This window comes from Kogia breviceps, chromosome 19, assembly GCF_026419965.1.
Source record: "Kogia breviceps isolate mKogBre1 chromosome 19, mKogBre1 haplotype 1, whole genome shotgun sequence".
NCBI lineage: Eukaryota > Metazoa > Chordata > Mammalia > Artiodactyla > Physeteridae > Kogia > Kogia breviceps.
This window is the reverse complement of record NC_081328.1, coordinates 21,296,691-21,499,469: the sequence shown is the minus strand read 5'-3', so window position 1 is coordinate 21,499,469 and position 202,779 is coordinate 21,296,691. Positions and strand designations below refer to the sequence as shown.

The following is a 202,779-nucleotide window of genomic DNA, read 5'->3' as shown; positions in this document are numbered from 1 at the left end:
GTACTGATTATTTAGGACAGTAATAATGCCAAGGCATGTTGCCGTTAAACTCTTGAGGGTCTTTTCTCCACAGCTGAGCCCTTTCTTAAGCTTCACTTCCCATTAATTACTATAATCTAACTGCAGGCTGAAGATGACTGAGTTGTTTTGTCTGGAGACTTATGCCTATGCCGAACTAATCACCCGGAAATTAAAGGCTTTGAAGTACATTCCCAACCCCCTTATTCATGGCCTTTTAGTAGTGAAACTAATCTGAGGCTTTAAGATTAACTACCTCACAGTGAACTGGAAAGGGCAGCACTGTGACTGATGGCACGCCACTGATCCAGTCTGCCAGGAAAGATGAGTAGAGTTATTACCTTCTCTCTCTAGCAGGACGTATTATAATGTGTTGGCTATAGGAACTAAAAATCCTTTTGCTGCCCCTCAATTACCTAAGTAGCACCTTGAGTCTAATCTAATCCAAATGCTTATTTTTCAAATAAATGGTTGTGTTTCCTTATCTAGAAATTTGATGCTGTGGCTTTCAGGGTGAAGACTAACGAAAGCAAACTGAATTAAAAAAAGCAAGGAACTGAATGTATTCCATTGTACGCATATACTGTATTTATTTATTCATCTGTCGATGGACGAACTGCTTCTACCTTTTGGTTACTGTGAATCATATTCTATCAACACATGTATAAATATGTGTTCCTGTCCCTGTTTTCAATTATTTTGGGTATAATTTCACAAGTGGAATTGCTGGGTCATACGGTAAACCTGGGAAATTCTGATACTGTGCTGCATCATGGACAAACCTTGAGGACATTATGCTAAGTGAAATAAGCCAGTCACAAAAAGGGAAGTACTGTATAATTCTGCTCTTGAGATATTTAAAAATGGTTAGCACGGCCAATTCTCTTATACCTTACCACAATTTAAAAAAACCAATAATTTTAAAAAAGCGTAAGAAACGCTGTTATCAGCCTTGTAACTCCCACATTTCTGGCAGGGAGCAACTCTTGCAGATCAGCAAGCTAAGCCTTTGCATTAACAGCTTCCAAAGCCTCTGTACGCGAAGCAGGCTCAGAGCAGGAGGTGCGCCCAGGGCCGGCTGGCTGAGCGTTAAGTGAAAGGAAATCTAGCGTCATCTGGGATGGTGGACGGGGTAACGCGAAAAGGAAGATCTTCTCAACTTTGTCACAACATTCCCTTTCCTTAAGGATCGCCCCACTAGGATAAAGAATTCTCTGGTGACATGAAATCCTTGAGAGTCTCCTTTCCTTTCACAGCTCCCTCCCAATCAAAAATGTCCTTAACGTTAGGAATGCACCGTCTGCCCGCTCCTTTCTCTCACGAATCGCGCCGCTAGGACCCCGGCACCCTAAGATTCCATTTCTCTTTCAAGATGCGTCTGGGCCCAGGCCAGACCCCGCCCAGCGAGCGCCAGAACGTGTGGGCGGGAGGACTACCTCTATCGCCCCGGAAGTCACTGCCCCCCAGGCGGGCGGAGGCTCCTGGGCCTCACGGCTTCGGATTGGCCGGAAGTGGCGATGATGCGTTACGCGCGAGGTCTGGCTCCGCCCCTACGCCCCTGTGCGCGGCGAGCGTGGGGCGGGGCGGGGTGGGTGGTCCCTGGCGGCCATTACCCGGAACAATCCTCGGCCTCGGGTCAGGTGACCCTCGGCGGGGCAGGCGGGGGAGGGAAGAGGGCGTGAGGAGGGAAGGGAAGGGAGGGGAGGAGAGAGGAGAAGGGCGGAGTAAGAGGGAGGGGAAGGGGGCGGGGTGGGAGCGGGTCACGTGATTCGGCATGGAGGCGGTGGCGGCGGCCGGGAGGAGCCGCCGGGGCAGAAGCCGCACTTGTTAGTGTGGGGGGAGGAGGAGGCCGGGGGACGCCAACACCGTCTACCAGGGACGCCGAGGAGAAGGCGAGAGGGGGGTGGGGGCGAGATCGGGCTCCGACCCCCGGCCGAGGGGATGAGGGGAGCATGGGCGCCAAGGAGTCACGGATCGGATTTCTCAGCTACGAGGAGGCGCTGAGGAGAGGTGAGGGGGGAGGGGTCTGGGCGAGCTGCCGGGGAGGCCGGCGACGGGCTGCCCTGAGGGTGGGTGACCAGGGAAGGGGAGGGGAGCTTGAGGGCGTGGGGCCTGAGGCGGAAGGGAAAGGAGGCCACGATGGGGATACCGTGGGGGAGAAGGGTCGGGTGGGAGCAGTGTTTGAGGATTGGGATCGTGTGGACGGGGGCGAAGCTTTCCCAGAGAGAGGGGTGTCAGGCGCTAGCAGGGCACTGCCCTTGCTCTGTGGTGGCGTTGTTATCCTGGATGTGTCCAGGGAAGTCCCTCCTCCCCCCTTTTCTTGGGTGGCACCAGCTCTTCCAGCCCCCCTCATCCTTTACTGCCATTTTCTCCTATCACTCCTTCATAAACCCTCCAGCAACATCCTAACCTCCTACCTAACAACCCCGGCTGGAAAGGGAGAGGGGAGGCGGCTGCAAAGCCCTCCTTTTGCGAAGTAGAAGCCCCTTCAAGCCCCTTCCAATTGTAGTGTCTCTGCCTTTTCCAAGGGCTTTTGGCAGTCTCATGGGGGCTGTCACCATCCCCTGCCTGCCACCCCCTCACCCTTTGAGCAGCTGACTTTGATAAGAACGACCTGAAATTGAGTTGTGTTTGAGGTGAGATGAGACTGGACAGCTGGTGTTGCCAGAAGACCTTGTCTTCGGTTTCATCGCCTCAGACGTTGGTCAGAGCCTTTCATTGCACTTGATCCCCAGTTCTCATCCCCTCCTTCCCCATAAAATGGCATTCGGAAATCCAGCATTCTGATATTGTGTTATAGCTCCCTTTAGAGACCGGCCTTGCTGTCAGTCCTAGCCTGCTGCTTATTGGCTCTGATGCACTGTATGTTGTCAACCACCTCCAACCCCCTATCACTTACTCTGATACCGCTGTCCATGATCACTAAGGCACACGCAAACTCGAAGTGTCTATTGCACGGTTTATGGCCGGAATGTGACTTAATTTTTCATGACTGGGATTTCAATGTGTGTGTGTGTGTGTGTGTGTGTGTGTGTGTGTGTGTGTTTGCGCGCTTGCTTGCTTGCTTGCTTGTATTTATTTCTTTTCGACATTTAATGGATTTTCTTGGTAAGAAGTGAAAAACGTTAAGCAGCTTAGGTGCTAGGCATTATTGGTAACAGGTTTCTAAGTCAAGAAACCAGCCGTGCTCCAGGTGATGGTTTTAGTAGCTAAAGATATAAAAAATCTAGATTACAAGACAGGCATTCAAAATGAGAATTTGATAGTGAACTCTTGTTCATGTGTAGGAAGGAAAGGGGTAAGTTCAGTGGGCCATCACCTGAAAACAGATAAAGAATTTTGATATATTCTTGTGGACTGACCAGAATAACAAAAATATGCTTTTTAGGTCTTTTTTTTTTTTTTTTTTTTACCCTGTGGAACAGTATACTGATTGTTCTTAGGGACAATCTCACTTGAACTTTTTTCCTTTCTTCAGTATGAGAAATATTCCAAATTCTTGATATGTTTCCAGCTCTAGAAGGCTAGTCATTTCTGGGATGCTGTTGAGCCTGACAGGTCTGGCCTCAATTAGGCAATGGCTTACATGACATGAAAGAGGACATCAGTCAAACTGATTTCAGCTTCACGGTTTAGAAGTGTTTAGTTTCTTAAGTTTGAGTGTGTTTTAGCTGACATTAAGGAATTCTGAAATTAAACTTTTATCCAACTCTAGCCTGCCTACTTTCATATAAAACTAAGATTCTACCTTTGTAAATATAAAGGAAATTAATTGTTGGTGTATTTTTAAGTGATTTGACCGAAGGTATTTGTTCAATTTGTTAGGAAGTGTTTGCTTGTTGAATTTTAAATCATATATTTGAAGAGGTAGATTTGTTAAAACCTTATTTAACTGTTGTTTGAATGAATCTATGTTTTATCATTTTTGCTGCAGAGGAAAATTAAGGCAAGAAAGAAGAAGCAAGTTGATAACATAGCATTTCTAAATGTAAACCAGCAGCTTTTTCTTTTATAAAATGGGTAGTTCTTTTGAATATGATACTGTTTATGCTAGTAAATGTCAGATTTTGATACAGAATTTTTTTTAGTAAGGTTATAGAAGGTATTTATAAAGCTTTTGATAGAGCTAGAAAATAGTTTGAGAACTTGGGGCATGTGAATAATGTAAATAGGTACTGAATCTTCCATCCTTAGTCTTAGCTGCTTGATTGTATAAGATGAATGGGAAGGGGGAAAGGATTGGACAAATACATAGTGTGTGTTATGTGAATCATTGTACAAGTAAAAAGCAAGCTTGATAAACTACTGAAATACCTACTTGCTTGGCTTTACTTAAAAGTACTGAGCACTAAATAATGCCTAACCACAATTAGATAGTATTAAAAAATACCAAGTACATATTGCCACCTACAAATATGGAGTTACAAGCAGTTTATCTTGCAAAATGGGGCCTTGGAAATGGAGTGTTATGTGACAGATAACTCCTACTGAAAGGGCAGGCTAATGACTTCTCATTTACATTTCAGAAGCTCTAGAAATTAGAAAGATTGGTTTTGCATACTATTTTAGCTACACTGTATATCAGTTTAATAAAAATTAATAATTTCCTTAAAATATACCTTAACTTTTTTTTTTTTCTTTAAGGGAGATGTATTAGTGGTAGCTTTTATTTTTGGCTTGTATCTATCTTTCTTAAATAGAACACAAACTTTCCCATGAAGGCTTGACTCTGGTTCAATTGCATGTATTTTCTAAAGTACTTTAGAATATCTACTTTATGGATAGTGAGAATTTTAACATCTAAGTTCTTCATCTCTTTACTTCTTTTCCTTATTGCATCTTAAGTTTGTGGCTGTGTATTCCTAAAAATGTATTCTAAGTGTTTGGAACATAGCAATAAAAAAACGTTGAATGAAAGGAATTGCAGTTTAGAGCATTTCAGAACTCTCAAGAAACCTTAAAAAATCTTCTCCAGGTCTTTAATTCTTTCTTCCTGCTACTCACTTCCTTCCTTGCATCATTCTGGAAACAGAATTATAAGGCTTTTTTAAAAAAATTAAGAATTGGCTGAATTAAAATTATCCTTAGCTTTTAAATTGTAGTAATAAAATACAGTAGGTAAATTTCTTCTAATCCCTTTCTTTAAGTAGAATTTGGCACTTGGATTAGACTAAACAGCTGGCTGATGTCAAAAAGTTATGTTGTGGATTCACGTTTTCAAGTGTGTCTTTGCTCATACGTTCAGCAAATTTTTACTGAGTTCTGTCTATGACTTAGACACTGAAGAAACAGAGAGGACTAAGACCCCTCTCCTATAGCCTGGGTCGATGATCTCCACCGAAGTGTACAGTATATATTGTAAGGTGTGTGTAGGACTGTCCATGGCAAGTGGGAATGAAATATTAGAACTTCTATGTTAAGATTCTTTTTGTGTGTTTTTTTTTTTTTGTTTTTTTTTTTTTGCGGTACGCGGGCCTCTCACTGCCGTGACCTCTCCCGTTGCGGAGCACAGGTTCCGGACGCGCAGGCTCAGCGGCCATGGCTCATGGGCCTAGCCGCTCCGCGGCACGTGGGATCCTCCCAGACCGGGGCACGAACCTGTGTCTCCTGCATCGGCAGGCGGACTGTCAACCACTGCGCCACCAGGGAAGCCCCTTTTGTGTGTTTTTTTAAATTTTGTTTTTATTTTTAAAAATTTATTTATTTATTTATATTTGGGTGTGTTGGGTCTTTGTTTCTGTGCGACGGCTACTCTTCCACTCTTCATCGCGGTGTGCGGGCCTCTCACTGTCGGCGGCCTCTCGTTTCGGAGCACAGGCTCCAGACGGGCAGCCTCAGTAGTTGTGGCTCACGGGCTTAGTTGCTCCATGGCATGTGGGATCTTCCCAGACCAGGGCTCGAACGGGTGTCCCCTGCATTGGCAGGCAGATTCTCAACCACTGCACCACCAGGGAAGCCCCTTTTGTGTTTTTTTGGTAATAGGCATAATATTTTCAAAATGTAGTATATATGTATTTAATTTATAAATGATTAACATGCAGTATATTAAGTGCTCCAGTGCTATAGAAGGGAGTGTTGTAGGAATGCGGAGTGTGTGTGGGAGTATTTGGTGATCTGGAAGTGCCCTATCACCGTACTCATTTCATAGTATGTGATCAATTAATTGTTTATTAAAGAATTTAATTTCCTAGTCACTTAAAGGTTGTTGTGTTTTCTAGTGGAATAATTAGGCATGTAATAGTTGAGGATTTCAGAACTTTTCATTTTGCTTATCTACCAACCCTAATATTCTCTAAAACATTGACTCCCCAACCAAGATTTTATTCTCCATGTTTTGTAGTATTAATATTAAAATTTCATTAGTATTATACTACCTATGATGTGATGTTAGCTGGTTTAGTATAAAATATCATTGTATAAATGGAAATTGAATTTCACAGTTGGTACCTTCTGGGATGCACTATTCTCTTTTATTAAAGCACTAATGTGCCTTCATCTAGATTTGCTAAATTTACCAGTGAACGCTCTAGCATTAGTGTGGAATGGTAGGTTTGGGTCAAGCCTTTTGCAAGTATGCCTCACCAGCTGTTATTATATGTAAAGGAGAAAAACGGGGCAATTTAAAATTAGTCTGCTTATATGTAGTCACCTAAGTAGTTACAAAGGTTCTATTCTTCATAATCTCCAGTTTGACACTCCATATGAAGTGTCAGTGACAAAGAGGAGATAAATATACCAATGAACCCTGGATATGGGGGGAATGAGCAGAATGAGGTGACATCACTTGGTGGTTAATGGCCTCCCCATTTACCAAACTGGACAGCTGTTGTTTGTTGTTCATTGTTTGTGTTTGGTTAGTGAGACTTCACAGTGACAGCATTCAGGGTTGCCTTCCAGAAGATGTGTAAGTCACTCAGACTTGGGAATGTGGTGACCAACCAATAGCCAGGTGTTTTCTCAGGAGACAGGGAAGAAGTTTGGCACTTGATTTTATGATAGGTCCCAGGAATAGTTAGGGAAGTGATTATTATTGTTGCTGTGGCTATAGAAAATCTGTTTTTGGAGCACTAGAGATTAATGCTGAGAGTTTAGAAGCTCCAATGTTAAACAGCTGCAGAGGTGAAGAGGTTTTTATTTATAAATTAAAGGTTGGTTGTTTGACAGTAGTACTGAGAAGGCTGAGATGGGACTGACAGTTGTTTTTTTTTTTTTTTTTTTGGTGGTACACGGGCCTCTCACTGTTGTGGCCTCTCCCGTTGCGGAGGCTCCGGACGTGCAGGCTCAGCGGCCATGGCTCATGGGCCCAGCCGCTGCGCGGCATGTGGGATCTTCCCGGACCGGGGCACGAACCCACGTCCCCTGCATCGGCAGGCGGATTCTCAACCACTGCGCCACCAGGGAAGCCCTGACAGTTGTTTTTTTAAAAAATATCTTTAAACTTAAAAAATATATATTAAAAAATTTTTATTTTATATTGGAGTATAGTTGATTTACAATGTGTTACTTTCAGGTGTACGGCAAAGTGATTCAGTTATACATATACATATATCTGTTCTTTTTCAGATTCTTTTCCCATTAAGGTTATTACAGAATATTGAGTAGAGTTCCCTGTGCTATACAGTAGGTCCTTGTTGATGACAGTTCTTTCCATACTGTTTCCAGAAAGCATGGCTTCTCTTTTCAGGGCTTGTTTATGCTTCTGCTTTTACCTTTTGGGCTTCATGATATTTGTGTTTAAATTGAGCCACCCACTCAGCCTCTTTCCTTTCTTCTAATAATAAAGAGCTCTTGGAGGTCAGAGGTGGATAGTTAATTACTCACCCCAAAGCCTGATAAAACTAGCTTTATGGTATTTACTGTTATAGTCAGAGACCTGTCTGTTAGGAGACCTGTCTATTCAAAGATGAAGGCTTTCCCTTGTCACCCCTTTTCATTAGCGATTTTTTAACATAAGGCTCTTTTTACTTTAGAGGAATCCCAAGTTCATCACTATCTTGTGAACAAGGTTCAGGAAAATTGATGGTTGTTGGAGTCCTCCATACTGGACTGCATTAAGAGCAAATCTATGCTAAAACGAGGTTTACAGAGGAAGTTCTCCTCTTTCATTTCTGTAAAGTTAGAATGTCTTAGCATCTTACCCCTTGCAGAAAAAACTTTCAAGGTTTGCTGTGGTGTCTTGCCTTTCCTAATGACTTGTAAAAGAGTCTAGAGAGATTGCATTGTGAAAAGGCCCTTCTAACAAGGTAGGCCTCTCCTAGTCTTTCCTGTGACAGTAAATGGCACCACTATTCCAACAGAGTGGGTAAAGCCAAAAATCTATAGACATCCTTAGTGCCTCTCTTTCACCATCTGACCTAACCTCTTATCCCCAGTTTGAGTCTGTTGCCTAGTCATGTAGTTTGGTATCCAGTCCAGTCTGTTGACTTCTCATCTTCACTGCCACTACTCTAGTCCCAGATGCCATCATCTCTTGCTAAGATACCATGCAGTGGTTTCCCAGTTTCACACAGTGGCCAGTGTAATCTTAAAATTCAAATCAGATCCTGTCATTCCTTTCTTCTCAGGCTGTTTTCCTCTTAGTCTGGAAAGGCTGTTTACAAATGTTCACATGTCTGGCTCATTCTTCTTACCTGAAATCCTAACTCTGGTTGCCTCAGCTTGGCCTTTTTTTTGTGTGTGTGTGTGGGGGGGTACGTGGGACTCTCACTGTTGTGGCCTGTCCCGTTGCGGAGCACAGGCTCCGGATGTGCAGGCTCAGAGGCCATGGCTCATGGGCCCAGCCGCTCTGCGGCATGTGAGATCCTCCTGGACCAGGGCACGAACCCGTGTCCCCTGCATCGGCAGGCGGACTCTCAACCACTGCGCCACCAGGGAAGCCCTAATTTGGTCTTTATGTCTTGAAATTATATGGTTGTATTGCTACTTTCTTTTTCCATTTAAGGAGTATTTATTTTGTTCCCACTATTAAAGATGAGGACTTGGCTCTTTTTCTGTACTGCTACCAGTTCTCAAAGGACACACATGCTCTTATCCTCCCATTTCCTTATCTTAGTATATGCATATTTTAATTTTGGTTAGGGATCATTGTTCGCTATTTACAAAATTAGGCCTTTGTAAATGCTGTTCACAGCCAAGCTATTTAATATACTAGGATTACTTTTCCTTTCCTGTATACTTGATTTCCTCTTAAATATTTCCTTTAATAATTGCTTTTTATATTATTTGCTTAGGTTTCTATTTACTATAATTAAACCACCAAAGTTACCAACAAATGTTAAATCTACTCCATATGTTTTGTTTTTTAAAAAAATTTATTTATTTATTTATTTTTGGCTGTGTTGGGTCTTTGTTGCTGCATGCGGGCTTTCTCTAGTTGCCGTCCGCAGCCTTCTCACTGCAGTGGCTTCTCTTGTTGCGGAGCACAGGCTCTAGGAGCGTGGGCTTCAGTATTTGTGGTGCATGGGCTTAGTTGCTCTGCGGCATGTGGGATCTTCCCAGACCAGGGATCGAAACTGTGTCGCCTGCATTGGCAGGTGGATTCTCAACCACTGCGCCACCAGGGAAGTCCCTACTCCATATGTTAATATATATCAGGTGTTCACTCAGTTCACTGTATTAGAAAAAACTTTTCCTGGAACTTTCTTGCCTACTCCAATCTGTACCTTTTGCCTTTGTGCTTAAAGCATAGCTGCCATCCTGGGATCTTCCTCACCATTATTCTGGGGATTTCCTTTGCTATCCTGTGCTGGATCCTGTTGTCTGTATTCTTCGTTTCCTCTTTTTTGATTTACTCTTCCATTTTGGTGGGACACCAAATGGTGTCACTGCACAGCTTGTGGGATCTTGGTTCCCTGACCAGGGATTGATCCCGCCTGCCAGGCAGTGGACGGGGATCAAACCTGTGCCCCTTGCAGTGGAAGCACAGTGTCTTAACCACTGGACCACCAGGGAAGTCCCCAGTCTAGTGTTTTTTAAAAAATAATTCTTATATCTCTACTTTTTAATTTCCGAGAGGCCTTCTGTGTTTTTACCAACTAATTATTTTGAAGTTCCTTTTTAATAATCCTTATACTTAATCTTCAGTCATGTGGATCTTAATTTAAGGCTCAGGACAGATTCACTGCAGTGTTCACTTAGAGACTGGGGTAGGAGGAAGACATTGCCCCAGAATACAGTTTTCATGATCAGTTAACACTAGGGTATAAAACTCCATGAGGGTGGGGACGTGTCTTACTCACTGCTGTATCCCTAGCACTTGTACAGTGCCTGTCATACATTAGCTAATCAATACATATTTGTTGAATGAGTGAATTGCATATCAAAGCAATCTTTTCTAAAAACCAGATTGAATTTTTAGAGGAAAATTGGTTTGGATATGTGTGTGTGCTCATGTGTGTGTGCCCAGAGGCTTAAAACTCATGTTTTCTTATCTATAGTATATATGTATTTAAATGCATCTTTTGCTTTTAAAAGATGGTTAGTTGTATTAGGCATGTTATTATATCATTGTCAGCTCTGCTTTAAAGTTGGTTTTGGAATCTATTGGTGAATAGCTGTGGTAGGAAGCTGTGGTGGGTTTGGAACAGTTGTTTGATTAATAAATTTGGTTTAGAGATTCTTTAGTTTATGTAAGCATCTATAAATGAAATCTTTCACTGTATAGAATTTTATAGATCAGAAGTTATTCATTTTGTCAGAGATGCTGACTTGAGAGTACCTCTTTGCAGCTGATTATGGAAGGACAAATTGCTTATTCTTTGTAGGCTTAGAGGTGTAATAAGGAGCAATTACCTAATGGTGAAAACATTTTATATTGTCACATCGCTGGTACCATAGAGATTCAAATTGAAGTTGACAGATGATTGCCAAGCAAATATATTTATTTAAAAAAATTTTTATTTATGGCTGTGTTGGGTCTTCTTTGCTGTGTGTGGGCCCTCTCTAGTTGTGGCAAGTGGGGGCTAGTACGCGGGCTTCTCATTGCGCTGGCCTCTCCCGTTGCAGAGCACGGGCTCTAGGTGCATGGACCTCAGTAGTTGTGGCTCTTGGGCTCCAGAGCGCAGGCTCAGTAGTTGTGGTGCACAGGCTTAGTTGCTTCGCGGTATGTGGGATCTTCCAGGACCAGTGCTCGAACCCGTGTCGCCTGCATTGGCAGGCAGATTTCTAACCATTGAGCCACCATAGAAGTCCCAAGCAAATATATTTAAATAATAAAGGAAAATAGGACATCAACTGAATGAACACTTGGCAGTGAATAACATGTCATAGAAAAATGTTCCATTTTGAGTGGAGCATGTTTCTTATATTATTTCAGTAGAGTCGAAAACAAAATGCAGCTTCGGGCCCAATCCAGAAACCTACTCATCAGTTGAGACTCTTTCTTTCCTCTGTTCACATTTAATCAGTCAGTGTCCTTTTGGTGCTAACTTCTTATTATCTTCTGTTTCTTCTCCACCTTTAAAGTCATTGCCTTAGAAAAGGGCTTCATCTGTCCCCTGGACCATTAGTCTCGTACCCCTCCAATCCATTATACATCTGGAATAGTCTTTCTGAAATGTACATCTGGTCATTTTACTCAAGTGCCTTTCAGTGGAAGGTACACATGGTTTGCAGTCAGTCTTTTTAGCATGGCAAGCCCTGGTAGTTTCTGTGATTTGGTCCTTGTTTGAATATTCTGTGTCTCTGAAAATGCTGCTTCCTAGATCTGGGAATGCCCCCCTTCATTACTTACATACAACAGGATCTCACTGTACAGCTTGATGAAATTTTAGATATGTACCCAAGTAACCACCATGCAAAACCAAAGTAAAGAACATTCCCACCGTCCCAGTAGGTTCCCTCCTAACCTCTCCCAGTTGATACTGCCCTTCAGAGGTAACCATTGTTTTGACTTCTATCACTGTAGATTAGTTTTGCTTATTTTTGACTCTTGTATGAATAGAATCATGCAATATTTACTTTTTTTGTGCACAGTGAACTCATTAAAAAAAATTCAGTGTGAACTCATTTTTAAGACCAAATTTTAAGCCTTTTCTCTATGAAGTAAATTTTTGAGATGATTACTAGTATCTTGAATTAGCGTCAATTTATTATTTTATTTCTAGAAGCTGACATAGAGGCTGGCATGAAGTACATGCTCATCAATGAATTTACATGCATCTTTCTCCCTGAACTATCTGTCTTACTAGATCCTCATCCATCAAAACTAAACCCAGGCATCAATTCCTTTTAGAAGTCTTCCCTGATATTGCTCCTACTTTCTCTCCTGCTGTAATATACTTTTATTGTAGTAGTTATCCCGCTGCATTCTAGCTGCTGTTTTAATTGGCTGTCTCCTCTACTTTATGTTGAGTTCTGAAATCCTTCAGAATGAGAATTCTGGGGTCTAGAAGGTGCCTGGTAGGGCTTATTAAAATGTTGACTGAATGAATGGGACAACTTAGTGCCTTTTGAATAAAGGAGAAAGCTCACAGAATAAAGCTCATAGTAATAATGTGGTAAATTGTATTTTTACAATTCCATACTGTTCTCCATAGTGGCTGTATCAATTTACATTCCCACCAGCCGTGCAAGAGGGTTCCCTTTTTTCCACACCCTCTCCAGCATTTATTGTTTCTAGATTTTTTGATGATGGCCATTCTGACCAGTGTGAGATGATATCTCATTGTAGTTTTGATTTGTATTTCTCTAGTGATTAATGATGTTGAGCATTCTTTCATGTGTTTGTTGGCAATCTGTCTATCTTCTTTGGAGAAATGTCTATTTAGGTCTTCTGCCCATTTTTGGATTGGCTTGTTTGTTTTTTTGATATTGAGCTGCATGAGTTGCTTGTATATTTTGGAGATTAATCCTTTGTCAGTTGCTTCATTTGCAAATATTTCTCCCATTCTGAGGGTTGTCTTTTGTCTTGTTTATGGTTTCCTTGTTTATTTTTGTTTTTATTTCCGTTTCTCTAAGAGGTGGGTCAAAAAGGATCTGTCTGTGATTTATGTCATAGAGTATTCTGCCTATGTTTTTCTCTAAGAGATTTATAGTGTCTGGCCTAACATTTAGATCTTTAATCTATTTTGAGTTTATTTTTGTGTATGTTGTTAGGGAGTGTTCTCATTTCATTCTTTTACATGTAGCTGTCCAGGTTTCCCAGCACTGCTTATTGAAGAGGCTGTCTTTTCTCCATTGTATATTCTTTCCTCCTTTATCAAAAATAAGGTGGCCATATGTGCGTGGTTTATCTCTGGGCTTTCTATCCTGTTCCATTGATCTATATTTCTGATTTTGTTCCAGTACCATACTGTCTTGATTATTGTAGCTTTGTAGTATAGTCAGAAGTCCAGGAGCCTGCTTCCTCCAGCTCTGTTTTTCTTTCTCAAGATTGCTTTGGCTATTCGGGGTCTTTTGTGTTTCCATACAAATTGAAATCTTTTGTTGTAGTTCTGTAATAAATGCCATTGGTAGTTTGATAGGGATTGCATTGAATCTGTAGATTGCTTTGGGTAGTAGAGTCATTTTCACAATGTTGATTCTTCCAATCTAAGAACATGGTATATCTCTCCATCTATTTGTATCATCTTTAATTTCTTTCATCAGTGTCTTATAGTTTTCTGCATACAGGTCTTTTGTCTCCTTAGGTAGGTTTATTCCTAGGTATTTTATTCTTTTTGTTGCAGTGGTAAATGGGAGTGTTTCCTTAATTTCTCTTTCAGATTTTAAAGCATTAGTGTATAGCAATGCAAGAGATTTCTGTGCATTAATTTTTCATCCTGCTACTTTACCCAATTCATTGATTAGCTGTAGTAGTTTTCTGGTAGCATCTTTAGGATTCTTTATGTATAGTATCATGTCATCTGCAAACAGTGACAGCTTTACTTCTTCTTTTCTGATTTGGATTCCTTTTATTTCTTTTTCTTCTCTGATTGCTGTGGCTAAAACTTCCAAAACTATGTTGAAGTATAGTGGTGAGAGTGGGCAACCTTGTCTTGTTCCTGATCTTAGTGGAAGTGGTTTCAGTTTTTCACCATTGAGCATGATGTTGGCTGTGGGTTTGTCATATATGGCCTTTATTATGTTGAGGTACATTCCCTCTGTGCCCACTTTCTGGAGAGTTTTTATCATAAATGGGTGTTGAATTTTGTCAACAACTTTTTCTGCATCTATTGAGATGATCATATGGTTTTTCTCCTTCAGTTTGTTAATATGGTTTATCACATTGATTGATTTGCGTATATTGAAGAATCCTTGCATTCCTGGGATAAACCCCCTTGATCATGGTGTATGATCCTTTTAATGTGCTGTTGGGTTCTGTTTGCTAGTATTTTGTAGAGGATTTTTGCGTCTATGTTCATCAGTGATATTGGCCTGTAGTTTTCTTTCTTTGTGACATGTTTGTCTGGTTTTGGTAACTGGGTGACAGTGGCCTCGTACAATGAGTTTGGGAGTGTTCCTCCCTCTGCTATATTTTGGAAGAGTTTGAGAAGGATAGAGGTTAGCTCGTGTCTAAATGTTTGATAGAATTCACCTGTGAAGCCATCTGGTCCTGGACTTTTGTTTGTTGAAAGATTTTTAATCACAGTTTCTATTTCATTACTTGTGATTGTTCTGTTCATATTTTCTGTTTCTTCCTGATTCAGTCTTGGAAGGTTGTGCTTTTCTAAGAATTTGTACATTTCTTCCAGGTTGTCCATTTTATTGGCATAGAGTTGCTTGTAGTAATCTCTCATGATCCTTTGTATTTCTGCATTGTTAGTTGTTACTTCTCCTTTTTCATTTCTAATTCTATTGATTTGAGTCTTCTTCCTTTTTTTCTTGTTGAGTCTGGCTAATGGTTTATCAATTTTTGTTTATCTTCTCAAAGAACCGGCTTTTAGTTTTTTCGATCTTTGCTATTGTTTCCTCATTTCTTTTTCATTTATTTCTGATCTGATCTTTATGATTTCTTTCCTTCTGCTAACTTTTGGGGTTTTTTGTTCTTCTTTCTCTAATTGCTTTTGGTGTAAGGTTAGGTTTTTTATTTGAGATGTTTCTTGTTTCTTGAGGTAGGATTATATTGCTATAAACTTCCCTCTTAGAACTGCTTTTGCTGTATCCCATAGGTTTTGGGTCATCATGTTTCATTTGTTTCATCATGTCATTTGTGTCTAGGTATATTTTGATTTCCTCTTTGATTTCTTCAGTGATGTTTTGGTTATTTAGGAGTGTATTGTTTAGCCTCCATGTGTTTGTATTTTTTACAGATTTTTTCCTGTAATTGATATATAGTCTCATAGTGTTATGGTCGCAAAAGATACTTGATATGATTTCAATTTTCTTAAATTTACCAAGGCTTGATTTGTGACTCAAGATATGATCGGTCCTGGAGAATGTTCCATGAGCACTTGAGAAGAAAGTGTGTTCTGTTTTTTTTGGCTGGAATGTCCTATAAATATCAATTAAGTCCATCTTGTTTAACGTATCATTTAAAGCTTGTGTTTCCTTATTTATTTTCATTTTGGAGACCTGTCCATTGGTGAAAGTGGGGTGTTAAAGTCCCCTACTGTACTGTCGATTTCCCCTTTTATGGCTGTTAGCACTTGCCTTATGTATTGAGGTGCTCCTATGTTGGGTGCATAAATATTTACAATTGTTGTATCTTCTTCTTGGATTGATCCCTCGATCATTATGTAGTGTCCTTCTTTGTCTCTTTTAATAGTCTTTATTTTAAAGTCTCTTTTGTGTGATATGAGAATTGCTACTCCAGCTTTCTTTTGATTTCCATTTGCATGGAATATCTCTTTCCATCCCCTCACTTTCAGTCTGTATGTGTCCCTAGGTTGAAGTGGGTCTCTTGTAGACAGCATATATATGGGTCTTGTTTTTGTATCCATTCAGCCAGTCTATGTCTTTCGGTTGGATCATTTAATCCATTTATATTTAGGGTAATTATCAATATGTATGTTCCTATTACCATTTTCTTAATTGTTTTGGGTTTGTTACTGCAGATCTTTTCCTTCTCTTGTGTTTCCCTCCTAGAGAAATTCCTTTAGCATTTGTTGTAAAGCTGCTTTGGTGGTGCTGAATTCTCTTAGCTTTTTTTTTTTTTTTTTTTTTTTTTTTTGCGGTATGCGGGCCTCTCACTGTTGTGGTCTCTCCCGCTGCGGAGCACAGGCTCCGGATGCGCAGGCTCAGCGGCCATGGCTCACGGGCCCAGCCACTCCGCAGCATGTGGGATCTTCCCGGACTGGGGCACGAACCCGTGTCCCCTGCATTGGCAGGCGGACTCTCAACCACTGCGCCACCAGGGAAGCCCTCTCTTAGCTTTTGCTTGTCTGTGAAGGTTTTAATTTCTCCAGTGAATTTGAGTGATTTCCTTGCTGGGTAGAGTAATCTTGGTTGTAGGTTTTTCTCCTTCATCACTTTAAATATGTCCTGCCACTCCCTTGTGGCTTGCAGAGTTTCTGCTGAAAGATCAGCTGTTAACCTTATGGGGATATCTTTGTATGTTATTTGTTGTTTTTCCCTTGCTGCTTTTAATGTTTTTTCTTTGTATTTAAGTTTGATAGTTTGATTAATATTTGTCTTGGCATGTTTCTCCTTGGATTTATCCTGTATGGGACTTTCTGTGCTTCCTGGACTTGATTGACTATTTCCTTTCCCATATTAGGGAAGTTTTCAACAATAATCTCTTCAAATATTTTTTCAGTCCCTTTCTTTTTCTCTTCTTCTTCTGGGACCCATATAATTCGAATGTTGGTGTGTTTAATGTTGTCTCAGACGTCTCTGAGACTGTCCTCAATTCTTTTCATTCTTTTTTCTTTATTCTGTTCTGCTGTAGTTATATCCAGTATTTTATCTTCCAGGTCACTTATCCATTCTTCTGCCTCAGTTATTCTGCTATTGATTCCTTCTAGAGAATTTTAATTTCATTTATTGTGTTTTTGATCATTGTTTTCTCTTTATTTCTTCTAGGTCCTGTTAAACATTTCTTGTGTTTTCTCGTTTCTATTTCCAAGATTTTGGATAATCTTTACTATCATTATTCTGAATTCTTTTTCAGGTAGACTGCCTATTTCCTCTTCATTTGTTTGGCCTGGTGGGTTTTTTACCTTGCTCCTTCATCTGCTGTGTGTTTCTCTGTCTTCTCATTTTGCTTCACTGACTGTGTTTAGGGTCTCCTTTTCGCAGCCTGTTCATAGTTCATAGTTGTTCATAGTTCATAGGTTCATAGTTCCCGTTGTTTTTGGTGTCTGACCCCAGTGGCTAAGGTTGGTTCAGAGGGTTGTGTAGGCATCCTAGTGGAGAGGACTAGTGCCTGTGTTCTGGTGGGTGAGTCTGGATCTTGTCTTTCTGGTGGGCAGGACTGTGTCCTGTAGTGTGTTTTGGGGTGTCTGTGACCTTATTATAATTTTAGGCAGCCTCTCTGCTAATGGGTGGGGTTGTGTTCCCGTCTTGCTAGTTGTTTCATATAGGGTGTCCAGCACTGTAGCTTGCTGGTCGTTGAGTGGAGCTGGGTCTTAGCATTGAGATGGAGATCTCTCGGAGAGTTTTTGCCATTTGGTATTATGTGGAGCCAGGAAGTCTCTGATGGACCAATGTCCTGAACTCGGTTCTCCCACCTCAGAGGCACAGGCCTGACACCTGGGCGGAGCAACAAGACCCTGTCAGCCACACGGCTGAGAAGAAAAGGGAGAAAAAAAGAAAGAAAGAAAAAATAAATAAAATAATTAAAATAAAAAATAATTATTAAAAATTAAAAAGTAAGTAAAAAAAAAGAAAAAAGAAAGAAAGATAGACGAGAGCAACCAAACCAAAAAACAAATCCACCAGTGGTAACAAGCGCTAAAACTATACTAAAAAAAAAGGCAAAGCTATACAGACAGAATCACACAAAGAAGCATACACATACACACTCACAGAAAGAGAAAAAGGAAAAAAAATATATATCTATATATTAAAAAAAGAGGAAGAGAGCAGCCAAATCAGTAAAGAAATCTACCAATGATAATAAACTCTAAATATTAAACTAAGATAAACATAAAGCCAGGAACAAATTAGATGCAGAAAGCAAACCCCAAGTCTACAGTTGCTCCCAAAGTCCACCGCCTCAATTTTGGGATGATTCCTTGTCTATTCAGGTATTCCACAGATGCAGGGTACATCAAGTTAATTGTGGAGTTTTAATCCACTGCTCTTGAGACTGCTGGGAGAGATTTCCCTTTCTCTTCTTTGTTGGCACAGCTGCTGGGTTTCAGCTTTGGATTTGGCCCCGCCTCTGCGTGTAGGTTGCCTGAGGGCAACTGTTCTTCCCTGAGACGGGGTGAGGTTAAAGGAGCAGCTGATTCGGGGGCTCTGCTCACTCAGGCTGGGGGGAGGGAGGGGTATGGAATGCGGGGCGATCCTGCGGCGGCAGAGGCAGACATGACGTTGCAACAGCCTGACGCGCACTGTGTGTTCTCCCGGGGAAGTTGTCCCTGGATCACAGGACCCTGGCAGTGGCGGGCTGCACAGGCTCCCGGGAGGGGAGGTGTGGATAGTGACCTGTGCTTGCACACTGGTTTCTTGGTGGCTGCAAGAGCAGCCTTAGCATTTCACACCCATCTCTGGGGTCCGCGCTGATAGCCGCGGTTTGCGCCCATCTCTGGAGCTCATTTAGGCATTGCTCTGAATCCCTCTCTTCACGCTCCCCAAAACAATGATCTCTTGCCCCTTAGGCAGGTCCAGACTTTTTCCTGGATTCCCTCCCGGCTAGCTGTGGCGCACTAGCCCCCTTCAGGGTGTGTTCACACAGACAACCCCAGTCCTCTCCCTGGGATGTGACCTCCGAAGCTGGAGCCTCAGCTCCCAGCCCCCACCCGCCCCAGAGGGTGAGCAGACAAGCCTCTCAGACTGGTGAGTGCTGGTTGGCACCGATCCTCTGTGCAGGAATCCCTCCACTTTGCCCTCTGCACCTCTGTTGCTGCGCTCCCTCCGTGACTCCGAAGCTTGCCCCTCCCCTTCTGCCCCCCCCCCCCCCCCACCGTCTCTGCCAGTGAAGGGGCTTCCTAGTGTGTGGAAACTTTTCCTCCTTCACAGCTACCTCCCAGAGGTGCAGGCCCCGTCCCTATTCTTTTGTCTCTGGTTTTTCTTTTTTCTTTTGTGCTACCCAGGTACGTGGGGACTTTCTTGCCTTTGGGGAAGTCTGAGGTCTTCTACCAACGTTCAGTAGGTGTTCTGTAGGGGTTGTAACACATATAGATGTATTTCTGATGTATTCGTGGGGAGGAAGGTGATCTCCAGGTCTTACTCCTCCGCCATCTTGAAGGTCTCGGCATGCGAACTCTTAGTTGCAGAATGCCTGTGGGATCTAGTTCCCTGACCAGGGATTGAATCCCAATCCCCTGCATTGGGAACTCGGAGTATTTTTGTTTGTTTAATTTATTTTTTGGCTTCGTGGCTCTGTGCGGGCTTTCTCTAGTTGCGACGAGTGGGGGCTACCCTTCGTTGTGGTGCGTGGACTTCTCATTGCGGTGGCTTCTCGTTGTGGAGCATGGGCTCTAGGTGTGTGGGCTTCAGTAGTTGCAGCATGTGGGCTCAGTAGTTGTGGCACATGGGCCCTAGAGCACGCGGGCATCAGTAGTTGTGGCACGTGGGCTCAGTAGTTGAGGCTCATGGGCTGTAGGGCACACAAGCTTCAGTAGTTGGGCCGCATGGGCTCAGTATGTGGCACACAGGCTCAGTAGTTGTGGCGCATGGACTTAGTTGCTCTGTGGCTTGTGGGATCTTCCCGGACCAGGGCTCAAACCCATGTCCCCTGCATTGGCAGGTGGATTCTTAACCACTGCACCACCAGGGAAGTCCCAGGACTAGTAGATTTCTAATTTGTGTTATAATTAGCACCTTTGATTAAGTTTGAGTGCCCACTTTTTGCAGATGAGCGTTGGTTTGATTGGTTCTGAGACACATTTCTCATAAACAGTAAATACTTACTGATATGCATAGAAAATAAGGGAAAGTCATGTCAAAAAGTCCATGCAATTTTTGGAAACTTTTTTTCATATAATTTACACACTTTGATATATACTCCTACTTAAAAAATTTTAACTTCTCTACAGTAAGCATTATGTGGGCTAATTGGTTGGTTCTCCTCATTTCATATTTCTGTCATTTGTCTGGGTGACTTTTTCTCTGCTTTCATTTATTCTAATAATTTTATATTGTACAGAGTGTTGGACAGGGAAGATGAGGCTAGAATATGAAGGGTTTGTTCTCCTTTGATTCTACCCATCTTTCTGGACTTCTAGACTTGTGCCTTCTTCTCTGGAATGTACCTGGACTATCCAGCACTTACCACTTTTGAATTCCTCTGACTCTTAATTTGTATCCTTGTTATTTTAATATTTTTACATACATATGATATTGTTTTATGTTTATTAATTTAGTCATCCCGCTAGATTACAAATTTCTTGAGGAGGAATCTTTAAAAAAAACACTGGGGGTGTGGGATGATTTGGGAGATCGAGATTGATATATATACACTAATATGTATAAAATAGTTAATGAGAACCTGCTGTATAGTACAGGGAACTCTATTTCATGTCAATATACAGTAGAAACTAACACAACATTGTGAAACAACTGTACCCCAATAAACAACAACAACAACAAAAACCCACTTTGTACTGTTTTAAGCACAGATAGATGTTCAGCATTTGTTTGGTGATCAAGAGAAGCAGATGGTTACAGTCATTGGTGTCTTTATATGATGATGTGTTACATTTTAAAATCAGTAGTTATTTCTTATTTAGTTTTATTTTAAGATATACAGTTGGCCCTCTGTCCTCCTTGGGTTTTGCATCTGCGGATAAGGAGGGCTGACTGTATTCTTTGTACTACACCATTTAATGTAAAGGACTTGAGCATCTGTGGATTTTGGTATCCACAGGGGCTCCTGGAACTAGTCCCCCACGGATACCACGGGACAACTGCACCTTTTAAATTTCATTTCCATGTCTTCATCTGAATGGTTAAATAACATGTGGCTCATACCTCAAACTCCCAATTTGCAAGTTTATAGAAATGTGACTGAAGGTTACAATTATAGGTCCAAGAGAACTGCACTGCATGGCAGTTCTGTATGTGTTAGAAGAATTTATTAGAAGATAGACAATTGTAGGTTGCACTGCAATTTAGAAGACTTTTCTCATCTTATATATTTGTGCAGTTTGAGGATTTGAAAATGCACCCAAGATGTCTACTTCTCAGTGTCTTTATGATCCTGGCAGGGGTAAGCTAAACTGAAAGTGTAGACTTTTATGTTTATCTTAGTATCCTGAGTCCTTATACCTGGAATGATAGATGTTTATGTATTTCTCTGTGCAAGTGGAAACACTGCAAGTGGATTTTTCAGCCTTTTAAAGTTTTCACATTTATTAAGTCCTTCACCATTATTTCCAATAGTTAAAAAAAAATCTAATTTGACATTTGCACTTCTGTAAAACCCTTTCTAAAAGCTGTGTGTGTGTGTGTGTGTGTGTGTGTGTGTGTGTGTGTATTCCTAACATTAACAAATAAAATAATATACTTTTCTCATACATATGAGATAGAAAGCAAAAATTATACTCAGTTATGATTTCTAATTGCAGTAGGAACATAGCCTTTTGACCAATATTGTATTTTCAACTGTCTTAGCATTGTTGTAAGGGACTTCTTTTTTGTTGTTGTTGTTGTTGTTGTTGTTCGGTATGCGGGCCTCTCACTGTTGTGGCCTTTCCCGTTGCGGAGCACAGGCTCCGGACGTGCAGGCTCAGTGGCCATGGCTCACGGGCCCAGCCACTCTGCGGCATGTGGGATCTTCCGGTCCGGGCAGGCGGATTCTCAACCACTGCGCCACCAGGGAAGCCCATGTTGTAAGGGACTTCTGAAATATTTCATGTGAATTTTTGTCTCATCTTCACAGACTCAGGTATGTACATAATTTTTTTTTTCTGACTTCAGTCATTTATTATTACTATGGTAAACGATAAGTAATATTAACTTTACTCTTTGAACCATTTAAAAATGCATAATTCACTGGCATTAAGTACATTCATAATGTTGTGCAACCATCACCAGTATCTATTTCTAGAACTTATTCATCATCCCAAACAGAAACTCTATAATTATTAAATAATAACCCCTCCTCCGCCACCCCCTAGCCCCTGGTAACCTCTGTTCTACTTTCTGTTTCTGAATTTGTGTATTCTAGGTACCTCTAATAAGTGGAATCAAGCAGTGTTTATCGTTTCATGTCTTATTTCACTTAACATAATATTTTCAGGGTTCATCCATGTTGTAGCATGTAGCAGATTTCATTCCTTTTTATGGCTGAATAATATGTATATTATTAATAATAATGAATATACTACATTTTGTTTATCCATTCATCTGGACATTTGAATTGTTTCTACCTTTTTGTTATTGTGAATAATGCTGCTATGAACATTGGTGTACAAAGATCCGTTTGAGTCCCTGCTTTCAGTTCTTTTGAGTATATACCTAGGCGTGGAATTTCTGGGTCATATGGTACCTCGATATTTAAGTTTGAGGAACTGCCAATCTGTTTTCCAAAGTGGCTGCACTATTTTACACTCCCACCAGCAATGTATGAGGGTTACGGTTTTTCCACATCCTTGTCTACACTTGTTATCTGTCTTATTTTAGTCATCCTAGTGGATATGAAGTAGTATCTCCTTGGAATTTTTTTTTTTTTTAAGATTTAATTTTATTTATTTTTGGCTGCATTGGGTCTTCATTGCTGCACGTGGGCTTTCTCTAGTTGTGGCGAACAGGGGCTACTCTTTGTTGCAGGGGCTTCTCTTGTTGTGGAGCACGGGCTCTAGGCCGTGGGCTTCAGTAGTTGTGGCACACGGGCTCAGTAATTGTGGCACGTGGGCTCTAGAGCACAGGCTCAGTAGTCATGGTGCACAGGCTTAGTTGCTCCATGGCATGTGGGATCTTCCTGGACCAAGGCTCGAACCCATGTCCCCTGCCTTGGCAGGCAGATTTTTTTTTTTTTTTTTTTTTTCCCGGTACGCGGGCTTCTCTCACTGTTGTAGCCTCTCCCGCTGTGGAGCACAGGCTCCGGACGCGCAGGCTCAGCGGCCATGGCTCACGGGCCCAGCCGCTCCGTGGCATGTGGGATCTTCTCGGAACGGGGCCCGAACCCGTGTCCCCTGCATCGGCAGGCAGACTCTCAACCACTGTGCCACCAGGGAAGTCCCAAATTTTCTTCATTTAAAAAAAGTTGTTCCTTTTCATAAAATTAAAATTCAGAGTATAATTGGCAAAAAAATTGAGTGATAACGAAAATGCAGTGCATATTCTGAGTTACTGCTTTTTTTTTTTTTTTTTTTTTTTTTTTTTGTGGTACGCGGGCCTCTCATTGTTGTGGACTCTCCTGTCGCGGAGCATAGTGTCCGGACGCGCAGGCTCAGCGGCCATGGCCCACGGGCCCAGCCACTCTGCGGCATGTGGGATCTTACTGGGCCGGGGCACAAACCTGCGCCCCCTGCATCAGCAGGCGGACCCTCAACCACTCTGCCACCAGGGAAGCCCTGCTTTTTGATTATGTATGTTGGAAGATATGAATTATCCTTTCTTTCCAAATTAGTTAGAAGTTAAAGATTTGTTGGGAAAATTAAAAATGACAGTTCAAAATTATTATTTACTGTCTTCACTTTCCTTCTACTGTCATTTTTGTGCTTAGAATTCACACCTCAATTCTGATTGTCATGTTAGACTTCTGCAGCTTTCTGTCAGATTGCCTCTACCAGTGTTGATGGGATAAGGGTAATCATAACTCTGGCCTTACCCATGGAATGTACTCAGCTCCACTGCATTTAAAATAGGACAAGGAAAAACAGTATTAACCGAAGACATTATTTAGTATGTGTTATTTATATACTTTACGGGTGTGTATATATGAGTTTGGTCCTAGAATGCAAATTCTGGCATTGGGCTGTATAATTTATGGTGCATTATAGGTATTTCTTTAAATGCTCAATAATACTGTTTATTTAGTACACTATAACTTAAATGATCTGAACTTTAAAAAATTTCTTTGTGAAAAACCTATCAGGAGTAGTTTCAAGCTTCCTTCTTGTTGTATAACTTAAAATGTGAGTGGGCAAAAAAAAAAAAAATATGAGTGGGCATCTTTTCTTTGGTGAATTGTCATAGTCCTTTCTAAGTATGGGTTACTTCCAACACTTTTTCTCTTTTCAATGTTGTGTAAGTACCTCTGAGAGTTCCTTAAAAGTTTTTTTGTTTTTGTTTGTTTGCCAGTGCTGCTTCCTCTGGGGCATCTTCATTCTTTTCAACACAACTACTTTCCTTATTTACCTTTCACTAAGTTCCCCTAAATGCATATCTAGTGTCTCTTGAAAGGTAGCAATGTCAATATTTCCATGGTCAGCTGTTTCTTCTAAATCGCCATTTATGTTCAATTTGAATTTAGCATTATCAGTTCATTTATTTGCTACATTTTTATCTTTGTTGGCTCTCTTGATTCTCCATTTTCATAAAATATCATGTGGATTTATTACGTAACTACCTTTGCTCTCCACATGAGAACTAAATAACAGATGCTGAGTGACCAGTTATGGGCAGACATTTAAAGAAGTGACACTGGTGGTCACTGATCATGATGTGCATCTTTTGTTTACATAGGGATTTGTGCACTGAGGAGATAGCAGTGAAATTTGTACTTCATGCAATTATTTATAGTTAATATAATGTGATGACTGAAATTTGAGCTGCGTTTTGGGGGGACTTGAGTTATTCAGCTAAGCTGTAGTAACTGAAATTCATGTGTGTAGAATTTCTTCGATTTCTCAAGAAAGGAATAAATGTGTATGCGGTTTGTAGAGAAAAGGACGTGAGGCTTACCTATATAACCTCAGTCTTTTTGTACACTTAATTCTACGAGCTTACTGCCTTTTTAAAAATTTATTTATTTTTGGCTGTGCTGGGTCTTTGTAGATGCGGGCTTTCTCTAGTTGCAGCCAGCAGGGACTGTTTGTCGCAGTGCACGGGCTTCTCATTGCTGTGGCTTTTCTTGTTGCAGAGCATGGGCTCTAGGCGTGCGGGCTTCAGTAGTTGCAGCATGCGGGCTTTAGAGTTTGCGGGCTCAGTAGTTGTGGCATGCGGGCTCTAGAGCACAGGCTCAGTAGTTGTGGCGCACGGGCCCAGTTGCACCATGGCATGTGGGATCTTCTTAGACCAGAGGTCAAACCTGTGTCCCCTCCATTGGCAGGCGGATTCTTCTTTTTAAAAAAAAAAAAATTAATTAATTAATTAATTTTTGGCTGTGTTGGGTCTTTGTTTCTGTGCGAGGGCTTTCTCTAGTTGCGGCAAGTTGGGGCCACTCTTCATCGCGGTGCGCGGGCCTCTCACTGTCGTGGGGCAGGCGGATTCTTAACCACTGGACCACCAGGGAAGTCCCGAGCTTACTGCCTGGACGCACAGGCTCTGCGGCCATGGCTTACGGGCGCAGCCGCTCCGCGGCATATGGGATACTCCTGGACCGGGGCACGAACCCGCGCGTCCCTGCATCGGCAGGCGGACTCTCAACCACTGCGCCACGAGGGAAGCCCCCGAGAGCTTACTGCTGTGTGTGTGTGTGTGTGTGTGTGGGGGGGGGGGGGTGGGTGTGGTATGCGGGCCTCTCACTGTTGTGGCTTCTCCCGTTGCGTAGCACAGACTCCGGATGCGCAGGCTCAGTGGCCATGGCTCACGGGCCCAGCTGCTCCGTGGCATGTGGGATCTTCCCGGACCGGGGCACGAACCCGTGTCCCCTGCATCGGCAGGCGGATTCTCAACCACTGTGCCACCAGGGAAGCCCGCTACTGCTTTTAATGTAGACAATGTATGATGTACTTACGTTCTGTGGGTAGTTTTTTAGATGCTTTTCGTTTCTTGCCTACCTTGTGGAACCGATTAACAAAGATATTCTTTTTTCACCAAAAAGATTTAGTAACAGTTATTTGTTTTAGATTGTTTATAATTAGAAAACAATTATGAATAGCTTAAGTATCCACCAGTAGAATAGTAAAATGAATTATGTTATATCCACACAATGAATATCATATGCCCATTAAAACTGATACTGTAGAAGAATACTTAATAACATGGAATGCTGTTCACAGTATGGTATAGTGAGGAAAACAAGTAATATAATGTGTGATCTCATTTTTGTAAAAATTATATGTATGTAAAGGAAAACTAATTTGAAGAATATATCGAAAAACATTTAACAGATTGACAGGTTATCACTGTGTTGTGAGGTTGAAGGTGATTTTTATTGTCTCCTTGTATATCTGTGTTTTTCAAAAAAGTTTAAGTCGTATTTTTAAAATTATTTTTCTTATTACCAAAAAAAAAAGAAAAAAAAGGCAGCATCACGTTTTAGGCCACTTCATGAGTGACCTGTGTTTGTTTCATATTTAGCTGTAATAAGGAGTTCCATTTCTTTTGGTATTCCAATGGGTTTAAAGTCCTGTTGTAAAGCTTTTTGTGACTTTTTTTTAAAGGTTAAATTTTCAGGTTAATATGTAAATGCTTTTTGTGTGTTTTCTAGCCAGTTGTTTCATAAAAATAGATTTGTGTTTTATGAAGCTTTCAACAGCTCTTATTAATTTATTCCCTTTGCCATTAATAGCTTTTTAAAGTTTTATGTGTAGCAGAAAAATTGAGGGTAATTGTTGGCATCACCATTAAAAGTGTTTGTGTTGAAATAATCTGATCGGGTTAAGAGCTTGTTGTTGATCAATATAATTGAAAAAAATTTTCTAAAAAATATAATACATTCTTTTCAACATCAAAGTTTAGAGAGTCATCTGATATCTGCCTCTTTCATTAGCTTATGAAGAATTTAAGACGTTTTGAGTTTATCCTTAAGGTAATCTAGGTAAGTTCCTATTAAAGACTTGAATAATACTTTGTCAACCTGAGTTATATAGAGAAGTGAAAGGTAGATTATTTTAAAAATGTTAAAGTAGAAAAAATGAAATTTAATAGTAAGAAATTACATTTCCCTTTTAAAAGTCTCTTCCGTGTGTAATTTATTAGCTCCTTTTGCCTTTTTTCCCTCTTTTTAAAAAAATTTTATGGTCTGTTTGATTTGACAAAAGTACTTAGATTTCTTATTGAAATAAATAAATAAATGAATTATTAATTATTTATTAAATGCCTACATACTGTTCTAGGCTCTGTGCTGAGTGCTAGGTGTATCAAGACAAATAAGACATGATCTGACCTTCAGGAGCTTATTATTCATACAAGATAAAGCAGGGTCATGAAGGAGACAGTAGTTTGGGGATGAAAGGAAAGCGGAGGTGATGTTTTAACCAAGTCACAAAAGATGATTAGGTGTTCAGGTGGCATTGTAAAAAGTAGGGTGGTATCTATAGAGAAGGACGGAGCATTGTAAATAAAGGCAAACAGGGATGTCACCTAACAGCCAATAGCCCTTTTGTAAAATTTACTTAAAAATTATAAAAGCAATACAATAGTATTACTGAAAGACTGGAAAAGGAGAGAATTTCACTAATGATCCTGTCACCTAACACAGCTAATTATTTGCTTTTACTCTTTTTTCAAATAAATGTTTTATATTATTTTAATCATAACACATGCAGTTTTATATCTTTTAGTTTTTTCTGAAATGTCTATTTTTATCAGTGCTATAAATGCATATAGCTTAAAGCATTAAGTAGTTTGTATAAGATTTGTTGAATAATAAGCAGTTGCCTAATCTTCCTTGGTATTTTCTCCTTCTCAGAAGAGACTACTTTATATTCTAGGCATTATCTATTGACTTCCCACTTCTGAGCATGTGTATTTAGCTTTTTTCCCCCCCTTCCCCCTTAGCCACTTCCTCTTCACCTCTCCCTATTACTTCATCCTACAACTACAGCTATATGGTAATCTTGGTTAGATAAATATTCAGTGTTTACCTTATGACCATGTACATATGATTCACAGCCGAAGTTATGTAGTGAGCTATGATTACTTTTCTAGCACAATTTTTTGTTTTCCCTAGAGCTAATAATTGTGGTTTTATTTGTGTTTGTTTAGTATTCTAAGTATCACTAATTCAACCCTACACTTGCAAGATTATCAGATGTTGTCAGTTGCTTCTAATGTTTTTTGTGTAGCCTTTGGACTGGCTTCAAACTAGATTGGCTACTCTTTGAACCTGGTCCATGGTTATGATCCTGGCAACTCCCTTCACCCTTATCCTGGGGTTTCTCCTGTACTAGATCTTTGTTACTTCTATCCCATATCTTCTGCTTTCTGGATTTTTTCTTGTTTTGGTTTTCTCCAGGAACTTTTTGAACAAGAGTTTATTAGAGGTAAATTATTGAAATTTGTAAATCTGAAAATATCTTAAATCTATCCTCATATTTAAAGTTTGTCTGAGTTAGAATTCTAAGTTAGAAATCATTTTTCTTTCTTTTTTAAAAAAATATTTATTTATTTGCCTGCGCTGGGTCTTAGTTGTGGCATGCAGGATCTTCGTTGCAGTGTGTGGGATCTTTTAGTTGCGGCACTTGGGAACTTTAGTTGTGGCATGCAGGCTCTTAGTTGCAGCATGCAGGATCTAGTTCCCTGACCAGGGATCAAACCCTGGCCCCCTGCATTGGGAGTGCAGAGTCCCAACTGCTGGACCACCAGGGAAGTCCCTGGAAATCATTTTTCTTCAGAATTTTGAAAAAGTATTGCTTCATTTTTAGCCAGGCTTCCCATTTGCTGTTGAGATATCCAGTGCCATTCTAATTCTTGGACCATTGTATTTGTTTCTGTTTCTGGAAGCTTATAGGACTTTAATCTAAAATGTTCTGAATTTTCACAGTGATGTCCTTTAATATGGCTCTGTTTTCACCTATTTATTGCTAACAGTGGGCTCCTTTAATCTGAAGGCTAATCTCTTTCAGTTCTGGGAAATGAAAAAAATTATCTCATAGATGATTTCCTCTCTTAGACTTTCTTTCTTCTTGTAACTCTTATTTGGATATTGGACTTCCTGGACTGATCCTATAATTTTCTTAACTTTTTCCATCTTTGTCTTTTTACTGCTTTGGGGGAGATTTCCTTAAACTTACCTTACAGTTTTTCAATTGATCTTTGTCCTTGGGGAGATTTCCTTAAACTTACCTTACAGTTTTTCAATTGATCTTTGTCTTTCTGCTCTCATTTTTAAATTTTTTGAAAATTTTTATTTATTTTGTTTATTTCATTTTTGGCTGCGTTCGGTCTTTGTTGCATGCGGGCTTTCTCTAGTTGTGGCGGGCAGGGGCTACTCTTCATTGCGGTGTGTGAGCTTCTCATTGCGGTGGCTTCTCTTGTTGCAGAGCACGGGCTCTAGGTGCGTGGGCTTCAGTAGTTGTGGCATGTGGGCTCAGTAGTTGTGGCTTGTGGGCTCTAGAGCACAAGCTTAGTAGTTGTGACGTGTGGGCTTAGTTGCTCTGTGGCATGTGGAATCTTCCCAGACCAGAGCTCGAACTTGTGTCCCCTTCATTGGCAGGCACCACCAGGAAAGCCCTCATTTTTTAATTTTTAAGAGCTCTCAAATTTTTTCTTTACTGAACATTTTCATTTGATAAAATTATATGTGGTAAAATGAACAAATCTTAAGTGTACACTTCAATGAGTTTAAAAAACATGCACTCATGTAATCTACATTCCTAGCAGTATCTAGATCTTAAATGTTTAGTTCAGTGATTTCTGACAAATGCTTTACAATTATGTTATTATCCAATTCAAGATATGGAATATTTCCATCACCCCAGAAAGGCGCTTCATGCCTCTTTCCAATCAATCATTCTTCACCCACCAGAGGCATCCACTTTTCTGATTTCTATCATGATATATTAGTTTTGTTTGTTTTTACACTTAATATAAATGGCATTATATAGTATCCTTTTGCATCTGGCTTCTTTTTTTTGCTCAAAAAATGTCTGAGAGATGTGATATTCATCCAAGTTGTTGCTGAGTAGTAGTCTACTGTATGAATTGAACACAATCATTTATTCTTCAGTTGGAAATTTGAGTTTCCTAGTTTTGGCTATTATGAATAAAACTGCTATAAACATTTTTGTGCAAGTCTTTCTGAACATAAGCTTTCAAAATCTTATATACCTAGGAGCATAGTGGAATGGTTGAGACATAGAGTAGGTATATGTTTAGCTTTATTAGAAACCGTCAAATAGTTTTTCAAAGTGGTTATACAAATTTTTTAAAAAAATCTTTATTATACAATTTTTTTACTTTCACCAGTTTTAGTTGCTCTACCTCCTTACCAATGCTTGGTATTGTGAGTCTTTTTAATTTTCACACATTTAGATTAGTGGAAAGTGGTATCTCAATGTGGTTTTAATTTGTATTTCCTTAAAGTCTAATAATGTTGAACATTTTTAATTGTGCATATTGGCCCTTTGTATGTCCTTAAGAGCCCTTATTTGTTCTATGAATTTTGTTTAAATAGTATCTTGTTCTTTTTTTTCATCTTTTATCTCTTTGAAGATATTAATGGTACTTTTTTTTTCAGTAGATCTTTATTGGAGTATAATTGCTTCGCAATACTGTGTTAGTTTCTGTTACACAACAAAGCAAATCAGCCATATGCATACACATGTCCCCATATCCCCTCCCTCTTGAGCCTCCCTCCCATCCTCCCTATCCCACCCTTCTAGGTCATCGCAAAGCACTGAGCTGATCTCCCTGTGCTATGCTGCTGCTTCCCACCAGCCAACTATTTTACATTTGGTAGTGTATATATGTCAATGTTACTCTCACTTTGCCCCAGCTTCGCCCTCCCACCCGATGTCCTCAAGTCCATTATCTGTGTCTACCTCTTTATTCCTGCCCTGCAACTAGGTTCATCAGTACCATTTTTTTCTTTTTAGATTCCATATGTATGTGTTAGCATATGGTATTTGTTTTTCTCTTTCTGACTTACTTCAGTCTGTATGACAGACTCTAGGTCCATCCACCTCACTACAAATAACTGAATTTCATTTCTTTTTATGGCTGAGTAATATTCCATTGTATATATGTGCCACATCTTCTTTATCCATTCATCCATCTGTCAATGGACATTTAGGTTGGTTCCATGTCCTGGCTAATGTAAATAGTGCTGCAGTGAACATTGGGGTACATGTCTCTTTTTGAATTATGGTTTTCTCAGGGTATATGCCCAGCAGTGGGATTGCTGGGTAACATGGTAGTTCTATTTTTAGTTTTTTAAGGAATCTCCATACTGTTTTCCATAGTGGTTGTATCAATTTACATTCCCACCAACAGTGTAGGAGGGTTCCCTTTTCACCACACCCTTTCCAGCATTTACTGTTTCTAGATTTTTTGATAATGGCCATTCTGACTGGTATAAGGTGATACCTCATTGTAGTTTTTTTTTTTTTTTGGTTGTACGTGGGCCTCTCACTGCTGAGGCCTCTCCCTTTGCAGAACACAGGCTCCGGACGCGCAGGCCCAGCGGCCACGGCCCATGGGCCCAGCCGCTCCACGGCACGTGGGATCCTCCCAGACTGGGGCACAAACCCGCGTCCCCTGCATCTGCAGGCGGACTCCCAACCACTGTGCCACCAGGGAAGCCCTCTCATTGTAGGGTTTTTTTTTTTTTTTTTTTTGCGGTACGCGGGCCTCTCACCGTTGTGGCCTCTCCCGTTGCAGAGCACAGGCTCCGGACATGCAGGCTCAGCGGTCATGGCTCACGGCCCCAGCTGCTCCACGGCATGTGGGAACCTTCCCAGACCAGGGCACGAACCCACGTCCCCTGCATTGGCAGGCAGACTCTCAACCACTGCGCCACCAGGGAAGCCCTCATTGTAGTTTTGATTTTTATTTCTCTAATAATTAGTGATGTTGAGCATCTTTTCATGTGCTTCTTGGCCACCTGTATGTCTTCCTTGGTGAAATGTCTGTTTAGGTCTTCCACCCATTTTTTGATTGGATAATTTGTTTTTTTGATATTGAGCTCCATGAGCTGTTTGTATATTTTGGAGATTAATCCTTTGTCTGTTGTTTCATTTGCAAATATTTTCTCCCATTCTGAGGGTTGTCTTTTTGTCTTGTTTATGGTTTCCTTTGGTGTGCAAAAGCTTTTAAGTTTAATTAAGTCCCATTTGTTTATTTTTGTTTTTATTTGTATTGCTTTAGGAGGTGGATAAAAAAAGATATTGCTGTGGTTTATGTCAAAGAGTGATTTTCCCTATGTTTTCCTCTAAGAGTTTTATAGTGTCTGGTCTTCCATTTAAGTCTTTAATCCATTTGTAGTTTATTTTTCTGTATGGTGTTAGGTAGTGTTCTAATTTCATTCTTTTATGTGTAGCTGTCCAGTTTTCCCAGCACCACTTATTGAAGAGGCTGTCTTTTCTCCATTTTATGTTCTTGCCTCCTGTGGCATAAATTAGCTGCCCATATGTGCATGGGTTTATCTCTGGGCATTCTATGTTGTACCACTGATCTATATTTCTGTTTTTGTGCCAGTCTCATACTGTCTTGATTACTGTAGCTTTGTGGTATAGTTTGAAGTCAGGGACCCTGATTCCTCCAACTCCGTTTTTCTTTCTCAAGGTTGCTTTGGCTATTTGGGTTCTTGTGTGTTTCCGTACAAATTGTAAAATTTTTTGTTCTAATTCTGTGAAGAATGCCATTGGTAGTTTAATAGGGATTGCACTGAATCTGTAGATTGCTTTGGGTAGTATAGTCATTTTCACAATATTGATTCTTCGAATCCAAGAACATGGTATATTTCTCCATCTGTCTATGTCATCTTTGATTTCTTTCATCAGTGTTTTATAGTTTTCTGAGTACAAGTCTTTCACCTCTTTAGACAGGTTTACTCCTAGGTATTTTATTCTTTTTGTTGCAGTGGTAAATGGGAGTGTTTCCTTAATCTCTTTCTGATTTTTCATTGTTGGTGTGTAGGAATGCCGGAGATTTCTGTGCATTAATGTTGTATTCTGCAACCTTACCAAATTCACTGATTAGTTCTAGTAGTTTTCTGGTGGCATCTTTAGGATTTTCTATGTATAGTATTATGTCATCGGCAAACAGTGGCAGTTTTACTTCTTCTTTTCCAATTCATATTCCTTTTATTTCTTTTTCTTCTGATTGCTGTGGGTAGGACTTCCAAAGCTCTGTTGAATAAGAGTGGTGAGAGTGGACATCCTTCTTGTTCCTGATCTTAGTGGAAATGCTTTCAGTTTTTCACCATTGAGTATGATGCTTGCTGTGGGTTTGTCATATATGGCCTTTATTATGTTGAGGTAGGTTCCCTCTGTGCCCATTTTCTGAAGAGTTTTTATCATAAATGTGTGTTGAATTTTGTCAAAAGCTTTTTCTGCATCTATTGAGATGATCATATGGTTTTTATTCCTTAATTTGTTAATGTGGTGTATCACGTTGATTGATTTGCATATATTGAAGAATCCTTGCATCCCTGGTGTAAATCCCATGTGATCATGGTATATGATCCCTTTAATGTGCTGTTGGATTCTGTTTGCTAGTATTTTGTTGAGGATTTTTGCATCTATGTTCATCAGTGACATTGGTGTGTAATTTTCTTTTTTTGTGATATCTTTTTATGGTGTTGGTGTCAGCATGGTGGTGGCTTCGTAGAATGAATTTGGGAGTGTTTCTCCCTCTGCAGTTTTTTGGAAGAGTTTGAGAAGGATAGGTGTTAGCTCTTCTCTAAATGTTTGATAGAATTCACCTGTGAAGCCATCTGGTCCTGGACTTTTGTTTGTTGGAAGGTTTTAAATTACGGTTTCAATTTCATTACTTCTGATAGGTCTGTTTATATTTTCTGATTCTTCTGGTTCAGTCTTGGAAATTTGTACCTTTCTAAGAATTTGTCCGTTTCTTCCAGGTTGTCCATTTTATAGGCATATAGTTGTTTGTAGTAGTCTCTTACAGTCCTTTGTATTTCTGCAGTGTCAGTTGTGATTTCTCCTTTTTCATTTCTAATTTTATTGATTTGCATCCTCTCCCTTTTTTTCTTGATGAGTCTGGCTAAGGGTTTATCAATTTTGTTTATTTTCTCCAAGAACCAGCTTTTGGTTTTATTGATCTTTGCTATTTTCTTTGTTTCTATTTCATTTACTTCTGCTCTGATCTTTATGATTTCTTTCCTTCTACTGACTTTGGGTTTTCTTTGATCTTCTTTCTATAGTGTTTTTTTTTAAATTTTACATCTTTATTGGAGTATAATTTCTTTACAATGGTGTGTTAGTTTCTGTCTAGATGTTTTAAGTGTAGGGGTTAGATTTTTTATTTGATATTCTTTTTGTTTCTTGAGGTGAGACTGTATAAGTCAGTATATTTAGGTCTTTACTCAGAGAAGTCCTCTCAAGTCTTCTGTCTGGAGGGTGACTGTCTGACTGCCAGACTCCGGAAGCTCAGAAGAGGAAGAGGGGAGATATCTCTGTATTCCCATTCATGTGTTTATTTAACACCCGTGTTTTTAGAATGGCTTATCTAACTTCATTTATGTCTGATGTCCACAGAAGTGTTTCATATCTTCTAGACAATAAACTTCTAGTCTTTTACCATAGTTGGGGAAGCTTAGTGGCTAGGCTTGTGAAATGGAGTTGGGTATTTCTGGAATGTCACTGTTTCTTAGTTAGCTTTGAGCCAATAGCACAACTACCTTCTTTACTCCCCCTTCTAGAGGTACCCTGGTCCCACTAATTCTGAGCCTTTATAGGATTCTGCATATAAAAAGCTCACCGTCTCCTATTGTCAGCTTAGGGATTCAGCTTTATTATATCTACTAAGTCCTGTATTTAATATTGAATATACATTCATCTGCTTTACAGCTTCCAAAATTTTCTTAGTTTTATCTCCTATCCTGATTTCTTTGTCTTTGAGTTTATGCATTTAAAGAAGCAAACAGTCCCTTTATTGAGTTTTAGTGTGCTTTGAGAAGGGAGTGAGATTAAATGTATTTCAATCCAGTGTTCTTTTATTAGAATTCTGTATTTTTTGTTACATAGTGGATCATATTTTTTTCAAATTGTTACATTTTCATAATTATAATGATTCTTGGTTGCTTGATATTGCATTGCCTGGATTACCCGTAATTTACTGTTGCCTTAATGCTAGATATTTAAGTTTCTTCCAGTTTTTCCCTTATTACATTATGCTGAAGTGAACATCTTCATTAATTTAAGATTCCCCCCAATTTAGGATTATTCCCTTAGAATAGAATTCAAGAAATAACATCTTTTTGAATTTTATTTCTTTCTTAAAATTAATTTTATTGAAGTATAGTTGATTTACAATGTTGTCTTCTTCTGCTGTATAGAAAAGTGATTCATTTATACATATATATATTCTTCTTCATTACATTTATTACAGGATATTGAATATAGTTCCCTGTGCTATATAGTAAGACCTTGTTATTTTGTAATCATTTTCTGAAAGTGATATATGAGTGTTGATTTTACTAAACATTTATCAGAATTTGGTATTATAATTTGCCAAAAAAATTATTTGCTAATTGAATAGTCTAAAATGGCAGCTTGTTTTAATTTGTATTTTTTGGTATTAGTTGTCAAGGTAGAAACTTTCCCCACGTTTTTGATCGTTGTATTTACTCACTGTCTTTTTGTCCTTTGTTCTTGTCAACACTTTTAGTTCCTAAAACATAAAAAAAATCAATTTGTAGAACCTCTTTATAATAAATTCCTTAAATGTAAACTGTCAGACAGATTTGCTATAAATATTTTCTCCAGTTGGTTTACCATTTTTTGATTTTTTTTGCTATTTTTTAATGTGTGTGAGTTTAAAATTTGTATGTAGTCAAACCTGTGAACTGTTGTATTTTGTATCACTTTTGAATTTTTACTGTAACAGATCTCTGAAAAATAATTGATTCTAATTTATGACTTTATATTTTTAGTATTGAACTTAAAAAGAAATTACCTGAAATTTATTTTTGAGTGTAGTAAAAGTTAGTATCTAAATTTATGTTTTGTTTTTGTTTTTAAAGCTGCTAAGCAGCTAAGCCAGTATGAGCCAGGGGATCATTTCCATTCTTAGTTTTTAAAAAATCTTTTAAAAAAGAATGTGAATATGTGTAATAACTCCTATTTTACCTCGTAAATTCTGTTCTAATTATTCCTGCATATAGTTTTGCATCAGAAACTTGTGTATTCCCTCACGGAAACTTGCATTGCATCATATGTAATCTAGACTTCCTTATTTTAAATTAAGTTCTGCTTTGGTTGTTTGGGAAGTGTTTGTACACTTTTGCTTTTATGTAATACAACTTCAGAATGTTGCCATCTTGAGGTTGTTTATAAAGCCGTGTATGGTTATCAGGAAATTGCTGACAATTATGAAGTGCTTATTGTGTGCAATAGGGAAAAGAAACTCCTAGACATATTTTATGTTTATTTTTTGATGGCCAGATTCAATTCTTGGTTTTAATAGTTTGTTTTGTTTTTTAACTAGGACCTTAGTTTAGAATATATTTTTCCCTATAGTGTTTTTCCCCCCACTACAACTAGTAGTTGGCCCTACAACTAGTAGCCTTGTTTCTTTTGAACCAGGGCTGTTTGGTGAAAAGATTTTCTTCTAGTAGCAAAGATCCTTTAGATCTTTATATCAGGACTTCTTATTAACAATAGAACTTCTCTTTTCCTTGATTACTAGAAAGTAAAAAAATGGCAAAACCCCCACTACATATTGAAATGAAATTGAGTGTTTATATAACTCTGTCAAATTTTTAAAAATTTTACATTAAAATAAATAAACAGCAAGTGGAACACTATCCAGTGCTATAGTACAGCAAGAAATGCTTCATTATCTCTAAATACTTTATTTTTCTTGCAGCAGGAAGGATGAAATTGTGTTTTATGAAATAGGGTGAACTTGGTTATATGGAATTTTTACTTCCTGTCAGCACTTTCTTTTTATTTATTTGTTGGTTGGTTTGTTTATTGCCTGTTAGCTTATATGGCTCTTCCAGTTATATGGGTTTCTTTTAAAAAGTGGGCTTAACAGGGAGATCACCTTGGTGCTTTGTGACCACCTAGAGGCATGGGATAGGGTGAGTGGGAGGGAGACGAGATGCAGGAGGGAGGAGATGTGGGGATATAGGTATATGTATAGCTGATTCACTTTGTTATAAAGCAGAAACTAGCACACCATTGTAAAGCATTTATACTCCAATAAAGATGTTAAAAAAATAAAAATAAAAAATAAAAATTGGGCTTAAGATTCTTATTCACTTTAATAATAGCAGTGTGTTTCTGTTTCTGGGAGAAAAACAACAGCACCACAATTTTCAAAAATAAACTTAAATTAGAATATTTTTAGAATTATAAAAATCAAGCATCAATAGCAGACTCTTACCAAATCTAATTATATTCATTTTTCCTAAAAGTGCAGTGAAATATTCATTTCAGTTTTAAATGTCAGAGTACTAAAACTATTACTATAAAAATATGAGTTAATTTCTTCAAAAGGCAGAAGTTTGTATTCAAGGCCAAACTCTTTTTGGTACTTTTATTTTAATTTTTCCTCATATATTTATTCTGTGGCATTATTTTTGATATTTTAATAAAATTATGTATAAAATTTTACTTGTAAAAATGCCTTCTCTGAATGAATCCTTTTAGTAATTACTTTGTTTCCTGACGACTTAATAACCAGTGCCATGAAGTCACAGTGTAGAGTAATGAAAAAAATAATAAAATTTTTCTATATAACTGGGGCAGGAATTCCTTGGGGAAAAACTGAGTGAATGATTACAGGAAAGGTAATTCTTTAGTTACAGATTATCTTGAAAGTTAAATTCAACTTTAAAACAGAGTCTTTTTTTTTTTTTTTTTTTTTTTTTTTTGTGTGGTACGCGGGCCTCTCACTGTTGTGGCCTCTCCCGTTGCGGGGCACAGGCTCCGGACGCGCAGGCTCAGCCGCCATGGCTCACGGGCCCAGCCGCTCCGCGGCATGTGGGATCTTCCCGTACCGGGGCACGAACCCGTATCCCCTGCATCGGCAGGCGGATTCTCAACCACTGCGCCACCAGGGAAGCCCCAGAGTCATTTTTAAAGCAATAAACTTATTTATGAAACTAGATTAACTGAATAATTAGAGCTTGGTTGACAAGAAAAGCTGGAAAGCAATGACCATTTTTTTCATTTAAACAAAATTAACTTTCACTTGTTGAAATAACTTTCTTTTTATTTTTCTTCAAACCATAAACTGGTAACGCTGTTGTCTATTATTCTACCTGAATGTTTAATAGAACAGTAATGATTTTTCCCTCCAATGCTTGTTGGTAATCATTGCTGTAGAAAATCTGAGATAAGAGAACTGGTAATGGATAATATCTAAAATACTCATGAAGATTAAGTATCTATGGTACATGAATTCTTTCTATAAAAATTTGAAGCTGTTAGATTTTCTTATAATTTTAATTAAAAATTTTCAGATTAAAACATTTGTCATTACCAGGTTGGTATGCACCTTCTTATTATAAAGTATGGGTAAACACTGTTGAGAAAATATAAAATAAAAACTCAGTTTGACAATGTAAATATGTGAATTTCTTTAAAGAATTCAGAATTGTCCACATCTGACTCTTATCCATTTAAATAATTTTGTTCTGAATTACTTTTGGTAACAGAAGGAATAACATATGAAGGTTTTCAGATGTTATTTGTTGTTATCATCAGTAGTACTGAAAATGACATTTTTTTCCTGTCACTTATTAGGTGTAGTGGCTGCCAAGGCATCAGTTGATTTTCAACAGTTCTTCCTAAATGACAGCAGTGTTGAGAATAGAGGCACTATATGTGTTCTTTTTCACCAGTTTGTCAGGAATGATGTTAAAAAATTAGTTATTTCCACTCTGTATGGAAAGTAGAAGAACAGTTCCAAATTTCATTAATATGTTTTCTTCTGACTAATACATTGGTTTTTTTTTGTTTCCAAATTTCATTAATTTGTTCTCTTCTAAGGTGTTTTTTTTTTATAGTGCCTTTCAGCAAGGATCTTAATGACCCATAAGGATGAGTGAATTCTCATAGGATTGTGGGAAATTTTTCATGGTTTCTTAATTGAAAGGTACAAGAAAATGACTTTCAACTTGAATATTATGGATTTAGCTAGTACTAGTAGTAGAATGTAGAATATCTGACTTAATTCTGTAATCATTTGATAAAGATGTACACCTGTGTTGTTATTTGTGGCTTTCTTTACAAATGGGAGCCTAAAATATAAAATTTGACTGTTACTTGGAAGGTGACTCTCACTGGAAGATTGAGCTTTCTTTTCTTTGCAGACATCATAGTGAATAATAAAGCTTCTGGAAAGGGGAGATTTAGGATGTGTTATAAAAGACTGCTCTTAAAGGGAAAGAGAATGGAAGTAATAACTAATTTTAAATTCATGGATATTAAATGTGATTGGCTTAGTAGGTTTTGGGGGATGGTGGTGAATGAAACATCATTGGTTTCCTTAGGGAACTTGAAAACTCATGTATGTGTGTGGGCTGGCCTTCTCTTCCTCCCATCTCCCCATCCTTCCTCCTTGTCCTCCTCCCTTCTTTCCTCCCTCCCTTCCTTATTTCTTGCCTTTCTGCCTCCCTCCCTCCCTTCCCACCTTGCCTTCAGTCTTTTTCTCTTTCTCTCCTCTCTTCAATACAAAAGAACCAGTACAGAGAAATATGTTATCCTTATCTGATGAGCCTATTGCAAAAACCTTTTTTTTTTTTTTTTTGGCCACTATGTGCTGCTTTCGGGATCTTAGTTCCCGGACCAGGGATTGAACCCAGACCCTTGGCAGTGGAAGTTCAGAGTCCTAAACACTGGACCACCAGGGAATTCCCCCCTTTTTTTTTTCTTTTTTTAAAGAATCTTATGAGATAGTGTCTTTGAGTGTGCTTTTTTTTTTTTTTTTTTTTTTTTGCGGTACGCGGGCCTCTCACTGTTGTGGCCTCTCCCGTTGCGGAGCACAGTCTCCGGACGCGCAGGCTCAGCGGCCATGGCTCACGGGCCCAGCTGCTCCGCGGCACGTGGGATCCTCCTGGACCGGGGCACGAACCTGCGTCCCCCACATCGGCAGGCAGACTCTCAACCACTGCGCCACCAGAGAAGCCCCTGAGTGTGCTTTTTAAAGAGTAAAATGCTAGGTTAGAAATAACACTAAGTATTAATTTTTTTTTTTTTTTAAGGTTAAAGGCACTAATGACAACTTGTCATTACATTTTGGTTAGACTTGCAGAGGGATTTGGCCTACTAGATGTCTTTTGACTAAGTTTATTTCCTCTCTGGGGGAAAGGAGGGTACTTGGAAACATACATTTTAATGTAGTTAAACTGATGAGTGCCATGTTGCTGATAGCTCAGTAGTTTATGAACCAGGAGAATGATAAATTGTGTGTTTGATTTGAGAAACTGCTGGAAGCAAGTGAATGAACTAGAAAACTCGTCATCAACATATGTTAAATAGTCATTTTGTTTTATTATGGAGAATAAAAAAAGCTAAGGAATACTTAAAGGCATTCTTTCCATGACGTTTTTAAGACTCTCCTGCAGCGTTTAAGTATACAACAGATTTCCTGTGACCATAAACTAAGTGGTGTCCTTTTTGATTTATGTTTGTATGGGCAGTTTCCAAAGACATATCCGTCCCCAGAAATTATTTGACTTTGTTAACTGTAAAGTGGCATATTTGGCATGTTTCAGAATGTGAGCTGCTATTCTTAGTAGAAGAAAGCTTGTACAACTTGCCTAATTTCTCCATTTGTGCTGTAGGCTGATAAGTTGTTACAGGTTCATTCATTGATAAACTAGCTTAGCTGTCCAGCACACATATTCCATTCTATATTATTTTTCCTTCACATTTTTTATGCTTGTTAATAGAAACTAATAGAAAGGAAGAAGCAGAATTTTCTCTTAGACTACTGCAGTTTTTTATGCAGTGCAGCAAAGCTCAGGGATGCTGGGGAACAGAAGTAGTGGCAGATGGTCCAACTTGATGCTCTGCAAAGATAGGGTGGTTCCTTTTGATTACAGACACTGGCAGTCTGTGAAGTGAAGATATGGAGCCACAGTCTATTTTACAGCATGCACTAACCATGTGTGTTGTGGTAAAGCCAAGAACAACTTTGTATGGGCATAGTAGAAGAGATGATTGCATTCACTTCTAGTTTCCACACACCCACACATAACAATACTGTCAACCTTGTATCTTTGAGCGCTAAGGCTAAATGGTATATACATTGCCACACTGTTTTCTGCTTTGAATTACAGATGATGTGCTCAGGGATAAAAGTAGGACATAATAGCAGGGAGCTAGATTTATACCTTCTCAATAACAAGAGAAGTGGAGATTTATTTTCTTCATTATTTAAACAGCTACCCATACAGGGCCATACAGGATAGATACTTTTAGAAATTTTTGTTCATTTGAATTACAGAGACTATATAAACAACAGTGAATAAAAGGCTAGGAAAAGCACAATTGTAGGAATGTAAATTGGTAGAGCCACTTGGAAGTTTGGTGGTATTTATTAAATGAAAAACATGTGAATGGTCTAGTTCTTACTAGAGAAGCATATATATATATTTTTCTAAGGAGGCATGTACATGATTTTTCATGGCAATTGTATGAAAGAAAAAATGAGAAACAGGCTAAATGTCAACAATAAGTGACATCTAGATGATCTGTAGGATTGTTATGTGATGGAATACTAATACTATGCAACACATAAAGGAATGAGCTACATTTCTATGGGTACTTCTTATGAAAGCATGCAAAAAGATTTGAAAGGAGGTAGACCAAACGTGATTATCTCTTGGGGAAGGGTGAGGGATCAAGACTACTGGGAGTCAATGACTACGGTTTAGTAGTGGTGATGTCTTTAGCCTTATCTGTATGCACTCTTTGAATTTAAAAGAAGAATACTTTTACTTATTACTTGTGTAATAAAAAATTCATCAAAAAATTATCCCAGAGTACCACCCAATACAACAACCACTTTGTTTTTTGCATAATGTCATTCATTTTTGTGTATATTCTGTACACTTTTTTGTGTGTGTGTGTGGTACGCGGGCCTCTCACTGCCGTGGCCTCTCCCGTTGTGGAGCACAGGCTCCGGATGTGCAGGCTCAGCAGCCATGGCTCACGGGCCCAGCCGCTCGGTGGCATGTGGGATCTTCCCGGACCGGGGCACGAACCCGTGTCCCCTGCATCAGCAGGCGGACTCTCAACCACTGCGCCACCAGGGAAGCCCTATTCTGTACACTTTTAATAATCTTTGGTTAATTTATTATATTACAAACATGTTTTCATGTTTCTATAAAATATTTTTTTTACCGTCTTTAGTGATACTCTTAAATTATTTCTTTAAATGAAATTCCCAGGAATGAACCACATGATTGGAGGATATGAACATTTCCTGCTCTTCTTAAGTATTGCCATATTACTTTACAAAAGGATTTTGCCAGTGTATAATGCTACCAGCAATGGTGAAGAGCACTAACTTCACGACCTCAGTGTTCAAATTGCTTTTTTCTAAAAAAATTAATTAATTAATTAATTAATTTTTGGCTTGTTGGGTCTTTGTTGCTGCACACGGGCTTTCTCTAGTTGTGGCGAGCAGGGGCTTCTCATTGTGGTGGCTTCTCTTGTTGTGGAGCACGGGTTCTAGGCACGCAGGCTTCAGTAGTTGTGGCATGTGGGCTCAGTAGCTGTGGCTCACAAGCTCTAGAGCGCAGGCTCTGGCGCATGGGCTTAGTTGCTCTGCGGCATGTGGGATCTTCCTGGACCAGGGCTCGAACCCGGGTCCCCTGCACTGGCAGGCGGATTCTTAACCACTGTGCCCCCAGGGAAGCCCTCAAGTTTCTTCTTAAAAGCATAAGGTAGAGATTAAGAGTATGGATCCTGGAAACTGAGTCCTTGGGTGCAAATCATGCTTCTGTTACTCAACTGTGTGACCTTGGGCAAGTGACTTACCTTTTGTGCTTCAACTTCATCATCTATAAAATGGGAATAATAGCAGTGTCTACTCTGTAGGGAAATTACAAGGATTATATGAAATAATATTTGTAAAACACCTGGAATACCTGACATAGGGCAAATGTTAGATAAAAGATTTTTTTAAAAAAGGATAGTTTGGAGGCACTTTGGAGCAAGACTGGGTCATATCCAGTTTGTATCTTATCTGCCTTGTTTGATATTGTGTGATTATTTTTCTTCTAAAATTTATCACTTTTTACCTTTTGAAGCAAAAACATACCACAAAAATGTATGAATAGTAATTTTTCAGTACATGGTATCTGTTTTAATGATAAGGAAAAAGATGCCTTTATCAGAGTTAAGAGATTTTGAGTCATTATTTGATTTTCTGCCTTTGCGCAGGTAAATGTCTAAATTATACCTATTCCACAGTACTTTTAGAATTAACGTACTATATTTCCCACCTGGGTTTCATTCAGTAGGTTACTAAATGAACTCGATTGAAAATTGGTTTTAGGCTGAGGAAAGATGTGAGCAGGAGATACATTTAGTGATGACAAACATCAGGTACAAGATAATGAAAAAACATTTTTATTGAGCCCTTACCGTGAGTCAGTACAGTTTTAGATGCTGTGGTTCAGTAATAAGTGAAAGGCTGTGAATAGAAGAACAGATAGGACATTCATTGATCATCAAAAAATCTAAATCTTTATCCAAAAATTTATTGAACATCAGTAGTATTTAAGGTTCTTTGATAGGTGTTGGGATACAGATTAGTAAGACCATTTCTTTGCTCTCAAGAGCAGAGGAGAGAGACACAATTAAATTAACAAATACAGTATAAGTTGTGTTATTTAAAGGTTAAAGCATTGAAAGTTTGATACTGAGTAAATGGTGGTAAGGAAGGTCATTCTATGGGAGGGACACCTAACTTTAGGTAGTGGGGCATGGAAGCCTTTAGAATATGCTTCAAAAAAAAAGTAACAGAGAGACATTAAGCCAAGTCTTGAAGGATGTTGGGCCAATTAGAGTAATTGGGGATAATAGGCAGAGGACAGTGCAAGGATGATGGCAGTGAGTGTTAATATCATTAGGGAAGAGTAAGTACAGTTGACTCTTAACTCAGGTTTGAACTGTGCAGGTCCACTTGTACTCAGATTTTTTTCAATAGTAAATACATATAGTATTGTATGATCGTGGTTGGATGAGTCTGAGGATGTGGACCTGAGGATACAGAGGAACCATGGATATGGAAGAACTGCAGATATGGAGGACCAACTATAAGTTATATGTGGATTTTTTTTTTTTTTTTTTGCTGTATGTGGGCCTCTCACTGTTGTGGCCTCTCCCGTTGCGGAGCATAGGCTCCGGACGCACAGGCTCAGCGGCCATGGCTCACGGGCCCAGCCGCTCCGCGGCACGTGGGATCTTCCCAGACCGGGGCATGAACCCGTGTCCCCTGCATCGGCAGACGGACTCTCAACCACTGCGCCACCAGGGAAGCCCTATATGTGGATTTTTCAACTGCATGGGGGGTTGACAATCCTAGCCCCCTGCATTATTCAAGGGTCAACTATAGTTTGGGATAGTTGGAGCCTTTTGTATCGTTACTTCTCATCCTAAGGTTTACAATTAAATTTTTCAAAAAAAAAGATTAAAAAAAGAAAGTGGACTTCCCTGGTGGTCCAGTGGTTGGGACTCTGCTTCCACTCTTCAGGGGGGCAGAGCTGCAATCCCTTGTCTGGGAAGTAGGATCCCACATGCTGTGCAGCCAAAAAAAAAAAAAGATAAAAAATTTCATCTATTTATTGCATGCTAGAACATTTTAGATCTTTTTGTTCTAAGACAGGATCCTCATCATCAATATTCTGGTCTTGGCTAGTTTCTCCAAATTTGATCTATAATAAACTCTGTAAAAATTACTTTCATTTTAAATCTAATTTTTAGATGTAAAAACTCTTGCTTGGGACTACTGTTTCCAAAGTGGTCTTTTATATTCTTGATGTACAGAGTAACATTATCTTTATTAAACCTTGCCTTTACTGGTTTTCTGATCCTTTGAATTTTGCATTATCTACATTTTTCTAGTACCATTTCTCAGTTGTGAGGTTCTGACCTATAGTAGATTTGTTTCTGATTGCCCCCTTATACATTTTATATATTCAAGTAGCCATTAATTGTATTTAATATGCTCTCCTTATTGTATTAGATATCAAGGTCTACTTCAGAAGTTGTTCTTTTCTACTAGGTTAATGTACGTCTTAGTTACCTTTGCAATCTCTTCGTGCCAGGCATAATTTATTCATCACTAGTTTGCTTTTTGCGATTTTCCTGTGTCATATTTGTAGAAATTTCTTGGTTTCTATTGTGGGATTTCTTCTATATTACTTCTGCTTTTATGTTTAGTTAACCCTTTCTATATTGTCATTCTTTTCCTCTCTAATATACTTTGAAAACGTTGAAGGAATGGTTATTTTGGCTTTTCCTTCAAAATGCTATATTTCTGTTTTAGTTTAGAGTCAAAAAACAAAGTACTGTGAATGCTTAAAGGGATTTGTGAAAATTTATTTTGGTAGGCATGTTTACTATCAAAAATTAGATTTGTACTATTGATTGATTTAATGATGTTAGAGAAACATATTGAATTAACTGAGCTATTGAAACATGTTTTTTTTTTTTTTTTTTTTTTTTTTTTTTGCGGTACGCGGGCCTCTCACTGTTGTGGCCTCTCCCGTCGCAGAGCACAGGCTCCGGATGCACAGGCTCAGCGGCCATGGCTCACGGGCCCAGCCGCTCCGCGGCATGTGGGATCTTCCTGGACAGGGGCACGAACCCGCGTCCCCTGCATCGGCAGGCAGACTCTCAACCACTGCGCCACCAGGGAAGCCCTGAAACATGTTTTTTTAATCTAAGAGAGAGTAAGCTAGTTTTAAAGTACTCTGTACATTGACTTCCAAAAGTTTATTTGGACTTTAAAATTTATTTCTCCATAGAAACAGTGTTATAAATGATGATTAGATTCATAGGGTGGTGACTTACAGAAATTTAAGTCACTATGTAGCTGAAATACTGTACATTTGCAATAAAAAAATAACAGAAACAATTCTGTGGGAATACTAGATGAAGAACAATAACAATAAAATTGAAAAAGTCATTTAAAAATGTATCTAAATGCTAATATTTGAAGATGTGGAATACTATTCCCTGCTAGGTCAGTGAGTCCTTTTCAGATGCAGCTTCAGAGTGTTTATCAACTACTGTTAGTCACATAGAGGGATAAGAGTATTCTTAGGGAATTTTTGTCCATTCGTAAGTAGCTGGGGAGTTGTCAGTACATCAGGTATTTGTATTTCTAGGACTGTTCCTATGCATTTGGGATAGGTTTATTAGTTTTTCACATAAGTAAAATCTCTTCTTTTTTTATCAGCCTTCTTTTGTTCAGTATAATAACTGTGAGCTTCATCCATGTTATGTGGTTGAGTAGCTTTTGCCTCTTCAGTGCTGAATGGTATTCTATAATATTAATATATCATAATTTTTTGTTAACTTGTTCAATGAACATTTGGGTCATTTCCAGTTTTTTGCTATTATCAATGAAGTTACTGTGAACATTTTGTACAAGTCTTCTGGGATCATCATATGTTTTTATTTCTCTTAGGTAAATACTTCGTGAAATTGCTAGGTCATAGGATAGGTATGTGTTAACTTAATAAGAAACTGCTAAACCTTTTCACAAAGTAGATATACCATTTTATTATATTCCCACTAGCAATGAGTAAGAGTTTCAGTTCCTCTATATCCTTCAACATTTGGTGTTCTCAGCCTTTTAAATTTTAGCCATTTTAATGGTTGTGTAGTAGTATCTCATCATGGTTTTAATTTGCATTTCCTTGATTGCTAATGAAATTGAACACCTTTTCTAATGTTCTAATGAATACCTTAGCTATCCTCTTTTATGAAATGCTCATTTAAGTCTTTTTTTCCAACTTTCAGTTGGGCTCTCTGTCCTTCTAATGTTTGTTTTAAAGGAAGATAATAAAAGAATTCTGATAGTTAAAGATCATTCCCTGTGACATGAAGTTGTAGATATTCAGAAGCAGTGTAGTTAATACTCTTAAATCTGTCGATGACTGTTTTCTGGGTTGATGAGGGGTCTTGGCATTGGAATTTTAATGATCTCATTTGCTTTTTGTATTTTGATAGATGGAATTCAGAATAAGTAGAAAGCTTATTAATTTAGACTGTAATAATAGAGTTTATACTTTGGGTTCACAAGTACAGCCATAACTGCCATGATTGCCACAAAAACAGTTTGTATAAGCATTGTTGTAACTCCTATGAGCTGTTACTTTTTTTGAGGGCAATATTGCTTAGAGATCAAAACCAGTACTTATAGTTTTAGCATTGTCCTTGATTAGCCAAATCAATCTTTTTTTTGCCTCACTTACAAAAGTTGGGAACTTTTTTCCTCTCTTGTGGTGGTATTGTGGAAAATTGTGACACTCAGAAGTCCTTTAATCTTTTTAGAAGAATAAATACATAGTCATTAAAATTAGTTTTTTATATTATCTTATTTAGAGCTGATTTCCTGTATCAAAATGAATTGATCATTTATATTAGAAACTCTAGTTTACAGAACAAATGTTAGGCCAGTTTCAGAATTTCTAATTTTGTTCCACTTGATTAAAGATTATGAATATGTGTGTGAGTTTAATCAGCCTTGCTTTTCCCCTTTTTAATTTAATTTTTTTTTATTTATTTAAAAAATATTTATTTGGTTGCATTGGGTCTTAGTTGCAGCAGGCAGGCTTCTTAGTTGTGGCATTCAAACTCTTAGCTGTGGCATGCATGTGGGATCTAGTTCCCTGATGAGGGATCGAACCTGGGCCTCCTGCATTGGGAATATGGAGTCTTAACCACTGAGCCACCAGGGAAGTCCCTGCCCCTTCTTATGAGGGAAAAAACTCTTATGACACCATTTGGCCCTAGATATATTCTGAAACTCTTGTTTTCTGAAGTCATTAGTGGCAAAAAACGTGCTGGTTGTAGGCTGCCTCTTACCTGAGATGTTCCATTTAGGTTGGCCTTTATTGTCTACTTGAAGTGGCTTTGCAATAGATTTTGCTATAGGTAGTCTGCTAGAGAGACTTTTGGTAGGTAAATTCATTTTAGATCAGCTGCACCAAGCACATTTATAATTTAATATTGGTTGTGATTTCTTTGCTACACTGGGCATTTTCCTTCTTCTGTATTTGGAAATTCTTACTCTAGTTTGGCAGTGAAAGGCATATTTCCCAGTGTTTGTTTACTTCTGTGGTTATCTTCTGATTCAGATGTTGTTAAATTTTCATCCATGCATTTGGAACTAAACTGTTAAAACAGCAATTCCTATCTTTTAGCAAAAATCTGAATGCATGACAAGCTTTGGCTGTATGAGAAAGATAAAGAAATAGATTACTTGGTCCCTGCTTTTGAGAGACTTAAAATATACTTGGAGAGATAAGACTTAACCATTACCTTTGAAAAAAGTTGTGGTATAAGGCAGTATATGAGTATAGAACACCAACATTGTGGTCTAATGTGAAATATTTTATAACCGTGTAATGAGTAATAGGGAAGTACTGAACTTTGTTTAAAAAAAAGCTTACCTTTGCAAAAGTGGATTAAAGTTCATATACTTCCCATATGTATATGATTTATTTATTTTTAAAAAATTTATTTATTTGGCTGCACCAGGTCTTAGTTGCGGCATGTGGGATCTTTAGTTGCGGCATGTGAACTCTTAGTTGTGGCATGTGGGATCTAGTTCCCTGACCAGGGCCCGGGCCCCCCACATTGGGAGTGCAGAGTCTTAGCCACTGATCCACCAGGGAAGTCCCCTATATGATTTAAATGGAAGTAAAAAGAGTGTAATTACAGCTAGAGTTCAGGGAATGCACATGGAAATGAAAACATCCATCCTGTGTCATTGCAGAATAAGTTTGATAACTACTGGTATAGATTAAAAAAATTTTTTTTAAGAGTTTAGAGATGAACATTGTACTGTTCTTTCCTTCACACTGAGTTTTTTTTGGTGAGATCACTAAAGTACAGACTTTTATTTTCCTTTCAAAGACAGTGGGTTCTAATCTCTTCCTGTGATCCTGCAAAAGCCATTTAAATAGCTTTTCTATCTAAATTAGAAAGGAGGAGTTGGCCTATTTATTATTGGTACTGTAAATATTGTATTGGTCTACTGTAACAAAATACCATAGACTGGGTGGCTTAAAAAACAGAAACTAATTTTCTCACATTTGTGGAAGCTGAAAAGTCCAAGATCAAGGTTCTGGCAGGGTTTGGTTTCTGGTGATGGCTCTTTTCCTGGCTTGCAGATGGCTGCCTTATCTCTGTGCCTTCAAGTGGCTTTTCTCCTGTGTGCTTGAAGGGAGAGAGAGTTCTCAAGCTCTCTGGTGCTAATCTTATTTTTAAACAATCAGGACCCCACCTTTCTGACCTCATTTAACCTTAATTACTTTCCAGTCTAAATATAGCTACACTGGGGTTTAGGGTTTCAACATGAATTTTGGGGGACATATCAGTTTATAACATTCTGCCCACTGGCCCCCCAAATTAACGTCCTCCTTGCATTGAAAATACATTCATTCCATCCCAGCAGCCTCTAAAGTCTTAACTCATTCCAGCACAAACTGTAAAGTCTGAAGTCTATAGTCTCATCTAAATATCATCTAAATCCAGGTGTGGATGAGACTGGAGATAAGCTTGCAAAAATACAATGCTGGGACAGAATAGGATATACATTCTCATTCCAAAAGGGAGAAGTCAAAAGAAGAAAGGCGTGACAGTTCTCAAGCAAGTCTGAAATTTACAAAGGCAAATTCCATTAGATTTTTTTAAAAAATATTTATTTACGTGGTTGCATTGGGTCTTAGTTGTGGCAGGTGGGCCTCTTGGTTGTGGCTTGCCGGCTCCTTAGTTGCGGTGCATGGGCTTCTTAGTTGTGGCATGTGAACTCTTAGTGGTGGCATGCATGTAGGATCTAGTTCCCTGACCAGGGATTGAACCTGGGTCCTCTGAATTGGGAACACAGATTCTTAACCACTGCGTTACCAAGGAAGTCCCTCCGTTAGATGTTAAGACTTGAATAATCTTCTTTGGTTTCATGCACTGCCCTCCAGGTGCATTGGGGAAGCAGTGTCACCCCCAAGGCTTCTGGGGGAAGCCTTGCCCCCAGCCCCTGGGCCATGGCCTTGCTCTTGAGGCACTGGGTGGTGGCATCTTGGTCCCTTACCCGCAAACCAAAGAGGCCTCACCTTTTGAAGATGAGGAGGAGCCAGCACTACACCCTGGACCGGTGGTGGGAGAGGCAGCCCTGCCCTCTCAGAATCGCCTTTGGGGTCAGTCTTCCCTTTTCTTGAAGGATGATGCATGTTTGTAGCTGATAACTATTGTTCCATTCTGTAGAATCCCAGACAGCCTTCTTTCATTCTGTCCCATTTGTTTTCTATTCCTTTTAGTCCCAGCTAGCAGTGTTTCTGCTCCTATAATCCCATCTTTATTCCTGGCTTCTGCTGAAGTGGTTGATTAAGTTTGTGGTTCACCTCCTTATCAAATAGATGTTAGCCACATCTATTGTTAGTGTTCTCTTCAGATCAAGCCTTTATCATTTTTTGCAGCAGTATGGATAGGCTGAGAATTTTCCAAACCTTCAAGTTCCGGGTCCTTTTTGTTTAACAATTCCTTCAATTTATCTCTTTCCTCACATTTTACTAAAAACAAGTCAGAGAAAAACAAGTCTTCAACACTTTGCTTAGAAATCTCTTCACCCAAATATCCAATTTCATCACTTGAAAGTTCTGTATTCTACAGAACACTAGAACATGACAACAGTTCAGCCAAGTTCTTTGTCACTTTTTAGCAAGGATCACCTCTCCTCCAGTTTTTTGTTCTTCATTTCTGTCTGAGACCTTTTTTTTAAATTTTATTTTTTATTTATTTTTGTCAGTGTTGGGTCTTTGTTGCGGCGAGTGGATGCTACTCTTCGTTGCAGCGTGCAGGCTTCTCACTGCGGTGGTTTCTCTTGTTGTGGTGTGCAGGCTCTAGGTGTGCAGGCTTCAGTAATTGTGGCACAAAGGCTCAGTAGTTGTGGCTCGTGGGCTCTAGAGCACAGGCTCAGTAGTTGTGGTGCTCTGGGGCATGTGGGATCTTCCCAGACCAGGGCTCAAACCTGTGTCCCCTGCGTTGGCAGCCGGATTCTTAACCACTGCACCACCAGGGAAGTCCCTAAGATCTTTTTACCCAACTGAACTTGGGTTCACTTGCCCACCACACAGTAAAGCCAATCTACTGACACCGGGTTGTGGTGAAAGAAAGTATGGCCTTTATTTGTAGGTCACCAAGCAAGGAGAGTGGGCAGCTAATGATCAAAAAACCTGACTCCCCTGTGGCTTTCAGGCAAGGGTTTTAAAAGGCAGCATTAGTGATGAGGGTCACAGAGTACATGATCAGCTAGTGGACATTTTTCTGATTGGTTGGTGGTAATGTTCAGGAATCTTAATCATCAACTTTCTGGTTCCAACCAGTTTAGGGTCTGCTTTTGGTCATGCTTGTGGTCAGCTTGTAGTTACCATCCTCCACTGGGTTGGGGGTCTTAGTTTCGGCAGAACAACTCAAAGATACACGTCAGACTGTTATCTGTATCTCTTCAGTGACTTAGTCTTGTGACTCCATTGTTCAAGCTATTACTACTTCTCTTGCCTGACTGCTTTCCTTTGTTTCTGCATTTTCCACTTCTCTAATCATTAACTGCTTGAGTCTGCTCTTTGGTCAAACAAGCAGGGGACACAGAGGGGCTAGTATCCAGGAAGGCTCTGCAGAGTCCCACTTGGTTTCAGTCCCCCATTTTCTTTGATATTCCTCAATCCTGAGGGGAAAGGGGTGGGACAAGAAAGGGGATAAAGTTTTGGATAGAGAGGTTAATCATAAACTCTGCAGGGGAATTTGGTTTTAGGGGGACTTGGTTTCAGTCTCACCAGAATGGCCTTAAGAATTCATATTCCTAACCTACATTCTGTTCATGATGTATTCTTTAAGATGATAGAGACTCTCTCCATAGCCCTCCTCTTTCTAAACTCTCCCCAGAATTGCCTTTGATGTCCGTATTTTTGCCAACAGTTCCTTTTTTTTTGCGGTACGTGGACCTCTCACTGTTGTGGCCTCTCCCTTTGCGGAGCACAGGCTCTGGACGCACAGGCTCAGCAGCCATGGCCCACGGGCCCAGCCGCTCCACAGCATGTGGGATCCCCCCGGACCGGGGCACAAACCCGTGTCACCTGCATTGGCAGGCAGACTCTCAACCACTGCGCCACCAGGGAGACCCCCCAACAGTTCCTTAATAGCAGTCTAAGCCTTTTCTATCAAGTACCTCAAAACTCCCCCTGCCTCTACCCATTACCCAGTTCCAAAGCTGCTTCCACATTTTTAGGCATTTATTATAGCAGCAGCTCACTTCTCACTCAATACCAAATTCTGTATTATTCAGCTTGGGCTACCGTAACAAATATCACAGACTGGGTGGCTTAAACAACAGAAATTTATTTTCTCACAGTTCTGGAGGCTGGAAAGTCTAAGATCAGGGTTCTGGCAGGATTTGGTTTCTGATGGGGACTCTCTTGGCTTGCAGATGGCTGCCTTCTCTCTGGCTCCTCACATGGCCTTCTGTGTGTATGTGGGGAGCTGGGGGAGAGGTGGCAAGTGCAAGCTCTCTGGTGTTTCTTCTTAGGTGGACACTAATCCAATGGCCCCACCCTTATAATCTCATTTAACAGTAGTTACTTCTTAACTCCAAATGCAGCCACACTGGGGGTCAGGGCTTCAGCATATGAATTTTGTTAGTAACATTCATTTAGTCCATAACAGAAATGTAAATACAGTTGACCTTTGAATAACTTAGGAGTCCTGGGTGCTGACCCATAGTAGAAAATCTGTGTATGACTTACAGTCAGCCTTCTGTATGCAAGGTTCCTCCATATCTGTGGTTCCGCATCTGAGGATTCAGCCAACCTCGGATGGCAGATGGCTTAGTCCTCTGTGTTTACTATTGGAAAAAAATCTGTGTATAAGTGTACCTGAGTAGTTTAAACCCACGTTGTTCAAAGGTCAGCTGTACAATGTGAAATATTCAAGTTTTCCTATAGACTTGGTCTTCATCAAGTCTAACTTAGAACCAAGCAGACATCTAGAAATCACCATAGATCCTTTTTTCTTTCTTGTTTTTTTCACAGCTAATTATTCATTGAACTCTGTTCAGTCAACTCTCATATCTCTTGAATCTGCCTTATCTTACCTCCCTTTTATAGTTTAAGTCCTCAACTCTTGTCTGAACTAACATAGTAGCCTCTCAACTGCTCTTTATGCTGCTTAGCTGGTCTTTTCCCATCTTTTAAACACATTAATATGAGTATGAACATAAATCTGATTGTTGTTTCTTTGTTTAAAACTCAGGAATAGCTTAGAGTGTCCTTCTATGCAGTTGCATCTGATATCTCTATCTATCTAGGATTAAGTTTGGATGAATATTAAACAGAAAATATGTAAGATATAGTTCTTTATTTTTCTCATACATTAATCTGGAGAGAATATCCAGAGGTTGTATGGCAATTCCATGGTCATTAAGCTTTTTCTGTCTCTTTGACTTCACCATCTTTAGTGTATGGTTTTTTTTTTTTTTTTTTTTTTTTTTTTTTTTCGGTATGCGGGCCTCTCACTGTTGTGGCCTCTCCCGTTGCGGAGCACAGGCTCCGGACGCACAGGCTCAGCGGCCATGGCTCACGGGCTTAGTTGCTCCGCGGCATGTGGGATCTTCCCGGACCAGGGCACGAACCCGTGTCTCCTGCATCGGCAGGCGGATTCTCAACCACTGCGCCACCAGGGAAGCCCTAGTGTATGGTTTTTAACTTCAAGTTCACTTATAGTGTAAAATGGCTTCTGGAGAGGCAGCCGTCCCATCTTGAGATCCAGGTGGGAAGAAGAGATAATAGCAAAAGGACATTGCTAGCTATCTGGAGCTTTGAAGGTGTCTTCTTGGAGCAATTTCTATTACATTTCATTGGCTATTTCTAGTTCCATAGCAAGGGAAGCTGGAAAGTATAGTCTTTTACCTGAGAACATTATCACCTCAAAAAAAGGATTCTGTTTATCTGCCAGTTATCATTCCAGCCTCATTTCCTGCGGCTCTGTTTCTTGTACCCTGTACTTCGTTTATATCAAACTACCTGCAATCCCCTGATTATCCATGCTACTTTATTATTTTATATATGTTTTCCGTACATGGATTACACTTCTGCCCTTTTTGGCCAGGTGAACTCCTATCCTGCAAAGGTCAGCATCTCTTGGAAGCCTTTCTTAATTACCAGCTGGGATAATTAATCACTCGCTATTTGGGGACTCCATTTTAATACCTCGTCTTTAACATTTCCTGTCTGGCATTGCAGTTATTTTGGTTGTGCCTTTTTTCTCTACTAAATTTTGAAGTATTAGAATGCAGGGACTATGTCTTATTCATTTTGACTGTGCTTGACACATAGTAGGCATTTAATAAGAGATTGTTGAAAAAAATCAGCTAAAAGTACAATTTAATAACAGCTAGGTGGAATGTTATTCTTGTAGGCCACATGCAATTAGGAACTGCCTCTAAGAACTACAGATAATGAATATGTAGGATCTGTGGACTATAACATTAAAATGATGGAATTAGAGAAAGTTCTGAAATCCCTGGTCGAATGATTTGAACATACTTATTGCTTAAAACAAGGTGAAACAATTAGTGTTGATAGCTCTGCTTTGTAAATGAATTTTTGTAAATGAATTTTTTTTTTGGCAGATTATGCTTCCCCCTCCTCTTTTAAAACAGTTATAACAAACTAACAGTTATAACAAACTAGGTCTGTTTCATCTTTGATTTTCTTTCCCAAGGACAGTGTGTCCATTGCCTTGCTAAGTTGTACTTCATTATACAAGTCAAGTTGACTATGAGAAAAGAGAAAATATTCATTTAAACTTTCAGGAAGGAAGGCTCTCAATGGTCTTAGAACCTCAGATCAGGAAGTAAAGCTAACCTAATTTTTTTTATCCTTTTGACTTGGAATATATTTTCCCTCCCTCCCTTCTTTCCTTCCCCCCTCCACCCTTCTTTCTACAGATTTTAGGTACTGAAGTTCTTTGTGAAGCAATAGATCACAGTCTTCTCTCCCCGCCTCCCCCTTTTTTCTCTAAGGCTAGGTTACTCTTAATTTCTGAAATGGTGCCCTTAGATGTAGTACAGATGGGATTTTGATCTCTCCCAATGGGGTTGAAAGTTTAAATCTTCAGTTTAGCTCTCTTTGGCTAGAGGTAATGGTTTAGTATTCCTGAAGGAGAGTTGTATGGTTGACTATTTTAGGACCAACTTCTTTAGTGACACTTTTGATGGAAGTACCATTTTCTTTAGTACTCACGTATCTAACTTGTGTTACAGAGATTTGTAAATATTTAGAAGAGTAGTATAAGATGTGAAATTCTTCAGATGCCTATGGAGAAAAGAAAACCCAGTACAGATGTAATACTTAGTATTCGTGTTTATGGCAGATTATATTTTCAAAAGATAGCTATGACAAATATCTCCCATCCCACAAGCTGGTTACAATGTGACTTTGACACATTGGAATCTGTGGCTGCTCCTCTTGAACCTGGGCAAGTTTATGACTGCAGCAGAAGTGACAGTCTTGTTATTTCAGCTTTTAAAATTTGGGATACCAGTGGAACGTATGTTGATTTCCTGTGCCTCTTTGTCTAATATTTTCTCTCTAATCTTTGTGTTTTCACTTCGTTAACTTTCTTGTTCTATTTGCCTTCTTTTCCTCAATCTTATTCTCTTTCTGTTTCCTGCATCATTTCTTTCTTTGGCCAGGGAGCGAATGATGGGCATTTTGGTAGACATTTTTCCATAATACTGGAGATCTCAAACTGAGGCTGAGTGGCCCTTCTTCTTTCTTCTCTGTTATCAGAAAATGAAATAAAATGAGGAGGGATGGATTTGTATGAGGGCTGATGTATGTCTCTCTAGCTTTCTTTTTCAAATTGTAAACTTTTTCAGTGTGGAATATGTTGTGTCTATATGAACACTGAGCACTTAATAGAAGTCTCAGATTTAGTTTTTCATTAGCTTCTAGATTTGCATTCCTAATTTAAAAAATTTACACCTTATTATATACTTCTTTCACACTCTTACCAGAATAACTCCTGAAAAAGTAAAAACTCATTAGCATATTTATCACCCTAGATATTCCTTCCACTTCTCTTCCCGTACTTTTCTGTTTTGCAGTCCCCACACTTTACATTCTAGCCTCTCAAACTGTCCTCTAAACATTCCTAACATCTTCTGACTTATGTGTCATTGCTCACTCCCTTCCTGATACTTGACATGTTCTTCCTGTCTCCCTGTTTTGTACTCATTCTTAACTTTCTAGTATGGGAACTGACCCCCTTTTATGAAACTTTCCTAAGATTCCTCCCTTGTAATCTTTTCTTCTGTACTTCCATATCACTTGTTTATACCCTTTAGGCTATTTATTACTGTCTACTTTGTGTGATTGGTATGTTACTTATGTATTCATTTATTTAGCAAACATTTGAATCCCTGGGTCCTACTTCCGGAGACTTCAGTTTATTGGTTTGGGATGGAGCCTGGGCATCAGAATTCTTTAAATGCTCCTCAGTTGATTCCAGGATTAAGAACTAATAGAATAAAGATATAACACAGTGCCCACCTGGCCTGTGATAAACACTCAAATATTTGTTGACAGATTTTAAGCTTTTAAATCCAAGGATCATAGTTTATTTTTGTATCCCCCATAGCACCCAACACACTATTGCCTACTATTGTATACAGATTTTCCCTATTATCCGAAAGTAGAGCATTCCTGTGAAACCTTTTGTAAGCTGAAATGGCATAAGGCAAAGAGGCAGTCACCTTAGGACACTTCTTGCTAACAATGTACAAAATAAATTGAGATAAAGCATAAATGCTCACAGACATAGCTCAGAGCTAGGGCAGCTTGATGCTGAGATGCTAGTGTAGTTCCCAGGGAAGGAGCTTGGCAATGCCACTCTTGCTGCTTGGGGTGCGTGCTGCCCCTATAATAGCTCTCTGCAAAACAAATGCTAAAAGCTATTTTCGCCTTTTTTTGTAAAAGCAAAAATCCTCTTTAGATTTCTTTTGATTAGCGAAAACAGGTGCTAACGTAGGTTTCTCATAAAAGTGAAGAGGCATAAAGTGAACTTTTGAAAAGCGTGGGATACCTGTATATAATTAGGTGAAATACATAGTTCTTTTCAGTTTTCATGATATTTCATGTAGTTGCAGGGGCCATTCAGAATATGCTTGGATTACTATGTAACTAGAAACTGCTAGACAACCGTAAAATGTTTTTTCTGCCTTTTCTTTTTTTTTTTTTGGCTGTGCCTGCGGTGCAAGTGGGATCCTAGTTCCCCAACCAGGGGTTGAACCTGCACCCCCTGCATTGGAAGTGTGGAATCTTAACCATTGGATCTACAGGGAAGTCCCTGTTTTTTCTGCTCTTGTTTGTATTTTTAAAATAAATCTTAAAATACCCTCTAGAGAAGTCTTGGATTTACTGAACTAGTCTTGTGTTTGATCTATGGGTTAAATATAGAATATGAGCTCCATTCTTTGATCTGATACAACGTAGTCTTCATAAAATGTGACTTTAGTTCAAGTATGATTAGGAGCCTTTATAGGTAAATATAATAAATATAGCAAATGAATGTACCCATGCTTTGAGTAAATATAATATTTAGCCCAACCTATAGCCAGTGCATGCAGCAGAATTATCAGATTGAACCTTTGACCTATTCAGACCATATGGCTCCTAACTTGCTTCTTTTATGTGAAGTTGATAGCAAAATTTGTTTTACAAAGGGAGGTTTTATTTTGTTCATAATTTTTTGGAATGTTAATAACCTTTTAATTAAAAGTGCTTATGAATACTCATACTTACGTGACTAACCTGGCTTTGAGTAAGACAGCACTCATGGTCAAATCTAATGCAGTTGGCCGTCTGTATCCACAGGTTCCTCATCTGTGTATTCAACCAAGTGTGGATCGAAAATATTTTGGGGAAAAAATTCCAGAAAGTTCCAAAATGTAAAACTTCAATTTGCCACTCCTGCTACACACAGACAACTATTTATATAGCATTTACATTGTATTTACAACAATTTATTGATACTTAGCATTTACACTGTATTAGGTATTATAAGGAATATAGGGATGATTTAAAGTATAGAGGAGGACTTTTGTAGGTTACCTGCAAATACTACACCATTTTATATAAGGGACTTTGATCATCTGTGGATTTTGGTATGGGGTGGGGGTGGGGTGGGTTTGCTGGTCCTGGAACCAGTGCCCCGAAGGTACTAAGGGTTGACTTGGGTACGTTCTTTACAATTAATGACAATACTTTCTGTATGCTTCTCTGTCAAACCTACAGAAATTGCCTTCCTCTTCTTGATATTTCCCTTCCTCCTCTGCTTGCTCTCTTTTCCTTCCCTCCCCTTTGTTCCAGTGTTAGGTGGCAGCTGGATCTGCTGGGATGGTAATATTAGTCTATAGGTAAGGAGGAAAAAGGATAGGGGAAGAAAAATTTGTTGTTGTTTGTTGGACTTTTACCTCATTTCTCCAGTCCTCATTTTCACAACTTTCCTCCAGAGTTAGGAGTAGAAAGTAAACAGGGGCTGCTCTCATTACTGCTAGAAATCTCCTCCTCCCCACAGACTGTCATTATTGGACATCCATTATTTTTCTGTCTTTGTTTTATACATATATATATATGTAAGTGACCGTGTGGATTCAAACATATATATATTTTGTTTGTGCCCTTAACGATTTGGCCAGAGGTTGCCAAACTTGGCAGCTGGTGGGCCATATTTAGACTGCATGTTGATTAATTTTTTAAAAAATATTAGCTGCTAACACTTTTAATGTGGAGGGATTTCACAAAAAATTTATATTCCTGGTTTCCTCATTGCCACATTGCAGCATAGGCCTGGAACTTAGTAGCAGCTTCACGCTGTAGGAGGAATATGTGCTCTCTAGAGTTCCACAGACCCCACCTGGCCCACTTCATCATTTATATTACCCTCCTGCTCCCTGTAGGTATTTCCGTTTTTGAGGTTTGCATCATCAGTCTTTACTACCACCAGTAATTCCTTTTATGCTTGAACTTGTGTTCCAGAGCAGAGGAGCTATAGAATATTTTTATTCATACAGCTTTTCTTCCCAATGTGAGGTCTGAGAATAGTCAAGTGTAAAGGAGATGCCTTATGTTTCTGGCCTTTTGAGTTGGAATTACACATATATTTTCATTTATTTGGACAATATTTATTTATAGTGATGGTAAAGGATCAGATGAAATGTGGTTCAGAAGTAGCGGAGAGTATTAAAGAAGCACAGGTTTCTTGTCAGCGCCCACGGCCCTGAATATGTAGTCCTTCAGCAAGACATAGACTGCCTGGAGTGAATTCAGTGTCCTCGCCTTAGCTCACCACAGTACACTGTTGCCTTTCACCCTGCTCCAAAAGCCAAGTGATGAGAAAGGGTGGGAAAGTCTTGGATGAGAAGGTGTCCAGGAAGCACAAATTCGTGGTTACAGTTAACTCAAATCAGCCATGTTAGTCACAGTTATATCAACTATTATAACCTGTAAATCTTACTTAGCTCGGAAGACTACCATATTCTCTGAAAAACTGGTGATTAGGTTGTTTATGCTGATAAGTTGCTATATTAGGTTTATTATAGATCAGATAGGTCTTGAGAATGTCATGCTATAGATGATCAAATGTAAAAAGAATTCACAAGGAGATCTTTATAGAAAGTATATATGCAAATAATCACTAGATGCACCTATCTATCTGTTTTGCTCTAACTTATGCTTAGTAATGTAGTTTTAGAGCACTCTTTCCCCTTTTTAGATGTTCTTCCTCTGTGCACAACTATGTCTTTTATGTTTACTGTATTGTCATTGTTTATTCATGAGTCTGTCTCTTAGCTCTGAGTTCCTTGAAAGCAGAGTTGGAGGTCTTATTAGTTTTGTGTTCCTCATGGCCTAGCACAGTGTTTGGGCATATGATCAGTAAGGGCACAGTAGCCTTTAATTAATTAATGATTTGTTGATTGATTGATTGCATTTCAGGAGGAGCATCTTACTGGAAGGATTCTGTTTCTGTGGTGAGGACCATAATCTTTGTTTTATCTCTGTTTCAGTATTTGCCCTTTCTGTGTAATTGCTTTTATTTTTGTGGTATAATCATTACGTATTATCAAGTACTTTCGTTTTCTTACCATATCTTGGTATTTGATTATGAGTTGCTAATTCTCACTAATGGAATATTTTGAAAACTGAGATGTCTTGAAATCACCAAGGCTTTTTGTTGGATGAGATTTGTGTTAAATTCTCTTGAAAATCTGTTTTGATGTGAGAAAAGAAAACTTTTTCCCTTGGTTCTTTGCCTTGGGTGTTCCCTTGTCTTTCATTCACACTTCCTGTTTAAGGAAGGATTTTAGTTCTGTTTCTGTAGTTTTCAATAAGATTCTGGTTAGTTTCTTGACTCTTATGACTGTGTTATAGGTGGACTTGAAATGTTTCTGCAGTTCCTTAGATTAAGAAAAACCTAAAGTAAAACCAGCCCTTGAAATTTATTTTTTGAAGGTGAAATACCTCTTTAAGCTATTCCCATTGTGGTCAAATATATTAGTTTACTGTCCAAATGTATTAGTTTACTGTCATGCTTTCCTTTTTTATTCTGGAGTCCTTCATTTCTAATCTAGTCTTGTTCTCTAGGCTTATGCATAGCTGTCCTGCTGGGATATCATATCATAATCATCCTGGAAATTTCCTTTTCCTCTCTCATGCTACAGTGTTTCCTGGATCCCTTTTCTTTCCTTTGTTTACCCCTCATTTTGTTGTAGGACATTCTCCTGTAGCTTTCTGGAAAAGGTACAGGAGAGATTGTTTGTACTTTTTTCTTGTTATATTTTTATAGTACCCTGTTCTTATTTGGATGTAATTTTGTTTTTCTCCTTTTCTGAGAATATTTGGAGGTTTTCATATTTTTTTCTTCTTTCTTCATTATTTCTGTTCACCACTCCCCCTTCCCCCATTTGTTTGTTTTGGTACCTTTCTTTTTGGAATCTTCCTCAATTTTTGGTGTTCCTTGGCAGTTCATTCATTTTTTCAGTCTACTCTATTGATATATAATTTACATACAATAAAATGCACAGATTTTAAGTATTCAGTTTAGTAAGTTTTGACAATCATATTCACTTTTGTAGCCACCACCCCAGTCAAATATATAAGACATTTCCATCACCTCAGAAGAGTTCCCTCCTATCTCTTTGCAGTGTCTGTTCCCTACAGTTCCAGCCACATACTCCCCACTTCACCACCTGTCAACCACTGTCTTTGACATCACAGCTAGTTTTGCCTCTTGAAGTCTTTTATATAATGCAGTCATATGGTATTTGTTCTTTCATGTCTGGCTTATTTTGCTCAGCATAGTTTTTGAGATCCACTTATGTTGGTGCATGAATCAGTGGTTTCTTCATTTTTATTGCAGAATACTATTCCATTGTATGGATATACCACATTTATTTATTCTTCTGTTCAAGGATCAAGGGGTTGTTGTTTCTAGTGTTTTTGCTATTGTTAATAAAGCTCCTTTGTATGTTTCTGTACAGTATTTTCTTGGGTAAATAGCAAGGAGTGGAATTATTGGGTCATAAGGTAAGTATATGCTTAACTTTATAATAACTGCCAAACTGCCTTTTTATTTTAAAGAGTGATGCATTAAAATATTGACTGGAAGACTTACATGTTTGAGTATATCACTTGTTGACTTGTGGATTTTCCTTTTTGGGACTTTCCTTTTGGGAACCCAGCCATTTCTAAAGGGGGAATGGAGACAGTTCCCTCACCCCATGTCAGTAACAGTAGGCCTTTCTTCTAGAATCATTTACTTTCTTCAGAGAAGAATCCTCCTTGATTCTGCCCAGGTGATATATATGTGAGAATAGGGCAAGGGAGGGCAGCTGGATGCAAATGCTCATTTAATCTTCACCTTTTTTCATACCTCATTGTCCTTCCTATAGCTCTCAGCTAAATCTGGTGTTTCCATGTATGGAGCCTTTCTGTGTCAGTGTCTCCAGAGAATGTATCTCTGGTTTTTGATATATATCTACATCTAAAAGTGATGTGCAGGGGTGGGTAGATGGTAGATTGGTGCGTGACTGTGTTGTGCTGCAAGGAACCCGAGAGTCTAAGCACTCCTCATATAACTTTCAACCAATTTCTCTTCAATCCCACCTTTTACCCTCACCCCTTTTTTGTGTGTGGTAATTGGTACAATGAATTCGAGTCTTTTTTGGGTGCTCTAGACAGAGTAAGTTAGTTCACTTTCTTGTTCACATTTCTCAACTGCTGGTGCTTAGGTTTCAATTTTATTTTATCTGCTCAGGTCAGTCACTCCTCCAGACACTAATGTTCACCAGAAAAAATTGACTGCCTGTTAGATCCTCAGTTCTTTTTTCTCCTATTATCTTTGTCCTTGTGAGTTTATGTCCTTTTTTATTCTTGCTGTAATTTTAGTGAAGTCTTTGGAGAGAGAGGAGATAGAAAAACCACACGTGTTCAGTTTTCTATTTTTTCCAGAAATTGTTTTTTCTTTCTAAAACTAAAATAACTGCATTAATATTATATTTTCCTACCTTAAAATTTTACTAGGCTTGATTCTCTTTTGTTTTCCATCTTGCCTGAATCTTTATTTTTAAAGTTTTCAGAGTTTCACTTGTACAATGAATGCTTTTATGTATTCCTTATCTACAGATGAACTAATTGTTAGCTTGTTTATTTTGAATAAAAATACTATTTATTTTCAGTAAATATGGATCTCTGGCAGTATTTTAGTGTCTGATAGTTTCTTTTGTGCATATACAGTAACTTATTCAATCTGTCTTCTGCTGATGGACATTGTTTGCTTTTACAAATGCTTTACAAAGCTTGTATGTACATTTTCTCCTGTTATAAGGGAATAAATTCATTAGTCATATGGTTGCTATTTTTTAAACATATTACCAAACAGTCCTTCAAATATCTGTAACCAAGTGTATGAGATTATCATTTTATATCACAATGATTGATTTTTCTTGTCTCCTCCACTAGACTATGAGCATCCTAATTTGTTAGTAAAACCATTCATGAAAATTAGGCTTATTGAAGAAACAGGTATTCTGGTAGCTGAAGTAATTTCTTTTTTATTGTAATTTATAAAATGAGCGTTGTTCTGCTTCTCACTTTTGCATTCCAAAAAGAAAAAAAATTAGTAATTTGGGCCTATTATTATGAATTCTTTTTTTTTTTTTTTTGTGCTAGGCGGGCCTCTCACTGTTGTGGCCTCTCCCGCTGCGGAGCACAGGCTCCGGACGCGCAGGCTCAGCGGCCATGGCTCACGGGCCCAGCCGCTCTGCGGCATGTGGGATCTTCCCGGACCGGGGCATGAACCCGTATCCCCTGCATCGGCAGGCGGACTCTCAACCACTGCGCCACCAGGGAAGCCCTATGAATTCATTTTTAAATGAATTAAGCATCTAGTATTCATACTTTTCTCTAGCTACTTATTCAAGTATTAGTTCTTATTGTTTTATCATTGACCTACAGGTTGTTGAACTCATGAACTTTCCCTCCCTACCACAGACTTTCCTTGAATGATAATCTGTGTGCCAGGGCACTCGTTAATCTTTATCTTGCTGCCCCTTTCTGCCTTACTTGAGACTGTAGACCAGCCCTTTTTCTTGTCCTTTGGAGACTACACTCTTGTTTTTCCTGTTCTAACTATTCCTTGTCGATCTTGTTTGAGTATATTTTCTTTCTCCACAGGTACTGTAAGCTTTGGTTTCTCCCAGTTTTGTCTCTGTCTCATTTGTGCTCTTCATTCATGGCTTTAATTGCCACCTATAGGTTGATGACTCTCATCAAACCTCTCCTAAGCTTTACACTCATAATTGTAAAAACCCAGTGGATCTCCCCAAGGTTCCTCATTTTCAGTATGTCCTTATCAGAATTTATCATTTTTTTTTCTTCCTCACTATTTTATTTAAAAAATATTTTAAAAATTTATTTATTTGGTTCTGCTGGGTGTAGGCGGCACACAGGATCTTTGTTGCCGCATGCGGGATCTTCATTGCTGCATGCAGAATCTTTAGTTGTGGCATGCAAACCCTTAGTTGCGGCATGTGGGCTCTAATCTAGTTCCTTGACTAGGGGTTAAACCTGGGCCCCCTGCATTGGGAGTGAGGAGTCTTAGCCACTGGACCACCAGGGAAGTCCCCACTTCTTTACTTACTCTTTTTCATACATTCCCTTTCTACATGCTAATACCATCCTTCTAGTTTCCCAGGATAGAATCCTGAGTGTTATTCTAGATTGCTTCTACTTTTAGTCAAGCTTCAGATTCTACTGACTTTTTCTTCTAAATATTTCCCAGATTTAGCTCCTCCTTTTCTTCTCTTAGTAGCAGTCTATCTTTTGCTTCCACATTTGTTGCATTCTCTATAGAACTGGTAAACTATCTGGCTGTGTCCTGTTTCCTGTCTGCCTGGAGTTTGTGTCTGACGGAATCCCTTCCTTATTATGACAGAACTGAATTTCTCTGAATTGGTCAATGACTGCTTTAGGTTTATCACTTACTACTCCCTGCCTTATTCATTTTGTTCTAGTAACATACAATTCTCATATGCTCTATATACATCATGCTCTATGCATTATATTTTGAAACAAACTATTATGTCTGCCTGGCATGCCCTTGTCCATTTTGCCTGGGTTAGCCTTTAAAAGTTTAAGTAATCATCCTCTCTGTCCAGAAGTCTTATCTTTCTTCTCTAGCATGGGATAAAGGTACCAATTCTGTGCCTCCATAGTGACGATTGTACTGACCACATAATACTAAAGAATATTTATTTTTCTGTCATTGTAGACAGAGATTGTTCTATTCAGTGGAAAAAAGGCTTCAATGCCTAAAATAAAGTAATGGCTCAGTAATTTTTTTTCTTGAGAGTGGGTGTCTAAAAATTATAGTTTATTAGAATCATCTATTTATAGGTTACTTTCTTTGTAGATGATGACACGGTCTAAGCTAAACTTAGGGGATGTCTTCTGCATGGATAGATACGTGCTCAAAGAGTAGAAATAATATAATTTTTATTATCCCAGAGGCAATGAGTGCATTGCTGCTAAAAACATATTAATGCCAGCATCTAAGGCCATTTAGCTTACTTGCTAATTCGAAGTACTTGTTACCTCTTCCTTACCCCTGCCTAAAATTTGTATGCATAATTTAATGTTCTGTCATTTGAAAATAGTGGGTCAGGAATTTGCATATTTATTTTCTAGATTAGATTTGAAAAATATTAGAATTATGAAAAATATCTTTGTGTTTATTTTACTTATTTGGAAAGAGAAATAATATTTGCCAATTTTTATTAGGAATTGGGTTGAAAAAATGTAAAGATTTTGAGAGATGACTATTCTCCTCTAGTTTCTTACCCATCTTCTCTTTCTGAATTTCAGTTACAGATGTAGAGCTGAAACGACTGAAAGATGCCTTCAAGAGGACCTGTGGACTCTCATATTACATGGGCCAGCACTGCTTCATCAGAGAAGTGCTTGGGGATGGAGTGCCTCCAAAAGTTGCTGAGGTAATCTTTATGTTCTAGGTTTTCCTTTGAGATAGTTACCACCATCCTGAATTCTTGAGGGTTCTCCTGGTCTTGACAGATCTAATCTTCCCTACAGTTATTTTTCTTGCTGAGTAGGTTGACAGATCTTGTTTTAGCTGTCAATATGGCTGTGTTCTTAGAAGCCAAATGGGAGTGCTGCAGAGCTGCAATTCTGCTTCTGTGTACTTCTGAGCTTTAATAGCCACTGATTATTATCAAGGGACCATTTATATGACTAGCTTCTTATTCTTATAAACTTCATCACTCTGACATATAATTTTTATGTTGGGAGTATTTTTATAAATTTTGAATTTAAAACCTTTCCATATAATAAAACCTAATTAAATTAATTCTGTAAAATTAAATGTTGTACATGAAACACTAGCTTATTGGAATTTGTAAAGGCTTATTTAAATTCTACTAAAAATTTTTAGGTAGAGGTAAAATGAGCTAAGTTGATATAAATATCCCCTTTCTAACATTAAGTTCACTATTTTATAGGTATATACACAGATATGTATTATGTCATTCAAAAGGTGAAATGAGAATAAAATTAATAAAACAGTGAAAATTATAATAAGAATTTTAAGCTTGGTGTATTTCATAAAACCTTGATTCACCATTCCTAATTAATGACAGTTGATATTTCTAACCTGTGCTGTGTGCTTTTGAATCTTATGGTTTACGTAATATAGAAATTACATTTATTGCTTTTTTGTATGTTTTAATCTTTTTTGTTTGGTGGGGATATATGTTGCATTAATTCTGTTACATGTATTCTTGTGTAAAATTATGTACTTTCTTGCTCTATCATTATTTTGGATTTATGACAGGATTAGTTTTTTTCCTGATACTATTTATTGGGTTCTCTTTTTCACTATGAATTCATCTTCCTATTTTCTTTTAATTTATTTGTCTTAAGTGCTAGTATAATATAAAAATTTGGAATTCAGAATTTTTCATTTTAGGATATAACTAGCAATTTAATGAGATAATATAAGTTGCCCATTAGAGGAAGGGATTTAAACTGAATCCATAGTATTTCAAACATGATGCTTCCAAATTCAAATGTATACTAACTTGAGCCTTTCTTTCCCTCAGCTTCTTCCTTAAAGTCAAAACTGTCAGTCTCTGTAAATTCATGGTGCTGGGAAAACTTAGGTCAGAATATCTGATTTATCTCTTTGGATCATGTATAAAGATTTACATGTGTACATCTACATACCTATAAACAGATGTCCATTCAGGTCCTTGTCCATTTTTTAATTGGGTTGTCTTTTTATGCTTGAGATGTAAGAGTTCTTTATATATTCTAGGTCCCAGTCCCTTATAAGACACATGATTTGCAAATATATTGTCCCATCACTCTCTTGATGGTGTTCTTTGAAACATAAAACTTTTAAATTTTGATAAAGTCCAGTTTACCTGTTTTTCCTTTTATCACTTGTGTTTCTGGTGTTGTGTCTAGGAAACCATTGCCTAACCCAAGGTCACAAAGATTTACTCTTCTGTTTCCCTGTAAGGATTTTAGCCCTTACCTTTAGGTCTCATCCATCTTGTGCTAAGTTTTGTGTATGGTGTGACGAGTCCAACTTCATTCTTTTGGAAATAGTTCTTTAGTCGTCCTGTTACCGAGTCCAAGCTCCTACTGCTCGCCACATGACAGGTCAATAAATTGAGAGACGTGTTGTGGGGGCAAGGAATAACAACTTTATTCTGAAAGCCAGCAGAACAAGAAGATGGTGGACTAGTGTCCCAAAGAACCATCTTCCCTGAGTTAGAATTCAGGCTTCTTTTATAGTAAAAGGGGAGAGGGTGTGGCTGGTTGTTGCAGACTTCTTGGTGCCTTTGTTCTTGCAGCTGTCCACGGAGGTCTGATCACAATGTTCCTAGACCTCCTGCAAGACAAATGTTATTCTCTGTTCTGCAACTTTTTATCTCTATATGAATGAAAAAGTGTTATACCTTTAAAAAGTCAGAGTCTTGAGAATGGGCTATCTTGTATATTTTAGGCTATAGGCAACATTCTTTTACAAAAGGTGCAAAGCCTGCATGACTAAGCACAGGCAACAGAGCGCAAAGGTTAGAGCTAAAGGAATAGATTCGAGCGCAAAGGTTAGAGCTAAGGGAATAGATTCAATATGGAGTCAGGTTTATTCTCTGTTATAGTCCGAGCAACTGTTTGTTGAAAAGATTATTCTTTCCCATTGAATTGTCTTATCACTGTTGTTGAAATCAACTGATCATAAGCATAAGGTTTTACTTCTGGATTCTCAATTCTATTCCATTGCTTTCTGTGTCTATCCTTGCATCAGTATTATATTGTCTTGATTACTCTAGGTTTATAGTAAGTGCTGAAATCAGAAAGTGTCATTTCCCCATCTTTCTAATTTTTCAAGTTGTTGTGTCTATTCTGGGTCCCTTGCATTTACATATGAATTTTTGTATCAGTTTTTCAATTTCTGCAAAAGAAGCAGCTGAGATTTTGATAGGGGTTGCATTGAATCAGTAGATTGATTTCGGGAGTATTGCCATTTTAACAATACTTAAGTCTGACTCACAAAATTAGAATGCCTTTCCATTGATTTAGATTTTTAATTTCTTTCAGCAATGTTTTATAGTTTTCAGTGTACAAGTCAAATGTCCATCACTAGAACAAAATGTGGTATATCTAATCTATAGAATGGAATATTGTTAATAAAAAAGGAATGAAGTTTTCTGATACGTGCATGGGTGAACCTTCAAAACATTCTAAGTCAAAGAAGCCAAATACAAAACACCATGTATTTTTTTATTCTATTTGTATGAAATGGCTAGAATAGCCAAATCCATGGAGACAGGAAATAGATTAGTGGCACTTTGTTAAAATTTTAGCTGATTTTTTTCTTACTCGCTTGCATGGTAGCTGCCTCTTCCTGCTGTTGTTTTGGAGGAATCTATCTTTCTTGAAATGTCAGATACAGGTTGCCCTGTTAAAACTCAGCTCTCCGATATGCTCAAGAAATGTAATATGATAGTTAAATAACTTTTTCTTGTTTTTAGGTTAGGAGTGTCACTCAGGCTTTCTACATCTAAGGTGGAAGTGGAACTCCCTGGAGCGTCATTTTTATGTGAATATTTCATAAATTTCATTTCACCCAAAATTATTTCAAGAGTCTCTGTCCTTTGGACTGTCTTTTAAGAATCATCACTGGCGGGCTTCCCTGGTGGCGCAGTGGTTGAGAGTCCGCCTGCCGATGCAGGGGACGCGGGTTCGTGCCCCGGTCCGGGAGGATCCCACATGCCGCGGAGTGGCTGGGCCCGTGAGCCATGGCCGCTGAGCCTGTGCGTCCGGAGCCTGTGCTCCGCAACGGGAGAGGCCACAACAGTGAGAGGCCCACATACCACACACACACACAAAAAATCATCACTGGCTAGAATAATTAAAGTATTGAATAACTGTTTTACAAGAATGATCTTAATTTTAAATTGTAAAATCCATAATGATAGTTTCAAATTTCAGTTTCATTGTAGTTAACACTTTTTTTGTGTGTAAACTCTAGCACAGTATTAAACACAAATAGAAATTTTATAAATGCTTTTAGTGATGATGGTGAACTTCATTTATCCTACTGTTTACCGACCTAGGTTTATTTTAAGTGAGGAGGAATACTATTAGCATGTGAATATTGATTAGTACATATAACACTGTGTAAGTTTTAAAGTACTATAAGGAACTAAGTACTTCTGTCTTTAATCTCTGGTATTTTCTCATGAAAGGATGTCTTTATAGTGTCTCATACAGTAATCTCAAAGGATGAATGAACCCCATTAAGCTCAGTTCTGGAACAGTTCCAGCATTTATATAAAATGAGCTTGTAGCTTGTTTCAGGCATCTCTCCAAGACAGGCAGGTTAGTAGATAGACTTCAACTTTTGTGTGTATTTGGGAAAGGGAGAGATTTTATGAGTATGTTTCATCTTGCAGAGTACAAAGTTATTTGCTAAAGAGGAAATAGTACATTTTAAGTAAAATGGAAGTATAGATCTGGGCAGATAGTTTTGTTTTGTTTTTTTGCGGTATGCGGGCCTCTCACTGTTGTGGCCTCTCCCATTGCGGAGCACAGGCTGCGGATGCACAGGCTCAGTGGCCATGGCTCACGGTCCTAGCCACTCCGCGGCATGTGGGATCTTCCCGGACCGGGGCACGAAACTGTGTCCCCTGCCTCTGCAGGCGGACTCTCAACCACTGTGCCACCAGGGAAGCCCTGGCCAGATAGTTTTGAAGTTTGAATTTAGTTGTAGTGGATAGGCAGACTCATAGAATGGAGGATCTGTATTCTGTAGTTGCAACAAAATCTTGTTAAATGATGGGATTTCTAAACAAAGTGATTAGTTGCAAAGCTAAGGAAGTAATCATTCCACTGTATATGGCTCTTCTGCAATCTTTCTTAAAATTCTTCTAAGAGTTTCCTATGATAAATTCCAAGACAGGAATTTTGGATAAGGAAAAATAACTCAAAGCAGTTTAAAATTTTTAGAATCAAAGCATTGATTTCATTTGACTCATTATTTTCTAGGATAGATTAGTGTAGTTAATATTTTGATGTAATTCTGATCTTGCTTATAATAATAACTATGTGCTATTTGAACTAAATATTAAATGAATGGAATTTGAGGGAATTGAGAAAACAAGGTCAAAACAAGGTGAATAGAAAACTGTGTTCTACTTGAAATTGGACTTTTCTGAACCAAGGCCACTAACTCTTAAATATTCAGTGTTTTTTCTTTAGTGTGTCACCCATCTCCCAACCCCTACTGCCCCAAAGAAATCTAATGACAAAACATTTCCATGTAGTATTAATTTGTTATCATTTCCTCTTGTTTTCACATTCACTTAAAACTGGTTTTCACCATTTACAAAATATGCGATGCAAGTGAATTGATAGTTGCTACTCCTTAACTATTTCTTTTAACTGGAAACTCTTAAATCTCTATACCAGGATTGATTTCAATTCTGGAAGGCTATCTAGGATAAAAATTCTACTCCACCTTCCTCCATAAAGCTGTCTCCGACAATTTTAGCCCACACTGTTTTTCTCCCATCCTTAAACTCTTAACAGGCATTAAAGCCTGCCTCTGTACTATGTAGTACAATGTTTTTATTAGATAATGACTAATTGTTCATTTAAATCTTGTCTCAACTAAGTTATGATTCTTGATGGGCAGACTTTATGACTTTTAAAAAATTGGCCCTAGAGTGTTGTGCATATAACATAAACTCAGTGAGTATTTTGATTTTTTTGTTTTGTTTTGTTTGTAAGTAATTGTATATTCTGCAAAACCCTATTCTAAGAATGACCAGGACAATGACCAGGAAACCATACTCCTAAAGTCAATTAGCTTTGCTAGCTTTGCAGTCTTTGAACATTTAACCTTTTCCAAATTAGAGGAAAGTGCACATTTTAAGCAAAAGCAATCATAGAACCTGGAGTGTTTTTAGACATAGTGGTCAACATGTGATAACAAGCAGCTGATTAGTAGGATATTTTTCCATTAGTGTTGGTAAATTTATGCTGAGGTATTCATAATGCATTTAGATGCCCCTTGGGACTAGGGACATGCATTTATTGAGTTGGCCAAAAAGTTTGTTCCGGTTTTTCAGTAAGATGTTATGGAAAAACCCGAACGAACTTTTTGGCCACTCCAATATTAGACAGTCTAGGGTTAGGGGGACTATCTGACCATAGAATAATGATTTATGATTGTTTTTTTGTTTTGATGTTAGTTGATCAGTATTATTGGTTACATCCCCTTATGTTGGATTTACTAGCATCATGGATAACAACTTTCTTGACAACTCTAGCCATTGTCAGCTCCTGATGCTGTTAATCATTGACTATTATAATATACTAAAATAATATGTTTATATCAACCAGAGAAAAGCAGCTAACGTTTTCATGTTACATTAAATCCTAGTCTTGACATTATGGCTAACAGTAGAACACTAAGCAGGATACTGGTTTAAAATCTTTCTCTGGAACTAGAATCTGTAAAATATCCACTAGTCTTTATCTTAACTGCATCACTTTCGTTCAGTGTAATATTCATGCTAGTTCTTAAATTGCATTGTTGTTGGGGGTTTTTTTGTATTTCTCTTTGTAAGACCAGACAAAAAAGATTCCAAGGGCTCTCTTAGATGAAGATAATAACAGAATATATCACTCCCTTCTTGTAAAATTACATACGGACTTTTAAAAAAAATATGCATTATTGTCTTGATGGTTCTTAACTGCCAAGTTTTATCCTAGAGCAATATTTAAACAGTTTCATAAGCTATTGAAAAACAAAGTTTATAGTAGAAGAGCTGACATGTCATTAAGCATAATGGGACTAGGGAATTCCTTGTATAAAACATCACATCAAATACATTACATAAATTATAAGTGTTCTAAGTGGTATGCCAGATGTCAAAGAAGTTGCTTATATTGGTACTAAAAAATACTCTTATAGAAAATAACATGCATAATCACTTATTTTGAATCCTTGGTGTATTAAGTGAGCCACTGACGTGACTAGTGTAGTAGATGATAAAAATAATTGACATCCTTTTCAAGTCAGTCTTGATAAGACACTTCTATCCAATAGCATATTCCTTAATTGGTATTATAAGGTAAAATAAGGTTGATTTAATTTATAATCGAGAGTGTTAAAAACCTCTGCCTAAATTTAGCTGATAAAATTCAGCTGAGTTTGACTACAGAAATTGGAAATTTTATATAAAAAGAATTCTAAATGGTGGGAAAAGCAACTAACATTTTCTAAACTTGGGTGAATGTAAAAGGAAGGCATATTCATTCTTATCCTTTTCTCCCTTTCTGCATGCCCATGGAATAAATATGGCTGTATTTTATTGAGCACCTACCTAATAAATTTCTTTTCTTTTTAAAATTTATTTTTGGCTGCATTGGGTCTTTGTTGCTGTGCGTGGGCTTTCTCTAGTTGCGGAGAGTGGGGGCTACTCTTCCTTGCAGTGCATGGACTTCTTATTGTGGTGGCTTCTCTTGTTGCAGAGCACAGGCTCTAGGCATGCGGGCTTCAGTAGTTGTGGTGCGTGGGCTCAGTAGTTGTGGCTTGTGGGCTCTAGAGTGCAGGCTCAGTAGTTGTGGTGCACGGGCTTTGTTGCTTGGTGGCATTTGGGATCTTACTGGACCAGGAATCGAACCTATGACTCCTGCATTGGCAGGCGGATTCTTAACCACTGTGCCACCAGGGAAGTCCCTAATAAATTTCTGTTTGTAGCAGAAATTGAATGATTTTTATGTTTGCCTTGCTTATGGTAGTTATTATCTTTTAAGACTATCATCTTTGAGTAATATGAGTTATTATATTCAATACTCAGATTAAAATATGGGGAGAAGAGTTGTAAAATACAGTTGAACTTTCTGTATTTCCATAATTTTGTCATTAAGTGATAAATATAAGAATCCTTCCTTAATGTACTTCTAAATGTAATTTCTTTTTTAAAAAATAATTTTATTTATTTATTTTTGGCTACGTTGGGTCTTTGTTGCTGCACACGGGCTTTCTCTAGTTGTGGCGAGTGGGGGCTACTCTTTGTTGCTGTGCACAGTCTTCTCATTGTAGTGACTTCTCGTTGCAGATTAAGGGCTCTAGGTGTGCGGGCTTCAGTAGTTGTGGCATACGGGCTCCAGGGCATGCAGGCTTCAGCAGTTGTGGCTCACGGGCTCTGTAGCGGAAGCTCAGTAGTTGTGGCGCACGGGCTTAGTTGCCCCGCGCCATGTGAGATCTTCCCAGACCAGGGATCGAACCAATGTCCCCTGCATTGGCAGGCGGATTCTTAACCACTGTGCCACCAGGGAAGTCCCTAAATGTAATTTCTTGATGCTTTATTTTTTTATGAGTAGCTGATTGAAAATATGAAGAGGAAAGAATTTATGTTCAGAGCCATTTATTTATTTGTTCTTTTAAAATTTATTTATTTTATTTATTTATTTTTGGCTGTGTTGGATCTTCATTGCTGTGTGCGAGCTTTCTCTAGTTGCAGCGCATGGGCTTCTCATTGCAGTGGCTTCTCTTGTTGCAGAGCACAAGCTCTAGGCACGTGGGGTTCAGTAGTTGTGGCACATGGTCTCAGTATTTGTGGTGCACGGGCTTAGTTGCTCCACGGCATGTGGGGTCTTCCCAGACCAGGGCTCGAACACCTGTCCCCTGCGTTGTCAGGTGGATTCTTAACCACTGCGCCACCAAGGAAGTCTCCAGAGTCATTTATACTTACAGCTTTAGGGTACACTTTTTCCTGCCTAGTTCTCTATTAAGTTATAAGAACATCCTGAAGCACCTTTCTGAGAATCTGAGGTTGTTGTCCCAAATATGCTATTATAAAAAATGATGGACTTAAAGAAATTATTAGCTGTGTAATGGTTAACATTTCATACTATATACATCATTGTAGTTTTGAATACAAATACGTACAGTATATAAACAATATAACCACATATATTGTAGTTTCAAATATATGTAACTTTATAGTCATCAAAAATTGTGATTTTAGGATTAATTTTGTAATTAAGGAACATTGCAGTCAACTGTGGGATTTTCAAGGGTGTATTCTCAGGAAACAAATGGCATGAATAAACAGCAATATATCCTCCTGTGTTCACACAGACTAATAGAGGATAGCAAGTCATTTATTGAAAAATGTTTATATATTATGGCTAAAAAGGAAGTCCTTAGTATAGTCTATCCTTTTTTCTTTTTTTTACAGTATTGTTCTTTAGTAAGTGTCTCGTTTATTCCCATTATTTAAAATAAATATTTGTTGTAAAATGTCTCTGATTTTTTGTGAATGCATAAAAGTTTTTTGAAATGAACTCAAAATAATAGTATATAATAAATGATTTGTAATACATACAGTAATACGTATCATTGTATTTTCTCCTATATTAGTTAACTTTTCTCAGCAACATACATTTAATAACTAGTCCATGGGAACAGGACTATGTTTTAAAGAAGTCTTGTCCTGTATTTTTAGCTGCTAAAGCTAGATTATTGAAGTCTTTTAATTTATTTTTATTTTTCCTGAGAGTTTGATACTAATAAAATATATTGCTTCACTGGGCAGTCTTTCTCTGACCTTCTTCCTTTTAAAATAGAAGCATATTAAAAATGTTCATTCTGCTTATTATAAAGATAGTAAGATGTTTTTCATGAGGATTTTCTTTTTACTACTTTGTAAAATTATATTCAGTGACTTAGCAGTAAAAAGGAAGACCTGTTGTTACACACAAACATAAGTGAATCTCCCAATCACCATGCTAAATGAAAGAATCCAATTAAAAATAGAGCACATGCTTATGATTCCATTCATATAAAATTCTAGAAAATGCAAAATCTATCATGAAACGAAGCTTACCTAGAGCCTGGTACTGGTGTTGGTGCAGGAGGAAGGAGAGGGAGGGATAAATTACACAGGGACTTGAAACTTGAGGTGATAGAAATGTTTGTTACTTTTTTTGTGTGGCTGTACTGGGTCTTCGTTTCTGCGTGCGAGCTTTCTCTAATTGAGGTGAGTGGGGGCTACTCTTTGTTGCGGTGCGTGTGCTTCTCATTGCAATGGCTTCTCTTGTTGTGGAGTGCAGGCTCTAGGAGCGCAGGCTTCAGTGGTTGCAGCATGTGGGCTCAGTAGTTGCAGCACATGGGCCCCAGAGCACACGGGCTTCAGTGGTTGCGGTGCGTGGGCTCAGTAGTTGTCGCGTGTGGGCTCTAGCTCATGTGGGCTTCAGTAGTTGTGGTGTGTAGGCTCAGTAGTTGCAGCATGCGGGCTGTAGAGCGTGCAGGCTCAGTAGTTGTGGTGCGCAGGCTTAATTGCCCCACGGCATGTGGGATCGAACTCGTGTCCCCCTGCATTGGCAGGCAGATTCTTAACCACTGGACCACCAGGGAAGTCCTGTTACTTGTTTTCTTGATTCTGATTATGGTTTCAGTGGTATGACATGACATGTGACAAAACGGATCAATTGTACACTTTAAATATGTGCAGTTTATTGCACTTCAGTTATTCCTCTAAAACTTGGTAGAACATTTAATTAGATGTACTTTTTGAGCTTTTCAGGAAGAATACTTATTCTACTTGGAAAAGTGAGCTGGAAATATAAAAATTGACAATTGACAGACATATGATTTCCTTTTTGTTCTTCGTTAGGATATTTGGATTTTAGTTCTAACTTTATTATTTACTTCATGATCTTTTCCTAGTCACTTAAGTTCTGAGGCAAAAGAACCTCCAAACCTTCCATCAGAATTATTGTAGGAATTTAGGTATATGACCAGCTTGACTATAATTAGAAGAGTTTGAAGTGCAGTTAAATTGTTTTATTTATTTATTTATTTGGTTGCACTGTGTCTTATTTGCACCTGGCGGGCTCCTTAGTTGCAGCTTGCTGGCTCCTTTAGTTGTGGCATGTGGGCTTCTTAGTTGTGGCACGTGGGCTCCTTAGTTGTGGCTTGCCAGCTCCTTAGTTGTGGCATGCACGTGGGATCGAGTTCCCTGATCAGGGATCGAACCCGGGCCCCCGGCATTGGGAGCACCAAGTCTTAGCCACTGTGCCACCAGGGAAATCCCATGAAGTGCAGTTAAATTGTAATGTTCTACTGTTAACTTTGAGATTTGCCTGGATTGGAGGAGAGAAGGATATCGGTAGGTTAGTCTGGGAAAGTTGGGGCAGTGAAAGGAAAGAATTCCCAATGATAAATTTGGAACTCTGCCTTTTTCTCCTGATCTAAGTTATGGACTAAATTAAGCTTTTAGAAAATAAAAGTGAAAGCAAGGCAATTCTAGAATGAGATCATTAATTGTAGAAGATCCAGGATAATTAGCTTCCAAGAAAAGTATGTATAATAAACTAGGATAAGAACAGACAAGGGGAGTCAGTTGTGAGGACAAGGATCCAGTCTTAGGATCATGGATTAAGATGTGGAACAGCAAAGAAAAAAGCTAGCCAGGAAATCTCACTAGGCAGAATTCAGGGATACTAACTCCAAGGAGAAGTAATTTTGACTTGAAACTTAGTAGTTGAACCTGCAGCATTAACAGGTTTCTTTCTTCAAGCATCAGTGGGTTTAAGGAAAATTCAGTTTCTTCCTTGGGATGGGAATAGATCAGCTGTAAGGGACTAATATTTGCTTTAAAGGAAGCTAGTGAATAGAAGGACAGTTACAACCCAGAACATGAAAGACATTATTTAATGATGTTAAATAAACCAAGGCCAAGCTAATTGAGAGGGTATACTAATAATTTACCTCACCGATGTCTAGTGACACTGTAGTTTATGCTCTGAGCCTTTTTTGTAGTTGTGTATTTGAAGAGACTTAAGTAGACAAGGTATCTTCAGAGATGAGAAAAGAGGGTACAGACTGAATCTTAGGACTTGCTATCTAGTGTGGTGGCAGCAGAAAGTTAGCTAAGACAGAGGTAATAATCTGGTTTGTTCAGTCAGTCCTGGGATTAGTTTACTGGTCTGACAGTCTGTCAGATATTAAATAATTAATGTACAGAGGTATTCTGAATATTTTGTTTAGGCAAGGCTCCTTTGCTGTTGGGCTTGAGGAAGGGCGAGAAGTAATAAGGAGTGTTCTATTCTCTAAGAAGAGTATTTGTTAGTAACTTACTTTCTGACTCTTATATAAACATTTAATGCCATGGATTCATGACTTCCATATAACAGTCAACAATTCTGTGGGATATATACCTGACACAGGCCTAGGATAATTCTTAATATGAAAAATAATGGATTGTAGGACAAATATTAATGAAATATATACCAAGAATATGGAGCAACTAACATGTTTTAGTGTTTTTCTGAAAATAGTATTTAATATTTTCCCTTCAACAATAAATTTCACAATTTATTCTTTAACAATAAAGTAAGTTGACAGGATAGTAATCTATATAAATAAAATTAATTTCTATCTCTTAGAATGTCCTATGAAAATAACCAGACTTATTTTCATAAAACTTGGTTAAGGGTTTCCCTGGTGGCACAGTGGTTGAGAGTCTGCCTGCTGATACAGGGGACACGGGTTCATGCCCCGGTCTGGGAAGATCCCACATGCCGCGGAGCGGCTGGGCCCATGAGCCATGGCCGCTGAGCCTGTGCGTCCGGAGACTGTGCTCCGCAACGGGAGAGGCCACAACAATGAGAGGCCCGCGTACTGCAAAAACAAAAAAACAAACAAACAAAACTTGGTTAAGTTTGTTTGGGTATATAGGAATTATAGACTGTTCTATACTATGTTATAGACTGTTCTATACTCTCTGAATGAACTTTTCTTTGGTGATTCTTAAGGAGAATTTCAAGGAGAGAAGCATCTTACATAGTATCTCATACTGAGGTCCAAGGATTCTTTGTGACTTACCGCAAGTATTAAGTCCCAGTAGAATGAGAATATAAACCATGGTGTCAAATATGGACCTCAAATCAAGTTACAAGGTTAGATGGTCTGACATGCAGGCTTTGATTTATTATTGATCTATGTACCAGTGGGAAATGCAACACCACTCTCCCCCACCTAAAATCCACAGTGATTAAATATATTAATTTTGTTTTTATTTTATGTAAAAGAATTTCAAAGGTAGGTATTCTAGGGCTTGAATGGCAGCTGCCCTATCATTAGGGACCCAGGTCCTATTTGATCAGAGAGTCTTTTCAGAAGTCCATCCATTGACTTTCAGTTTTATCTCATTGGCTATCCCCAGTTGCAGGAGACTCTAGAAAATATAAAAAATGTAAGTTTGAACAGGTATAATAATACCTTAGAAAAAATTGGGGTTCTATTACAAGGAAGAAAAGAAAAATGGTTATTGTATAGATAGCTAATAGTTTCTGCCACAAGCTATATCATACAAGGTGTATTATGATCCAGGGTAAAGTAGCAACAGGAATATACTTATATAGATTGGACAGTTGAACATTTTATTTAATAAAATTGCCTTTTAAAAAATGTATGCAATAAATGTTTTAGTTATTTATATTGAATTACAGTGCTTTTTTGTTTTTAATTGCCCTGTATTTCATGTTTTATAATCCTGTGAACTATTATCAATTGATTTAAAAGAAATAGGTAATGTGTGTGTATGGCACACTATTTAAAACTTACAGAAGGAATTCCTTGGTGGTGCAGTGGTTGGGAATCCACCTGCCAATGCAGGGGACATGGGTTCGAGCCCTGGTCTGGGAAGATCCCACATGCCTTGGAGCAGCTAAGCCCGTGCACCACAGCTACTGGGCCTGTTCTCTAGAGCCCGCGTGCCACAACTACTGAACCCGCACACCTGGAGCCCGTGCTCCACAGCAGGAGAAGCCACCGCAGTGAGAAGCCCGCGCACGGCAGGCAGGAGTGGCCCCCGCTCGCCGCAACTAGAGAGAGCCCGCGCGCAGCAACAGAGACCCAATGCAGCCAAAAATAAAAATAAATAAATTTTTAAAAATTTAAAAAATAAAACTTACAGAAGAGTTTTAAGTGAAAAGTTAAGACTTCTCCATTTTATCCCCATTATCTAGAGTCCTTCCCCAGCAGCAACCACTTACTTGTTTTGCAAATAAAACTTTTAAATTACTATTTTTATCATAGTGATATGTGCATATATTTAAAGTAGAATCAGAAAGAGAGTGAAAAACAAGAATCCTTGTCCCCGCATACCTAAATCTCATCCCGGTTCCAGAGGCAACCACTTTCTAGTAATAGTTTCTTGTATATACCTCCATTTTCTAAATACTGTTCTTTACTGCTAATTCTTAGTTGATTTTAGATTTTATCCTTTGCTTTCCAATTGTAGAAGATATTTAGCATTCTTACACACTCCACACCACATCATCCCAATGCAATTGTATCACAGTCTTTGGTTAAATTGGTATTTTTAGTGTTATGACTATGTAAATATTCTCTGCAACATGGTGTACTGTTATTTAGTTTTCTTTCTTATTCAATTTTTTGTTTTTTCCTGGAATTATAACAGTTTCCTTATTTCTTAAAAATTGAGGTATACTCGATTTACAGTATTTTATAAGTTTCAGGTGTTCAACAGTGGGATTCACAATTTTTAAAAATTATACTCCATTTATAGTTGTTGTAAAATATTGCCTTATTTTTTCATTTGCTTAGTTTTCATACCTGTAGCTAAATTGTTCTATACCTTCCAACTTTTTAGTATAATTTTCTGTGAGACAATGGTTAATTTTTTATACTGATCTTCTAAATGTATTTTTAGCTTAAGTATTTTAGTTGTGGTAGATACATATATACATATCATATATTTCTTTCTTTCTATCTGTCTGTCTATCTCAGGCTTTGTTTCCTCTAATATTCCATGAATTTTTATGCTTTTTGGCCTTCTTTGTCCCAACCATGAATAAAAAAAAAACAATGCAAGATTTAATTAGTGAGTTTTCCTTATTTGCTATTGAAGTAATGTGGGACATCAAGACAAAATATAGGGGCTTCCCTGGTGGAGCAGTGGTTAAGAATCCACCTGCCAATGTAGGGGACATGGGTTCGAGCCCTGGTCCAGGAAGATCCCACGTGCCGCGGAGCAACTGAGCCTGTGCGCTGCAATGAAGAGTAGCCCCTGCTCACCGCAAGTAGAGAAAGCCTGCGCCCAGCAACGAAGACCCAATGCAGCCATAAAATAAATAAATAAAATAAATAAAATTTTTTTAAAAGATAAAATATAGGAGGTGAATCATTTGCATGTTGTTAAATTACCATTAATAACAATGGAAATATACTAGATATAAAATTCCATCTGTACAAAGCAGCTGACCTCAGAGGAAGGAGAAATCAGGTTTAAGAATTGTTTTAGTTATTTTTTCCCTCTCATGTGAAAGAAGCTGAGATATTCTTTAAAATCAAGTTAGTAGCATCCATGAAAATGTGTTTTCATTTTTTACAGATTCTGGCTAGAGTTTAGCTTTTTAAATTGTTTATAGTTTAAAAATCAGTTTATAATTGGCGCTGTTCACAGAAATTAGTAGTAGGCAAAAAGTTTTAAGTTATTTTATGTATGGTTGGCAACTTTAATAGTATTCTAGCTCTGAAGAATAATTTCTTCATTAATTTACAAATGACAGAGCAGTAAAGGTATTTTGACAATTATACAGAAAACTATACTGGCATATAATACCTCACATTAAGATTCATTCTGAAAAAAAAAAAAATTGGGCTTCCCTGGTGGCTCAGTGGTTGAGAGTTCTCCTGGCGATGCAGGGGACGTGGTTTCATGCCCGGGTCCCGGAGGATCCCACAGGCCGCGGAGCGGCTAGGCCCATGAGCCATGGCCACTGAGCCTGCGCGTCCGGAGCCTGTGCTGTGCAACGCGAGAGGCCACGGCAGTGAAAGGCCGGCGTACCGCAAAAAAAAAAAAAAAAAAAAAAAAAGATTCAGATTAGGAATAAAAGTACTTATAGAAGCAGTCTTCAAAAAAGTGTATCAAACCAACTTTGCTATGTATACCACTTCTTTGCTTTAAATGAAATAGTGCTGTTTTTTCCCTAGCATCTTTTTCCTTAATAGTTCTGTAATTATTGAGATATAGTACATGCTATTCATTTCACCCATTTAAAGTATATAGTTACTGGGTTTTAGTTTGTTCAGAGTTGTGCAACTATCACCACAATCAGTTTTATCACCCCTAAAAGAAACCTTATTCTCTCCATCCCCTCCTCTGCCAGCCCTAAGCTAACTAGTTACTTTCCATCTCTATAGATTTACCTATTCTGGACATTTCATATAAATGGAATCACATTGTATATGGTTTTCTGTGATTGGCTTCTTTGACTTAGATGAATCTCAAAAACATTATGCTATCTTGCAGCATGTATCACTTCTTCATTCCTTTTTAATAGGACAATATGCTATTGTATGGATATATCACATTTTGTTTATTCATTAATCAATCAGTGGATATTTGAGTTACTTTCACTTCTGGGCTATTATAAATAATGATGCTCTGAACATTAATGTGCATTTATGTTTTCATCTTTCTTGGGTATATACCTTGGGTGGAATTTCTAGATCTTATGGTAACTAACTCTGTGTTTAACCTTTTGAGGAGCTGTCAGACTGTTCTCCAAAGTGGCTGCACCATTTTACATTACCACCAACAGTGTGCGAGGATTCCAATATTTCTCTACATCTTTGCCAACCTTGTTATTAACTGTGTTTGATTATAGTCATCCCAGTGGATGTGAAGTGGTATCTCATTGTGGGGTTTTTTTAAATTAATTAATTAATTTTTGGCTGCGTTGGGTCTTCCTTGCTGTGTGTGGGCTTTCTCTAGTTGTGGCGGGCGGGGGCTAATCTTCGTTGCAGTGCGCGGGCTTCTCATTGCAGTGGCTTCTCTTGTTGTGGAGCACAGGCTCTAGGCATGCCGGCTTCAGTAGCTGTGGCACGCAGGCTCAGCAGTTGTGCCTTGTGCCTTGTGGGCTCTAGAGCACAAGCTCAGTAGTTGTGGTGCATGGGCTTAGTTGCTCCATGGCCTGTGGGATTTTCCCAAGGGCTCGAACCCTTGTTGCCTGCATTGGCAGGTGGATTCTTAACCACTGCGCCACCAGGGAAGTCCCACTCATTGTGGTTTTGATTTGCATTTCCCTCAATAGTGGTATCCTGAAATAAAGTTTTTAATTTTTAAGGAAGAATATTTGTAAAGAATATCTAACTGTTCAGATATCTTGATTAAATATGTTATTGGATCTGAAGTGTATAGTAAAGGTTTATACATTCTGTGGTGTACATGTAAATGGGAGTTTGTGTTTGGCTTAATTGACTCAAGCCATTTCAGGGCACTGAAGAATTTGACGTTTTTGTATTTCAGCAATAGATATTTTTGAAAATTTAAAGTAATAATCATTCTTCAAATTTAATGTTGATATAAAAAACTTAATCTATATTGTATACAGTGGCTCTATAGAGTCCAGGTCTAGAACTCAGGGACTATCTCCTCTTTTTTGAACCCCAACTCAGTTAATTTTGATGTTTTCCAATCTTGATCCTTTTCTGAATTTCTACTTTTTAAAATCCATTTTTAACAATATATATATCTGTTAATTTTGTATAAATAAAATTTTGTGAAGGTTTACTAATATAGGGAATGAAGATGAAATGCCATTGGCTTTTAAATCACTTATACATTTTCTTGGTTTGTAGTATAATACTTACTAAATTCATCTAAGAGCAATATTTTAAACACATAAATAAATATGATTTAGTTCTGCAGAGCTACTATCCATCTCACTCTAAAGAAACAGCATGTTGAGTCTCAAGATATATTAAACATCTTGTATAAAACAGTGGACCTGTTTTGCACCTAGTAGTCACATTTTACTTATTTTTTTTCTTAGTCTCATAAGGACTTATATTTTGATACTATTTATTTTTGTTCATTAACTTTATTCAGTAGTCATTGAATGCCAGCTATAGGCCCTTTATCAAAAAGGGGTGATTAAAGTTGTGACAAAGTTGAAATACACTGTCTCGTAATCTCATTAGAGTTATGAAGAAAGTCACCTGATTAAAATAATTAATACTGAGGTGTTAATGACTAGTACAGTTGGCCTTCACAAGGAGTTTTCACTCTTAAAAGTTGAGATTGTTTTACCAGATTTCCAATTAGTAGACCTAGGGAAGAGATTTTTTTTTTTTTTTGGTTGTTGTATTCTTCAGTTCTAAAATTTCCATTTGGTTTCTATGCTGAGACTTTCCATCTTTCCATTCAAAAGTGTTCTCATTTCTTTGGGCATTTTTATCATGGCTGCTCCAAAATCTTTGGTAAGTCTAATATCTGTCTTGTGTAATTGTTGATGCCTGTTGATTGTAGTTCCCTAATTGAATTGAGAGTTTACTGGTTCTTTATATGCTGAGTAATTTTGGATTGTATACTAGACATTTTTTTAAAATTTATTTATTTATTTTTGGCTGCATTGGGTCTTCGTTGCTGCTCACGGGCTTTCTCTAGTTGCGGCAAGCAGGGGTTACTCTTTGTTGCAGTGCACAGGCTTCTCATTGTGGTGGCTTCTCTTGTAGTGGACAGTGGGCTCCAGGAGCGTGGGCTTCAGTAGTTGTGGCACACGGGCTCAGTAGTTGTGGCTCACAGGTTCTAGCGCGCAGGCTCAGTAGTTGTGGCACATGGGCTTAGCTGCTCCATGGCATGTGGGATCTTCCTGGAACAGGGCTCGAACCCTTGTCTCCTGCCTTGGCAGGCAGATTCTTATCCAGTAAGACACCAGGGAAGTCCCTATTCTAGACATTTTTAATTTTTTAATTTTTAAAAAATTTTTGATCACGACGTGCGGCTTGCAGTATCTCAGTTCCCCTACCAGGGCTCAAACCTGTGCCATGGCAGTGAAAGCACCAAATCCTAACTACTAGACCACCAGGGAACTCCCTCTAGACATTTTTAGTATCATGTTATGAGATGCTGAGTCTCTTTAAATCCTATAGAGATGTTGATACGGTTGGATTTCCAGATCTCCTGGCTCCCCCAACCAAGGATTCAACCAACTGCGGATGAAAAAAACTTGGGAAAAAAATTCCAGAAAGTTCCAAAAAGCAAAACTTGAATTTGCCACAGGCTGGCAACTATTTATATAGCATTTACAACTGTTTACATAACATTTACATTGTATTAGATATTATAAGTAATCTAGAGATGATTTAAAGTACAGGAGAGAATTACGTAGGTTATAGGCAAATACTGCTCCATTTTATATAAAGGACTTGAGCATCTACAGATTTTGGTATTTGCCAAGGGCTTGGAACTAATTCTCTGTGGACACCAAGGGACAACTGTACATTTTGTTTTTTATCAGATCATGGGTATTGATGGGTTTAGGCTGCAAGTTCCAACCAGTCTTCTTTTGGTTGTGTCAGTGAAGTTTTCACAGCCTTTGCAGTGCTATTTGGATCTGTTCCACATGTACAACCACCCATTGGCCAGTCTGGAACCTGGGCATTGACCTGTCCTCAATTTGTAATTCTGTTTAAGGTCAGATCCATGCATGTGCAGTTATGTGACAAACCCAGGAGTTCAAAAACAACTTTCCTGAGCTCCTTCCTCCTCTCAATGTCCATAATACTTCCCTTTCCCTGCTCCCATTTTTAGTCCTCCTGTCAGGTGCCTTAGTTACTCTGCTATGCCACGTACTTCCACTACTGTGCCTGTGTCCAGAGCCAAGCTGTAGGACAACAGAGAGATGACAAAAACAATGGGAGTTTGTCTCACCCTCTTGGGATCGTAGCTACTCTGATTGGAGAGTGTGGTAGGCTGAATAATGGACCCCCAGATCTCTGGGTTGTAATCCCTAGAGCTTGCATGTGGCATGTGTCTGTGGAATTGTGGTAGTAAATGTGCATGTTCTAAAATGCCAGGTTTATTACTTCACCTGAAAATATATTTATTTAATTGAAGAAATCTTCCTTGACTACTGGAAATAGGTTTATATAATTATGTATTCTTGGTTGTTTAAGTCTCAGTTTGAGATATTCAAGAGGGATTACTCTCTGAAAATTTATTGTGTGGGTGGTATTGTTCTAATGATGATCCTGAAGATGTTTATAACCCGTCCTCTTTTGTTTTGTAGTGAGTATTCTAGTTGCCCTTGTGATTTAATAAAATAAAATTCATCTGTTGACACAGTGTTTATCACACCCTATATGTTGAGTTGGGTCTTGATTTTACCATTTCTCATAGAGTTATGTAGTATTTACCTAACAGGTGAGTGGCACAGTGTTTAGGTCAGTATAAGCTACCAAAGGTTGTAGGTAAGGGCAGGAACTGGCATGAGTATTGGAAGAGCGTGCTCTGAGCATTCCTGGCTCTTGGTTGGAGGGGCAGGTCAAACTAATAACCATATATTACTGTAGTTTGCTCATTTCTTGTCTAGGTGAGAGACTGACTATAAGGTGGTTCTCAGAAGAGCCCTCCTTACTGCAACTTTTACATTTAAGAAATAGGTATGATACACTGCTAGATCAAACAAATCTTTTTCCATCTCAAAGGACTTTAAAAAAATCTATGAGAATAAGTCTTCTTTAAAAACCAAGACATTTTAATGAGTTGAAGACTATGAGTAAGGAAGCAAATTAAGCACATATAACAGAAGATGTATACATCAACTTTTGGTGCCAAGAAAGAACAATTAAGTTGTTTCTTCTTCACTGTCTCCCTTACCCCATTTGATGCCTGGCACATAGATAATATTTATTATGTGGGGTATAATTTTTATTACTTATTTGACTTCACGAATAATTTGTTTCTTCCTCTTTTTTTTTTTTTGGCTGCGCTATGTGGCATGCAGGATCTTAGTTCCCTAACCAGGGATCGAACCCGTGCCCCTTGCATTGGGAGTGCAGAGTCTTAACCACTGGACCACTAGGGAAGTCCCAATTTGTTTCTTCTTTTAAACTTGAAAAGTGTTACGTTATTTTTTGTTTTCAAAGAAGTTCATGTTGTAAATGTGTGGATCTTTGTGGAATTTTCTCCCTTGATCATGTGCCCTTAGGAGAAGAACTGCCTGTTACAGCTAGTGGTAGGGAGAAAATATTATTTAGAATACATTTAATATAAAATTTTTCCTAAAAAATTCTTTCTGGGGTACATTTACTCAAATATTCTGAAGATCTGTTCATCCTAATTTTTTTTTTTAAAGGTTGGTGGGATTCTCAGTTTATTTTTTAAAATTAATTAATTAATTAATTAGGCTGCGTTGGGTCTTAGTTGCGGCACGCATGCCCTTTGTTGCAGTGCATGGGCTTCTCTAGTTGTGGCTCATGGGCTTCTCTGTAGTTGTGGCGCGTGGGCTCCAGAGTGCACGGGCTCAATAGTTGCAGCGCTCGTGCTTAGTTGCCCCACGGCATGTGGGATCTTAGTTCCCCGACCAGGGATCCAATCTGTGTCCCCTGCGTTGAGGGTGGATTCTTAACCACTGAACCCACCAGGGAAGTCCCCATCCTAAATTTTTTTAAATGAAATTTTTATTAAGATAAATACAGATTCACATGCAGTTAATAAGGAAGAAAACAGAGATCCTTTTTATATTTTGCCACTTTCTCCTTGAAGATAACATTTTACAAATGCATAAAATCACAATCAGGATATTGTCACTGATGTTATCCACTGATCTTATTTTGATTTCCCCAGTTTTACTGTGTGTGTGTGTGTGTGTGTGTGTAAAATTATGTACAATTTTATAACTGTGTAGGTGCATGTATCTACCACCACAGTCAAGATACTAAATAGTTGGTAAAGTCATCAAAGCTTGATAGTTTGATGAGCTTTGAGTTTTCTGGCGTTATAGGTTTTCTGTTGGTAGAAGTCACAGAATGGAACCCAGGTGCGATATGGTTTGCCACTGTCCATTTATCAGTCTTCTTCCAGCAAAGTTCCTTTGGTTTCTGGTTCCGATTGAGTCGCTTGAGTTTGGTTTGTGGCACTTCTCATGATACTCTTTAGTTCCTGAGAACTGGAAGCCCTTATTCAAGAATGTTTGAGGATCCTTTTGTTTGTCCAAGAGAGCCCTGAAAAAGGATCAGCAGCTTAATTTTACTGCTATTTTGAAAGCTATGTATTGAAATTTTTTGGACTGAAAAATAATCCCCATTACTGATTTTCATTGTCCTTTTTTTTTCCTCATTAGGGTCGGGAATATTTTTTCAGTAACCCCTGGGAACCACATTAACCCCTCACCAGCCTATTTATTTGAAGGATAATAGCATGTTTATTTCATATCCTTGAACTCCAAAGAGATACTCCTGAACTTATTGTTAGTCTGTTTCTCTGTTAGGTCATTTGAGAGCATCATGCTATAATGGCCAAAGTTGTTAGTTGTATCCTTCTATGGGTAATTTCAACTGAACCCAAAATTGGCAATATCATAGTTATATATAATAACATGGTTTGCAAATGTTACAGGAGGTATAAATAAAAGTAATTTGTTTATTTGAAACCAAACCTTTCCTTCAGAGATACTGTATGACTGTGAGAGACTTTGGTTGTTGTTTATTAATATTATATGCTAGCTACTTTATTAGCTGCTTTGCAAATATGTTGTTTAGTACTTTGAACACAACCACATTATGCTGTTAATGGGCATGGTAACTTTGAATAGTTGGTAAAGATTGTGTTTTCCTAGTGAATTCACAAATTTTTATCGATTTATTTAAGTTACATGACATTTGTCATGATGTGTAGGTACTGATGTTACTACCATTTTTTAAAATAAAGATAAGTACTTTTTAAAAAAGTTAATTAATTAATTTTTAGCTGTGTTGAGTCTTTGTTGCTACACGCAGGCTTCCTCTAGCTGTGGCAAGTGGGGGCTACTCTTCATTGAGGTGCGCAGACTTCTCATTGTGGTGGCTTCTTTCGTTGCAGAGCATGGGCTCTAAGTGCACAGGCTTCCGTAGTAGTGGCACGTGGGCTTCAGTAGTTGTGGCACGCGGGCACTAGAGCGCAGGCTCAGTAGTTGTGGTGCATGGTTTAGTTGTTCTGCGGCATGTGGGATATTCCTAGATCAGGGCTCAAACCCGTGTCCCCTGCATTGGCAGGTGGATTCTTTTTTTTTTTTTTTTAACATCTTTATTAGAGTATAATTGCTTTACAATGGTGTGTCAGTTTCTGCTTTATAACAAAGTGAATCAGTTATACATATACATATGTCCCCATATCCCTTCCCTCTTGCATCTCCCTCCTCCCAACCTCCCTATCCCACCCCTCTAAGTGGTCACAAAGCATCGAGCTGATCTCCCTGTGCTATGCGGCTGCTTCCAACTAGCTATTTTACATTTGGTAGTATAACTATGTCCATGCCACACTCTCACTTTGTCCCAGCTTACCCTTGCCCGTCCCTGTATCCTCAAGTCCATTCTCTAGTAGGTCTGCATCTTAATTCTCATCTTGCCCCTAGGTTCTTCTGACCATTTCCTTTTTTTTTTTTAGATTCCATATATATGTGTTAGCATATGGTATTTGTTTTTCTCTTTCTGACTTACTTCACTCTGTATGACAGTCTCTAGGTCCATCCACCTCACTACAAATAACTCAGTTTTGTTCCTTTTTATGGCTAAGTAATATTCCATTGTATATATGTGACACATCTTCTTTATCCATTCATCTGTTGATGGACACTTAGGTTGCTTCCATGTCCTGGCTCTTGTAAATAGAGCTGCAATGAACATTTTGGTACATGACTCTTTGAATTATGGTTTTCTCAGGGTAAATGCCCTACTGGGTTTGCTGGGTTTTATGGTAGTTCTATTTTTAGTTTTTTAAGGAACCTCCATACTGTTCTCCATAGTGGCTGTATCAATTTACATTTCCACCAACAGTGCAAGAGGGTTCCCTTTTCTCCACACCCTCTCCAGCATTTATTGTTTGTAGATTTTTTGGTGATGGCCATTCTGACCAGTGTGAGATGATATCTCATTGTAGTTTTGATTTGCATTTCTCTAGTGATTAATGATGTTGAGCATTCTTTCATGTGTTTGTTGGCAATCTGTATATCTTCTTTGGAGAAATGTCTATTTAGGTCTTCTGCCCATTTTTGGATTGGGTTATTTGTTTTTATGATATTGAGCTGCATGATTTGCTTGTATGTTTTGGAGATTAATCCTTTGTCAGTTGCTTCATTTGCAAATATTTTCTCCCATTCTGGGGGTTGTCTTTTCGTCTTGTTTAGGGTTTCCTTTGCCGTGCAAAAGCTTTTGAGTTTCATTAGATCCCATTTGTTTATTTTTATTTCCATTACTCTAGGAGTTGGGTCAAAAAGGATCTTGCTGTGATTTATGTCATAGAGCCTGATTCCTCCAGCCCCGTTTTTCTTTCTCAAGATTGCTTTGGCTATTCGGGGTCTTCTGTGTTTCCATACAAATTGTGAAATTTTTTGTTCTAGTTCCGTGAAAAATGCCAGTGGTAGTTTGATAGGGATTGCATTGAATCTGTAGATTGCTTTGGGTAGTAGAGTCATTTTCACAATGTTGATTCTTCCAATCTAAGAACATGGTATATCTCTCCATCTATTTGTATCATCTTTAATTTCTTTCATCAGTGTCTTATAATTTTCTGCATACAGGTCTTTTGTCTCCTTAGGTAGGTTTATTCCTAGATATTTTATTCTTTTTGTTGCAGTGGTAACTGGGAGTGTTTTCTTAATTTCACTTTCAGATTTTTCATCATTAGTGTATAGGAATGCAAGAGATTTCTGTGCATTAATTTTTTCATCCTGCTACTTTACCAAATTTGTTGATTAGCTCCAGTAGTTTTCTGGTAGCATCTTTAGGATTCTCTATGTATAGTATCGTGTCATATGCAAACAGTGACAGCTTTACTTCTTCTTTTCTGATTTGGATTCCTTTTATTTCTTTTTCTTCTCTGATTGCTGTGGCTAAAACTTCCAAAACTATGTTGAAGTATAGTGGTGAGAGTGGGCAACCTTGTCTTGTTCCTGATCTTAGTGGAAGTGGTTTCAGTTTTTCACCATTGAGCATGATGTTGGCTGTGGGTTTGTCATATATGGCCTTTATTATGTCAAGGAAAGTTCCCTCTATGCCTACTTTCTGGAGGGTTTTTATCATAAATGGGTGTTGAATTCTGTTGAAAGCTTTTTCTGCATCTATTGAGATGATCATATGGTTTTTCTCCTTCAATTTGTTAATATGGTGTATTACATTGATTGATTTGCATATATTGAACAATCCCTGCATTCCTGGGATAAACCCCACTGATCATGGTGTATGATCCTTTTAATGTACTGTTGGATTCTGTTTGCTAGTATTTTGTTGAGGATTTTTGCATCTATGTTCATCAGTGATATTGGCCTGTAGTTTTCTTTCTTTGTGACATCTTTGTCTGATTTTGGTATCAGAGTGATGGTGGCCTCATAGAATGAGTTTGGGAGTGTTCCTCCCTCTGCTATATTTTGGAAGAGTTTGAGAAGGATAGGTGTTCGCTGTTCTCTAAATGTTTGATAGCATTCATGGCAAGCGGATTCTTAACCACTGCACCACCAGGGAAGCCCCCTGTTCCTACCATTTTATGAATGAGAAAAAGATACTGAATCTTAAGGATGTTTGGTTACTTGCTCAAGTATTAAAGCTAATGAGCAGATCCAGGATTCAAGTCCAGGTATCCAAATCCTTATTAGCTACTGTTCTGTGTTGCCTCCCCTGGATGATGATAATAACTAAAATTTATGGAGTTATTTACCATGCACCTGGCTTAGGGTAAATATTTTATGTAAATTATCTCATTTAATTTTCACCACACCATGTGAATGTTGCTATTATTAATAGCACCATCGAGGTGCTATTATTATTAATCCCATTTTCTAGACTAGCAAATTGAAGTTTTATAATTTATTCAAGACCATACAGCTCCTAATTAGAAGAGCTAGGATTTGACCCCAGGTCTTTTTGGTTCCAGAGTTGTTAACAATTATGTTTTACTGAAAACTCAGGTGCAGTTGCAAGCTCATACATTGATTTGTCATGTTGATTCTTTTACTTTTATATAAGATGCACAACACTGTCTTATTTGGTCTACTGAAAATCTGTCTTGTCTGGTGACTATGGCTTCATTTTTTTACCCGATTTAGATCTCTGTCAGTATGATATGGCTTGTGAGGACAATTAGGAAATACATGTCTTTTTTTCTTCCTTATTCTCTTTCTGTACTTTTTAACAAATGATATGTTCTCATGGTTCAAAATTTTAAAAAGAATAGACTGTGAAAACACCTCCTTTCTACCCAGTCCACTAGGCATCTAATTTCCCTCCCAGAAGGAAGGACCTTTCTTACCATTTTTTTTCTTTTTTAGATTTTTTTTTTTTTTTTTTTTTTTCCTTCTGGCTGTGCCGCTTGACTTGTGAGATCTTAGCTCCCCACCAGGGATCAAACCCAGGCCACTGGCAGTGGAAGCATAGAGTCCTAACCACTGGACCTCCAGGGAATTCCCTCTTACCAGTTTTTGATGTATCCTATTAAAGATGTATCTTAAAGATATGAATTGGGATATTTACTCTATTTTTTAAAAATTGCCATTACAGCAGTTTCTTTAGATTCCTAAAACACTTTGTTATCCTGGAGTTTACAGAATGTAACTCTTGGGCTATTTTTTTCTGGTAAGAACATTTAAGTTCTCTTAACAAATTTGAATTAGTGGCATATAATATAGTGTTATCAACTATAGTCACCATGTTGTGCATTAGATCCTCAGATCTCCTTATTCATCTTACAGCTGAGAAGTTTGTGCCTTTTTACCAACCTGTCCCTGTTTCCCTCAGGCCTTGGCAGTTACTTTCTAAGAGTTTGACCTTTTTTTTTTTTTTTTTTTTTTTTAAAGAGATTCCACATATAAGTGATACCATGCAGAATTTTTATTTCTCTTTCCAGCTTATTTCTTATAGCATAATGCCCTCAAGGTTTATCCATGTTGTTGCATATGGCAAGATTTTCTTTTTTCTCATGGCTAAATAATACTGCATTGTATATGTATACCACATCTTTATTCATTCACCCATTGATGAATACTTAAGTTGTTTCCATATCTTGGGTATTGTGAATAATATATGTTGCATTGAAAATGGGAGTATATGTATGTCTTTGACATCCTGTTTTCATTTCCTTTGGATATATTCCCAGAAGTGGAGTTGCTGGATCATATGGTAATTCTGTTTTTAATTTTTTGGGAAACCTCCCTACTGTTTTCCATAATGGCTGCACCAATGTACATTCCTACCAACAGTGCACCAGTGTTCCCTTTTCTCCATATCCTCACCAACACTTTATTTTTTTCTTCCAATTTTATTGAGATATAAGTTGACATACAGCATTGAAGTTTAAGGTGTACAGCATAATGATTTGATTTACATATTTCTTGAAATGTTACCACAGTAAGTTTCATTGACATCTGACATCGTATATAGATATAAAAAAGAAAAAAAATTTTTACTTGTGATAATAACTCTTTGGATTTACTCTCTTAACAACTTTCATATATGCCGTACAACAGTGTCTCTTGTCTTTTTGATGATAGCCATTCTAACAGGTGTGAGTTAATACCTCCTTGTGATTTTGATTTTGATTTTCCTGATGATTAGTGATGTTGAGCACCTTTTCATGTACCTGTTGATCATTTGTATGTCTTTGGGAAAATGTCTATATTCAGTTCCTCTGTCCTTTTAAAAACCAGGTTGTTTGATTTTTTTTCTTTGCTATTGAGTTGTATGAGTTCTTTTATATTTTGGATATTAACCCCTTATATATAATCTCCAAATATTTTTTTCCCATTGTATAGGTTGCCTTTTCATTTTGTTGTTGATTTCCTTTGCTGTGCAGAAGCTTTGTAGCTCGATGTAGTCCTACTTTTTTGTCTTCGTTGCCTAGAATGAATGTGTGTTTGGGTTTGTGTGGTGTTTCTCAAATTTGCCTGATGATAAGGTATCCCAGCATGCTATTTATTTGTTAACTGTGTATATTTGGTTACTGAGAGAAATAGGAAGATAAGAGAATCTTGGCACAAAGATCTCCATTCTTTAAAATGGCATTTTAGAGCCCACATACTCTTTTTCTCTTAAACATGTTACATTTTATTTTATTATTTTATTTATTTTATTTTTTGGCTGCTTCAAGTCTTAGTTGTGGCACTCGGGATCTTTTGTTGCGGCATGTGGGCTTCTCTCTAGTTTGGGCACGTGGGCTCCAGAGCACGTGGGCTCAGTAGTTATGGCACGCGGGCTCTGTAGTTTGGGGCACACAGGCTGTCCATTTGAGGTGCACGGGCTCAGTAGTTGTGGCATGCGGGCCTAGCATCTCTGTGGCATGTGGGATCCTAGTTCCCTGGCCAGGGATCGAACTGCGTTCCGCGCATTGGAAGGCAGACTCTCAACCATTGGAGCACCAGGGAAGTCCCCAGGACCAACATATTCTTAAATGTAGCTACAAGGCAGCATCTGCATATGACAGCACCTTGCTGGTATTCTCTTAGTTTCACTGTTGACTTCCCTCCAGGTTTATTATTACCAGTAGCCAATGTATATATGTGCAGAAAGAGTGCTCTATGCTCATTACTTCTTTTTTTCAAAATTTATTTTATTGATGTATAGTTGCTTTACTATGTTGTGTTAGTTTCTGGTGTGCAGCAAAGTGATTCAGTTATGCATATAGATAATAGTTTCATGCTCATTACTTCTTGACTTGAACTGGATTCAGGAGAATAAGGCACGAGCAAAGGATAGCCAAACATATTATTACCCTGCTTGATTGATCCCTCTTTAGAGGAATGGTGGTCTCGGATCTGGGAATGTGATTTTGGGTAGATGTATTATCAAGGACATTTCTGGCATGTAGGGACTTGATAATGTGCACTGCCCCTACTCCAGTTGCTCATTCTTTCTTTAGTTTACTTTTGTCTGCTTAATAATCTCAGCAGTGGGGACTGCGTGGGACCAGGAAAGAGAGGAGAGATGGACTGAGACATTCATATTGTCTTTTTATTTCCTTTTTACCACATAGTGTACACGTTTCCTTGGAAATAATATTTGTAAATAATGACTGCATTCTTGTACTAGCCCCTAAGCTTATTTAGTTCATAATACAGATGAATACATTCACAGTTGTATACTTTTAAAGTCTTCTTTGAATTATTGTTGTTAATTACTCAGTATTTTATCCACATTATAATTTAGGTAGAATTCATGGGGTTAGCCAGGGAAATCTGATCATTGATTATGAGAGAAAATGCATTCTGTATTCAAACAGTTCTTTCCACAAGGTATAGTTTGTGAGTGGGGAATGATTTCCTTGTTTCTTAATAACGAAACTGCTTGTGAGTTATTTTAAGGGCTGTTTTTGGGTTAGGGTTTTGTTTGATTTTGCTAGTCAATCTTTGAATTTTCTAGGTAATTCCATGACATCATAGATTTGGACTGGATGAGTGAGGTAGGTCAGGCCTCAAATAAGTCACTTTCTTTGCTGGATCCTACTGAGCTGAGAGAGAGCAAATAGTGTTTGTGTTAAAATATATATAACAGAATTTGCTGTTTTAACATTTTCAAGTATACATTTAAGTGGCATTAATTACATTCAGTGTTATGGAACTATCACTACTATCTTTATCTAAAATGTCTTCATCACCCCAAACAGAAATTCTGTGCTTATTAAGTGATAATAACACCACCTACCACCCCCCCCAACTTCAGCCACTTTCTGTCTCTATGAATTTGCCTATTCTAAATATTTCATATATGTGAAATCATACAACATTTGTCTTTTTGTGTGTGGCTTATTTCCTTTGCATAATATTTTCAAGATTCATCCATGTTGTGTATTATGTGTTACAACTTCATTTCTTTTTATGGCTGAATAATATCCCATTGTAACTAATAACTTTTAAAAGTGGTCAGTTTTATCTCAAACATCCTTCTCTGTAACATTTCTTTTACATTGTTGAAGTTTTTGTGTCTTGCTAAGTGTTGGATGTTGTAAATCGATGTGGCAAATCACCTTGAAAATATATAAGATATCATGAATTCAGTGAAATTTTTGTTTTTCATTCTACCTCCTTTAAATTTGGGGGCATTGAAACAGTTCTGTATATTCACCTGACCTAGTCCCAGCCTCATTTTCTGGTTTTAGAGATAAGGGTGGAGCTAGAAGCCACTGGGGATTTTGGCATGGTATCGTGGTCCCAAAGTTGTTGCTGTCACTACTAGAACTCCCATTGGAAATCTGCTACCCCTCAGCGATGGCATTAAGCTATTTGAATTGGGAAATGGGAACCTTGCCTTCTAGGCACATGAACAAGTCCTTTTCCCCTGCTGCTCCTTAACCATAGTTAATATGCATACTGGTTAATCCCATGCTGCTCTCTAGATGGAATTAGATTAGTGAACAGTAGGAGAATATTTAAGTCTTTAATCACTACCATGCAGCATAAAATTGTATTAGCTTAAGCAGAAAGGTCATACATAGCTTTGTTAGCTAAAATTTCCAAGCTTGATCATGTTCTTCTATCCTTATGTATAATACTGAGTTTTTAAAAAATTCTGAATATATTACATTTAATCTTGTTGCATTTAGCCTAGTGTCCCTGCCTAAGATGAATTTGATTCTATATTCTGCTACCTATTTTATTAGCCATTCCTTCCATCTTTGTCATTTACACAATTAACACACACGGCTTCTATGTCATAATCCAAATCACTGGTAAAAAGTGTTTAATAGTTATGATAAAATATAAAGCCCAGGTTGGCACTTCTTTATAGCCTTTTTTTCCAAAGAAGGTATAGAATTTTTCAACACTTTGTGTTTATAATTTTCAATCAGATTTGCATGACCCTAACTATAATTATTCAGTCCACAATTTACTATATTATCTAAAATGTGTTATTATGAGACCTTGTCAAATACTTTCCTAAATAAAGTCAGCATGTTTATCTTAATTCTTATTAGTTAATTTGATCACTTTACCATTTAAAATTTCTGGAACATGATCTTTGTTGTAACATGGAAGCTAATTAACTTTTTGTAACTTCTAGGCTAACTTTATAGTTAGGCATATGAGGAAATTGGTCTACTTCTTATGTGATCTCTTAAAGGGAAAGGTATATTTTTTAAAAATTCACTTTTCAGCATTTATTTCATTTTTGGCCACAACGTGCTGCTTGCAGGATCTTAGTTCCCTACCAGGGTCTTAATTCCCCGTCAAACCCGGGCCCCCTGCAGTGGAAGCTTGGAGTCCTAACCACTGGACCGCCAGGAAATACCCATAAAAATTTACTTTTCTAGAGATTTGAATTGAGTCCTTTTTGAAAATAGTAGTAGAAAAATGTGAGAATTGATATATTCAATGATTAAAGGATTGTTTCATTCACTTGAAAATAGTTATTTACTATATTATGGTAAAACAAAAGGTATGTCAAGTTGACCTTTTGCCAGTTCCTATAGACTGTTTATTTTTCCAAAACTAAACATTCATCACATCATTGTAGGAGAATCTGAAGCATAAGATTAATCCAAGTCTAAAATTAATTTTGCTAAGATTTCTATATAAGATTCAAAAAATTTAAGTAAAAACAAGTGATATCTGTATAAATTTGATCTAAAATGCCCTACTTAAGGAGTAAACAAATGACTTATCTATTATAATTATCTTTAAAAATGTATTTTTCTAATATCATTTATATAAAAAGGAATAGTGAGTGCTGAAAAGCAGTAAACAATCAGATAAAATTCCTGTCCCTCATGTGGCTTACATTTTTGTCAGGAGAGACAGGTAATAAGCAAAACATACAAAATGAAAAAATTGCCCATCTTTTAAAACTCTCAAATGACTGTACTTTGTATAATTTATTCTCTTCAGCTTTCCTTTAAGATAACATTAACAGAAGGGTATATGTTATTAGTTCTTTTGATCCTAAGGAGCAGAGAATCACTTAAGTTTCCTTAAATAAATGGTTGGTTATAAGGAATACAAGAAAATAGGAATCTTAGACTACTACTGTGTCTGGTTTTAAAATTGAAATGGGCTAACATTAAGAAGTATGAAATGGAGTTCAGGAACTTCAAAATTGTCTAGGATCTTGTGTATTTTAATCATTAATGTGTCCCATGAATCTACTCCTAACTTCTTACGGTTGATAGCATTTTAATGGAAAGTGAAAAGATGCAATGGGGAAGATTGCTGGTAGGTTGGTCAGAATGGGACTCTAGCTGCCAACAAACCTGGATGGTGGAGTGAAATGTCTATTTTCTTTTTTTATTATTTTAATTAATTAATTAGACTGCGTCGGGTCTTAGTTGTGGCACACGGGCTCTTTCATTGTGGTGCTTGGGCTCTTTGTTGCAGAGCATGGGCTTCTCTCTAGTTGTGGCACAGGCTCCAGAGCACGCTGGCTCAGTAGTTGCAGCATGTGGGCTCTCTAGTTGTGGCGTATGGGCTCTAGAGCACGCCCCCTGCATTGGAAGGCAGATTCTTAACCCCTGGACCACCAGGGAGGTCCCTGAAATGTCTGTTTTCTTAAGTGCACTCAATAATTCAAAAAATATTTGCTGTCTGTAATGTATGAGGCACTAAAGTATTTATTGCAGTATTTAAGATCTACCAAAAATGTAAAGAAATAAAGCAGAATAAAGCATTTTCTATACAGATGAAATCCTCTGTACCTTTCTCCCCACAATGCTCATTTCTCCACAGAAATCATAATTGTTTTCCTAAAATTGATGTTTCAGAAAAGTAGTGTTTCCAAAAATTGGTGTTTTAAGCTTTTGGGTTGGAACAAGAGAGGTTTTTTAAAGTGGGAAACAAAATTCAAAGCTGCTTTCTAACAGTAACTTAATAGGTTAAGGCACTAATTGTCTATTTTAAAAATCTTTTCTAAACAAACAAGGAGAACATTTGTGCTGAACAATCAGGTATAATCAGGTGTTTATTATTAGTTGATAGTGATAAACAGGTTTTAAGTTAGTAGATGTTCTCCCATGTTTGTTTATTTTTAGTATGTTTTAATTGTGGTAAAATATTTATAACATAAAATTTACCATTTTAACTATTTTTAAGTACAAGTTTCAGTGGCAATAATTTCATTCACCACGTTATGTTGTGTCCAGTCATCACCACTATCTATTTCCAAAGTTTTTCATCACTCCAAATAATATAAGGTTATTTTTCAGTCATAAAAATCCTGTTGATGGAGTTGGGTGACTCTCCATGACAGCTCTTTTTGTTGGTTCAGCTTTACAGGCAGTGTCAATTTTCCCCCTTTTTTCTTTTTTTCCTGTCCTGAAGCCAAAATGTTTATTTTCAATTTGTTACTCATTCATAAGACAATAGTGCACATTTTAGTGGATCTTTTTCTTTTAATGAATTTTTTTTGTGTGAGGTATAGTTGATGTACATATATATATAAGATTCAGATGTATGAAATAGTGATTCACAATTTTTAAAGATTTTATTCCATTTATAGTTATTATAAAATATTGGCTGTATTCCCTGTATTGTACAATATATCCTTTTAGCTTATTTATTTTATACATAGTAGTTTTCATCTCTTAATCCTTTACCCCTGTCTTGCCCCTCCCCTCTTCCTCCTCCCTGCTGGTAACCACTAGTTTGTTCTCTATGTCTGTGAGTCTGTTTCTTTTTTGTTGTATTCAGTATATATTTGTTTGTTTGTTTGTTTAAGGTTCCACATATGATATTGTACTGTATTTGTCTTTCTCTGACTTATTTCACTTAGCATAATACCCTCCAAGTCCATCCATGTTGTTGCAGATGTCAAAATTTCATTCTTTTTTATGACTGAGTAGTATTCCGTTGTGTATATGTATGTGTACACACACACACCCCACATCTTCTTTATGCATTCATCTGTTAATGGATACTTAGGTTGCTTCCATATCTTGGCTATTGTAAATAATGCTATGAACATTGGGGGTACATGTATCTTTTTGAATTAGTGTTTTTGTTTGGCAGTGTCAAATCTTTGGCACTTACATACCAGAAAGAACATCTATAAATCAGTAGTGAAGTAATGGAAGTCATGCTGGGGAGAGGTCTTGTGCAATTAGGTGCATGGCCCAGAAGTGGTGCCTGTCATTTCTATCCGTAACCTTTTGGCCAGAAGTAATCATACAGCCCTATTCAGCTGCAAGAAGCATGAGGAAATGTCTTCATGCTTTATGTCCCCAAAGAAAGAACTACCCTTGTGAGAGCATCAGAAGCCTTTTCTACAAATATCTAGGCCCAGTATTCTCATGCTTTATGCTCTCAGATTCCCTTTTTTTTTTTTTTTTGCTGTATGCGGGCCTCTCACTGCTGTGGCCTCTCCTGTTGCGGAGCACAGGCTCCGGACGCGCAGGCTCAGCGGCCATGGCTCACGGGCCCAGCCGCTCCTCAGCATGTGGGATCTTCCTAGACCGGGTCACGAACCTGTGTCCCCTGCATCGGCAGGTGGACTCTCAACCACTGCACCACCAGGGAAGCCCTCAGATTCCCTTTTGAAGTTACCGCTTAGAATTATCTTCTCGTTATCCTACTCTCATTATTCTACTTCCATGTTACCTTAGTTCAGTGATGTCCTCTAGAAAGGAACATAGAAACATTATTAATTTTGAAGCATTCAATCGATATCAAAATGTAATGATTAGTTGGAGATGAAATGGAAAAGATTGCATGTATATGGGAGTATTAGTATAAATTCATGATGTGTTTTACTTTCCTAGATCTGTCCACTGAAAAGTTTGAGAAACAGTCACTAATGCCCAGGCAATAAGCACCACTAGTATCCTGATTGTGATCTCTAAATACAACTTCCCATTTAAAAGAACAAGGCTGTTTGGAAAAATGTCTGATTCTAGGTCTGGGTCAGGGAATTTATAAAATGAACTTAGAACCTCTTGTCATACCAGAAAGTAAGGAAGGTGTAAGACTCTACTTAGAGTCATATAGAAGGGATTCAGGAGCCAATTCGAAGAATCTCCCTCTACAAAGGGATGGGCAAAAATTGGGAAATTGATCATCACTAAGGATAATTGTAAGGAGATTGAAACATATCAAATATATTTTTTAAAATACCCCTTTGGGGACTTCCCTGGTGGCGCAGTGGTTAAGAATCCGCCTGCCCATGCAGGGGACATGGGTTCAATCCCTGGTCGTTGCACTGTTTTCTGGCTTATGTAGTTTTTGATGAGAAATGTTTCTCTCAATGTAATGCGTCTTTTTTCCTCTGGCAGCCTTAAAGATTTTCTTTTTATCTTTTGTTTTGAATAGTTTGGGTATGGTTTGTCTAGTTGGCTTTGGGGGATTAAAAGTATGATTTACCCTACCTGTTCTCTGAACAACTTATATCTGTGGTTTTGTGTCTTTATTAGTTTTGGAAGATCCTCAGCCTTTATCTCTTCAGATATTTCTTCTGACCCATTCTCTTTTACTTCTTGGATTTCAATTACATGTATGTTAAATCATTTGATATTTTCTCACAGCTCTTGGATTTTCTGTTTTGTTCCCTCCCATCCCCACATTTTTTTCCCCTCTGTTTCATTTGGATAATCTCTAACTTGAGTCTGTTGAGTTTACTATTGAGCCATTCCAAAGCTTTATTGAACTCTATTCCCATGTTTTTCTTTTGTCAGTATGTGAGGTTTGGGGTGTTTTTCTCTGCTTCCTTGTGTGACTTATAATTTGTGGTGGAAAGATAGATGTTTTATATAGGACAATAGAGACTGAGCTAAATAGTATTTATGCCTGGCTAGGTCTTTCGCACAAGTAGTTGTCAGTCTAGTCTGTAGTTGAGCTGGTTTTTTGTGTTACTATGGCTACTCACAGTGCACTACAGGCTTCAAATTCCAGACTAAGGTTACCGTTTTTAGGGTGACGGCCTGTTTGCCAGAGGACATTTCTAATGTCTGCTCTATCTTTAACTTTTGATTTTATTTTTTCTTTGTTACTGTACCACAGAGAAGATCTCTCTCCATACTCTTCCCTCTCCTTCGGCAGTAGACTGCTGTTATTTATTCCTCAGTGTTTGCTAGCACAGTGGCAGAGGTGGGTGAGGGGTACCGGGGGGCGGGGGACATTCTCTGTTGTCCTATTTCTGTCTCAGTTCTAGGGGGTCATTATGTCCCTGGATCTTGGAGGGCAAGACTTTCTCAGTGATTCTGCCTTTCCCCCAATGGTAGGGGATTTTTAAAGGTCTGGAGCTTTAAAAATCAGGGATAGAGGGGGTTTTCTGTTACCTTCCTCTGGTTATTCAGGGGCTAACTAAAAATAGTTATTCTATGAAGTATACTTCTTATGTTCTTTTTATGTTTTATATATTCTGATTTGGGGCCATCTCCTTATGCTAGTTTTTGCTCTCAGGGGCACTAAACACACAGTTTTTGGCATCATCTGTCAGAGTATTATTAAATATATTTATAAATATCATTTAATGAATATGTATTTTCATATGTTGACCATTTAAGTTTTATTCCTTGAATTATCTTTAATCGTGTATTTCAATGACAAATTCTGCATGGCAAATACTAGGTCGGGTTTTTTTCTTTTTTCTTTTTTAAACAACACAGCACTTCCTATGCCAAATGTGTGGAGTTTTTTTCCCCACATCAATCAGTTCTCCAACTCTGTGAACACCAACTGGGTGTCCTACAATTCAATTCAGTTCTGCTACTAACTATCCAGAGTTTGCAGACCCCACAGGTCTGCCCCCCACTTCAGAAGTTGCCAATCGCAGGTCCCCGACCTCCTGTACTTCTGACCAATCAGCTATAAATCGAGGGTTCCCATGTCCCCCTTCTGAGATTCAGTAATTTGCTAGAATGACCCACAGAACTCAGGAAGGGACTTTATTTAATATCACCAGTTTATTATAAAGGATATAACTCAGGAACAGCCAAATGCAAAAAGATGCATGGGATGGCGGGGGACAGTTAAGAAGGTCGTGGTGCACTGTATTACTTGTCCTTTCTGGATGTTCCAACCTTCTTGCACCTTGATGTGTTCACCAACAAACCTGTAGTTTAGGGGTTCTTGTAGAAGTTCCATTACATAGGCATGAATGATTAAGTCACTTGCCATTGGTGATTAGCTCAATCTTCAGCTCCTCTCCCTTTCCCTGACTTTGGGAAGTGGGGCTGAAAGTTCTAACCCTCTAATCACATCTTTAGTTCCTCTGACTACCAGCTCCCTTTCTGAAGCTTTGTAAGGACTCACCAAGAGTCACCTTATTAGCATAAATTCAGGTATGGTTTAAAGGGGTATTATCAATAACAAAAGATGCTCCTTTCACCTGTATCACTCTGGGAATTCCAAAGATTTTAGAAGCTCTTGTGTCAGGAACCTGGAGGAAGACCAAATATATGTTTGTTGTATCACACTATCACACTAGGCACTCAACACAGAATTGTTGAATAAATGAATTTATGTGATTGCTGTTATTGTCCCTTTCTTTTTTTTTTTTTTTTTTTTTTTCTTTTTTTGCGGTACGCGGGCCTCTCACTGTTGTGGCCTCTCCCGTTGCGGAGCACAGGCTCCAGACACGCAGGCCCAGCGGCCATGGCTCACGGGCCCAGCCGCTCCGCGGCATGTGGGATCTTCCCGGACCGGGGCACAAACCCGCGTCCCCCGCATCGGCAGGCGGACTCTCAACCACTGCGCCACCAGGGAAGCCCCTGTCCCTTTCTTATGAATAGCTTTTCTTCTTTATTTCTGATGACCATAATACTCAATTCTAAGAGTGTAAAAATGTCTTTCTGTATTTTTTTGTTTTTACTTAAAATTTGAATATATTTGACATATAACATTGTATAAATTTAAGGTATTCAGCATGTTAATTAGGTACATTTATATATTGCAATATAATTGCCACTGTATTTCTGAACATTCACTTACAGAATGTTGATCTTTCAAATCAAAATTATGTGTATATGTTTAACAGAGGTTGAAGGAAGTTGTCTAATTGCATGAAATCCTTATCACGTTATTGGGACTATTGAAGGGAAGAACTTATCTTTTTGGACCTTGATGAGCACTCCCAAGAGAAAGAAAATTCAGTGTGTGAGCCAGTGATATATGTACTTTAGGATAAGTACAGTATATTCTTGGCTGAGTGCCATAACAAGGTGTAAGGGAGGAAGAAGAGGGAGAAACAACATCATTGCACTAAAATTTACCAGGACCTTGTTTGGAGATGGAGATAAGATTTGTTAAAGGTGATATCAGCCTCACATTCCACGACAACTGAAATGTCTATAGTTGACTGTATCATTCATTTTATCCTAGGTGATTTATTGTTCTTTTGGTGGAACATCCAAAGGACTGCACTTCAATAACTTAATAGTTGGACTTGTCCTTCTTACAAGAGGCAGAGATGAAGAGAAAACAAAATGTGAGTACTTTTATTATCTCAAAATGTTAAAATACTACATCTGTGTACAGAATAATCTACCTCAACATTTTGACGACAGTCAAAGGATTTGAAGTGATGTTTTTCCAAAGAAGATATACAAGTAGCCAGTAAGCACTTGAAAAAAATGTTAAACATAAGTAGTTATTTGGGAAGTGTAAATTCAAATTACAATTAGATACCACGTAAGTGTAAGATAGATAATGAAGCCATTTTGGAAAACTGGCAGTTTCTCAAACTGTTAATCACTGAGTTTTCATGTGATCCCACAATTTCATTCCTAGGTATATACCCAAGAAAACTGAAAACATATATTCATTAAAAAAAAAAATGTTCCTAACAACGCTGTTCATAATGGTTACAAAATGGTGACAACCCTAATGCCCATCAACTGATGCATTCAGCATAAACAAAACGTGATATAACCAACAATCGAATATTACTCAGCAGTAAGAAGGAATAAAGTAGTGTGTAAGAGCAGAAAAAATTTCCCTTCTAGGTTCTTTGGCTGATCTAATAATTAAGTTGATATAGGACAGATTAACAGGAGAAAACCAAACAAATTTTGTATGTATGTGCAGGAGCCCCATAAAAATATGAGACCCAAAGGGCAGCCAGGTAATTGAGGCTTATATAACATTCTGAGCTAAGGAGAGGGATAGGGATCTGAGGGTACAAGAGGAAGGGAGTCCATTCACAGGAAGGCAGAGGAGATGTTTGGAGAACAAAGGTTGCCCTGTTATACTAGTTTCTTAGGTAATAAAGTATCTCTGATAATAGGCCTTTTTCTGGTATAGGCCTTTTTTCCAATGTAAATTTAGGCTGTTGTTGGGGAGGTAATGAGCTTTTTTGAATCTGCTGGGTTTTGATTGCCTTTAAGCTCAAAATAATTGTCAAGCCAAAGTGTGACATATTTGGAGGCAACAAATTCTGCTCTCCTCCAACAGATACATGCTACAACACAGATGAACCTGAAAACGTTATGCTAAGTGATAAATGCCAGTCAAAGTAGGCCACACATTATGTGATTCCAATCATATGAAATGTCCAGATTAGGCAAATTTATAGAGACAGAATATAGATTAGTGGTTGCCAGAGGCTAGGGGGACAGGGAAATGGAGAGCTTACTGCCAATGAGTATGGGGTTTCTTTGGGGTGAAAATGTTCTGTAATTAGATAGTGGTGATGATTGCACAGCCATGTAAATATATTAAAAAAACACTGAATTGTACACTTTAAAAGAGTGAATTTTATGGAATGTGTCTTATATCTCAGTAAAGCTGTTATTTAAAAAATAATTCTGAAGACATAGATTTAGCAATCTATTCTTGCCTTACTTCACAAATACAACCAGAAGTTCACTTGATAATACTTTATACAAATTCTTGGTAAAAGGTTTAATTATTTTTAATGGTTTTAGTTTTAACTTCAGAGATGAATTTTATTCGGTGAATTATGTAAGCCCAGAAGAGGGCGGCACCTTTAAGTTCTACTAAGCAGGGAAATTTTATATTACAATGAGACGGCATCACCCTCTAAATGTGAAAGGGAAGACAACCTTAGTTGATCATTCATTGTCCATCTGTGTTTCCTAGGATATGCATTTATTTACTTAATTTTTAATTCATTCATTTAATTACTTATAATGTCTTAGTTTCCTCATTCTTTTCTTTGAGCTCCCCCAAGGCAAATCTGCTCTTAACAAGAATATTAGTAAACAATGTAAATTTTATTGAAAATTTTCCAGGGGAGATGAGAGGGAAATGTCAGATGACAGTTAAAATTTAAGTGACAACATGGGAGGACTCAGCTAGAATTGCTCTATCCCTGACACTCTGACCCCAATGTCTGGCACATAGTGGGAATTCAGTAGTATAATTTGACTATTATCAAATAAGGTAGTATAATTTGACTATTATCATAATTAATGATTCTCAGAGCAAAACATGGGAGAAAGACCAAGACCCAAAGCTAGCTTGACCAATTACTATATGTATGACTCTGGGCCTTTTCTTTGATCTTCGGAGCCCCTGTTTTTCATCAATACAAGGATGAAAGTAATATCCACAAAAACTTTCATTGTAAAACTCAGAAGAAAAAATTTATGTAGAGCACCTGGCAAGTATCAAGAGCCAGCAGGCAATCAATAAATTGTTAACTTTTACTGTTTTCTCAAAGTGATTGTTTATATACAAACATATATACCTACAATTAAACATGTGAAAAACATTGAGGCCAAAATAAACTTTCAAAGAAGAAAAAAAGGAAGAAAATTTTCCAGGAGAAGTTTAGGAAGGTGTTTATATTAGAGAGTATGACATTTTGCTCTAAAAATCCCTAGAATTTTACCCTTGCCCACTGGATGCTGGTCTTTCTCTTTTCTTTCCTCCTTTTCTAAGCTGCCCTCTTACTGCTTCTAAATCTCTCAGAATCTTCGTTCTGTCTTCTGAATTTAGACTGTTGTTCTTCAGCTGTTTCCTTTTTTACAGTTTTGTTGAGGTATAATTGATATACAATAAAATGTACATATTTAAAGAGTATACATTTTGATGTTTTCAGACATGTATATATCCACATTATCACAATCAAGATAATGAACATATCCCTAAACCCAATTTTATGTATTGGAATTTAACTGAGATCCTGATTTTTTTCAAATTAACATCCCTCTACCAACAAACACATACTCTGGCTCCAGGTAGCCAATAAATAAAAATAACCAATTTGAGGGTCATAAACACATACATTTAAAATTTTAAATCATTTTTATTATACAATTTTATGAGTTTCCTAGGGCAGCTGTAGCAAAGTACCACAAACTGGGTGGCTCAAAACTTGAGGGTCATAAACACATACATTTAAAATTTTAAATCATTTTTATTATACAATTTTATGAGTTTCCTAGGGCAGCTGTAGCAAAGTACCACAAACTGGGTGGCTCAAAACAACAGAAATTTATTATCTCACAGTCTGGAGGCTAGAAGTCCCAAATTAAGATGTTACCAGGGCCTTACTCCCTCTGAAATCTACAGGGAAGAATCCTTACCTAACGTCTGGTGGTAGCCCTCAATCCTTGGTATTCCTTGGCTTGCGGTTGCATCATTCCAATCTCTTTCCATCTCATCATATGGCTTTCTTCCTACTGTTTCTGTCTTGTCTTCTTGGGTTCAGACCCACCCTAATGACATGATCTTAACTTGATTACATCTGCAGAGACCCAGTTTCAAATAACGTCACAATCATGGGTACTGAGGTTAAGACTTCAACATCTTTTGGAGCGGGGGAATATAATTTAACCCATAACAGATGGTCAGAGGCTTCTAGCAAATATTCCCCTTAAGAGATTATCAGCCATGGCATGTGGGAGGGCAGGCGATGGAACCCACTGGGCCTTCAGAGGGATGGAATGTCTCTTCTATCTTTCTATCTCCTATCTTTCCAAATAAGGTCATATTCTCAGGTACTTGGAGGTTAGGATTTCAGCATGTCTTTTGGAGCGATGCAGTTCAACTCATAACAGTAATATTTCAAACATACATGTAGTATGTACTTCCACCCAGCTTTATTATTTCTTACCATTGTGTCATATTTGTTCCAGATCTTGGTTTTTTTTTTTTTTTTTTTTTTTTTTTGCGGTACACGGGCCTCTCACTGTTGTGGCCTCTCCCTTTGCGGAGCGCAGGCCCAGCGGCCATGGCTCACGGGCCCAGCCGCTCTGCAGCATGTGGGATCCTCCCGGACCGGGGCACAAACCCGTGTCCCCTGCATCAGCAGGCGGACTCTCAACCACTGCGCCACCAGGGAAGCCCCCAGATCTTGTTTTTTAAGAAATAAAAGATTATAGCCAAGGTGAAGCTCTTTCTCAGTATCCCTCCATGTTCCCATCCACATTCTTCCTTTGACAGAAGTAACCACTCTCATAAAATTGGTGATCTTTCATTCCTCATGCAGGTCTTTATACATTTATGACATTTGTATGTATCCTTAAACATATCTTCAACTGTTTTACAGATTTAAAACTTTTAAAATAAATTATATACGACACAGGTTTTGCAATTTGCTTTTCCCCCTGAATATTATTGATATTTACCCATGTTGAAACACTTAGTTCCTTTATTCTAACTGCTATATAGTATTTCATTGTGTGTGTGTGTCTCAGGTTACCTGTTTTTTTGTTGATAGACATTTATCTTTTCTTTCCTAAATTTTGCTATTACAAAAAATACTTCAGTGTATGTTGTACCTCATGCACGTATGTATGAGAGTTTCTCACAAGTGGAGGTGGAGTTACCTAGAAATTGAATTTCTAGCATAAATATTCACCTTTACTAGATTTTGTCAAGGTGCTCTCCAAAGTGTTACAGTAATCTATACTCTTTAACAGTATATAAGAGTTCCTGTTTATCCCAGTTTATTGCTAACACTTGGTATTGTCACACCTAAACATTTTTGCAAATTTGATATTTGAAAAGATACCACATTCCTGTTTTAATTAGCATTGTTTTTTTAAGGAATAAATTAAATTATATATTTATAAAGTGCTTGGCACTACTAATCACTCAATAATTGTTACCTATCTCTTCCCTCCCTACTTCCACCAGAGTACATTTAATCTATGATAAAATTACTTTATTCTTTCTTTCTCCTAGACATTTTTAGTCTTTTTGCAAGTGAATCCGGGAGCTATGTTATACGGGAAGAAATGGAAAGAATGCTCCATGTGGTGGATGGTAAAGTCCCAGATACACTCAGGAAGTGTTTCTCAGAGGTATATTTAAAGATTTACATTTCATCCCTCCCTGTGTACAAAGTATTAACTCTTAGTTGTATAATGAATTTAGCTGTGATGAATAGATGTTTATGTGTAGCATATTCTTGACATTTTTCTATTTAATGGTTGATGCTTTAATGATTTGTGTGCTATGCTCAAAGGTCTATGACACTTACCACTGCTGTGTTTGTGAATCTGAAAATTTCCAATTCCCAATAAAGGCAACTGTCTATACTTAACGGTATAATGAAACATACTCCCCCACTGTCACAGCAGCACACATACAGACACACACACAGGTGATCCTGCAGAAACAGCATTGCTTAGGTTGTGGTGCTCATTGCTTTTCATCATGAGCATGTAGATATATCACTTATTGGCCTTGAGCCACAGGTGACCTCTATGATCCATCAATGCCTATTGTATCATTTATTTTACTTAATTGATTTGCATAGTGAAATATTTGGGTTTTAAAAATTTGTCATTTTCCTGTTTTCATAAATAATATATTTTCATTGTAAAAAACTTTAACAACAGAAAATGTGTATCTTTAACAGAGAAAATTCTTTTATTTCTTCTCAGAGGTCTGCTAATATGGGAAAAGTCCCAAGAGATGGCAGAGTAAAGTCCTTTTACAAGTTTCTGATTCTTTCCCGCAGCACTCAGTGCTGTATGATTTCTTATGGGTGGCTATTTGACCCACTTCCATTTCACTTTCACTGCTCTTGGTTTTATTCAGAGTTTTAATTCAATTTTGTTTAGTCACCTTCCTAACTATATAAGCATTGATTGTTAATACCCCAGCCATATGTGGTTTTTTTAATATAAATTTTATTTGTTTATTTATTTATTTTGGCTGTGTTGGGTCTTCGTCTCTGCACGCGGGCTTTCTCTAGTTGCAGCGAGCGGGGGGCTACTCTTCTTTGCAGTGTGTGGGCTTCTCATTGTGGTGGCTTCTGTCATTGTGGAGCACAGGCTCTAGGCACGTGGGCTTCAGTAGTTGTGGCATGCAGGCTCAGTAGTTGTGGCTCACAGGCTCTAGAGCACAGGCTCAGTAGTTGTGGCTCACGGGCTTAGTTGCTCCGTAGCATGTGGGATCTTCCCGGTCCAGGGATCAAACCCATGTCCCCTGCATTGGCAGATGGATTCTCAACCACTGCGCCACCATGGAAGCCCACGTGTGTGGTTCTAATATCTCTTTGGACTCTCTGGCTTTACCTTTAGCTTTTCATCACTCTGGCTTTAAGTTTCTTCTGTGTTGATAGCACCTGGAGATTTCCCTTTCTTGCTTTTGAACTTGGCTAAGCAGTTTTTGGTAGTAGTTATGGTGTTACATTTTACTCAGCATTTCTGTGTGTTTGGTGCAGAAGGATTGTCCTTCTGCATTTTTGGTTCTGAGTTATTGACTGGAAGTTGCTGTGATGGTATTTCAGTACCTCAAGACAAACTAGATCATTTTTTTCCCCCTAATAAAATTTGCTGACCAGAAAAAAAAACTGATCTAATCTTTACAGGCCTGATTACTTGAATTTTTCACAGAGCTGTCAAGTGCTTTGCTCATTTCCAGGGAGAATGTATATATATACATATATATATTATGTTTTCTAAATATTTTATTTATTTATTTGTTTATTTTGCCATGTTGGGTCTTAGTTGCGGCATACGGGATTTTTTGTTGAGGCATGCGGGCTTCTCTCTAGTTGTGGTGTGAGGGTTTTCTCTCTCTAGTTGTGGCACACAGGCCCCAGGACACATGGGCTCTGTAGTTTGTGGCACGTGGGCTCTAGATGAGACGCACAGCCTTAGTTGCCCCGCGGCATGTGGGGTCTTAGTTCCCTGACCAAGGATTGAACGGGCATCCTCTGCACTGGAAGACGGATTCTTTACCACTGGATACCAGGGAAGTCCCTATTTTTTTTTTTTCATTTTAATAAGGTTTATGCAGGCATTACCATTTTATAGATGGGGATTAAATGTGGTTAACCACCCAGTTCTCTTATAATTTAGGCACAATAGCAGGTACATATATTAGATAATAATTAGTGCTATAGGGAAAAATAAAGTAGACTACAGGGCATAGGTGGTGATGGGGAGGAGGTAGCCAAATGTAGGTATTTTGTATAGGATAGTTAGGAGAGGCTTATCAGAGAAAGATATTTGAACAAAGAATTTTAAGGAAGTGAGAGAGAAAACCCACGCGGATATCTAGGGAAAGCATTTTTCATGAAGAGAATATAGCAAAAGCCCTCAGGGGAAGTGTGCTTGACTTGTTCAAGGAACAAGAAGAGGTCAATTTAGCTGGAATGGAATGAGCAAGGGAATAGTAGGAAATGAAGCTACAGAGGTTGGGGGAGGGGGTGGGATGGGGTAGGGAGATTACACATGGCCCTGTAGGACAGTGTGTGTTCTTCAGCTTTCACCCTGAGTGAGATAGAAATCTTTAGACGTATTTGAGCAGGAAAATATATGAGTTTTTATTGCTGTTGTTTAATTACTTTTTTTTTTTTTTTTTTGGCTGTATTGGGTCTTCGTTGCTGTGCGCAGGCTGTCTCTAGTTGCAGCGAGCAAAGGCTACTCTTCGTTGCGATGCATGGGCTTCTGATTGTGGTGGCTTCTCTTGTTGAGGAGCACAGGCTTTAGGGCGCACAGGCTTCAGTAGTTGTGGCTCGCGGGCTCTAGAGCACAGGCTCAGTAGTTGTGAAACATGCACTTAGTTGCTCCGCAGCATGTGGGATCTTCCCGGACCAGGGCTCGAACCCGTGTCCCCTGCATTGGCAGGTGGATTCTTAACCACTGCGCCACCAGGGAAGTCCTAATTACATTTTAAACGTCATCATTTTGGCTCTTATGTAGAAAGTACACTGAACAGAGTCTGATTAACGTATCTGAATAATCCAGGGAAGAGGTCATGGTGTAACAGTGAGGTGACAAGACTTTTCAGATTCTGCCTTTATTTTGAAGGTGGAGTTGACAGGACCATTTCTTGTATTGATGATGGGCTGTGAATGAAAGAGAAAAGGATGATTAAGGTGTTTTGCTTGATTTAGTAAATGAATGGAGTTGCCATTAACTGAGATGGCTAATTCTATAGGAGAGGGAAGTTGGAGGTTTCAAAAGCAAGAGAAGTTTAAGACATAATTAGAGAATCATATTAGACATTCAGGTGGAGTTGTAACTGTGCTTTTTGACATATAAGTTGGAGTTCAGAGGAAAGGATTTGTCGGCTTATAGATGTGGATGAGGTCATCTAGGAGTGAATTAAGATAGAAAACGGATTGGAAGACTGAGTTCTGTACTCTGACATATGGCGAGATGATGAAGAAACAAAACAGGAGCCTAAGGAATAGCCTGTGAGGAGGAACAAAAGAGAATGGTATCCTAGAAGCCAAGTGATAAAAATGTTTCAAGAGGAAGGAGTATTTAACTACGTCAAATAAGCCAAAAGATCAAGTGAGTTGTCCTTTGATCATTGAGAAGTGATCATTAGATTTGGCAACGTGAAGGGTAGGTGATTGGTGTAGGTCCTGTGGAGTGAAAAAATCACTGGAGTCAGGATACTAGAAAGGAGTGTGTTCATAAGAGGAAATTGTGACAGGGAGAGTGGAATGCTTAAAATTACATTTATTGGAAAGAGAATGGTTATTATAATAAAAATATCAATATAAGACTATGGTAATAAATGGTTGGGTTAGTCTTGTATGAAGGACAAGATCTATGGAAGAGGGAGGATCAAAGAAATGAGAGACCTAGGTTTTGGGATACTCATGTGTATAGCTGTTTAAATCATTAGGTACTTAAGGTTGGTTAAAAAAAAAAAAACCCAAAACAAGACTGTAAATGGGCTAATTTTACCTAATTCAACTATTTGATGTATTTGTCTGCTGTAATTTCTGAGTAATGTGTATGATGTGATCCAGACCCTTGCTTTTCAAGTTACCATGTTTCAGTAACTTGAAATGAAGGAAATCCACATAGGAGTTATATTGATTTTTTCTTACTGAATTTTTTTGGTTGTTGATTCTCAAGGTGGAAATTCATATTTTACATTGTTCTTCAAAGATGTATCAGTTTCAGAAGTCTGTTTGTTTTTAATTGCCTTTTATAGTACTGGAAATATTTTTTCTAGACTGCTATTATGACAGTTTATAAAAGGAGACTTTCCCTTTAATTCCCTTATTTAGAGCCATGATTCAAAAACATAAAAAGTCAGGTTTGGCAGATGGAATTTTGGTGCTACCAGTTATATGGAGTGATCCCAATGGGCTAGTGGATTTCAGAGATTGTTTTATATTTCACTAAGTCGGCCAGGCAGTGAAGTGTATAGTTTAGGCATAGAGACTTTGGAGCCTTGACTACCCGGGTTCACTCCTATCTCTGCCATGGTATAACCTTGAATGCATAAGTTTTTGGAGCCTCAGTTTTCTCGTGTGTAAAATGGGGATAATAGTATCTCCTGTAGAGGGTTGCTTGAGGATTAAATGAATATAAAAATACTTAGAATGGTGCTTAGGGCATTGTAAATACTCAGTAAATATTACCTATATGTGAAGGTGGTAGAATAATCGGCAGCTTCTTTCTTTCTTAGTGGTACATGAAGGTGCATCTTATAAAAACAGCTTCACTGAAACCATTGAAACTACCACGTTCAACTGAATCTAAGATGCCATCGATTAATAAGATTCAACTGAATCTAAGATGCCATCGATTAATAAGATGTGCTTTTATGTATTATAAAGAACAAAAAACCTGCGAGTTACAGTTGAAGGGTATTATTGATCTTAAGACTTTTCCCAATGTCAGAGATGTTAACTTGTAAAAATGTGCATCAGCTTGTAGGGTTTATACTGCAAACTCTCTTTCTAGACTAAATGTGGGGTAGAGAAAGAACATGGCTGTGATTCTCTAAACATGTTGGCAATGTCCTCACATCCCTGCAGCAAGTCTGAATGCCATATTCTTCCATTTAGAAAAACAAGACTTCCAATGTTGTCTTGATTGCTTGGATTGCACTGTTACATGTTCTGAAACCATGAGGCTTAATCATGTTTCTATACTTAATAGGATGCTACTAACAATATAGAAATTATTTCTACCATAACTCTTTTAGGTTCTAAGTTATTTGTATCCCTTAGTATCTCCATCAGGATTAGAGTTGCTAGGCTCCTGAGTGTCATTCTTCATTGTATTTCTGTGTGGATTGCTTCTGCCTTTTTTCTCATAGAGACATCTGGCCCTCACTCTACCTGGGTCCTTTTGTCTTCCAGTCAAGGAGATTGACTTACACAGCCATATGATGTTCTTTCTTAGCCTGGATACTTTTTTTCTCCAGAGATTTAGCAAGACAAATACTTGGAAAGAAAGCAAAGAACTAGAAATCTCCTTGCTTCTTTTTGTATTCTAGTTGACTTGTGAATACATGTTTTCAGTGATGTCTTTTGGAGGAGGACTCCTGGATAGTTTAAAATTCGCCAATGAAATTTAAAAGAGTATTTAAATGCCATACATATTTAATTAAAATATGCTAATTCTGACCAATTGAAATGCTGAAGAAGAGGGATGAAGCAAGTGAAAAGTTGGTTTTATTAAATATTGAAAGAAGTTCAGTTTACTGATCTCAGGATATACCTTAGCAAATAAAATGTGACTTATTAGTAGAACTGCACTGCTTTAATGAATTGATGAAATAATTTGCAATTAGCATATAGATTTTATGCAAATGGAAGTTCTGAAGTACAATTATATTTGAAAACAGTTTTATTTCCAGGTATATAGCCTATAGTGATGTTTAGATAATTCTTCCTTTATAGATAGTAGAAGGGTAAATGTCAATTAAATGCAAATTTCAAGCTGTATAAGTTCCAAGTAGGTACCTTAAAGTTTGACTAAGCCTATGTTTTCTTGTTTTAATTTTAGGGCGAAAAGGTAAACTATGAAAAGTTTAGAAATTGGCTTCTTCTGAACAAAGATGCTTTTACCTTCTCTCGTTGGCTACTGTCTGGAGGTGTATATGTGACCCTCACTGATGATAGTGATACTCCCACTTTCTACCAAACTCTGGCTGGAGTCACGCATTGTAAGTAATGGCATTTCATTGTGTTCTGTTCACTTTTTAATACAATTCCCTGGTAATACGAGAATATGAGAATATGCCTATTATCAGAGGGGTTTTTTCTTCCAAAGTATAGTAAAATGGAATACTGGAGGCTTGAGTACATAGCTGAAAAGGAAAACTCTCTTTTTTGTCTACTCACTGAATACTTTTATACTCCAAATGTGTGGGGTGTTTTTTTTTTTTCCCCACACCAAGCAATTCTCCAAGTGCTCTATGGATACCAACTGGGTGTCCTGCATCTCAGTTCAGTCTGACACTGTCTACCTGGGGTTAGTACAGACCCCACAGGTTTAGGGCTCAGTCTCAAAAGACTGCCCCTCTGCTCCCCACTTCAGATGCCAAGTCCAGATTGTGACCTGTGCTTCTGACCAACCACCTATAAATGAGACTTCCCATGACCTCCTCCTTGGGTTTGATAATTTACTAGAACAGTTCACAGAACTTCAGGAAACAGTTACATTTACTGATTCATTATATAATAAAGGATATGTTGAAGGATACACATGAACAGCTGGATGAACAGATACATAGGGCAGGATCTGGAAGGGCCCCAAACACAGGAACTTCTGTCTCTGTGGAGCTATGATGCCCCAGTTCTTCTGGCATGTAGATGTGTGTACCAGTCTAGAAGCTCTCCAGACCCTGTGGTTTGGGGATTTTTGTGCAGGCTTATCACATAAGTATGGTTGATTATTAACTACATTTCTAGTTCATCTTCCCTCTCCAGAGAATGGGGAATGGGGCTGAAAGTTCCGAGTTTCTAATTACGGCTTAGTCTTTCTAGTGACCCGCCCCTTTCTAAGAGCTTACCAAAAGTCATCTCAGACATTAAAACAAAAGATTCTTATCACTCAGGAAATTACAGGAATTGGGTCAAAGAGCAAATATTAGCAGGAACCAGGGTCAATACTACTATTTCACAGTAGCCCTCTACTAATTGTCCTTAACCAAGCTGTATTAGTTTCCTAGGGCTGCTGTAACAAATTACCACAATCTGTAAACTGAAAAAACAGACATGTATTCTTTCACAGTTCTGGAAGCTGAAATCAAAGTGTTAACAGAGCCTTGTTCCCTCTGAAGGCCCTAGGGAAGAATCTTTCCTTGTCTCTCCCAACTTCTGGTGACCCCAGGCTTTGCTTGGCCTGTAGCAGCGTAACTCCAATCTCTGCCTCCATCTTCCCATGTCCTTCTCTCTGTGTGTGTCTATGTCCTCTCCTCTTCTTTTAAGGACACCAGTCATTGGATTTAGGGCCCAGTCTAAATTCAGGATGATTTTAACTCAAGGGCCTTAATTCATTACATCAGCAAAGACCCTATTTCCAATAAGGTCACATTCTGTGATTGCAGGTGATAATGAATTTTTGAGGGACAGTATTTAGTCCTCCACAGCACAGGCCTAAGTGTTAACTTCTACTGTTCTTCTTTCCTGTGGTTACAGAATTGTACCTACGCTGGACTTTTGCTTATGCTACTTCTTAACACTAGAATGAACGCCTTTTCCTTTTATTCTCCCTATAAGCCTTAGTCATCTTTGAAGGCTTAAATCACATGCTGCTTTGTTTTCATAAAACATTTTATTGCCTTCCTGTGAGAAATCATCTCTCCTTCCTCTGAACTCTCATAACACCTTTTTTGTACCCTTCTTGAATGAACTTATCACTTTTGTCCTTGTATTATAATTATTTATAGCATTCCATTTATTTGTACATGTCATCTCTCTTAAATCATAGAGAGTCTGTATTATTTTCTTATTCACCCTGTGTCAAGCCTTAAATAAGTATTTGTTGACTGAGTAGAGGACCTTGGGTATCAAGTGCTGTTTGTTTCTGTCTGTTCATTAAATTTATGAGTTGGCTACTAGTTATACACCAGCTACTTTCCCTCTCATTTTCATTCCATTGTCACCAGAAGTTCTGACAGATAAATTCTGGCATGAATAGGCAATGAATTTGATGTTCCTACTTTTCAGTGCCCCCGCCTTTATTTTTGATATGAAAGCCTTTAAAAAAAAATTGTTTTGTATAAAAAATTAGGGAATCTTTTTATACTTACTTTAAGCTCTGTCTAACTTACATTAATATTTAGGTTGTCAGTCATGTGGATATTCTGGTGAACTCTTGCTTTCGTTTGTGATTGTGTGGTAAATTATTTTTCTATTATTATTGGCTAAAGGTGTGATTACTTTCCTTGAATGGCTTATGTTACAGAAAAAATTATTCTGACATTTGTTAAAATGGAAAACAAGACTTTATTTAAGACTCTTGCAGTAGCATATTGCAGTAGGGGAGAGAGATTGGTCTTACCTCCAAATATTACAAGGACAAGTAATTTATAGCCAAGGAGCAAGGTGAGGGGGTCAGTGGAGAGAAAATTACTAAGAGGAATCATCAAGTGTAGGGGAATTCTTGCTAAAAGTAGGCTGAAGACTTATTCACTAAATATGAGGTATGAGGAACTTGATCAGATATCAAGAATAGGGGGATGATTTAGCAGGATTCTTTGCTAAGATTCAGCTGGGCAGGGCTTCCGTGTTGGTGCAGTGGTTAAGAGTCTGCCTGCCAATGCATGGGACATGGGTTCGAGCCCTGGTCCGGGAGGATCCCACGTGCCACGGAACAACTAAGCCCATGCGCCACAACTACTGAGCCTGCGTTCTAGAGCCCAGGAGCTACAACTTCTGAGTCTGTGCGCTGCAACTACTGAAGCCCACGTGCCCTAGAGCCCGTGCTCTGCAACAGGAGAAGCCACTACAATGAGAAGCCTGCACACCTCAGCAAAGAGTGGCCCCTGCTCACTGCAACTAGAGAAAGCTCGCGCGCAGCAACGAAGACCCAACGCAGCCAAAAATAAATAAATAAATAAATAAATTTATGGGGAAAAAAAAAAGATTCAGCTGGGCAGGCCAAAGACAGGATATGGGGGCCAACTTCAAGGCCTAGTAGAAAAGAGGACTCAAAGGAGTAGGACTAAAGTTTGGTCAAGGAGAGAGTCTTTATCAGTTGCTTAAAGTTAAATTAGTTCTGACATACTTTGCAAATGCAAATGCTACTTATTGCTTGTTTTTGAAAGCACTGTATTAAAGATTACAGATTTATTTAAATTTAATGAGTCAAAATATTTATCAAAATGTTAAAAATATTATCCCATTATATGGCTCCATTTTAATTTGAAAATGATCTTTTCTATTTATTTTTTTATCAAGTGGGAAGATTTTTGGATTTTTAATGGTATCTAAAAGTACAATGCCTTTGCCTTGTTAAAAAATATTTTTTCTTGAATTATTTAAAATATTAATGCAGGGCTTCCCTGGTGGCGCAGTGGTTGAGAGTCCATCTGCCGATGCAGGGGACAAGAGTTCGTGCCCTGGTCTGGGAAGATCCCACATGCCGAGGAGAGGCTGGGCCCGTGAGCCATGGCCGCTGAGCCTGCGCGTCCGGAGCCTGTGCTCCTCAACGGGAGAGGCCACAACAGTGAGAGGCCCGCGTACAGAAAAAAAAAAAAAAAAGAATTAATGCAGATGCATTGTTTCACCTGAAACAATGACCTAATTTCTAAACGGAGAGGTTTCTTCTTAGGGTCATTCTTTGTACCTGCTAATATCTCTGCAGCATTTTAGCACTATTGACCATTCAGTTTTCTTGAAATTCTCTTCTCCTTTGGTTTTGAAACATTGTCGTTTTCTAGCTTTTTATTATTTCTTTTGACTTTTCTTTACTGCTATCCTTTTTCTGTTTACTTTTTGAGTGTAAGTTATTTCTCATGGATCAGCCTTTAGCTCTATTCTATTCTTAAATGAATACATGCTTTGCTTCATTACAGCCTTTTTTTTTCTTTTGCATATCTTTGCAGGTGATACCTAGATGAAGTTTTCTGATCTTGAGGTATCTCTCAAACTGCATATTCATTTTAATAAATGCCTCCTGGATATATATTCTAACATCTTACTCTCATGTCTAAAACCAAATTTATTTTCCTCACTTCAGTCCATCTATAGGTTAAAAAAGCAAACAGCATATTCTTCTTCCTCTCTTTTCTTTTTTTTAAGTTGAAGTATAGTTGCTGTACAATATAATGTAAATTATGGGTGTATAATATAGTGATTCACAATTTTTAAAGGTTATACTCCATTTATAGTTATTTTAAATGTTGGCTGTATTCCCTGTGTTGTACAATATACCCTTGTAGCTTATTTTATACTTAATAGTTTGTACCTCTTTATTCCCCTACCTCTATATTGCCCCTCCCCACTTCCCTCTTCCCACAGGTAACCACTAGTTTGTTCTCTATGTCATCTGTGAGTCAGCTTTTTTTGTTGTTGTTATATTCACTATTTTGTTGTATTTTTTAGATTCCATGCCTCCTGTCTTTTCCATCTTGGTTACTAGTATCTGTAATTCTAGTAATCCAATTTGAGGTTACCTTTGACTTCTTTATCAAGCTTCATATTAGATCCTATCAATCTTTTTTTTTAATATATATAAATTTATTTATTTATTTATGGCTGTGTTGGGTCTTTGGTGCTGTGTGCAGGCTTTCTCTAGTTGCGGCGAGTGGGGGCTACTCTTTGTTGCAGTGAGTGGGGGCTACTCTTTGTTGCAGTGCACGGGCTTCTCATTGCGGTGGCTTCTCTTGTTGTGGAGCATGGGCTCTAGGCGCTCAGGCTTCAGTAGTTGTGGCACGTGGGCTCAGTAGTTGTGGCTTGCAGGCTCTAGAGCTCAGGCTCAGTAGTTGTGGCACACAGGTTTAGTTGCTCTGCAGCATGTGGGATCTTCCCGGGCCAGGGCTCGAACCCATGTGTCTTGCATTGGCAGGCAGATTCTTAACCACTGTGCCACCAGGGAAGCCCTAGATCCTAACAATCTTAACTCAGCCATATTTCTTACATCTTTCTTTGCTACTATCATCATTGTAATAGACTTCCTTATTTATCTGACTACATGTTAATGATAGGAAAGAATGAAAGACAAGTTTTCTGGTTTTGTTTTTTTAGTTTGTGTTTAAAAAAAACCAAAAACCATTCTTAATTTCCCTGCTTAGAAACCTTTGAAAATTCTTCATATTCTGTAGAATAAAGTTTTAAAATCCTTAGTATAACTCTAAAATCTCTTAGTTTATTATTCTTAATTTTCCATACCTGTTTCTCCTCACATATGTTCTCTGCTTCAACTGCAGAGCCCTGGTCAATATTCCATGACTATACCATGAACTTTTATAGCTACCCTATCTACCATTGCTCCTAATATTCCTTCATTTAAGAACACATTCCATCTTTCAGTTCTTGACAGTTGAAATACTTTGTCATCAAACCCAACTCAGATGCTGTCATGCCTTCTCCATTTTTCTGCAGTTTGAATTAATCACTTTTCTCTTTGCATTCCTGCACACTTAACATTTCAGTTAAAGCAATTAAGGTGCTTTTTGCCTTACCTTAGAGTCAGTCAGTTGGAAATGCCTTTGTTTTTCATCAGAAGTTACAAGTCCCTTGAGGACAAGGCTTATATCCTATTCATCTACATTCTAAGTACTGATTTAAACATTTGATTTCCCCTGGAGTGAGCAGGAAGAATATGTTGTTTTAGGATTGTAGGACTAAACCCATAGGAGGGAGAAGGACCAAGATAAATCATCATGTTTGAATAAGGTTTAACAGCTTCATAGTATGTGAGTGTTCATATAAAGACATACATTTTTAGGGTGAAAATGAATTATATTTGTAAATTTAAGGAACTGTTTAAGGTTGCAAAGTTACTTGTTCTTAGATCTTACCTTTAAAATTTTTGGTTAGATAAATTATGTGAGCTGTAGAAAATTAACTTACTTCAAATACTATAGAGAATAAGCTATCTGGGCTTCCCTGGTGGTGCAGTGGTTGAGAATCCGCCTGCCGATGCAGGAGACACGGGTTCGTGCCCTGGTCCGGGAAGATCCCACATGCCGCGGAGCAACTAAGCCCGTGAGCCATGGCCGCTGGGCCTGCGCGTCCGGAGCCTGTGCTCCGCAACGGGAGAGGCCACAATAGTGAGAGGCCCGCATACAGCAAAAAAAAAAAAAAAAAAAAAAAAAAAAAAAAAAAAAAAGAGAATAAGCTATCTGAACTAATTACCTTCTCTGCTCCTATAATGCACCCATTGGTTTCCTTGGTGGCCATAGAAGTAAATTGGTAGTGTGTGGTTAAAAACTTGAAGAAATAAACTATGCTTTCAGTTTCTCCGTTATCTATAACATTTTTAATTGCTGCTCTCTTGGCTGAATTTTGTTGTATCCTTTTTTCTTGTAAGAGGAATACACTAAAATAAAAAGTTAATCAACTATTAAACCACTATTGTATATTGGTAGTTAATAGCCTTTATTGAGCTTCAGAATTATTTGAAGAGGGTACTAAAAGTGCAGGTTACTGGTTCTGTCTTCAAAGATTTTTATCAGTGGTCCCTAGGACTCTGTACTTTTAATAGATATACAGGGTAATTCTGATGTAGATGGACCATGAACTATATTTTGAGAAATAATACTCATGTCGTATTTAGGAGTTCTTTGGACTCTGAGTCAGACACTCTGGCCCTGCTACTTATTATTCACGTAGCTGTGGGAAATTTAATCTCTATGAACTTCTTTTTTCATCTGGAAAACAGAGATAATGATACAACTGTACCTCATAGATGTGTTGTAAGGAATGTGGGAAAGGAAAAGTATTTTCCTCTACTTATCTTGGTTTCATTGGGTGGGACCCTTTAAATTAGACTAACAAAAGACAGATAACAAGAAAAAAAATAAGCTTACTTTCTTACTATTGATACTTAACTAACTTACTTATGTACCAGAACTTTCAGTGATGAGTAACTCAAAGGGGTGGTTAGAGCTTGAGCTTATATAGCATCATCTTAGCAAAAAGGAATAATTTTATGGAGATGTGACAAGACAAAAGAAAAGGACTTTGAGCTGCTAGGGATGACACATTGTGGGAAGGCAGATACATGGAAAAACTGTTGATTGATATGACTGCTTAATAAGGTTTGTTATGTAGATTCTTTCCTTTGGTGCTATCTCCAGGTTGATAAGTATCTAGAGTGGTCTCTGGTGATTAACTTCTATCCTTCCTGGTAGAAGGGCAGGTAAGACATCTTTATAAATTAGGCTAATAGGGGGAGCTGGAGAGCTTTTTTGGGTATCAGCTTCTTCTCAATTGCCTTCAACTCAAAATAACCCTTATGCTAAAGTGGCATGTTTGGGGTGGTATATGGTGCTACCCTTCAGGAATACATGAGATAGTACCTTTTTTAAGGGACTCAGCATTATGCCTGGTATAGAATAGGTAGGTGCTTTACAATGAATATGCATCCTCTTTTTTTTTTTTTTTTTTGGCTGGGCTGTGCCTGCGCTGCATGAGGGATCTTAGTTCCCTGACCAGGGATCAAACCCGTGCCCCCTGCAGTGGAAGCATGGAGTGCTAACCACTGGATCATCAAGGAATTCCCTGCATCCTTTTGTATTAGTGAACACTTGGCTTGGGAATGTCAGTGAGCTTCATCCCACTTTCTCCAGAGAGTAATTGTTTTGGGAGCAAGCAGTTTTCTAAGAGAGGACTGTAGATCAGTACAAAAATTAACTCATCCATGTCTGTGGGAAAAAAGTGTTTTTCTTATGAGTTTGCTTTCTTTTATTTTAGAATTTATAAAAATAAAAAACAGAAATAAACTAGTACAACAGACAACTCATTTGCTGCTGGCTTCAGCAAATGGCTCCTTTCTTAGTGGGCTTTCCTATGAAAGCATTATGACAAAGTCAGAATTACTGCTAAATTTCTTACAGAAATTCTAACATGGGTAGGTTTACATTCTCATGTCTGTGATTTATCATATTATTTATAAATTCTCAGCTTCTGTGGATGTCTTTGCAGGCTCACTCAAAGAATATTTGGTATATTAAACTTTTCAAATAATGTGTCAGGAACGTAGAAATGTGGGATTAAAATAGAGAATGTTATTAACTGATTTATAAGTAAACAGAAAATATTTATTTTAAAGCATCACTGACTCCATTTAAATTTGTGTAATGACCCAAGGTATCTAGGAAACAAAAAGGAGTTATAATTTTTCACTTGTAAATAACATTTATGTTAGAGTGCAGATGCCTTTAATTACTTTTTCACATATGATTATAAAGTAAAATTTGAAGTCACAGTAAGTTGAACATACTGCCATTTTTAATCAAATTTTTTCTCTTTCGTGTAAATCACAAATGAAACTGGGGCGCTATTTGTATTCATTACAGAGTTAGAATAACTAACTGATTTGATTTACACAAGATTTTAGATTTTGTCATGGCCAGTACAGTTTTTAGAGCTTCAGATTCCAAACTATTGTTACCTTACCTTTTATTTAAGTTTAAGAAATTGAATTAGAACTTTTTTTTGGCTGCACCGCCTTGCAGGATCTTAGTTCTCCAACCAAGAATTGAACCCGGGCCCTCAGTAGTGAAAGCACTGAGTTCTCTAACCACTGGACCTCCAGGAAATTCCCTGAATTAGAACGTTAGCCAAAAGTCCAAGTTTTTATGCTTGAGTAGATCTTAATCAGATTTTTATCAAGACTGATATATTTTTCTTTTATAATTTGCTGTTTAAATACCTAAGATTAGATTTCCTAAAAAGATTGTTTTTGTCAAATATATAGTGTTTTTAATGGCAAGTTAATTTTTAAACATTTTGATATTCAGAATCAGAGAACATATATAGAGAATATAAACATGTTCTATATAGTTAAATGTTTGAAATAGTTTGGTACAAGTTTATTATTATTGATATCTGAAAGAAAATTCTACTAGTAACTAGTCATTTGGCTTTTTCTTGTAATAGCCTTTCCTCACCCATTTTGTTCATGGTTATTTAGCACCACATAGTGTTGGAATTTGGAGCCACGGACTATAAACTCAAAATGTAATTTGTTTTAATCAGCTTTTTACAAATTTAGTTCAGTGTATCAAATCCCCTACTATTGTACATGCATAGTCCTATCCAATCACAGTCTGGCATCTCTCTGCTTGAGTTTGAAGGCTCATCCTTTAGATGCTAACCTTTGAAATATCTACATTCTAACCGAACTGTCTACTAATTCTAGGTTGAACTGCCATCTTTAACACTCTTTTTTTGTCACTCACTGGAAAATAAAGTTCTCTCTTGTTTTTTGTCTTTTATCTTGTGTCCATAGCATAAATCCTTCTATAGGTTATCCTCTTCCTTTTTTTTGAATTATAGCAGAATACAGTGGTTATTCTTTTTGTTTTTCTGTCTTATCACTACCTGTTTTTCCTAGAGACTTTTACACATGTTTTTTTACTTCTGCTTGCAATATCCTTCTTCTGCCACACTCGTTTTCCTTTCCCTGGTCAACCCTTAGATGTTCTGTGTGTACCTCTTTAAATATCAAGACTTCTAGGGCCTCACTGCTTATGTGCTCCCTGAAAACCCTGTGTCTCTGTTCCTTCATTGTACTTTCCACACTGGATTAAAATGACCCATTTTCTCTTCTATTTGAATCTAAACATAATTAGTTTGTTCACAATCATGTCTATAATTTTTAGTGCAATGTCAGGCACATAAAATGTTTTTATTGAATGTTTGTAGAATATTAAATGTTCTTGACTATAGCTCCTGTACTTTTTTTTTTCCCCAAAAAAATGCTTTGGAAGGTTCCAATTTACCACATACAGATTGAGCCCTTACTAAAGGAGGCACTACACTCCTTGTACATTATCTCATTTAATCCTTGTGCCACCTCTGAAGTTCATTTTATCTCCATTCTAAAAATGAGGAAACCACAGCTACAAGAAGTTAAAGAAACTTTCTCAAGATTAAATGGCTAATACGTGCCAAAATTGGGATGTTTGAACCCCAGAGTGCATGCTTAGTATCATTTTAGGATTTGAAGACAGTTTATTGACACACAGTCATTTTTTTTCTTTACTCTTTCATGAGCAGCTTGTAATTGCAGGTAAAAGGAGGTGGTCATGTGATAGTTGTGGTTGTGGTGAGCCATCTTCCTCAGAATCACTTCAGACAATCTTACAGCTTCACTTTTCCAATTTCCTTTTTTTCCCCCTTGGGATACCTTCAAATGATTATTATTTTAAATTTCTCTTTAATAATTAACTTCATTTGATCCAGGCAAGGTCACTGAATGATTCCCCATTTACCACCAGTGAAACAGGTAATTGGAAGAACTAAGATTTTTTTTTCCTCTTGGTACGCGGGCCTCTCACTGTCGTGGCCCCTCCCGTTGCAGAGCACCGGCTGCTCCGGACGCACAGGCTCAGCGGCCATGCCTCACGGGCCCACCCGCTCCGCGGCGTGTGGGATCCTCCCAGACCGGGGCACGAACCCGTGTCCCCCGCATCGGCAGGCGGACTCCCAACCACTGCGCCACCAGGGATGCCCAAGAACTAAGATTTTAAGAACTATGTTTTAAGAACTAATTGAGAGTTTTTTTCCTTAATGATGATCATCTTTTCATAGAGTTTAGCTATATTATTTGGAAGAAAATATGTGTGCTCTTTCTTGTAAATATGTTTTTTAGAGTTTCCCTAAAATGTATCATAAGCGTGATTTCTTTTAAATAGTAGAATCTGGATTCTGAGGTAATTAATGTAGTATTTTGGGCTAATTTTAGGGCCATTGAACTCATTTTGATGGGTTTTCTTTTCTTATCTAACTCAAATGCTTTATTTTAGCATTTATTATCTCAACTAAAAATATGCATATTATTATATTCCCTTGCCACATTTTAGTTGGCAATGTTAAAAACTCCTTTCAGTAAGAGAAAAGTACTTCAGTGATTCTTAGGCCATAAACTGCTTAGTAAATCTGCATGTCCCTCCTTCATTATCCTCTTATCTGGTTGTAAATGATGTAAGGCTTAAATAGATCACAGAAGGTCATTGCTTTTGAGAACAGGTTACTTCCTCAGAAATGTTAAAGAACTGTGTTACTGTTTGAAAATACTTGGATATTTTGCTTGGCTTTGTTTTTGTTTTTAAATAAGAATCCAATTCTGTCATTAAAGAGCAATTTCTGCAGCTGGAGCCTCCGGTAAGGTGGACTTGATTAGGATGGCCCAAAGGGCAGGCCAGGAACTATTTAGAATGTTGGGAATATAGTATGCTGCTGTTGTGAACCAGAAAAAGTTATACCAATAGGTGGGTGATAAATTCATTCCCATTTAGCTAGTAAAGTATAAGTTTTGATATTTATTTATGAATTACAAATAGAATAATACTGCAGTTGTTAATCTCTAACTTCTTTAAGTGAAAATAAGGTTAGTTATCTTTCCTCTTCTCAGCAATTCAGCTGCCAACTCATGTAAAATGTCTGGGTAATGATAATATATATAATTTACTTTAGCATGCTTTTGCAAATATTTGATTAACAAATTACAGTCTATAGCTATAAATGAACAGATCACATAAACTTAAAAGGGAGCTGTAGCCATAACCAATCTGATCATTTTTGTCTTCTAAATATGTTCTACTTACTTGTCTTTCCACATTTCTACTTCAACCAAAAAAAATTGTTTTTTTTAGGGAGATTAATGAGCTTAGTTTTCAAAGGTAAAAACATTTGGGAGCAAGTTGATGTGAATTTTCTGTGTTCTAATTTAGTGTATTAATTAAATACCAACTGATCAGAAGTACTCATTGAATACCCATTATATGCTCAGTACCTAGATGTATAAAAATGAGAACATAGTTTCTGTCTTCCACTTTTGGTTTCAGTGTCAGATTTTTTTAATCTGCAGATCTACTACTTGGAATAAAATTTAGAATTTGAGAAAACTGTTTCTCTGGAGAAACAGAAGAGATTTCTCTTTCTTCCTTTCACATCATAAATGGAGTAAACAGACATCTTATTTAGGAAAATGAGGCAGTAATGCTCAATTTATATATCAAACTCCTGTGATTACTCTCCCTATTGCTAAAATTTTAAATTATTCCTCTTAAATAAATTCAGTCATCTGGGTATTTGAAGTTGATACTTCTGTTTTAAAAAAACAAACATGAAAACTATGCGAATTCGCTGGTGGGCCAGTGGTTAAGACTCGGCACTTTCACTGCAGTGGCCCATGTTCAAACCCTGGTCAGGGAACTAAAATCCCTCAAGCTGCACAGCACAGCCAAAAAAACTTTAAAAAAAAGAAAGAAAGAAAAACCAAAACTGCTAAGGAATAGAGTAAGAATGAATGCTTTGAAATCACTAGAAATTTAAAATACATTGTTCTTGTCTTGCCAGGTAACTTGTAAGCTACTTGTCCATTAAAAAAATATTTCTGGAGTGCTCAAAATATACCAGATATTATTCTAAGTTTTAGATTATAGCAATGAATAAAATAGACCAAAAAGCCTGCCTACAAGGAGCATATGTTCTAGTTGGAGGAAACAATAAACAAAACAAATAAGTCTTAGAGAACAAAGTAAAGCAGGGAAGAGGGATGGAGGAGCATCATTGGATGGGGTGCAGTTTAGAAGATCCGAGAATGTGACATCGAGTAAAGATCTGAAAGAGTTGTAATAGCCACGCAGGTATCTTGAGAGAAGAGTGTTAAAAAAGTTTTGAAGCAGAGAAGTAGCATGATTTCTGCTTAAGTTTTTCTTTTGAAATGATGTTTTTATTCTTAGTGAAATTAACTCCTCCCCCTTTTTATGAATTGTCTGTCTTATACTTGTTAATTTATGATAGTCTTAATGCTTTTTATTTCCATATATTGATGATTTAAACTCACTTCTGTTCTTAGCTGCCCACTAGGCTATTCTTAACTCAGCAGTCAAGAGTGATCCTGTAGGTTGGATCATGTCACTCCTCTGCTTTGGATCCTCCAGTGGTTCACAATTTCACTTAAAATCAAAGTCCTTACAGCGGCCTATATAATCTGACCCCCATTTTCTTACTGACTTTTATTTTTAGATATTTGTTTCTTGTGGGAAAATTGCTATTATTGTTATGCTTTTTCTCTTATATATTTTCTTACATGTTATTAATGTGATATAGGAAAAGCATTGATTTTTATATATTTATTTTATATCTCTACAGGTTTTTAAACTCAATTATAATTTTTAAATGTTTTCTCTTTGAGCTTTTTGGAATGCATTCTACTTATATGCAAATAATAACCTTGCTTATTTTCTAACATTATACTTCATATTCGTATCTTATTGCTTGGTGAAAATTTTCAGAATCATGTTAAATAACAGGGGAAGGGTTCTACTTTAGGTTGGGAAGTCGAAGGACATGAAGGATCTTCACTCCCACTTTAATAACTTGAAATCACTACATAAACCAAACAATCATAATCTTTAAAGCCACTGAAGACATATCAATACAAAGAAATCTTAAAAAACAAAACAAAACTGAACTCCAGATGGACAAGTGCTTCCTAGGTAATCAAAGGATATAAAGGTGCTTTCATTTCTGAGGCCAGAGGCTGAGATTGGGGCTAAGGCTGCCAGAACAGTGAGCCTGCCTGAGGACAGTCTTTGCTGGGATAAGGAGAAGCCAGCCAAACTTTGAAAAACCCATTTCAGATTTAAATCTGAAGGAACCGCAAGTGCAAAGATAATCATCTCCACCCCGTAATTCTGCCCTGTGGAAATTTTGCTGAGTCTGGGGTTAGGCAGTTTCATGAGCTCAGAATTTTGAAGTCTCAAAATCTTGAAGGTTGCAGTCTCAAGGCTCTGTGGTCCTGAGCTGCTGTCATTTTATGGAGTTGCAGTCTTCAAGTCCTGTGGTTATGCAGTTTCAACACAGGGATTGACAAACATTTTCTTTAAAAGGCAAATAGTTAATATTTCAGACTTGTAGGCCATATGGCTCTTTGTTACAATTACTCAACTCTGCCATTGTAACACATTAGCAACCATAAACTATATGTAAGTAAATGGCATTGTTGTGTTCTAATAAAACATTATTTATACAAACATGTATGCAGCCTTCATGCAGTCTGGAGTTTATAGATCTCCAAGTTCAAAAACTAGCAGTTTCTGAGCTCTCCTAAATAGAAATCTGAGCTCACCTTCAGAACATTTGAACTAGAGGTAAACTTAGTCTAACCAAAGCTGCAACTAAACTTCTATCCAAAATCTGTCATGATTAATGATATCAGATGGACATTATGGACTGGGTGTTTCCTCTTTTCATCATTGCTGTGTAGATTCTGATTTCCATCTGGTATCATTCAATTTAGTCTGAAGAACATCCTTTAACATTCCTTTTGGTACCATTCTGCTACTGATGAATTCTCTCAGCTTTTGTTTGTCCAAAAAGTACTTTATTTTGCCTTTGTTTTTGAAGGATATTTTCATAGGATATAGAATTTGAGATTAACAGTTTGGTTTTTTTTCTCCTTTCAAACCCCTTTCCCCCCCCATTAATCTTCTGGCTCCCTTGTTTCTGGAGAGAAATCATTGCTTATCTTAGTTCCTGTGTTTGTAATGTATTTTTTCTCCCCTCTCGTGCTACTTTTAAGATTTTTACTTTATCAGCAATTGGATCGTGTCTTGCCTTGGTTTGGTTTTCCTTGAATTTTTCTTGCACAAGTTTCACTGAACTTCTGGATCTATGGGATTATGGTTTTAATCAAATTTGAACAGCTGTTATTTGTTTTAAATATTATCTGCCCACTCTTTTTGGGACCCCAGTAACATGTATGCTATACTTTTGATATTATCTTTACAGGTCACTAAGAGTCTACTAATTTTTTCAGTCTTTTTTTTCTTGTTATACTTCCATTTGGATAGTTTCTATTGCTCAGTCTTCAGGTTCACTGACCTTTCCTCTGTATTTTTTAATCTGCAGTTAATCTCCCATGAATTTTTAAAATTTCAAGTACAGTTGACCTTCCATATCCACAGATTTCACATCCACAGATTCAACCAATTGGGGATTGACAATATTTGAAAAAAAATTTTTTCCAGAAAGCTCCAAAAAACAAAACTTGAATTTGCCACGCACCAGCAACTGTTTATATAGCATTTACATTTTATTAGGTATTATAAGTAATCTAGAGATGAGTTAAACTATACAGGAGGATGTGTGTTGGTTATATGCAAATACTACACCATTTTATATAAGGGCCTTGAGCGTCCTTGGATTTTGGTATCCACGGGGGTTTTGGAACCAATCTCCTGTGGATACCAAGGGATGATTGTATTGTACTCATCATCTCTGGTAGTTTCATTTAGTACTTTTTTTTTTAATAGTTTCCATTTCTCTTTTCAATATAGTCACGGTTTTCCTTAAATTCTGGAGATATTTATAATGTATGTTTTAAAGCCTTGTCTGCTAATTCCATCATCTCTGTTTCTTCTATGACTTTTTCTATTGACTGGTTTTTATCCTGGTTTTGGATCACTTTTTCCTGCTGTTTTATGTACATATATATATATTTGGATGCTAGACATTATGAATGTTATATGGCTAATGGATTCTGTTGTCATCCTTTAAAATAGGAAGTTTGTGGGCTTCCCTGGTGGCACAGTGGTTGAAAGTCCGCCTGCCAATGCAGGGGACACGGGTTTGTGCCCTGGTCCGGGAGGATCCCACATGCCGCCGAGCGGCTGGGCCAGTGAGCCATGGCCGCTGAGCCTGCGCGTCCGGAGCCTGTGCTCTGCAACGGGAGAGGCCACAACAGTGAGAGGCCCGCATACTGCAAAAAAAAAAAAAAAAATAGGAAGTTTGTTTTGTTTTGATAGGCAGTTATTTGTGGATCAGGTTAATATTTTCTAGAGTTTTTTTTTTTTTAAGTTTTTTTGGGGTAAGTCTGGAGTAGCCTTTACTCTAAGAGTTAGTTTTTCCCCTACTGATTAAGTGTGACCCTCTGAGCCTGTGAATGCTCCCAGTGTTCAACAAGGTATCTCCACTCTGGCTGGTCAGAACTTAGGCATCTCCTAGCCCAGCCTCAATGAATTTCACTCTATGCATACGTAGTTTAGTACTCTGCCAAAACTCAGCAAGACTCTTGTTCATGTTTCTGGAGCTCTTCCTCTACATAACTCTTTCCTCTCCAGTATTCTGCCCTGTAAACTTGAGCTACAAGTTCTATTCTTAACTCAGTGAAATTTCACTGCTTAGGTTCCTCATACATTGCCAAGGTCTGGGAAGAGGCTGCAGGCAGAAAGCCAGGGTAATGGAAATACTCATCTTGTTTGTTTTCCAAATCTTACTTTAGTTCCTTGAAGGGAAAAACAAAACAAAACAAAACAAAACAATGCACATATAGAATGTAACCATAGTTGGAGTTTACCTGTGATTTTTAAAAAAATACATCTTCTGATGAATAAGGAGAAAAAGATGTTCATGTTTTCATGATGCCCCTATTACCTATCACATTATAAATCCTGTTCTACCCTCTGTCTTATTTATTGACTTTATTACTTATAACATCTTTTGTCATGTTCATTTTCATTTATTTAATAAGTATTGAATGTGTGTAGTTACCATATCAACAGGATGGATCAGACATGGGATCCTGCTATTAGGATGTTTATAGTGTAGCCAGGAGAGAATATGTATATAGAATCACCAAATCCAAGATACAGATTGAAAATTACCAAAAATGAGTACAGATAAAAATGGTGTGGGAAGCCAAAAAGAGAGGTCTCAGTTGTTTCCTGTTTTACATATGGGATTTAAATGGGGAACTGCAAAAAAAAAAAATTTCCATTTTAAAGCTTCTTATATGTTAATTTGAATTTAATTTTCATTCCATTTTAAATATAATGTATTTGTCTTTCAGAGTTTTGTTTTAGGTAATTTTTAGCAATTTAACTGGGAAATTAAAATATATCCTTAGAAGTTACATTATCAGGATGAACTAACTGCCCAGCAGAGAAGACTGAGGTTTTATAATCTTGTTTGATTTGACTCTCAGTGGAGGAATCAGACATCATTGATCTGGAGAAACGCTATTGGTTGCTGAAGGCTCAATCCCGAACTGGACGATTTGACTTAGAGACATTTGGCCCATTGGTTTCACCACCAATTCGTCCATCTCTAAGTGAAGGTAGGAATCATTCTATTTCTACAGTGTTCCTTGCTAAACACACATAAGACCATCTTTTATTTCTAACCAATACATCTTAACTCTAAAAGGCTATAATGTTACAAGTTTGCAAGTTTCTTGCAAATAGTGTGGTTCAGTGGGAAAGAAAACTAAATTGGGAATTATGGTCTTGAGCTTCCTATTCTGCCTATGTAGCCTTGCATAAGTCAGTTTTGCTGTCTCACCTGTATACTCTCATATATAAAACGTTTTGACCGAGACAGTGGTTACAAAACTGTACTCCAGTGAGGTGCCTCAGCATCTGGTGCAGGGATTAGGGAGGTGGCCACTGAGCAGGCAAAGCTCTAGGTTTCCACACATAGCCCCACCTCTTCCCTCACCGCAAGAGCCTCCACTGTTTTTCTTTTACATAAGAAGGTTCCACTGGGGAATTCCCTGGCAGTCCAGTGGTTAGGACTCTGCACTTTCACTGCTGAGGGCCTGGGTTCAGTCCCTGGTTGGGGAACTAAGATCCTGCAAGCCGCGTGGCGTGGCACCAAAAAAAAAAAAAAAGGAAGAAGGTTCCACTGTTGTATCCCCTCCCTCCCCTGCCCGCAAAAGATTAAGAAACCACTGGACTGGACCATCTCTATGCTCCCCACTTAGCCCTAAACTTTTCATTGCTATAACTTAAAAAAAAAAAAAGTTAGTAATGCAAAGGGTAGTTGTTGGTGATATCACAAAAAACATATTTGGAATCTGTATACTTGGGTTCTGCTTCTGGTTCAGACCTTTTTAAACTTTTCTAACTTTTGGCAAGTCATGTAACTACTTCTAGCTTTGATTTTCTACTCTTTAAACTGAGGGAACAGAAGTAGAGCCTTAACAGACAATCTGTATTCTTCACATTCCCAGTGTATTTCAGAAATACCTGTTAGGGGAGCCAGAACAGATAGGGCTTGTGCCTACTTCAAAGGTGCAGTTGTGTTTTTACCTTTCTAGAATTGGAGAGTGATGAGTAATTTTATTTGAAAACAAAATTATTCCATTTCTATTTTTTACAAAAAGTTTGAAAACCACAGGATTATATTATAAATTCCCTTTTATTTCTGAATTTTAAAATATTTATAAATATTAAGTAGTACAAAGAAGACTGCAGTACGGAATTTCTTTCTTTGGTAATATAGTGTGTTATTTTTCTTTGCTTCATGAAAGAGCTTAATGGAACTTATTAATAACAACACAGTATATCTTTGATATGCAGTTCACTTCTTTTTTCCTTTTTCTTCTTAGTCTTTCCAAATAAGGATAATTGTGGTCTCTGACATTTTTTTTCAGTTCTTGATTTTTTAAACTGATTTTTATTTTTTACATGCTATAGTCATTTTTAGCTATAGGAATTGATATAAGATAGAGACAGGCAGGCAAATAAAACCAAACACTAAATGATAGTAATGTATTTTCTGCTAGAAAGTTAAGTTTTATAATTATACTAGGAAAAAGAAATACTTCCTAGGACAATGGGAACTACTGATAAACTTTTTTTTTTTTCTAATTCAGTCAGTTTATGGGGGGAGAGTCATGCCCCCTTTCATAAACATGTCATTATTAACGTTAGGAAGTTTGTTTGTTGTGATTTACGTTGTCTTCCTATTTTACAGGTTTGTTTAATGCTTTCGATGAGAATCGTGACAATCACATAGATTTTAAGGAGATATCCTGTGGGTTATCAGCCTGTTGCAGAGGACCCCTGGCCGAAAGACAAAAATGTAAGTGTGTTAAACATTGTCACAAAATTTTCAAACTATACAGAGAAAAAAAATCAGCATTCATTCATATAAAAATCATCTGTGGATTGAGGCTTGAATATTCATTACTCTGGCAAATAGCAGTCTCATGTTGAGGTTTTACTGAGGTTGCTGTAAGGATTCAGTCACCTATTTTCTGTGGAGTGATTTGGGATTTGTCATTAGTAATGGGGTTGATTTTTCCAGATGAATGTGCAGTTCATAAGTGAACTATATCAGTCATGATGTATTTGAAAATGTTAAGCATTTAGAAAATATTTTCTGGTAGTCTATAGAGAATTTTGTGTCTTGCATGACTTGAAGCATAACTTATTTTCTGTCACTTGAATATATTAATATTTTATTAGCAAAGTGAAATTTATGATCCAAACACAGTTTTATTAAATACTAAAATAGTCTTTTAAGCCTAACTAAAATGTTATATTATAATTTATAAGCATAAGTATATTAAATTAATAAATCTTTACTATATTTGAGAAAATGCAACAGTTTACATTTAATTGGAACCTAATTCTAATATATTTACAAGTGTCATTATCTCTGTGTCTTTCTAAAATACAGCTTCACAAATGTTGCCTATTTGGGGTATGCTACTTGTTATTTGATATTCTTCAGTAATATGCTGTGATGCACTCCATTGATTTAATAGCATAATTATTATGGGAGTTTATGAAATAGATAAGTGTGTAATCTAAAAAATTTATATTTCTTTTTTCTTCCCTGATATGGTATACCATTATTCCAACCTGGCTTTATGATAGATTATTTATTCCCATTAAAGTTCAAATATTAAATAAAGAGGCCGAAATCTTTGCTTTTCAATTGAGGTTTATTATTGCCTTAAAATTTTTTTAAATTTCTTTTTTGCTAGTGGAAGTTTATAAACTAGAGTGATTCATTTGATGTTAATTAGCAAAGTACTGCTATTTCTAATTCTTAGTCTGTTGTATATAAACAAAGAATTGAAGAGTTGAAATTGTTCTTTGGCAAAAAATGAGTGTGCCTTAATTACATTGGAGAGGCAAAATCTTTATACAGTTATCCCTCAGTATCTGCTGCGGATTGGTTCTGGGACCTCCTCGAATACCAAAATCCATGTATACTCAAGTCCTTGTATTAAATGGCATAGTATTTGCATATAACCTATGCACATCTTCTTGTGTACTTTAAAACATCTCTAGGTTACTTATAATACCTAATACATGTAAATAGTTGTAAATACAATGTAGATGCTATGTAAATAGTTGCCAGTGTGGCAAATTCAAGTTTTGCTCTTGGGGACTTTATGGAAAACTTTTTTCTTAATTTTTATATATTTTCGATATGTGGTTGTTTGAATCTGCAAATGTGGAACCTGTGGATACAGAGGGCCAACTGTACCACCTTGTTATTGTTGATTCTTAATGTAGATGGAACATTTTCAGCATTGTGAGAATCAACTCTGAAATGATCAGTTTTAAATATTAGAAATTAATTTAAAGGCTTGAATTACCTCCTCACAATCGGTGAGGTATTGTATAGTAATTTGGCTCTTATTTTTCAGTTTGCAAGGAATTTAACTCTAGATTTGGTGGAAGGATAGGATTCTCCAACCTGGCTAATGATTTAGATAGAGAGATTTAGCAAGTATGTGTAGGAAGTCCTACAAGTTCAGAGGACATTAATGACATAGTCTGCTTCAGATGAGCAGACTTAATCCAGAATATACTTGCTTAAGAAACTAAGTAATTTTACTAAGGCAGCTTCCAGTAAAACGTATTGTACTTCAGAATATAAAAGTAATTTCCCTCCATAAGAGTTTCTTTTCTTTAGTTTGCTTCAAGGTGTTTGATGTTGACCGTGATGGAGTTCTCTCCAGGGTTGAACTGAGAGACATGGTGGTTGCACTCTTAGAGGTCTGGAAGGACAACCGCACCGATGACATCCCGGTAAATTCTGGTTGTATATCTCTTGTTGCATGTAAATTTCCAACAGGAAAATGGAGTGAAAAATTTTAAAAAGAGATCAAGAGAAAGGGATTTGTTATTATCTCTAGTTGCTATATTATGCTACTCCAAATATCCATAGCTGAAGGTACAAAATTGGGAAAAGAATTTGCCTTAGAAAATTTCATACGCTGAATGTATTGTGTAAAGTAAAAATGAAACCAGAGGGAAATTGGCTTAATTTTTTAAAGCAAGTGTAACAATCTATTAATGGTAATTTTAAAAAATACTTGACCAAAATATCATATCCCTTAGTCACTGACTAATAAAGATGATATCTACTCTTTTCTAATTACTTCTTTGGGTTTCTGTTTTTAAAGGAATTACACATGGATCTTTCTGACATTGTAGAAGGCATATTGAATGCACATGACACCACAAAGGTGAGTCTCGCTGGGACTTATCCTTTTCTAAAAATATCTTGTCCTCTGAATTGATATATATAGTTTATATACATATTTAAATCTCTTCTACCTCATCCCCACCAAGTCCTTATTTGGATCTGTGGTTACAACACCTCCAAGTTGTCTCTAAAGATAGCCCATTCCATCTTTAAACAACTCCATTAAGTGTTATATACATAAAAACATTTATTATATTTTATAAGCTAGGCATTTTATAAAAATTAAGTAGACACAGCCCTTGCCATTGTTTATAATCTTTATTTCTCCCATTTTAATAAGTTATGGTAGGGCTAACCTTATATTGAGCGAAAGAATGCACAGAATAAAAGAACACATATTGTATGATTCCATTTATATGACATTCGAGAACAGAGGCAAAACTTAAAAATGGTAATAGGTGTTACAACAGTGATTTTGGGGATGAGTGATTTAACTGGGGAGGACCAGAAGGATATTTGGGATGATGGAAATGACCTTTTATCTCAGTCTGGGTGGTACATCTATTCTTTTAAAAAATTTAAAAAGTAATATTGGTAAAGATCTCTTCTGAGTTCTTTAATGGCAGTCAGAATAAGCATGTAACAGCTTATATATATTTTGCCTTCTGTATGAAAATGTAATTTTTGGTACACTTTGACACCAAGAAAATATTGCTTTACTCAACTTATAAGAGTAATGTTAAATTGTATTTTGGGGAAATATAATGTAGATACTCATTTTTTATATTTATTAAATTCTTTTAAATCTCTAAGGATTCTGATAAAATTGCCAGATATTTCTAAGAAGGTCTTAGAAAATTGTTAGGATCAAAGGGCATAATCCAAAGAGTCTGCAAAAATGCTTTCAAAATTAGTAAATGCTTCATTTTCCCTACTCAGGGCCTTTTGTGGGTTCCGTAAGTAACCTTTGAACCAGAAGATACTATGAGTTATTTCCCAGGTCTTATTGGAGGAAGAAGATTGTTGGTGATAAATTGTCCTCATTGCCATTGACTATTTCAACAAAGTTTGGTTACTTTTAAACTTATCCTAGTGGCCTACTTCTCAGATGAACACATAGCATCTACCTTAAATTACTAGTTTTCTTTCAGACATATGACAGTTGGAAGTTTAATAAACCAGATTTTATTCAAATACTATAAAAAGTGAGATCTTTTAAAATACTGTTTCTCTTTCAGATGGGCCATCTTACTCTAGAAGACTATCAGATCTGGAGTGTGAAAAATGTTCTTGCCAATGAATTTTTGAATCTACTTTTCCAGGTATGTTTAAGGTAAATGACAGGTACAGAGGACAGTGATACCAGTAGTTCTGCATCTTTTCCATTATGTAATAGTTATTACAACTAGGCTACAAAACCATATATTATAAAAAGAACTACATTATCCCGTACACGACCTGAAGGATGGTGAGAGAGCATGAGTGCCAACTGAAGTTTCTCAAAGTCATGAGATGATAGGAAAGTAGAATAGAGCTGATTATCTTTATCTTACAGCTAATGACAGAGGAGAATGTAGACACATAGAGAATAATTTAAATTGTAAAAACTATTATAATTTGCTATTTTTCTTCATTGTTGTCTTGTTTAAAGGCCCCCTCCTAACAAGTAAGGCTGTGTGAACAGAGAGATGGATCATAAGTAGGCAGCTGTAAATTTTTCACAAAATATACAATCTTCCCAGTTAGGAGATTATCTTAGATGCAAGACTGCTTCTCAGTTTTGGTTTTTTTTCTAATTCTTTAGAAGGTCCAAAAAAGATTGAAGGAGAAGGAGGAAAGAATAGCTGCTAGGAGTGAGCAGCCATATTTTAACTGTTTTCCCAGTTAAAATTTTTCTCTTGCTCCAATTTAAAAAAATAACTTATGGTTTCCCATTTTTCATAGTTCTTTATAAATATTTGTTGATTTAATAGTGATATTTTAGATTCTCCTTATTATATTTTCCTTTCCTTGTAAGAGCACCCCTGTGAAAGTCAGAAAGGTTTAGTATCTTTGTATGTATCATGATCTTCTATTGCAAATAAAGAGTAACTTGTCTGCGACACAACGATGTTAGAATAAATGGAAATTGAACTCTTCCTGATAGCTAATGACTAATTAATGTATATTTAAAGCATATGCAATCTGATAAGCCTATAATATCCATATAAATCACTCAGCTGCTCCACTGTCAGTTTTCAGCAGGGATTTAAGTTGATGGCTTTGTAAAATAAAAAATGTACAAAAATAATATAAATCACTAGTATAAACAGAAATGACTTGCTTGGTAATATGAAAATTGATCGGCTATTTTTTTATCTCATTTAAAATAATATTCTCAACTACTTTAAGTCATAATTAGTTATATAAACATTTTGACCACTTAAGTAAACTTCATGTTCACTTAATATATGAGTAAGCAGACTGTTACGCTAACTTGTTTTATTTTCTATCTGTGTCTTAAAATAGGTAGAGTTAGCTGGTAAGTTCAGTGATAAAAGCTTGAATTATGCTCTTATTTTATTTACCAAGATCCCACTCTTGCCTGAGTATTTAAGTGTAACATAAGTATCAGTAGAATTAGTAAACCATTCCTGTGGTAATACTTTATTTTCAATCCTTTTTAATAAACTCAGTGCCCAGTATTTTGCAGAGGAAACGTGCTAAACATGAGCAGGATACATTTGTCAGAAAGTATCAAATGTTAAATAATGTGGGAAGCAGAATAACGTACACTACCCCCCCGCCACCAATATCCATGCCCTAAACCTTGGAACCTGTAAATATGTTATTTTACATGGCAAAGGGGATTTTGCAGATGTATCAGTTTAAGGACTCTGAGATGGGGAGATTGGCCTATATTATCCAGATGGGTCCAGTCTAATCACATGAGTCCTTACAAGTAGAAAATCTTTCTCAGCTGTGGTCAGAGAGAAAGAAATGACGTTGAAAGAAGAATGAGAGAGGTGCAAGTGGATAGCTTTGAAGAAAGAGGAAGGGGCCATGAGCAAAGGAATGTGGGTGAACTCTAGAAGCTGGAAAAGGCAAGGAAGCATATTCTTCCTTTGACCTCTGGAAAGGAATACAGACAGTCCTGTTGCCATCTTGATTTTTAGCCTAGTGAGATCCATGCCTTACTTTTGACCTACATAACGGTAAGATAATGAATTTGTGTTGTTTTAAGCTGCAAATTTTGTGATAATTTGTTACAGCAGTAATAAAAAAACAATACAGTGGGAGATGAAGGTTCAATACTTTAAAGATGTCAATTCCCCTTCAGTTGATATAAAGATTTGTGCACTCACAATCAGAATCCCAAAAAGTTCATTGTTGTCATTGTGTTTTTGTAGAACTTGACAAGCTGATTCTAAATACACAGAGAAGTATGAAGGGCCAAAAATAAAAATAGCAAAGGTGATATTAAAGAACAGTGGACTTGTATTACCAGATATTAGAACTTGTTATAAAATAACAGTATTAAGACAATGTGATATCTGCATAAAGTTAGACAAACCAGTGGAACAGTATTGAGAGTTCTTAAACAGACCTACATAGGTGTGATCACTTGATTTATAACAAAGAAGACATTGCATTGCAGATGCAAAGGGGTGGTCTTTTCGGTAAGTGGTACTGAATTAATTAGTATTCATATGGTGAAAACATGCATCATTATTCCCACCCCCATTATAATACATGAAAAGTAATTTAGGTAGATTATAAATCTAATAAATTTGAACGGTAAACAATAAAATGTCTAGAAAATAATATAGGAGATATTTTAATGACTTTGAGGTGGCGAAGAGTTCTTAAACAGGACACAGAGAGCACTAAGCATAAAGAAAAGTTTTAAGTTGGACTTCAGTAAAATTAAGAATTCTTTTTAATCAAGAGATACCATTAAGAAAGTGAAAACATGCTGCGGAGCAGCTAGGCCCGTGAGTCATGGCCGCTGAGCCTGCGCGTCCGGCGCCTGTGCTCCACAATGGGAGAGCCCACAACAGTGAGAGGCCCACGTACCACAAAAAAAAAAAAAAAAAAAAAAGAAAGTGAAAAGAGGGACTTCCCTGACGGTCCAGTGGTTAAGACGCTGTGCTTCCAATGCAGGGGACACGGGTTCGATCTCTGGTTGGGGAACTAGGATTCCCCATGCCACGTGGGGTGGCCAAAAAAAAAAAAAAAAAGTGAAAAGATAAGAATATATTTGCTATACCTGTATCCAACAAAAGACTTGTATATAGGGCATATAAAGAGCAAAAATCAATGAAAAACAGGCAGAAGCTCAATATCAAAGTGTACAAAAAACTTGAACAGCTGCTTCACAAACGAGAATATCCAAATAGCTAATAATTATGAAAGGGGGCTAACTTCTTTAGTCATAATGGAAATACATTTTAAAATCACACTTGGAGTACCATTAGACATCCACTAGAATGGTTAGCTTTGATGTGATATGAAGCATTGTTGAGGATAACAAGCAACTGGAACTCTTACACATTGCCAGTAGGAATATAAATTCTTACAAGTATTTTGGAAATTGTTTGGCTGTTTTTAATGTATACTCTATGACTCAACAAATCTACCCCATGTATGTATCCTACAGAAACTTGTATATCTGAGCACCAAAAAACATAGAATAAGTTCTTATAATCACTTTTTGTTACAGCCCCAAACAGAAAATGACCCGAGTACCTATCAACAATAAATACATAAACAGAAATGGTGGCACATGCATACATATGGTTTACTTTAAAGCAATAAAAATAAATATACTAGTGCTACACACAAACACAGGGATGAATCTTACATAATTTTGAGTGGAAAATACTGGACCAGAAAATTCAAAAGCAGACAAAACCAATCCATGGTGGTAGAATTTAGTATAGTGAACACATCAAAGGGGTACAGTGGTGTCTGGGAAAGAACTCAGAGTGGAACTTTGAGGGAGGTAGCAATGTTCTGTTTCGTCACTGGATGAAGGTTACATAGGTGTGTTTACTTTGTGAAAAGTCACTAAACTGTACACTTAAGATTTGTTCACTTTTATCATTTTGCTGTACATGTAAAACTAACACAATATTGTAAATCAACTATACTTCAATTAAAAAATCTTTTAAAAATATTGTTCACTTTTAAGCATGTATATTATATTTCCTTTTTATTAAGTTTGCTTACAAAAACCCAGATACCTGTGCTTCCCTCGTGGCGCAGTGGTTGAGAACCCACCTGCCAATGCAGGAGACACGGGTTTGAGTCCTGGTCCAGGAAGATCCCACATGCCATGGAACCACTAAGCCCGTGTGCCACAACTAGTGAGCCTGCGCTCTAGAGCCTGCGAGCGACAACTACTGAGCCCATGTGCCACAACTACTGAAACCTGCACGCCCTAGAGCCCGTGCTCTGCAACAAGAGAAGCCACCGCAATGAGAAGCCTGCGCACTGCAACCAAGAGTAGCCCCCACTCACCACAACTAGGGAAAGCCTGTACACAGCAATGAAAACCCAACGCAGCCAAAAATAAATTTAAAAAAAAAAAACCAAAACCCAAAGCCCAAGTATGCATCAGTAGGAGAATGGATAAAATGGTATTTTCAAACAGTGGACTGTTACTCAGCAATAAAAAAGAATGAACTACTGATACATGGATGGATCTTATAAACCTAATTTGTGTACTGTTAAGTAAATGGTGCCTCAAAATGTAAACAAAACTATAAACAGACATGCTGATGTATTTACAGGGAGCTGTACTAATAGCTATAATTTACTTTGAAATGCATGCAAAAATTAAGGTGATGAATTGAGGGATGAATAGATTAAGTATAATAAAAATGTTAATGTTAGACTTAGGTAGTGGGTATGAAGTGTTCACTGTGAAATTCTTTCAATTTTTCTGTATTTTTGAAAATGTTCAAGTTAAATGTTGGGGGGAAAATCATATCTTTTCTGATGATATTTAGAGAAGGCAAATAAATTGAGAAGAAAATGAGCCTTAAAAAGCATATTTACCACTAGTGGCAATAATGTTTTTCTTAGAGTTGTTCAAATTGAAGTGCCACCATTATCCTTCATTTTCTGTGTCCTTTTCTTCTCCCCTTCACCTCTCTGCCCAGGTGCCATGGTATGCTCTTCAGATTTCAGGAAAGGAAGTAATATTCTCTATGTGAGATAAAGATATATAGTGTTAATGAAATATTCTGAAAAGTAGTTTCTTTCTTCCTTTCTTTCTCCTTTTCTTCCTTTCTTCCTTTCTCTGTCTCTCTCTCTCTGTCTCTTTCTTATCACGCAGAGATTTGGAAATTGCCTTCCATTGCAATGGTTTGTTTAAAAAGAAGCAACAAAACACAAAACCTAAGTTTAAAGTTCAGGTTTGCTTAAGTGGATCATTGATAATTCATCAATTGAAAGCTATTGCTGATTTAGATTCCCATCTAGAATATGGATCTCATGCAGAGAATGTGAAATAGTCTGTAGTCCAGTCATTGGCACCAAAGAAGTTTAATTTACCACTTTTATCTCTAGGTATGTCACATAGTTCTGGGGTTAAGACCAGCTACTCCAGAAGAGGAAGGACAAATTATTAGGTAAGTTTGTAGTTTCAATCTGTATATTTTTCATTATATAGTTGAAATTTCTGACACCTGAAATATATTGTTACTGAGTAACAGCATGTCCCATTTTAATGTTACCATTACGATAGCACTTTGTTTCTCCAAAATAGTTATATAATGAAATGTTTTTGTTAAACTAACTTCCTAACCAAGGGATTGGGTTAAGATATTTAAAGTGTATAATGTGGTGACTTGATATATTGTATACATTATGAAAGGATTCCACCCATTGAGTTAATTAACACACCATCATCATCAGCTCACGTATTTATTTACCTTTTGGGGGTAGGGTGTGAGAACATTTAAGTTCTGCTCTCTTAGCAGGTTTCATTTGTATAATACATTGTTATCAACTATATCACATTGGATTTGAAGACCTTATATATCTTATAATGGAAATTCGTACTTTTTTACCGACCTCTATTTCTCCCAGCCCCTGACAGCCACTTTTCTCTTCAGTTTCTGAATTTGACATTTTTTTTTTTTTTTTTGATACCATGCAGTATTTGTCTTTCTCTGTCTGGCTTATTTCACTTAGCTTAATGCCCTCCAGCTTCATCCATGTTTTTGTAAAGGACATGATTTCCTTCTCTTTTAAGGCTGAATAAAATTCCATTATATATATATAAAAACACCACATGTTCTTTATCCATTCATCCATTTTGGGACACTTAGATTGTTTCCATACCTTGGCTAGTGTGAATAATACTGCAATGAACTTGGGAATAGAGCTGTCTCTTCAAGATAATGATTTCATTTCCTTTGGATATATACCCAGGAGTGGGATTGCTGGATCATATGGTAGTTCCATTTTTAATTTCCTGAGAAACCTCCACACTGTTTTCCGTGATGGCTGTACCAGTTTACATTCCCACTAACAGTTTACAGGGGTTTCTTTTCTCTACATCCTTGCCAGCATTTGTTATCTCTTATCTTTTTAATAATAGCCATCCTAAAAGATGTGAGATGATATCTCATTGTGGTTTTGATTTGTATTTCCCTCATTTTTAGTGATGTTGAGCACCTTTTCATGTAGCCATTGGCCATTTGTATGTTTTCTTTAGAAAAATGTCTATTCACGTCCTTTGCCCATTTTTTTTTTCTCTGCACATTTTTTAAATGGATTGTTTTGGTTTTTTGCTAGTGAATTATATGAGTTCTTTGTATATTTTGGATATTAACCACTTATCAAATATGTGGTTTGCAAATATTTGCTCCCATTTTATAGGTTGCCTTTTCATTTTGTTGATGGTTGCACTATTGACACTCTATCACATATGCACATACGTATATACCTCTGATGGAATTTGTAAATTTTTCACAAAAATGAGAATATTCTGAAATATAGTTTTACTTTCTGCTTACATTTCCACTGCAGATAATATAAAATGACACTTTTATTTATCAATAAAAGCCTCATAATTTAAATGATTGGCTAATAGGTCCTATTCATCCCCTAATTTTATCTCTATTTTTCTTTAACATAAGTATATTGGAACAATTCAGTAATAAAGTCTGTAAGCCTTTGATTAGGGATTTACTTAGGCAGAATTACTTTAAGTCATATACCTGGGTTAATGAGCCTGTACATTTTTATAGTTATAATTCAATATATTTTTTTTTTTTTTTTTTTTTTTTTTTGCGGTACGCGGGCCTCTCACTGTTGTGGCCTCTCCTGTTGCGGAGCACAGGTTCCCGACGCACAGGCTCAGCGGCCATGGCTCACGGGCCCAGCCGCTCCGCGGCACGTGGGATCTTCCCAGACCGGGGCACGAACCCGTGTCCCCTGCATCGGCAGGCGGATTCTCAATCACTGCGCCACCAGGGAAGCCCCTCAATATTTTTAAAGAAATTTTGTTTTTTTTAATTTTGGCTGCATTCTGTCTTCGTTGCTGCGCGCGGGCATTCTGTAGTTGCGGAGAGCGGGGGCTACTCTTCCTTGCGGTGAGCGGGCTTTTCATTGCGGTGGCTTCTCTTGTTGCAGAGCACAAGAGAAGCCACCCCCAAAAGCTACCCCCAAAAGGCTCTAGGCACGTGGGCCTCAGTAGTTGTGGCACTCAGGCTCAGTAGTTGTGGCTCATGGGCTCTAGAGCGCAGGCTCAGTAGTTGTGGTGCACGGGCTTAGTTGCTCCGCGGCATGTGGGATCTTCCCGGACCGGGGCATGAACCCGTGTCCCCTGCATCGGCAGGCGGACTCTCAACCACTGCACCACCAGGGAAGCCCTATTTTGCAGCTTTTTAAAATGGATTTTTAAAAATGGTAACTTCTTAAAGAAGGTTAGGCAAAATCCATTTTTTAAAATGTTTTCATACAAACTGTAGTCTCGTGTAGTCTTTTTAATTTTCATACTCAAAAGACTTCTTATTTACAGTTTACAGATGTTGACAGTGTTGCTTGATTTTCTCTAATATTTAACTCTCGTAAAATAAAAATTAAAAATACATTGAGGGGCTTCCCTGGTGGCGCAGTGGTTGAGAGTCCGCCTGCCTATGCAGGGCACGCGAGTTCGTGCCCCGGTCTGGGAAGATCCCACATGCCGCGAAGCGGCTGGGCCCGTGAGCCATGGCCAACGAGCTTGCGCGTCCGTAGCCTGTGCTCCACAACGCGAGAGGCCACAACAGTGAGAGGCCCGCATACAGCAAAAAACCAAAACAAAACAAAAAAAAACATTGAAGTGTACAAATGAGATAGTATAAGGAAATTCTAAAAGGCTTTTATGTAGCTGCAGTAGCTTTTTTTTCTGACAGCACTGCAATGTAATTTCATGTTATACTAATATCTTCTTAAGTCATTATAACAGCATAGATATTAAGAATGCTGTGTAAACTGTATATATATTTCTTGGCTTAATTATTTTGCAAATGTTCATAGCAACCCTATTTAAAAATACAATGTTGAGATAATCTTATATTTTTATAAAACTTTGTTCTTTGCAAAATACTTCCACTTGGATTATTTCATCTAGTCCTCAGAATAACTGCATGAAATTAATTTCATCATCCCATTTTGTAAAAGAGAAAACTGAGATTCACAAAAGTTGAGGTACTTACCTAAAATTACATGGAGGTGGCAGAATCAAGTCTAGGACTTTTTTCATTAAAAACACAACTACTGCTTTCCGTATTTCTTATTTTTCAATAAATCTGAATTTTAAATCCTAGATTCCAAATTTTTTATTTCATTTGGATTTCTGAGTTTTGTGTTATTTTTCCTCCATTTTTCACTTCAAAAATTCATTTTACTGTGATGGTTTTTGATGGATGAGTCAGGGAATCACGCTTCTAGTTGCTAGACGGGATGCTACCTGATTCATGAACCATTGAATAAACTGAATTAGATCTTCAAAAACAATTTTTTTTAATAAAAAATAAAGGATGAGGGACTTCCTTGGTGGTCCAGTGGGTAGGATTCCACGCTCCCAGTGCAGGGGGCCCGGGTTCAATCCCTGATTAGGGAAATAGATCCTGCACTCATGCCGCAACTAAAGAGTTCGCATGCCACAACTAAGAGCCACATGCCACAGCTAAGAAGTCCGCCTGCTACAACTAAAGATCCCACGTGCTGCAACTAAGACCCAGCACAGCTAAAATAAATAATAAATAAATAAATATTTTTAAAATAAATAAATAAAGGATGAGTCAGTTTGGTACATAGGCAATGAAGTGAAAGAAATATTTGTCTCAAAAAAAAAAGAAAGAAAGAAATATTTGTCGCTAACTTAAAGAATCAGTACTTTTTAAAAAAATCAATATCATGGACTTCCCTGGTGGTGCAGTGGTTAAGAATCCGCCTGCCAATGCAGGGGACACAGGTTTGATCCCTGGTTTGGGAAGATCCCACATGCTGCAGAGCAACTAAGCCTGTGTGCCTAGAGCCCCTGCTCCGCTACAAGAGAAGCCACCACAATGAGAAGCCTATGTACCGCACTGCAATGAAGAGCAGCCCCCACTCGCTGCAACTAGAGAAAGCCCACATGCAGCAATGAAGACCCAAAGCAGTCAAAAAATTAATTAATTAATTTTTAAAAAATCAGTATCATGATTTCTGCAATGGCTGAGTGAAGATCTCAGCAAATTCTCTCCCCGAAAAGCAACTGGGCAAAATTGTCAACCAACCATTTCAGGACTCTGGAAACTGTACAGAGTTATTCAACAAATTGAGAAGCATTAATTCAAGAAAAACTACTAAAGCTTGGTAAGAATAATGGGATTCTGTAGTGTTTCTACCTGAGACTATTCAGACTATTCCCATGCCCTCCCATCCAACGGATCTGCATGATAGTTTTACCAGGGCAGGGCAGAGAGGGCTGACTTGATTTGCAGTAGAGCAGGGCTAAGTGCCTGGCCAAGAGAATTGTAAAAAAAAAAAAAATGGGGGTGGGGTGTGAAATTAGAAGTTTGGGATTAACATATACACACTACTGTATATAAAATAGATAAATAACAAGGGCCTGCTGTATAGGGAACTATATTCAATATCTTGTAATAATCTATGATGGAAAAGAATCTGAAAGGAATATATATATATATATATCTGAATCCCTTTGCTGTACACTTAAAACTAACACAACATTGTAAATTGACTATACTTCAATTTAAAAAAGAAAGCAAAAAAAGGAAATAAGAATATAAACAATCTTATAAAAAATTGTAAAAAACGGTAGAAATCACATGGTGGCAAACAGTCAGGGAACATTGCTAGCTTGGGGTTGAGGTACTGGTTAAGGGAAGCAGCAGACTGACAGCCCAGTCAAAATTTTAACAAAGAGATCCAGAGAAGAAGATAACCATAGTGAGTATTAATAAACTTCCCCATATTCTAAATGATTTAGAATGCTGCTAGTATATACAAGACTACATGCAAGCTCAGAAGACACCAAAGCGAGCCTTAGCTGTCTGTTCATTCCTGGTTTAATGGGAATCCTTGCATATGCAGAAAGTAAAAGCCTTCCCTTGCACAGAGAAGGTTTGTAACCTTTCTGAACTTAGCATGTGTTTCTCAAATGGTGAACACAGATCCATCAGGAAAAAGGTGCAAATGGCTCCAGATGTTTAAGCACAGCCTCTCACCAGTCATTGGCTGGCTAGTAAGTTATGCTCTTCCCAAGAAATCCAGGCTTAAAAATAAATATAAGAAATAATAATAAAGAAAACTGGGACTCCCCTGGTGGTCCAGTGGTTAAGAATCTGCCTTCCAATGCAGGGGACATGGGTTCGATCCCTGGTCAGGGAACTAAGATCCCACATGCCATGGGGCAACTAAGCCCATACACCACAAATACAGAGTCCACTCACCACAACTACAGAGCCCACACACCTTGGAGCCTGCATGCCACAACTAGAGAAGAGAAAACCCACAGGCCACAACTAGAGAGAAGCCCAAGCACCACAACAAAGATCCCACGTGCCATAACTAAGACCTGATGCAGCCAAAAATAAATAAAGGAAACCATAAACAAGATGAAAGACAACCCTCAGAATGGGAGAAAATATTTGCAAATGAGACAATAAACAAAGGATTAATCTCCAAAATATACAAACAGCTCATGGAGCTCAATATCAAAAAAACAAACAATTAAAACATGGGCAGAAGACCTAAATAGACATTTCACCAAAGAAGACATACAGATGAAGAGGCACATGAAAAGATTCTCAACATCACTAATTATTAGAGAAATGCAAATCAAAACTACAGTGAGGTATCACTTCACACTGGTCAGAATGGCCATCATCAAAAAATCTACAAACAATAAATGCTGGAGAGGGTGTGGAAAAAAGGGAACCCTTTTGCAGTGTTGGTGGGAATGTAAATTGATTCAGCCACTATGGAGAACAGTATGGAGGTCCCTTAAAAAACTAAAAATAGAGCTACAATATGACCCAGCAATCCCACTACTGGGCATATACCCTGAGAAAGCCATAATTCAAAAGGACACATGTACCCCAATGTTCATTGTAGCACTGTTTACAATAGCCAGGGCATGGAAACAACCTAAATGTCCAGTGACAGATGAATGGATAAAGAAGATGTGGTACATATATGCAATGGAATATTACTCAGCCAGAAAAAAAGGATGAAATTAGGTCATTTGTAGAGATGTGGCTGGACCTAGAGTCTGTCATACAGAGTGAAGTAAGCCAGAAAGAGAAAAACAAATATCGTATATTGAGCTTCCTTGGTGGCGCAGTGGTTGAGGGTCCGCCTGCCGATGCAGGGGACATGGGTTCATGCCCCGGTCTGGGAAGGTCCCACATGCCGCGGAGCGGCTGGGCCTGTGAGCCATGGCCACTGGGCCTGCACGTCCGGAGCCTGTGCTCCGCAACGGGGGAGGCCACAACAATGAGAGGCCCGCATACCAAAAAAAAAAAATCATATATTCATGTATATATGTGGAATCTAGAAAAATGGTAGATGAACCTATTTGCAGGGCAGGATTAGAGACATAGACATAGAGAATGGACATGTGGACACAGCAGGGGAAGAGGAGGGTGGGACCAACTGGGAGATGAGGTTTGACATAAATACACTACCATGTGTAAAATAGATAGCTAGTGGGAACCTGCTGTATAGCACAGGAAGCTCAGCTTGGTGCTCTATGATGACCTAGATGGGTGGATGGGGGCATGGGAGGGAGGTCCAAGAGGGAGGGGATATAGATATACATATAGCTGATTCACTTCATTGTACAGCAGAAACTCACACATTGTAAAGCAATTATACTCCAATATAAATAAATAATAGATTAATCTTAAAAATAAAATCACAGTGTGACACCACTTCACACCCATTAGGACATTTGTGATAGAAAAGTCAGACAATAACAAGTGTTGGTGAGAATGTGGAGCAACTAGAACCCTCATACGATAACTAATGGGGATGTTAAATGGTGCAGCCACTTTGGAAAACAGCTGGCCAGTTTCAAATTATCAGGTGTTAGATAGATAAACAAAATATGGTATATATATGTATATATATAATAATATACCTATGGAATATTATTCAGTAATAAAAAAGCACAAACTAGTGATATCTACTCCAACATAGATGAACCTCAGAAGCATGCTAAGTAAAAGAGGCCAGATATAAAAGACCATGTGATAACATTCCATCTATTTAAGTTCCGTGCCCATTTAAAAATTGCAAAATGTTCATAAAAAGGAAATTTATAAGAGATAGAAAACAGACTAGTGGTGTCTTGTGGCTGAGGGCAGTAATTTGACTAAAAAATGACTAAAAGTAGGCATAAAGTATCTTTTGGGAGTATCTGAAATGTTCTACAATTGGATTGTGGTGATGCTTGCACATGACTGTAAGTTTACCAAAATCATTGGGTTCTTTACTTAATTCAGGTAACTAGTATGTTATTAAATTATTCCTCAGTTAAGCTGTATTTGAAACATCAGTTGGAGGCTTAATAGTGGTGTTATGACTCCAGAAATTGGCTCATCAATGTTTCACTAATTTAAAATGTGGCCATCTCCCGAGTATATCTGTTTCATGTTTTTCCTTTGAAAAATTTCTAATGATAATTTGTAGGTGCATGGTCATATGTTTTATACACCATTTGTTGTACTGAATTTCTTTTGTATGTACAGAGGTTGGTTAGAACGAGAGAGCAGGTATGGTCTGCAACCCGGACACAATTGGTTTATCATCTCCATGCAGTGGTGGCAGCAGTGGAAAGAATACGTCAAATATGTGAGTAAGATTCCTGTTTATCTACATTTTTCATAGGATTATTAACTCCCTCAGACTTTGTGTGACTAGTGGCCAGTAATAAAATGCTCCAACCTAGATAAAGATTTGAAGGGGAAAGAAATGAATACCTATATGATGCTACCAACTTGCTTTTCTAAAAAGCAAGTTCCAGGGCTTCCCTGGTGGCGCAGTGGTTGAGAGTCCGCCTGCCGATGCAGGGGACGCGGGTTCGTGCCCTGGTCCGGGAGGATCCCGCATGCCGCGGAGCAACTAAGCCCGTGAGCCATGGCCGCTGGGCCTGCGCGTCCGGAGCCTGTGCTCCGCAACGGGAGAGGCCACAACAGTGAGAGGCCCGCATACTGCAAAAAAATAAAAAATAAAAAAATAAAATAAAATAAAAAGCAAGTTCCAGAGCAAGTAATAGATTCATTAAGAAATCAGTTACTATACTCAGCATTTGGAGCACATTATGAAAGCAAAAGTAGGAGACTATAATCCTCACTTGGGCAGTGGTTGCATAGCAAAATCACATAGATAGCTTAAAAAAATAAAAAGAAAGAAATGCCTATGCTCCACTCCAGACCAAATAAATCAGAAAGCATAATTAAAGAAAAAGTTTGAATTAATTTAAATAAGTCATTTTTGTTTACTGAAAATTTTCTTTTGAAATCTAATTTAAATGGAATACATTTTGTTGGTATGGACTCAATATCAGAAAAGCTGTAAGAAGATCAATATTATCTTTAATAAATTGCTATGACGTCTACAAACTGAAGTCCAAACATATTAATAATATAAACTAACTACTTAGGCCTACTTCACAGGCCATAGGTCAGTGTGATTCTATTGTTCCATTGTACCTATACAATTTTGACTTCTTTGGTGGATAGTTGAATTTATTGATAGCCCCAAATCCATACTTAATGTAGACTCCCAGTTTTTAATCATTTGTGTACTATGGTCACCATTTTTTTACCATATAGTTCCCATACTGTTACTTTCTTAGTATGTTTATATAAATAACTTTATCATTTTTACGTAAATATATTTTATCTTAAAAGGAAACTTTATATCACTCTTTTAAATAGAAAATCAGTGTCACATTCCAGAAATAGAGGATCAAAATAAAATCAATGAAAATAAAATATATTATTAAAGTCTAGTCAAGTAGTGTTGCCTTTTGAAGACTGATACTGAGACCTGTTCTCTGTCAAAAAGAGAAATTGTCAAGTATTAGATTAGCACATCAAGGATTAGATTAGCACATTAGTACCAAACTGAGACCCTGTCCTTGAAGTAATCAGAGGATTGAAAGAGAATTGAATAGGGAATAATTTTTTCACTGTGAACTAGGGTTATTTAATACCCAAAATAATCTGGTACCTTTCCCATATTTTAAGAAAGTTAATAATTAATAGAAGATGCTAACACTTGGATCTGTAATAAAGAATGTGAATCTATGTGCTTCTGAACTATTTGAAGTTTTAACAATAAGGCTATTTAAAATTTTTTAGTCCAATAAAGTTAATTGGTATGTAGAAAGAAATCTAGGTTTCATTCTCATTCTTATTGCCACTCTTTTGATTAAAGGCACTGGAATTTCTTCAGAGCTGGCTTCTGAAGGATTTACAGATTGATAGTATTCACCTGCCTTACAGATCAAAGAGGGAAAAAAATCTAATAAAATATTGACACAATGTCTCCTTGTTTTGGCTAAAATTAGGGATGCTGTAATTTCATTAAAAGAATCTAAAGCATCCATTATGCTGTTGCTATGCTGTGACTTGGAGTTTGTCTTTTAAATTTGATGTTTTTCTTGGGTTTCAATTAGTTACTTTATAAGCTGTGCCTTCAAGACCCACGTCCATTGATCAGTTTCATCTACTAAAATTCATGTCATTATTTATTGAATGCCACTTGAGATCCTTTACCCATGCTACTTGTCTATCATTCTCAGATGCCTATGAGATCTTGTTCTACTGGTTAGCACCTTTAGTCTTTCTCTTTACCCTCGCACTTAAAAATATCCTGATCTTAGGCTTCCCTGGTGGCGCAGTGGTTGAGAGTCCGCCTGCTGATGCAAGGGACCCCGGTTTGTGCCCCGGTCCGGGAGGATCCCACATGCCACGGAGTGGCTGAGCCCGTGAGCCATGGCCGCTGAGCCTGCGCGTCCAGAGAGCCCCGCGTACCGCCAAAAAAAAAAAAAAAATCCTGATCTTTTAAAAACACTCACAGATATACATTCTCATAGCACCTTCCCTCCAGCTTCTCCTCAAGTCTTAGCTCTCTCTTTTTTTGTTGTTTTTTTTTTTCCACAAGTAAACTTAATAAAGAATAGCTCTGTGCTAGCGGCCTCTGCTTCTGGTACTCTGCATCTCCTGATTTTTCTCTGGTCATTCAAATTCAGTGTCCTTCCCAGATTTTTCTGCTACCTATCCTGTAAATATTGTACTCTCCTTATTCTACATACACCATTTTCTTGTCCTTCCGGAAGTCTGTTGAGCCCCACATTTTTATATCTAGTCTCTTTCTCTGTCCTGAGCACTAGACTCAAATGTCCACATATCTCAAACCAGAATATCCCCAAATAAGATCATTCCCAAAACGATTCCAGTCACCAATACACCTTATCTTATGAAGATGTCAACTCCCATCCAGTCATCTAAGCCACCACCTCATGTCCGACCTTGGAATTATCTGTGCCCCTCTTTCATACACAATTAGTTGTCAAGTTTATTTTTTTATCTCCTAAATCCATGCTCTTCTCACTATCTCCTTACTTATGGATCTAGCTTTTTATGGTTTAGTGCCTCATCATCTCTTGCCTGAATTATTATAGAAGTCTTCTAACTTGTGTCTCAATTTTCAGTTTCTGCCTCAAATCCTTTCTACACACTAGAGTTATTTTTAAAGCAAAAATTGGGTTAGGCTATTCTCCTATTTAAAAGCCTCTCACAGAAAAATCCTATCAATATAATGTTAAGGGAAAGAAAAACTAGCAATATGCTGTATTTAAAATGTGATATCGGGCTTCCCTGGTGGCGCAGTGGTTGAGAGTCCGCCTGCCGATGCAGGGGACACGGGTTCGTGCCCCGGTCCGGGAAGATCCCACATGCCGCGGAGCCTAACAACAACCAGAATGATAGTTCACATTTACTAAATGCCAGGCATAAAAGTCTGAGGTAGATATTAATACTAATATTATCCTAGTTTTTACCCATGAAGGAGCTGAGGCTTATAAGTTTACTTATTGTAAAAGGTCAGAGCTGGGAAGTCAGTGCCCTGCCCTTAATTCTAACTGTATTCTCCACATTTTTACATATATGTATATGTTTTCAGTCACAAAAAATAAATGATGGCATCTGAGTACTAGTGATATTTATTTTCTTCATATTTTTCCATATTTTCTATATAACAATGTAATCTTTAACAGTAAAAAGAATAAATATTATTTAATTTTTTAGTATCAATAAAAGCCTTCCATGATTTCCAACTTTTAACAGAATAAAGTCTAAATTATTTTATGTGGCACAGAGTCCCTTGCAGTCTGTTCCCATTCTGCCTTACCAATTTTATTTATATACACTATTCCCCTTTGAAGAAATTAAAATTTAGTTATACATCAAAATGTTTTTAAGTGGCTATAGCCGACCACAGGAAGATTAGAAACAATAGACAATTTGCGGATTCATTTTTGAAGGCTGCATAATTGGCAGATTATTAAATTTTACCTGTTAATTTCTGACTTCATGATTTTTAGGATGCCAGCCCTGTTGTAATTGAGCCGTCATCTGTTCTGAATGGAGGAAAATATTTATTTGGAACAACAGTACATCCTGTAGAGCAGAGTGAAGATAGAATCGGAGGAGGCAGCCCCAGTTATGTGAACACCACAGAAGAGAAATTTTCAGACAACATTTCTACTGCATCTGAAGCCTCGGAAACTGCTGGCAGTGGTAAGCATAGTTTGTTTTCCAAGAGGTTTAGGCAGGGTCATTTCTTAAAGGGGTACACTTTGTCTGAAACTGTGCTTGGTAGGATATGGGGCATCAGGTTTCCATTCACAGAAATAAGTTTTGAATGAAATGGTCAATTAATAGATTCTTGAATTTATTAGTAGCTTTACAAAGAGGAGCTCTTCTATATTCTACTTCATTAATCTCTCAATTTGAAAATATTTTTACAGTTTTCATTGATTAAGTCAGTCTTTCCATATAGTTATTAAATCATTTTGTCAATAAATTTAGATTTGAGAAGACATAAGAAGATCTAAATTTTTATCTCCAGAACTCTCTCTAACCATAAGCATACATTCATTGGATTAAATGCACCCTCATATCAGATTCTACGGACATTTCAGGATGGAATTTGGGGGTTATTTTGTTAAAATATTTAGAAAGACTTCATAATGTTCCCCATAATCCCCTTCCATTGTTGATAACCTACATAAAACTTAGTGGTTCTACACTTATGGGGAAGATGCTTTGGTGTATTTTGGCCCAAATGAATTTAGTTGATCCCTATTATTCTGCTAATACCGTAGCAGGACTCTCAACCTTATTCTGTTGTTGTTTCATCTTTGAGATTTTTTTCTCCTTTTCTGTGGAGGGAGAAGGCAAATTAGACAGAGTTAGCATTTTCTCTACAAAACTCTTTGTAGAATCTACTGCTTCTTTTTCCCCATCTGATGTTACAGAGATCACTTAGCAGTCCTAGAAGTGCTCTCTCTGATCAGCTTTCACACTAAGATTGTTTCTTGACCCTCCCTAAGATCCTTTTTGATATGTGCTCACTCTGTATAATCTGTGCTATACACATGCTGAACCATACCACAGATAGAAGGTTCAAAGTAATTGATGGCTAGAAGGTTTACCTGAGATTAACATGTGGTTGAGAGTTGAAATACTTTAAGATACCACTGGGGTTCACAACTCTAAGTTATCATCAGTCATTTTCCTGTGTGTATTTTTCTATTGTAACATTCATGCCTTCCTTTCAAATAGATTTATTAGGGAACAGTTTCTTCCCTCCCAGCACTCTCTTGTTGGGGTTCTTGTTTAAGCTCCTTCCCTTTGGTTTAGAGACTTGTTATCACCATTATCTACCAAGAACCTTTGCAGGTGGAAGAGAAGAATTAAGGGAAGATATGTGAGAGCACAGCTACTTGATGGTATTTCTTCCTTTCCTATCAGAGGAAAGGAAGAGGACATATAATTCTTGTGAATTATTAGATATTCTAGGAATCTGGCCAAACATTCATTTGGTAACAATTCTCAAAGCTTTTATTCTACCTAGTGTTATACTAGGTATTGTCCAGAAAGGAATACCTCTCTAATTCCTATCTTCTACAGAATTAATCAGAATCTAACCCTGTACTGACCTGACCACAGAATAATAACATTAACCTAATACATGGACATTGAGTTTGTATATTCAAGCCTATTTATGTATAATAAAATAAAGAGATTCCATCTTCTTTTTCCTTACAGGCTTTCTGTATTCTGCCACACCAGGGGCAGATATGTGCTTTGCTCGACAACATAACACTTCTGACAATAACAACCAGTGTTTACTAGGAACCAGTGGGAATATTTTGTTGCACCTCAATCCTCAGAAACCAGGGGCTATTGATAACCAGCCACTAGTAACTCAAGAACCAGTAAAGGTAAGTAATTTGACATCTCTTTCAAGTTGCTAATAAACTTCATTCTACAGATTTTAGCTCATAGAAAATGTCTGTGATTCATTTTATTAACCTGTTGTAGATGGAAATGTTTCTGTGAGAATATTTCATGACTTAGTACTTGCGTAGAAGCAGTTTAGTGATCCTTAGAAATGTTTTTCTTACTTAGGACAGCTACTGTAAAAATGTAGTTTCACGTGTATGTGAATTTTTTTTTCAAAATAATATTTTTTACTGTTGGAAAGAAGTCTGTGCAAACTTTTATTATTTCCAAATGTTCCAGTGATTTTTCAGATGATTTGCCTTGAGTTTCATTTCTTAGTTTATTTTTGAAAGTTCAAAATAAAAATCTTTTAGAAAATTCATTTTTTTCTAGTGACATGAAACTGAGTAGTGACATGTTTATTCTCCTGTGTTTAGGTTTTGTTAAAACACAAGAGACTGCAATTTTAAAAATCAAAATTTGGGGGAATTCCCTGGCAGTCAAGTGGTTAGGACTGCACACTTTCACTGCCGTGGGCCCAGGTTCCATCCCTGGTCTGGGAACTAAGATCCCGAAAGCTGCGAGGTGCAGCCAAAAAAAAAAAAAAAATCAACATTTACATTCCATTCTTTCTAAGGCTACATCATTAACACTAGAAGGAGGACGATTAAAACGAACCCCACAGCTGATTCATGGAAGAGATTATGAAATGGTTCCAGAACCTGTATGGAGAGCACTTTATCATTGGTATGGAGCAAACCTGGCCCTACCTAGACCTGTAAGTATAGCCAATATTGCCTTATGTAAGGAACAGTTATAGATGGGGTTATGTGAACCTCACTATCCACAAATTAGTTCTTACCCATGGTAGCAGAGTATTCAGTACCTGTTCAAATTAGCTGAATGAATTTTAAGTTCTTTCATATTCATTCATTCATTTACTCATGCATTTATTGAGCACTACATTAGGTACCAACCATACATTGATGTTCCTTTGGGAGTGGGCGACTTATATGGAGTGGAGGAAATAGTCACTGGACTAAATAGAGTCAAGGAATTATGAGGCTAGTCTATTAAATAAGTCATCCACATAAACATAGCCATTAAGATAAAGCAGAACTTAGACTGGAGCAGAAGTCTGAGAGCCAGTGCCAAAAAGTTCAGTGAATGTAGAGGAAGTGGTACAGAGGTTACTTCTAAAACTGTTACTCCCATTAACCACACAGGCATCCACTTAGGGATTGGATTCATCTTGTAGCTGTTGGTGGATTTTTGTGGTTTGTCTTTTTGAAGGAGGGACATATAAAAGATCACAACATATAATAAAAAGAATTCAAAGGTAGTGAATTCTGATTGTTGCCATTACTAGAATGAGTCATTTAGAGCATAAATAAAATGCTCTACAGTAATTTAAAGGGCTTGGAGTGTGTAATATCAAAATATTAGTGAGTTAACTATTCAACATCATTTGTTCTGCTTATACAGTAAACAGCAGTACTCATTGCCCTGAATACTCTTCACATTATTGACGCAGTAAAATACTTTATAAGAAGATTCTTTTACTGTATCAAGAAACACTCTCCCTGTATAATATCCAAGCTAGAACGTTTTTATACCAGGAAGGTTTTATATGGATAAGATATAGTAAGTTAGATCACGTCCAAAAAGAGTAAAAGTCTGCTATATATCTGTACTCTATAATTTTGATAATGATTTTGAGTTATTAATAATTATGTTTATTAAAAATTATGTTTAAATCACAATCAGGAATTTAGGGTTTGTGTTCATTGGCTCCAAAAGGTTTCTACTTTATTTGTCAACAGAACTCCTAGATAGATACATATAAATATGAATGTACATAGATACATTTACATACATATTCTTTATTTATTGAGGGGTGGGATAGTCCTTGTAATCACTTAATTTCTGGTGGGACTTTCCTGCTCTAATATTCTTCTTTTTTTAAAAAAAATAAATTTATTTATTTATTTGTTTGTTTGTTTATTTATGGCTTCGTTGGCTCTTCGTTGCTGCATGCGGGCTTTCTTTAGTTGTGGCGAGCAGGAGCTACTCTTCGTTGCAGTACGTGGGCTTCTCATTGCGGTGGCTTCTCTTGTTCCGGAGCACGGGCTCTAGGCACGCGGGCTTCAGTAGTTGCAGGGCGTGGGCCCAGTAGTTGTAGCTCATGGGCTCTAGAGCACAAGCTCAATAGTTGTGGCACACAGGCTTAGTTGCTCTGAGGCATGTGGGATCTTCCCGGACCAGGGATGGAACCCGCGTCCCCTGCATTGGCAGAGGCGGATCTAATATTCTATGTCTGTAGGAGAATCATTGTGATAATTGTGTTGGATGGATAGGTAGGTAGGTAGGTAGGTAAGTAGGCAGATAGATAGATAGATAGATAGATAGATAGATAGATAGATAGATAGATAGATAGATAGATAGATAGAGTGAGTGAGTGAATGAGTGAGTGAGTGAGTGAGTGAGTGAGTGAGTGAGTGAGTGAGTGAGTGAGTTTGATGTTTTGGAGTCTGCCTGGATTCAGATTACCAGTGTTCTAATCTCTAAACCTTAGTTTCCTCATCTGTAAAATGATGATAACAATAATATCTACCTCATTAGAGTTGTTTTGATAAGTAAATAATACATATGATTAGCACAGCACCTGATTTATAGTAAATGGTCAATAAATTTTGCCTGTTGCTACTATCATCACCATCATCATTATAATTATTAAACAAGTATTTTTGGAGTCTCACAAAAGGTCATGCTTTTTAACATAGATGTCATAAATATTAGCTTAAATAAGCAGTAATTTTACTACATGAAAGCTTCGGTTGCTGGCTTGATAATATTTTTTTACCTCTAAATATGATAAATTTACCTGATTTCAGGAAAAATTGCTGTAAAAACATTTAGAATATGGTGTTTCAAGTTAAAGAATACTAAATATATTTGCCACAGCAAGGTTAAAAATACTTTCTTCATATTTACATAAATCATACCATTTAAAAAATAGCTTTATTTAATTTGCACATGTACAAGTTCAATGATAACAAATTAAGCAATATAGAAAAGATAAAGAAGAAAATAAAAAGCATACCATATCTACCATATCCTACTACTTAAGAGATAATTACTATTAACATTTTGGTGTTCATCTTTCCAAACATTCCTCTGGGCCTATTCATATACATATATAAATATGTATAGATAATTTAATGAAATTGAATCATATTATACTTGATGTCTTATGATCTGCTATTTTCAGTCTAAGATAGATGCTATTGATATCTTTCTAGGTTAATAAATTTAGATCTATACCATTATTTTTAATAATTGCATAGTGTTCCTTAATTTATTACATGCATATGTACATAAATCACAATTTATTAACCAATCACCACTGATGGACTTTTAGTTTGCCTCTAGATTTTAGTTGTTTAAAGCAATTTTCTGGGACTTCCCTGGCAGTCCAGTGGTTGAGACTCTGTGCTCCCAATGCAGGGGGCACAGGTTCGATCTCTGGTCGGGGAACTAAGATCTGTGTGCCACACCACATGACTGAAGAAAAAAAAAAATTTTTTTTTTCTGGTGGATAGTGTCTTTCTAAACGTGTGATGATCCCTTTAAGGTAAATTCCTATAAATGGAATTGCATCTGTTGTTTGCCGGTTATGGTTGAAGTTAATAAGTTCATATACAAGAATAATTAAAATGTAAATAAATATGTATTTATGTATGATTGTGCATGTATGTATAAGAATTTGTGATCTGTACAGATTATAAAAATTACTTATTTGTCATTTCAGATTCTGCCAAAAGTTTGTTTTTTATGTAGCCTGATGACTATAGATGCAGAATTATTGGGCTTTCCCAAAATCACAGTTAAACTGAAATCAAAAGAGAATTTTAGTGTTGGCTTTGCAGCTGTCAGTGACTCTCTAGAAATGGACAGACTTTGTTTTCCTCCAGTGTCAGGGAGAGCTCCTTTTACTGCTTTAAATAGGAGTTGAAAAAGCTCCTAAGTGGAGCTTTCCTAGTACCATATTATAGCATATCAGAACATGTGGAATACTTTTAAGAAATAGTCCTAAAGGTTTGGTTTGTAGCATTGTTTTTATCTGGCTCTTTACTGCCCCCTCTTGATATTTAAAAAATGCTCTGTTGCAGAATATATTGGTTACTAAGGCAAAAGGAAATGAAACAAAGCCCAATCATTTGAGACTATTAAAGATTCTGTAAGATTTTATGTTTTAAAGAGTTTGAGTGTTGACCCTGCTATCCTTTTGGAATGCTAAATTGATAAGGTGCTACTCTTAAAACTCTTAAAGCACTACTTTGGTAATATGTTTTCCTGTGTTTGGGGGCTAGCAAGCAAGTTATTAGAGGGATTACTGAAAAATCCTGTTTCAACCGTGTGACTTCCAGTTTTGTACATCCAATTTAGTTGTTTTAATCGTAGACAAAAAATATATGAACAGTCCAGTAACACAAAACACATAGTAAATTTTTCTGTGGAAACATTTTTGTTCTCACTACAAATACAAGAAATAAAATTTTAAGCAAATTTATAATATTCTTTATATGTATTAAAGAAATGGGGTTTGTTTTTTAATTTTATTTATTATTTATTTTTGGTTGCATTGGGTCTTTGTTGCTGCACATGGGCTTTCTCTGGTTGTGGCGAGCAGGGGCTACTCTTTGTTGCGGTGCATGGGCTTCTCATTGCGGTGGCTTCTCTTGTTGCAGAGCACGGGCTCTAGGCGCATGGGCTTCAGTAGTTGTGGCACGTGCGTTCAGCAGTTGTGGCACACGGGCTTAGTTGCTCCACGGCATGTGCGATCTTCCCGGACCAGGCCTCGAACCTGTGTCCCCTGCATTAGCAGGCAGGTTCTTAACCACTGCACCACCAGGGAAGCCCAGAAATGGGATATCTTTAAATGATGTCCAGTGATAAGTTTTTGTGAAAGTAATACATTCATACATTTCCGGGAATATTGCTACATTTTGGGTGGCACTATGACTTATGTAGTTAATGACATGAATACTTTCATACTTTTTTACTAACTCCATTCCTAAGAATTTGTCCTTTAAAATACCATCATTTATATGTATGAAATATGTAGAAGTGAAAAGAGTTATGGTGTGAGAGTGTTAGAATTGTAGATAATATTTAAGACTTTTTTCCCCTTAATTTTGATGTTACTTGCTTTTAAATGAAAGGGGAGAAAATACCACCAGGAATCCTAATCCTGGAAAATGGATTTAGGTGCAGGAGGCTGAGGGTCTTTAAACCCATGTAATTTAAACCTGTGAATTTCTATAATCTAACTGAAATATAGGCAGTGAACCTATTGAACATTTTAGTTTAAAAATAAATCTAGGGCTTCCCTGGTGGCGCAGTAGTTGAGAGTCCGCCTGCCGATGCAGGGGACACGGGTTCGTGCCCTGGTCCGGGAAGATCCCACATGCCGTGGAGCGGCTGGGCCTGTGAGCCATGGCCACTGAGCCTGCGCGTCCGGAGCCTGCGCTCCGGGAGAGGCCACAACAGTGAGAGGCCCGCGTACCTCAAAAAATAAAAAAAAATTTTTTAATAAATAATAAATAAATAAAAATAAAAATAAATCTAAGAAATTAGGTAAAAAATGGCAAGTTTTGTTTCTTTTATAGTGATCACTTTATGTCTTTTAAAACAATAGGTAATCAAGAATAGCAAGACAGAAATCCCAGAGCTGGAATTATTTCCTCGCTATCTTCTCTTCCTGAGACAGCAGCCTGCCACTCGGACACAGCAGTCTAACATCTGGGTGAATATGGGTATGATGAGCCTGAGAATGTTTCCTCAGCATTTACCAAGAGGTAACTTAAGAATGCAGCAAGAATACCATACATTTCCTTAAAAAAATAAAAAACCAATTTGCTCATAGTCTGGTGCCACTGTACTAAGACACATTTTCATCTGTTTTCATACAGAATCAGTAAATCACTTGTGGGGCTTAGATCTACGGTCATGCGCAAGAACTAGATGGGGTAGAGGCAAAATATCAGCAGCAAACTGAGAAGTGTTGTTCCCTTTTTTGGCTTGTAAACATACAAAGATTATACGTAGAAGTAAATTTTATTTACTTTGTTTCTTTGAGAACAAGACATTGTAAATTATGTGCTTGACCAAAATTAGAGTCTACCAGTCAATGACTGGTCTTTTCAACTCCACTCAAATTTCTAAGCAGTAATTTCTTTGGCATTATCATCTTTTTTTGTTTGGTTTTTGGTTTTTGGTTTTTTTTAACAAAACATGATATTTCTCATACTAGGTCCAAGGAGCCTTTATAACAGACAGATAATACAAAGGAAAAGATACATTTTTGAAAATGAAATTGACACATTTTCTTTCAAAAACATCAAGCCTATCAAAATGACATATAAATAAGTTCTCGTTTTAATGTAATATATGCAAAAAGTTCCCTTTTGACTTCTCTATGAGGTTAAATTTTATTTTATTTTATTTTTCTAACATCTTTATTGGAGTATAATTGCTTTACAATGGTGTGTTAGTTTCTGCTTTATAACAAAGTAAATCAGCTATACATTATACTTATCCCCATATCTCCTCCCTTTTGCGTCTCACTCCCATCGTCCCTATCCCACCCCTCTAGGTGGTCACAAAGCACCGAGCTGATCTATGAGGTTAAATTGTATTGATGGGCCGGACTTGCTCAATACTTTTGCCTTGCAAATATTTGAAATAGTTCTTCTTCAGCAAAAATAATGAGTTCATCCATTTACACAAAGTCCCAGACTGTGTTAACAATGCCAGAATGTTGTTATAATTAATATAACTTAATATGAAAGAACTACCTTTGAACCCAAACCAACCCTATAAAGTGTCATCCCTCCTTTGAAATGTAATAGAGTAGTTTTATGTCTTCATTAAAGGTTGCATTCAGATAATATATGGAGATTCTTACACATACTGTTGGGTAAGAATTATAGCAAAGCAGTGGCCTCTGCCTAACCAAACTTTGTCTTGGAACATATTAAAATCAAGGAACAGTGAAATAAGAATCTCTCTGAAACACTCTTGATTTAATTTTCCATTGAATAATAGTATTTGCCTTGCTTCCATGGCACCCTTAGTACATATCTTTTTCAATTCTCTTTGAAAGATAACATGAGAGGCAAGATGTGTTGTTGCGCTTTTAGTAAGTATTCTTTGTAACTCTTGTGCTGATCCTAGATTTTTGCTGCTTCTGTAAATTCCACTAGATTTGTTGGTGCTATTCAAAAGCACGAAATTATGTATAATAAGTGGCTGCCTGCTTAATGAGCTATGCTACAAAAACTGTCTAGAATTCAAATAAATTTCTTATGTGGCTTAAGGACAATAGAAATTGACTTGGACACTACACTTGCAAATGCTTCTGAATCCTAGAGCTGGGTAGTTATTATGCTCCAAATTTGTTCTTAATTTGAAATTTTATTTCTTACTAATTAGTTGTGAAATCAATCATTAATCATTTTGAAGTTTAAAAAATACGCTTTCTTGCTGTAATCTTATAACTAATCCTCTGATGTGTTTTTGGAGAAATTTGCTCTTTTGTTTTCTTCTAGGGATTATCCTTTGCTTGCTGATAGTAAATGATTTGCTTTGCTAGATGTTTAAAAATTGATCACAGTTGGGTTTGTTCTCCATAATATAGTTTTCATCTTTCTCATTACTCAATTTATCACAGCTGTTTACTAGGCTCTTTTATTCCTTTTGGAATGACAGGTATACAAACCTTGCCACAGTTACAATGACTTAATTGTAGCCTTTTCAACAGACAAGAAGTCATTGTTAGATGATTTTTCAGCTTATTTTAGGTGAGTTAATTCTTGGAAGCTCTGAAAAAAGTGGATGATGCCAGTACTTTTCTCCTCTGTTTAGTAGGTAAAGACTCAAAGCACATTTAATGGGAGGAAAAAAGCTAAGTCACCATTGAATGGATGGAAAACTACCTGGAGTGTATAATTGTACCCTTCATGGATTATATTGATATGTTAAGTGTATTTTAGTTTTGGGTTGCTCAGTAAACTATAACCTCCCATAGGCAGAGATGACCATTTTAAGCTACAGCTTTTGTCTAGATTTTTGGCTGAGTAGTTACCCAGGGTTTAGCAGATTGTTTTAGCAACCTGTTTTTGATTTCCATAATCTCTTGTCATTTTATCACCCTTTTCTTTTGAAGTATGTGGTTAGACTTGATATATTCTTCCTTCAGTCTTCACTCTTTCCTCTTATTGCCTCTTTTTGTTTCCACCTTGAGCCCTTCAAGAATTCAAGGTCATGTCTGCTTTCCTCTTTTCGAGTGGGCAGGCCATATGATTCCCCCCTTACTACCTTTCAATAGGGCAATTTTTTGGTCATGGGAAGTTTCTTGGCTTCACTTTAAAGCTTTGTTCGGCCAAGTAACATCTATGCCTACTTAGAATTCTAAGTACAAGTAACAATTCTTGTGTAATTTTACCAGTGTGCCAGGTAATTGGGCTACTTAATGAGAGTGATGTGATTAGTAACTCAAAGACAGTTTATTTTAAGAAAGTAGATCAGGTAAATCCAATTATCTATCTGTGGAATTCAAATCCAGTCCCATTTTATCTTCCCCATTCTTACACTGAGTTTTTATTTTGCTACTGAGTGTGACCCAGCTGAGGGCAGCCTAGACATGGATGCCCGTTGATATTTGCCAGTCTTCTTGGGATCCAGATACTGCCAATTATTTGGGCCTCTAATTTTGTTGTTCTTCCTTTCAAAGTTAAGGCTTACTCTAAGACACTTAGTTCTCCTATCTCCATTTTAAAGCTTTCTCTTAAAGTGTCTTAATTTATAAAATTATTAAATCTGTAACTCTCATTTCTCATCATGTCCAAAAATAGTATGGTCCCTGTTGCTGAGAGGGGTGCTTTTTTTTTTTTTTTTTTTTTTTTTACATCTGTGTTTTTCCTTACTGTGACTACTGTGACCATAGGAAATGTACCTTCTCCGAATGCACCATTAAAGCGGGTCTTAGCCTATACAGGCTGTTTTAGTCGAATGCAGACCATCAAGGAAATTCATGAATATCTGTCTCAGAGGCTGCGCATCAAAGAGGAAGATATGCGCCTGTGGCTATACAACAGTGAGGTAAGAGACATGTCGGAGTCAAGGAAAGTCCTGATTAAGTGTTAAATCCATGTTTCATAAGTATGGGTTTTTTTAATCTACACTAATTGTTCTGAAAGCCATATTTCGGAATCGCAGTGGAAACTTCAACTTTTAAATTATTGGATGCATACATGTAGATATTTATCATCTGAAACCCATAATAACAGTCATGGACAGTACCATCTTGTAAAGATTGTTATTATAAAGTAACGGCAAATATCATTTTTTAACATAGTTTATTTTTGATATGTCTTAAAGTAACTTATATACATGTTTAAAAAATTCAAACAGTACAAAAGTATGTAGTGAAAATTCTTCCTTTCCATCCTCTGACCTCTATCGTCCATTCTCCTCAGAGGCAGTGCTATTAATTGCTTATATATTCTTCCTAACACATGTAATATATTTCCATTAATACTCTGAAATTGGATCATAAGTAGTTTTAACCAGTTCTTTATTCCCTAGTTCCTTCTTTCTTACATCCTCCTTTGGTCACCATTGAGAGGTGACCAATAGTATAATAAGTTAAGAGCAGAGGTCCTGGAGCCACACTGCCACAGATTAAATCTTGGCCCTCACACCTGTTAGTTGGATAACCAAGGGCAAGTCCCTTGACTCTCTGACACAGTTTTCTCATGAGTAAATGGGGAAAATAATAGTATTTCCCTTAGGATAGTTGTAAGAATTAAATGAATTAATTTTCTGAGCACCTTAGACAGGGTGAGCATCAACAAAAATGTATAATTCTATTGCATGACATTTGGTTTTACATTTTCAGTTCCTAGTAAATAATCAAGTTTCATCTTGACCACAAGCACATTTACTGAATTTCATACTAGATACTAAAAAAAACTTCTTTTCTATAAGCTGTTCAGAAAATCTCAATGAATTTTGGTTTGATGTGTGATGAGTCTTTTCTGGTCTCCCCCAAATCCTGTATAACTTTTTTAGAGACATAAGGTATGTGTTTACAAAGTATACATTGTCTTTCCCTCATTTTGCCACCAAAATTATAAGCATTTCTGAATAACTATAATATGCTAAATATCTGTCACGAGTTATGTAACTACAAGGGTGTTTTTAATTGTCATTCATTTTTATTTCCATATTTGTATCAAGTTTAGTAATTAAATTAACCAAACATTTCCTCTTCCATATACAGAATTACCTCACTCTTCTGGATGATGAGGATCATAGATTGGAATATTTGAAAATCCAGGATGAGCAGCACTTGGTAATTGAAGGTACAAGATGGAAGCATACATTTGTATTAGATTTTTAGGGGAAGAATTTAAAATTTTAATTACTCACTGATAATCCATTTTATACTTTTTCCAACTGGTACTTGATCACTGTAGTCTGTATAGTAAAGAAAACCCATTAAACCCTTACGTAATCCTACTGTAATGTAATACTATTTATATTGCTTTAAGAGAAAAACATGTCTACATTCATTGGCTGGCAAGGGTGGAAACAGTGGGTAAAAACAAGTGAATTCAGTTATAAGTTTATAGCTCCTTAAAATTTTCAAGCTGCCTCTTTGTCAGGAGACTTTCTTGCATAGTTAGTGGTGTAGGCTTTTCATTAGTCAACACTAGTCATTCACCAACATAAGCATAGATTTACACACTGGCATGCACACATCATTGAAAACTTAGTGTGTCTTTTCTCATCAAGATTCATGAAACATTCCTAGCTGCCTTTGTATTAAAATGAATAGATTACTTTGGCAGTTGTCACAATTTAAGAAAGCATTGTAATAGTTCCAATGTATTAAGTTTAAGAACTTTAATTCCTTCTATAGATGGTTGAGTATAATTTTATTTCAGGTATGTAATTTAGGGATTAGCTTACTAGTTAATTCTAACCAATGAAGTCTCCAGTGTAAAGAATTGGAATGGTTTTAGAGGCAATTACTAAAATTAACTTGATTTTTTTTTTCAGTTTCTGATTTAGAAATAAGAACTATTTTTTTAACAGAAGCAATTTAGTGGGTGTGATTTGAATAGATAAGAAATTAACACATTACTGTCTCTGTTTTTCCATTACTGTCTCTGTTTTTCCAGTTCGCAACAAAGATATGAGTTGGCCTGAAGAAATGTCCTTTATAGCAAACAGTAGTAAAATAGATAGACACAAGGGTAAGTCTACAGTGTATTATTTTTAAACAAACTATCTTAAAATTATTCTTTTATTTTTCCCTCTCTCAACTATTGAAGTGTTAACAACTTGTAGCTTTCTAGCTCAAAAGCAATTAGGCCCCCTCTTATTTTTCTTTTTCCTGAAGCATCAAATTTCTTTCTAACCATGCAATTAAATAATTTATATATTTTGAAAGACATAATTCTAGGAGAGAATTGTTTGAACTCTAAAAAACGATCATAGCAATTAAAGAGAATCACTGCTGCTTCTAGATTACAAGTGAGCATAGATTATCATGATTGCCAATGATGCTCCGTGAAAAAACCTCTACTTAGCATTGCAAGACCCAATAGAGAAATATTGGCTCCATTTAATTGATTAGAAGAGTTATAAAAATCATTGCATTGAATACAAATAACTGTTTGGTCATGACATCTTGCATTCCGTTCTCTTGTTGTTTGTTCCAGTTCCGACAGAAAAGGGGGCCACAGGTCTGAGTAACCTGGGAAACACATGCTTCATGAACTCAAGCATCCAGTGTGTTAGTAACACACAGCCACTGACACAGTACTTTATCTCAGGGAGACATCTTTATGAACTCAACAGGTAATCTTCCTTGAGTCATTGGCTCTTAACTTTTATAACTTTGCTATGAACGCAATATTACCTAAATCTCCTCTTTCTTCACTCTGGGGGAGGAAAGTCTTAATCTTATTTGCCCTATTAAGCGTGAAGTAAGGATCAAATGCTACTTCTCTCATTTTGAAAAGATATTTTGATGTGAGGAAACAGACTGTAGGCATTTCTGTGTCCACATGCTTGTGATTTCTAAGAATCTTTGGCAACAAATTTTCCTCTCAAACTTCTAGGACAAATCCCATTGGTATGAAGGGGCATATGGCTAAATGCTATGGGGATTTAGTACAGGAACTTTGGAGTGGAACTCAGAAGAATGTTGCCCCATTAAAGCTTCGGGTAAGCATGTTAAAATAATATAAAGGTATTTAAGTCCTAAGTAGTTATTTAAGTAATTATTTTTCTTTACATGTTTTTTGTATTTAGCTTTTTAGTTTTAGTGTAATGTTATTGGGTCCTTCACAAGGTATAAACTGGATGTCAGATACTTTTACTTCTTCACATATATGCAAAATACTACTATAGACATAGTGGGTAGAAAAAGATCAAAAGTATAGTCCAAATTTGGGATGTCATTCATTTTACTAATTTATCAGGTATCTTACTTGTATATACAGTAAACCTTTCTTTCTTAATCCTTTGCTATTAGCAGTATTCTAACTGCAAGGTAGACCTGAGTCTAATTAATGATAGTACATTTTTAACATTACTAAGATAATTAGTTTTATCTGTAGAATTTTAAAAAGTAGCAGAAAGGGGCTTCCCTGGTGGCACAGTGATTGAGAATCCGCCTGCCGATGCAGGGGACATGGGTTCGTGCCCCGGTCCGGGAAGATCCTACGTGCTGCGGAGCGGCTGGGCCCGTGAGCCACGGCCGCTGAGCCTGCGCGTCCGGAGCCTGTGCTCCGCAATGGGAGAGGCCACAACAGTGAAGCCCGCGTACCACCAAAAAAAAAAAAAAAAAAAAAAAGTAGCAGAAAGAAAGAATGTAATTAATGGATACAAATTTGACATTAATATCATATGCAGTGAATTCTAGTTGATGTTAGGATTACCAGCCACTATAATAATTATGTATTAACTCATTTAATCTTCTAAATGGCCCTACAGTATAAAGCAACATTATTATCCCCATTTTATGGCTCAGGAAACTAAGACTCATAGCAGTCAAATAGCTTGTCCAAGGTTGCAAGCTAGTTACTAAGTCCTTCACAGTTGAACATGAGGCTATTTTGCCTCTAATAATAAAAGTTAGGATACAACAAGACCAGAAAAGCTAACTGTAAAAGAAAACATTATAAAAGGGAATCTTACAATGTGAGCAAATGCTATTTTAATATTTCCATCTTGTATCTTAAATAGCTATGTACCTAAAGAACTGTTTGCTTATATGATGCTAAACCAGGACATAGGATTGGCCATAATACTTTTTGGGGGCTGGGGGAGGGAGCATCATTTGAGATTAAGATTAGAAAGATTTCATGATTATCCAAAATATATTTGCTGAAATAGAGACAGACTAAATACTATACTATTTATCTTCTTCTAATGCCTCTGATAGAATTATGGGCATGTTCATTCTAAACTTTATGAAATAGCAAATAATGAGTTTGATTCCTCTTATATTATAGTGGACCATAGCAAAATATGCTCCCAGGTTTAATGGGTTCCAGCAACAAGACTCCCAAGAACTTCTGGCTTTTCTCTTGGATGGTCTTCATGAAGATCTCAACCGAGTCCATGAGAAGCCATATGTGGAACTAAAGGACAGTGATGGCCGACCAGACTGGGAAGTAGCTGCAGAGGTTTGTCAGTTTTGAGTTTCTAATGTAAGCAATAGATAAAATATTCTGACCACAAATACGTGTTGCACAACTTACATGCTAACTAAACTATTCTGCGGTCAGAATTTTACTGCGAAAATGAAGGAATTTATATTTCTCTGCTTATTTCTTGTGCAGTAATCCTAAAACAAAGCATCTTTAATGAAAATAGAAAAATGTTTCCTCTTCAATGTAAATTTGGGGGAGAGGATGTAGGAATAATTATTCAGTAGAAATATAGGAGCCCCCATAATTGCTAAAGTAATGTGTACAGTGACCAAAAGGCATATTTTATCCACTTTTTAATGGACAAAGAACTCATCATTGTTACCATGGTAAGAAGAAAGAAAAAAATAGGGTTTTCCATCTGAATTTAATACTTTATAGATTGAACCGAAAGAACCACATTCTATTCTGGACTGCCAGGGAAGTCCCGATGGTGGTATTTTTAAAGAAGGGAAATACGTAAGCCCAAAGCTGCCTATACGGAGTGATCTGGCTATGTCACTACAGTCTAGATTTACCCCAGTGAGTGCTGCTGCTACACTTGGCAGCTCTTCTGTGTTACCACAGTTGCCAGAATTCTTGAAATATTTTATATATTTCTCTACTATCTCAGTAGGCAATATATTTTAAATTACATATCTGACTTGTAAATTTGTAGGCACAAAGCTTTTATTTTTTAAGGATTATATTCTTGACATTTAAATCTAATATATTTAACCATTTTCTTTGAATTTGGGGAGATAAAAAATTTCTCAAATCTTTTCTCTTGCTAGGCCTGGGACAACCATCTGAGGAGAAATAGATCAATAGTTGTGGATTTGTTCCATGGGCAGCTAAGGTCCCAAGTCAAATGCAAGACATGTGGGCATATAAGTGTCCGATTTGACCCTTTCAATTTTTTGTCTTTGCCACTACCAATGGACAGTTATATGCACTTAGAAATAACAGGTGGGTCGCAAAGTTATGAAAAGTTATTTGATTCCATTGTCTTTTACCTTATTCAAGCAGCCTGAATTTGTAAGTATAGTCATTTGTGTATAATGCACTCTCATAAAGATTGGTAGTCAGCATGTTATAATTTTTTTAAAAATTTTATTGGTGTTAGTTGGTTTACAGTGTCATGAGCATGTTACAATTTAACAGTCTAATTTCAGGCATGATTTAAGGTTTGAAAGACTTGGAACATGGGTCCATTTTTGTGCCCATTGAGTCTTCTGTTAGTTTCAAATGTGCCAGGAAATCTCTTTAAAATCTTGCAAAGCCACTCACACTTCTGTATCAAATGAATATTCAAAAAAAAATGATTTTACTTAAGATTATCTTTAAGCACCATCTGTCGTAGTGTTTACATATAAAATTAAAATTCTAGACTGAAATGTTTGCTATTTCCAAGATTCTCACACACACACAGACACACACAGTGTAAAGCTTTCAATGAAACCTGAATTTTACTGGTAAAAAATCTTTTCTCTTCACTAGTTATTACGTTGGATGGTACTACCCCTGTACGATATGGACTAAGACTGAATATGGATGAAAAGTATACCGGTTTAAAAAAACAGCTGAGCGATCTCTGTGGACTTAAATCAGAACAAATACTTCTTGCAGAAGTACACGGTTCCAACATAAAGGTGATATTAACTGTTCTTTTTAGGAAACTCTTGATTCCATCCTTCAAAGATCACAGTTTTCTCAATTAATTATTGTGTCAAATGACCAAGGGAGATAATAAAACACAACAAAAACTGGAAAAAAATTTGTGAAGTTTTTCATTCTAGAAGAAACTTAAAAGAGTTGTCCACCAGAATAAAAGAGTAATAATGACGGTGGTATTTTTATTATTATTATTATTTTGGGCCACACTGCATGGCATGCGGGATCTTAGTTCCCCTACAATGGATCGAACCCGTGTCCCCTGCAGTGGAAGCACAGAGTCTTAACCACTGGACCACCAGGGAAGTCCCAATGGTGGTATTTTTAAAGAAGGGAAATATGTAAGTCCAAAGCTACCTATATGGAGTGATCTAGCTGTGTCACTACAGTCTAGATTTATCCCCAGTGACTGCTGCTGCTACACCTAACAGCTCTTCTGTATTACCACTATTGCTAGAATTCTTAAAGTATTTTATGTTTGTATGAATGTGTTCTTCTAGTACTTATTTATGAATATATATACCTGGCCTTTCAACACACTAAGAAATTAAAGAGTAAAGACAAAGTGACACAAATCACTTCTTCTTGCATACCAGCTAGAGAAACAAGAAATTTAATGAATATATTGCCTACCCTAAATTGAGCTCCTACCACTGGTATTATTTATATTCATCTTCAGCGTTTCTGAACAAACTCCCACCTCTTTGACATTTTTTTTCATATGTAATGCGGAGGTGAGATCTCTCTGGGGATTTTGGGTTTAGATTCTTGAAATGACGGACAAAACTTAAGAAGTCAATTATACACATCATACTGCCCTCCTATGAAAGGGGATAATGGTTTTGTCAGGAAGGTTAGTTTTCACTTAGTTTATCAAGCTTTCATTTATAGTTATTTTAGAAAAATTATTCGGACATCTTATTTGTTTTACCGATAAAAGAATCTAAGACATTTGCTTCAGATATATCAGAGAGATGATTCTCCATTTTATCTGAAACATCTCCCCCTTCTTATCTCGCCTCTTTTCCTATAGAATTTCCCTCAGGACAACCAGAAAGTACGACTCTCAGTGAGTGGATTTTTGTGTGCATTTGAAATTCCCGTCCCTGGATCTCCAATTTCAGCTTCTAGTCCAGTACAGACAGGTAAGATAGAACTAGAGCTCCTTCTCATGATTTTAGCTTTGAATAACAGTCTAAGGGTTGTCATCCTTTTTAGGCTCTTGTTTAGGCTAAAAATATTAGAGCAAAAGAATTTTGGAGCCTGAAGGAAACCTTGGTGATCATTTATCTCAAATCCTCATTTTATATAGGTGAGGAACCTAAAATTCAGAGAACCTAAGTTAGATAGGTAGTTATTAGCTAAATCTACCACTGGAATTCAGATCTCCTTTAACTCTTTTATCTAATATTAACATGGTAACAGATGGTATGAGAGAAATGTACTATCAGAAAACAAAATAATAAATTTGACTAAAAAGGAGTCTGTTTATCTAATATTGCCTGTGATTTAACATGGTCGTCCAATGAGTCTTTTTGGCCATTAGTGGGGTTTGTCTCCTCTTTATACTGTTGGCAGTTAGATTCATTCCCCAACTATAATGTGCTTCAGAGAGGATGAGGCTCCTCTCATTGGCACTCATCAGATAGTACTGATGGTTGGGTTGGTGGATGATTTAACATTGCTTTTTGGTTATCATCACTGTCCAATAGAACTCTCTGCAATGAGGAAAACTTTCTATAATCTTTGCCATCCAATAGAGTTATCTACTAGTCACATGGACTGTTTAGCACTTGAAATGTGGCTAGTGAAAGGGAGGAAATGCACTTTTAACTTAATTTTAATTTAAAAAGCAGCGACTTTCATCAGTTTTAACAAATGTTTCACTCTGGTGGGGCAGGTTGCTACTGGGGGAGGCTGTGCTGGGTGGGGGCAGGCAGCAGGTGGGAAATCTCTACCTTGCTCTTTATTTTACTGAATCTAAAACTGCCCTAAAAAATAGTCTTTTAAAAAAATTAAACAATTTTTTAAAAACCCATCATCTGGCTTGGGACTACCGTCTTAGAACATTTCTAGAAGAATGGAGAAATGAATTTTTAGAGGAGAGGAAAAAGAAAAGCAGTAGAACTGTTTCCGTGCCACAACACGGTGCTAATAAAGATTGTTGGAAAAATTCTACTTACTCTTTCTATCAGTTACTCGTGCTTTGTCATTTAGTCAGAAGTGTGAGTTATTGAGGTAAAATCTGAAGTTAAAATCTTCCAATTAATCTAGGATTATCATTTGACCTATGATTCCTCCCTGTCCTCTGTTAAAAGATACTGTCAGTGGTCTGAGTCCCAGCGATATCTGAGAGAAGAGCAGAGATAAAGGTACCACAGACTTGTGATGCTATACTTATCTTTGAATTTGTAGATTTCTCCTCTTCCCCATCTACAAATGGAATGTTCACCCTTACCACCAATGGGGACCTGCCTCGATCAATATTCATCCCCAATGGAATGCCAAACACTGTTGTGCCATGTGGAACTGAGAAAAACTTCACAAATGGAATGGTGAATGGTCATATGCCATCTCTTCCTGACAGTTCCTTTACAGGCTACATCATTGCAGTCCACCGAAAAATGGTTAGTTTAATGTTAGGCAAGTTACTGCTGGTCTTGCCAGTGTTATTTATGAAACAGCCATTTTCTGTCTTTGCAACATCTTCAGTGTGTGCACTTTCAGTGTGTTATGTTCTAAGTGATTGCAGCCAGGATTTAATATCACACATGACGGCCTACGTATGAAATGACATTCCTCACTCATGTATCAAGCAGCAACAGGAGAGCTGGTGCATCTGAATATTGTACTACTGTCCTTAAAAAGTTTGTGGCTCCTATATGTTCATGTAGCCATGTACATCTTCTCCGCCATTTAAGTGTAGATGCCTTTGGAGAAGGTTTAGTTTGTTTGTTTTAGAGGGAGAAACAAGAAGTCTTGGGCAAGACAAATTGTTTCCTAGGACTGCTGTAACAAATTACCACAGACTTTGTGGCTTAAAACAACAGAAATTAATTCTTTCACAGTTCTGAAGGCCAGATGTCTGAAATCAAGGCATCAACAGGGTTGTGCCCCCTCCATAGGTTTTAGGAGAGAATCCCTCTTGCCTCTTCCAACTTGTACAGGCATTCCTTAGCTTGTGGCTGTATAACTCCAATCTCTGCATCTGTCTTGGCCTTCTCCTTCTTCCTCTGCCTTTCACTGATAAGAACAATTGTCATAGGATTTTAGGGGTCATCCAAATAATCCAGGATGATATCTCAATTTCATTACATATGCAAAAACCCTTTTGCCGTATAGGGTCACATTCATAAGTTCTTGGAGTTAGGATGTGGGCATATCTTTTTGGGGACCACCAAAATTCACTACAGAAATCATCATAAAATTATCATTTATCATAAAGTTATCATTTATTCAAAAAACTAAGTACCAAGAAAAAAAATAAATACCTGGAAATAAACTTTACAAAAAATATACAAGGTATCTGTATAGAAAACAATAAAATATTATTGCTAGAAATTAAAGAAGACTCAGATGTTTGAAGGAACAGACCGTGTTCATGGATTAGAAGACTCAGTATTTCAAAGATATACGTTCTCCACAAACAAATCTACAGATTCAATGCACAATCCCAATAAAAATGCATACTCTGTATGTGTATGCTTGTGTGTGTATAACTTGATAAGCTGATTCTAATATGTGGAAGCACAAAACACTAAAATAACCAAGACAGTCTTGAAGAAGAGCAAAACATGAAGAATTGAGCTACCAGATATCATGATTTTATAAAGCAATGATACTTGAGACATTGTGATATTGGTGTGAGAAAAGGCAAATACACCAATGGAATAAAATAGAGAGCCCAGAAACAGGTTCACATATGTATGAACACTTGATTTATAACAAAGATTGCATTACAGAGCAGTGAAAGACAGTTTTCTTGGTAAATGGTGCTGGGATAATTGAATAGCCATATGAAACTTGACACACCTACCTCTCACCACATAAAAATCAATTCCAGGTGGACTGCAGAATTAAATATGAAGGCAAAACAGAAAAGCAGACCCTAGAAGATAATAAACGTGAATATATTCATGACCTTGGTTTAGAGAAAAAGACTTCTTGAACAGGACACAGAAAGCGCTAACCATAAAAGATTGATAAATTGTACATCATTAAAATTATGAACTTCGGTTTCATCAAACGACATCACTAAGAAAGTAAAAGGCAAGCCTAGGAGTAGAAGATGTTTGTAACTCATATAACCAACAAAAAGGCTCAATCCAGAAAGTATAAAGGAATCCTATAAGTCACTAAGAAAAAACAACTCGATAAAAAAATGGCTAATACTTAAATAGGCACATCACAGAAAGGATATCCAAATAGCCAATAATCATATGAAAAAGTGATCAGTCACACTGCTAATTAGGGAAATGCAAATTAAAATCACATTACAAAGACTTCCCTGGTGGCTCAGTGGTTGAGAATCCGCCTGCCAATGCAGGGGACACAGGTTTGAGCCCTGGTCCGGGAAGATCCCACATGCCGTGGAACACCTAAGCCAGTGCGCCACAACTACTGAGCCTGAGCTCTAGAACCCACACACCACAACTACTGAGCCTGTGTGCCACAACTACTGAAGCCCACAGCCTAGATCTCTTGCTCCACAGCAAGAGAAGCCACTGCAATGAGAAGCCCGTGCACCACAACGAAGAGTAGCCTGCGCTCTCCGCAACTAGAGAAGACCACGTGCAGCAACGAAGACCCAAGGCAGCCAAAAATAAATAATTTCTTTAAACCCACATTACAATATCACTGCACACCCACCAGAATAGCTATCATTATTAAACAGGTTGACAGTGTTGGTAAGAATAATTGAGCAACAGGAACTCTCATACACTGCTGATGAGAGTGTACATTAATACAGCTACTTGTAAAAATAGTTTTCTAATTCAAGATAAGTAATTCCACTATTCCATTTTGTGTTTTTATGAAAACACAAAATAAAACCACTAAATGTCCATTAGTAGTAGAAAGGATAAGGAAGTTGAGACATGGTCATATAATAGAATATTATACAGCAATGAAAATGAATGAATTTTTAGTTGTACCCAACATAAATGAATCTCATAATGTGGGAAAGAAGCCAGACACAAAAGAAATACCAATAATATGATTCTATTTATAAATAAAAACTTTAAAGACAGGGAAAGTGAAATTTACTGTTTATGAGTAGGGTGTAAAATGATAAAAGCAAAGAATTGATTACCATAAAATTGAGAAAAACTGTTACTGTTAGGAAGAAAGAAGAATTTTTGATTGGGAGGAAGCAAGAGGAAGGCTTTGGAGTGCTGGCTGAATTGTTTCTTGACCTGACTGGTGATTACACAACTATATGCTTTGTGATAATTCTTTGAAATGTATTTTTTCCCTCCTTTGAGTCAGTAACTCCTGAGTTAAAGTGATTTTCTGACCATGTGAACGATGTTCTATGGAACATATTCTAAATAGGATTACATGAGTGGACATCCTAGAGAATTAACGGATATATGTGTGTCTTGGAATTTTGTTTAAGCACAGCTCCAACAGGTCGCATCAACTAAAATAATTGGGGTGATTCATTCATTTCCCCATGTCTTTTTTAATGGAGCATTATCAGATTATATATTAAGAACACTGATGTATTTTTATTCTTTCTTAGAAAACAGCTCTCTTCAGTTATCATGTATATGTTACATAAAGTGCTTGTAAGTGCTAAAGCATTATATATAGGTTTTTATAAGTATTGGACCATAAAGCCATATTGTCAGCTCTAAATTTTCACCTTTTAACCAGTTCCCTGTTTCCAGTTTCCTTCATGATCTAGCAGCTTCTTTGGGGAATGCCTAGAATTGATTTTACCATCTGTTCCAAGTCAACTCCCTTTTCCCATTATTCATGTGAAAGGCAACACTGTTCTTCCATGCTAAAAGGCTAAAGGCTGGAAGTGTTCTTAGATTTTTTTCCCCCTTTTCTTCTAAAACCCTATATTCAGTATATCATTATGCCTTTTAATTTCTTCTTTCAAAATACTACTCGAATTTACCATTTTTCGTCATTTTCATTGCCACCTTCTTCTTTCAGAACCTTTGATCTCATGGTTGAAAATACTTACTTTGAAAGTATTTTTCTTCTACTCCCTTCTACAAGATAGAAAAAGAAGGGGAATAAGGCAAGGTAACATAGGCAAGAATATTCAGAGACTAAAGGGAGAAATTGTGTTGTGTTAACACAACAACTAAAGGGAAGTCAGTTTCAAAAAAAAATTAAGAAAGAAAGATGTGGTTACATAGGCCAGAGACATCAAAAAGAATGAAAACTGAGAAGTTCGGCTGTGTAACCAAGTAAAGAAATAGGGCAAGAACTTAGCACAGTTAGTGAGTTTTTTCAGATTAGAGAAAAAGTTGTTAGGAGAGGACAAAAGGAAAATTCCTGGTGCAGAAAAGCTGGGAGCATTATCCCATGAGGAACTGAGCAGGTATGGGCCACAGGGCCCTGGGAGAAGTTACCTTCAAGAGGATGAAAATTGTGTGGGTTTAGAAGAGAAATACAGGGACTTCCCTGGTAACACAGTGGTTAAGAATCCGCCTGACAAGGCAGGGGACACGGGTTCGAGCTGGTCCAGGAAGACCCCACATGCCGCAGAGCAATTAAGCCCGTGCACCACAACTACTGAGCCCACGTGCCACAGCTACTGAAGCCCACGCACCTAGAGCCCATGCCCTTCAACAAGAGAAGCCACCACAATGAAGAAGCCTGCGCACCGCAATGAGGAGTAGTCCCTGCTCGCTGCAACTAGAAAAAGCCCGCGTGCAGCAACGAAGACCCAACTCAGCCAAAAATAAATTAATTAATTTTTTTAAAAAAAGAGAAATACACTGAGAAGAGTAAAGAAATAGTTGCTTAAATGACCTCATTTATTTAGTAAAATAAGTCATCTACCAGGAGTTGGAGTGGAAGAAAAGTAGAAGTTTTAGGAGAGAAAAACTCATCTAAGCTTTTTGATTTTTAAAAAATAGTTCTGAACTCTGTCCACATTTCTGTGAGTCTTATAATAATATAACTACCAATACATGAAATGGGGTCTTAAAATCATGTATTTAGCTAATCTTAAGTGAATAACGGCAAAATAAAATACTTGAGGATCTAAAATAAGAGAGTTTTTTCACTTAGAAACTAGTGGGTTTATAAGTTGTTGGATTAGCTTCTCTACTATATAAAGACCAAACTTAAAGAATTAAATGTCCAAGCGCTCATCAGCTTTTTTGAGTAATCCTGCAACTCCCAGCAACCTTTCTATTATACTGAACATTTGTTTTTAAGCCATAATTTCCAAGCTAATTCTGTGCAGTATCTCCATGTTAAGAAATGATAAAAATGGGCTTTCCTGGTGGTGCAGTGGTTGAGAGTCCGCCTGCCGATGCAGGGGACATGGGTTCGTGCCCCGGTCTGGGAAGATCCCACATGCCGTGGAGCGGCTAGGCCCGTGAGCCATGGCCTCTGATCCTGCGCGTCCAGAGCCTGTGCTTCGCAACGGGAGAGACCACAGCAGTGAGAAGCCCGCGTACCGCAAAAAAAAAAAAAAAAAAAAAGCTAAAAATCTCCTTTAACATACTCAAAGAAAACATTTTAAAGGTTTACCGTACTTTTATTCTATCGTGTAATTAAGAATATGATTTTTAATTTTTTTACATATGATTCAGTGTGTGTGAGAAATGTTTATCAGAGAAAAACTACGCAGTTTGAAAATATTAAATGCTGAAAACCCAAGTTTGATAGATAGAGAGCAACTCTGAAATTGGCAATACCTCAACCTTTCAGTGATTCCACTTTGAATAACCATTCTCTTCATATTAATAAAAGATGGCCCTATAAATAAAGAGAAGTGTGATAGCTACTAAGTTGAAAATGGTAGTGATGCCTGTTTTTGGCAGTCTTAGAAGAATGAAAGGGAGGAATCAGAGGCCTATCTTCTCCACTCTTTCTTCTCTTGTTTGTACATACAGATGAGGACAGAACTGTATTTCCTGTCATCTCAGAAGAATCGCCCCAGCCTTTTTGGAATGCCTCTGATTGTTCCATGTACTGTGCATACCCGGAAGAAAGACCTGTATGATGCAGTTTGGATTCAAGTATCTCGATTAGCCAGCCCACTCCCACCTCAGGAAGCTAGTAATCATGCGCAAGATTGGTGAGTTTCAGGGCATCTTCCTAGATCTTTGGTTTCCAAATGTAGAAGAAGAATTTATCTGAATTCTGTGTGATTTATAGGACCCATTCCATGTCAGGTTAATCACTCCTTGAAGAACCATCCAGAGAACATACAGTTCAACCATTTGGTTTGGTCTTTTGAGTAGGAGAGACTGTACACCTTCCTTTCATCACCTAGACATTCCAGTGTCTAATAATTGTTGTATTCTCTGATCTCTTACCTAAATCTTTTCAGCTAGTATTTTATATGCTTCAGGTAATATCCTTGGCTTCTGTTACTACAAAAGTAGAGAGTATGAATTCACCAGGAAATTTGCATCATCTCAACCCTCTGAAATTCCGAATGGGAGCAGTATCTATACGTGCATATCTATACATGAACTCTGAAAAAGTCTCATGCCATAACAATGATTCAGTTGGATTATCTCCCTACCATGTCATTTTAACATGGAGTAATTTCATAAGTCTTGGTAAAGAAAATAAGCTTCTCTTTTTCTTTTTCCATTCCTCTTATCACTGTTCTATTGGATTAGTAAATGTATTTACTTCTAATAATCTTTGGGATTGTGTTGCCTTTTATATCTCATTTTAATTGAAGATCATTTTCTTGTTATCATGGTGCAAGTGGGAGTTCTGCTTCTGTGTTAACTGAGTAAAGAAATTATTTTTGCTGATAGGTTATTTGTTATGGTATGAGGGTCTTTTGATAATTAGGATAAGGCTTAAGGTAAATAAATTTTAAAGGAAAAGCACAAATAATAGATAAGTGATTTAATTGATGAATGTGGTGTTTAGTAAAAATGACAGTAGGGCAAGATTAAGTTTGAAGTGAAAATCTAATTGAATTAAAAGGCTTCTAGATGAGAACTTTTCCCAGGGCTTGCTAATGAATCAGATATGGAGTATGAGGGGAGGAGGAATCCAAGCTAGATTTTCAGCCTGAACAATTGTTTGTGAATGCTAGTACTGTTTAATGAAATGAGGAAGACTGGAGAAGGAGTAGGTTTTGGCAAGTGATGACGGGAATCAAGCTAAATTCAAGATCTGTGTTATATTTTCAAGTGGGAAATAGACTTAAGGTCTTTCCAGGAGGTATAAATATAGGTGTCATCAACAAATAGTTGGTATTTAAAGCCCTGAGACCAGTTGATATTATTTAGATAGTAAGAAAGAAGATGCCTAAGATCTAATTCCTGATGCATTCCAGCATTTAGAGGCTGAATAATGGAGGGAGAGACAACAAAGGCGATTCAGAAGGAACAGCCAGTGAAGTAAGAACCAGTGAAGTAAGAAGAAAACCAGGAGTGAGTAGTGTCCCAGAAGTTAAGTGAAGGTAGTGTTTAAGGGAGGACTGATCAGATTAAGAGAAGGACTGGGAATTGACCACTGGACTTGATAAAATGGCAGCGTTTGGTGACCTTGCAAAAGCTGTTTTAGTGGAGTGGTGTAGATGAAGAAACAGAGGTTAGAGTGGGTTAAAGAGAAGATGGTCCTACAGACATTAAAAGAATAATAAGAACTTATCTTTTAGAGATAACACAGTGAAATATTTATGGATGAAAATGATAAAATGCCTCTGATTTTCTTCAAAAGTATCTAGTGGGTCACAGTAGCCAAGAGGTGGAAACAACCCAGAAGTCCATCAACAGATGAGTGGATAAACAAAATGTGGTATATACATACAGTGGAGTATTATTCAGCCATAAAAAGGGATGGAGTTCTGATACTTATTACAACATGGATGAGCCTTGAAGACATTACACTCAGTGAAATAAGCTAGATGCAAAAGGACAAATATTTGTATGATTCCACTTTTATGAGGTGTATCTCGAATAGGCAAGTTTATAGACAGAAAGTAGATTAGATGTTAACAAGGTCTGGGGGAGGGGAATTTATTATTGCTTAATGGGTAGAGTTTCTGTTTGAGAAGATAAAAAGGTTCTGGAGCTGCGTGGTAGTGATAAATGCACAACATTGTGAATGTACCTAATGCCTCTGAGTTGTACATTTAAAATGATTAAATGGTAAATTTTTTGTATATTGTACCACATTTTTAAAAAATGGAATAAAAGAATCTAGTGGGGCTAGGTAAGGGTATAGATGAAATAAGAGTGGCCAAGAGTTGATGATTAATTGTAGTTGGGTGCTGTTCATTGTACAGTTCTCTACTTTTCTGAGTGTTTATGTCAATAAATTTGAAAATTTAGATTAAATGGACAAATTCCTGGAATTGAGGATCCATGCAAAAGATGATTAGTTTGTGGGACAGTGGATAAGGAGGAAAGTGAGGATTTGAGGGCAGTGATTGGAGGTTTATGTTGGGTCAAAGAATTGTTAGAGTAGTGATACTTGAATAAGTGATCCAAGAAGGAGATGTTTGTTGGAGATGTTTGTTGCAAAGAAGGATGTTTGGAATTGAGATTTTTGGACATGGTAAAGTCCTTATCATGGCTTCATTACCTTCAGCAGCCATGTAATAGCCACTATCAATTGAAAAGATCTAGAATATGACCATTGGAGAGGGTAGATCAATATAGAATGGAGATTATTGTTGGAAGAGAGAAGGCTGAGGAGTTGTTAGATAAGTTACATTGAAGTCACCAAGAGTAATGATGGAATTGACAGAGAGAAAAACAGTGAACTGCGTTCTAAAATCTTTAGCGAATAAAGAAATGTCCCTACCAAGGAGGAATAGCAAGCAGGTGGTATAATTCAGTAGCAGATGCTACATAGAAACCAGAATTTTACCAGAAGTGGTAAAGAGGAGTAAGGAGGAGACCCATATCACCTTCAGGTTCTGAGGTGTGTGAGAAGAAAGCTAGCACTTAAGAGGTGAACTGGAAGTGGAGTCCTCAGGAAAGCCAGGTTTCCGTTAGAGCAAAAAAGTAAAGAAACTTTTTAGAAGAGAGGTGCTGCACAGTTGTCTGCCAGAGTGCTACCTGGTTGTTTTGTCCCTTTATCTTTCTTTGGATTCCTCACTTACCATTGACCTGGTTTTCATTGACGTGATACTGGGCAGCATGGGCTATCAATAGTCATTCAATCAACAAGTTATGCAGAAAGCTGGGAACTGCTGTGACAGGCATGATACTCACTATTGCCCTTACAGTGAGTCCTTATCATGCTTTTATTACCTTCAGCAGCCATGCAATAGCCACTACAAATTGCCAAATGATCCATAAAGTATATTGCTCTTATGTTATAGTCCTTGCATTGCTTCTTATTGGGGCAAGGATGAATTTTTTTAAAGTTGGAGAACTCACAAGGCTATTAAGATAAATGTTACATAGCTTATAGCTTTAGATAGTTAAGGCAAGGAAAGGGGGTGTCTGCCATGCACCACATCAGGGATTCTGATTAAAGAAGCTTCTAGGGCTTCCCTGGTGGTGCAGTGGTTGAGAATCTGCCTGCCGATGCAGGGGACACGAGTTCGTGCCCCGGTCCGGGAAGATCCCACATGCCGCGGAGTGGCTAGGCCCGTGAGCCGTAGCCGCTGAGCCTGTGCGTCCACAACGGGAGAGGCCACAACAGTGAGAGGCCACGTACCGCAAAAAAAAAAAAGAAGCTTCTAAATATATAGTTAGTCAACTCCTCTAATACCATTATGACCTTTCAGCTTTCTGTGGTGTGTCAGTGTTCTTGCCATTGAAGAGGTCTGGTTTAATGTGAATTAAATCTCTTGATAGAATTAGGGCTGAAGGATAATTAGCATTTGATTTCATGATTAGCTTATTTTATGAAATTTGCGTGGACCACATGGACTCTCTCAGAGACATCTGGCAGTCTGCTGTGTCTCCCCCTCTATAAGCAGGGAGCCCTGAGTGTGGTTGTACAGGGCTTCAGTTAATGGGTTAGGATAACCAGCATTCAGCTGTCAATGTGAACATACTGCTCTGACAGATGCCCCTTTCTAGGGTTAGTTCAAGAGAAGATGAAAGAGACCTTAACTAAGAAATGTTTCTTATACTCTTTGGTTTATGTTCTGTTTCAGTGATGACAGTATGGGTTATCAGTATCCATTCACTCTACGAGTTGTGCAGAAAGATGGGAACTCCTGTGCTTGGTGCCCATGGTATAGGTAAAGTGACCTTCTGCAAAAGAAAAATTTTAGAATTGCAGCTTCAGATATTATACCTTTTTCATAAGGTTTCCAGTTTATAGAAGTAATAATGAATAATGAGAAGCTTGAAATAAACTTAGGAATTCTTCATTCATCTCTTCCCGGTGAAGTCTATAGCTACATTTTGCTCTTGAGATTTAGCTGGTTTTGTAAACTCTACAATCCTCATCAAATTCATAGTTTATGACTAACATTTATCATTCTATATCTTCTGCTCCTTAGATATAAATCAGTTTAGCAATTCTGAGCCCAATAAGACATAGTCTATTTACTAGACCTTGCTGGAAGTCTATTTTTGGTTTTTAGAAGAGTTATGGAGATTGATTGGCCATTACTGTCCCAGCTTGGAAAATGCCTGAGTACTGAAGTCAGCCTTCAGAGAACTGTAATAGCTTTAGCAAACTGAGTCTGTATAGGCCTTGGAACCATGGCCTTTGTCATGGTTCCCTTCACCCCTGTAAATGTTTATATATATTTATTTAATGTGCCATTTTACAAACAAGGAAATAGGTATGGTTATGCCAGATAAATTGTCCTACCTCCAAGCATTTAATAACTAAATTTAGAATTTCTTGAGGGTATATGGTCTCAGATAGCCAATTCCCATATCATTTATTTGCCATAAAGTCCACATATTCATGTGGATTTACAAATGGTTATCAAGTACCTTGAAAAACCAAAGATTTGAGAAGTGATAAGCAGGATTCCCTGAAATAATTATAATTACTAGTACATATTCATGCATTTATTAGTCTGAAGTTAGAAGCCCATGACAAATTGGGACCCCCAAGAAGGAAAGTAGAGAGGTAGAAAGGGGGACTTCCCTGGTGGTGCAGTGGTTAGGAGTCCGCCTGCCAATGTAGGGGACATGGGTTCAAGCCCTGGTCCAGGAAGATCCCACATGCTGCACAACAACTAAGCCTGTGTGCCACAACTACTGAGTCTGCGCGCTCTAGAGCCCGTGAGCCACAACTCCTCTGAGCCCACGTGCCACAACTACTTAAGCCCGTGCGCCTAGAACCCATGCTCCACAACAAGAGACGCCACTGCAATAAGAAGCCCATGCATTGCAGTGGAGAGTAGCCCCCCCACTCAACGCAATTAGAGAAAGCCAGCAGGCAGCAACAAAGACCCAACACAGCCATAAATAAATAAATTTAGTTTTTTTAAAAAATAAAAGAAGTAGAAAGGGAGAGTTTTGGGGGTTTGGGGTTTTTTTTGTTGTTGTTTGGCCATGCCTCACAGCTTGCAGTATCTTAGTTCCCCTACCAGAGGAACGTAGTTCCTCTACCCAGGCTGTGGCAGTGAAAGCGACAAGTCCTAACCACTGGACCTCCAGGGAATTCCCGGGGAGAATATTTCTGATAAAGAAAATTTAGATTCCTTCATAATTACTCTTTCCTCAGTAGATCTTTTTTCCCCCTTTAGATTTTGCAGGGGCTGTAAAATTGATTGTGGGGAAGACAGAGCTTTCATTGGAAATGCCTATATTGCTGTGGATTGGGACCCCACAGCCCTTCACCTCCGCTATCAAACATCACAGGAAAGGGTAAGTACACTCAAAGCCATCGTAAGATGGTGGTTTTCCTCTGTAAAATTTTTCCCAGCTTAACTGTATCATGCCATTTCTATTTTCAGACACTTTAAAAACAGCTAGAAAAACATTGATTGACATTCTCTGTGGCACTTAAATATATTAACATGATTATGTGGATGTTTCAGTTTTCCCACTTGTAGAGTTAATTGTATTGGAGCATTGAATTTCAAAAATATTAATAATAAGTAAATCTTGAAACAAAACTTTGGGTGTAATTAAGAAGTTATATTCTCTGGCCATGACATATCAAGCATGCCAGTCTCTCTGCCTGTTTATTACTTATTATTGAAGCTGCAGCATTTGGTAACCACTATTACTTAGCTCAGGTGCATTCCAGGGCTATAGCTGCTACCTTTAATGGGCATAGTGATCAGAAAATTAGAGAAAGAACTGAATGTTTCAAGACTGGGCACCTAAGAGCACATCTCCATGCCTGTTCTTCACACTTAGCATTCCTCTACTGCCACTCTGGCTGGAGCAGTTTTTAAATTTTGAAAATGTAACTTCCGAAAGAATACTACCTCCATATCTAAAAATGTTTGCCAAATATTGTTTGAAGGGTAGATTGACTAGATAGCTTGTGCATAGAGATATGAAGAATCTGGTTGAGATGTAAAAGCAACAGAATCAAAGGAGTTGTTTTAGTCACAGGAAGAGTAGTAGTGGCTTTTGCATTTATATGATTCTGGATGGAAATTTCCTTCACTGTTTGTTAAGGCATTCCCTTTAGATAAGTTAGTAACGAGAATTAACTTTTCTGTCTTTTTTTTTTTTTAAGTATAGTTGACTTACAATGTTGTGTTTCTGGTGTACAGCAAAGTGATTCTGTTATACATACATATATATTCTTTTTCATATTCTTTTCCATTATGGTTTATTACAGGGTACTGATTATAGTTCCCTGTGCTATATAATAGGATCTTGTTGTTTATCCATTCGCATATATAAATGCACGTATAATAGTTCTCATCTGCTAATCCCAAACTCCCAATCCAACCCTCCCCCACCCCCTTGGCAACCACAAGTCTGTTCTCTATGGACTTTTCTGTCTTTTTGTGCTATTGAGGAGTGGGGAAACTCCCAGTTCCAGACCAAATTCCCTGTTTGGATCCCCAAATATGCCCCCACACACCCTAAGACTCTCACTAGCCAAGGATGAGTACTATTTGTGGGTACTTGGCCAAATGAAAGATCATTGGGCTAAAGGAAGCTGAAGAGAAGTAGATGTTTTGGCAGATTATGCTCACTGTAGCAAGGTAATTCAATAACCTCACCCATGGTTACTTTGAAGAGGGAAAATTGTAGCAATTGAAAGAAAAATTCTTTTTTTTTTAACATCTTTATTGGAGTATAATTGCTTTACAATGATGTGTTAGTTTCTGCTTTACAACAGAAAGAAAGATTCTTAAATCTTCATCAGCACAAAGTCCAACAGGACATTATTGTGACAAGATACTCCAGTCAAAGATGAAGAATTATTTGGCTGTAAATCTCTTTCCCTTTTTAACAAACCCAGTGTGCAATCTGAAAAACTCTGGAGAACATCCTGCTTTATAGGAGGAGGGACCTACGTGACCTGTTAAATCTCATCCCACTTCCATTTGCAGTGGTACTCTTAGGATACCATGGAAACCAAGCTGCTGAGATATCCTTCCTTGTTGGGGAATGGGGCCACATGACTAATTTCTTCCTACATGTGGTTTCTGCATGTGCTTGTAGAGTCACGTAGACAAAGGAGATTCAAAACTGAGATTGTTGCCTGTATGTTTTATGGTTTTTATTCCAGTAATTCCCCTTTTAAGAGTTTATGCTAGGGAAATACTCTGTGATTTGCTGACAGATTTCATCATAACATTTGTTAGAATAGTAAAAAATTAGAAGCAACTTGTATTTGTCCCACATTAGAGGCATGTGGTATAGAAATTGGATAAAATATTATGCAGTCATTGAAAATGATTACTACCAGGAGTTTTTCCCGACATATAGAGAGAGAGATACTTATGATGTCTTGTAAAGATTTTTATAAAGCAAGGTATAAAATTGAAAAAAAAGATATAAAATTGCATACCTTGAAAAATCTCTTCATATAAAAAGGCAGAAGAAAATCTGCCAATATTTTGACAGTTTGCCTTTATATTAAGAATATAAAAGGTTTCCTGCCTTTTTACATTTTTCACTGCTTTCCAGAATTTCTACATGAATGTTTTATTTGGTAAGGAGGGGAAAATATAGGCAATTGTTCTTATTCTTTTTATTTTTCCCCTGTTTGGACCTCATATTCCTTAATAAAAAATTAAACTAGATAACTTCTCAGATCTCCCTCTTTTTCCAATAGTCTTATAATGTATGAAAGCTTATTATTTCATTCCTTTATGTTTTGGGCTAAGGATGAACTTTCAAGCAACTTAGATTAAAAAAAAAAAAAAGGAAGAGGGTGCCAATAATAATTTAGACTATTTGAATAATTGCAGAGGATCTGGGAATGGATCCCAAGAGGTAAATGGAATCTTTGTCATTTAGGGAAATTTTATTAATAAATAACAATTATTTTTGTCCACAGATACGTTTTTCATCCATCTCCTTCCTCCCTGTCTCCATCCAGCTCTGTAGCCTGTGTGTTCTATAGAAAATATAGTCAATAAAAATCAACATTCTTTACTTACTATAATTTGTGGTTGGCCATAAAGCATCCCTGGTAGAGATAATAATACAGATAATGTTTAACTGGCTGTGAGAAAAGAGACAGTACTATATGTAATACACCTCTTTTTCTCCTCTGATTCTAACTACCATGATACAGCATGTTTCCTTTTGAAGCATGTCAGTTTTTCCCTTGGATGACCAGCCCTAAAAATGATGAGAGTTAGTATCAGGAAAGAAGTCAAGGTCAAGCCATATTTCCCTTCCTAAAAAAGAAGAGATTTCCTCTAAGTTCCCCTTTTTAAATAAGCTCTTTAGAAATGGAGGGTGATGCAATGCTAAAACTCTTCATTGCATAATCAACCCCAACCTTGATAGTTTATAAAAACATTCATTTGACAGCCTGTGACTCAGCCATCTTCTCACGTAGGGAAAAAGTCACACCTGAAAACCTGTTCTAAACTGTGAGCTCAGGAAGGAAAACTTGAGGGAAATTCCCTCAGGCAAAGAGAACCAATTCACCTCCGGAAGGGAGGAGTAATAAGTGGGGTGAGGGATGTGCATGTGACCTTTGTCAAAAAGAGACGCATTCATTGTTGTACTCGTCATCCCGGCTCCACCCTGCGATGTGATCCCTGTGGAGCCTCAACAGTCATTCATAGTCATGCTATGTATGCCTCACCTGCCGTGGTTCTTGATTGCTTTTTAAGTGGCAGCCAAGAATTGGAGAGGGAAAAATCCTTCCTTTCTGTTGCATTCTAGGCCCCTCCTTGTCTCCTTCCTCCTGATTCCCACGCCACCTCCAACATACATCCTTGCACATCTACCCCCCTTTGCTCTCTCCTTCCTCATATTTACCTCCTCCTTGCTTCAAAGCATGCTGGTTAACAGGACCACAGAGGTTTGGGCAGGTATTAGGGGTACTGTCAGCAAAATCAGGCTTTTTTGAGCCTGCTGTTCCTTTTATTGCCATCTCAGATAGAAAGGCACCAAGGGGCAGGAGACAGATAATAATACACATGGTATTTTGTTAACTGTGTTATGTGGCATCAATATGCAAATGAGTTGTAGCCTTTGAGTTTTAATGCCCTGGGGATTGTCCTCTTAAGGTGAGCTTTTCTGTATCCTTTCTTATTTAATCCAGATCTGGCATCTGTGTTTCAGTGATATTATTTCTCCTAGCTTCTATAAAGCCTGCAGCATACTAATAATGTTCTGTGTCCCTGTTAAAAAATAAATGGCCTAATCTCAACACCCTGGCTTGAGAGCCAGTCCACATGTAAGCTGTTTTAGGATTTCAAATTGTAAAATAAACAGGCAATTCCTTGTTTATTTTTGTTTTTGTCATTTGGAAGCATGTAGAAATTTTCCCCCAAAAAGCTATGGTCATATAAATAGAAATTTGATCAAGGATGTTATTGATGTGATATTTGTGAATAAATGTACAAATGCCCCATTTGCTCAGACTCTACTTTGGGTTGTATTTTTTTCCTCACGTAAAGTAAATGAGGTTGAGTCAGCTAGAGGATGATGCATAGCAGGTGACCATTTTAAACTCCCTCCCTCCCACCCCTTCTCCCATCCCTCCTGTTCCCTCCACCTGCAGGTTGTAGATGAGCACGAGAGTGTGGAGCAGAGTCGGCGAGCACAGGCTGAGCCCATCAACCTGGACAGCTGTCTGCGTGCTTTCACCAGTGAGGAGGAGCTAGGGGAGAATGAGATGTACTACTGCTCCAAGTGTAAGACCCACTGCTTGGCAACCAAGAAGCTAGACCTCTGGAGGCTCCCCCCTATTCTGGTATGTTATAGTCCCCCCTCTGAGAGAGCAAGAGTCTAGCTTGAAGGAAAGAAGTGGGGAACAAATAAGAGTTTTTGAGAATAAGACCGTTCCTGCAGCAGTGTTTAAAACACATTTGCTGTTGCACACAGAGATGAATTGTACTACAGATATTTGCTAGTTTTGTCTCCTAAAGAGCATACAGCCTAGAAGGGGAGAGAAGTCATATAGACCAGTAACTGCATTAAGTGCAATATATGAGAAGTGCCACAAATGGTACAACCTGGTGAATTTAAACTTCAGGAAAAGGTGCAAGCACTCCTGGCTGAAGGGAGAGAGGAAGCTTTAGGCTTGTGCTTTATGGACTGCAGAAGAGAACAGAGGCCGAACCTCTGAGCCCGCTGTGCTTCATCACATGGCCACAACACGCTGCTGAATTAAATGTGTGGACACAAGTGCACTGGGGCTTACATATTCTTTCTGATTTGATGTACTTCTGCCTTCTCCATTCATGGATTAGGAGACTCTCCTGTTGCTTGTCAAGAAAGTTTGACGTGTCAATTCTTCCTATTCATTTAAGAAAGTTTTTTCCTTAAGGGAGGAAATCATATCAAATGTAAGGCACTGGTGTATTTTAACCAGACCTTGTGTGTATTTTTTGATTCATATCTTCTTCCTACTACTCTGTGAGACTGTGAATGTAGACCAGAACAACTTCCCAGGGAGGGATGCACAAGAAATTACTAATGCTGATTAGCTAGCTCCAGGGATGGGAAGCAGAGCCCAGGGACAGGCTTGGGAACAGGTAGGTGGGAAGGGAAAAGTTTTTATTTTTTTATTGAGGTATAGTTAACATGGAATTGAATTTATAGATTTTAAATGTCTAGTTTGATGAGTTTGACAATTATATATACTCATATAACCATCACATAAAACATATCATGAAGTATTGGCATTTGTAAAACTATGTTTTTGAGGTCTTTAAAGAATAATGAGAAAAAAAAATGACAAAAAAAAAAAAAAAAGAAGAATGAGGAGTAGGTGTTATGTTGAGAGCTTGGTGGGCTTCTGTTAAATCCACACACCAGCATGCCCCTTAGAAAGGGGTTCTCTTTATATAAACAGTAAATTATTAAGCATTTAGGGTAGAGGGAGCCACCCAAATATCTGTGCCCACAGTAGAGAGCATAATAACACTGTGTAAGGCTAGAGGAATTCACTGCTCTTGAAAAGAAAAAGAGAAGCCAAAAAAGAGAAGGGAGATTCTTATGCTCTTCAGGACAGTGAAACTCCGTGATAGCAACCAAAGGATGTGGTAAGAAGGAATAGGCCTCCTATTAGAGATTGGGTAAGTTTCATCTGTAAAAAACGCCTCCATTTTTCTTCAAAACATTCAGTATGTAGTATTCTGTCCTCATGAGTGTGTTTATGAATGGATCTTCTATGATATTGGAGAGAGGTAAAGGTCGGCGTGTGTCACAAGCCCAGAGAACATGCAAGTATAGGCTCTTAGGATATTGAAGGAAATTAGGAGGATTACCATGTTAGTCATATAGCTAAAGGGCAGTGGCCTGACTGTTAACTATGTTACATAATAAAATATATTCTTTTGGGGGAAAAAAAGTTATATTTTTGGAACATTTACGTGTATTAGACTTGGGGTTTTTTCATGTGTATTTTGTATCTTCAGAACTCTTTAATGCAACTGTTTTCTGTTCTTCTCCAGATTATTCATCTTAAGCGATTTCAATTTGTAAATGGGCGATGGATAAAATCACAGAAAATTGTTAAATTTCCTCGTGAGAGTTTTGACCCTAGTGCTTTTTTGGTGCCGAGAGACCCAGCTCTCTGTCAGCGTAAACCACTCACACCCCAGGGGGATGACCTCTCTGAGCCCAGGGTTCTGGCAGGAGAGGTGAAGAAAGTGGATGCTCAGAACTCAGCTGGGGAAGACAACATGCTCCTGAGCAAGAGCCCATCCTCACTCAGCGCGAACGTCATCAGCAGCCCTAAAGGTGAGGAGGCCTGGGGGACTTCATGGAGCCCAGACATCATTCTGCAAGGGGCTCTCCAGGGATCCCTCTAGGCTGCGTGTTTCCCTGTTTTCCACTCTGGAGCAACAGCTTGGTTGTACAAGGAACCTGTCTGAAATGTGACTTTTAGCAAGAAGCACAGCCTCGCTTAATCTATTTTCTCATTCATAAAATGAAGATAATACTAAGTTCACAGAGTGAGAAATTGATACATCAAGAGTAAAGCACTTTAGGACTTCCCTGGGTCCAGTTGTTAAGGCTTAGCACTTCCAGTGCAGGGGGCACGGGTTTGTTTAGTCCCTGGTCAGGGAACTAAGATCCCGCATGCTGTACTGCGTAGCCAAAAAAAACCCAAAAAACAAACAAAACATTTTAAAAAAGAAAAAGTAAAGAGCTTTACATAGCGCCTGACATTTGGTGATCATGAATGATAGTTGTCATCCTTGTTCCCTTACAGCAGAGGTTCTCAAAATATAGTCTGGGAACCCCTAGAGAGTCCCTGAGACCCCTTCTGGAGGATCAGAACTGTTTTCATAAAAATACTAAGTATTTGGGGGTTTCTTGGCGGTCCAGTTGTTAGGACTCAGCACTTTCTCTGCTGTGGCCCAAGGCTCAGTCCCTGGTCAGGAAGCTAAGATCCCACAAGCCACGCAGCAAGGCAAAAAAAAAAAGAAAAAGAAAAAAATACTAAGTATTTGCCTTTCCACTCTCATTCTCTCACAAGCAGAGTGAGAGCCAACAATATATGTGATATTGTCACTGAAATATATGCTTGTGTGGGACTTCCCTGGTGGTGCAGTGGTTAGGAATCCGTCTGCCAGTGCAGGGGACACGAGTTCGAGCCCTGGTCCGGGAAGATCCCACATGCCAAGGAACAACTAAGCCCGAGAGCCACAATTACTGAGCCTGCATGCCACAAGTACTGAAGCCCGCGTGCCTAGAGCCTGTGCTCTGCAACAAGAGAAGCCACCGCAATAAGAAGCCAGCACACTGCGAAGAAGAGGAGCCCCCACTTACCGCAACTAGAGAAGGCCTGCGTGCAGCAACAAAGACCCAATGCAGCCAAAAAATAATTAATTAATTAATTTAAAAAAGAAAGAAAAACATATGCTTGTGTATTGTGTTTTTCAAATTCCTCAGTTTTAATTTCTAGTATGGTAAATATTGATAGATAGAACTTACATAAACAAAAGTTCTAGAGGTCCTCAACAATTTTTAAGGGTATATAAGGGGGTGGGGAGCTGTTTATGGCCTGCTACTTTACAGGATTGTTGTGAGAGGTAGAGATAATAGAGTTCCCAATATCATGCCTAGCAATAGTAAGTGTTAATAATTGGTGATCGTATTTTTAATCTAATTTTACAAAGAAGAAGAATATGTATTTGTAAAACTCCTTAGTCTAATATTGTTTTGAACTGAATCTGTCCTAAATCATCTTTCTGCTATTTTCTAAGTCTGTACTTAGTTGTACTTCACATTTTCAGGACATTGCTGCCTTGAGGGGATTGGCGTTGAGGAAGACAAGAATGTAACTTACTGTCCACATAATGGGAATAAAGAGTAGCCAGTCAGGACGCCCCTGTCTTTACCTTTATGTGTACACTTGTGAAGTTGACTTCATAGTTAGCATTTGGTGGCTGGTTTAACTTGTGGCATTTGGATTTACCTTTTCTTCCCTTTCACAGGTTCACCTTCTTCATCAAGAAAAAGTGGAACCAGCTGTCCCTCCAGCAAAAACAGCAGCCCTAACAGCAGCCCTCGGACTACAGGGAGGAGCAAAGGGAGGCTCCGGCTACCCCAGATCGGCAGCAAAAATAAACTGTCATGTAGCAAGGAGAACTTGGATGCCAGCAGAGAGAACGGGGCTGGGCAAGTTTGTGAGCTGGCTGATGCCTTGAGCCGAGGGCACATGCTGGGGGGCAGCCAGCCTGAGCTGGGCACCCCGCAAGACCATGAAGTAGCTTTGGCCAATGGCTTCCTTTATGAGCATGAGGCATGTGGCAATGGCTACAGCAATGGTCAGTTTGAAAACCACAGTGAAGAAGATAGCACCGATGACCAAAGAGAAGATATTCATGTTAAGCCTATTTATAATCTATATGCAATTTCGGTAAGTGGTTTGTTGTATGTATTCAGAATGATCTGCACTTTCAGTGGCTTGTTGGCTCATCTTCATTCATTTGTTCATTCATTCATCATTTTTTCAGGGCCTGCTTATTTGCTGGGCATTGAGCTTGGTGATAGACAAAGTTAGCAGTAGGTATCTTGGCCTTTTGGGTAGAATCCAAGATGCTCAGTGTAATAAAGGGAACAGTCGTGTAATCATTATAACCGGAGTCACAGGTTCAAGTCATTCACAATTGTGTGTTTCTAAGGAATTTTTGCTTTCCAAAAATAATTACAACAATAAAATGGTAAGATTCAGAGTTTTAAAATTTTCAATTTTCCTCTTTGATTTGTTTTTGGAAGAAGGAAAACACTTTTTTTTCCCCAAAGTGTTTTCCTGATTGGATCCTAATACTGTGCCCTGTCAACTACTAATATACCTCCACTTTCTTCTCTCTTATAGTGCCATTCAGGAATTCTGGGCGGGGGCCATTACGTCACTTATGCCAAAAACCCAAACAGCAGGTGGTACTGTTACAATGACAGCAGCTGTAAGGTAAATATCCCCAATCTTTGAAAAAAAGAAACAAATGTCAACAGAACTGGAGGACATTTGTTGAAACAATGGACTCTCTCCTGAATAGGAAATAGTTATTGCTATTAGAATCAGGAAAAAAGAAAAAAAAAAATTCCTCTAAGGGAGAATCAGTATTAGATGCCTTCAGTATAAAGGAATAAAAGTGATATGCAGGGAATTCCCTGGTGGCACTCCAGTGGTTGGGGACTCGACGCCTTCACTGCAAGGGCCCGGGTTTGATCCCTGGTTGGGGTGGGGGGGTTATGCAGAGCAGAGAATGAAAACAATGAAGAGGAAGAAGGTATTGGTTATAAGAAAAATTTCTTATCTTTTGAGCTAGTAGAATTTGATGGGTTGTTTTGTTTCAGTTTTTGTCATTCTTTTGACTTGTCTATGGTATGAATATTTTCCTCAAAAAATCAAACATTGAAAATAATGGGTCTTATTTTAGGGACAGGTATGAGACAGCCAAAATATTAAGCTGACTGGAAGCAATCAGGTTTAGTAATTAAAGAGGGTTGGTCCTCCCTTCCCTGGTGAGGATTAAGAGCCAGCATAGTGATGGCTTTTTAGTTAAAGCCTTTCTTGCTCCTTCAGGAACTTCACCCTGATGAAATTGACACCGACTCTGCCTACATTCTTTTCTATGAGCAGCAGGGGATAGACTATGCACAATTTCTGCCAAAGATTGACGGCAAAAAGATGGCAGACACGAGCAGCATGGACGAAGACTTTGAGTCTGATTACAAAAAGTACTGTGTGTTACAGTAAAGCTACTACTCTGGCTGCTAGACAGGCTGGTGATGAGGGAGATGACTCCCTGTAGCTGACATTGGGCAAAAGCGTCGCTGAAAGGCAAGCTAAATGTGTAGTTATTTTATCCTGTGACCCTGAAGCACAAAATAAAAATCCTAATTAAAATAGCAGTTAACATAACAGTAGTATAATTTTGTTTGGAAGTGTCTCACACGAGCTCCCTGGTAGAGAACTTTCAGGCAGAGCCCACCATTAGCCTGTAAACAAAAGGGTTTGGCACCTGGGACCAAATAAGAACTAAGTTGTGCTTGTCCAGATATGAACAAACATGTAGCAAGTATAGTTTACCAATAATCATAACAGAATACTAAGAGTTTCCTTGGAGTCAAAGTAAAACAAAAAATTGTAGTGTTGTCTGGGGACGACATGACATGCTACCTCCTCTTTCCTGAAGTTTTATTCCACTGTAGTGACTGACACGATGGAGAAAGCAAGATCACAAAGGCGTGCGAAGGATTCTTACAGCATGGACACAGATTTTTTAATTTACTTTTTAAACCATTTTCGCACTCTTTCTATGTCTTTATTGCTTTTTGTTTTTGTTGTTGTGTTTGTGTTTGAGACACAACCAATCACTGGTGGTAGCAGAGGCATATATAAGTGGTAAGTCTGAAAGGGAGACTCTGTTAAGAGTTGCGTGCCTTCTACCCAGGGCCTTGGTTGGGAGACCCTGCAGAAAAGAAAAAAAAAAAAAAAAAAAAAGCATCCTGGGAGATCCAGCTAAAATAAAATAGCCCTCCAGATAGAGGTGGCCTACTTCAAGAGCCCTCAAAAATGTTTACCACCACTGCTGAGTATGGGAGGGGAGTTGCCAAAATTTGCACCATCTTTACATGCACTGTTGCACAAAGAGCTTCTGAGAGGGAAAGTGGCAACAAAGGTAGATGGTATTTTACAATTAGTGGTTGTTTGTTCTTTGTTTTGCACTTTAAAGAAAGAATATGTGCAAATGAACTTTTCAGAACTTGTTCATATTTGATGGCTATAAGGGCTATAAATTAACTTAATTGGGGTATTTTCCCCCATCATATTAAATTTAACAACAAAACACATCCCAAACATTGATAGTGTATAAGTATTTTTAATGAAATTGGTGGTTTTAGGAAGTAAACTTTTGTTTGCATGTCCATATACTTTTTTTATTTTGGTGTTTGTCCTTTTTATTTTTTTTACAGTTCACAGTAGTGGTCATCAAAAGTTATGTTTCTTTGCTCACTTCATTTTTTCCTTCAATAATTCAAGACTGGGGGGGCTTCCCTGGTGGCGCAGTGGTTGAGAGTCCGCCTGCCAATGCAGGGGACGTGGGTTCGTGCCCCGGTCCGGGAAGATCCCACATGCCGCGGAGCGGCTGGGCCCATGAGCCATGGCCGCTGGGCCTGCGTGTCCGGAGCCTGCTTTCCGCAAAGGGAGAGGCCACAACAGTGAGAGGCCCGTGTACCGCAAAAAAAAAAAAAAAAAAAAAAAAAATTCAAGACTGGAACAAAAGTATATAAATGTTATTTATTTCAGGCAACATTTTTTTCCTGTGTTGTTTTTAAATATGTATTCAAAGTAAATATTTCACTTTTTTTCAGTCTTTTTTTATTCATCTGGACCCTGGAAGCTGATTCTCATTAATTGTCATATTCCATTACCCTTCCTTCCTCATAGATAGTAGGTACCAATGTAATTAAGCATTTGTGTTCTGATATCTGAGGTCGGTTGCTGTCCACTTCTTCTCAGAGCATTTGGAAAGGTTGTCATAAATGGCTATCTAAGTTGAAACCCTGTTCAGAAGAAGACTATAATTGCAGGTAGGAAGGAGTGGCCTAAATGGTATAATGTGATAAAGTCAGACAAAATGCAGACTTTATAGTTTCATGATTTTCAATGTATAAAATCTGTCCATTCCTAACTGGACAAGTCCCACGAAAAAGTGGAAGATTTTAAAGAATTTCCTTACAGATGTTTTATTTAAGCAGGTAGCACAATCTACTAATGTTGTTTGATCTGTGTTGGTTATATTGGTTGTAATTAATTTTTTTAATTCATGATTAGCAGAAAATTTATTAAATTAACTAACTACATTCACTTTGTAAATTACTGTATAAAACTTGTTGACAATGCACTGACTTTAGAAAGATGTTCATGTACATAAATAGAGTGTAAATAAAATAGTGTTGATGTACTGAAATATGAACTGTATAAAAAAGTATTGGTAATTGTATATGGAGTGTAACTGTTTATCTGTAACTATTATCCAAACAAATTAAATACTGTGGCTGCATCTATGTGCTGTTTTTCCTCTATACAAGTAAAGGCAAGAAAGTCAAATTCTTTAGCCTTCCTCTCTGTGACCCTGTTTTAATTCTCCTAACTTGAATAATACCTACCTGACTTACAGAGTTGGAGGTTCTGTCTCTGAGGGAATGCAAGCTGTGTTGAAGGTAGAACAAGATACCTGCAGTGACCGGATAAATTGATTTAAATTTGGTTCACATCCCTGTTAGGAAATTGCTTCGAAGGCATTGAAGGGGTTGGGGAGAAGGGTGGCTTGCTGGTTTGGAACTGAGAATTGATAAAGGAGGTTTCGCAATAGTTTTCCTGCAGATTTAAGAGATAAGGTGAAGAGGCCGACTTCTTATTTGTATAATGCCTTGAGATGATCCTAGATTTCGAGGGGCCTCTGAGAAACCAGGGATATCCCTGGTTGTCGTTCTGGGAGATCTCCAGGGAGGCAGTTGACAGTGTTGAGAAGAGTCGAAGATTTAGAGTTATGGGTCCTTCACATTCAGTCCTATCTATTTACCTTTAAAATCAGAATACCTACCTCTGGGGCTTATTTAAGTAAATGAAGTATATAAATGCCTGACACAGTTTCTTGGGAAGTGCTCAGTGAATGTGAAATCCTACCCGCATGAGATCATTCCTATACAAGGAGGTTTTTGTATTCCCTTGCCGTACTGACTGACACTAAAAGAATTTCATAGCTCTCTGCTCACATTCTCCAAAAAACAGGAATACACATTAAAAATGTATAGAATGAAACATGTTGAATCAGCAGCAATAGTAGCTTGTTCAAGGAAACGAACAAACAGAAAAAGGATCAGAAAAGTCATCAAAAATGAAGCACAGCTTCCAAAGTGCAGTCTGTGTCTCTGGCTTTGTAAAAGACAACTTTGAATATCTTCATCTTTGTATCTCAAACATTGTTCCTGGCACATGGAAGGTAAATAATATACAAAATAAATAATATTTTAATGAATAAAAAGAGACAGTCTTGAAAAGGGACATCATATAGAGATGGGCAGGCATTTTATTTCTGGTTCCTGAATGGCCCTGTAAATTGAGAGTGGTCATCAGCCTCTGGCTAAGGAAGGCAGTTCAACATGGAATCTCCCTTCCACTTGGTGGCATTGCTCACTTATGGGTTCTTTTCTTAGTTGTAGATACCATTAAATTGGAGCAAATAGATGAATTGCCACATTTTCTCCAACTATTTTAAAGGTTGACTATAGAATTTTACTAGGCTAGAGCCAGAATGTACAGCCTAGGGAACAGAGATCCCAGCTTTCCTTGATGATGTACCACCAGGTTTCTTAGTATTGAAATCACAAGGTCAGAAACACACCTACGTCTATGATCAGAGACCCATACATGAGAGAGCAATAAAAAGAGGCTGACTTTAGGTTTGCCAAACTTCCTACCAGTGGAAAGCAAGGTAGTAAATAAGAGTGCAGGAGTTGCAAACTCAGAGACCTATAGGGACCAGGTTGGGAACAGAGTGTGAGAGAAGCTGGTCCAGCTGTGGATGTGAATGGGGAATAGTGGTGCGTTGTAGGGCACACATCCTTCTAAAGGCTCCATTTGTTGCCATGCAGGAACATGGGCCCCAGTGTTAGACCAAACCCTTTTTTTCCCCCCCTAAAGTGAAGCCAGAAATCCAGATATTTATATAAAATATCCAATTTAGACATGTTGGCAGGTTTGTTTTTTAATTTTTAAACGTTGTACTGTCCAAGTAAAACGTATTTGCAAGCCAGATACTAGCCACCACTTTTATGCCCTCTGGTAAGTAGAAAGATCATGGACTTGGAGAGATTCTAGGTCTTGCTATATTACAGCAACCGTGCACTAAAACAAGTTCTTCAGGCCCTCAGATTTCTCATGCCCAATGAGAATACCACTTTACTTCAAAGGATTATTATAAGGAATAGATAATGAATGTAAATAGGCACAGGCCCTGACACCTATTGGGTACTCAAATAATAGTATTCTTTCCCCACCTAGAGAAGCAGAACACAGGTATAACATAACAATAATGTTATGCTCAAGTTCATTACCAGTCAAGAAGCATACAGCTAACGACATATGAGCACATTCTAGGTACAGAGCTCTGTGCTAGATTCTCTGGGGGCAGCTGTTCCCAACGTGGCAATTCATGAGCATCATCAAAATCAACTAGGAGCTTGTTAAATGTGCTGATTCCAGAGTCCCACCCACATTGTCGTATTACATCTGTGCTCTGTGCCTATTGACACCCAGATTTATGAGATCATCTTCTCCCAAGCAGTCCAAGAATCTGCATTTTTTATTTATTTTATTTATTGTTGGCTGTGTTGGGTCCTCTGCTGTGCGCGGGCTTTCTCTAGTTGGGGCGAGCAGGGGCTACTCTTGATTGTGGAGCGCGGGCTTCTCATTGAGGTGCCTCCTCTTGTTGCAGAGTGCGGGCTCTAGGCACGTGGGCTTCGGTAGTTGTGGCTTGCAGGCTCAGTAGTTGTGGCTTGCGGGCTCTAGAGCACAGGCTCAGTAGTTGTGGCGCACGGGTTTAGTTGCTCCGCGGCATGTGGGATCTTCCTGGACCAGGGCTCGAACCTGTGTCCCCTGCGTTGGCAGGCGGATTCTTAACCACCGCGCCACCAGGGAAGCCCCAGAATCTGCATTTTAATAAGTTCCTCAGGGGAGATTCTTTTGTAGCCAGTTGGCACTGTCCTGCAGATTGGTCATGTATGGAAACCACTGCTCCAGGGAATGAATCATTACTTCCAGTCTAATTAGGGAAAGATGATATGCGTACGCACACACGTAAGGAGGATTGGTAGGTATAGTTGTCTCTGATGAAGTGCTGGCTGAGGACGTTAGACAGTAGCTGTTGGCAGAGTACTTAGGGAAAACCGTATGGGAAAGGGAAGTGAGCAAGACCAGGATTTTCTTGTCAGAAGTGTACAGAGCAGTGTAGCAGCCTGAACAGGAAAGGGAGCCGAGGTGGTGCATTCCAGAGGCTGTGGAGGCCGTCTGAGGTGAGCTGAAGGTGCACGAGGAGCATAGTAGAAGATAACAAGCAGGAGAAACCATGTTGTGAAGGCCTGAGAAGGTCAGCCCTGCTCTCATGAAAGTGTTTCACATTGCCAAGTATTTTGGTATGGTTGCAAAACATTTTCCCATGGTTTCCATTAAGTACACACTAATCTGAGACCACTTAGTTATAAACAAATTTGTGTTTTCTGTAACTTAACTTTCTCTTTTTCAAATACACAATCCACTTCTGAAATTTCTCTTGATAATGAACTTTGGACGTTACCACAAGCCCAAGAGGAATGCAGATGGAAACTAGGCTTCAAGTGCTCCAAGAAGATCAAAGGAAGTAGAGGAAAAAGAAAGAAGGAAACAGGCAGGGAATGGGAGGAAAACTAGAAGAGCTGTGGAGAAAGAGAAGGAAGGCAAGCCAGAGAAAGGAGCCCGCCTAGTGTGGCCCGGAGAACGGAGGAGAGGAGGACCAGGAGGGAGAGTGGGCTGGTGGCCGTGTCCAAGATCCTTGGAGGCCCCGGGGGCGGGCGTCTTCAGTTCTTCATGGCGGGATCCTCTGCACTGATGGCAAACCCCAGCGCTCACTGGGGTTATAGAGAGGGGGCCTTCTGTATTGGGGATCATCAGGGAGCCCCCCAGGATGGATCAGGAGATGCCCGTGGTCAGCAGGGCTGCTCCAGCCCCTAGTTCAGGGCCGTCATCTTAGGTGACCCCACAGAAAGCAATGTTGCTCTGCTTCTTGCAGAACAGTATGACTTTGGGGTAGGTCACTTGTCTTCCCTGCACCTCCGTTCCACTGTGAATCATGAAGGGTTTGCCTGATGTCAGTGGTCTTAAACGTTTATTTTGAAACCACATTGGGGCAGGACCCTTTCCTCCAATTGTATTATTTTTATATATAAATTTATTTATTTAATTTGTTTATTTTTTGACTGCATTGGGTCTTCATGGCTGCACGCAGGCTTTCTCTAGTGGCATCCAGCGGAGGTTACTCTTTGTTGCGGTGCGGGGGCTTCTCTTGTTGCGGAGCAGGGGCTCTAGGCGCACGGGCTCAGTAGTTGTGGCGCATGTGCTTAGCTGCTCCGCAGCATGTGGGATCTTCCCGGACCAGGGCTCAAACCCGTGTCCCCGGCATTGGCAGGTGGATTCTTAACCACTGCGCCACTAGCGAAGCCCCCTAACAAGCCCTCTCCAACTGTATTTTATCTGAAGGACCTATAGCTGAAGCAGGTGAGGTTGGAGTTGCTACGAACACTAGCCCCCGCTCGCTGCAACTAGAGAAAGCTTATGCGCAGCAATGAAGACTCAACGCAGCCAAATATAGATAAATAAATAAATTTTTTAAAATTTTGTTTAAAAAAAATAAAAGCACCTTAGACACTAAAGCATTCAGAAAGTCGATCATGGGGAATTCCCTGGCAGTCCAGTGGTTAGGACTTGGGGCTTTCACTGCCGTGGCCCTGGATTCAATCCCTGGTTGGGGAACTGTGCAAGACTCGCTGCGTGACCAAAAAAAAAAAAGTCGATCATGATGCAGTGCTGATCCCTGAAGAGCTCCCGGAGAATGGTCCCCAGCAACAGTGCTGTCGAACCCAAGTTCAAGTACCTGGTGCTGAGGCCAAACAAACCAAAATATCGGAGTTTATTGCAGAGGAAGGTTTATTGATAGGGTGGCAACCGAGAAGATGGAGACCTACGTTTGTCTCAGATCCGCTTTACTGGCTGGCCTGGGCGCAAGGTATTTAGGGAAAAAGGGGCGGGGTCTTGAGGTGCGTGATCAACTCACGCTCAGTCCTCTGGTGCGTGGTGAGGTAACAGGGTGAAGCTTTTCATGACAACATCAACCACCTGGGGTCTACATGCTTGTGGTCAGCATGCAGTCACCTTCCTCCACCAGATGTGGGTCTTCGTTTCTTCAGAACAGTTCAAAGGTATGTGTCAGATTTTTATGTATATCCCTTCAGGAGGAATTAGGACTCTGTTTCATAGCTGAACTATTGTTTCTTAACTGCTTTTCCTTTGTTTCTGTATTCCCGCTCTTCCTTAATTAGTAACTGCTTGAATCTGCTCTTTGGAACTCAGGGAAGGCCTAGGAGACCACAGCTTGCTTCTACAAACAAGAAACGGGGCACAGGCAATTCCCTGGCAATCCAGTGGTTAGGACTCGGCACTTTCACTGCTGAGGGCCCAGGTTCAACCCCTGGTGGGGAAACTGAGGTCCCACAAGCCGCATGGCATGGCCAAGAAAAGAAAGAAAAAGAAACGGTG

General features: G+C 37.8%; 1 protein-coding gene across 2 annotated transcripts; it reads left to right on the top strand.

Moving 5' to 3' along the window:
* Positions 1–1,776: 1,776 nt before the first annotated feature.
* Positions 1,777–195,345, top strand: USP32 (ubiquitin specific peptidase 32). 2 transcript variants are annotated; one of them, XM_059047551.2, is made up of 34 exons: positions 1,777–2,028; positions 65,675–65,802; positions 103,649–103,754; positions 108,422–108,540; positions 114,457–114,616; positions 131,566–131,697; positions 133,338–133,445; positions 135,297–135,412; positions 135,790–135,852; positions 137,051–137,134; positions 142,368–142,429; positions 150,053–150,155; positions 153,916–154,111; positions 155,645–155,820; positions 156,459–156,599; positions 161,523–161,682; positions 164,832–164,986; positions 166,170–166,251; positions 167,074–167,148; positions 167,617–167,755; positions 168,019–168,124; positions 169,417–169,590; positions 170,388–170,562; positions 171,094–171,245; positions 172,301–172,412; positions 173,683–173,894; positions 179,355–179,539; positions 183,551–183,637; positions 185,108–185,228; positions 189,523–189,714; positions 191,420–191,708; positions 193,412–193,836; positions 194,296–194,388; positions 195,007–195,345. In XM_059047551.2, exons 1-34 carry the CDS (start codon positions 1,971–1,973, stop codon positions 195,178–195,180), a joined length of 4,860 nt encoding a protein of 1,619 aa, XP_058903534.1. In that variant the 5' UTR covers positions 1,777–1,970; the 3' UTR covers positions 195,181–195,345. The 2 variants fall into 2 exon arrangements, with proteins under 2 accessions (XP_058903534.1, XP_058903535.1); XM_059047552.2 differs by having other exon boundaries at positions 1,787–2,028; positions 161,523–161,640.
* The last annotated feature ends 7,434 nt before the right edge of the window (positions 195,346–202,779 follow it).

Bases quoted from the DNA above. Each gene is read 5' to 3' on its own strand.
- USP32 (XM_059047551.2), top strand. From the start codon at position 1,971: ATGGGCGCCAAGGAGTCACGGATCGGATTTCTCAGCTACGAGGAGGCG. The intron at 135,853-137,050 runs GTGAGTCTCGCT...TTTCTCTTTCAG, and splicing joins ATGCACATGACACCACAAAG to ATGGGCCATCTTACTCTAGA. The intron at 183,638-185,107 runs GTAAAGTGACCT...TTCCCCCTTTAG, and splicing joins GCTTGGTGCCCATGGTATAG to ATTTTGCAGGGGCTGTAAAA.